Below are 288,358 nucleotides of genomic sequence, written 5' to 3'. Positions count from 1 at the left end.
TTAGCACTTGTTCTTTCATATGTATCTCTCAAAGTGAGGGAGAAAATGCAAAAACAAGCAAAAGTCACAATTGAGAACTTGACCTTGACCTTTGACCTTGACCTCATTTTCTAAGTTGGGACCTAGGGGACTCAAAGAAAAACATTCCAGGGTTATACGGTTAACTGTTTATGAGTTATATAAACATAACGACAAATTTATTTTGTAAAGGTAGATAACTCCTATAAAATTTCATCGCATCGCTTCGATCCAAATTAGCCAAATATTCCTGCGGATGTAACGAACAAGTTAGAAAAAGAAATTTGTCGATATCTTTTTTTGTTACGAAGGAGATGCACACAGATGATAAACAGTAAATAGGGAGATAACTCTTACAAAGATAAAGGTTCCGCTTAGCAGGGTGAAATTTAAAAGCGCATAAACTATACGATACAATATGAGAAATATCTAAGCGACATATTGCGAAACAAACATTTATCGCAAGAACAAAATTTGGCGGAAAAAAAAAATAATAATAATAATAATAATAATAATTAAAAACCAATTGTTCAGAGAACAATTGAAAGTCTTTCCACACCAAAGTAATTTTGATAAGAAGGTAGTTTCTTTATACTGATGCGATAAATGATGGTTTAATTATCTTTTTGAGTGATATAAGGGAGATAATATACTACTTCCGGTGAAATGGATGTCACATCCGGTCTCATATGATAGCTTCTTTCACACTGATTCCAAAAATATATAGTTTCTATATACTTTTGTATGTAGAATGGGAGATAATTGGCCACTTCCGGTTTGTTGGAAGTCATTTTTTTTTTAATAGTCATTTTTAGTCTTCAGTAATCTGTTCATGTATCTATATGACAAATAATATGGATTCTGAGTACTTTTATGTGAAAAAATTGCAAAAAAAAGCTACTTCCGGTTTTCTAAAGGTCGCTTCCGGTAGCCATTTTTCAAGGTCATTTGTCACTTAACCTTTTGTATAAGGTCAAATGTCTTTATAATGAACTTAATTGAAGTTATAATCAAATAACTTCATATCAAGACATTTCAGGGGCATTAACTCCTATAAGATGCCATTTAATTGTATAAGACTAAATGTAGCATATCTTCATTACAATAAAGCTGACATTTTGCACTTGTTCTTTTATATGTATCTCTCAGAATGTCGGAGAAAATGCAAAAACATGCAAAAGTCACAATTGAGAACTTGACCTTGACCTTTGACCTTGACCTTATTTTCTAAGTTGGGACCTAGGGGACTCAAATAAAAACATTCCAGGGTTATACGGTTGACTGTTAATGAGTTATATAAACACACCGAAAAATTTATTTTGTAAAGGTAGATAACTCCTATAAAACTTCATCGAATCGCTTCGATCCAAATGCGCCAAAAATTACTGAGGATGTAACGAACAATTTGTAAAAAGAATTTTGTCGATATCTTTTTTTGTTGCGAAGGAGATGCACACAGATGATAAACAGTGAATAGGGAGATAACTCTTACAAAGAAAATGGTTCGGCTTAGCAGGGTAAAATTTAAAAGCGCATAAACTATACGATACCATATGAGAAATATCTAAGCGACATATTGCGAAACAAACATTTATCGCAAGAACAAAATTTGGCGGAAAAAAAAAATAATAATCAGAAGAAATACAATAAGTCTTTCCACAGAAAAGTGGAAAGACTTAATAATCAGAACAAAAACAATAAGTCTTTCCACAGAAAAGTGGAAAGACTTAATAATCAGAAGAAAAACAATAAGTCTTTCCACAGAAAAGTGGAAAGACTTAATAATAATAATAATCAGAACAAAAACAATAAGTCTTTCCACAGAAAAGTGGAAAGACTTAATTAATGTGGATCAGTATTCATACATCATAATATCAATTCGGAAATGTAACAAATTTAATAATGTCTTTTTTTTTGTTGTTAAAATCGATGTTAGTGTCAAAGTAACAATAATTTTTATAAGAATATTAATAAGATAACCTTTACTAATAGTGTGCTGAGGTGTTTCGACGAGTTTACAAAAAGAGGGACGAAAGATACCAAAGGGACAGTCAAACTCATAAATCTAAAACAAACTGACAACGTCATGGCTAAACATGAAAAAGACAAACAGAAAAACAATAGTAAACATGACACAACATAGAAAACTAAAGAATAAACAACACGAACCCCACCAAAAACTAGGGGTGATCTCAGGTGCTCCGGAAGGGTAAGCAGATCCTGCTCCACATGTGGCACCCCTCGAGTTGCTTATGTGATTACAAAATTTTAATCCGGTAAATAGTCTAATTCGGTAGGTCACATTCATGAAAGGGAAAGGAATTGTAGTTACGATGTAAGGAACATATCCGATATCATTTGTGAAACGGTTATTCCATAACGGTCAACCAACTCGTGATGGCGTCCGTAAAATTTACGAAGGGATGATTTCAACTTCACCATTTGGAACTGTTGGTTTAATAGCTTCCTTGTGAGCAGCAACCCTCTATCAAGAAAATCATGATAGGAAATGCAAGCAAGGGAATATCGTATCAATTGGGAGATGTATACCCCGTATGCAGGTGCTGCTGGAATGTTGCTACTTAGAAATGGAAAGTTCACAATTGGAAAGCTGAAATCATCTCTTTTGTCGTAAAGTTTTGTTTTCAACCGATCCTCATTGTCAATTTCTAGATGTAAGTCAAGATATGAAGCCGACTTAACTGTATCTGTAGTATCCTTTTTATCTCTAGTTCGATGGAATAGATGCGTTCCACATAGTCATCAAATTTTGAATTGTTTAGTGAAAGAACATCATCTATATAGCGGAAAGTAGAGTTAAAGGATATTGCTAACTTCTTATCTTTTTTCCTAAGAAGTTCCTGCATGAAGTCAGCCTCATAATAATAAAGAAACAAGTCGGCAAGTAGAAGGCACAGTTTGTTCCCATTGGAATGCCGACAGTCTGTTGAAAAACACGTCCTCCGAACGTAACAAATATGTTGTCAATCAAGAAATCAAGCATCTTGATAATATAAGTTGCAGAGAATTTTTTGTTTTAATCAGATTCTTTACAAAGTAGGATTTATCCCTCCCTAAGACAAGATACTTGTATCTACGTTGGCCATTCTTTTTTATGAAGCATAGTAATACCAACTCTTTCAATTTGCCTTTTAGTTTGGAATGTGGAATACTTGTGTAAAGAGTAGAAAAGTCAAATGTTTTAATACTGTTACAAGATGAAAGAGAGTAAGATTGTATGTATTCTAAAAGATCTTTGGAATTTTTAAGTATCCACATCTGATTCACGCCACCTTTAGAATAGTCAGTTTCACAATAACTTTGAAGCCCGTCTTTGATTGCTGATAAAAAAGATGTTAATAATTTAGAAATTTAAAAAGAATTGAGAATGGAAATGGGGAATGTGTCAAAGAGACAACAACCCGACCAAATAAAAAACAACAGCAGAGGGTCACCAACAGGTCTTCAATGTAGCGAGAAATTTCCGCACCCGGAGGCGTCCTTCAGCTGGCCCATAAACAAATATATACTAGTCCAGTGATAATGAACGCCATATTAATTTCCAAATTGTACAAAAGAAACTAAAATTAAAATAATACAAGACTAACAAAGGCCAGAGGCTCCTGACTTGGGACAGGCGCAAAAATGCGGCGGGGTTAAACATGTTTGTGAGATCTCAACCCTCCCCCTATACCTCTAACCAATGTAGAAAAGTAAACGCATAACAATACGCACATTAAAATTCAGTTCAAGAGAAGTCCGAGTCTGATGTCAGAAGATGTAACCAAAGAAAATAAACAAAATGACAATAATACATAAATAACAACAGACTACTAGCAGTTAACTGACATGCCAGCTCCAGACTTCAATTAAACTGACTGAAAGATTATGATTTCATCATATGAACATCAGGCACAATCCTTCCCGTTAGGGGTTTAGTATCATACCATCATAACATATATCAGAAGAACATAACCCGTGTCATGCCAACAACTGTTTTTAGAATAAATGTGTTTAGTTCCGATGCAAAGACCTTATCAGTGACTCAATATTAACGCCAAAATATGCAATCTTTAATGACTTGATAACAGTATCGTAATTATATCCCTTCTTAATAAGTCTATTCAAAGGTTTTGTAAGTTGCTGAGGTGAATACTGACACCTTTGTGCTTTATAAAGAATATTTCCATAAACAATTGGATGTGAAATACCTGAACGTATTAGAAGTCTGCATGTTGAGCTATATTTACGAATGATGTCTTTATACCGATGATAAAATTTAGTAAATGTTTTGACTAGTTTGTGATATCGAAAACCCTGGTGTAATAATTTTTCAGTAATACATAAATTTCTCTATGTAGTTTAGGTATCCAATACATTGATGGAAGATCCAGTTCTTCATCTTACACGGATATACTTTTTATGGGTACAGCCATTGGTACCGATCAAATATTTGTTTGTATGACTTGTATGAAAAAAATGAGTAAATGTGATAGGTAATATGTATGGTAATGAAATTGAATATACAATGAGTAACGTTGATAATACGACAATTGCTCTACCTGGACAATCCTCCATGTTACAAGGTTGATTTTGTGATGCAGATCCGTTACAATCTACTCCACCATTTTCTGGAGAAGGACTATCACATAACCTTAACCTTGTCTGAATGCCTCCTTCACAACTGACTGTGCAGTCGCTGTAATTTGTCCATTCTCCCCAACTGCCATTGATTACTGGACATGCTCCTTCGTTGCAAGTATTGATATCATAGCTTGATCCATTACAATCCAAACCTCCATTTTCGGGTACCGGGTTGTCGCATGATCAATCTCGGACCATTTCACCATCCCCACAGGTTTTCGAACAAGTACTTGAATTTCCCCATGGTCCCCAGTTACCATCGATACTGGAGCAGTTACCTTCGTTACACAATACTTTATCAGTAGACAGACCAGAACAATTTGTTCCACCGTTTGAAGGAGGAGGATTATCACAAGTTCGATTTCTGATAATGTATCCATCTGCGCATGTTGTTGAACAGGCTGTCACATTTGACCAAGGACTCCAGTTACCGTCAGTCACTACAATATAAAAAGATCAAATTGTTTTTTTTTTCAATTAATAAATATTCTTTGTTTCATGATTTATTCATTTCATTTATTTACCAACTCAAACGATAAACATGTAATAACTTAAACACATGCTAAATTATTATGAGGAATATTTTGATATGCAAATGCATAAGCAAACACCACTGTCATCATTATGAAGCCAAGTACATCAATACGATTCAACGACATTTCATATTTGCAAAGAATACATGTTTTTTTGTATTTACGGCAAGTTTGTAAAACAATAATGAAACCAAGTATTACGATTGTCGTTTCTCATTTCTAACGAAGTCTGTTGTTCGTGCACCATCAGACATACGTTTTTTTTCTTTTTGTTTTGACTGAGTGTGGTAGCCAGTTTTGTTAAAATTGAGAATGGCAATGTGGAATATGTCATATGTCAAAGAGACACCAACCCGACAAAATTTACTCCCATTCATGGTTTTAGTATTTCTTTGGTATCTACTTTATCTATTTATAAAATAATTGACACAGGTGAAGGTACATACACATTTAAATAAAATATGTCAAAATATACCTGTAGTTGTCAAAACAGCTTGTAAAAAACTCAGAGCAAATAAAATGAGACGCGTATCCATCTGAAGCAGTTCACACAAGATAAACAACCCAAAACTGCAATAAAAATGATAATGCTGTAAATGTAGAATAACTAAAATGGTATAAATGATGATACAGTCTACAGCATGTAATTCGACATTTCAATCTGAAAATAGTTCTAACACCTTTTATTATAGTACGTAGTAGTCATATCAGCGACATTTTTAACTGTCATAAAGCGGGAAGTTTGGCTAGCCTATGAACCAAGTTCGACCCACCATTTTTTTTCTTAAAATGTTCTGTACCAAGTCAGGAAAATGGCAAGTCTAATCAAATAGTTCCTTTCTATGTGTGTTGGTTTGGCTTTGTCGCACTTCGGTGTTTCTGTTGTTTCTTTGTTTTCAATTTATAATTGTTGTTTCCCATAGTTTTGGTTTGAAATCCAGATTTGTTTTCTCTTAATCAATTAGGGACTTTTGAACACCGGTATACTACTGTTGTCATTATCAACCATAAATAGATCTCTCATGAAACTAGTATGTTGAAGAACTGTCGTAAATATTAAAACTCTTATAAAGCTGAACTAATAAAAATTGTTAAATGGTAGAACTTTTAAAACTGTCAGGATCTATAAATCCACATGTAAATGACGTACTGGTGGTTTGTTTACTTATTAATATACCCGAATTTCTTTAAACGTTGAAATATGTCTTAAAACTTTCAATTCATTTGGGTACCTTATACTCCGGTCTGTGTTGACATGGTTGCTTTAAAAACGAACAGGCCAACGTCCTTCTCAATGCACCTATACACTGACATAGTGTCGTCACCTTATTTTTGTTTCCAGTGCGGTATAAATGTTGTTTTTTTTTAATTTGAGATTATGAAACAATGTATTGCGCTCTTTAATGGATGGGTTTTAACAAATTTGATACCATTAAAAGCAGATATTGTCACATTTTATTTATTGAGTTATATTTTTTTTTTTGTGAATCGTTATTTTGTTTTATGTTAACAACACCAGTTTAATTTTGAACACTCTGAAGTGGGCCCCAAATGGTTACAGCTGGCCTCGGTGACCGATTCGTCTAAGATGTCTACCTACTATATTACAACCCGTCAACAGAGATAAGTTTTTGCTTTAAGGACCTTGTGAGCATTTGTTTACTTTTTGACAAATGAAAATCTTTAAGCACAAGAAAAGATCGTATATAGCTATTCAAAATATTGAATATATATATATTTTTAGAAGAATTGAAGGAACAATTAAATGGAAATACCAAAATGAATCTGATGAGTATGATTTCACAGTTAATATACAGGTAAATATACGTCTTCAAGAGATAAACTAATATAATGTTAAAACAACATCAGGCCTTAATTATTCAGACATTTGTTATGAATAAAAGGATAAACAACATGATAAATCAATATGCTTGTGTATGAATCAGTGTTTGGTTAAGTTTGTGATTATTATTTTTCAGACATCATAAATTTTGCAAAAGGTTCGGGAAGTTAAGAAACTGTCGACAAACTATAAAAAAGCGAAGCAATATAAGACGAGTTCAGATTGTTTTCCCTATTTCTAAAATTTAACTGAATACAGAAAAAACAGTATGAGGTTAAATGATTTTAAGAGGCCAATAAATTGCATGAAAACGATTTATCTGTCTAACTTTTTTTAATTGTAAAGTTTCTGTGACACTTTTACCTGATGTACAAAATAAAAAAGTAATCAGTGAGTACAATATTGAGCTAGTTTGTTATAACATATGTTTAAACACTTCTATTAAGAACTTTCCATAATTTATTCTATATTGTCCATGTTGTATAAGTTCAGGTTGATTTAGAATTTGACATAAAGTTATCTTTTTTTATAGTTGACCTCGGGTTTATCATTGGGTTTTAAACTTGTCTGGTTATCGGCTTCTTTCCAATCTAGCTTAGGTTGATTGCATCGTCTTTTTAAGATTGATCAATTCTGTGTTGCACTATTTCTTTTCAACAGTTTTTTGTAAAAAAAAAAATCATCATTTATAATTTAGATAAAACAAGTGTACACCAGACACGATTTTCGCCTACAAAAAACTACCAGTGCGATTCGAAACATCAATCTGAAAAAGGTTAAATAAACATCAACTTACCTGCTTTAATCTGTTACATAAATTGTATTATCACGCCAGGTACAACTTTTGAATACAGGAAGTTAAATATGATTGGCTGATAGTACTTTGTTACTAAGATAAAGACATTTACACTACTTTATGAGCGTGAATAAACACTTGACAATATTGATTTGAATGTCGAATTGTTGAAAGTATTATTTGATTAGTACACATATGCCCATAAAACTAAATATTTTAAGGTTCACAGATATATTTGATGAACAATAAAAATTAAAATAAGATGATGTATGATTGCAAAAGAGTTGTGTGCTAAATATGTATCAATGTCTTCAATCTGAGATCAATATAAATAATTTTGAAAGATTTATTGATTGATCGTTGGTTGTTTACATGCAATGACAATGCAATGAGAACGAGAACATATAAACAGTAACTAAGATAGTTAGGTTCTGCAATTAGTGCTTAATCCTAGGTGAAGTTTTACTAAAACCAACTATCAATTAGAGACATATAACAAAATGCAATACAAAATTAAAATCAATTCTAAAGACAATATCAGAAAAATTGAAGATGAGTTGCCGTACAAGGTATTTATACAATAACTACCGAGACAGTTTTCTTTCCCAAATGGACTATGGAGGCAACTCAAACGAAATAAATTAAAAAGGTACATATGTGTTTATGCGCATTCAATTAACCATCATTACATGCTTTTTCAGTTGTAAATTTACATGATCTACATTTGTACTTTGGCCCACAATTTGAGACGATCATTTATGGCCCCCATAAAGAGCAGGATCTGCTTATCTTCCAGAGCACCTGCGATCATCCCAGTTTGTGATTGGGTTCATTTGTTTTCTATGTCGTGTCTTATGTACTATAATGTGTCAGTTTGTCTCATGGAATTAGTGTATACAATCTCAACTTATATAACAGAATTCTTTCGAACAGATGTACTCTACTGCTTCCTTTATTTACTAAAAAAACATATTTTTTCTATCTTCAAAAAACCTCAACCTGGGACAAAGCGGAAGGTTGACAGTCTACCACATCTCCTTATCCTTACATTGTAAATGCTAAATTTGTTGTGTTTGTCTTCTCTTTTTTAAGGAAAAAAGGGGGGTATGGGAGTAGATATTATAAATAATGTGATATTACAGTTATACTGATTACAGTTATTACAATTTTAATTCGAATAACTATAACATAATTATTGTGATCATATAACAACGTTTATTTCTACTATAACATAAAAACACAATCTGTTCATAAGCCTTACATTGAGGAGTTGTAACGTTCAGTTCTCAGGTCTTTATGTCATTGTCTTGCTGTATGTCGATACTTTGAATAACTAAAATATGCATAGCACGACAACGCATGCATTCAAGCATGCATTTTATTTTAATGCATTCTGCAAAATTTAAAATCACAAAGATACTGAACACAAAGGAAAATTCAAAACGGTAAGTCCCTAATCAAATGGCAAAATTAAATGGTAAGACATTTCAAACAAATGGATAACAATTGTCATATTCCTGAATTGGAACAGACATTTTCTTCTTAAGTAGAAAATGCTAAAATAAACCCCTTGTTTTTAGCTAGTTAACCTCTCACTTGTATGACAGTCGCATAAAATCCATTATATTGACAAGGATCTTTAAACAAAACAAGCAGACATAATAGGTAAAAATGTAAAAAATTAGGATACAGCAGTCAACATTGTTTTATAATCTTAAATCAATCACTATGAAAACAAACAAATATATAACAAAGAAGCCCAATCTATTATTCGGAACGCTATATACAAATGATATATATGTCATTGTCCAATACAGATAATTTAGAGTGTAGAAAAAGTTTAGTTAGACTCTTTCAATATTCAAATAATATGTATCATTAAGCTTTAATTATAAGTATTAACATTTTTGACACATATGTAGCCGCGACTCTTTCAAGAATTATCCTTATTATAACTGCAAATATACAGTTTCGTGTTCTCTGTGTAAACTTCAGATTTTTATAACTTAGTGTATGCTTTACATTCAGTGACAATTTTTCAAAACTGTTTAAGACTAGAACAAATAAAATACGAGTGGTGGGTGCAGCGATAGGAAACCGTCCGTCATAAAGACCAGGAAATTGTGAATATCAGTGAATAGGAACAGAACTGTTGGCTTTTCACCTTTCAAACGGTTTTTACATGGGTGCCTAACGTGCAGAGACCGTTGGAATCTGTCCAAGTCCAAATATAGAACACCGAACGTGACTGTGAATGTTTACATCCAGTTCAACCAAATAACACCCCACTTTAACAAGGTCTTTTCCTCCAGTCAGAGGAGACCATGTGTGACCATACTCCTTAAATTAGTCAACCTATAAAGTATATTGAGTTTTTATACTCTATAAGTGTGAAAAAAGACTTCGAAACAATCGACATTGTCCATACTTTTTACCGCCGAATTACATATTCCTAAATAAACAATAACTTTTGATCTAAATTAAATTAGGAAGGGAAATGAGTAATGTGTAAAAAAGACAACCCGACAACAGGACAGCAAACAGCATAATACCGACAATGGGTCTTCAACACAGCGAGCCAATTTCGCAACTGCAAACACCAAACAAAACGTTTAATATATCAGCGAAAAAGTCAAAACTTAACTCAAAGACATATATAGGTAAAAAAACTTGCATTACTTACAAAACTGGAGACTTGTGACTTGGAACAGGCGCAGACATATGCATTACATAGCCTGACAAGTATAGTCGGTCCGATACGCAAGTAGAGTATCAGCTATGGCAAAAGTCCTGACTTCATTAGTAAATAAATAACAAATGGCTTTACATCAACTCTTAACGAGAGGCGTAAGTCGGGAAAACAAAATTAAAAACGCCATGGTTCAAAAGAACAAAAAAACAGACAAACAATAGTACACAATACACATTAACAAAATGTGCAACATGAACCTCTCAAAAACTGGGGGTAGTCTCAAGTACTTCAAATATGGTTACTATATCCTGCTAATCGTGTGGTAACCGTTGTGTTTATAATAACTGACCTAATATATGTATTAACCATCTTGACCTTTTTAGTGATAATTTAAACATGATTTATTAAATGTTTTATTTTGTGAAGTTTTTATCTATATTTTATTGCAATATAATATATTTTTTAAAGATCAGTAAACTGTTGTAATAATGAAATTAGTGTTTGTTCTACCATTAATTCTTTCAGGAGTAAGGACAGCAGGAGGTATGCAATTATCTTTTATTTATATGTCAGCATCATTTATATTTGGCCTACATAATACATTTAAATTAGGAAGATGATTTTTTTTTAATATTTAAAAGTTCTATCGAAGAAAAAATGCTCTACTGTAAGATTACTGACTATCTATCGACTATGTCATTGCTAAGTGATCTCGCGAGTTTATATCTGTGTAATATTTTCAAGAATTGTCAACGTTAACATCAAGTCTACTTATAATGTTAATAGTTTGATTGCGTCTGTTTAAAATACTTTGTGCAGCAAACGTTTTTCAAAGTATCATTCGCTTCGATCTATTACAGGAAATGACTTTATATCAAATCTGCAGCTTTATAACGTTTATGTCATGTATTTTGGATCCTCAATACTCTTCAACTTTGTATTTGTTTGGCTTTATAACTATTTTGATATGAGCGTCACTGATGAGTCTCATGTAGACGAAACGCGCGTCTGACGTACTAAATTATAATCCTGGTACCTTTGATAACTATTTTAATTGGCTGATATATCAGCGAATACTTATGTTTTTTTTAACTTGGTATTGTGTTGTAGTGTGTACGCAAGTTTTTCATCGGATGTGCATGCGTTTCTTTTTGGCATATTGTTTTAAATATTAATAACACAAGTTGTACAGGGAAACTCAAACATTCAAATCCACTGAGATTACTTTAATGCAATGATTTTAAGTTCATTTAAACTTTTTGGATATAACAATCATCATTTATGTTTCAGTACACTTGTATCAACCAATTGCTTGCAGTGACTCAAGTCCATACCCAATATTATGTAGTTTTATAATTTACATAGATGGCCGTACTAGTAACCGGTTGTTAATAACAGCATAACATTATTTTACAGTGTGCTCCAATTAACCTGCAGATAAAGGATTTTTAATTGAAGAATCAAGAAGTTTTGGCGACATTAACTTCAAAAAGAATTTAACATTTATTAAAAAATTTGTGGATGATTGTGAAATAGCAAATAGCGCTGTAAAATTAAGTGCATTTGCATTCGCCAATTTGACAGGAAATGGCTTCCATTTTAATCGCTGTTTTGATAAAACCAGTATTAAATCTAATGTAGACAACATAAACTATGGCAATATTTACCGGCAATTTTGAAATGGCTTTGAATTTCGCAAGAAACAGTACATTTCAAACCGAAAATGGAGCCCATGTCTTCTCACTGAAAATGTTGATGTTTTTTACTGACGGTCGATCTAATAGTCTTGAAGATGGCGGAATTTTACTTCATGAGCTTGGAGGTATTGTATACGCAGTGGGTGTAGGAAGTAATGTTGATAGGATACAGCTCAATAAAATAGCAACAAATCAGAGCTACGTATTTATGCTGTCTTGTTATGCTGACTTGGTTGGTCAAGTGTACAGGGACACACAATCTAAGACTTGTACTGGTTAGTATCTTAAATAAATGAATCAAATACAAAATTCAAGCTCAACTTGTGTGTATGACAAATTATGTAAGCTGGAATAAATGATTATTTGATAAAAGAAATTGAAATAACAAAAGTACTGAAGACAAAATCAAAACGGAAAGTCCATTATCAGGGGCACATCTAGAGCTCAAATCCCCCAAACCCATTGAAACACAAGTGCTATATATATATTCCTGACTTGGTACAGGCATTTCTCACTGCATGTAATTATTCAAACCGGTGTGTTAGCTATATTGATCCGACCGTCACTGACGAGTCTTGTGTAGATGAAACGCGCGCCTGGCATATCAAATTATAAGCCTTGAACCTTAAATAACTAATTATGATATACTACAGTGAACGTGGTGATGATACTGTTAGAAGCGCGTGAAATATGGTAATACGTAATTTCTACAAATTATTGCTACCTAGTTAAACACTGTTTGTATCGAATTTTGTATTGGACATGCTTGAATCAAGGGTAGGAAATTCCTAGATTGATTGTGTTTTTTTAAATAAATAATTATTAAATATAACATTTCAGATGTATTGTCTAATCCGTCTGAACAAAGTCCACAACCATGTCTAAATCAAGGTACGTGTGTTTGGAATGGTGGCGCTAACTACACGTGTCTTTGTACAAACGGCTTCACAGATCACAACTGTCAAACAGGTTTGTTTCCATTTTTTGATAGCTAATAACAATTTTTTTTATAAACATTTGCAGGCGTCTATAAAGGATAATATGACACATCTATCGATCCAAAACATATATATGTAAAATCGGCAAGATTTACACGGTAGTAATTCTTGGGAGCATGCACATGTTTATACTTTCCAATTGCAGTCCATTATTGCAAGGATTTTACCAACTATATGAGAAAGACAAATGGCTGACCAATAGTTTTGGTGATTTGTAATGCGATTTAGGAAGCTGATAACGCAGAATGGTTTTTTTCAGAAGTAGGTGCTTGTGATAGTGTCGTTTGTGACAACGGAGGAACATGCATCGACCGTTTGACAAACTTTACATGTAAATGTTCAGAACATTTTACAGGAAATCTTTGTGAAACAGGTCCTTTTTTGACTGAGTAAAAAAAATATGTATACAAAATTGATACAAAAGAGGGACGAAAGATATCAGAGGGACAGTCAAACTCATAAATGCAATTGAACAATTGCGTCTACAACACTACCAGTCAAAAAGTACCGGATAAATTTATCCGGTGAATAGCACGTTTTATCAGCTAGATAAATTGTGAGCAGTAGGAATAATCCATTGGTTAAAAGTTGACCAGTGGATAAGCAGTTTAACCACTGGCTTACACTATCCAACGTTTTGAGCCACCAAATCCTGGACTGGGTTGCTCAAATCTATGGCTAAAATTAGCCATAGGTTAGCTTATCCAACGGCTTATTATGTTATCCAGTGGCTTACTATCCGTTGGCTATTTTCCCATTGCTCCAAGGCAAAATGGGAGTATGGTTAGTAAGCCACTTGATAAGGTAGTTTAACAAGTGGATAACAGTTACTCTCTACTAATCCCATTTAACTATAATATGGAAAATTCGTAAAATGTCTTCTTGTAGACGTTGCTGTAATTCTCAAGGTATTTGCACTAACCAGAAATAATCCGTAAATATTACATAACCCTACGTTCAACTAAAGATTGCAACTGCGAGTGTTCCTAACCACAGGTACAATAGTATTTAATGTAAAAGTATACGGAATATTAGTTAAATATTATGGCTATTTATTTTACTCCAGAAAATCTCAAATTGTGCCTTTGGTCGTAGCAATGTAAACTTACAAAGAAAAAAGGGTGCTCTCTAACACAACCGCGTTGATGTCTAAAAAAAGTATCTTTGTAAACCCGGAAGAAAATTATCACCACAGATTATTTTATAGATCAGCATTAAATAGTATTTTCATCATCAGTCATTCTTGTATGGTGAATTGAAATAAAATGTTTTTTAATTTGTTTTACCTTTTATTTTCGGGAGAAGGGGACTGACTGGGTTTTTTTTTTTTGTTGTTTTTTTTTGGGGGGGGGGGATATTACAAAAAAGATGGGTCTGTTTTGAATATTATTTAAAAAACGACATTGATTGAATGTAATTTAAGAAAAAAAGGGTGACTACCGGCCGGCAAGACAACATAAACTCATAGTGGGACATGATACTGGCACACATACAGGTATTTTATTTGTGGTTATATTCGAACCATATGAGTTCTAGGATCACAACTTAAGGGCATATATTCGTTTGGTTTTTAACAGTCTTCATATATGAAGATTTAGACCAAATACGCATTATGCAATAAATTCTAATTTTATTCTCAGGAACACACTACTCGTTCTTCCAGCCAAATTTGTACTGACTGAAACTCTACATATTAACATAGGTAAAACCACAAGTATTTGAGGGATTGGCTTCTTTTAGCAGTTACCCCTAGTCCCCAAGCTTGAAATAGTACTCTAGTCTTTATTTAATTTTGCCCCTTTTTTATGTGCAAAAAAAAAACAAATATTAGTGTAGATCTCTTAAATTTTCCTTTATTATCAATAATGTTCCCACGAAAATTATACTCTTTTAACGTCAAACTTTGCGCATGCTGTTCCAAAAACACAACGGTACACCAAAATATATTGACGTCGATTTATAAAATTTGTTAGTTTCATTCGTGTTTTTTTTAACATATTATTGGTTGATTCTGTCTGAGTTTGTTTTAATGTCTTTTAACCATATATTTTCCTCAAGTTGTGGAAATTGATTTAACAATGTTTACCCTTATTTCACCTTAAAATGCTATATTGTCGTACGTAATGTAGTAAGGAAAATGGGACGGAAGTTTACAGTTTTCCATAAATAAATTAAAACAAAAGTTTAGATATGCAAAAATCTAAACACAGGCTGCTAAAATTTCATGTTGCACATATATATCATCTGTCATTATTAATTTTCCATATCTTAATTCAAATTTAAAAAGAATCTGACACTCTGCAAGTATATATAAATATCAAAACACATTTTACTCTTAATTCATTTGAATTTATATTTTTCTTGACACACAATTTGTCGACATACAACCCTTCAATCAGTTGAAACCCAGCTTAAAAATTATTTGCTTGCTTAAGTTTTCCAACGTCTCCTAATGTACATTTTAAAATTTAGTAATATTTCCTTGGTCGTCCGTCAAAACGGCTTATATAAACCCGGGTTGAATTACAGCCGATTTCATTAAGTGTGTGGATAAAGGTAATATCTTTGGTTAGATTGCTTGCTAGTTGAACCGTGAGTCATCATAAGGTTAGGTTAACTACCCTCCTTTAAGAATTGACTAGTCCGACAGATAACCAATCTATATGTCTGTAGGACTAGGCTACTTCGAAAGGAGGGTAGTATACCTTACCTAACAATGACGTTTGAACACAATGACTACCGTTTTGCAATGTTTCGTAGCATTTTATTGCTTTAAGACCCAAACATGTAGTTAATGAAAAAACAGTGGCGGATCCAGAGATTTTCATAAGTGGGGACCCACTGACTGCCTAAGAGGGGGGGCGCTCCGGTCATGCTTCAGTGATTCCCTATATAATCAAACAATTTGTTCTCAGAAAAGGGAGGCCCGGGCCCCCTGACCCCTTCCCACTAAATGCGCTTCTGAAAAAGAATCTAGACATTTTGTACTTCCGTGTATCTAACTTTTGTTTTGATAAATTATAAATTACTCACTGAAATATCAGGTAAAAAAATCACATTAATTGCTTTGACAAATGTTATATCAACTTGGACAAAATAACTACCGCTTGAAAACCAACTGTAAAGAGAAGACTTTATAGAATCTACTTTTTTGAACTCGCGCAATATTTGTACTTTTGATAGTTGTTATTATTATCTTACTTTTTTCAGACACTTTTTGCTATATCTACTTATTAAATTCCCTTTCGGTCGTTGAGTCAACAAAAAACGTCGTTGGACATTTTTCTTATTCTAGCTTAATATTCAGCCGCCGAGTCAAATGAACGGTTTTAATGTCACAAAGAACCGACATATGTCGTTTTTCACGCAAAGTTTCAGGAAGATCAGAGAATGAGAAATAGTAGAAAGAGTTAAAACAGTTGTTAAATAATAAAAGGTTGGATATAGGTTTTTTTCGCATAGCTGAATATGCATGACATTTTGCATTTACATGTGTATTCAACAAGAAGAATGTCTTTAAAAAACGTTCTTGTATACATAGATATATGTTGTGTAGAAGTTGTAATTTCGTACAAATTATAATTTGTACAGGGCTATTTGTACGAGTTATCAGTATTTTGACACACACCTTTTTTTTTTCTCCAGCTGATACACGTTTATTTGCAATAGTTATCAAATTTGATTTTTCACTCGCAAATCTGTATACTTTAGCCTAATGTTAAGCACTGTTATCTGTCATAAAACTGCAAATTAGGATTTAGATTATATATTTTAATTTTTTTTACAAATACCAAATTATATGTCCACAAAATACATTTTAGTTCGTTTATATTAATTTTGTGTCAGTACTATGTGCAAGACTGCAGTATGGAGTTTTGGAAATAAAACAGCGATAAGCTCAACCAAATAGACGAGTATTTTCGGCATAAAAGAAAATTTAAAGTCACCTAAAGTAAATTAAGAAATTGAATCAAATATTAAAATATTTTAAGGAATTGAACATTTTTGTACCAGTTACATATTTGGTATATATTCAAACACAAACTTAATTGATAATAAGTATTTCAAGTATGATCAAAATCATCAATGGCAAAGTGAAAAATCATAGTTTTTGAGAACCTAGAATTTTTGAAAAGTTTTAATTATAAAAATTTAATCAAAGCAGGTATTGGGTACAGGGTTGAAGCATTTATTTTATACCTCACAGTAACGCGAACCTGATAGAACGCATGTGGTAATGTGTAATTACAATGTAGCTAAGGATTCATTTTATGTACAAATGTAATTTTATTTTGTTGTAACACTTCCGGGATCAAATGAGATTGTGCTGCGCATGTGTGAACTTCAGTGTGCTGATAGCTCTTGGGCAGTTCGGAGGTAGTTTGAATTGTCCTAACTTCAGATTAAATTAAATCAACGTAGTTGGTTTTCATTTTATCATTAATAAAATTTGATATAAAATTTTAAAAAAAATTAGTAATCACCGGATGTAATTCGGGAAAAATTTACGACTTATACCTGTTTTCGGCACTTTGCGGTAAACCGGTTATTATAAAGAAATCACATGGCGGAGAAAATGATAGAAAAGGGGACCGCCTCAAAAAGAAAGTATTCGCATGAAGACATTAGTAATACGGACAAAGATGAACTTCTGTTTGAAAAGATTAATTCCGTTTCCAGCGCGGCTGGTAAAAGGAAACACGAGTCGACAAAGTCGAAAGCTTCCGCGAGTGGCGGAGCTAACACTTCAAATTCAAGTGTAAAGGATAAGAAACCAGCGAAGGTTACTAGTAATACTGAAACTCAAAACCCTGGCCCTTCTACCTCTGCAAAAGTAGACAATCATGATGCAATCATGTCAATGTTGGTATCAATCCAAGAAGGTCAGAAAAGACAGCCTGACGATATAAGGTCTTCAAAAGACCGTGTACAAGACATTGAAGAATATGACGAGGTTAATAATTATGATGATAATTATGATGAAGGTGAAGAAAATCCCCATGATGATGGGGAAAATGTAGACAATGAAAATGAACCACCTGCTAAGAAGCAGAACAAAGATGATAATAGGTTTTCATCTATGTCAAGAGATGTAAGGTTCAAGAAATTTGTGATGTCAAAATTGATGAGGTCTTGGCAAATAATGTCAATGAGTTGTTCAGGAACGGTATGAATGAGGAACAATACTTTGATTTAACTAAAGATGAAAACAATGCCAGACCTGAAAATTGTGAAGGTTTGTCCATAGTAAGAATAAACCAGCTCATGTGGAATGTAATTTCACCAGGAGCACAATCTGCTGATAAAAAAATACAATTTCTTCAAAGAACTATTGTAAAAGCAGCAACAATTCTAACAAAAACTGTCAACAAAATGGCTCATGACGAAAACAAAAATGGTAACTCTAGTAGTGGAGAATACATTGACAAATTTAATGATGTATTGGCTTTGTTAGGGCATGCAAACCGCCAATTGAATATGACTAGAAGGGATTTTTTAAAGCCCGAAATGATGGTAGAATATGTGCCTCTTTGCTCACACTCTGTTCCTTACACAAACAACCTTTTTGGAGATGATGTCTCCAAAGTTGCAAAGGACATTGAAGATTGTTCCAAAGTGGGAAACAAGTTGAAGTTTTGTAATGGCAGAGGTAGAGGCGGAGGCTTCTTCAGAGGTTGTAGAGGAGGCCACAGAGGTACATTAAGCAAAGGTGGCTACCGTGGAGGAAGAGGTGGCTTCCGAGGAGGAAGAGGTCGAGGTTCCGGCCCTATTCCAAAAAATTTCTAGAGAGGAGGAAATCCACAGAAGTATTAGATACATCAAATGAAGTAATTCATTGTTTTAAAGCTGGTGTATTGAAAAAGTTTTCCAATGAATGGGAAAAAAATTACCTCTGACAAATTTATTTTAGATATAGTAAGCCATTGTCATGTAGAGTTCATAGATAATGTTGAACCTAAGCAAGACATTTTTAATGTAAAATATGTCTTTAACTCAAAAGAAAGTGATATTGTTTCAAATGAAATTCAAAAGTTACTGGCAATTTATGTTATCAAAGAAGTTCAGTCAATGAAAGACCAGTTTTTATCGCCTATATTTTTAAGGCCAAAAAAAAATGGAGAATATAGAATGATTTTGAATCTTAAGAAGTTAAATGAATACATTGAGTATCATCATTTTAAAATGGACACTTTTGAAAGTGCCATTAAACTTGTAACTAGCAAATCATATATGGCTTCTATTGATTTGAGACATGCTTATTATAGTGTTCCAATTGCAGAGGAACACCAAAAGTTTTTACGGTTTTATTGGAACGGAAAACTTTTTCAAAACACATGCTTACCTAATGGGATTTCCTCCGCACCTAGAATATTTACTAAATTATTAAAACCTGATTACTCTAGTCTTAGAGTTTAAGGTCATGTGAATGTTGGTTACATAAACGATAGTCTTTTATTAGGAGAGACTATAGAAGAATGCAATAAAAATGTAAATGACACAATTGAATTAATGTCAAAATTAGGATTTGTCATACACATGATACATGAAGACAAATTTGTTTTTCAACCATCAAAACAAATGATATTCTTGGGTAACATTATTGATTCAGAAAATATGATTATAACTCTTACTGAAGACAAAAAACAAAACCCTAGTAAAAGAATGTAAATGGTAACTGCAGAGAAACTTAGCTAAAATTAGAGATGTAGCAAAAGTCATTGGACTTTTTCTGCAGTTGAATTCGGTAAATTGTTTTATCGTAACCTTGAAAAGGAAAAAAATATAGCTTTAAAAAACTCAAAAGGAGATTTTGAACAAAGCATGCTTATTTCTAATCAGATGAAAGGAGATTTAGAATGGTGGGTTGCTAATGTGTCTACTGAATTAAGACATATAAGCCATGGCAGTCCACAAATTGTGATTCAGACAGATGCCTCATTATAAGGATGGGGTGGCATATTAAGTGATAATGAAATTGGAGGTAGATGGACAGATGAAGAATAAAAAAATCACATAAATTATTTAGAAATATTAGCTATATATTTTACATTAAAATCCTTTCTTCATCTGATCATAAATAAGCATGTAAAGGTTCTTACAGACAATACTACGGCAGTGGCCTACATATCAAATATGGGCGGCACAAAGTCCATAGATTGCAATACAATTTCAGGACAGATTTGGTTGTTTTGTAAAGATAATGACATCTGGTTGACATGCACTCATATAGCAGGCAAAGAAAATCTAGCAGACAAAAAATCTAGAGAATTTGATGACAAATTAGAATGGAAATTGGAAAGGTCTGTTTTTGACCAATTATGTACTTTGTGGCAAAGGCCAGACATTGATTTGTTTGCATCTAGATTAAACTTCCAATTAGAAAATTACTGCTCTTGGAAGCCAGATCCATTATTTGCATTTATTGATGCATTTAGTATAAATTGGTCATATTTTCAGTTTGTCTATTTGTTTCCTCCTTTCAGTTTATTGAGCCGGTGCATTTTCAAAATCAGAGAGGACGGTGCAAGAGGAGTAGTAATAGCTCCATTTTGGCAGACACAAACTTGGTTTCCGAGACTAATGCAGTTGTTAACAGACAATGCAATCCAATCGTTCTTCCAAAGAACAAGAAGATTATGAATCTTCCTCACGATCCACAATCTGTTCATCCTTTACACAAGAAAATGAAACTAATTGCATGTCCAGTGTCAGGAGTAGCTTCAGCGAACGAGGATTTTCTAAAGAAACAACCCACATACTCATGTCGTCTTGGAAATCAAGTACAAAGAAACAGTACCAAGTGTATTCAGGAAATGGTTCAAATATTGTAACAAAAAACAAATTAATTGCTTTCAAATTTCTGTAGGAACAGTGCTTGAATTCTTTACAACTTTATTTAAGGAAGGTAATTTAGGTTATAGTAGTTTAAGTCTAGCTCGAGGAGCTCTTTCGTCTTTAGGACTTCTATTGACAGTATTCCAGTTGGACGTCATTCAATGGTGATAAGATACATGAAAGGAATTTTTAATCTTCGTCCACCCAGACCTAGATATGAATCTACATGGGACGTCAGTAAAGTACTTCAATTGTTGCGTAGCCTATCACTAGTGAAATATTTAAAATTGAAAGATTTAACATTAAAACTTACGATGTTAATAGCTTTGACAAATGCAGCTCGAGCTCAATCAATTCATTTAATGAGTGTTAATCATGTACATAAAGTGAAGGGAGAATTTATTTTTGTTTTGAATGAACTTGTTAAACAAAGCCGACCTGGTTATAAGGAGCCAACTGTAAATATAAAGGCTTACCCTCCAGATAGGAGACTTTGTGTATATACTGTGTATAAAGAATATGTATGTCGTACCAAATTGTTTAGAGGGAAACATGAACCGTTACTTTTAAGTTACGTGAAACCACATCAGCCTGTTTCAAGAGATGCAATAACATTTGCAAAATTTTATAATAGAAAGATTGAAAAAGATGAAAATTATTTCAGCTTTAATGTGTTGAAGAATTAATCATAAGGTAAGACATTATATATTTCTTATCTTAGTATTCAGTTTTATCATTATGGCTTTAAAGTCTCATTTGGTCCCGGAAGTGTTACAACGAAATAAAATTTAACAATTAAACGAGTCTTGCCTTGGTAAAAGGCGAAGTTTAATTGTAATTTTATGAGTTGTGTAAACACTGAAGGGATTAAATGCCACACCCTCCATCCCTAGTCAAGGGAGACCAATATGTAGTTATTGTGGGTCATATGTATATATGTATTTCGTTGTTTGCCATATTGAGAAAACTTTACTTTGAAGACTGAAGTTCACACATTCGCAGCACAATCTCATTTAATCCCTTCAGTTTACACAACTCATAAAATTACAATTAAACTTCGCCTTTTACCAAGGCAAGACTCGTTTAATTGTTAAAATATACCGCTGGTATCTGTAAATTACATGCATGCAAATGTAATGAACCACTACCACTTTATGTGAATCATATGTTGATAAAATAAATATTCCTTAATTTTTGGACTGGTAATCGCAATGTGTATAAAGTAAATCTGACTTTCAGCGCTTTCGTCATTATCGAGGCTGTTTGTGATGGTGGAGCTAACGGAGTACGCGCGAAGCTCTGTGCTATCTGGTTTTCGCTAACGATACACAATTTAAGCTAGACAAGAAATGCCCATACCTACAAAATGTCCTTTTGACTAATAGGAACGTTTGAAATGTCTTGTAAATAATACTTTTCTTATGATCATTTGTAATACATCTACATTTGCATTCATTATATGTTTTTCTAAATAACACTTTTCAGCCATGACTTTTTTTTTGAAGATTTGTGCAAGCCTTATCCAGCTGATGTAGTATTTGTCATCGACAGCTCCAGCAGTTTTGACCAGGAAAAAATCAATGCCACTAAAAACTTTATTCTATCCACTATTAACAAATGGGAGATAACCCCAAACAATTTCAAAGTAGCCATTGCCTCATATTCATATGATTCATACATTGAGCTGAATTTTGACGAAACAGTGAATACAACAAAACTCGATGATGTTGTGTCAAAATTCAATGTCAGAGGCTAAATATCTGAAATACACAAAGGTCTACATCCCAGATAGCATCAAACATTGGCATCTTTGTTGGCCAAATATTGTAAGCCATTGTTGGCCCAACAACTTTTTGCTCATCGGGCCAACGTCATTGCCAACAGTTGGCTATATGTTGGGCCAACAACTTTTACCCAACATAACCTACATATTGCCAACCTTAATGTCAAGAATCCAACGTATTACCAACAATTACCAACACTATTCAAACCTACATGTCAAGAATCCAACGTATTGCCGACATTATGCCAACCTAAATGTCACAAAACTTGCGTACTGCCAACATAAACCTACCATGCATGGATTCAACATATTGCCAACTTTCTGTCAAGCTGAAGGTCATGTTTATTATGTTGTACCAATGTTTCAGTCATCTGTATAACATCAATAATTAATTCCTATATATTTCAAATATTAAGTATTTTATGTAATATTAACATGATTAACTCTTGGTGACAGTTGCCATATTTCTGTGACATATCCCTAAGCCAAAGTCAACTTACAATATTGAATTGAAGACAAATAAACTGATTTCGAACTCTATGCAAAGACCCATGTTGCAGTTATATTCATCAATCGTCATGTATACGAAAGAAATATTAGTCTCGTATCACAATTCCGATGTCTTTGTCACTTGCTGTTGCAGTTATCCTATTCTTTCTAACAGCATCTACAATACAAAAAAAAATGTAAACAAGAATACATGACCATAGGACACTGTGCTTCAGTCACATTTCAATTAATATTATGGACATGAATAAGTTAAAAAATCAAAATGAAATCTAAAAACGAGTTATATATTTTTAGAAATGGTTGATGATACATCAAAATCAATGAACCATTTGGAAATCGACTTAGGAACGACATCCAAAGTTCAATGAAGGACAACAAACTTAATTCACATAGTTTTTTCACTGAACCCTCCCCCCACCCCTTTCTTTAACTTAAATTGGGAAAAATTGATTGGACCAATATTATATGGATATATTTAAAAAATCAATGTCGGATAAACAAAACTTGCAGCAGTTTAACCCCCCACCCCAAACTATTTGATTTAAGTTTGTTATCCTACATTGATCTTTTGATGTCGTCCCTTATAGTGCTATTACATTCAATGTATTATTATGCTACATTCATTATTTTGACTAAAGTAATATATTTGCATTTATATTAAAAAACATAATAAATGATAAAACATTTAAAACCTGTAAAAGAAAAAAAGTATTTGACACACCCTTTTTTAACTTTTGATCTTCAGTGCTGTACAACTTTGCACTTTTTTTCACTTTCGATCTTTTATATCTGGGCGTCACTGGTGAGTCTTGTGTGGACGAGGCGCGTTTTTGGCGTATTGAATTTTAAACCTGATGCTTTTTGTTATCCATTAATCATGTGTTTCTTTGTCTAATACGTTCTCCTATTTATTTGTATTGTAGTCCTGTAATATTATGTTGTCATTTCAATGTTATATTTAACATTGCCATTAAAGTGCGAGGTTTCGCATGCCACAAAACCAGGTTCAACCCACCATTATTTCCTTTAAAAATGTCCTGTACCAAGTCAGGAATATTGCCATTGTTATATTATTGTTCGTTTCTGTGTGTGTTACATTTTAAAGTTGCGTCGTTTGTTTTCTCTTATTTTTTAGTGTAATATCACATTGCGATAAGACGTGTCACGGTACTTGTCTATCCCAAATTCATGTATTTGGTTTTGATGTTATATTTGTTATTCTCGTGGGATTTTGTCTGATGCTTGGGGTCCGTTTCTGTGTGTGTTACATTTTAGTTTTGTGTCGTTGTTCTCCTCTTATATTTAATGCGTTTCCCTCGCTTTTAGTTTGTTACCTCGATTTTGTTTTTTGTCCATGGATTTATGAGTTTTGAACAGCGGTATACTACTGTTGCCTTTACTTGTATAATAATTATTTTTTACATTTCTGGATCAAAGAAAATTACACTGAAAATGTCTTATAAAACAGACATTTATTTGGTTTCTTGTGGATAGTTGTCTCGAAACCACATCTTCTTTTTCATATCACGCAACTAATATAAATTCAGACTCTCCAATTTTATTACAGTAGTTTCGTTCCCCAGCCTTTGCTCAACAACATGCATCTGCTCAGTTGACCAAATTGGCAATGCTACACCTTCTGGTAGGTCTGCATTGTTGGCACTATCTCTCTCATTTTGTTCTGTCTTTTTAATTACTAGATTCAATAGTTTGGTGTAATGGGACACCCGACACTTGACTTCCTCTAAAAGGGAGAGCATTTTCTTCTCTATGGCTAAAATTGAAAGAAAATATTTTTAAGAAGATACATACTTTTGTCATGTGTCATGCAAAATATTGATTTTGCTCTGATTATAAATGATAAAATGCATCAACAAACCACATTATTTATATTTATTAACCAACTAAGTACATTATTGCCAAAAGTGACTGTGTATTAAAAATATTTTTTTCTGTAATGGCCCTGTTTTTCTGTAATGGTCCTGTTATTTCTGTAATGGCCCTGTTTTTTCTGTCATGGCCCTGTTTTTCTGTAATGGCCCTGTATTAATGCCCAGTTTGTCTGTATTAAGCCCAGTTAAGGTTTTTTAAATAAAGTTAATAAAATTAGGTTGTAATGAGTATAATACCTTTTTGTATTCTATTTAATTTAGTAACCAGCAACCAACATCAAAGAACCATATAAAGGGATCACTGTTCATCCTGTTTTTCAACACATAACTTCTTTCAACTTAATATCTTGGATATTTGGTATATATAAAGCGTTATCATGGTGAAGTACAAAATGGATTTTTTCATATTGGCCCTGTAACATGCCCGCGGTATTAATTATGGCCAAGGATGGTTGTAATGGCCCTGAGGCAACGCCGAGGGCCATTACAACTGTCCGAGGCCATTCTTAATACCAAGGGCATTTTACAGGGCCAATATGAAAAAGTCCATATATTGATACTTTTATTAACCAACTATAAAGCAACTTCAATCAAGTCCATTCAAGAACAGTCTTGATCCAAATACAGCTATTAAACCATGAATTTATAACAGGACCAATACAGAAAATGACAGTTCATAACACTTTTAGTAAAAGGTTTTAATTATTCGATTAAACAAAGAGTAAGATTATTACCGTAAAGAAGATACATCATACAGGAATTCATAGTTGAACTTGTCTTTTCGCATTCACGATGGATTCATGGTCAACATTGTCAGAAGTAATTTCTGATTTCTCATCCAAGTACTTAATTATATGCTATTACAATTCATATCATCTAGCAAATATTAAGTAGCTGGGAAGAATAAATCAGATAGTTTAACTATTCTTACTATTTCTGCGACCTAGTCTGCGTTCGATTGATCAACGGAAATGAAACAGTGATAATAATCGAAAGTCGTACTCGAAAAGGCTGTGAAATATTTCCGTTTCAACACTACACGAAATCCCGGATTTGAAGAGGTATGCAAATGTTATGTAAATGTATTCAGAGACCGACATTTACATATATTTATAAACCGCTGCATTCAGTTTATCTTGTCTTTACATGTTGTAAATATTAATATTTCTTGTGCTATACTCTCCTATGGGCGGTTATGAGAGACCGCGGTTTATAAAATATATTAACACCTAATCAAACCATTTTGCAGTTAAGAATTTATATATATTTATGACCGTCGCAAAACTTTTGCAAACTGATGTATTTGTATACCTCTGCAAATGGAAACCTTTGTCATGTATTTTTCTATGATGTAAATTTATCCGCAAATGTGTTTCTTTGTCTAGGTAGCAAAGCATCATCATTCAAATGATTTTATATGGGTTATAAAGTGTTAGGTGCATCTACATTTTCCTGGTATGTAAACCAATTCAAAACGAGAACTTTATAGGGGGGGGGGTGTAAAGCATCATTTCCTTTAATCTACAGAGACCTGTCAAATGTATTGTAAAGGAATAATTTTGTTAGTCTTTATTGTCGGCTGAAATGTATGTCAAATCAGAATATATCAAAAGCCTTTGAACATATTTCGAAATGTATGGTAAATACATGGATTTGCAGACAATTTGTTTAACTGAGAAATGTGGTCAAATGATAATAATGACATGTGTAAATATATTGGGCATATGTAACTTTAAATACATATGCAAAGAAATGATAAAGAAAGATTTTTCAGACAGCTAGAAATGTATGTGTAAATATATTGGGCATATGTAACTTTGAATACATATGCAAAGAAATGATAAAGAAAGATATTTCAGACAGCTAGAAATGTATGGTAAATAGATATATTTGCTTTTAATTTGCTACTATATTTGAAAGGTGCAGAATATATTGACAAATATTTCCATAGCTTTAGTGGTCAAGCTATGATATGACAAATATAGCTGCTTTGGGATTGGTTTTGGCATATTGGTAATATCATTTATTATACATGTATTTTAATAATTTCGTTTTAATGAAAAAAAATTAAAAAAGTCGGTTCTACATAATCGGTTATTGATCTCTTCTCGAGCTCTGTTTGGTGTACTGCGTAAATTTCTTTATCCATCAAAATCTTGTTTCTCAGTAAGTTATGATGGTTCATTCGCATAAAACGATCGTTTCCTTCGAGTATCGCTTTGAAACTTCTGGAATTGCACGAGTCATAATTCACTCTGTTTATAAAACATATAATTTTGTTTAAAGAGACATATACTACAATATGTATTATATATGTTACTGCAGAGACATATATACTATATATATATAAGTACGTCTGAAATTGCGAAAGCAAATTTACAGATCTAACATTGTTGGGTTGATGTTTAAGACGAGTTGTACTATATGTATATATATATATATATATGTCTCTGGTTACTGGTAGTTATAATACATATATACAAATTAAGCCTGAACAATTTTAGATATGCGGCCTCATTTTAAATTTAAATCGGTACCATTCGGAAGGTTATCGATCGATTTATCAAGTTTTTATAAAAAGTCCAAGTTTCTGAAATAGAAATATTCCTTCATCGGTAGATTAGTTGTCACATAATATTTGACACAAAACACATCTTGAGAGAATGTTTTTTAAGAATCGGCTAGTTCGCACACATACTTAAACGTTAAATCTATTGACGAATATTTCAGTTTTGTAATATTAGTTTTCCTTATCCGTTAAGTCCAGTCACGAGATGTTGAACTCCGTGTGCTTCATGAAGCTCTCTCTGCAAAAACTTTCTTGTGTGTGAGAATGAAAGTTAAACACTACAAACAAAGAACCAGTGAGTCATGTGTCATAATTGACATACAATTTACCAATAAAATCAAACAAAATCGATAGATAATATCATTCCATCGACGAGATGTCGCCCTTCCTCCGATCAACGGGGTTTATCAGCAGTTAAATGTGACAATTATAACCTTTTACAGAAAGATCTGGTCCGAAAAGATCAATAGAAGACCACCGCTAGTATCAATATCCATCAATATAATGCACAAACAATTATCATTTCTTTATGATTAATAACATCATACATTGTCTTAAAACAATGCTCCCATTGTCATTTGATTGTGTTGTTTTTAAATACGCAAAACTAAAATAAGTTATCGAACTATCAGTCATTCGATATCTCATTTATCGCCTATTCCATCCTAAAATTTACAGCTCCCATATGTACTTTGACAGGAATTGTATTTTTTCTGTCATGATCAAATAAGTTTTTATTTTTATTATTTATTTTTTATTTTTCTGCAATAATTACATTTAACATACTTTGCATACTTTTTAATTGAAATAACATTGAAACAAGAATCGATGTGACAAAGTCATTTTGTTTTAACATAATTCAAGAAGATTTGTAAACGACAAATACATATTACAATTACTCTTCAATCTTTTGAATCTCTCTCTGGCAAATTTCAAACAAAAGAAAAGTATATACAACATCTTTTAGGCTTGGATCAGCATCTCAAAAACTTACAGGTCTACAGAACATAAACTGTACACACAACACAAAAAACAAATGACAGTCATAATACAAGTACATGTAACTTACTCAAACAGAAGGTACAAAAACCTATCTTACAAAAAAAACATGGAAAACATATCTTTAAAAGATATAAGGCATTTGTACCCTGTACAACAAGACGAAGTCTAGACTTATAGTTTTAGCGGAGTGTATATGATTCGTGTTTGAACAAAGCAATATCTTGCACTTCTTTCTTAGACATATTTTACGCAAAGTCTTAAAATAACTACATGTCTTATTTGTCCTTTAACAGTGGAAACATATATCATTGTACTTGCTTTCCATACAGGCGGGAAAAAAGGAAAGAGGGGCAAAATACATAAACTCGTTATAGTTAAATCGCATTGATAAATGTTTAAAACTTTAAATAAGTTGATATATTAAAGAATATTTTCAAATAAAAAGATAAAACAAAAAAAGTGACAAGCCTCTGTGTCTATGAATATATCAAGGCACATTTCTGATTTTCAATCTTTAACTTGCATCATGCTTTGGTACCTGGCGGATATAAGTATTCGTCCCATTGGCTATCATACAACATCTTTTTTTTTACGTACAACTCTTCCGTTCACGATGTTGTAATACCTACATTGTAGTATGCAGGTTGAACTTCAATTTAGAGGTTTATCTATTGAAGCTGTAGTTCTTTGGGTACCAAGCGTGACCTTTAGAATTTAATTACTATAATTTTTAATTAGTTAATTATGCAAGTTGCAAATCTGGCAGAATCTATCGATGCCAATGCCTATATATATTCAAATAACTATTCAAAGTGTTCATAAATTAAAAGTCACTGTAAAGAATGCTACCAAAATATAGTGTGTTCAATTGTAAAAAGAAATGTTAAAGTGATTTGCTTTTGGCAAAAGACGCACACTCATTTCACGATTGTATCTACTTATAATCAATGCACATAAGTTATGGACTAGTACTGCACCCGTGTTAACTAGCATTGGGGGTCGCATGTCATTGTCCAGATACATTTGTACTAGCAATAGTGTTTTTTTATTGTAATTTTGTGTGTGTGTGTTTTTTGTTTTTCTTTGAGGGGGGGGCTGTAAAATACTGCTTTCCTGTGATGCATCAGCTTGTTAAGTTTGGTGAACTTATGGTCTAGTTGGTAAGGACAACAGTTGTGCGCTCGAAAAAAAAATGCAGTTGCTATTTTCATCAACTAAGATAAATATTGGGATGCCCTGACCACTATTACAATTTTTCAGTAAAAAAAGAATGTTGACACACATCATATGCTATGAGAATTCAAAGACGATTCAAGTAGATCAAATAAAAATTAACCGAGCGTTCCGAGAAGGATAAAGAGTACTCTAAGGGTTGCAAGCGCAACATGAGTTTAAGGGCTGTCAATCCTTCTAAGATTGCTACTAGATACACTCTTAGCAGATAAGAATAATCTTTAGCACTAAGATTGTGCCAAAACTAATTTATGACAGACTGGGTGCTTCGTTTTTATCAACCAAGTTTCATTAATCATTTACACAAAAAAAATAAGTTTGAATGTTAACAACACAAAGACAAAAGTACAGAAATGAAAAATGCTAGAGAAAATAATATATTCCAAATCTATTTGTTCCTATGAATTACGGCGCTTCTTTCTTTAAAGAGTCATAGGATAAAAGAGGGTCTAGAAAAAGAGGGAGGTGGGTGTTCTTTAATTCTTAATATTATTTACGCCATGTTTTCTTTATTCTATACAAATTTTGCACGTTATTCTCTATTCTTTATATTCTAGAAGCCCACTATTCTTTATTCTTAAATTGTTAGCCTATCTTTTTCTTTTCTATTCTTTATTTTTTTCATTTTCAATGCAGTTTCGTGTTCCCCTGCAAGTGGTCAATTTTTCTTTGTATTCCACAGCTGTGTACTAATATCAAGATAACACGATACTGAATGGCATATCTCCCGATTTCTAATTTTTTTTAACACACTTTTACTTTGAATCGAGTTACATCGGAATGAAACAGATATTTTGTCTAGTGCTGTAGACTACATGTATATATTTATAGTTGGGATCCCGCTAACATTTTAACCCCGCCACATTATTTATGTATGTGCCTGTCCCAAGTTAGGAGCCCGTAATTCAGTGGTTGTCTTTTGTTGATGTGTTACATATTTGTTTTTCATTCATTTTAAAATAAATACGGCTCTTAGTTTCCTGTTTGTTTTACATTGTCTTTGCGGGGCCTTTTATAGCTGACTATGCGGTATGGGCTTTACTCATTGTTGAAGGCCGTACGGTGACCTATATAGTTGTTAATTTCTGTGTTATGTTGGTCTCTTGTGGAGAGTTAATTGTCTCATCGGCAATCATACCACATCTTCTGTGGGACCCCAATTGCGGCTTCAGTTTTTCCCGACAACTGTGGGTATGGTTGCCTTATACTTCAAATGGAATTATTTATTTATTTCTTTGTAAGAACCAACCAAATAGTTTTCACAAGAATAACATGACAGGTACCTAATTGTCAATTAAGCATCGTCCAAAGATGAAAATAACTTGATACTAGAGACTTTTAATATTAGGAATGATTTTAAAGATATTGTGTCACGAACTATACTCTCATCATATCTAAATATTTGGCGCTTACAATACAGTAACTTAGTGTCGTTCAAATGTTTCCCGCAATATTTAAAAAGATCTGCAGCCGCAGATTGTATTGTTTCGTTCCCCCGAAAAAAAATCTATGTCTACTTGATTCTTTAAAAAGCCCTCGGCTGCGTCCTAAGGTTCCATTCACGAAAATTTCATATCCGCGTTTGAAACAAATGTCGGTTTACTAACATTCAAAAACAATTTCGTGACTTATACTGAACCGATAATATAAAGTGATAATACATGAAATATCCGGCAAACTTTCTACTCCGTCTACCTCTATGTCGAAAAATAACGGACACAAAAATACCTCGTTGCGCTGAAAATAAGTTTGTTGAAGTTCAAACTTTTCTTTACAAGTTTTTTTGGTAGTTTTCACAGTAATATATTCGTTCATTAATGAATTGGCTGCATCATCCGAAACATATTTTGTCCGTAAATTTTAAAGAAGCCTCTTTAGTGCTATAAGATGGAAAAGCAAAAGAAATGCTGGTACAATTACGCTCCGAAGTTTTACTCGTTTTGAAACCTTTGCAAGTTCTGCACTTAATTTAAAATTTGCGAGTAGAAATAAAACATGCAATCTGTTCCGGGTTGAGAGCAATACTTATCAATATCACGGAATAACAAAAAGAATCCAAAAAAATCAGTAACATATATATATATATAGATAAATCAAATCGTAGTTTAAAAAGTCTCTCTATACATACATGTATGTAGTTAAAAAATACATGCACCGACAATCGACTAGTTGTGCGCTTGTTCTGTGTGTTTTTATGGCACTGCGTTTCTGGTTGTTTTGGTTATTCGAAACAACGTCAGGTTGCCGCCGTAAGAAATTTGATGCGTGCGACATCTTTATCACCAATTTTCAAACATTTTTTACTCGGAAAGTACGAATGCTATGGAGATAAATATAGATATTTTGAAAAGATTGGAAAAATAACATGTCTATATAAGAATTTCATTGTCGACAATCTAGTGCAAAACTAAACATAGTTTACTTTGATAACGACGGTTCACAACGTTTTTGCCAAAATTGAACGTGTGACATCTTATTCACCAAATTTTAAAAAAAAATAGGATCTTTTTTGTTTTTGTGTTTGACCGATTTTGCGTTTGAAATGAATAAATTAATTAAAACAACATTATAATAGCTATATCATTTTCTCACCTGATGATATCATTTATCTGTATTTTTTAACTTGTTTTCTTTAATGTAGTTTCGAAAATGGAAATGGGACACAATGAAACTTTGCAGATTTACCTGGCGTAACAGAATAAGACGCCATTAGCCGTCAAACAAATATATCATAATGGGTTGTTATTTCATGGCCATTCGCGGCCAAATTTTTTTTTTGAAAATCGGCAAAATAAAAGTCGATAAGAAGGCTTATACTTCAGTTTTCGTTGTGAAATGTTACCCGGGACAGCCCATTATTTTTCTAAAATCCATAATCAAATGCATAACAACCCGAACAAATGCGTTTTATATTGTTTTATGGAAGATAAATGAACAAGGAAATTTATATCCAGCACAATGATATCTTTGTTTTAATTGAAATACGTTTTTTCTGCACCTGCAGCGCAGTTTTACCCACAAAACATACAAAAAAAGTAAACGGTACGAACATCCCGCGTAACGTCAAAGCAATCTATGGAATTGCGAAAATAAGGTCCACATTGGTCAATTATATACTTATAATATAGAATAGAATAGGATAGAATAGAATAGAATATTTTTATTAACCAAATAAGGGCCCCAGGAGGGCATATAGCATACAGACAATATTATTATAAACAATAACATATGAAATACACAGACAATACATTATATATAACAAGTGTTAACAAAATAATAAAGTAAAAGTAGCAATGTATTATTATTCAATGAATACTATGTTGAATTCAGTGACTCAAGTGCACCCGGTAAGTGTATTTTCACTTTGAAAAGACCAACAAGAGGCATTAGTAGTTTGTGGGGAGAAAAACAAAAACAATTAAAAAAAAACAATTTAAGCACTCGCACATTTGACCATGAGGTATACTGCAAATAACAAGTATTATTTAATAAAGGATATTTAGTATGACTTATCTGCAGAAAGCACCAAGAGTCGGTGCTTAAAGGGAAGTCTCTACTTGTACGTAATGCAGATGAGTCAATCTCCTAAATTATTTTAAAAATATTTTAAAAACATATATTTAGGATTATAGATTCTGGGTCCACCCAGCAAGGATCATCAAGGAACGGTGCCAGATAATTTGAAATTCTTCTTATGATCTGTGCAGGCTTAACAGGGTATCCAAATTCATATTAAAGAGTTATATTGAAATTAGTTATTGTAGATTATGTTTTCCTTCAATTATTAGTATATATCTTCTATATATTTATAAAATGCAAATAGTACATTGGGATCCTCATTATTCATTATACAAATTAATTTGTTATTAATATTTAAATTTTGAAAGTTTGGACATGATTTTAATATATTTTGCATCAATTCCTCTCTTTTTAATAAATGCGTGTCACATTTAAATAAAAAATGAACTTCATCCTCAACCTCACCTGAGGTGCCCTGAGACAAATTCGGTTTTGTCGAAGAGTACCCTGGTATCTACCAGATTCAATTTGCAATTTGTGAGCAGATATTCTTAATCTAGTAATACATTTCCTTTGCTCAAAATGTCGCATTATTGACAAATAATTTTCAAAACCGACGTTGCACTTGAATGTTACATAAGTTCGTAGTTTACCATGTTTATGTATATCTAGCTGTTTTTTCCACAATGCAGTATAGTATCCCTTAACAATCTGACCACAGTGTAGTTTAAATGTTGAATATTTTTCAGGAATATGCTTTTCTATGCCTGACATTTTTTCCCTTAAAATATTAATTGATCCATACCAGGAGTTTTTTTTTATATTTTTCAATAGATGGTTTTGTTCTTTTATACGGAGAAAGACTAAAAACTAACGTAATATCCAGGATTGTATACTGAATCCATGCATCTAAGAGGCATGCTTTTTGTATTAGTTGTTATTACTTTCAACTAATTGTCAGTAACTACGAGTAGTCCAAGATCTGTACTTAAAGTCTTTTGGTTGTTTGGATGTATAAGTACCCTTCCATGTCCACTCTGTTTTTCTTAGATGTATTCAATTTGTATTCATCTGATGAGATAAGTGAACACAACAGGGATCCAGTTTATGCCCAAGGTTATGGTAGGATTGGCTCCTTTAAACGAGTTTTAACCTCGCCACATTGTGTATGTTCCGGTCCCGAGTCAAGTAGCCTGTAATTCAGTTTGTTGTTATGTAACATATTTGTTTTTCGTTCATTATTTTGGACATAAACTAGTTCGTAAGTTTTCTCGTTTGAATTGTTTTACATAAATATTATGTCATTTCGGGACCTTTTATAGCTGACTTTCTGCGATACGAGCTTTGCTCATTGATGAAGGCAGTTCAGTGACCTATTGATGTAAATTTCATTGTCATTTGGTCTCTTGTGGAGAGTTGGCGATCAAACCACATCCCCTTATTTATATATTTATATTTATATAGAAACACATGTGTCATCGTCCTTGTTTTTTTTTTATATACATTGCTTCAAAGTTGACCGATACGCTTAGAATTTGGCAGAAAACGTGTGACGTTACGGAATAACGTAATTTGGTAAACATTGATATTGAGGTACAATTTGAATTGATTGATAGATGGTTGCTCAATGTCCGGTGGCAAATATTTCATGCATTTACAGGACGAAACAGTGCAATTTGAATTGTTGTGTCTGACAAAAAAATTTGTGCAGCAGTCAAGAAAGATAAAACATTCTGTTAGTTGTGAAAATTAAAAAGAAAATCAACATCCTACCGGACAAACCTTGCAAACTGTATGCAAAATTTTACTCAAATACACCAAGTTCAACATTCTGTCGTCCGTGAAAAGTCATTAAAGAAAAAATGGTCCTGAGAATATACATATTATATGTATGTTCACCCTCAATATAGGTTTAACAAGAATGTGTCCAAAGTACACGGATGCCCCACTCGCACTATCATTTTCCATGTTCAATGGACCGTGAAATTGGGTAAAAAATCAAATTTGTCATTAAAATAAAAAATATCATTACATAGGGAACATGTGTACTAAGTTTCAAGTTGATTGGACTTCAACTTCATCAAAAACTACCTTGACCAAAAACTTTCACCTGAAACTCGCACTTTCATTTTGTATGTTCAGTGGACCGTGAAATTGATGACAAAAGTTTAATTTGGCTTTAAAATTAAAAAGATCATATCATAAGGAACATGTGTACTAAGTTTCAAGTTGATTGGACTTCAGCTTCATCAAAAACTACCTTGATCAAAAACTTTAATCTGGAGCGGGACAGACGGACAAATGAACGAATGGACGGACGGACGGACAGACGAACGAACGCACAGACCAGAACACATAATGCCCCTCTACTATCGTAGCTGGGGCATAAAAATAAACCGGCGCAATATATTTCAAAATGTCAAATTTATCAATATGTCGAAAAGAGAAAAAAATGACAAGATGCGAATTTTTAGTGTATGTACTAACACCAGGTACATTGTTTAAAAGTTCAAGCTTAAAAACTGTACATAATCCGACGAAATCATCCGTATATTAACCTATGCTAGTATACCAAGTGCGGGACGAACTGTCGAAAGGACACTGGTAAAACAATATTATCCCAGTATTTAGCCAAGGGTACACAATTTATTTAGCATATATAATGATGTTCTATTTTATAAATTATAATAAATCATTTGATGACAAAATATCTTTATAAGCAGTTCATAGTATTAGTGGGATGGTAATTGGGAGACCTCAAATATATATGTACGTCATTTAGTCTTTGATGGAAAATTGTTTAATTAGCAATCATATGACATCTCCTTATGTTATAATGGTTTGATTTTAATCAAGACAAACAAATACGTTCTAGAAGTCTAAGGAGATTGAACTTTGTTAATGTTATAGCTTAAATCTGACTATTGTTGTGAACATGTGATTTTATAATTTGATAGATTTCATACTTGCAATACTAAATATACTTATTATCTTTCATATTCAAGAGACCAACGAATCTTTACTAAAAATATACTGTAACAGGTTAGCAGTAAAGTATACTCTATGTTGTTGTCCATCCTGCATTAGTCACGTGTTATCTATATGTCTTTGGTTTTGATTGTCGTTAATTGGCCGGTTGCTGTGTATATCCCACATTTCTATTTATGTAAATAAAGAAATAGCAACCCTTTTGATTTACATAAACACTTGTATACTTGTAAGAAAACTCCTTATAAGAGATTGTGAATACTCTCTTGCTTTTTCTGACGCCTATGTGACCAAAATGCCCCCCCCCCACACACACAAAAAGGCAACTTTGCTAATCGTCTGTGACTCGTTTTGCCTCCCCACTTTGTGAAAAGGTGAGTTTTAACCAGCTGTGCCAGGTCTGTTCATTATGTCTAACTCAAATTACCAAAAACACACACATCCCCGAAGACCAAAGTACAAATTAATATGAATCTAAATTCAAAATGATTTTAAGATGTCGTTGGATTTTTGTCACCCACGCGACGCGTCGATGGGAACATAGAAATACAGGGTGTCCGTCCTTCCGTCCAGTCTTGTTATATCAGCAGGCGCGGATCCAGCCATTTTAAAAAGGGGGATCCCAACTATATTGCTCCCATTCAAATGCATTGATCGGCAAAAAAAGTTGGGTTCCAACCACCGGAACCCCCCCTCCCCCCTCTTTGGATCCGCCACTGATCAGTGCCGACACACTTCTGATGAAATGAGTAAAAACAAAAAGAGACTCAAAGACAAACACCAGTTTTAAAACAAGTATACTACATATACATGAGGATGACAGTAAACCGGATGTATTTTACCTTTATTTATGACTTGCTATTTTTTTTTCGGGATTTCCAGTCCCGTTATTGATTTATTGATGTACTGCGGACGAGCGGGCGGGCTGCTCCAATCGTTTCCGTTCGATAATCTACGAACCTTTCATCCAAAGGTTTTCAAATTTTAATATGTTGTTACTTATGACAAAATGGAGGTAGATTTCGATATTGGCGATTAACATTTACATCATTCAGGAACAACATTATATAAGTTTGAAATAATTAAGTGTTAATCTTGATAAGAAAATGTTTTAAAAATTTGAAGCCTTCGATTGGAACAAATACATGTACTGCATGGGAATATTTCTTGAGATCATTATATCTTTAAATAGGATAAAGTCAAGATTGGAAAACAAAAAGGACAAAGATTTTCTATATCTATTCTGAATTGAATAAATATTTTCATATATAACTGTATAATCAGATTAATATAATAGAAGGAAGTTTATGGAAGTTGATGGATTTTTTTTTCCATTAATGTTGGTCATTTTTATTCTGGTTGAAACACGAAATACAGAGATTATATTCAATTCAAAGGTTAAATTATTTGCTTTGCATCGAATTTATTAAATCTGCTATATATGAGAAGCGAGGAAACGAGAATGCTTGTTTTTATATACAAAAGATAATTGTTTTAAAATACTTTTACTGTATATAATTTCAACATATTTCTATATAATAAGCTTGTAAACGTGTACATTCTACTTTTAAATATGAAATGGCGTTTATCCTCAACAGCATTCAGATAAAATGCTACTGTTCTAATTTCTTCTTTAATTTTTTAGCATGTAAACTTTTAAATTATTTGCGTTTTTCAAAGTATTAACACATTTTCATGAATACAAACTGCATGTTTAATTATAAAAATAATCCCGATGTCTTTATCTGCCATATTCTTGGCTTGCGTATAATTGGCATAATTTGTACATGTTTATATTATTAATCTTTTTAGAACGTCTGGATTTTATTATACCCAATTAGCGTTATTAGATCAATTTTGGTAATTAACACATACGGTTTTCCTTTTAAGGAACCCTGTAGTGCTAAAAGATGAACCATTTCACAGTCGGGAAAATCCATTCATTTACATACAAGTGACATATTTACCACCTATTGAGAGATACTTGATTAATGCTCTTTCTTTTTTTATTATATTGTTAGGACGTTACGCGCGATGTTCGTACATACAAGTGTAACACGACGTCGCGACTTTTTCAGTAAACCAGCTTATCTATTAAAGAAGTTAAACTTTACTATTAACGTTTATGTTATTGACAAATGATTAATGCGTGTTTGTTAAATTGTTTGTGATCATTACATTCCATTTTATTGGTGTGTACATGGAAACAATAACTAAATAAGTCTTTTAATTCCTTCACTGTTTATAATTTAATTTAGCGTTTCGGTATAACAAAAAAAGAAACGCCCCGCTAAATCATCTTCAATTTTTCTTAGAGTTTCAGGGCAAGTAAATGTGTAAAATAAATAGTACATTTGTACTTTGCATTTTCTTCATCCTTTTATAGGGACAGTAGAGTTCTCTCTGCAATTAAGTCAGTCATTGTATATCCAGTGTCAGTTGTGTCGTCTTCGTCAGTATGTTTTTCATCAGGTCAAATATCAATATATAAAGGCACGACCTCATTGCTGATCATTGGTACCACCATGCAATTGAGTTTTTAACTAGTATACATTCGTCGCATGAATAACATAAAATATATATTAGCTTGTCCGGGTTTGAGTAAAATATTAATGTGAAGTTTGTATCCACTAGTAGGTTAAAAGTTTTGAACCGAATCAAGATTTGTTGTGTCTACAAACCTGAATATCCGCTTCCTTCAATAATGAGACTTCGTATCGTTCAGGTTAAAATATGCCAGGGTTTCGGTCAAAACTATATATTTTAAATACAAAATTCAACGGCATGTGGTAGAATAAAAAAAGTCGTATATTTTAACCGTTTTCAAAATCTTTTGAATAATCAGAAAAATGGTTTGTAAGGTTTACGTCAAAATTGAGTCTGAAACGTCGTTTTTACGCAAGTGCGACATTCTAGTAAGACTCCGAAAAATCACATTTCGAAAAATCATTTCAATTCGATTTTATCATAGCACGGGTAAGTAAAAAATTGCCGTAAATTTGAGTTAAGTTCGTTTTTATGCCAAAAAATGGAAATGCGACAACATTGTAAGCCTCTGAAAAATCGCCCATAAATCATCATTTTATATTTTTTAGAATATTTGTCTAAAATTTATTAAAATTAAGCAAAATAACATTGACGTAGAAATAAAAATTCTAACTTTTTTCAATTCTATATTATTTTTTTTGAACTCTCAAAACTGTAATCACCCTAAAAATTCCCAGTGGGAAAAAATTGCCTTAGTTGTATGAAACGCATTTTTTTCTTAGGAATTATAATAACATCATAAAATATTGCGTAAATGACTGAAGAAACATTTCTGTAAGACAATGGAAAAATCCGTTTTTTTTTATATTTAATGGTTAAGATACAAATCATGGTTCAGTTGTAACAATAAACGAAACCTGTTACGCGGGACACCCTAAAAAATCCCGTTTTTTTTTAAATTGAAGCTTGTCGCATATAACATAAAACATAGTATATACAATTATTTTCTTCGTTTTTCTTTGGAAAAACCTTTTATTTTAAAATGCTTACAACAGAAATTTATTTTAAGTTACAAAATTGCAATTTTGAGACCTGTATCTTGCCGAACACGTCAATTTTTTCAATGAGGTACGAACATCGCGCGTAACGTATAGGCATTTTCAATTGTTATCATAATCATTCTGATAAAATACATGTACATGTATGTGCATACTCGTATATTTTCAAATTATACGATCATGCAAAACATTGAAAACACACGCCTTGGCTTAAGTTATATAGAAGAAAAAAAATATTCAATTATTCTCTTGATTAAAATGAGAAAAGATCACAAATAAGCAGAAACTAAACTAACTTTTTCCACACCAATATTGGTACTTTACCTTGGGTTGAGAAAACGTACCGCTTTTATCGATTTGATCATTATTTATTCTGGTTTAGAGTTTATTCTAATAATTATAATGTCATTGAATTACGTCGTCTTTTTTTCATATTTGAAGTACAAAAAGTAATAAAGTAATGCTGCTTATAATTTAGTACAGTGTTATTATATTAGTGCATTTCTCCCTACACCTGAGATTCGTGTAGCATTTGCAGCTGGAAGTTTACACAAATTAATCCATCAACCCATTCATTATGTGTCTTTAAGCTATAAAAAAAAGTATCAATTTACTATTACAATTCGTCGTATGAGTTAAAGTTTCCGTTCTGATACAACAAGCATATCGAATTGTAAACCCTGATGTAAGGAAAGATAAATACGTTTTAAAGCATTTGTGTTTTTATACCAGCAAGATCTTAAAAAATCCTCACTCAAGTTTTAAATAGTTTCCGTGGTTCTGGATAAAAGCTTTGAAGATTTTCTTAACCATCCAAATAGAAAAAAATATCATCGGTCCGACATTTAAAAAGCACCCTGCCATTTTAATATCATAACTTCAAAAAGTTCTGGTTTGGATTCGGGAAGAACAATATCTACTTAATCAATTAAAATATTTTCACGGTCTCTAAAACCATCAATACGTAAAATTTCTTATAATATATAAGACACTTTCTAATTTTTTGGGAGTTGATAAAATACATTTCTTTACATATATGAACGATATCAACAAACGTTTGCAAATATTACACAAACATTTGACAGCATTTACATTGGTTGTAAATGTTTTATAAACCGTGGTCTCTCAAAACTTTGCATACGTCTGTAAAGATGTGTTGCAAATATCAATATTTATCAAAATAACTATAATACTGGAAAGTATTAGTAAATAAAATACATTTCTTTACATACGTGAACGATATCGACAAACGTTTGCAAATATTACACAAACATTTGACAGCATTTACATTGGTTGTAAATGTTTTATAAACCGCGGTCTGTCAAAACTTTAAATTCGTCTGTAAAGATATGATGCAAATGTCAATATTTAACAACATAACTTTAATACTGGAAAGTATTAGTAAATAAAACACATTTCTTTACATACATGAACGATATCAACAAACGTTTGCAAATATTACACAAACATTTGACAGCATTTATATTGGTTGTAAATGTTTTATAAACCGCGGACTCTCAAAACTTTGCGTACGTCTGTAAAGATATGTTGCAAATATCAATATTTATCAAAATAACTATAATACTGGAAAGTATTAGTAAATAAAATACATTTCTTTACATACGTGAACGATATCGACAAACGTTTGCAAATATTACACAAACATTTGACAGCATTTACATTGGTTGTAAATGTTTTATAAACCGCGGTCTCTCAAAACTTTGCGTACGTCTGTAAAGATATGTTGCAAATATCAATATTTATCAAAATAACTATAATACTGGAAAGTATTAGTAAAATAAAATACATTTCTTTACATACGTGAACGATATCGACAAACGTGTGCAAATATTACACAAACATTTGACAGCATTTACATTGGTTGTAAATGTTTTATAAACCGCGGTCTGTCAAAACTTTAAATTCGTCTGTAAAGATATGATGCAAATGTCAATATTTAACAACATAACTTTAATACTGGAAAGTATTAGTAAATAAAACACATTTCTTTACATACATGAACGATATCAACAAACGTTTGCAAATATTACACATAAAATTGAGAAAGGAAATGGTGAATATGTCAAAGCGACAACCACCCGACCATAGAGCAAACAACAGCCGAAGGCAACCAATGGGTCTTCAATGTAGCGAGAATTCCCGCACCCGTAGGTGTCCTTCAGCTGGCCCCTAAAATATGCATAATAGTACAGTGATAATGGACGTCATACTAAACTCCGAATTATACACAAGAAACTAAAATTTAAAATCATACAAGACTAACAAAGGCCAGAGGCTCCTGACTTGGGACAGGCGCAAAATTGCGGCGGGGTTAAACATGTTTATGAGATCTCAACCCTCCCCCTATACCTCTAGCCAATGTAGAAAAGTAAAAGAATAACAATACGCACATTAAAATTCAGTTCAAGAGAAGTCCGAGTCTGATGTCAAAAGATGTAACAAAAGAAAATAAATAAAATGACAATAATACATAAATAACAACAGACTACTAGCAGTTAACTGACATGCCAGCTCCAGACCTCAATTAAACTGATTGAAAGATTATGTCTTCATCATATGAATATCAGGTACAATCCCTCCCGTTAGGGGTTTAGTATCATACTATCATAAAATATATGAGAAGAACATAACCCGTGTCATGCCAACAACTGTTTTTTTAGAAATAAATGTGTTTAGTTCCGATGCAAAGACCCTATCAGTGAATCAATGTTAAAGCCAAAATATGCAATCTTTAATGACCTGACAACAGTATCGTAACTATATCCCCTTTTAATAAGTCTATTTAAAGGTTTTGTTAGTTTCTGAGGAGAATACTGACATTTTTGTGCTTTATAAAGAATATTTCCATAAAATTTTGGATGTGAAATACCTGAACGTATAAGATGTCTGCATGTTGAGTTATATTTACGAATTATTACCTTATACCGGTGATAAAATTTAGTAAATGTTTTGACCAGTTTGTGATATCGAAAACCCTGGTGTAATAATTTTTCAGTAATACATAAATTTCTCTCGCTAAAATCTAATACATTGTTACATACACGAGCGAATCGTACAAGTTGAGATATGTAAACACCATAAGATGGTGACAAGGGAACGTCACCATCTAAAAATGGATAATTAACAATAGGAAATGAAAAATCATCTCTTTTATCATAAATTTTTGTATTAAGCTTACCGTTTATGATATAGATATCAAGATCGAGGAAAGGGCAGTGGTCATTGTTATCATTAGCTTTATTTAAAGTAAGTTCTACAGGATAAATTTCTTTAGTATACATACTGAAGTCGTCATTATTTAGAGCCAATATATCATCCAAATATCTAAAAGTATTGTTAAATTTTTGTATCAAATGTTGTTTTGATGGGTCTTTGCTAATTTTAGTCATAAATTGTAACTCATAACAATACAAAAACAGGTCCGCAATAAGTGGTGCACAGTTAGTCCCCATTGGAATTCCAATAACTTGACGATATACGGAATCTCCAAAGCGAACAAAAATGTTATCAAGTAAAAATTCAAGTGCATAAATAGTATCAAAGCATGTCCAATTGACATAGTTCTTTTGTTTATTGCTACTAAAAAATGATCTAAAAGAGTTTGAACATATGTACTCGCATTCCGACTTTTTAAATGCCCAGTTAATTAGGGATGTGAATTTTTTCTTAATAAGAATATGAGGCAAAGTGGTATATAGGGTAGAAAAATCAAAACTTTGAACAGATTCAAAATCACCAATATATGCATGCAATTTATCAAGTACTTCCAACGAGTTTTTGACACTCCAAAAGTAATTAATTCCACTATTTTCAAAGGCCTTATTTGAACAATTTATTATCAGGTTTTTTATTGTACCAAGTGTACTAGTAAGTAAAACAGACAATTTAGTAGTTGAACAATGGCTGGAAGATGAAATAAATCTATATTTGTAAGGTTTTTTGTGCAGCTTCGGAAGCCAGTACATAGTTGGGACTTTCATTGTGTTTGGTTCTGCTTGTAAAGAAGTAGCTAAAAGTTTATGTTTGTTACAGATGTCGTTTTCTGAAAATGAAGTCAGTTGGAAAGTTGGTGAATTCGTGATTTCCTTTTGCAGAACCTCTATATAAAATTTACGTCAAACAATAATGATATTATTAGCAGCTTTATCAGCCGGGACAAACACAAATTCCTTGGCTAGTTCTGTTAGTTTATTTTTGATACGCGAAATAGGGTTTTTATAGTTTTTGTTGAGGGTAAAATGTTCTTTGACAGCATTTATATTGGTTGTAAATGTTTTATAAACCGCGGACTCTCAAAACTTTGCGTACGTCTGTAAAGATATGTTGCAAATATCAATATTTATCAAAATAACTATAATACTGGAAAGTATTAGTAAATAAAATACATTTCTTTACATACGTGAACGATATCGACAAACGTTTGCAAATATTACACAAACATTTGACAGCATTTACATTGGTTGTAAATGTTTTATAAACCGCGGTCTCTCAAAACTTTGCGTACGTCTGTAAAGATATGTTGCAAATATCAATATTTATCAAAATAACTATAATACTGGAAAGTATTAGTAAATAAAATACATTTCTTTACATACGTGAACGATATCGACAAACGTGTGCAAATATTACACAAACATTTGACAGCATTTACATTGGTTGTAAATGTTTTATAAACCGCGGTCTCTCAAAACTTTGCATACGTCTGTAAAGATATGTTGCAAATAACAATATTTATCCAAATAACTATAATACTGGAAAGTATTAGTAAATAAAATACATTTCTTTACATACGTGAACGATATCGACAAACTTTTGCAAATATAACACAAACATTTGTCAGCATTTACATTGGTCGTAAATGTTTTATAAACCGCGGTCTCTCAAAACTGCCCACACCTCTGTAAATCAGTTATGCAAATTTTAAACTTTGCATATATCTCCTATCTTGGAAAGTGCATGCAAATCTATGGCATTTCTTTACATATTTTTGAAGAATGACTAAAGCTATGGAAATAAAATAATTATCTTTAGCATATCTTTGACGACCTCCTAAATAATGTCAAAGGAATAATTCATTTACATACACATTAGCAGGTCTGCAAATTTATCTTGCAGAAAAGTAGTTACATTTGTCAAACATTTACATGACTGTCCAAATTGTTGTAAATCTGCCTTTTCGTGTAGTGCAAGCCGTTACTAAATTAAACTTTTTTTTTATATTAAGTTAAAATAAAACATTATAAAAAGTTGTCACTTATTTAAAGAAATAAACAACATTTAATCGATGTCCCGTTTCATCTGTTCATAATGCATGGCTGTGATTTCGTAATGCACGGGTATGATTTCGTAATGCATGACTGAGATTTCGTAATGACTGGCTGTAGCAATTTCTCCGTTCATGACCAGTTGTCGAAATTTTCCTTTTATAAAGCATGGGCATTTCTATACATATTGTAGTAAGTTGGTTAATAAAAGAGTAAGAGAGTACATCAAGTTGGCAGTAACACTTACTTATTGGTTAATAAATGTATTAATAAATGGGTTGTTTATATAATGGCCCTGTTATATATTCTCGGTCAGTAATAATGGCCTCGGATGTCTGTAATTACAGACTTCCTCGACCATTATTACAGACCTTGGACATAAGGCCATTATAAAAACACCTATTCATTAATACTATAATATTTAGGATTTAATGCTGTATAACCAATAGAAATGATATAGACAGTAACTGTTTAGTACATTTAAATATCAACTTGTTTTTATGAGCTTAGAAAAAGGTCTAATGCAAGCCTCAGCAGGCTTTTACTTCTTTTTCAAGCAGAGTGGCTTGTTTAGTTCTACTCAATAAAATAAATACACTCACCAGAAACTAATCTGGGTGTTGAATGATCAGACTGCATTTCCTGCAAACATCTTCTATGTTGTCTGTGTCCACTAGTTGATGGCTGGTTTAATGGTGTCTGATCATCAACTCTATTTGATTGTACTTCTGGTATTAATTGTGTCTGTGGAAGTACACACCAAGACTCAAAAGATCGAATTTTAAAAGAATTCAAACTGAAAAAGTAGGATCCGATGTGTGATTGCTACAGTTGCTTTGGGTATGGGTCTAATCATACTGGAAGTAGCCTTGGTTGTACATATTAGATGCCCCAAATCTGTACGTTCTTACTGGCAGAGGCAGACCGTTGTGCGAGAGATGGCCGACAAGGGCTAAGTCTCATCATTTACGACATGTTCACTGTGTCTTTGAAAAATACCGCTAAAGATATCGCGAAAATCGTACAGAACAAAGAAAACATGTGTGTCCGTACGCAAGTTCTATCACTACTTAAATGTCAGACCAGAAAACAGTTGCAAGTCTGTCGGAAAGTAATGTATGCAGTGGATGCGACTTGGAACATTGAGATTGTTCTTTCTGTAGATGTTGCTCTGTGTGCACTGAAAAGTGTCCATGCAAAAAAAGATGCTTTTTAAATGTGCAGACTTTCCTTAACCAAGAACGTGTAGATGTCAAACTTAGTTACAAATTGCTTGTGGCATTTACAACAAATGGGTGAATGAAGATTGCTTCGCTCGCCCATGGAGTTGTACATAGAGACTTGACCGGTTAAAACTGAACTGCATACTGTAATGCCAACTAATTTAATTTTAGATGCATGATTTTTTTTTATAAGTTGTGAATGGCTTTGAACTAGCTGTCAGATAACTGCGAGTACTCTCAGATATGTTCCTAGTATCCCTTTGTTGTCGGGATGTACAAGTACCCGGCCAGGTCCATTTGTATGTTTGTCCATCTGATGAGTTAAGCCTTTTTCAACTGATTTTTATAGTTTGTTCTTATGTTGTACTGTTATACCACTGTCCCAGGATAGGGGAAGGGTTGGGATCCCACAAACATGTTTAACCCCGCCACATTTTGTATGTATGTGCCTGTCCCAAGTCAGGAGCCTGTTATTCCTTGGTTGTCGTTTGTTTATGTGTTACGTATTTGTTTTTCGTTCATTTTTTATATAAATAAGGCCGTTAGTTTTTTCTTTTTCGTTTAAACTGTTTTACATTGTCATATCGGGGCCTTTTATAGTTGACTATGCGGTATGGTCTTTGCTCATTGTTGAAGGCCGTACGGTGACCTATAGTTGTTAATTTATGTGTCAATTTGGTCTCTTGTGGACGGTTGTCTCATTGGCAATCATACCACATCTTCTTTATTATAATGGGCGAATGAAGATTGCTTCGCTCGCCCATGGTGTTGTACAATGAGACTTGACTGGTTAAAACTGAACTGTATACTACTGTAATTCCAACTAATGGGTGAATGAAGATTGCTTCGCTCTCCCAAGGAGTTGTTCGGTTCAAATTAGACTGTATATTAAATAATGATACTATTATTGGTGTTTCACTTTAATTTTTATTTAGAAACCAAGCATAAACGATAATTATATTCAATTGAACCCATGCAAACTAAATATAAAATCATTCCTTACATAGAATTAAATGACTGAGATAGTTCAGCTGTACAGGAAGACCGTTTATTGAATATTAATCAGGTATAGCGATCATTTATATTTTTTTTATATTCTATCTAGTTTTTGTTTTAGAAACAAAGAAAATATTCCTCTAAATTCATCATATATACAGTGGAGATCACTTCTAACCTCTCATTAAATCTGTCAGGAGAACTGTTCTAGAACAGTACGTAGAACTGTCAGCCTGACACCTTTTAGTCAGTTCTAGGTTAGAACTGTTCTAGCTAGAACTGATTTGGTCAGTTCTACCTAGAACTGATTTGGACAGTTCTACCTAGAACTGATCCTGACAGTTCTACCCTAGAACTGATCCTGACAGTTCTAGCTAGAACTGACCAGATGTTTGGTCAGTTCTACTTCTAGAACAGTTCTACGGTTAGAATTGATTTCTAATTCTACGGTTAGAATTGATTTTTATGAATTCTACGGCCAGAATTGATTTATAAATTCTACGGCTAAAATTGATTTATAAATTCTACGGTTAAAATTGATTTACACATTCTACGGCTAAAATTGATTTTTATAAATTTTACGGCCAGAATTGAACACTTTGCCTTAATATAAAGGGTTGTGTAAAAAAGCGATTTAAATTATATAGAGTTTGCTATTTTGCCGGTTTTATTTCAGATTTATATTCGGCAAGACTTAGGCAGCAACCATTTGATTTTAGGGGGGGAGGGGGCTATGAAAAAAAGTTTGTTTCCAGTTTTTGGTGAAAAAAATAATTTGTTTTAGACCCTGAGAAAAAAATAATTTGTTTCATTCTCAGCTGCCACTATATGTAATGCAAAAATTGAAAGAAAAAAATTGTTTTCGGTTTGTCGCTAAAAAAAATGATTGTTCTTCGCCGAAGTCGAAAAAAAAAGTTTGTACAGCAAAAAACCAATAGCCCCCCCCCCCCCCCCCCCGAAAATCAAATGGTTGCTGCCTTAGACAACATGTTTAACCTGTTAACCCCGCCATATTCAGTGATTTTCTTTTGTTGATGTATTACAATTTTTTTTGTTTTTCTCTCAATTTTTGTACATAAATTAGGCCGTTAGTATTAGGGGGGGGGGGGGGGGGGTTATTATTTGAATTGTTTTATATTTGTTATTCCGGGAGTCAGGATGGCTCATTATCACATAACAAAATTATCGGACCTCAATAACCAATATAATATCTGTTTACGAGTAGTTTTCATACCTCTGACGACCTGTTTAACAAAAATCTGTTGACCGCATCAATCTAAACTGCCTTTATTTGCTTTTTCTTTCTGCAAATCTATATAGGTGCACAGTACTTCAGTTTTAATTTCAGGTCTAGAGGGACTGTAATATACAAGTAACAGCAATTTTGGAAAAAAAAATGTAATTGTTCACATCAATTTATAGTGCCAGCATGCAGGGGCAGCTAGATCCAGGCTGGGGGTCCAACTATATGCTTCCATTCATATGCATTGATGTTAAAAAAAAGTTGGGTTCCAACCCCTGGACCCCCTCCCCTTGATCCTCCAATGAGCATGTCCTTGTTTTACTCAAAATATTGAATCATAAACAAATATCAGTAGTTTTTATACTTCAGACTGAGTCATGTAATAAAATCGTTTGACTGCATCAACCAAAACTTACCATATTTGCTTTTTATTATGTAAATCTATATAGCTGCACAGCAATTGAGTTATAATTTTAGTTCGAGAGGGACTGTACATAGTATATAAATAACTGCAATATTGGAAATCAATGATCACAAAATTTTTTTTCGCATTAATTGAGGGTGCCAGCATTTCCTATTTTTATTCAAAATATCGCATCAGAAACAAATATCAGTAGTTTTCATACCCCAGACTGACTCATGTTACAAAATTATTTGTCTGTATCAATCAAAACTGACTATATTTGACAGTATCAACCAAAACTGACCATATTTGACCACATCAACCAAAACTGACCATATTTGCTCTCTTTTATACAACTCTTATAGTCGCTTGTAAATCTGTAATATTTTTATGTAAGGATGGAGTGTATACTCATTATAATACAAATGATCTATATTATAGGGTTATTGCATGAATATTGGGGAATATTGTTCCGAGTAGAATTTTATATTGCGCGTGCTTATATTTTTATATCAGGATGGATTGTTCAATATAAACATGATAAAGGAAAGCAACATTGGAAAACAAAATTATGCTCACATCAGTTTAAAGTGCCAGCATGTCCTCTTTTTAATCAAAATTTTGAATCGTAAACTAATTTCAGTAGTTTTGATATCTCAGACTGACTCATGGATATAACAAAATTATTTGTCCGCATCAACTAAAACCATGGAAACCTACCATATTTGACCGCATCAACCAAAACTGACCATATGTGACAGCATCAACCAAAACTGACCATATTTACACTTTATAATGTAAATCTTAATATATATATATATATTAAGCCGCATATTAAATCACTTATACATGTAGTTACATATCACGATGGATTGTATAATTCAAATGACAGCAATATTGTAACACATTGGCTAAAAAAATATTTCACATCAATTTAGAGTACCAGCAATTTTCTGCAAGTCCTCTTTTTATTCAAAATATTGAATTGTAAACAAATTTCAGTAGTTCGATATACATGTATCAGACTGAGTCGTTTTAACAAAATTATTTGACCATTTCAACCAAAACTGAACTTATTTACACTTATCATGTAAATATATATGGCCTCATTGTAAACCAATAATAGTTCTATGTCAGGACGGATCGTATGACAAAAATGACACCAACTTTGGAACACAATACACCTATATTGCTTATCCTGGCTGACCAGGCCTCTTGAACTTTTGAAGCATACAACAATCACTTTTCCATTGTGGCGTCAGATATTTTGTTTTATGATGTCAAATGTTTACGAGAACCTGTGCGATATCCAGTAATGGCAGACAAATAGCGGTACGGTGTATTTGTACCATATCTAAAAATTTAGCGCACCCTTATTTTCTCTCTGTATCCATAATAGGTGTAATACCACCATTGATTTTTCCCTATTAGTCTTTGTTAAATTGGTACTTTTAAAAAAAATGTACAGAATTTACCTTTATTTCAACCAAAGAAATACTTTGCATGAATAAAGTTTAATCCTTTCCAGTGCTACAGTGAAAATTTCACACTACATTTCATTGCATATAAGAAAGTAACCTGCACCGGAAGTAAACAATCACATTTTTACCAGGTTATTTACTGGTTACCTGCTTTGGCAACTATGTAACCTTAACTTTCCAAAATATTTTATAAGACCATCAAATAAAAAAAGAATGATGCTTTCAGACACCCAACATACATGTTTATGACTCAGAAAAATTTAAGTGCATTGAAATGCAGGGTTAATTTTCTACAACTGTCAAATTCAAGGGAATATTTTTTTAGACCTACTTTCGTATGCAACCGGATGTGGCGTATCATGATTTGGTGGTATTACACCTAAAGAACACCTAAATGTCAAATAAACTTAATGTAATTTTTTTCCCTCCAATTGCAAGTTATTTCAAGCATAACTGCCAAGTTTTGTCTCAGTCAGACCTATAGTTTCAGAGAAAATCACTATAATGTAAGGCCATATCCTACGGCAATTTCAGTCTAATTTCTTCGACAAATCCAAATTTCAGTGTATCATTATAAAATGCAGTGTTGACTAATATCTGATCAAAAACTCATGATCTATGCATTCAAACAATTAAATAGAATACAAAAGACAACTTTTAGATGATAAACAATTTTATTGCACCTTTTAGAGTTCATTTGAAGGTCTGTTTTGGTCTGTTTTGGTCCATTTTTCCTCCTTCCTTCCTTTTTCATCAAAACTTGATATCTTTTGTCTAAAAAATAAAACAAATGTGATTATTTCCCCACAAAAATGATATAAATGTAATGTTAAATCAATAATTAAAGTGTTTTAGCTGACAGAACTGTCTCTATAAATGTTAACAGTCTACACGGAAGTTTCTAGAAGCCCTTATGTGTAACTCAAGTTTTTAGTCTGTTCGCCTAGTGTGACAAATAACGGTTCCCTTTCAGTCAACCATTTATTGTTACTGGTATCAAAGTCTTTTTATTTACTCATAACAGTATATTTCTTATAGATTTACACAAAGTGTCCACTTTCTTGTATTTTACATTAGAAAATGGGGAGAAAGAGTAATAAAAAATACCTCAAAATGTTTTTAAAAAGGGTTATGTCCCTTGGAATGCTGGTACAAAAAATATTTGGTAAGAATTATAAAGTTTAAGTATGTGAGACTGGATTCTGATGTGTATAAATCCAGGGCAAATAAGTGTTTAGATGATTTATTGTCTGTGCAAAATGTAGATGGCACAATGGCAAATTGTAAACTTTTGCGGCCAAAAAAAACACAAAAAACATGATGATAGTTGATACTTACTTTAATGCTGAAGTGTCATCTGCAGACCAATTCACATATAAGATTTTTCAATAGAATGCTCTTCAGAACATGTGAACACTGAAATAAAAAATTCACATGTTGTATAAACAAAACTGTTAGGGTATTATTTAAAATTTAACACAGTAAACTAAATACAGCTTTGTCTGTCCACCCATTTGACTTAGAAAACACCCGTAAACCCCCATTTCAAGGCAATTTTACCTCAAACGTGCTTTCTGTGTCTCAATCCATTCCGAATAGTCCATGTTTACAATGTATGAACTGGTTTATTAATAACTTTTAAAAATGAAAGTACAATAAGGTCACGAGTGCACATGTAGTTTCCCTAAATAGGTGTAATACCACCATTGATTTTTCCCTATTAGTCTTTGTTAAATTGGTACTTTTAAAAAAAATGTACAGAATTTACCTTTATTTCAACCAAAGAAATACTTTGCATGAATAAAGTTTAATCCTTTCCAGTGCTACAGTGAAAATTTCACACTACATTTCATTGCATATAAGAAAGTAACCTGCACCGGAAGTAAACAATCACATTTTTACCAGGTTATTTACTGGTTACCTGCTTTGGCAACTATGTAACCTTAACTTTCCAAAATATTTTATAAGACCATCAAATAAAAAAAGAATGATGCTTTCAGACACCCAACATACATGTTTATGACTCAGAAAAATTTAAGTGCATTGAAATGCAGGGTTAATTTTCTACAACTGTCAAATTCAAGGGAATATTTTTTTAGACCTACTTTCGTATGCAACCGGATGTGGCGTATCATGATTTGGTGGTATTACACCTAAAGAACACCTAAATGTCAAATAAACTTAATGTAATTTTTTTCCCTCCAATTGCAAGTTATTTCAAGCATAACTGCCAAGTTTTGTCTCAGTCAGACCTATAGTTTCAGAGAAAATCACTATAATGTAAGGCCATATCCTACGGCAATTTCAGTCTAATTTCTTCGACAAATCCAAATTTCAGTGTATCATTATAAAATGCAGTGTTGACTAATATCTGATCAAAAACTCATGATCTATGCATTCAAACAATTAAATAGAATACAAAAGACAACTTTTAGATGATAAACAATTTTATTGCACCTTTTAGAGTTCATTTGAAGGTCTGTTTTGGTCTGTTTTGGTCCATTTTTCCTCCTTCCTTCCTTTTTCATCAAAACTTGATATCTTTTGTCTAAAAAATAAAACAAATGTGATTATTTCCCCACAAAAATGATATAAATGTAATGTTAAATCAATAATTAAAGTGTTTTAGCTGACAGAACTGTCTCTATAAATGTTAACAGTCTACACGGAAGTTTCTAGAAGCCCTTATGTGTAACTCAAGTTTTTAGTCTGTTCGCCTAGTGTGACAAATAACGGTTCCCTTTCAGTCAACCATTTATTGTTACTGGTATCAAAGTCTTTTTATTTACTCATAACAGTATATTTCTTATAGATTTACACAAAGTGTCCACTTTCTTGTATTTTACATTAGAAAATGGGGAGAAAGAGTAATAAAAAATACCTCAAAATGTTTTTAAAAAGGGTTATGTCCCTTGGAATGCTGGTACAAAAAATATTTGGTAAGAATTATAAAGTTTAAGTATGTGAGACTGGATTCTGATGTGTATAAATCCAGGGCAAATAAGTGTTTAGATGATTTATTGTCTGTGCAAAATGTAGATGGCACAATGGCAAATTGTAAACTTTTGCGGCCAAAAAAAACACAAAAAACATGATGATAGTTGATACTTACTTTAATGCTGAAGTGTCATCTGCAGACCAATTCACATATAAGATTTTTCAATAGAATGCTCTTCAGAACATGTGAACACTGAAATAAAAAATTCACATGTTGTATAAACAAAACTGTTAGGGTATTATTTAAAATTTAACACAGTAAACTAAATACAGCTTTGTCTGTCCACCCATTTGACTTAGAAAACACCCGTAAACCCCCATTTCAAGGCAATTTTACCTCAAACGTGCTTTCTGTGTCTCAATCCATTCCGAATAGTCCATGTTTACAATGTATGAACTGGTTTATTAATAACTTTTAAAAATGAAAGTACAATAAGGTCACGAGTGCACATGTAGTTTCCCTAAATAGGTGTAATACCACCATTGATTTTTCCCTATTAGTCTTTGTTAAATTGGTACTTTTAAAAAAAATGTACAGAATTTACCTTTATTTCAACCAAAGAAATACTTTGCATGAATAAAGTTTAATCCTTTCCAGTGCTACAGTGAAAATTTCACACTACATTTCATTGCATATAAGAAAGTAACCTGCACCGGAAGTAAACAATCACATTTTTACCAGGTTATTTACTGGTTACCTGCTTTGGCAACTATGTAACCTTAACTTTCCAAAATATTTTATAAGACCATCAAATAAAAAAAGAATGATGCTTTCAGACACCCAACATACATGTTTATGACTCAGAAAAATTTAAGTGCATTGAAATGCAGGGTTAATTTTCTACAACTGTCAAATTCAAGGGAATATTTTTTTAGACCTACTTTCGTATGCAACCGGATGTGGCGTATCATGATTTGGTGGTATTACACCTAAAGAACACCTAAATGTCAAATAAACTTAATGTAATTTTTTTCCCTCCAATTGCAAGTTATTTCAAGCATAACTGCCAAGTTTTGTCTCAGTCAGACCTATAGTTTCAGAGAAAATCACTATAATGTAAGGCCATATCCTACGGCAATTTCAGTCTAATTTCTTCGACAAATCCAAATTTCAGTGTATCATTATAAAATGCAGTGTTGACTAATATCTGATCAAAAACTCATGATCTATGCATTCAAACAATTAAATAGAATACAAAAGACAACTTTTAGATGATAAACAATTTTATTGCACCTTTTAGAGTTCATTTGAAGGTCTGTTTTGGTCTGTTTTGGTCCATTTTTCCTCCTTCCTTCCTTTTTCATCAAAACTTGATATCTTTTGTCTAAAAAATAAAACAAATGTGATTATTTCCCCACAAAAATGATATAAATGTAATGTTAAATCAATAATTAAAGTGTTTTAGCTGACAGAACTGTCTCTATAAATGTTAACAGTCTACACGGAAGTTTCTAGAAGCCCTTATGTGTAACTCAAGTTTTTAGTCTGTTCGCCTAGTGTGACAAATAACGGTTCCCTTTCAGTCAACCATTTATTGTTACTGGTATCAAAGTCTTTTTATTTACTCATAACAGTATATTTCTTATAGATTTACACAAAGTGTCCACTTTCTTGTATTTTACATTAGAAAATGGGGAGAAAGAGTAATAAAAAATACCTCAAAATGTTTTTAAAAAGGGTTATGTCCCTTGGAATGCTGGTACAAAAAATATTTGGTAAGAATTATAAAGTTTAAGTATGTGAGACTGGATTCTGATGTGTATAAATCCAGGGCAAATAAGTGTTTAGATGATTTATTGTCTGTGCAAAATGTAGATGGCACAATGGCAAATTGTAAACTTTTGCGGCCAAAAAAAACACAAAAAACATGATGATAGTTGATACTTACTTTAATGCTGAAGTGTCATCTGCAGACCAATTCACATATAAGATTTTTCAATAGAATGCTCTTCAGAACATGTGAACACTGAAATAAAAAATTCACATGTTGTATAAACAAAACTGTTAGGGTATTATTTAAAATTTAACACAGTAAACTAAATACAGCTTTGTCTGTCCACCCATTTGACTTAGAAAACACCCGTAAACCCCCATTTCAAGGCAATTTTACCTCAAACGTGCTTTCTGTGTCTCAATCCATTCCGAATAGTCCATGTTTACAATGTATGAACTGGTTTATTAATAACTTTTAAAAATGAAAGTACAATAAGGTCACGAGTGCACATGTAGTTTCCCTAAATAGGTGTAATACCACCATTGATTTTTCCCTATTAGTCTTTGTTAAATTGGTACTTTTAAAAAAAATGTACAGAATTTACCTTTATTTCAACCAAAGAAATACTTTGCATGAATAAAGTTTAATCCTTTCCAGTGCTACAGTGAAAATTTCACACTACATTTCATTGCATATAAGAAAGTAACCTGCACCGGAAGTAAACAATCACATTTTTACCAGGTTATTTACTGGTTACCTGCTTTGGCAACTATGTAACCTTAACTTTCCAAAATATTTTATAAGACCATCAAATAAAAAAAGAATGATGCTTTCAGACACCCAACATACATGTTTATGACTCAGAAAAATTTAAGTGCATTGAAATGCAGGGTTAATTTTCTACAACTGTCAAATTCAAGGGAATATTTTTTTAGACCTACTTTCGTATGCAACCGGATGTGGCGTATCATGATTTGGTGGTATTACACCTAAAGAACACCTAAATGTCAAATAAACTTAATGTAATTTTTTTCCCTCCAATTGCAAGTTATTTCAAGCATAACTGCCAAGTTTTGTCTCAGTCAGACCTATAGTTTCAGAGAAAATCACTATAATGTAAGGCCATATCCTACGGCAATTTCAGTCTAATTTCTTCGACAAATCCAAATTTCAGTGTATCATTATAAAATGCAGTGTTGACTAATATCTGATCAAAAACTCATGATCTATGCATTCAAACAATTAAATAGAATACAAAAGACAACTTTTAGATGATAAACAATTTTATTGCACCTTTTAGAGTTCATTTGAAGGTCTGTTTTGGTCTGTTTTGGTCCATTTTTCCTCCTTCCTTCCTTTTTCATCAAAACTTGATATCTTTTGTCTAAAAAATAAAACAAATGTGATTATTTCCCCACAAAAATGATATAAATGTAATGTTAAATCAATAATTAAAGTGTTTTAGCTGACAGAACTGTCTCTATAAATGTTAACAGTCTACACGGAAGTTTCTAGAAGCCCTTATGTGTAACTCAAGTTTTTAGTCTGTTCGCCTAGTGTGACAAATAACGGTTCCCTTTCAGTCAACCATTTATTGTTACTGGTATCAAAGTCTTTTTATTTACTCATAACAGTATATTTCTTATAGATTTACACAAAGTGTCCACTTTCTTGTATTTTACATTAGAAAATGGGGAGAAAGAGTAATAAAAAATACCTCAAAATGTTTTTAAAAAGGGTTATGTCCCTTGGAATGCTGGTACAAAAAATATTTGGTAAGAATTATAAAGTTTAAGTATGTGAGACTGGATTCTGATGTGTATAAATCCAGGGCAAATAAGTGTTTAGATGATTTATTGTCTGTGCAAAATGTAGATGGCACAATGGCAAATTGTAAACTTTTGCGGCCAAAAAAAACACAAAAAACATGATGATAGTTGATACTTACTTTAATGCTGAAGTGTCATCTGCAGACCAATTCACATATAAGATTTTTCAATAGAATGCTCTTCAGAACATGTGAACACTGAAATAAAAAATTCACATGTTGTATAAACAAAACTGTTAGGGTATTATTTAAAATTTAACACAGTAAACTAAATACAGCTTTGTCTGTCCACCCATTTGACTTAGAAAACACCCGTAAACCCCCATTTCAAGGCAATTTTACCTCAAACGTGCTTTCTGTGTCTCAATCCATTCCGAATAGTCCATGTTTACAATGTATGAACTGGTTTATTAATAACTTTTAAAAATGAAAGTACAATAAGGTCACGAGTGCACATGTAGTTTCCCTAAATAGGTGTAATACCACCATTGATTTTTCCCTATTAGTCTTTGTTAAATTGGTACTTTTAAAAAAAATGTACAGAATTTACCTTTATTTCAACCAAAGAAATACTTTGCATGAATAAAGTTTAATCCTTTCCAGTGCTACAGTGAAAATTTCACACTACATTTCATTGCATATAAGAAAGTAACCTGCACCGGAAGTAAACAATCACATTTTTACCAGGTTATTTACTGGTTACCTGCTTTGGCAACTATGTAACCTTAACTTTCCAAAATATTTTATAAGACCATCAAATAAAAAAAGAATGATGCTTTCAGACACCCAACATACATGTTTATGACTCAGAAAAATTTAAGTGCATTGAAATGCAGGGTTAATTTTCTACAACTGTCAAATTCAAGGGAATATTTTTTTAGACCTACTTTCGTATGCAACCGGATGTGGCGTATCATGATTTGGTGGTATTACACCTAATAAAGAACCGTCACTAAAGTGACTTTTTAAGTCAGTTAGTTTGTGATGGTTTTTTTTTAAACAAAACTATTTTACGGCATCATCCAACACTCACATGACTGATTCATATACTTTATTTTAAAATAAAAAGTACACGTATGGGAAATTCTCTTCTTGGAATAGTATACTGTTAATATAATTTGAAGACAAATGGAAGAAGGCAAAGAAAAATGCATGATTTTGTTTGTAGCCGAACGTCCAGTGCTTCATTCATGTTCAGATGAGTATATTTTTTCTGAGTTTCAGACTCCCAGATATCATTTAAAATCGTTATGGATAAGTCTGGCTAAATTGACGAGATGGTGCAAATGTATATAGTTTTTTTACGTTATAATACAACACTTTTCTCATTAATATCCCATAATTCATCCACTGTACAATTTTCGTATGAACATTTGTCAAAACAGAATCTTAAATGAATGTAAATCCAAGGCAAACAAGATAAATTACGATTAAAATTCCATGAATTAAATGCAGAGATATATGTATGACATGTATGAAGAGACTGTTAAAAACGGGAAACAAAGAAACGTAAACAATGATGTTTCCTATGCAATCTTATAAAAATATTTCTCCGATGAGTTGGATAACCTCCTATTCACTTCGATATTTGTACATGTAACGTATGATCAGAAAGAAATATAGAAAATCTGCTATTATATAGCAAAGTAATTGGAAGTGATTTATTTCTTCTAAATTCTAAAGTGCCCTTACTGCAGTGAAGTCAGCTTAGAACTGTTCTACAGTCCTGACTGATTTAGTCAGTTCTGCTGACAGTTCTACGGTTAGAACTGATTTGGACAGTTCTACCTAGAACTGATTTAGACAGTTCTACCTAGAACTGATTTAGACAGTTCTATCCTAGAACTGATCCTGACAGTTCTACCTAGAACTGATTTAGTCAGTTCTACCTAGAACTGATTCTGACAGTTCTACTTAGAACAGTTCTAGGGTAGAACTGTTCTAGGACAGGTTAGAACAGTTCTATGACAGTTCTAATGAGAGGTTAGAAGTGATCTCCACTGTATGTTAATTTCTGTTATATCTGTACGTAATCTTATAGTAAAGGTTTAACATCATGTGCTCCTGTTCAAAGGAGGTTTACACACAGAAGAATAAAAGTTGGTTTCATTTCACGAAGGAATCCGTTTTTACGTTAGCCGTTTTGAAATTTTGATCGTGATGTTGATGAATGTTGATTTGTTATATTATGACACATTTTCATTGGATTTAAAGAAATATTAGATGATATTTCACTTCTAAGTATGATCGGACACACTTAAAACCAAGTACACATGTTGATTTGAGATTTTTTTTTGCTACGCGAAATTTGCCTACCGCGATATGACCTCGGGTGTCACTATGATAGTATAAAAAAATATCAGAACAGTAAATAGAAATAGTAAATAATGCCCCCGAGGTCATATGTTATAGGACTATGTTAACATAAGTTGCGAAAATGTTGACGTCTTTTCGCGGAATTTTGCACTGTGACTAGTAGGAAGTTGTTATGAAAAAACAAAAAAAAGAATTTTATAGTTATAATTTTTTTTTATTAATGTTTGAAATAGTATAAATGTTCATTCCGTTTACTTTGTATCCAGTTTTACAATTCGTCTGATATTTCCAATCTGTATTACCTTGACGGTAAACATTTACTCGGAACGTAGCTTTGACTCTTAACAAGTTCCTAAAATGTTACTCAAGTCTTGCAAATGATATTTGTTCCTGTAAAGATTTAATGTCTTGTAAATGACAGGCGGGATTCTGTCGATTGCAGATAACACGGTAGTTATTTATGCCACACACTGCTTAGTTGTCGCCATTTTCCTGCGGTTGGCCAACAAATATTCGGGACATATATATCTCACAGAATCGGATTCAAGGCATTTATTAGTTCACTGATATCATGAACAGAATCGCCAAAGAGTGATAACAAAAATAGCATCTAAACCACAAAATAGCAATCTGTGCCGTCCTGGAATAATATCGTGTATTTTATGGCTGATTGCGACTTACATTTCCCAGTGTTGCTACAGTAGCAAAGTCTTCAAAACACATTGTAGGATCTCGAGATTGAATATTTACATTTTAAAAGAGTATTCTTGCTCTGTTTCGGTCAATTTGTCCCTAGTCTAAAATCAAATGTTACAAAATATATAGTTTTGCATTTGAACATTTTTCTATAGTATTCTAGCCTCAAAATTGTGTGTTTTACGTCTTTTTTTCGTATTTCATAATTATTTGATGAAAAATTAGCAAGATAAGGCAAAACACAAACGAGCTTTCCGCAGAGAGGCGCGCATTTTTCATCTTTTTGTACTGGCACTATCATGATAACATCTGATTCATTAAACCCACATTCAATTAAATAGTATCTAGTAAAAAAGAATACTGCAAACATGAAAACATAAACGTGCTGCAACCATACTGTATGACTTCAGAAACTCCTCCTACTGTCCTTCCGACAACGATACAAGTAGACAATAAATGGGTTGAACAAATGCAAAATCAGAAGGTGTAAATCAGAACCCAAAACATGTCAGACAGAATTTGTTGACCTTTCTGACAATTATTTTGGCATTTGTAACAGGCAGTCATCGCTTTTGACGGTGACACATTCATTCAAAAATAACAATAAATAAAGTGTTGCGTTTCTAAAGTCGGTCAGTATATATACTAGTAATCAAGTTAGCAGTCACGTCCGGTCAGAATGGAGACGTTAAATCCGATGCTTCGTGTAAAGCAAGGGCCACGCTCTTTGCATGTTAAGAATCCCTGCAACAACTTTTTGAGTGGTCCGTAGGTGACCTGTTGCAAGGCAAAATTTCTGTCCCTCCAATATACTCTAATTTTCAAGTGGCAGTCCAAATTTCCTTGACCATCATCCCGAATGGCCTCTATTATGGCAAGACCTACCTATTGTATTTATTGTTAAACTGTTCTCGTCCTGAATATGCATGTACATATAGCTCAATATCCAGACTTCTAATACGTTCAGGTATTTCACATCCAATTTTTTATGGAAATATTCTTTATAAAGCACAAAGGTGTCAGTACTCACCTCAGAAACTTACAAAACCTTTGAATAGACTTATTAAGAAGGGATATAATTACGATACTGTTGTCAAGTCATTAAAGATTGCATATTTTGGCGTCAATATTGAGTCACTGATAAGGTCTTTGCATCGGAACTAAACACATTTATTCTAAAAACAGTTGTTGGCATGACACGGGTTATGTTCTTCTCGTATATGTTATGATGGTATGATACTAAACCCCTAACGGGAAGGATTGTGCCTGATGTTCATATGAAGAAATCATAATCTTTTAGTCAGCTTAATTGAAGTCTGGAGCTGGCATGTCAGTTAACTGCTAGTAGTCTGTTGTTATTTATGTATTATTGTCATTTTGTTTATTTTCTTTGGTTACATCTTCTGACATCAGACTCGGACTTCTCTTGAACTGAATTTTAATGTGCGTATTGTTATGCGTTTACTTTTCTACATTGGTTAGAGGTATAGGGGGAGGGTTGATATCTCATAAACATGTTTAACCCCGCCGCATTTTTGCGCCTGTCCCAAGTCAGGAGCCTCTGGCCTTTGTTAGTCTTGTATTATTTTAATTTTAGTTTCTTGTGTACAATTTGGAAATTAGTATGGCGTTCATTATCACTGGACTAGTATATATGTGTTTAGGGGCCAGCTGACGAACGCCTCCGGGTGCGGCAATTTCTCGCTACATTGAAGACCTGTTGGTGACCCTCTGCTGTTGTTTTTTATTTGGTCGGGTTGTTGTCTCTTTGACACATTCCCCATTTCCATTCTCAATTTTATGAACTATTTGTCACAGGACGTTAAGCAACCAACCATCAATCAATCATTAAGTACACATGTCCTTTCTAAAGCTACTGCAACCACGTAATATTGACACTAGTACCTTTTATGAAGTGAACCAAATTAAAATAGTTTTTACTTATATAATAATGCTAGAACATGAATGTTTTTGTCGATCACCCTAAAGTAGTATCTACTCAGCCAAAAACGTATTACTCATTGTGAAACGTGTCGACAATGCAGTCTAAATGAATACGATTTAGCGGAATTGTCGCAATTTGAGTACGACAAGGATTCGGAGATAATCTTAGTGTAGTTATATTGTGTGTTTTAAAACAATGAATTTCGAAAATGCAACAACAAAGGTATCATCAAAATGCAAAATTGTGTAGATGAAATTATTGACGTCCAATCAAGACTTTTGATATTTATTGTACACTTATCTAAGGCGTTTAGCTCAGCGGGGTTAGACAATCGAGAAGGTTACCAGAGGCAAAAGACTTTAATTTCTTTAATGATATTTGAAACCATGCAATTCAAGTAAGATATGCATCATTCAACTTGCGCTTAAAGTACCTGTAATATTTACGAAGGACAAGAAAATACCGAGTGACGTTATCAGCAAAAGTCATGGATGGACGATGAGCTCGGTGAGTATTGGTTAATATTCTGCCTCAGTGCATACTAGTATAACCATAAGCCACAGTAATGTATATCATTTATTTCGAAAACCATGAAATAACAAGTTCTACATATGTGTGCTGTGATGTTGGTAAAAAGCTACAAAAAACAAAAACAAAACCTTAGCTAACTTATCATACTCATGACTACAAAAATCATAAAACTAACAGTTCAAATCTATGTATCAAAATGAATTTTCAATCAAATCATTCAAAAATTATAGCACCAAATGGCTTTCCATACTTTTGTAAAAACAGTGACAAAATTAACAATCATCATATTTCACTTTTGGCTGATATACACATATACAAAATTTATCTTGATGTGGAAACATATTAACTTTCATCATACAATCATTAAAAACTATGAATTATAAACTTATATTGTGAGTTGGCGTAGTTTACGATACTTTTAAATGCCTGTGACCACGTTCATGCTTTCAATTTAGGAAACAAAAAAGTAAAGGGGACAGTAACGAACTTCAAAGTACAAAAATCTAGCAATAAAAAATAGTCCGGGAAAACTTATGAAAAATCGATAGAATTTCTGTTAAACAATAAAAAATCAACACTGGTAACAGTACACTCCCCGTCTATTATCATTCCCATGATAATATTTTACAACAAATTTATGCAAATATACCAAATGTAAAAATAAGTCACAATTTTGACTATTACGAAAAATCAATGCTATCGAAGAACATTCCTTCAGCATAAAAAACACACTAAAATACAAACAACACTTAAACCTTTTATAAATTGTTCAATATTGTCAATATTCACAATCAGTCTACCAATAAAACCATCTCACTAATCGGTCTAGTATATGTAACAGCTTTTCCTTCCTTGTAAATGCGGAGGCGAGCCTTGCGTACTTTTCCATCATCGTTTTTGAAAACTTCCTCCACAATGCCTAGTGGCCACTCTCCTCGGTAAATATATTTGTCTCTCATAAGAATTACATGACCAACTTTGATATCGTCTTTGTCAACGTGCCATTTACGTCTCTGTTGCAAACATTGTAAATAATCTGACCTCCAATGCTTCCAGAATATATCTGATAGAACTTGCACATGTTTCCATTGTGCACGATACATATCCTTGAGATTGTATGTGTCCGTTATCACAGGTAAGTAGTCTTGTTTTCCAGTTAAGAGCATTGATGGACTTAGAATCAAAGGCATTTCCGGATCTGATGATATCTGTGCAATGGGTCTTGCGTTAATAATAGCGGTCACTTCAGCTAAGAATGTTGTTAAACTTTCATGAGTCAAACTTTTACTACTAGAAGTTAAGATAACAGCGTCTAATATTCTTCGTGTGACACCTATCATCCTTTCCCACACTCCTCCCATGTGGGAAGAGTGGGGAGGGTTAAATTTCCATACTGAACCAGATTCACATAGAAAGTTTTTAACTGTCAAATCTTCAACATTTATAGCTTCAATATTTGAATCATCTGTGGCACCTATGAAATTTGTCCCACGGTCAGATCGATACACTTTGGCTTGTCCGCGTAATGACTGGAACCTACGAAGTGAATTTATAAAACAGGAACTGCTTAATGATTCTATCACTTCTATATGAACTGCTCTCGTAGTCATACATGTAAATAAAATAGCCCACCTTTTACTATTTGCTGAACCTCCACGTGTCTTACGAGTTAATACTTGCCAAGGTCCGAAGGTATCCAAACCTACAAATGTGAACGGAGGCCCTGGTGTTAGTCTATCAGAAGGCAAGTCCGCCATTTTTTGTTCCTGGAACTTTCCTCGAAGTTTCCTGCATATTACACACTTTTGTATAAATGAAGAAATTAATCGTTTAGCTCCAATTAGCCAGTATCCTGCTGTTTCACTGAATTGTGATAGCGGTCTATAAGAAGCTTACTAATGTAACTATTTTTCGGAATGATAATTGGGTTAATTTCTCCTGTCGGAAGCCAAGACTTTGCCTTTTCCAAACGTCCTCCTACACGAATCAAACCTTGTGAATCCAAAAATGGCGAAAGAGAGATTAAAGATGATTGTTTTGAAATGTTTGTGCCTCTAGCCAAACATTCTATCTCTTGCGAATATACTTCCTTCTGACATTCCTTCAAGATAAATAATTCCGCTTTTTGGTAACTATCAATTGACATGACATTTTGACAAAAATGCCAACCTTGGCACGACTTATCCTTTAAACTGAATGACTGAGCCACATGTTGCAAAAATGATATAGCTTTCACAAGCCGTCTCCAACTAGAGAATTTTTTTAAACGCCCCACTATTGGCGCAAGCGCATCTATTGACGTTTTCGATGCACTTATCTCTTTTCTAATCTCTTTATCATTATCTGGACTAACTAACGGATATAATATTTTGACATCACATTGAGCTTCTTCGTCAGAGTTCTTCATCCACTTCGGCCCAAGAAGCCATGGATTGTTTTCCATATCAACAGATATTGAGTAACGTGTACCGCAATCTGATGGGTTTAAATGTGTTGGAACAAACTGCCACTGATTTGACGACGATACACTCAGAATGCGTTCAATTCTGTTTGACACGTAGGTGTGAAAACGTCGGGTCTGATTAGTGATATATCCTAACACAATTTTGCTATCAGAATAATACTTGATAGAGTCCAACGGAACATCTAAATTTTAAGATATTATTTTTCCAATTTCGGTTGCCAAGACAGCCCCACATAACTCTAATCTTGGTATCGTGTTTCCGCTAAGAGGTGCTAGTTTCGATTTTCCCATAATAAATCCTACGGTACTGGTCCCATATGTGTCGATAGCTCTTAAATATGCCGAAGCCGCAACTGCCTTCTCTGAAGCGTCTGAAAATACATGTACTTCTAAGTTGTCCATAACACTGATTGACATAGGTATATACATACGCGGTATACTAAGTTCTCGAAGTGACAAAACAGAGATCCTCCATTCATTCCATATCTCTTGAAAACTTTGTGATAAACATTCATCCCAATCAGTACCCGGTGGGGATGCATCTCGCAACAAAATCTTTCCGCTAATTGTGAGTGGTGACAAGAATCCAATCGGATCAAAAATACTATTCAATGACGAAAGAATACCTCTACGGGTGCAGGGTTTATCATCTTGTAATGGGGTAAATATAAAGCTATCGGTGTTTAACTCTTTACCGTTTGTGCTTATTTTAAGGAATTTTACATGGATATGAACAAGATTTTCCAATCATAAAAAAAAATGCTTTTACAATTTCCAATGTTTGTTTTGATGTTGTACATTGGTAAATAGTATAACACAAAATATTAAAACACAGTTTCGGTCAGTTACTATGACAACAGTTGCCATAGCAACGAATTGAACAGCATGTGAACGCGGTTTTTACAACGTTTTTTTCTGTGTTTCAAGACTTCCATCCATCAAAACATGAACTTATATAGTCAAATAGGGTCTATTCTTACAAGAACTTTACCTGATATTGACTCCTGAAAAAAATGATGGAGTTTTGATTTCCATAAATCCAACCGTTCATATAAAATTGTGTTGCTAGGCAACAACCGTTTTTTCTTAAAAATGTTGTTTTTTTCTTGTTACCTTCAATATTGACTGTAAGTAGCAGTTTATACTTAGTAACACGTTAAACTAATATAGTTTATTTCTACAGAGTTGTAAAAACTTGTAAACCAACTCAGTTTTATGGTTGCTATGGCAACCCTGCAAGTTTAAAAAAATAAAATATTGGCCGTAGGTACGATCATTCTTTTTGTTTTGTTATGTTAACTGTATCAAGTTTAAATCAGTGAATTCACATTTGATTTTAATGTTTTTATTTTAGTAATGGGTGTGAAAAACTAGGTGGTTGCTATGACAACAGAAAAATTGAAATTTCTCACTGTATTCATCATTATGAGAAAAAAAAGAATTGATCCGTTTATGTTAAATTGCTTTGGTAAATTGTCTTGGTTAATTGTAAATATATACTTTGATATAATACCAAAAGTATTTGAAACCATTTTTTTTTTTTGCTCTTTTGTTATTATAGCAGGTCTATGGCATACTACTGAGAGTTTAATTGTAAATAAGTTTATGTCCAAAGGTGCTGCTTTAACCTACCTTTTAAAAATATCTCTGTACTTTTCTTCTGATGTTGAAACATTCATTCATTATGTAGTTTTTTTCCATCCTATCCAAGAACTTGATAGTGTTGATATTCAATTGTATCTCAACACATATAAAGTCCCCAGTAAGGATAGTTTTTTTTTCCATTTCCATCTTTTTTCTCACTAAAACAAATAAGTAATATTTAACATAATACTTCTTTATTTTTCTATCCCATACTTTTTTTCCTTTTTTTTTTTAATTATTAACTTATCAAGAACTGTAAATTATTAATACATAATACATAGTACATAAATATATTGTTAATTTAAAAGTGGACTGTTAATGCATGATTGTGATATTCACAACAGTTGATTTTTCTTTCTACCATTTTCTTTAACCCAATTTCTGACTGGTTTTCCTTCAACACTATGCCATTTTTTGAAGCAGTTTCTTTCAGGTACTAAACATAGACACACTGAGCATTTTTCACAACAGAATACAGTTTTATTATGTTGAACAGGCAAACTATACATCTTTGCATGAGCATAACAAAACGTACAACGCAGTCGATTAGAGTTTTCATTAAAAGATGGGGTGCAAGCAAATGATTCATGCTTCTTTTCTAATGATCCAACATCTAACAATGATCTAACCAAAGACTCTCTGAATTCTAATTGGCCAAAATGTGCAGGAATTGATTCAAATTTATTTGGAAATTCAGTTCTGAATTCTTGGAAGAGAATAAAAGAATTAACAACCATCATATCAAGGCAATGGAAAAACAATACTTTCCACCAATGAAATTTAGTTTTTATATAACACCGATGCCTTGATAGATATTGGTTTGACTTGTCTACACCAAACATACCATCATTATAACTTTTAATACACTCTGGTTGCTTTACAACCTGTTTTTTCCAACCAGTTCTGGCTTGAAAAGTTCTGGTACAACCAGATACTTTACTACCTGTGTGTATAGGGGAAACAATGGTCACTACCTTGCAATCTTTCCACTGAACTGTTAAAAATCTGCTCTCTCTATGCCATCTAAAGTCACCTCTACCCGCAAGTTTTTCCCAGCCATCATTTTTCTTAAACACACTAGGCTTTGCAGTACTGTTTCCACGAACAGCTCCTATGGTGTAGACTTTCTTGTCTAACAAATCATTAATTAAATTTAAAGTTGTATAAAAACTATCAATAAAAAGCCTATAACCTTGATTACAATAATTTGGCATTAAATTCATAACTACACTATATGCAAGACCTTTTGATAAATCGGTAATTTGAGTTCTTTTTTTCCCTAAATAAACATAAAAATCACATGTGTAGCCAGTAATGGTATCAGCTAATACCCAAAGCTTAATCCCAAATTTAACAGGTTTATCTTTCATAAATTGTCTTATTCCACTCCATTTATGCTTTGACTTAACAATTCTTTCGTCAACAGCAATCTTTTCATAAGGTTGAAAAAGTTCTCTTGAAATATTTCTTACATGTTCAATGATTGGTTCTACTCTTGTAAGTTTATTATCTACAAAACATGAAAAAAGAAGATTATGTTGCGTGTACACTAATTATGATAATAAACTGAACACAAAATTCAACATTCATATAATACTAAGTCAGTCAGTAAACACAGATTGATAGAGAACATATGATAAGATAGTATATTGAAACACCCATGGTACAAAACATATTTTTCTAATTTTATTTAACAATAATAATTCATACACTTAACTAATGTAAGAATTAATTTCCTGGACAGTCTCTCACCTTTGTTAACATCAGGTAAAGGTGTAATCTGTAGAAATGAAAGGATGGCCTTAAATCTTACACATGACATGCAGGATGGAACAGGATTGAATCTGTACAGGGCATCTCTACTCCAGTAGCGGTCAACAGAACTGAGTTTCATAAAGGACATGTATATCAATATACCAATGAACCTAAAAAATCTTAAATAATAGATATTTGCAGAAAGTAATCTGAAATTAATTTAACATTAATCCAGGCATCTTTATGGTTTTCTGAAAAAAACTTTTTTTTAATGAAACTGCATTATTAGAATCAAATGTATATATCTTTATGTAGTACTGACATTTAATCCAAATGATGTGCTTGTAATTAGATGATTTAAAAACTATAACACAGACTTACAAGCCAGATAGTGTCTCATGCAATATTCAATATGTTCATTTGGTCTTGAGGAGAGTTGTCTCATTTCTAATCATACCACATCTTATTTTTATATATATATATATATATTGCATGCATGAACATTATTAATAAAATGAAAGAATGCTACAAGTACATTAAATGAAAGTATTTGCTTTCATCATGTTCATTGAATATGTCTTTTCTAAATTTTCGGCATGCATATGTACAATATTCCTTGTTTTCATTTATGTTGCTACATTCATGACATTATTTAAGTTTTACTTTTCCATCTCCTGCTCTGTAACAACTTCCCAACTTCCATTAGGCCCAGCATATGACTGAAATTTACCATTCCTGATATGATATGCAGCATGTTGATTTGTAGACAAGCAGAGGGATGTGAGCAACATACCAGTTAAAAACAATTTAAAGAAATCAACAGGAGAGGTCAATAACTTCAATGTGTGTCTGTAAATAAATAGCAATAGTTGAAATTTTATGGAAACTTTTCTAAAATAGAATTTATTTTTTATTTACACTGAGATTCAAAAATAATTTTAATTTACATCTTTTTCTCACTGAAAAGTATAGTTAGGTGTAGGAAATGTAGTTAAGTAATGAAGACAATTGTTAATAAATTTTGAACAGTACATGTAGTTAACATTTTTTTTATCTATAAGACTATAATTTTACCTAGACAATCTTCCAAATTGTATGCCTGGTTTCTTGTTTGGTTTAAACTGTACTGTTCTTGGATCTGGAGCCCCATCATCATTGCTGTTTTCATCTTTCCAGTAGATCCTGGTACTATTGAGGGTACATGAACTTGAACTACTTTCAACTGATGATTGTGAAGATCTGTTAAAAATGACATGAAAAATCTTAAATAATTATTAGAAATTATGTTATATATGTACAAGGTCTTCTTCATTAATTGGACAGTGAAAGGTCTAAAGTTATCTGATGGTATTGAAGGGATTGTAGGAAAAAGTCTAAATTGCCAAACAGAAGATGCTATTAGTGAAAACGGCTAAAAATAGAGCCTTAGCTAATTTTGAATTTGAAAGCTAATAAAGATGCATAGAATATAGAATAGAAAGAAATGATATGAGTGCCAATGATACAATTCTTTATCCAAGTAACAATTCATATAAGTAAAATATTATATGTCACGGTACGGCCTTCAACACGAAGCTTTGAAATAAAGTCTAGAAAGTAGATCTGGTCAATAAAAATAGCATTCGCTCAGCATTTTAGATAATAAGCAAGCAAATTTGGATTATGTTTTTCTAGTGTGCATACAAATATTTGAGCTGGTTATTTCATTACACCGTAGTATTGTAAGTTGATTGAAACAAATATTTATTAGCTATTCAAACTGATATATGATCATGATAATTATTTATTGATAATGTTTTTTAATGAAATAAGAAAATCTGCCTTATCGTGTAATTTTGATTACAAACATATAAGTATCTGCTGGTATCCATGGATCATCGAAATCATTCATTTCCTCCTCATTGTCACCAAGCAAATAGTCTAAATAATCTTCCTCTTCTTCAGACATTCCTTCATCTGTATAAGGCTCTTCATAGTCATCAAAATCTGAGTGAGAATAAGAAATATGCATTTCACATTTTCCGGAACAAATACAAACAAATAACAAAAATATGTTGAGGAAATCATTCGGGACATGCACATGTATGGTTTATGGGTAACATTTTTTTACACAAAAAAATAAAGACTACTTTGGACACGCCCATTTTTCAATACCATCACGGCATCGTACTCAAGCACCCACTTTTGTTTCTGACACTACATCAGTTCAAAAAATTATGTAAGAATCATTAGAATGACCGTAAAATATGTCATCGGATATCTCTGTGATTCTCTCAGTGTGTTTTTTTTAATTACAAGGGCTGGTTCATGTTTCAGAAAGTGAAATCTAAACGAAAAATATAGTTCGTACTCAAGGTCGACATAAAACTTCTGCCCGGAGGTCCATTTTCATCTATATGGAGTATCGTAATGAGATTTTAAGAAATCTGTTTCATAATTTTACTAAAACAATAAATTTATGTTCAATGCAAGTTCAAGGGACTTTCAAATTAAAGAAAATCTAACCTATTTCATCGTCAACTTCTGTCGGGGGCGTAGCCATTTTGATATAAAATTCTAACAAATAACAAGTTGTGACGGACGGAAAAAATTCCGTTTTTCATCTTCCGACTTGAATCTTTCTCTGATCATTGTGAAGTAATTATTAGACTAATAAAAATGTATTATACACCAAAATTTAGATAATTTAACAAGGAACAAGCAGCTAAATTTAGTTTTTCCTATTTAAATACGTATCAAGTTATACGAGTCCAAATGTCGGAAACATAGAAAAACAACGGCTAACTGTTGGTCAGTAACGACCATACGTTTAAGAAAATCATTCTTAAAAAAAAATAAAAGTGATTTTAGAAAAAATAAATCGGCCAAAAGTTTTAGTTTTGTCTATTGAATATTCGAGAATCTGTTCATGGAAGTGCGATTGGAATTTAATACCCTTTTTTTCCGTTCAACTGCAGCTTTGAAATTTGTTAAATGGCGGTAATTTTATGCAGTTTTCTCGGGTTGTGTTTTTTTAATAAGTCTTTTTTTGAGTAAATTAAAACAAGTATTTACCGATGACAGTTACATATTTAAAATCTTGAGAACCTAAGCTTTTTAAAAAAGTATAACATTGTATATGTATTTTAAACAACACCTATCTAAAATGTGGATACTTTTCACTGATAACGAAAAAAAGGCTTATGACCCGAATTCGGGTCATAGGAACGGTAAAGAGTTAAGTCCCAAGCGAGGCCAAGGCTGTGTTGTACCGGAAAATAGTCTTCACACAAGTTTAAATTCTTGAGATCCTTTCCAATATCATCGGCAGGGAAAGCCTACATTACGTCGCTACTATTTGATGTAATCTTGTGTAACCTAATGTTACCTTCTGTTTTTAGCGCCATCTGTGTTCTTGTTATAAGATCAATTACTTGTTCACTTTCAGGCAAGGAAATGAGCCCATCGTCTACGTAAAAATCCCTGTTAACGAAAGTCTTAACATCTGAGCCGAACGTTTCATTAGAGTTTTCAACTGTCTTACGTAATCCGTACGTTGCCACTGCAGGAGAAGCGCTATTGCCAAAAACATTGACACACATCCGATGTTCTATAAGCGGATTATCTGGGTTATTGTCCTTGTACCAAAAGAACCTCAAAAAGTTTCTATCTTCTTCTCTCACGTAGAATTGATAAAACATTTGTTCTATATCAGCAGTGGCCGCAAACTGGTCACTGCGAAAACGCAACAAAATACCAAGTAGGTTGTTAGTGAGATCTGGTCCTGACATCATAACGCTATTGAGAGATACTCCTTCGAAAGATGCTGAGGAATCAAATACGCCTCTTATCTGGTTAGGCTTGTTCTGGTGGTAAACGCCAAAAAGGGGGAGATACCAACACTCCTCATCTGTGATTATGGGAGCTACCTCCGCTGCTCCGCTAACTAATACTTTTTGCATAAATTCTACAAAATGAGTCTTTTTTGTAAAATTTTGTTGGAAAGATTTATCGAGTATTTGAGCCCTTTTCCATGCTTGACTCCTATTGTTCGGCAATCGTTGTCTATTTGGTCTAAAAGGGAGGGGTGCAGTCCAGTGCCCATTTGAATCTTTCTTAAATTCAGAATCCATGAGATTAAGGAACAAGCGGTCTTGGACTGATGTGCCAATCTTGTCGTCATCTTTGGTTTTAATAAACAATGGGTCATTGTTACATCTTTGTGAATGAACATTATCTCTGATATGAGCCAATTCAGTGTTTTCCTTTACATACAAAGTGTTAATACAAGGTTCAAATATAGTTCCTCTACCATTGTTCATTACATTAGTCTTATTGACATTGACAAAATTTGGTTTGTGTACTTTGCCTAAGCAAACATCGCCTATAATTACCCAACCGAAAAAGAGCTCCTGGGCAAATGGCGTGCCCTTCGGTCCTGTCAACTGTCATAACACGTGGTGCGCTTCTGGGACATCTCTTCCAATCAAAAGTTGAATGTCTATATTTGGATTCAAATCTAACATTTGATGAGCTATCTCCCGTAAATGGGGATAGGATTTAGCAATATCCGGAGTCGGAATTTCTGATTTTTCGTCTGGGATTGCACTGCACTCTATTACTGAATGTATTTCAAGTTCTCCATTACCAGACAATGACTCAACTATCAGACTTTCTGCACATCTACCATTCATGATAGTGCGTCCAGCACAAGACGACATAGTATACTGAATGGCCGATGTATTTATACCTAATTGATCGAACAGCTCAGTCTTAGCAAGAGTTCTGTTACTTTGGTCGTCCAGTATAGCGTACACATTAACGGCTTTATCTGGGAAGTTCTTCGGGTACACACGGACCTGAACGGTTTTTCCACATGATTTACCACTAAATCCACATAAAAACGTGCACTTGGATGACACTGTTTGATCATTAGCATTTTGCGTTGTATCAAATGATTTCTCTCCGCCGTCAGGACAACTAGATTTTGCAGTTACATGCATAGCGGTTATATGATAATTACTTCCACAATGATCGCATTTTACAGTTACAGTGCAATTTCGTGACATATGAGTTGTCGAATGGCAGCATTTGAAACAAATATTATTGTCCTTCAGATACTTTCTGCGTTCTTCATAAGTCATTGCTTTAAAGGCTCGACAAGTATTCAAATGATGATTGGCTTTATGAAAAGGACAACGTACTGTCTCTTCTCTTCCTTCTGTTTAATATTAACATCCGTTTTTCGGTTAAACACTGACGTTGCACCATGGTTAACTTTCCGTGTTTCATTTTTCCTAGAATACGACGTTTCAGTATTACTATAAATAAACGCGGGATCATTTTTGACAGCACTAACCTCTCTGATAAATTGCACCAAGTACGAAAAAGGTGGAAATGGTACGTTGTTCCTCAGTTTGTATTGCGATGCACGTGTTGTCCACTTCTCTTGTATATTATATGGTAATTTGTCCACAATTGGTAAAACACCAGAAGAAGAGTCGAAATATGACAATAAATTTGAAAATGTCTCATTCTCTTTCGAAGATTCTATTTGTGTGAGAATATCTAATAGCTCATAAAGTCGACTATGATCCTTGTTTGTTAACTTTGGAAACTTCTGTAGTTTTGTTTTAATTGCAGCTTCTACCATCTCAGGTCTACCATAGCGTTCGTCAAGACGCTCCCATATACGACGAAGACCAGCATTTGGATTGTTCACATTTGACGCACGAATATTTTGCGAAAACTTTGAAGATTCACGGCCGAGCCATTTAACTAATAAGTCCATTTCTTCGAAAGCCGTAACTGAGAGTTCTTCAGTAATACTTTTAAAGGTAGCTTCCCATGAAGCATAAGTTTCGGGACAGTCGTCGAAATTCTGAAATCTAGAAAGTAATAAATCTTTCTTCAACAAAAACTTTGTCAAGTCAGACACTACAGACTGATCATGATTTGGTGGCAGTGGTGGTTGAGTTAATTCAAAATCAGCTGCATAAGGATTTAATGTTTGTTTTTGCCGAATTTCTGGTTTAATATCTTCAACTATCGATCGATCCAAATCATCGACTTGAAATTTTGGCAAATTCCTTGACGTAGGAATTATGTTTAACTGGTTCCGAGGTGCCGGAGTATGTGAACTAAATTTGTCTTGATTGTTCGGAATATCTTGCGGAACATTATTATTCTTGTCTTGAGATTTGAGTTGTTCCACTTCATTAAATTGTTCATTTACATACTTTTCTGTTAGTGTCATTTTCACTTTTTGTAAATACTCTTTGTCTTCTTGTAACGACAAGGATCTTCTATCGCTCTCGGCTTCTTCTAAAACTTTGACCTCGACCTCGACCTCTGCGACAGCGGCTTCTGTCTGTTGTTTAAGCAGTGCTAAATCTGCATCAACTTCAGCTTTTTCACGGTCCTTTAAAGCTTTAGACTGTGTTTCTAATTCACTTAATCTTGCTTTTTGCTTAATTAATTTTGTTTGTTGTTCCGCATATTGTAACTTTGTTCGTTGAACTTCAGCATTTACACGCTTCCTAGCCATAGCTGAACTCGAAATTGAGCCGCTTTTACCACTATTGTTTGAACGGACAGACTCTACAGGAACTACTGACATAGTTTCAGCTGCGGTTAATTTCAATGTCTTAATTTGTTGTAATGTATTGTCAATGATTTCATTGCACTTTTTAAACTCAGTCTTAAAGGTGGGTAATGCGTCATTACTGTCTTCATTATTCTTGCGTGTCAAAAACTCAATATATTGATTTGAGTTTTCACAGTATTTTTCACGAGACTTCAAAATGTTTTTCTCTAGTTTTCGTAGAGGTTTCAGCTCCTTCGAGCACTCTGATAATTCTTCGAGTAAATTTTCTATAGTTTCCCATGAACCGTCAATTTGCTTAAGGTATTTTATCTTATGTGAATGATAAAGTTCTTTACCTTTCTCTGTCATTTTATGTTCATGTGTTACTGTTGTTTCAGGCGGAAGTGGTTGTGATTGAGCCATTTCATAAAATTGTTTGTAGGAACTACTGCATGTTATTCTGTATCGAACTGTGTCTTTGCAATCTTTTTACTATTCTGCCTCAGTGCATACTAGTATAACCATAAGCCACAGTAATGTATATCATTTATTTCGAAAACCATGAAATAACAAGTTCTACATATGTGTGCTGTGATGTTGGTAAAAAGCTACAAAAAACAAAAACAAAACCTTAGCTAACTTATCATACTCATGACTACAAAAATCATAAAACTAACAGTTCAAATCTATGTATCAAAATGAATTTTCAATCAAATCATTCAAAAATTATAGCACCAAATGGCTTTCCATACTTTTGTAAAAACAGTGACAAAATTAACAATCATCATATTTCACTTTTGGCTGATATACACATATACAAAATTTATCTTGATGTGGAAACATATTAACTTTCATCATACAATCATTAAAAACTATGAATTATAAACTTACATTGTGAGTTGGCGTAGTTTACGATACTTTTAAATGCCTGTGACCACGTTCATGCTTTCAATTTAGGAAACAAAAAAGTAAAGGGGACAGTAACGAACTTCAAAGTACAAAAATCTAGCAATAAAAAATAGTCCGGGAAAACTTATGAAAAATCGATAGAATTTCTGTTAAACAATAAAAAATCAACACTGGTAACAGTACACAATAAGATGTTTCTTAAATACTGTGAACCCTAACAACCAAAGGTTCTAATGTTTGATTTGCATCACTAGCACAAGACACGGGGACTATAAGAAGCAGCCTTTGTCGACGGAATAGAGGTACTTGCGCTTCCACCCCATACTACACACTACCTGTGTCCTCTTGACTGCAAAATGTTTGGACCTTTGATGAAAGAATATAGGTACGCATGTACCGAATACATGTAAGCTGACAAAACAACATTGTCATAAAAAACCAGTCCTTAGGATAATCAAACAGGCATGTGAGAAAGCCTTTACCAGAGTCAACATTGTAGCGGGGTTCGAGTCAACAGGAATTTATAACTGGAATCAATTAGCCGTTCCCAAAGAAGCTTTCAGTCCTTCAGATGCATTTAAGAGGAACACTAATACCAAATCAAACAATGATGAACACCCTCTTCGATGGGTTTTGACTAGCGAGCAAATTGTTATACTGACCCCAGATGTGACAAGCAATGCCCAACCAGACAATATTCAACAAAACAATGAAGTTGTGGTTGAAATACACAAATCAGCAGTCCCAAGCTCAGAGGCTGAAAATTAGGGCTCGGTAAATAACTAAGATTTCGAAAGCCTTAACGATTCAATTTTGAAAGTTTCAAGTTATTCCATGATATCACAAAGCTTGTCTGATTTAGATGCTGAAAATATACTGGAAGCACTCAATGATGGTCACACAGAAATTACTGCAGAAGAAACCGTGGAATCGTCACTTAATCAAGACATCACTGGTTGGTCTTCTCAGTGGAATTTAAAACTAGAAAATATTTTTAAATTGCCGCCCATTCTTCCGAAATTTGCCGCGTAAGATAAAATGTAAATGGTTAACTTCCCAGACTGTAAACGCGTCTAAAAATGGATGCAAAAAAAGAAAGCAGAAATAGGACTATAAGTGTACGAAACTGAAAGCACAGCCATTATTCCGAAATTTGCCGTGTAAGAAAAAATGTTAACGGTTAACTTCCCAAAGACTAAACGCGTCTACAAAAATAATGGATGAAAAAAAAAGAAAGCAGGAAAAGGACTATAAGTGTACGAAATTGAAAGCAAAGAAGTATGAGACGTGTAACAACTTAAAGGTAGAGAGGGAGAAGAGAAAATATTTAAAACATACATGTACATGTACTAAAGACTCTTACAAACATATTTTTGTAATAAAAACTGTTCTAACATTATTAATTTCAATTAAATGATTCAAATAACCAGATTGTATAAGTGTCATATATGTGCATAATTATATACATGTTTTGTAACGGTTTGCATTCAGTTTTATTGGCACCGCTAATACTTGCATCAAATGCATAAATATTTATGTTGATGCTCTTTTTAATCTAGTCAAAAACCATGAAAACTAATCAGTTTTTTTTCTATTTCAGAACTAAGCTTCTCATTCTGGACAGAGAGCACCGAGGATTCATGTATGACAGATAAGGCAACAAGCGCCCAATCAGCTATGAAATCTTATACTTGAGGACAAAACAACACAAAAGTTTTGAGAGACGAGTAAAGCTGAAGAAAGACTTAGTGTCGAAAAACTGGGATTGACTATGGAGTCAATAAGACTTTATATATAAAGCCAGAGACGTAACATTAAACATGAGAACTCTATAATATAATATGCGAGTTTTGTAGAGTTTAAATCTAGACATCAGCATTAAACAAAAGAATCTTTTTGCACTAATGGGAGTCAAAGTATTACACCAACAACACGGTGCGTTCAGTGTTTGTTGGTGTAATACTTTGACTCCCATTAGTGCCAAAACAGTTGGATTTTCTTTTGATTAGGTCGAAGTATTACACTAGTTCAGTGTTTGTTGGTTTAATACTTTTGACTCCCATTAGTGCCAAAATAGTTGGAGTTTCTTTTGTTTAATGCTGATGTCTAGATTTAAACTTTACAAAACTCGCATATTATATTATAGAAAAGCAAAGGATATGGGGTATCCATCCATGACACAATTACATGCACAACAAAAAACACACAAAAATCAATGTACAGCACTGTTCTCCTCAAAGTCACAATGAGGCTTTCACCACGGAGCAAATAAAAAACTATGACGTCCTCTAGCACAGGCTTAATCGGGCCCGGTAGTGAGAACATTCAGAAAAGTTGTACATATATAAAACAAAATAGTTCCTACGTACAGTCGTAAATCAAGTAGCATACATTTTAGTAATTAGGGTATCAAATGAAAGGCGCAGAACTGGTGATCCTTGTTGAACACAATTAACTGTTAATTCTGAATAATACAAAAATGTCTAAATGAATTATAAAATTGAGGGCATATATATATTTATTTATCTTACCTTCTATAGATTTTTAGAGATATGATTGGTTAAAGGACTACACGTGGTGACTAATTAGTGTTTTTTTCATATAGGGTTTCCTAAAAATATAGGGCAAGTTGCCATACATGGTTATTTACTATTTGTGGTACGTAAAATGATTTCCCTTTCAAAACAAAAAAACATGCCACAACCCTTTATAAAAACAACACGGTGTTGAGTTAAAATCTGAAAGGATTCAATAAATGAAGAAATTGATGAGGGGTGAGAAGCTATGGTCCGAGCAGATACTCCTATCAGCCATTCATGATCGATTGTTCTGTTCTGAAAAATTTCACTAAAGCTAAAATTAGCTAGAATTAGCCAAAATGAAGGCATCGTGAGGTGCACCTGGCCATTTAGCTACAATCTTCAGAAATTTCATGTTAAAGTAACAAACTCCTTGGACATCAACAGAGTGGTAGTTGTTTCTGTTCACATGTAAATGTTCATCTTCTAATTGAGATTTTATCCTAATGTGCGTCTCGTCCATTGCGCCTACGATATTTGGGAAGACAACAGTGCTATTAAAGCATTCCGTCATGTTATGCAGGTGTGTTCGATCAGTTACATCTTAACATAATGGTTGCATTCTATTTTCAAACACTTTGTCACATAACGGGTAATTCTTCAAACACTCGAGATCCAAATGTTGTGTACGTCGTCATTGACAAGCTGAAAACTCCCCGTTGCGAAACATCTTAACGCAACCATGACTTTTAAAGACACCGGTAAAGCGTCAGATATCCTCGGTGGTCTTTGAAGATAAAATTAAAAATTATGAAAAAAATTATAATCATGAGACATGAAAGTCTGTTTTTTTCTTACTATTTCTTCGTCGTCTCTCAGGTCCTCGGAAAATTCTTTATCTACGTATGTTGTTGTTATTGTTGTCCGAGATGCATGAACACTAAAGCAGACATATTTGTTTACAACTCATGTTATGATGTCTGAACTTATGACTCATATGACACATATAGTGTAGTCCTAACTTTATGAACACATTTAGGAGATGACCTAAGTTATAAACACTATGTGAAACCCTCTTAGGACTTGCATACGTCGGAAGACCATCATAAGACATGTCTTTTTTCTAAGACAGTTTCGTAAAACTGGCCCCTGGTAAATTTATCGACCTATTTAATAACTTATTCTAAACGGTAACAAATCCAACACTGTAATTGAGATCTTCAGTAAATATGAAGCAAACTAGATATTATTTTTGTATACAAATGCACTTTCATGAATGAACAATATGTCGTTACCTGTATCTTTGAATTGTACAATGTCATGTTTGTTTTTTTGACTGTTTACGATGTCTTGACTGGAATACATTGGATGTGTACTGATTGATAACTGCATGTACATGTACGTCTTAGAAGCATGATTCTTTTTCTTAGTTGTTGTTTGCTTTGGGCTGTCTGTCAGTAACTGCGAGTACTGAGAACTTACTCTCAGATCGGGTGTTGCTAAACGGCGGAAACGGAAAACGGAACGGAAACGGACAGAACGGAAAAATATTCATATGGATTATAAGGGGGGGGGGATTGAAAGAACTACAAAAATATATAACGACCGATGTATAAATGAAACCATTCAACAATTGTGTTGACAATAGAATAGGAGCTAGATACCAAAGAAAATAGCAAACAGTTTTGGAAAACATAGCATTGACAGCTAAAGCAGTATTAAGAGCACGTGCCATTTATCTAGGTCTATGTGCATCCTAAACAATGTGAACCTTCCAACATTATAGACTTGAATAGTTTATGATAAAAATCTCTCCGTCTTCTATAAATTGTACTTTGTAAATACAGCTGTTTCTCAAACCACGCCTCTTTTGGGGAGATTTAGAATATTCATAGAAAATTAATTTTGTTTACATACTGGTTCCCAGTTATGCTCTCTGTGTTCCATCTCATAGAAACATAACTTGGGAGTGTTACCAGTAAATATACATGTGCATAGTGTTTACATTGAAATTTGTGGTAACCCTTCATTCGAGATAGGGGTGATTAAGAAAATTAGTGTTAGTTTAAACTCTAAGACCGCGCTGAAGTACGTCCATTATTCATAGTTCATTATTCATTATTCATTAATGAATAATGAAATAGTTCACTATTCACTATTCAATATTAAAAAATGAATAATGAATACTGAAATGGTTTATGTTTCATTATTCAAATTGAAGCGGTGAATAGTGAAAAAGATATTAAAAAAAAATGACTGTGACACTATAGCTTCATTTTCATTCGCAATGACCATAAGAGGGTTTACGGAGGACCTAAATGCCACAATATGCATAAAAATGAGGAAATATAAAAAAGAAGATGTGGTATGATTGCCAATGAGACAAATATCCACAAAAGACCAAAATGACACAGACATTAACAACTATAGCTCACCGCACAGCCTTCAACAATGAGCAAAGCCCATACCGCATAGTCAGCTATAAAAGGCCCCAATAAGACAAAGTTAAACAATTTAAACAAGACAACTAACGACCTTATTTATTTTAAAAAATGAACGAAAAACAAATATGTAACACATAAACAAACGACAACGACTAAATTACAGACTCCTGACTTGGGACAGGCACATACATAAATAATGTGACGGGGTTAAACATGTAAGCCCATTTTGAATATTGAAATGGATATTTTGAATAATGGAATGGACTGGCAGGACCCTTCAGTCCCTAATTACAGATATATATTATACCTGAATCGAAAGCTTATCAAGAGAGGAACAAAAGGTATATAGTCAATATGTTCCGCAACTCATATTACAGGAGTAACGACGGACTTAAATATCGAATTACGCATGAACATTGAGAAATAGCCAATTTTGAATATTGAAATGAATATTTTGAATAATGGAATGGACTGCTGCGACCCTTTAGCCCCTAATTATAGATAAACCTTATACCTCATTCGAAAGCTTATAAAGAGAGGAACAAAATGTATATAGTCAACATGTTCCGCAACGCATATTAGAGGAGAAACGAAGGACTTAAATATCGAAATACGCGTGAAAATTAAGAAATAGCCAATTTTGAATAATGAAATGGATATTTTGAATAATGGAATGGATTGCTGCGACCCTTTAGCCCCTAATTATAGATAAACCTTATACCTCATTCGAAAGCTTATCAAGAGAGGAACAAAAGTATATAGTCAATATGTTCCGCAACGCATATTACAGGAGTAACGACGGACTTAAATATCGAATTACGCATGAACATTGAGAAATAGCCAATTTTGAATAATGAAATGGATATTTTGAATAATGGAATGGACTGCTGCGACCCTTTAGCCCCTAATTATAGACAAACCTTATACCTCATTCGAAAGCTCATTACAAGAGGACCAAAATGTATATGGTCAACATGTTCCGCAATGCATATTAGAGGAGAAACAAAGGACTTAAATATCGATAAACGCGTGAAAATTAAGAAATAGCCAATTTTGAATAATGAAATGGATATTTTAAATAATGCAATGGACTGGCAGGACCATTCAGCCCCTAATTACAGATATATATTATACCTCAATCGAAAGCTTATCAAGAAAGGAAGAAAAGGTATATAGTCAATATGTTCCGCAACGCATATTACAGGAGTAACGACGGACTTAAATATCGAATTACGTATGAACATTGAGAAATAGCCAAATTTGAATAATGAAATGGATATTTTGAATAATGGAATGGACTGCTGCGACCCTTTAGCCCCTAATTAAAGATAAACCTAATACCTCATTCGAAAGCTTATAACGAGAGGAACAAAATGGATATAGACAACATACTCCGCAACGCATATTAAAGGAGTAACAAAGGACTTAAATATCGAAATACGCGTGAAAATTAAGAAATAGCCAATTTTGAATAATGAAATGGATATTTTGAATAATTGAATGGACTGCTGCGACCCTTTAGCCCCTAATAGATAAACCTTATACCTCATTCGAAAGCTTATTACGAGAGGAACAAAATGTATATAGTCAACATGTTCCGCAACACATATTAGAGGAGTAACGAAGGACTTAAATATCGAAATACGCGTGAAAATTAAAAAATAGCCAATTTTGAATAATGAAATGGATATTTTGAATAATGGAATGGACTGCTGCGACCCTTTAGCCCCTAATTATAGATAAACCCTATACTTCATTCGAAAGCTTATTACGAGAGGAACAAAATGTATATAGTCAACATGTTCCGCAATGCATATTAGAGGAGTAACGAAAGACTAAAATATTGAAATACGCGTGAAAATTAAAAAATAGCCAATTTTGGATAATGAAATAGATATTTTAAATAATGGAATGGACTGCTGCGACCCTTTAGCCCCTAATTATCCTTATACCTCATTCGAAAGCTTATCAAGAGAGGAACAAAAAGTATATAGTCAATATGTTCCGCAACGCATGTTAGAGGAGTAACAAAGGACTTCAATATCGAATTACGCATGAACATTGAGAAATAGCCAAATTTGAACAATGAAATGGATATTTTGAATAATTAAATGGACTACTGCGACCCTGTAGCCCCTAATTATAGATAAACTTTATACCTCATTCGAAAGCTTATTACGAGAGGAAGAAAATGTATATAGTCAACATGTTCCGCAACGCATATTAGAGGAGTAACGAAGGACTTAAATATTGAAATACGCGTGAAAATTTAGAAATAGCCAATTTGGAATAATGAAATGAATATTTTGAATAATGGAATGGACTGGCAGGACCATTCAGCCCCTAATTACAGATATATATTATACTTCAATCGAAAGCTTATCAAGAGAGGAACAAAAGGTATATAGTCAATATGTTCCGCAACGCATATTAGAGCAGTAACGACGGACTTAAATATCGAATTACGCATGAACATTGAGAAATAGCCAAATTTAAATAATGAAATGGATATTTTGAATAATTAAATGGACTACTGCGACCCTTTAGCCCCTAATTATAGATAACCCTTATACCTCATTCGAAAGCTTATTACGAGAGGAAGAAAATGTATATAGTCAACATGTTCCGCAACGTATATTAGAGGAGTAACGAAGGACTTAAATATTGAAATACGCGTGAAAATTAAGAAACAGCCAATTTGGAATAATGAAATGAATATTTTGAATAATGAAATGGACTGCTGCGACCCTTTGGCCCCTAATTATAGATAAACCTTATACCTCATTCGAAACATAACGAGAGGAATAAAATGTATATAGTCAACATGTTCCGCAACGCATATTAGAGGAGTAACGAAGGACTAAAATATCGAAATACGCGTGAAAATTAAGAAATAGCCAATTTTGAATAATGAAATGGATATTTTGAATAATGGATTGGACTGCTGCGACCCTTTAGCCCCTAATTAAAGGTAAACCGTCTACCTCATTCGAAAGCTTATAACGAGAGGAACAAAATGGATATAAACAACATGTTCCGCAACGCATATTAGAGGAGTAACAAAGGACTTCAATATCGAAATATGCGTGAAAATTAAGAAATAGCCAATTTTGAATAATGAAATGGATATTTTGAATAATAGAATGGACTGCTGCGACCCTTTAGCCCCTAATTGAAGATGAACCTTATACCTCATTCGAAAGCTTATTACAAGAGGAACAAAATGTATATAGTCAACATGTTCCGCAATGCATATTAGAGGAGGAACGAAGGACTTAAATATCGAAATACGCGTGAAAATTAAGAAATAGTCAATTTTGAATAATGAAATGGACCGACAGGACCCTTCAGCCCCTATTTACAAATATATATTATCCCTCAATCGAAAGCTTATCAAGAGAGGAACAAAATGTATATAGTCAACATGATCCGTAATGCATATTAGAGGAGTAACGAAGGACTTAAATATCGAAATACGCATGAAAATTAAGAAATAGTCAATTTTGAATACTGAAATGGACTGGCGGACCTTCAGCCCCTAATTACAGATATATATTATACCTCACTCGAAAGCTTATCAAGAGAGGAACAAAAGGTATATAGTCAATATGTTCCGCAACGCATATTAGAGGAGTAACGACGGACTTAAATATCGAATTACGCATGAACATTGAGACATAGCCAATTTTGAATAATGAAATGGACTGCTGCGACCCTTTAGCCCCTAATTATAGATAAACCTTATACCTCATTCGTTAGCTTATCAAGAGAGGTACAAAATGTATATGGTCAACATGTTCCGCAATGCATATTAGAGTAGTAACGAAGGACTTAAATATCGAAATACCGGTGAAAATTAAGAAATAGTCAATTTTGAATAATGGAATGGATATTTTGAATAATGAAATGGACTGGCAGGACCCTTCAGCCCATAATTACAGATATATTTTATACCTCAATCGAAAGCTTATCAAGAGAGGAACAAAAGGTATATAGTCAACATGTTCCGCAACGCATATTAGAGGAGTAACGACGGACTTAAATATCGAATTACGCATGCACATTGAGAAATAGCCAATTTTGAATAATGAAATGGATATTTTGAATAATGGAATGGACTGCTGCGACCCTTTAGCCTTTAATTATAGATAAACCTTATACCTCATTCGAAAGCTTATTACGAGAGGAACAAAATGTATATAGTCAACATGTTCCGCAATGCATATTAGAGGAGTAACAAAGGACTTAAATATCGAAATTCGCGTGAAAATTAAGAAATAGCCAATTTTGAATAATGAAATGGATATTTTGAATAATGGAATGGACTGCTGCTACAAACCCTGTGTTTTTGGAGTCGGCTTCGGTAGATAAATCTTTGTATCACAGCTAGTTGAGACCTTGGGATTTAAAGAAATTGTTGGGATAAATCAACATTCCCAGCATGCTGATGGCAACGACTGGGTCGTTGATATGTTTGATCAGCTGGCCTGAGAGGTTGCATTAATTGTAACTGATGGTCTTGAAGAGATACATGATTCAATTGTGAATGAGAGACACTAGATCTGCATAAGCATACGACAATCGTGGTTCTTTTACAGTCGCCCCTCTACCAAGATATAATTTTTAGCGGATGGAGGAACAAGTCTTGGGTTTCAATGTTGATTCGGATCTCACCTGGATTATTCAGGTTTGCAACAGCTTGAGGTTCGTATTCGTGAACCTGATATTCTAGGAGACTTTCGTCGAAGGTCAACCCTTCGGTGATTATAAGGATGTTGGACATTATGTATTTATTTATAGCGCTGCACGAAGTAGTGGATGGTAGCAATGCCAGAACCGGAGATCAGGTTGTTCAACTAGGTTTGCTGAGGTTTGCTGCGTTGAACATTGGGCTGTCGAGAAGACATTCTGCGTTCTCGGGGGCGGGTCATTTTATCAACCACATGGTCGACGGCTTTGGGGGCCCCTTTTTCAACACCTTTCAAGGCTGTATTGAAGATGTTTGCACTCTAGGCCTTACTTCCTATGGTTTTTGTGGCAGGGGAAGAAAATGCGTCCAGTCAAACTGGCGAGTGTGTCAAACAGTCCTCTACCACCGTATGCGTACTTTCAGGTGTAACCTTAGTTTCTTGATTTGCAACATTTGCCTATAGGATGTTATGATGAAGCGCCATATATTCTTCGATGCTGATATGTCTACCCTTTTTCATAGAATGGATAATCTACACAATTTCGTTGCGCACACCATTATTTCCTGATCGGTATGCTGCAGCACACAGTTCCAAACGATCGGGAAGCTGCTTGAAGTTGGACAAAACACGGTTTGAAGCTCACTGCCAAACTTATACTTCTGGTAAATGTGGAACACGATTCCCTTCCACTTGTAATTCTTATTCGCCCTGTGCCAGGATTCTTGAAAGGATGGAATTGCCTTTATAGATAGCACCGGAAATTTTCAGGATCTCTGCATAGTCGCCAAATTCGTCGAGCTCTAACGATTCTGGTTTCTTTTTCACCATGACTTCCCACAGACCAAGGGTTACTATGTATTTCACACTCTCCATGGAAAAATTATCGCAGTCGAAAGTAAATGGTGAGCTTCTGATGAAGATACCATCGTTTTCAGATCGCAATCCAAAGGTTTGGTCGGGAGTAGTCATACTGAGCTGCAAATGCTGCTGTTCTCGAGCTCCCAGGACGGTGTCTGTAGTAGGTGGTACAATGAGTAGTGGGTCGGCAAACTCGGGCGGTGAAGGAGGGACGGCTGGCACTGTTGCAGGAAGGTCTGCAATTTTTTGGTGATCTGTGAACCTGCCTCTCGCTGAGCCTCAACCACAGGATTGAACACCTTGTAAAGGTCCCGGCTAAGTTCAGTCTTTTCGAGGCTATGCTGCATATTACTGGCTTGAATATTCAGTTTGGTGTCTTGCAACTCCCTGACAAATGTCGCATGCTGCTTAGGGTCGATAATCTTGATAAACGTCATTTATCTAAAAGGATCGAATGCTGTTGAACGCCCGTAAGCGTTGGTGCGAACGCCATTACATAGAGGGTGACACAGGGGTCCCTGTATATAGGACCCCAAAGATGATGGGGTCCCTGTATAAAAGGACCCCCAAAATGATAGGGTCCATATATTAATTATACATACATGGAAGAGTCCAAAATAGAGTATGTGGAAGAGTCCAATATAGAGTATTCCGAGTTTTATCTATGGAATGGGATCCCTGTATAAAAGGACCCCCAACATGAAAGGGTCCATATATTAATTATACATACATGGAAGAGTCCAATATAGAGTATGTGGAAGAGTCCAATATAGAGTATTCTGAGTTTTAACTATGGAAGGGTCTAAAATCAAGAATGAGTCAGGGACCCTTAAAAAAACTATTATATAGATGTTATCTTTACATTAGTACAAGTTATATGGACGGTGTCCTTATCTCAAGAATCAAGTAGGCATGACGCATAGAAGGGATAACAATTTTGGTCAAACATAAAATAACCGATAGGTCAATAACCTTATTACAAATGTTTATGAAATGCTACGATTCACAGCAAGATTATGAATACATGTAGGAGGAGGAATTTATTTCATCACAAAGAAAACAAAATATTTGTCAAGTATATCATAACATAAAGAAAAGAACAACCTGTCAATAAGATGATAGATTATGACTTTTTATGAAAATTTAACCTAAATCTTTAAGAAAAATAATGACCTGGGACCCCCTTAGAAAACATGTATAGGGTCCATATATCAAAAACTTCATCTGATATAGGGTCCTTTAGGATACATGGAATAGTCTAATATATTACATGGAAGAGTCCAATATAGATACATGGAAGTCCAATATAGATACATGGAAGAGTCCAATATAGAATATTGTGAGATGGGGTCCCTGTACTACATACATACATGGAAGAGTCCAGTATAGAGTATTGTGAGCTAGGGTCCCTGTATTACAGTCCAATGTAGAGTTTTACATATATGAAGTGATCTAGCTGGAAGTCCCTGTATTACATGCATGGAATAGTCCAATGTAGAGTATTAGCATTCAAACCCAAAATAGATTGCTTAATAACAGTTGGACACTACCAATAATTAAATAAAATATATGGTGGTATCCAAATATCAATACGGTAGTTTTTAACATATAAAAGATTCACATAAATGACAAAGTACATACAGGAATAGTCAAATAATCTTGATACACAGCGGGGAGTTCGATTGGTATATGACAGGTATTTAAAAGGATGGTAAAAGAATGGTGCGGATAAATAAAATTCACACTGAGAATTTAATAGGATGATAATATTTGTGAAATAACACATTAATATATGTTAATAGAGTTACCGTTATTTGTTGAGGGTTTAATAGAAAGTGTCTAATGAGCACATTGTAGTACGATGGTGTTCTTTTATGTATCGTTGATTGAACATGAATACAGAATAAAAGTAGATGTAATAATCAATTAACCATGACAAAAAAAAGTATATAAAAGAATCATATCATTTCTGTTGAAAATGGGTTTTGATAAAGATATTGTAAGACACGATTGTGGTTGTTACACAAAACACTGGTCACACTATTCATTTAATTATTCTGGTTCTGAAAAAAAAATGAAAAGATTATGATTATTAAAAAATGTTATTGGCGTAAGACACTGAAAAAATATTTTTTTTATAAATAATCAACCTAATCTTATTAAATGAAAAATCTTATATCTTTTACATGTTGATAAATTGTTTTTAAGGATGCTGAAATAAACAGCAAATAATGCAGAAAAGTACTACATAAGGATCCATGAATTAAGGACACTATCTGACTTTACTATGTAAAATGGATTAAATTTCAAATTAAATGTTGTCTAAACATAACCGTTCAAGCATGAAATGATGATTTAATGATGTACAAGAACACACGGTGTCCAAATAGAGTCATTTGATATGAATTAAGGTGTTTAAATGGACAATTGCTTATCGAACACAAATTCGCCGTACTGTTAAATGTCAGAGGCAATGACCATAACAAATCAAAACTATAAAAGACTGAAATTAATGGACTGTTACGCTTTTACAGCATAAAAAGATGTGAAATCAAGTTATGGTACTTGATTAACGAATATCATTGTGGTTGTTTTACAAAAAATATCACACACGACTACGTAAAAGATGGTCATTTTTATAACGTGTGTGAAAATTAAAACACAATATGGCTAGCGAAGCAATAACACCTCAACATAGAGAACATTATTTGAATACTACATTAAGAAGTTATATGGATAGTTTATGTCAGAAAATGCAATTGACCAAGATAATTCAAAGTTAAAGAAAAATAAATAGACAGATCAAAGGTTACAAATACTCAAATCATCAATACAAAATAAGAAAAAAGAGGGAACTATTAGTCAATCTACTTCAGGTCGAATATATCATTCAACAGTTAAAAGTCGCTTTGATTACATATTGGCAATCGGGAATGCTGCAGTATCTGAAACACACAATGCTCTTAGATTTAGTAAAGGAGATTACACTTATAAGACTACCGTAATCTGGAACCGATGTTCCTGTCTTCTATTATATAAAAAATTAGTAAAGACAAAATGACCAGGATTCATTTCAGAAAACAATGTACTGAAAAAAACTTTATACTTGCATGTGATTTAGGGCAAGAAAAGGGTGAGAAAATGGATCCAATCTATTTTGCTTGACCAATTGGTCATATTAACAATGTTGCTATATATTTTTTTATCGCGTTTTGGTACTCTCTTTGGATATTTTTTTGGCGTTTTTTTTTAATACGAAATGGAAAATTTATTTCAAAATCCCTTTGTCATTTTCATCATGGGGACCATCCCCTAATTGTTTTTTCGTAGTCATAACAAAATATGAAAATATTTTAATATTACAAATTCGTTAAGTTACATGGGACCCATTTTCTCACCGTTTTTTTTTTCGGTAAATCAAATGCAATTATGAACGTTGTATACAGTCATTTTTTATGATATGAACCTAGGCTTTTGTCTTTACTAATTTTTTTTCCATATAAGCCAGTAACAGTAGATCTATATTATGGTAGTCTTAAAAGTGCAATCTCCTAACTGGAACTGGTAACGTTACGGGAAAGCAATTGGATTAGTTTTTCTAGAACTACCAATGCTTGTGGATAATAAGTCTCAAAATGGCACCATCAGCATAGTGGTCTAGTACTTTGACACTTGCACTTGCGTCACGTATGCTACATACATATTTGATGTGTTACTTTATTTCCTATAGTGTAGCTCGGACTTGTCTGTGTTTGTCTACAGTGTTCGTCCTTAATTGAGTAAGTTGTATCTGGTCATCAATATTTCTTTGTGTTAAAAATTTTCAACGTTTCGGCGAGTCTTTCGTACATCAAACGTACATACTGTAATGTATCCGCATTCGTTGGGGACATATTTGACTAGTAAAGGCAAACAACGGAAGACATAGTCAGGAAGCCCGGGAAGAGGAAAGACCGTAAGTTATCGGTCGAGGTCAGTTATGTTGGATTATCAGCCACCATATGTATACTCTTCGCTTTTTTAGAATTTTAGTAGCACTAGGTTTGTCTATTTTCTTCAAATTTAAGATACAATATAAAATAACACGCTCATATGTTTACTTCTTTACTTGAATGTACATATGTGTTACACTATTGTAATATGTGTGTATTGTTTGTAATTAGTTTTAGTATTTATCAAAATCATGTTCTTCTTAGATTTGATTTGGAAGGATTTCCTTATTTCTCCCATATTCCTTTTTTCTTCCTGCACTTCAAATGGATAACATTCTTTATAAGCAAGACTTTCACGTTCACATGGGTTTGATTTTGCACATATGTAGGCCTGATCAAATTCAGGAACAAATTCTCGAATAACTTCCATTTCATCTGTTCTCTTCACCAGATACTGCAACATTTCCGATTGCCAATATGTAATCAAAGCGACTTTTAACTGTTGAATGATATATTCGACCTGAAGTAGATTGACTAATAGTTCCCTCTTTTTTCTTATTTTGTATTGATGATTTGAGTATTCGTAACCTTTCATCTGTCTATTTATTTTTCTTTAACTTTGAATTATCTTGGTCAATTGCATTTTCTGACATAAACTATCCACATACCTTCTTAATGTAGTATTCAAATCATGTTCTCTATGTTGAGGTGTTATTGCTTCGCTAACCATATTGTGTTTTAATTTTCACACACGTTATAAAAATGACTATCTTTTACGTAGTCGTGTGTGATATGTTCTGTGAAACAACCACAAGGATATTCGTTAATCAAGTACCATAACTTGATTTCACATCTTTTTATGCTGTAAAAGCGTACCAGTCCATTAATTTCAGTCTTTTATAGTTTTGATTTGTTATGGTCATTGCCTCTGACATTTAACAGTACGGCGAATTTGTGTTCGATAAGCAATTGTCCATTTAAACACCTTAATTCATATCAAATGACTCTATTTAGACACCGTGTGTTCTTGTACATCATTAAACCATCATTTCATGCTTGAACGGTTATGTTTAGACAACGTTTAAATTTGAAATTTAATCCATTTTACGTAGTAAAGTCAGATAGTGTCCTTAATTCATGGATCCTTCTGTAGTACTTTTCTGCATTATTTGCTGTTTATTTCAGCATCCTTAAAAACAATTTATCAAAATGTAAAAGATATAAGATTTTTCATTTAATAAGATTAGGTTGATTATTTATAAAAAAATATTTTTTCAGTGTCTTACGCCAATATACATTTTTTAATAATCATAATCTTTTCATTTTTTTTTTTCAGAACTTGAATAATTAAATGAATAGTGTGACCAGTGTTTTGTGTAACAACCACAATCGTGTTTTGCAATATCTTTATCAAAACCCATTTTCAACAGAAATGATATGATTCTTTTATATACTATTTTTTGTCATGGTTAATTGATTATTACATCTACTTTTATTCTGTATTCATGTTCAATCAACGATACATAAAAGAACACCATCGTACTACAATGTGCTCATTAGACACTTTCTTTCTATTAAACCCTCAACAAATAACGGTAACTCTATTAACATATATTAATGTGTTATTTCACTAATATTATCATCCTATTAAATTCTCAGTGTGAATTTTATTCATCCGCACCATTCTTTTACCATCCTTTTAAATACCTGTCATATACCAATCGAACTCCCCGCTGTGTATCATGATTATTTGACTATTCCTGTATGTACTTTGTCATTTATGTGAATCTTTTATATGTTAAAAACTACCGTATTGATATTTGGATACCACCATATATTTTATTCAAATATTAGTAGTGTCCAACTGTAATTAATCAATCTATACACATGGAAAAAAGTATTGCAACACGAAATTGAAATTGAAATTAAAAAAACACTTTTTATTTTTTTGTGATATAATTTGGTAAAATAGAACTAATTAAACATTATTTAAGTATCACCTGAGTTTAATAAATAAATATCGACTCGATAAGTTTTTATCTGCACATGCAGCTACTGTACCCGTAAACAGCAAAACAGATGTTTTCATCCTCATTGTTTTCAACACTTTAAATAACCAAGTTTTTAAAGTTATGTGATTGACACCTTGTAATGGGTCCTCGACAACTCTAAACTGCAGCAAGATGGCAGATTATCAGCATGAGAGAAGCAGGGATGTCGCTGAAACAACTGCACGTATTTTTGGTCATTACCATTCCACTATAAGTCGTTTTGAGAATAAAAATAAGGCACTAAACGATGTTAAAGACCTTCCGAGATAAAGAAGACCCCCTATACCATTTGCTAGGGAAAATCAAGCATAATGAAGGTTGGTCAGAAGGAAACCCATTGCATACAATACAATCCTAAAAAGAGAGTGGTGGGCATACAGGAGCCTTTTAACAAGAACTGTTCGAGATCGACTCATCGCTACTGGTTATCGTGCGATAAGACCATTTCGGAGACCTTTGCTTACAAACAGACACACAGTTTTCCGTATCCAATGTAGTGCAGAGCTCGCTAAAGTTGAAAATTAGCATCGTGGAGGAAGATCCATTGTTCCAATGGAATTCGGTTCATCTTCCTTGGACGGATCGTAGCCCGGATTTGAACCATATCGAGCATATATGGGACACTATTGGGTGGAACGTGCGCGAAAGGACACCCCAGTTCAAACACATCATGAAATAAACAATGCCCTTCATCAGAAATGGTTGCTGCTACCTTAGCAACAAATTAGTCGATTTTTGGCAGGAATCAGAAGATGTTTAGATGCGGTTATCCGTTTGAATGGAGGCTGCGCATAAAGTACTAATTTTTTGGCGTATAACGATCAACCATGATGTGAACAGTCATCTGAAGATTAATTTTGAAATGTCTGACATTGTAAAGTTCGACTACAGTAAAAGTTGTAAAATGCATTTTTTTGTACAAAAAACACTTCATTTTGTTATTAAAATTGTGGTTATATAAATCATTTTTTTTCAAACATTTTTTGTTCGTTTCAATTCCAATGTTATCATAAACTATGTTTCAATAATATTATACAAATATTTTATTATATTTCATCCAAAAAAAGAGGCTGATTTTTCAAATTTTAAAAAATCAAGGTGTTGCAATACTTTTTTCCATGTGTATATTTGGGGTTTGAATGCTAATATTCTACATTGGACTATTCCATGCATGTAATACAGGGACTTCCAGCTAGATCACTTCATATATGTAATACTCTACATTGGACTGTAATACAGGGACCCTAGCTCACAATATTCTATACTGGACTCTTCCATGTATGTATGTAGTACAGGGACCCCATCTCACAATACTCTATATTGGACTCTTCCATGTATCTATATTGGACTCTTCCATGTATCCTAAAGGACCCTATATCAGATGAAGATTTTGATATATGGACCCTATACATGTTTTCTAAGGGGGTCCCAGGTCATTATTTTTCTTAAAGATTTAGGTTAAATTTTCATAAAAAGTCATAATCTATCATCTTATTGACATGTTGTTCTTTTCTTTATGTTATGATATAATTGACAAATATTTTGGTTTTTTTTTTGATGAAACAAATTCCTCCTCCTACATGTATTCATAATCTTGCTGTGAATCGTAGCATTTCATAAACATTTGTAATAAGGTTATTGACCTATCGGTTATTTTATGTTTGACCCAAATTGTTATCCCTTCTATGCGTCATGCCTACTTTATTCTTCTTGAGATAAGAACACCGTCCATATAACTTGTACTAATGTAAAGATAACATCTATATAATAGTTTTTTTTTAAGGGTCCTTGACTCATAAGATTTTAGACCCTTCCATAGTTAAAACTCAGAATACTCTATATTGGACTCTTCCACATACTCTATATTGGACTCTTCCATGTATGTATAATTAATATATGGACCCTATCATTTTGGGGGTCCTTTTATACAGGGATCCCATTCCATAGTTAAAACTCGGAATACTCTATATTGGACTCTTCCACATACTCTATATTGGACTCTTCCATGTATGTATAATTAATATATGGACCCTATCATTTTGGGGGTCCTTTTATACAGGGACCCCATCATCTTTGGGGTCCTATATACAGGGACCCCTGTGTCACCCTCTATGTAGTAACGCCCCTAATCGATGAGTTGCACATGAAGGTATTTCACAGCTGATTCGGATCCCTTTTCTTCGAAAGATTCAAGTGTCATGGGTATATGCACTTGTGGCCTCTAATCGTCTCGGCAGGGCATTTGGGTTGAGAAAATCGCTCCACCTTATCATACTGATGAATTTCCATGCGTTGAAATCACCTCCACCGCTTTAGATCGGACGAAGGATCACACAACCGCATTTTCAAAATATGCTCCTCATATCGACTGGAACCCACTCAAAATTGCATTTGCAGTGTCATTCGAACGTGGAGGGCTTGTGTACCTCTGTGTCCACATATTCTTCATACTTCAGTTCCATAACGAAATCTTCAGGCTGATCCATTCTTTATCTTATACCTCATAGATTTCCTTTTTATTTGCATGAATATTTTCCATTTGCCTTGGTGCTAGTAAAATCGACGGTTACAAATCCATAAGGCTTGGACCAACAATGCTTACAAGGAGCGCCAAACTGTTCCTTGTTGAGATCGTTGCAGTGATCGCGTCGGATGTGGTCGATATTCTTAGCATTCTACTGGAAGAGGCAGGGGAAGTTGGCATTCTCCCGGATCGACTGGCGGGGCAGTGTGAAGTAGTTCTGGCATATGTAAAAATAGTCGACGTTGTGTTCTGTTTTCTCAGCATCCGGTCGTCGAACACCATGAGGTTCACCATGAGGTTCTTATGGCTGAAATCAAGTTCTCGGGGTCTGTTACATCGCTCCCTTGCTCGAAGAAAAAAGTGTCGATACCACTCGGGTGTCGTGGTGGTGTTGACCTCATCGACCAACGAGTAGATAGTAACAGATAAAAGAGAGCAATTCCTTATACAAGGCGTAAAATGAAACTGGAAACTTCTTTGTCAAAAACAAAGCTGGAGAACCTGAAAAGTGGTTGCGATTGACTTTCTTTAGCCATGGAAACCAATATGCTCCTCCATCTTTGTCTCAGAATATCACTTTAAACTGTTGTATTAAATCGCCGCCAACTGAGTATACTTGAAACATTTTGCGATTTGGCATCAACTGATCCAAATTCTGACGCATTTGTCACTGGTGGGGCAGCAATAGTTAATTCTAGGCCACAACGTGGGGCATGAATATTGGATGATTATGCAAACGTGCCATACTGCCTTACATAAAATCTTGCAACGATAAGTATCCAGGAGTAGACATTGTATTTGATGTTTACTAAATGAATAATTTAAAGGCTGGGACGAAAAAAGGCAAGGTACTGGTGCTAGACGGGAAGTTGTTGGTTCTGGTAACACCTTAAGGGTTTTGAGTAGTTTACACGGTGAAGATGACAACAAAACGGATTTGTTCAAGTTTCTTGCCGACATAATGATATGGCTTCTTTAGTGATTTATGAAAATGCTTATGTTACTCAGTGTGAAAATATTCTTTGCAATTTCAATACGGAAACTTCCCCGCTATTCCCTTGTAACCATGAAGAAAAAGATGATTGATAATGATATACATGCTGCTGAAAATGATTGTAAACAGGAATTGTAAGTAGTACTGACACAGATGTAGTAGTATTCGAAATTGCAACAAATGTAAGATAAGGTGTGGACAAATTGTGGATAGGTTATTGAAGGCTTTCTATGGCTTTCTCTACATGTCATAGCAAATTGGTTTGGCCCTAGTGTAGCTGCTCTTCCTTTCTGCCGTGCATTCAATGGATGTGACACTGTGTCGGCATTCCATGGGAAAGTGAAGAGGTCAGCTTGGCAGACAGGGAAAAAATTCCCAGATGTTACGAATGTTTTTACCCGCTTTTGTATTAGAATACATACATTGACATACTAGAAGCATTTGTTTGCATCATGTATGGCAACATCAACATTTGCTGTAAACAAGGCACGATTTGATTCGTTGGTTAGGAAGCAGCAGCTTTATGGTTCTATTCTGCCTACCAGAGGTTCTATTCCGGATCACATCAAAAGAAAATCATATCAAGGTGGACATGTTTGGGCTCATCCGGATTTGTGCATTCGACATGTACATGTACCAAGTCGTGAACACTGGAGTTGGATGAAAGAAAATAAAACAATGACAGTTGGAAACAAAGAAGGACTTCTTTGGCTGTCGTTGCATCCTGGTGACAGGAATGTTTAAAATACGAATGTAAGAAATCAAGCAGTGTGGGTAGCTGTAAATGCTACCGTTCTGGTCTTCCTTGTAAAGGTGTGTGTATTGGTTACTCTCAGATAATTATAAGATAGGCAACATGTATATACGCATTTGAACCTAATAAAGACCGTGATATCTTTTGTAAAGTTGACTTTTCTTGATAAGCTTTCGAATGAGGTATAAGGTTTATCTATAATTAGGGTCAATAGAGTCGCAGCAGTCCATTCCATTATTCAAAATATCCATTTCATTATTCAAAATTGGCTATTTTTTAATTTTCACGCGTATTTCGATATTTAAGTCTTTCGTTACTCCTCTAATATGCATTGAGGAACATGCTGACTATAAACATTTTGATCCTCTCGTAATAAGATTTCGAATGAGGTATAAGGTTTAACTTTAATTAGGGGCTAAAGGGTCGCAGCAGTCCTTCCATTATTCAAAATATCCATTTCATTATTCAAAATTGGCTATTTCTTTTCACGCGTATTTCGATATTTAAGTCATTCGTTACTCCTCTAATATGCGTTGCGGAACGTGTTGACTATATACATTTTGTTCCTCTAGTAATAAGCTTTCAAATGAGGTATAAGGTTTATCTATAATTAGGGGCTAAAGGGTCACAGCAGACCATTTCATTATTCAAAATATCCATTTCATTATTCCAAATTGGCTATTTCTTAATTTTCACGCGTATTTCGATATTTAAGTCCTTCGTTACTCCTCTAATATGCGTTGCGGAACATGTTGACTATTAACATTTTCTTCCTCTCGTAATAAGCTTTCGAATGAGGTATAAGGTTTATCTATAATTAGGGTTGAAAAGGTCGCAGAAGTCCATTCCATTATTCAAAATATCCATTTCATTATTCAAAATTGGCTATTTCTCAATGTTCATGCGTAATTCGATATTTAAGTCCGTCGTTACTCCTCTAATATGCGTTGCGGAACATATTGACTATATACCTTTTGTTCCTCTTTTGATAAGCTTTCGATTGAGGTATAATATATATCTGTAATTATGGGCTGAAGGGTCCTGCCAGTTCATTTCATTATTCAAAATATCCATTTCATTATTCAAAATTGACTATTTCTTAATTTTCACGCGTATTTCGATATTTAAGTCCTTCGTTACTCCTCTAATATGCATTGCGGAACATGTTAACTATATACATTTTGTTCCTCTCTTGATAAGCTTTCGATTGAGGTATACTATATATCTGAAATTAGGGGCTGAAGGGTCTTGCCAGTCCATTTCATTATTCAAAATTGACTATTTCTTAATTTTCACGGGTATTTCGATATTTAAGTCCTTCGTTACTACTCTAATATGCATTGCGGAACATGTTGACTATATACATTTTGTTCCTCTCGTAATAAGCTTTTGATTGAGGTATAAGGTTTATCTATAATTAGGGCTAAAGGGTCGCAGCAGTCCATTCCATTATTCAAAATATCCATTTCATTATTCAAAAATTGGCTATTTCTCAATGGTTATGCGTAATTCGATATTTAAGTCCGTCGTTACTCCTCTAATATGCGTTGCTGAACATATTGACTATATACCTTTTGGTCCTCTCTTGATAAGCTTTTGATTGAGGTATAATATATATCTGTAATTAGGGGCTGAAGGGTCCAGCCAGTCCATTGCATTATTCAAAATATCCATTTCATTATTCAAAATTGGCTATTTCTTAATTTTCACGCGTATTTCGATATTTAAGTCCTTCGTTACTCCTCTAATATGCGTTACGGAACATGTTGACTATATACATTGTGTTCCTCTCGTAACAAGCTTTCGAATGAGGTATAAGGTTTATCTATAATTAGGGGCTAAAGGGTCGCAGCAGTCCATTTCATTATTCAAAATATCCATTTCATTATTCCAAATTGGCTATTTCTCAATGTTCATGCGTAATTCGATATTTAAGTCCGTCGTTACTCCTCTAATATGCGTTTCGGAACATATTGACTATATACCTATTGTTCCTCTCTTGATAAGCTTTCGATTGAGGTATAATATATATATCTGTAATTAGGGGTCGAAGTGTCCTGCCAGTCCATTGCATTATTTAAAATATCCATTTCATTATCTAAAATTGGCTATTTCTGAATTTTCACGCGTATTTCGATATTTAAGTCGTTCGTTACTCCTGTAATATGCATTGCGGAACATGTTGACTATATACATTTTGTTCCTTTCGTTATAAGCTTTCGAATGAGGTATAAGGTTTATCTATAATTAGGGGCTAAAGCGTCCTAGCAGTCCATTCCATTATTCAAAATATCCATTTCATTATTCAAAATTGGCTATTTCTTAATTTTCACGCGTATTTCGATATTTAAGTCCTTCGTTACTCCTGTAATATGCATTGCGGAACATGTTGACTATATACATTTTGTTCCTTTCGTTATAAGCTTTCGAATGAGGTATAAGGTTTATCTATAATTAGGGGCTAAAGGGTCGCAGCAGTCCATTCCATTATTCAAAATATCCATTTCATTATTCAAAATTGGCTATTTCTTAATGTTCATGCGTAATTCGATATTTAAGTCCGTCGTTACTCCTGTAATATGCGTTGCGGAACATATTGACTATATACCTTTTGTTCCTCTCATGATAAGCTTTCGATTGAGGTATAATATACATCTGTAATTAGGGGCTGAAGGGTCCTGCCAGTCCATTCCATTATTCAAAATATCCATTTCATTATTCAAAATTGGCTATTTCTTAATTTTCACGCGTATTTCGATATTTAAGTCCTTCGTTACTCCTGTAATATGCATTGCGGAACATGTTGACTATATACATTTTGTTCCTTTCGTTATAAGCTTTCGAATGAGGTATAAGGTTTATCTATAATTAGGGGCTAAAGGGTCGCAGCAGTCCATTCCATTATTCAAAATATCCATTTCATTATTCAAAATTGGCTATTTCTTAATGTTTATGCGTAATTCGATATTTAAGTCCGTCGTTACTCCTGTAATATGCGTTGCGGAACATATTGACTATATACCTTTTGTTCCTCTCATGATAAGCTTTCGATTGAGGTATAATATACATCTGTAATTAGGGGCTGAAGGGTCCTGCCAGTCCATTCCATTATTCAAAATATCCATTTCATTATTCAAAATTGGCTATTTCTCAATGTTCATGCGTAATTCGATATTTCGATATTTAAGTCCGTCGTTACTCCTTTAATATGCGTTGCGGAGCATATTGACTATATATATTTTGTTCCTCTTTTGATAAGCTTTCGATTGAGGTATAATATCTATCTGTAATTAGGGGCTGAAGGGTCCTGCCTGTCCATTCCATTATTCAAAATATCCATTTAATTATTCAAAATAGGCTAACATGTTTAACCCCGTCACATTATTTATGTATGTGCCTGTCCCAAGTCAGGAGTTTGTAATTTAGTGGTTGTCGTTTTTTTATGTGTTACATATTTGTTTTTCGTTCATTTTTTTAAATAAATAAGGCCGTTTGTTGTCTTGTTTAAATTGTTTTACATTGTCTTATTGGGGCCTTTTATAGCTGACTATGCGGTATGGGCTTTGCTCATTCTTGAAGGCTGTACGGTGAGCTGTAGTTGTTAATGTCTGTGTCATTTTGGTCTTTTGTGGATATTTGTCTCATTGGCAATCATACCACATCTTCTTTTTTATATTTCCTCATTTTTATGCATATTGTGGCATTTAGGTCCTCCGTAAACCCTCTTATGGTCATTGCGAATCAAAATATAGCTATAGTACTAGTGTCACAGACAATTTTTTTTATATTTTTTCACTATTCACCGCTTCAATTTGAATAATGAAACATAAACCATTTCATTATTCATTATTCATTTTTTAATAGTGAATAGTGAACTATTTCATTATTTATTATTGAATAATGAATAATGAACTATGAATAATGGATGTACTTCAGCGCGGTGGAAAGTTCAGGGCATATAAATGTTGAAAATATGCCGCACAGCCTCATTTTTTTACCCGTGAAAAAAATTGTAGTGCATTTGAACTTTCAATTCTAGGATAAGATTTTTTTCAAAACTTCATAGTAAAAGTGGTACAGTTTTAGCCGTAAAAGGAGGTCCTATGGGAAATTGCATTGTCAATATTTACAGAAATGCAACCTTTAGTTTTTACCCTAAACACAATCTTGAGAGAATAAAAGTCGTCCATCATTTAAGGTCAATCATTACTTTAAAAAGTATACTTACTATAACGGAAATATTAACTTGTTTGTAGATATTGTCTTGCTGATCATTTTTGTTTCAATAGTTTCTAGCTATCGGTTATTGTTTTCAAGATAATTGGTAACAACACCATATATTGGTAAAATCATTAAGAGCGAAGACTATAATAACGAGTGGACTTGCGATTTCGCCGGACATTTTGACCTTCTGGTAAATCATATGTTGCTGGTAACTTTTGCAATTAATAGTTTTTAACTATTTTATGTTTTTCTATACTATAGGCAAACATGGAAAGTATTAAGGTGTCACATAAGGGAGATTACTCCCATATGAAATAATTTGACCGTTTTGACGTGAATAGACATTAGGTAGAGCTCAACTTTCTAAACATCTTTTTCGCATCAGGTTTTCGCTATTCATAGAGATATTTAATAGACAGCAGTTGTTGTCCATTCGTTTGATGTGTTTGGCATTTGATTTTGCTATGTGATTATGGACTTTCCGAGTGAATCTTCCTCGGAGTTCAGTTTTTTTGTGATTTTACTTTTTCCATTTCATTTCTATGTTTTAAATTTACCCATGTCAGTTTTCTTGACTGACAGGCAGTGTTATCCAGCACACTTTTTTTGGAATCCACTGTTACAAACCCTCATTCAAACCAATACAAACTTGAAGCTATAATTTCGGATATTGCAAGTCACAGACTTTTCAAGCCAGTTCGCATTGGAAAAGATGAAAAAGAGAAAAGATTTTTTCTTAATCTTTCCTTTGCCAACAAAGGTCTCGATGGCGTCAACCTAGGCAATATCCTTCATCATAAATTAGTACAATCGAAAATACCTCCTTATTTCAAAGACCAGTCTGTACCAATAATTTCTTATACCTATACCAAACCTATTGCAACTAAAATTTTCAATTACAAACGCGTTTTGCAGGATCTCGATATTGACGACTTCAAGTCTAAACCTCCTGATTGCACTTGTGCTAGTTCCAAATTCACATATAATCCTGCTGGCCACGTTATTACCGGTGACCTTAACATTGTTAATAACACTTCTCTACGAAATATGTTATCGAAAGGTCCCAAATATCGTGAGCCTAAATCCATCAATTGGAAATACAACTTTAAAATTTTGATGGATTCAGTCGAGGATTATGCCAGGCAATGGGCTAAGCGCGAGAAGGAAGACGTAGACACTCTTTCCGAATGGATTAAGGCAGTGAGGTCGTTGATACAAATCAGAATTTAGAAACTGAATGGGTCCATCAATGCCCATGCTACGTCAATCTTTAAAGACCCAAATGTGGCAAAACACCTATCCGACCTCCATGACAAATATGTTGTTGTCCCCGCAGATAAAGCCCCAAATAACATCGTTTTTGTGTGTAAAAGTCACTACATCAACTGCTTGATAAACGAATTAGGTATTGACAATTCACTTGGAAACTCAACATATACCCTCACGACACTTACCAAAGAGGAAATCCTGGATAATCATAGGTCTGTTCTATGTTCCTTTGGAATTTCAACCAAAGATGAAGAACTGGATCTTCCATCACTGTATTGGATACCTAAACTACATAAGTGTCCTTACAAACAACGGTATATTGCTGGGTCTTCCAAGTGCTCCACGAAACCTCTTTCTAAATTATTAACATCTATTTTATCAGCAATCAAAGACGGGCTTCAAAGTTATTGTGAAACTGCCTATTCTAGAGGTGGCGTGAATCAGATGTGGATACTTAAAAATTCAAAAGATCTTTTAGAGTACATACAATCTAACTCTCTTTCATCTTGTAACAGTATTAAAACATTTGACTTTTCTACTCTGTACACAAGTATTCCACATTCCAAACTAAAAGACAAATTGAAAGAGTTGGTATTACTTTGCTTCATAAAAAAGAATGGTCAACGTAGATACAAGTATCTTGTCTTAGGGAGGGATAAATCCTACTTTGTAAAGAATCACTCTGATTCAAACAAAAAATTCTCTGAAACTGATATTATCAAGATGCTTGATTTCTTGATTGACAACATATTTGTTACGTTCGGAGGACGTGTTTTTCAACAGACTGTCGGCATTCCAATGGGAACAAACTGTGCCCCTCTACTCGCCGACTTGTTTCTTTATTATTATGAGGCTGACTTCATGCAGGAACTTCTTAGGAAGAAAGACAAGAAGTTAGCAATATCCTTTAACTCTACTTTCCGCTATATAGATGATGTTCTTTCACTAAACAATTCAAAATTTGGTGACTATGTGGAACGCATCTATCCAATCGAACTAGAGATAAAGGATACTACAGATACAATTAAGTCGGCTTCATATCTTGACTTACATCTAGAAATTGACAATGAGGGTCGGTTGAAAACAAAACTTTACGACAAAAGAGATGATTTCAGCTTTCCAATTGTGAACTTTCCATTTCTAAGTAGCAACATTCCAGCAGCACCTGCATACGGGGTATATATCTCCCAATTGATACGATATTCCCGTGCTTGCATTTCCTATCATGATTTTCTTGATAGAGGTTTGCTGCTCACAAGGAAGCTATTAAACCAAGAGTTCCAAATAGTGAAGTTGAAATCATCCCTTCGTAAATTTTACGGACGCCATCACGAGTTGGTTGACCGTTATGGAATAACCGTTTCACAAATGATATCGGATATGTTCCTTACGTCGTAACTACAATCCCCTTCCCTTTCATGAATATGACCTACCGAATTAGACTATTTACCGGATTTGTAATCACATAAGCAACACGACGGGTGCCACATGTGGAGCAGGATCTGCTTACCCTTCCGGAGCACCTGAGATCACCCCTAGTGTTTGGTGGGGTTCGTGTTGTTTATTCTTTAGTTTTCTATGTTGTGTCGTGTGTACTATTGTTTTTCTGTTTGTCTTTTTCATTTTTAGCCATGGACTTGTCAGTTTGTTTTAGATTTATGAGTTTGACTGTCCCTTTGGTATCTTTCGTCCCTCTTTTTTAAAAATAGATACACCAATGATAATTGTTGCCAAGTTTAACTAAAACTATCAAACGACTTCCTTTAAGGAATGTGCTTGGAATAGTAATTTATATAGTATAACATTTGGCCCAGTATATAGTTTCAGAGAAGATTTTTGGAAAAGTCAACAAAGACGAAAACTTACGACGGACGTCAAGTGACGTGAAAAGCTCACTTGGTAGGGCCAGGTCAGATGAAAAAAGTACTCTCAAAGTAAACCACCACCAAAGACTAAAACCAACAGAAAACGAACACGACAGAGCAGAAACATCGAATGGATAATTCAATATATAATTACTGAATGAATAAAACTTTTTTTTTATAATTCCATTGTAACATTATGAAGAAAAAAAATCACGCTACTTGAGAGGGACTGATTTTTCAGAGAAGAATTGAGCGGTATGATATTTTAAGCAGACTGAGTGTGGACATTTTGATTTTGAAAGCCCAAGGACATGACTACAACTATCTTGGTAAGAAAACTGTGCAGATCGTTTAACCATGTAGGCTACTAATTTTTCGCCACTCGTTTCACATCAATTCGTATTTATTTGTTTTAAATTCTAGGAGATGCATATTTGCTTTTCCGACGTTAATACCAAACAGCGTACTACACTATTGTATTGTGTGAGAAAGGCTTTGTATAGTGAGTGATTTAGTCAATTTAATTATTTTCTACATGAAAAATAAAGTTTCTAATCTGGTTCCCGCGTTTCCTTAGCGGTTGTTGTCCATACATCACAGTGGTGGATTCAGAACTTTTTGTAAAGCGGGGGGGGGGGGGGGGGGGTGCTTTAGTCAAGCTTCAGTGATTCCTTATATATTCCACCAAATTTTCCCAACGGAAGGGGGCCCGCAAGAAAAGTTACAACGAAAATCACTAATAGTAAGAAAGCGAGAAATTACGCGAACGAAATGGAATGCTTCAACACAGTGCAGTGTCCCAAATTACTATTCCAAGTCGTCTATATATTATGTTTTCGTTTTTGTCATTTGCAATCTGACCTACTTTACTGTACATGATTCCGTAAATAAAACATCTATACAAATAATTCATCAAATGACAGATTTTACGTCGATAGTATTAATTGAAATGTGTAATAACCTGTAGCGACATTTTAACGCTAATCAATGTATTGCAATGCTCTATACCTTTCAATGTATTGAAGTTCTATACTTGCAATTAAAGTCACAAATATTGATCTTTCTCTAATTATCGTTACGTTGTTTTAAGGTCTTTTGGGATTGAAGGTTTTACTCTTTCCCTTATTGTCTCACGTTGTAAGTCTTTCGGGATTGTTTCAAAAAGAATCATAAAAAAGGATAATATCGAAGTCATGTATTCTGAATTATGATGTGATTTCAAAATAAGTGGCAAATCGGACTGAAAGAAACGAAATAAATGTATTCTAACACGTACACAACCAAATCAAACAGATAAACTCAAAAGTTAACAAAAACAAACTGTAAACATGGTAATCAATCAATCTTTTGGTCGACTAAAACTCTTGACAAAGTAGGTTTTCCGTTTGTCTGCGTTGGGTTAAACACTTCTCATCTACGTCTGTCCAGATACGGGACGTTGAATTATATGCTTCGTATGAAGAGAGTGCTATGTTCTTTGCATGTGAAGATGCTGTGCAAGGCACTATTGCAATCCCTGTCCAATGTACACGTATTTTCCAGTGGCAGTCCTAATGTTCTTCTCGAATTGGCTTTATTACAGGATCTACATGTACCTTTTGAATTTTTGTTAATTGTTTTCGTGCTGAACATGCGTGAAATATTTGTCACTGTACCTTATACAAACAATAAGCAATCAATCATTCAAATGAGAGGGAGAGATGTGTCTGTTTGGACGCATTTTTGAAGGGTGTACAAATATGCAGACACGAATCATTGCAAGTATTATTTTTGGAATTTGTATGTGACATTAAACAAGCAAATTCGGAGGATGCCAAAATTTGATCTTTTATTTCGGAAGTTATCGTAACAATTGTTGGGTTGATGTTTAGACGAGTTGTATATATATATATATACAACTCGTCTAAACATCATCCCAACAATGTTAGATCTGTAAATTTGCTTTCGCAATTTTTTGGTTCTTCCCTCGCCGGGATTCGAGAAGCAAACTTACAGATCTAACATTGTTGGGTTGATGTTTATATATATATACAACTCGTCTAAACATCAACCCAACAATGTTAGATCTGTAAATTTGCTTTCGCAAATTTTTGGTTCTTCCCTCGCCGGGATTCGAGCCCATGCATATACATATGTCGTGTGGTCTAGCGGGACGGCTGCAGTGCATGCGATTTGGTGTCACGATTTCACAGTAGCATGGGTTCGAATCCCGGCGAGGGAAGAACCAAAAATTTGCGAAAGCAAATTTACAGATCTAACATTGTTGGGTGGATGTTTAGACGAGTTGTATATATATATATATGTAAGTACCTTTGACTTTTGATACCTCTCCTGATATTCCTCTGTATAGTAATTAAAGTATATATGCATGTTCATTGAGTACAAATAAACAGAAGGTATACAAATCGGTATTTGGAAAATAGGGGGAGGGCAAAAAAATGTGCCCTGTCCCTAAGTACCTTTGACTTTTGATACCTCTCCTTGAATTCTCTGTATAGTAATTAAACTATACATATGCATGTTCATAGATTACAGAAAAACAGAAGGTATAAAAATCGGTATTTTGGAAAATAGGGCGTGGGCAAAAAAATGTGCCCAATCCCTAAGTACCTTTGACTTTTGATATCTCTCCTGAAATTCTCCAGTTTTTACAGTTTACATACGCTCTATTTCCCCGCGATTTCGCGGGTGTGTTCTAGTAACATTAATTTGTATCACCATAATTGATGGCGATCCGATGGATACATTCAATAACAGGTGAATTTATAGAAAATCAATAGATGTTTCAAGTGTAATACTTCAACATTGTAAATATTTTGCTTGTTACTAGAGTAACATTGTAAATATTTTGCTTGTTACTAGAGATATGTATTGAATACGAATGTCACGCCATGAGAAAAGGGGAAATAACTCTAGACTAATCGGACAATTTTTTTTAGTCGTCTGATTAGCGGGATTAACTGGATTTTACCTACATTTTGTTCAGGTAATTAGTTTATTTAATTCTGTTTTAATCCGTTTTCAAAACAGGGCGTTCAGATTATCCCGCGACATGATTTTTATACTTGTACTATGTAATTTAAAATGTACCGTACATGTAACGGGGCTCTAACAAAAAGTAAATTGAATATTAATTTTCTTGTTTGAATTATAATATGCAGTGTGCATTTAAAACTGAACAATTAGTTCATTCATTCACTTGAAACAGGAACATATTTAAGATAATTGTCAAGTGTAGAACACTTTAAATAATCTGGATCCCCGAGGAAAATGTAACTATATAGTTCTTTGTTATGCATAAATGTTGTAATATTATTTTGAAAAGTCACAAGCTAGCCAATAAATAGTTTGTTCGATGCATACAAGATGTATAGTTATTAAGTTACAAGCTAGCTGATAAATAGTTTGTTCGATGCATACAAGATGTATAGTTATTAAGTTACAAGCTAGCCAATAAATAGTTTGTTCGATGCATACAAGATGTATAGTTATTAAGTTACAAGCTAGCAAATAAATAGTTTGTTCGATGCATACAAGATGTATAGTTATTAAGTTACAAGCTAGCCAATAAATAGTTTGTTCGATGCATACAAGATGTATAGTTATTAAGTTACAAGCTAGCTGATAAATAGTTTGTTCGATGCATACAAGATGTATAGTTATTAAGTTACAAGCCAGCCAATAAATAGTTTGTTCGATGCATACAAGATGTATAGTTATTAAGTTACAAGCTAGCCAATAAATAGTTTGTTCGATGCATACAAGATGTATAGTTATTAAGTTACAAGCTAGCTGATAAATAGTTTTTTCGATGCATACAAGATGTATAGTTATTAAGTTACAAGCTAGCCAATAAATAGTTTGTTCGATGCATACAAGATAAAATTGAGAAAGGAAATGGTGAATATGTCAAAGCGACAACCACCCGACCATAGAGCAAACAACAGCCGAAGGCAACCAATGGGTCTTCAATGTAGCGAGAATTCCCGCACCCGTAGGTGTCCTTCAGCTGGCCCCTAAAATATGCATAATAGTACAGTGATAATGGACGTCATACTAAACTCCGAATTATACACAAGAAACTAAAAATTAAAATCATACAAGACTAACAAAGGCCAGAGGCTCCTGACTTGGGACAGGCGCAAAATTGCGGCGGGGTTAAACATGTTTATGAGATCTCAACCCTCCCCCTATACCTCTAGCCAATGTAGAAAAGTAAAAGAATAACAATACGCACATTAAAATTCAGTTCAAGAGAAGTCCGAGTCTGATGTCAAAAGATGTAACAAAAGAAAATAAATAAAATGACAATAATACATAAATAACAACAGACTACTAGCAGTTAACTGACATGCCAGCTCCAGACCTCAATTAAACTGATTGAAAGATTATGTCTTCATCATATGAATATCAGGTACAATCCCTCCCGTTAGGGGTTTAGTATCATACTATCATAAAATATACGAGAAGAACATAACCCGTGTCATGTATAGTTATTAAGTTACAAGCTAGCCAATAAATAGTTTTTTCGATGCATACAAGATGTATAGTTATTAAGTTACAAGCTAGCTGATAAATAGCAAACAATAGTAAAATGTGTAAGAATAGAATTTTAATATGATGAGCACGATATAACGATAAGTTTACCCGAATTCCATGCTATATTAAAACTAAATTCATATACAAATCAATACATAACATAATTGCATCATCACTCAGTTTTTAGCGGTTATTAAATACCTTCGTTATTAAAATATTTTTAGTCAATAAAGTCCGCTTAAGAAATTATGAAAGACATTCAACCTTAAAACGATTGAATAAAGTCTGCTTAAGAAATGATGAAAGACATCCTTAAAACGATGTAAAGAATATTTTTAATACATTTCTAATTTTACGTCTTTTACGAGAAGTTGCATTCTTTTGCGGCGAATAGATATAAATCGCTCGCTTTATTCTCTTTTTTAATATTTCTAAGTGTAAATGTACTGTATAATGTATATCGGTCGGTTAATCAAGAATATCGAGAAAAAATACAAAATTCAGAAATAATGAAATTGCTTCGTCATGCATTTTATTTGTACTATGAGGAATTAATTACGCGTTTCCGACCAGAATTATTATAATTGCTTCTTTATGAATTATGCAAGAACTCTTGGGAATTTGTTAAAATTTTACGATATTTTTTATAAAAAAAATCATTTGCAGTAAATTCCCCTAACTTTAGCAATTGAAGGTAAATCAATAAGATGTGCTCTCCACTTACATATCAAGTTAATCATACGCCAAATCATTACTAAAAACTGTAAGGTTATTGGTCATAATACAATAGATCTGTCAAACATATTGTGTTGTTTATTCAACGTCACGGTTTCTCCCGTTACCAAATTGTCTAGATAAAAAATGTGGAAAAGAAAGTCCCTGCACTAAGGTTCTAATTTTATACAATGGCATAAATAATGCTGGACTGAAATTTAAGAAGATTAAACTATCGTTTATTTAAGGTTTATCGGATCGAAACAGTAAGAGACATGATACTGTATTCGAGTACACCATATAATTGCCGTAAATTGGAACATTTAGAACTGTTGGATGCTCTTTACTGTTGATACTTATTTTTTGTGGTATTTTGGTACTTGGTATAGCTACGCTATCTTTTCTGGGAACTTATATTGATATTGTGGGAAACGTAAACGCATTGGGATCGGAACCCCTACCCTGTATTCTAAAGTTTACTCTAATTCTAAAAAAAACTTAAGATTCGTTTCGAGCTAATCATTACTCTTTGAAACTAAGCAGGTAGGCATTTGCCTCGATTTTCCAAAAATTTGCACAATAAAAAGGTTAGAAAGTTTTCAATACGCGTGTCAAAAATGAATATGTTTTCACTTTTAGAAAATATCAAATTAACATAAACATGGTTTATCTTTTACTTTCATATAGATACTTTAGAAGCCATTCCATACCAAACATAGGAAACAGTATGTCAAGTGGGGGAAGCGTAGGCAGTGACTGGAAAAACAGGTTATATTTCATCCCCGAGGCTGATAACTCAGAATTTACCTATTATGCTGAAGAAACGAATCTTATTAGAAATATTGGAAGAATCGCAGAAAATGAAGAACAAGTACTAAAGATTTATGCATACAAACGCCCGCTAATTTCGTTTCCATTTTCGCCATTTTACCATATGTTTCTTGTTTTGAAAACAAAGACATGGTGGTGGTCTATCGAAAAGAATTCAGAAGGTATCACAATTCAACGAAGTAAGTTTGAATCAGCAGTGAAATTGAATTACAGAAAAATGCCCCGGGGTGATTGCATTTATCTGGTGAAAGAAGATACCGGAAGGAAAAGTGTTCATGATTTAATCATGTGGCTTCATAATGAAAATGAACTCAGTAAATACTACAACATGATTTACAGTAATTGCAAAACATTTGCAAAGCGAGTTTTTGACCATGTAGCTCAACATGATTATCTATTTTGGTTTAATGGGTGCTTTACATAATCGATTTTGTCAATGATGCCAATTTTCAATTACATGTTACAGTCTTGTGTTTTGGTTTTGAATTCTATAGTAACGTTGATATACTAATTTCTTTACACCATCTTTTTAAAACAAACATCTAATAAGATGTGTACAGTATAGATTGTGCTCAACTGGAATTGTTTTTTTTTTCCATTAAACAACTCAAAAACACTTTTGGTAAAACATTTTATTTCGAAGTTTCGATATTACAACTGCTGACAACCATTCTGACATATATATGTTACAGGCATTTTCTAAATTTAGGCATTTTGTAAAATGACTGAATTTTCAGGCAATTTAGAAAATGCCTAACCTTGACAGGCATTATACAAAATGACTAAAAATACCTAGTCATTTTGTAAAATGACTGAAATTTTGAAGCAAAATTCCACAAATTGCCTGTTGAGTTTCAGGCAATTTGTAGAATATCATTGAGATGCAAATGGCAAAAGTTGACAAAAACACAATATCTTCCAAAGAAAATAACTAATTTATTCTCCAAAAACCATATCGGAAGGTTTTTTTGGGGGGCCTTATGATAGGTTCTTTTAGTGAAACTACGTTAAGTACTTACTCACTCTTTATTTCAGATACCAACATTGAATCAATGATTATTTTGTCAAAATGACATAAAGACAAATTGTTCTGTCAATAGAACAAAATTTACAATCAAATTTTTAGAAAATCTAGATTCAATACACTAAAGTGAAACATGAAATAGAGAAAAGTTCGTTTTTATTTGACCGATTGCTGTTTTTTTTTTGCTTTCTGTCGCAAATATGTCATGCATTTTTAAGACGTGCACAATTTGGTTATAATTCGTATGGGTTATTTCTACAGAGGATTGACCAAGATTAAGGACAGAAATTTAGACTGCAGATTGCAATTGAAATGAAGGTATTTTAGACTGGATCAGAAAATCCCCCTGCAGAACAGCCATAGAGTTGTAAACGCATTGTTCGATCGTCTGACAATGTCAGGGCTGGTAGATCTTAACCTGATGAACTTTTTAACCCCCATGTCAGATTTGATCTAAATGCAGTTTAGAGATATATTAAGCAAAAAAACTGTATTTACCCATATGTTCCATTTATAGCCATGTTGGCCATGTTGTTTGGCAATCAGTGATTAATGGGACAGTTTTTTTAAAACAAAATACTCTAATGACAATTTTGGCCAAGTTTGGATAAATTTTACCTAGTAGCTCTATAGGAGAACATGTCTGTGAAAGTAAACAGACGAAGACGAAAGACAGCAGCCAAGTGGTGAGCAAAGCTTACTTGACTCATTTGACTAGGAGAGCTAAAAATCGACAAAGAAAAAACATAACAGTGCTTTGTCAGATATTAAAATAAATTCTAGTTCTGTGCTTCTGTGAATTAATTGCATTGATTCAGTAAAATGTATTCTTGATTATTTAAGCTCTTCTTTTTTAATTAAGAATTATCATAAATAAAACAGCTCTAGTGTTCAAATCTTTCAATTGTTTTTCTTAACATTTTATTCTATAAGATGATTTTAGGCATTTTGTAAAATGCCTTTCAATTTTTCCAGGCATTTTGTAAAATGCCTAGAAAATTTAGTCATTATGTAAAATGACTGAATCTTGCAGGCATTTTAGAAAATGCCTAAAGTTATTAGGCATTTTACAAAATGCCTAAATTTAGAAAATGCCTGTAACATATACATAACTAATTACAAGAAAATAAACTGGGTTTATAACAAATCTAATAAAAAAAACAGGGGTGATCCTAGCTGCTTCAAAAGGGCAAGCAGTTCCTGCTCCACATGGGACACTCGCTATACTGCACTTATTACCTTGGATGACCAATATAAATAACAATAATATAGGATACACACCACTGCGCCACAAACTTAATCACACAAATATATTCGAAAGCTGTTGTATATCTTTGAACAGCTAATAGTACTGCAACCAACGTTCATTTTTTTAAACTTTAATGGTCCGGAAGAACACACACCTAAATTATATATCAATGGAAAGAGGAAAATGTTTACAATAAGAAAAGTTAGGTCGTAAAAACCCAGTGTGGTCACATTTCTTTTTAAATAGGGGTCAAAGATCAAACCTGAAAATATTATAAATTCAACCATGAGATAAAAAACGAGAATTTTGTCTAAAATATATTCATTTGAATGCTACAAAAACGATAAAAACATCAGCATATGCTTCAAATGATACCAAAACGACAAAGTTGTTGTCTCTTTGGCACATTCCCCATTTCCATTCTCAATTTTATTGACTACTTGTATCAACGGCTGCAATTTCAAAATGGCGCTTATCTTGAACCATCTGAATTTTCCTTATTTATGACATACCAAATGTAGGAGTAGCCTTGACCTTTTCACATCAGTTAATTTTCAGATTGCTTATTATTTTCTACTAAAGCATATAATCTAATTATTTTCTAAACCGAAAAACACCAGTTTATCAAATTATGTTAACAGTTTTTCTTCCTTAAAACAGTGAACAGTGCCAAGTTCAAGCCTAGTACCCGAACTTTTTTTATTGTAAGGTTTTTCTCTACCAAAATGTTGATATTAATCTAAGTGGTATCTATATTTCATTTTTCATATAAAGTTGATGATTTTGTTTCTGGTTTTACCGTCAAAGAAGTAGTTTTACAGTCGTAGCTTATCACATTTTATTCATATTAGATGTTGCCTTTATCTTTCTATAAATAGTCGAATCGTCTGGAGTAAACAACAACGTTAAACGATATATACTACTTCATAACGTGTGATCTCACGGGTGTGGTAAAATTTGTTGATTGATGCACGTGTCTATTCTAGTAATTAAATTAATCTACAAAGCGAGATCACTTTCCATTTTCATCAGCTAAAAGTCGACTATAGCCCTTTTGAAAGGCTAATGCTTGTTGTTTTTCCGATCAATTTTCAGCAATTATCTGGACAATGCAAAGGAAATGATTGTAAGCGCAATGAGGCTTGTATGTCAAGGGGACCGAACTACAATAGTACATGTAACATCAAAAACCAGTAAATAAAAGGTCAAAAATTGGAAAAAATCAGAAAAAGAAGAAGGGGTACGATTGCAAATGAGACAACTCTCCACAATAGACCAAAATGACACAGAAATAAACAACTATAGTTCACCGTACGGCCTTATAGGATAATTGTAAAATATGCTAACATGTTTGCAGGATCAAATCCCTCCTCAGCAAAATATATCTGACATAAGAGATAAATATAAAACGAGTAGCAAACAAACACAAATCAACTTTTTAAACTAACTTTCAGAACTGCGCCCACGTGACTGCAGTGATCTTCCTGTTGGAAGTGACTCTGGAGTATATACAATATATCCAACAAATGCTATTTTTGATGTTTACTGTGAAATGGATACAGCAGGATTTGGATGGACAGTAAGTGTATTGAAGATCTAGATGTTGATAAAGTTAACACATAAATGTATCTATATTTTTTTTTAAATAATAGTGTATTTATACATGTTATATAATACAGAAATGTATGTATCTTGCTATCGTCAAAAAATAATTGCGATTTTAAATGGTCTATCAATGCTTATGCTACGTCAACCTTTACAGACCCAAATGGTACCAAACACTTATCCTACTTTCATGAAAAATATGTTGTTGTCCTTGCAGATAAAGCCCCAATCAACATCTTTGGTGTGTGTAAAACTCATTACATTAACTGCTTGATAAAGGAATAAGGTATTGACAATTCACTTGGAAACTCAACATATACCCTTACGACACTTACCAAAGAGGAAATTCTGGATAATTATAGGTCTGTACTATGTTCCTTTGGAATTTCAACCAAAGATGAAAAACTGGATCTTCCATGGCTGTATCGGATACATAAACTACATAAGTGTCCTTACAAACAACGGTAGATTGCTGGGTCTTTCAAGTGCTTCACGAAACCCCTTTCTAAATTATTAAACTCTATTTTATCAGCAATCAAAGCAGGGCTTTAAGGTATTGTGTAATTTCCTATTCTAGAGATGGCGTGAATCAGATGTGGATACTTAAAAATTCCAAAGATCTTTTAGAGTTCATACAATCTAACTCTCTTTCATCTTGCAATAGTATTAAAATATTTGTTGACTTTTCTACACTTTACACAAGTATGCCACATGTGTCATACAAAAATGACACAAACGTAGATACAAGTATCTTGTATTAGGGAGTGACAAATCCTACTTTGTAAAGGTTCACTCTGATTCAAAAAATCTCTGAATCTGACATTTTCAAGATTCTTGATTTTTTGATTGACAACATGTTTGTTACATTCGGGGGACGTGATTTCAACGGACTGTCGGCATTCCAATGGGAACCAAGTGTGCCGCCCCTCTTCTTTCCGACTTGTTACTTTATTATTATGAAGCTGACTTCATACAGGAACTTCTTAGGAAGAAAGCTACCAAGAAAATTGGTACCGTTAATTTTATTACTACCACTGGGTCGATGCCTCTGCTGGTGGACTATTAGTCCCCGAGGGTATCACCACCTCAGTAGCCAGTACTTCGGTACTGGCATGAAAATACGGATTTTTTGTGTTATTAAAATTTACTGTTACAAAATGATAGAAATTATTATAAATTAAGGAATGTATCTCCCTCATGCAAAGCTCTGGTTCCTTTCACGGATTTGGCTATACTTTTTGGACCTTTTGGATTATAGCTCTTCATCTTTAATATAAGCTTTGGATTTCAAATATTTTGGCCACGAGCATCACTAAAGAGACATGTATTGTCGAAATGCGCATCTGGTGCAAGAAAATTGGTACCGTTAATTTTTTTTACTACGAAGTATCTATCTAATCGAACTAGTGAAAAAAGGATACAACAGATACAGTCGGCCTCATATCTAGACTTATTCAATTGTGAACTTTCAATTTCTAAGTAGCAACATTCCAGCAGCACCTGCATACGGGTTAAATATCTCCCAATAAATATTCCCGTGCTTGTATTTCCTATCATGATTTTCTTGATAAATGGTTGCTGCTCACAAGGAAGCTATTAAACCAAGAGTTCAAAATGGTGCAGTTAAAATCATCCCTTCGTAATCTTTACGATGGCCATCACGAGTTTGTTGACCGTTATGGAATAACCGTTTCACAGATGATATCGGATATGGTCCTTACGCTGTAATTACAATCCCCTTTCGGAGCATTTAAAGCCATGACTGAGTTTGACTGTCCCTCTCGTAGCTTTCGTTCGTCTTTTTTACACACTTTGATCAAATCAAAAGTATGATTGTTTTGCTAAATGCGAGTAAAAATGAAAAGTTTCTTTTTCATTTAGTTTGTTGCTAGTCTCACTATTTTATCCAATTATTTTGAGGATTGGTGATATGATTACAGCAGGATTTGGATGAACAGTTAATATTGTGAAGATATAGATTTTCGCGTCGATATAGTCATTACATACTTGTATCTACTTTTTTACATTTTACTATTGAATCAAATTAATACAGAAATGAACGTGTCTTCTTATTAACTTTTGATAAACTTAAAAAAAAATAACGATAAATTCATCAAATACAAAGCATTATTGTTGTATTAAATGAAAAGCAAATGCAAAGTTTGCTCCTTGTTGTCTTGTTTTGTATGATGAGTTATAGACAGAAGGATCGCACGTAGAAAGAGGCATACACCCTGCATTGCACATGTTGAATTAATGCTATATTCTATTCACTCAGTATTTGATGCTATGAATCTGATATTTTCAAAGGTTTTCCAGAGCAGAATGAATGGATCTATGGATTTTTACCGAGGATGGATTGATTATGAAAATGGGTTTGGAATTTTGACATCTGAGTTTTGGTTGGGTACAACTCATTTTAGTTTATACTTTTTTTCAATTTTGCAGAGTTATTTTTGTCTTTTTACTATACCTAATTTTATATACGAGTTCTGGATAATTCTCTGTTTATTTCTAAAATTGTTTACTCTCTGCAGTCTATCATACCTAAATTTAGTCATGTATACTTTTTTCACACATGAAAACTGTCGTGATATCCCTTTTAACGCTGTAGCGTAGACATTAATACTGTATGTTCGATGTCTCTTAATGATGTTCAATATCTGTTTCAAAATGACAAGCTTTTAAAAAAAACTGTTATAAAATGATAGTTTATGAATTACAGACCTAAAATAGCAGAAAATGTAAAGGTCCTTGTTCTTGTTTCTGAAATATAATCCATTGAAAATGTGGCAGAGAATGATTTTCTCTAGATTTTTCATACATTTAACATTAGAATCGTTATTCTATGAAAAATGTAAGGGCAAGCAGGTAATGATTTTCTCTAGATTTTTCATACATTTAACATTAGAATCGTTATTCTATGAAATTTGTAAGGGCAAGCGGGTAATGATTTTCTCTAGATTTTTCATACATTTAATATTAGAATCGTTATTCTATGAAATATGTAAGGGCAAGCGGGTAATGATTTTCTCTAGATTTTTCATACATTTAACATTAGAATCGTTATTCTATGAAATATGTAAGGGCAAGCGGGTAATGATTTTTATTCCCAATACATGGACAAAACTAGAGGATTCTGCAGTTGACAAAAAAAACCACCCGAGCAACATACCTTCTCAACAAAGACACCTCTAGCCGTTTTGGATATGTAACCAGCTGATACGATGAGAATGTATTTACTGACTTTAATTTTTTATTAAACTTACCACAAGCGCTTTTATTTTACTAATGTCATTGATTAACAGCATATTTTTCTTTAAGTCTTCTATACTTAATCATGTTTTACAGTGTATAGAATTTGAATAATTTTACATTTTTGTCGTTGCAATGTTGGTTATTTGTGTGTGTTTTCGTCTTATTCAAGTTCTCAGTGATTAATACTAGTAGATCTAATACAAAAACTATGTAGACTGTGTTTCCAACGTCTTCACGTCGGTTTTCCTTCTCGACAGTATTATTGTCGTCTCTGCTCGGCTTTTGAGTTTTATGTCTTCCTTCATTATCACACGCCACTATCCACAGCATTGAACAAAGTAAATTTATAAAATCCTACAATATGTATCTTTGACAACACTTTTTTTTAAATGAGTTAAGTACACGTAAGGCAGGAGGGCTCACCTTTCCAGAGTACATGCGATCAACGACAGTTTTTGGTTGGGGTCGTGTTGCTCTCTTTTTGATTGTATACATTTCTGCCTAACGCGTTGTCAGTTTACTTTCGAGTTTGAATGTCACTTTTGTATTTTGCAAATCTCCCTTAAAATTTCCAATGTATGATAAAGTAATGTTTACAATTGATAATTAAACTTATAACAGTTTTGTAATAACACCATCAACAAGACAGGTACCATATGTGGAACAGAATCTGCCAACTTTTCTTGACCAGCGATTACAACCAGTTTTTGGTGGGGTTTCGGGTTGCTCAATTTTGAGTTTTCTAATTTGTTTTTTGTGTACGAGTGTTTGTCTGTTTGGTCTTTTTTTTTTGCCATGACATTGTCCATTTCTTTTCGACTTATGATAGATATAGGAAGGTATATGAGTTTAATCGACCCTTTAGTATCTTTCGCCTCTCTTTTAAGTTCGAATTCATAGTAAAAAATATTCAAGCGATTAACTTCCTTTTGATTATCAAAATGTCATTCTTTACTTTATACATCTTCTCACTTCAACTGGAAATTACAAGCTTTATATCCATCTTGAAGATTTTGAGGGGAATTCGGTACATGCAGAATATTCCGAATTTCGTCTTGGAGGTCCTGCTACTAATTATACATTGAATGTCGGGGGATATTGTGGAACTGCAGGTAACACATTAACATATGTCATCTGATGTCATATTTCATAAAACGGTTGTTTGAAAAATCTGATTGCAAATATATATGCTGTACTGTGGATTCACTTTTATCCAATTTTCGTGGATTTCGTGGTTACCTGAAACCACGAGTTTCAATAGTCAACGAATGCCAAATTTTATATAGGACAATATGCAGACTTTAGAAAAGCCACGAAATCAAATATCAACTAAAATTAGAATCTTCCTCTATCGACGGTATTACCAGCCCAGTCGTCAATACGTCGGTAATGGCATGAAACATAGATAGTTGCCATTATAAAATGTTCGAAGTCATTATATATTACGGATTACATCTCCTTGATACAAAGCTTTTTAATTCTTGTCCTGATTTGACTTTACTGTATGTCCTCGAAATACACCTCACCCATGCAAAGTTATAATTTTTTGTCCTGATAAGGCTATTATTGATGTCCTGTTTGGTTTGATTAGTTCTTTAACCTTTGAATTAGGTTTTGTATTTCCAAATATTTCGGCCTCGATCAATACTGACTTTATATTTTTTGTCGTATTGCGCAACTGGATAGTACCATTAATATTTGCATTTTTATTTCACATTTGTTCGCATAATTTACATAAACGAAATGAGGTACTATCACCAAGTTTTTGCAAAGTGTTTCTTATATAATTATATCCACTCTTCATTTACTTGCTTGGACAATAGCCTTATGTCACCTTGACACCAAGCAGAATATACCGGTAACATCATATTAATTTCTATTAATACAGGAATAACGAAAGACATTCACCACACAATTTATAGTCTTTAAGTAGATTTTATCTACTCTTTTTTTTTAATTGCATAGGAGATAGACTGATGTCTACTGTCAAGAACAACGGCCTTAATCATAACGGTATGATGTTTTCTACTAATGGATTATGGCAGATATGATCGCAATTGCGTAACTCTATTTCAAGGGGCATGGTGGTACAATAGGTGTCATTATTCTAATTTAAATGGAGCATATCTTGGTGGGAACTACTCGTCTCAGGGCAATGGTATCAATTGGAGTACATGGAAAGGAGATTACTATTCACTAAAATCTACTCAAATGATGATTAAACGACACTAAGAAGCCTTTAATGAAAGATTCCAAATTTTATTTCACAAAAGTTCATAGTTAATTACAGCTTCAGACAGTTTTTCAATTACTTAAATATAAACAATTTGAGGGAATCACACACAGTCTAAAATATAAACCTTCGATCTAAACTGAAAAGAAATACACTTTACTATGGTGTAGGTCTTTACACAATGTTATATTTTCCATGAACTATTTTTTTTTTTATTAAAGGTTAATTTTAATTCATATAAAATAGCCTTGGACATTCTAAACCTAAAAAGGTGATATATTTCCCTTTGTAAATGCAGTGCTAATTTGATATTTTGCCTGCCAGCAGTATATTTTTTTTCCGGCCATTAAGTATGTTGTTGTTTTAAGGCAAATAGATATCAACAACTGAACAATCTAAACATAGACTCTAATAAACTAAAGATTCCTCAGATAATTGAAGATATGCAGAGTACAGCTAGTTAAGTATTGGAGATAATACAACAAATCATGGTATGAAAATCAATTGATAAACTACTGGACGAAAAAACAACTGTTCATACCAGTAGCAGTCATTGTACGACTATTTTAGTCTGTGGAAGACTGAAGAAGACTGTCAAATCAACCTTATTTCGTTGTTACAGTTAAATTATGTCTGTCCCAACACTTTTATGGGTTGTGAAAAACATTAAATGCTATCAACAGTCATTTTAGGACCGTTGCAGTGGTTTACGGCGTTGTCACAGCCAAATAATATTCATAACAGTTTTTCTAAAAGTTGTGGCAGTTTTACAATGTTTGTCCCAACCTTTTTATAGTTGTGACAGTTGCAATTTGTTTGTGTCAACTTTTCAGACGTTGAAGCAGTCAAAAAATGTTTGTTACAATGTTTTTAGAGTTGTAACAGTCGTAAAATGTTTGTTACAACTTTTTAAAGGTTGTTACAGTCATTACATGTTTATTACAACTTTTAAAAGGTTGCCACAGTCGTAAAATGTTTAAAACAAACATTTCACGGGTTGTTACAGTCGGTAAATGTTTAATACAAATATTTTAGTGTGACGGTTGCGAATGTTAAAACAATGTGTACACGTTCGTCTCACGTGCACCTTCTCAAAGTGTCACGTATTGTTGATACAGTTGTAAAATTACCTATAATTGATATGATCTACTAGCTGTTGTTGTTTTTTATTTAATTATTTTGCGATCGTTCTATGTCTTTTGTCGTAGTCCGTTTATAGCATTTTAATTATCTGTGTTAATTTGTGGCGGACTTGTGCGTTTGACTGTCCATCTTTATTTTTTATTCAGTCTATTCAAGAGTCTTTTATAATTTGTTTAATACCAAAAGCCTTCGTTTAAAAAAAGAGTTTTAAATAATATTATTGCAGAAGATTGCTTTAATTGTCTTAATTGTGAAGACTATGAATTCATTGAAATTTATATTTCAAATTGCTTTTATAAATTATCATGTAGACGTCGGGGTACCTGAAGTAAATTTAAAAGAATATGACTAGGTTACATATATTATACAGAATAATAAAGCTGATTCATTTTAATTACTATCCATTAGGGATATTACCCGACAACAATAAATCAAATCTGTCAAGTTTTATTAAAAACGGAAATCATATTCTTCACCCGTGAACGATTTGACGTTATTGTACCCTTGTCGGCAGAAATAGCGGGTCTGCAAACTAAGTTTACAAAAAATCGTAGACATGCATGGTAGCTAGAGGGAAACTACATACAATATAACGGATGAGCTGGAAATTTCAATCGGTGAGTAGAAATGAACAATATTTTAAAGCATGTCTATCAGAATAATCATGGATCCACGATTTTGAAGGGAAAATGGGTACGGGAAAATGTGCACATTTCGTGCCTACCCTCATGCTTTAGGTATACATGCACCAGGTATGAATCGACGTTCGATATCACCTCACTCTTGCATATTACACATCTTTCTATATATATACATATATATATATAGTAGGATGTTCCAAGGCAAAGTAAGAATTTGGGCTTGTAAAAATTGTTCCCGGGATGGAACCCCCCCCTTTTTAGAAGATCAATTGCATTTGAAAGGGTACATTTAGTAGTTAGAACTCCCCTTTATCCTGGGTTGGGACCCTCTTAATCGTCTTACTGTGTTACACCCTACATGATGATGTGGGGCGTTCACAATGGTTTGTTTTTGTGGGATGGTCTACTACAAAACCTATATGTATATTGTATGTAAAAAAGATGTGGTATGATTGCCAATGAGACAACTGTCCACAAGAGACCAAAATGACACAGACATTAACAATTACAGGTCACTGTACGGCCTTCAACAATGAGCAAAGTCCATACCGCATAGTCAGCTATAAAAGGCCCCGATAATGTAAAACAATTCAAAAGAGAAAACTAACGGCCTTATTTATATAAAAAAAATAACGAAAAACAAATAAACAAACGACAACTACTGAATAACAGGCTCCTGTCCTGACTTATATGTTAATGTATTGAAAACTGCATGACTCATCCTAGATTTGCTTGAAATATTTCCTACTGGATTTTTTTTAAATTGAGAAAATTCAAGTTGAATATTATGACAAAGCAAATATTTATGTGTAAACTGTGAAACGAGCATGTTTTAGTATATATATTTAGAATAATTTCTATGTCAAGAATAACAAAACATGGATATATTTTACAATTTTAAAGCATGTCTTATATTATCAATCACAAGAACTATTAATCAAATCAGTGTAACTATATTTATTTTCATGTGAACTCTTGTCAGTTTAACTTATTATATATTTGCCCGGTTAATTAGCATAGTTAGTCAAAATTCAATTATGCCTTTTAACTTGTTTTGGTCTTGGGGCTGCTGTCTCTTTTGCATATATACCCATCATCTCCTTTTAAACATGTTTCAAGTGTCTTTTAATTTATTCCGCTGTTAAAAGGACTTTCCTTTCAACAGTCATATTTTCTACATGTGTTAAATTGTGCTTTGACTACTTCATTGTTTGGTTGCTGTATCATTGATATATATTCCACATCTCCTTTCATCATGCTTATTCACATCTGATTTCAGATACATGTATTTTGCCTTTTCCAAATTATTAAAATATTTTATTGATATTTATTTTTATATGTTTAACATTCAGTATGGGGGGGGGGGGTGATACAAAACATCTATCTGTAATGCAAGCATATTATATTATGTAAACATGACCTATACTTAAACATTTTATGAATTTTATAGATATTTTAAATTTGTATTACAAAAGAAAACAACTTAATTAACTACATGGTATGTCTCAGATCAATTTGGTTTAAAAGATACTAAACATGTTTTTTTGTTTGTAGAATTCTTATTGGTTTGAGCATGATTCCCAGCCAGATTATGAAGCCAGCTTAAAAAGGAAATACATATAGCATGTATAGGTGACACTACGTATCTCGCATACCTGTAAATTGTGAAACAGTTGATTAATTCATAATTTGGTGTTACTGACTTTGGTGTTTTTGGAAATAACAAATAGGGCTTACAGCAATATGCCATGATGTTGATGGGATTTCATAATAAATTGGACAAGAAGAAAATTGTGCATTGTATAAATACCAAACTTACTATTTGAAAAAAAAGACTACATAACTTGATGACAGTGAATACCTTTGATAATTAATTCATTTGAAATTGAAATAATAATTTGGAATTAAGAGAATTCAAAGTTTTCTGGGAATATTAATATCATAGTGCATCATATTTGAATTCTATGAAATACCTTGGATAGTTATTCAAGAATAGCAAATTGGATTAATAAAAAAAAATCATTGTTTCAGTGAATATCAATAGTGCATCATATCTGAATTCATGAATACATGTACCTTGGATAATAAATTTATATAAATTTGGAAATTGAGAATATCTGATTTGTGTGAAATTTATAGTACATCACATCTTAAGTTAATGCTTGCATTCCTATTGTTAGCTATATGTACTCCTAGGGGTGTTAACTTTAACAACCTTGATTACCCATGAGGGTCTGCCGTGGTAGGTCACTATTGGTAAGTGTCATTATGACGGAAGTTTTTAATGACCTTGACTGCCTTTACAGCCCTTGCATGGACATTGGTTGATGTTAAATGACTGCTTGCTGTACTTATATAAGAGTCTGAATGTACATACAGTATATTAATATAATCATCTAAATTAATGTTCATTCTGAAACTGTCATTTTATACTAGTCAAAAACATTAAACAATACATGTACTTCAAAGTATCATTTTACATTTATTGTCTTGCCTTCCACAAAAGTCATTTAAAGTTGATTTTATGCAGGACATAGGTATTGCAATCTTGGGCTGATGACGTAAAATTTTTTATAAAGCTTTACATTTTAAAAGCTGAAAGAGCTGGATGCTTCTTATCTTCTTATCATTTTTTGTATTCAGATAGCTAATATGTTATGAAGTTTCAGTCTGTCATTATATGTCCATTGCACCTAGCTGACCTCATTTTCATGGTTTAGTGACTGCATGTAAAAAATACTGTTTTTCTAACAGGGAGATGCTTTCTTATAGAGTACATTTTGTAATTGGATACATTTTTTGTATATACATTTGTACATGTATATGATATAAAAAAGAAGATGTGGTTACACTGGTATGATTGTCAATGAGCATGAAGAGACAACTCTCCACAAGAGACCAAAATGACACAGAAATTAACAACTATACATGTAGGTCACTGTACAGCCTTCAACAATGAGCAAAGCCCATACTGCATACGCTAGTCGGCTATAAAAGGCCACATGTAAAATAGTAAGTAAGTAAGTAAGTAAGTAATGACTTTATTTAAAGAGGGTGACTCAATTAGCTTTCGCTAATCTACCTTGAGGCCCTCATAAAGAACAAACAGTACAAATATTACAAGGCTTACAGTTTCTAACATATTATTAATGACAATGTAAAACAATTCATATGAGAAATATGAGTATCTAAATTTTTGCAAGGTATACTTGTCTATCAGGTTGAGCTGACCTGACCTGCTGACCATGACTTCATTTTATGGATAAATGGATAGGTGATTAAGGTTAATTTCAGTGAGTTTTGGCCAAAATAAATAATTGTGTCTCCTATTTCACTCTCCAAAAAATTAAGAAAGGTAGATAGGAAAAACATTTTATTCTATTAACATGATTAAAAAAAATTGTTTTTAAATTTCTATACTTTTTTCTGTTAACATGGTTAAATTGTACTGTGATAACCCGTACGAAAATTTCAACAGGAGTTCAACTGGACTTCAGCTGGACTAGAGACGTATTCCAGTCTGACTTTGAAAAGTCCAGTCTGACATGAGCCGTACACGTACTTTTTCTTATACTTCGGTTATTTGCCAGCCGGTATTTTCAACCGCACTTTTTGTAATTCTGACAAAAAAATAAACACGGCTGGACTTTTGAGGGAAATTATTCTTTCTGTAGAATGATCAGCAGGATTTTTGTCTTAGAAAATTTTACAGTCATTTATTAGCAGGAATTAAGACTAAGAAAATTTTCATCAGCCAAATCTGCCCTTACAGAAATAAAAAGTTTGTCACTAGGATTCTGTTCTTTGAAAGGAACAATTTCTATCAAAATGGAAAAAAGTTATAAATGAAAATTTGCAAGTTATAATAATGATATCATATTTTTTTACAACATGTACAATATATATACTTTAAAATCAAACTATAAGATGTGATCTTTTCCCCTAAAATTTTCAATTCCATTATAAAATATTTAAAATAGACTGTAAATGGAAAGTTGAAATTTAATATAGGTGATACAATTTTGATTGAATTATATCCCAGTTAAATATGTTTTCAACAATTATTTAACATTTTTACTTTTTCATGAAATAAAACCCCTAGCAAAATTACATCTATTAATAGGTTAAATTTATACATTTTCTAGTATATTTATATTTAATAAGATGAATGCATTAAATAAATAATTATCATCATTCTTTAATATCAATTAGAAACTTGAGCCATAACAGTGATTTAATAGCAGTAGTCTTGTAGAGAGTGCCATCTGTTTTCAATTAACCTCAGTCTGGACAGGCCACAGGAAGTAGAATCTACACAGAGGTTGATCATGAGGCCATTTGAAGGATAACACATTTCTAAATACATATATCTGCAATAACTATCACTCTTATTAAACATTTCATAATTGAACAAATTGATAACTGATTTTCTTTTCTTTAATATATCACATATTCAAAATTAAGACATATGCAAGAAGTCATCAGAAGAAAAATGTTCACAACTCCTCAAACAACCTCAAGTATTGCAATACAACAAAATTTGAATTTGGAATAAACAGGAGGATGTGTCTTCTTTCTTCATGTTCTTAAACAAAATGAGAAATTTACATTGGATGTAAAGCAAATGTTTGGAAGTAGTTCTTTTCACATTATATTAGAGAAGATGGATCCTTCTGACTGGCATCAATTTCAATTTAGGAAGATTGCTGTTTGCATGTATTTTGGATTGCATATTCTGGTAAGTACAATCTGATATGCTCTTTTTTCTTCAACATATTGATGAAATGATTACAACATTATAAATAGCTTAATTTTTATTTTTAAAGAGTAAAAAGAATTAAAAAACCTACATTAAATACTTAATTATGCAAAATATTTCAGTTTCAGTGATTTTCAAAGCTTTACTGCATATTATGCACTTTAAATTTATTTAGTCTGAAGTCTTAATATATATAAATCATGATAATTATAACCACCCATTTTTAGGAGTAAGCATTTAGCTTCACAATTCCCCGTTTCTTGATTTTGCCAGTAAGACAGTAGAAAAAAAGAAAAAGAAATAAGCAGTATATGCATATACATTGTATATAATGCCATCTGGTTTTATTTTTTTATTTTCAGATTATAACAAGGGATGCATATCATAACAGACTAATCCACCATCTGAAGAAAAACTAAGCAGTAGTAATCAAGAGGGAGGGTTCTGCGGGGGTGGAACCCCCCTTTTTTGTGGATCAGCCCCTGCTATAATGATCTTTAAAGGTCAAGCAGAACTGTTTGAAGTCCAGCTGAACTTTTATGAGTTCAGCTGGCATTCTTAAAGTTCAGCCGGACTTTGTAAAGTCCAGCTGAACTTTATAGAGGCCATATTTTTGCCAGAAATGCCGGCTGGATTTTTTCAGACGTACTTTTATGAAAGTCTAGCTGGACTTTCTGAACCGGACTCCTGCTAATTTAAATATTTCGAGCCGGTTAACAGCTAATTTCGCTGAAAGTCCAGCCGGGTTATCCATTATAACACATTCAAAGAAAAGTCCAAATAATTATTATAAGTACGGTTCTCAGTACGGCTACTGTCCAGCCGGAGTACGTGTCATGTTTTTCGTACGGGAATATTTCCCATATTTCACAGCTAATACACTGCAGTCTAAGTCCTTTCAAAGATTGGTTTCTGATATGGTCTACTGATGAGTTTTATTTGTAATTTGTAATTATCATTCACACAAGTTATCTGATGTGGAAAGATATCAAATGATGAATATATGACATGTACATGTATGATAAATACATTGTTTAGGATGGCCTAGAAACGGAGGTATGGTCGGGGAAACCAGAAACATGCAATACAATTATTCTTGCCTTAATACAGTATTCCAGTAGATCAACTTCATGTATATTTAATGTACATGTATAAACAGAATGGAAAATTTGAGTATATGTCATGTATGTCTGACTGGTAGGGTTCATCAGACATTGAGCTAAATGTCATAAGTTCATTGGGCAATGTTTAGTTTTTGTGGTTTTGTCTATTTTTTAATGTTTCTCAGATGCGATAAGCTACATGTACATTGTACATGTATAGGATTACTATTTTTTTTGCATATGACATGAATGTTAGATGTTCATGTTTGATTGGCCGGTTTTATTTAACAATGACCACATTTTCATGGTTTTCATTAATTTGAATAAGGAGATGTGGTATGAATTTCCATGAGACAACCATCAACCATAGACCATGTAGATCAAGTGATGTGCTTGTAAGCTATATAATAGGTTACTCCACACCCTTCAACAATGACCAAAACTAATACTTCATAATGAGCACCCTATATAAAGGGTTCAGCCTTGCACGCAACACTGTCAATGTTAAAAAAGAAGCCCTACAGTGATGGCAGTTTGATTTATATACACATGATACAAAAGCTACAAATAAACAAATGTTATTAACAGCAAGCAACAAAACACAAAACATACATTGAAAAATAAACCTGTGTCAGGGTGGTGCAACCTTCATTTACAATTCTAGCATAAAAGAAAAAATATTTAAAAAAAAACTGATATACACATGATACAGTGTATCCAAAAAAAATTATGGAACCAAAATACCATACATGTATATGACTACCAACATAATTTAATAAATATTTAATAGATCAGTGTTAAAATATGTTAACACATGCAGAAGAATATCTCAAGAATGTTTTGTAGGATTTTATGAATGCCTACTCGAATCCAATCAATTAGAAAAATCAGTTATTACAGAAGAGTGTCTACCATGCACTCGCACTGCACTTATACTAGAAATTCTTTTGACAACCCTGCATACTATCCTTATCTATTTAAGGATTCTCTACCTTCACGAAACTTTAGAGGCGTTGGTCCAGCAGTCCTTCATTTATATTAGAATAGTATGATAGCAGAATATATCAATATAAACATGATATATATATATAGAACAATGTAGAATGATGTATTCAAATGGATAAAAATCATATACATGTATACATGCATGTAACTGTATAAACTAATATACAAATATGTATATAACAACAAACCAGATTATATACTGATTTGTATCACTACAATGTAAAATAGTTATTACGGTGACGTAATTCCCTGTCATTTAATTTATTCATCGTCCATCCACGAACTTGTCTCAGAAAAAAAATATATCTCTGTCATGTCTGTGCACATGGTACATTAACCTCACTTGTACATGTAGGTTTATATATGTGATAAACAGGTTGAGAAAAACCCGGCGAAATATAAACTCGATGGTTAATATTTTTGCGTCCATGTGGAGAGCTATTAATTAAGACATTATTTGAACCTCAAATAAGACACTACTCGATACAATAACAGTACAAAGTTGCGTAAATCTGACTAGACTATTAAAAAAAACCAGTAAAATAATATAAATTGAATTTAGATACAAGACATTAACGAACATTTTAGTGTTTTCCATAGCTACATGTAAAAGATGCGTTGAAAGTTCAACATCACTTAGATTTTTTTTAATTTATATATCAAAATGATTAGAAGCGAGTACAGTAACTTTTATAATATTCAAATAGTCACAAGAGCTTAAAAATACACAAATTAATTCTAAAAGTGTCCATGTCGTATGAACTAAGCCCTCGGCAGTTTTCTATGGGGATAAGTTTGACAAGTGTGTATATTCCCGCTGGGTTGATAGTATATTGACCGTTATTAGGAAATTATGAAATAATGTGATTTGTAAGTCTACGGGTATTGGAGGTAAAACCTTGCATGCATGAATGATTTCACAACTAGGTTATAAGAATTAAAACGTTGTCATTATGATAATTTCGAAAAGTGTCTTATGACGTTATAGTTAAAGATACATTTTTTTACACATAAATTTTGAGACACCTTGTTCAATTCATCTGACAGGTGCATGTAACTATATGTGTTCAAGCATTAAATGCACATAAACCAGTCCCATGTGAAATTGCAGGTATCTAACGGTGGTCTAAGAGATGCGAGACAAGGGAGTGTCAATTGAATTATTAATTTACAACACTTACAAGATAAGCGGGAATACCAAAATTTCCAGCGGCAGATATTTCAATATGTTTTCTGTTTTTACAATCAGTTTCTATTTATACTAATGCATTAAATGGGGGTGGCAGTTGTGTCTTTTTTTTATAACAACCTTTTTAAAAAATTGCATACGATATGATTGTATTTAAAACAATCTAACCTATTCCGGACTGTCAGATAGAAATTTGGTATCCGTGACTTCTAAGTCTATAAAATGACTACCAATATTTGAAAGTTGCGACACTTATAAATTAATGGTTGTAGCAATCATGTTTTAACTGTAACAACCTTTTGGACGTTTAAACAGTTTATTTACGACTGTTTCAACGTTTTGCGTGTTGGGGCAGTTATTAAATAACTGTAACAACTTTCAAAAGGTTGCATTAGTCGTATTATAACTGTGACAACATTTTCGGCGTTTGAACAGTTTATTTATGACTGTTACAACGTTTTTCGAGTTGGGACAGTTGTAAACCAACTGTTACAACTTGAAATAGTTGTATCAGTCCTTTAATGTTTGTGACAGCTAGTTCTAGCGTTGTTGCAGTCGATTTATGTTGGAGACAAACACTTTAAAAGTTGGGACAGTCACAAAATAACTGAAACAGTAAAATTTTACAACTGTTAAAACTTTAACAAACAATTACAGTCTTAGAACGACTGTTACTGGTATGGACAGTTGTTATTTCGTCCAGTAGTGATATAAGACTGCAGCTGCATTGAAATTGTATCTGTTTATCAAATATAAATGAAGATATTGGTAAAACGTCACTTAGACAGCAGCATTTGATACACTATCTTAGTTTATTCAAGTTATTATTGTTTCGACACCTTTTCCACATCTGACATTGACACTAACTGAAAACATGTAAAAGGTTTATTTCTAACAAAACACAGTATATCCCTTGTGATTCATTTGAGGTTGTGTTATCAATGAGAAATATCATAGGTATAAATCTTGTGTTTCATTTGAAGTTTGGTTATCAATGAGACAGAATATGGGTATAAACCTTGTCGTTCATTTGAGGTTGGGATATTAGTGAGACAACTAGATCATGGGTATAAACCTTGTGATTCATTTGAGGTTGTGTTATCAATGAGATAGCTCATGGGTATACACCTTGTGATTCATTTGAGGTTGGGTTATCAATAAGATAGATCATGGATATAAACCTTGTGATTAATTTAGAGTTGGGTTATCAATGAGATAGATCATGGATATAAACATTGTGATTTATTTGAGGTTGGGTTATCAACGAGACAGAATATGGGTATAAACCTTGAGATTCATTTGAGGTTGGGATAACAGTGAGGGAGATCATGGGTATTAACCTTGTTTTTCATTTCCGGTTGGGTTATCAATGATATAGATCATGGGTATTAACCTTGTTTTTCATTTGAGGTTGGGTTATCAATGATATAGATCGTGGGTAGTAACCTTGTGATTCATTTGAGGTTGGGTTATCAATGAGATAGATAATGGGTATACACGTTGTGATTAATTTGAGGTTGGGTTATCAACAAAATAGATCATGGGTATCAACCTTGTGATTCATTTGAGGTTGGGTTATCATTGAGATAGATCATGGGTATAAGTCTAGTGATGCATTTGAAGATGGATCATGGGTATCAGCCTTGTGATTCATTTGAGGTTGGGTTATCGATGAGATAGATCATGGGTATACACCTTGTGATTCATTTGAGGTTGAGTTATCAATGAGATAGATCATGGGTATACACCTTGTGATTCATTTGAGGCTGGGTTATCAACAAAATAGATCATGGGTATCAACCTTGTGATTCATTTGCGGTTGGGTTATCATTGAGATAGATCATGGGTATAAGTCTTGTGATGCATTTGAAGATGGATCATGGGTATCAGCCTTGTGATTCATTTGAGGTTGGGTTATAAATGAGATAGATCATGGGTATAAACCCTGTGATTCATTTGAGGTTGGGTTATCAATGAGATAGATCATGGGTAAGACTTAACCGTACGGGCTTCAGCAATCATAAAAACTAATACCGTATGGTCGGCTATAAAGGTCCCCCGACATGACAAATATGAAACAATTCAAATGAGAAAATTAACGGCATTAAAATAACAAAACAATTCACATAAAATCTCACGAAAACCACTGAAATACAGTCTCCTGACTGGATGTAGACGCATAAAGAAGCGGGGTTTAACATGTCAGTGAGAGCTCAACCCTCCCTTAACATGGGACAGTGATGAAGCAGTACAACATAAGAAGAAACTATAAAAATCAACTGTAAAAGGCTTTAAAATCGTTAGTAAAATCAAAGGAATCATATGTCAGTGGTTGATGAAATTCTTTGTATTGTCCCATACATTTGTAACTACTATAAAGCATTTTATTCTGTTAATCTAGGAAGGCATCCAGGAGAATGATATACTATATATATAGCTATCAACTAATTTCAAGAGGTCAAACACACTTTTTTAAGTCAATTACATGTATCCCCATCTTAACTACAACGCTAGGAATGTTACGCATTTTGTAAAGATCAATCCAGAGGATAAGAAGTTTGTTTTCAACTGTATAAAGTATTCAAACTAACTTTCAATAATCCGAAAAAAACGAAAAAGTACATAATGTTTTTTTTAAAGCAAAAGCATCCATATAGCAACAAAAACAAAATAGGTTAAAGTTTAGCATCGAGCGACTTCTCAATGTGTGTTTTAACAGTGCACAAGCTATGTGATTTGTTTACTGCAAGTTAATTATCTTGATGGTGCTTTTGTCTATGTGATGAGTCAAAACCTTTTTCAGCAGATTTGTTTCTATGTAGATTTTCAGAAACAAATTAAAAAAATTCATATGATACGATATTCCCGTGCCTGCATATCTTATCATGATTTTCCTGATAGAAGGTTGCTGCTCACATGCAAGGAAACCACTAAACCAAGAGTTCCAAATGGTTCAGTTGAAATTATCCCTTCGTAAATTTTACGGACGCCATCACGAGTTGTTTGACCGTTATGGAATAACCGTTTCACAAATGATATCGGATATGTTCCTATGTTCCATACGTCGTAACTATAATCCCCTTCAATTTTATGAATGTGACCTACCGAGTAAGACTTTTTACCGGATATGGTATAGCAAAAGCAACACGACGGTTGCCACATGTGAATCGCGATCTGCTTACCCTTTGGGAGCCCCTGAGATCACCCCTGTTTTTTGTGGGGTTTGTGTTGCTAATTCTATAGGTTTCTATATTGTGTCATTTGTACTTTTGTTTGTCTGTTTGTCGTTTTCATTTTTAGCCATGGCCTTGTCAGTTTATTTTCTATTTATGAGCTTGACTGTCCCTCTGGTCTCTTTCATTCATGTTATGAATAAGTATGTTCCTGTTTCATTTTAGCCATTCACCGAATAACTGCTAAATGTTGGTGTTTGACATGGCTGTAAAATGTAGAAAAATAAATGTTTCATTACATTTTTATAATCATGTTAAAATGTTCTTTGAAGTTCTTGATAGTGCGGAGTAATATTTTTTTTGGTTTTTCACGAATTTATTGCAGACCTATTTAATCCCTACTTTTATCTATTGCTTCTTTTAATACAGATTAGAATAAATAGTTTTCCTAAAGTGCAACATGGTGGTTCTTTATTTAAACCAGTATAACATCTATGATGTTATATACACATTACGTGTTAAAAACATTCAAATTAACAGTCAAAAATAAAACATTCTGCTAATTAGACTAGTGTAAGTTATAAAATTATACAGCTTGCAAGATATGTTTTCTAGTTATATGTTAATGTAATAGTTTTTTGAATAAATGTGTATATATAATGACTGACTTTTTTTATTAGAAAAAATGCAGATATTTAAAAGAAAATAATAAGTCATACTAGTATACATTTATATAAAAAACTGGAGAATTTCTGTATAAACATTGCTATGGTCGGGATCTCGAATTATATTTACAGTTTTATGAAATAGCATTGCAAAACAAAACAAAAACTCCATATTTTCATTTAGATTAACACGATAAATAAAAGGATTTTGTATGGGAAATCTCCACCCAAGTCCCAATATATAAAAGGTGTACAATTATAGGTCAAAGTACGGCCTTCAACAAAGTATCAATGACTCAAACCGAACAGCAGCTATACATGGCCCCAAAAAGACCGATTTAAAACATTTCAAACAGGAAAACTAATTTGCTTATCTATATATCAAACGAGAAGCAAGAAACACCTATGAAACACACCATCAAAGGGAAACAACTGAACAACAGGCTTTTAAAAATGTCGTATTATGTGTATACAGTGTTATGTTCTACGTGTGTTTGTCTGTCTAATAATTTTGTTCTCCCATTTATTTGTTTTTTAGTCTTGTTATGCAATGTTGTCATTTTAATGTTATATTTAACATTGTCATAAAAGCGAGAGGTTTGGCATACCACAAAACCTGATTCAACCAACCATTTGTGTCTTAAAATGTTCTGTACCAAGTCAGGAAAATGGCCATTGTTATATTAAAAGTCGTTTTGGTGTGTGTTACATTTCAATGTTGTGTCGTAGTTCTCCTGAATTTTATGTGTTTGCCTCAGTTTAAGATTGTAACCCTGACTTGTTTTCTCTCAATCCATTAATCGACATGCGGTATACTACTGTTGCTTTTATCTCTACAGATGAAATCACATACATGTTTAGGAAATATAAAAATGAAAATTTAACCCAGTTAAATAGGTTTATAAATAGTTCAGGTAAATTGATATCATCATGGAACAAATGTTGTTTATGTAACACTTTAATCTGGGAATAAGTACCCAATGCAACAAAAACACTGCAATTTGATATTCAAAATAATTCAGACATCAATGAAGATCAAGTGTTATGGGTCATAAACCAGTGACACAATGTATGTGTGTGTGTGTGTGTGTGTGTGAGTATGTTGTGATTTGTTGAGGTTTATTCTAAAAATAGATGGAGCTTGACGTTATTATTTGAAAGCATATCAAATAAAATCCTTTCTCAAAATTTGCTAATGTTAAATGAAACGTTTATTCATTCAAATCATTCAAAATGTGTTTTTTTTTTTAATTTGTTGTAATCAGATGTAATCATGATTACTTTGCTAATGCTAATCCCGCTAACATGTTTAACCCCGCCACATTATTTATTTTTATATGCCTGTCACAAGTCAGGAGCCTGTAATTCAGTGGTTGTCGTTTGTATATGTGTTACATATTTGTTTTTCGTTCATTTTTTTTTAATGAATAATGCCGTTAGTTTTCTCGTTTGAATTGTTTTACAGTGTCTTATCGGGGCCTTTTATAGGTGACTATGCGGTATGGGTTTTTCTCATTGTTGTAGGCCGTACGGTGACCTATAGCTATTAATTTTTGTGTCATTTTGGTCTTTTGTGGATAGTTGTCTCATTGGCAATCATACCACATCCTCTTTTTTATATAATCATTTATAATTTAATTTAATCTTCTACACATGGCAAAGTAATTTTAATTTAGTCAACTACATTGAAAGTAATCGGACACATCTCTGTTTGACACTTAGTTTTATTTTCAAATCTCGAAGTAAGAAATTTACACTCTTCGTTCTCTATTGTGAACCCCTTAACCAATGACCCTGATAATGAGGATGACAACACTCAATGAGTATTGTACACTGCACGACAATGTGTTGATCGTGATAATCTTTCGTTTAATACAATTATGGCTTTTAATCGGCTTAACAAACGTGGGAAATCAACGATGGAAGTAAAACGAAACTCTCTTGTCACAGTTCAAACAACGCGAGGATTATGTAAAAACAACCACTTTCGGATATATAAATAAAACAAGTCTAAAAGGGTACAACATCACCAAAAGTAACAATAAAACGAACAGTATGTTAAATATTTCGGATAACAGATATCCTTCATCAGTATGATCAGTATTATCACGATGTAAAATGAATCATGTCAGTCTAGTCTGATTATACTATCACAATCTTGAAATGTTTACCATATAACAGTTAAAACGAACATCAGAGACGCTGTTACAATTTTAAAAATTCCTTACACAACGCAAAGACTGCAAAGATATGCTGAAATAAAATTTTGCGATATGAACTGGCACAACTCTAAAATTACAAAGGTGATGGCGGTTAAGATATTACAACCACTGCATGAAAATACAGTCAACGAATTCAAAAATATTGTAAGCTACTGAATTTGTTATTCTACCACAAACACACAAATACATGTACTTCATTAAAGTTTAATTATAATTAACAATCTTCAAACTGGTTTTCTTTTGTATAAGTTGCCGATATTGTGAATCAGTTTTTCAATTGCGTTAGCTGAAGGTTCCATCAAACCAGTTTAACTTTTTTTTGTTCTTGCTATATAATCAAACACACGTTTTGCAAATGCTTTGCAGTTACTAGAGACAACATTATACGGTTTGTTTAGCTCATCTTCATTGTACAACCAACGAATGAGATCTCCTACACTGTTTTTTCCTACATCTGCTTTCACAAATTTCGACAATAATTGCCTGTACTTGTTTAGGTAGATATATTGTACCAAACTATAACTCTTGCTTCGCTGAATTGTGATACCTTCTCCATCCTTTTCGATAGACCAAAACCACTCCTTTGTTTCGAAAACTATATACAAATGGTAATTAAAAAACATTGTAAGTTGTGCTGAAAGAAGCGGAGTTTTATAGGCAAACACACTTAAAATTTCTTCTTTGGAACCTACAATATCTTCAGACTTTTGAATTAATTCATTGTTTTTGATAGAGTGAATGTTGCCTGTTGAAAAATCCCCAAAATACAATGTATGATTCCATTTACCTCCTATAAACACCGCCATTGTGCAATATAGCTTAAATTTCGTCGACAATTTTTTATTTTCCTTCAAGATTTCTTTTTCCTAGAAAAAATATAAGATAATAAATTATATAAATAAATATATATTCCCGAAAGCTTTATTATTATGAGCCGTTTGAATCTCGTCAAGGGAAGAACAGAAATTTAAGGACGCTAATTTACAGATCTTATATTGTTGTGCTGATGTTTAGACGATTTATTTATAATGTATCTGTTGTAGAGTTGTCATTGGTTCAGACGTACTTATAAACATAATTGTTCCTGTGACCTTATCTTGCATTCATTTGTTGATGTCTTTATAATAGACAATTTTATCTTCGTGCTTTATATAGCATGTACTGTATTACAACGCTAGATTAAAACTGACGAGTCAAGGTAATACCCAGCCACTGAAAGATTCACCGTGAAGCTTACGTGGTCGAGTGTTCTGGCGTGTCGAATACAGTGCAAGTAGATTTGGTGTCACTATATATATATCAGTAGTATGAGTTCGGGATTCGAACTCATGCTACTGGGATATCGTGACAACAAATAGACAACATGTCTAAATTAAAAGCAAGGGTCAAATCAATGATTGCGTTGGATTAAAACCGCAATTTTTATACGTCTGCATGTAAAACTTAGTTCGTTGTAAACAGGTCTAAATACCTCACAAACGACATTTCCAACTGACCAAAAAGTGAAAAAATATACTAACAATACGCATTTCACTAACAGGTGGAACAACTGCAGATGAAATATAAAGGCAACAGTAGTATAACGCTATTTAAAATTCATGAATCTATTGAAAAAAAGCCAACTGAAGGAAACGCATCAATTATAAGAAGAGAACAACGACACAACAGAAACACATCATTTTAAAAAATGTAACACATACAGAAACGAACTATAATATAACAATAACTTTTTTCCTGACTTGGTACAAGACATTTAAAAACATGGTGGGTTGAACCAGTTTTTGTGGCTGCAAAACCTCCAGCTTGCATGGCAATGTTAAATATAACTTAAAATGACATAGCATGACAGGACTACAATACAAATAAAATATAGGACACAAGGCTAACCAGTGACTCTCAGATGAAAAGAGTTCGAAAGCCAAAACAAGTACAAAGTATAAAAGCACTGAGGACCAACATTTCCAAAAGGTTGTGATCAATACGTCTAGGGTTTTCTGCCTGGGATAAGAACATCCTTAATTTTAGAACAATTCCTACTCTTGCAAACAGTGCCTTTTAAGAATGACTATATAATAGATATACATGATAAAACCGAAGTATTGACTAACTGCAGGAAAAAAACCCACCTACATTACATAAAACAATACAAAAATATACAAATATCAAACAATAAAGAAGGTATACCACAAACATGAGGTGTTAACTACATTTTTACACCATATCTAGACTTCGACAAGTAATGTCCCTCCAGTGATGCCAGGGATATAACCTCAGTTTTAGAAATACCATATAGTTTACCTTCATTTTGGATAGACTCTTGAATTTTAAAAAGTCGTAATAGAATAGACAGATTATATGAGCTGGACGGAAAATATAATACAAGCCCAAAAGAAATAAATATAAACTTGTCTTAACTGAAAACAACACTCAAGCATATGATTGCATTGGCTATACGTGTGCGTGTAAAACAAATTTCGTTGTAGACAGAAAAAAGACTACAAAGTGGATATATTACCAGCAAACGCATTTGACTAACAGGTCGAAAAAATGATGTTCTGACACCATGCTGACTGTCAATGACGATTGCCAAAAAAAATGATCACAAGAAGTTACACAATGGATCTTTATACAAATTTAATACCAAACGGAAAACAATGAACTTGCGGAAAAGATGGTATACCACAAATATGAGGTGATAATCAAATTTTTATATATGTGTCCAAATTTCGACAATTTATTAATGTCTCTTCAGTGTTATTAGGGATCGAAACGTATTTGGAAGGCCATATAATTTACCTTAATTTAGGATAGACTCTTGAATTTGAAAGAGTCGTAATAGAATGAACAGATTATAAGAGCCAGATGGAAAATATAATTCAAGCCCAAACGAAATAAATATAAACAAGAATGAATTGAAAACAAACTCTGCTTTAGCAAATGTAAATGCTATAAATCCCTTATCGAACACTTAAGTTATTTTCTGTATAAATGTTTGGTAACAAAAATTGGTAATACAACATCAGTAACAATAATATAACGGCAATCAGCAATACAACACACATCTTCGAATAGACTGTCCTTATCGAATTGAAAAATAAGCTCCGCACGATCGGGATCCGCAAGTGTATTACTTTGTTAAGAATAATTTTGAATTGTTTTCAAAATTATATTTTGGTGCCAAAACATTTATCATTTTAAGCTGTAACATGGTTGTGATACTGGGTTTTTACATGTATTTGATTGATACATGTTATATATGTGTTTATATGTCTTTGATTTATAATAGCGAAACAAAGCTTTAAAAATATATGAAAGGTTAAAAATTAAAAATGAAGGATTTTACATGAAAAAGATTAAATGATATCAGAAAAACTGTCCTAAAGTGTAATAAATCAGTTTTTCTCTCTAAATTTTCAGAGCACAAATCATTTTTATTCGTGTCTTTGATCTCTCTACAAAGTTGTCACAACCCTTAATGTAGTAAACGTAGAATGGCGTGTTTGACATAAACTATTCACCCTGAAATTCATCTTTTTCGTTGTGTGCATTGTTTTTCTTCTTCGCGGTATTGTCTTAAATAAGAGTCTCCTGAATAGTGGGACAATTGTTGAACAGATTCCCTACATCTTGTCTTCTGAAATAACACAGTTTGGAGGTGAAACATTTCCAAGGTTGTAAAGCTGCGTATCGTGTTGGTGTCCAACAAAACCTTTTTTCAATAGCTGTATGCGATTTGTATTGGGTATAAAAGTTAATTTGTATGGCAATGTTCGAGTAAAATTGATCTTGAGTATGTTTTATGTAGTTTCTGATGTTTCTACACAAGAACAATCAAACGCAAATGGATGAACTAAAAAAGAAGAAAAATTCTTCATTTTAGTGTCGCATGCTTTTTCTTTTTCTATGATACCTTATGTTGAATCCCCCGTGTAATTTTTTAGGGGGGACGATACTACCAAAGGTGAAAATGAATATTCAGTTTTCCAAATATCCTCCTGACCATAAGATAATAAAACTAAATTCTAATATTGAAAGCTTGACACCACTTTCAAAAATAGATCTGCTAAAACAATGTTATATATATTTTTAACGAAAGAAACCGTGATACCAAGAGAAACCAGCAAACTGAAACTTAAATGTGAGACATTGCTAAACAGTATCCGAATCTGATGATCATTTAAAACTTTATTCTATAAATTTTTCATTCAGAAAAACTAACTGAAGACAGTTTACAAACAGATAATGTCAAGTTAAATTTGAATTATGATAATTAATTCACATAATTACGTGTTTTGCATGTATTGTTCCTTTTATAAAACAAAATTGGCTAGAGTGACTTGATAAAATGAAACAATATACATGTAAAAGGTGTAAATAGGATTTAATCAAATAATTGTTTCATTGTAGTTTAAGGTTTTTCTGGAAAAAAGGTAATAAACTTTGCATTAGATTCATTGATCTTTTATGACAGCTACATACGTTCCCGAAGATATTTTATGTTATTGTTAAACTGAAAATATTTGAATCTAAATACATTGATCAAAATATGTAAATTGTCTGCTCTGTAGATTTAACATAAATTAAGGGTAAATAGTCATTTACAAATAAATAACTGTTTTCAAATAGTTTTTTAAATTTCCTAAAATAATGTTTTTAATTGTCGTTACTAAGTATTTGTGAAGAAAAGATATTAAATTTTACCCTGTCGTTAATGGTGTTCTGTGAGCAATGAAATGTAATTAAAATGATTTGGTCTATGTATTTTTCTAAATAGAATTATTAAACTTGTTATAGTTTTGTAACATAATACACAGTAGTCAAATTAAATTGAAATGTTAATTTGTATACTCTTTATAAACGTTTAAAGTTGCAGCACTTTTGTTACATTTTACAATGGTTTATTGAGACATGCATCACGAATATTGGTTAAAACAAATTAAAATAAATATATAGGCTTCAATAGAGACAAATTGTACACTGACTTCATAACAAACATTTTATTTACAATTTTTAAAAAAGAACCGCTTGTATTTTAGTTATTTTGTATTAGTTTAATGCTAGGTGTTACGACACGCAAAATAAAAGTGATGTGCAAAAATAAACTAATACACTCTTTTTAAATTCGTCCTTATGTTTGAATATCTTTAAATCTTTTTAAATGACAAAACAAGACGAAGTAACACAGTTAGCCTAACTTGCTCGATGTAACTTTTTTTTTTTTGTGCGAATCATTAATTTATAGAACTTTGCCTTAACGTAATTAAATATGTATTCCGATGACAGGACTTTTCCCAATAAAACCATACATGTATGTTGTTAATGTAAATTTTCTATTTAATGAAACATGCTGATAATACGGTGACCGAATTTGCTCTTTGTCTAATAACAGGCAATCAATTACAATTTTTAAAGTCTTCACTTATAAAAAAGAAAAGACGAAAACTAAATAAAAAAATATTTCCGCCCTTAATTACAGAGGTAAGTGTGTTGTTAACAAAAAGATCAGCACATTCCTATATTGAAAATATCACTTAAATAAATATATATTCTTCTCTAAAAGGTCATTACAGAACTAGCATTACATTCATTAATTTTTGAGACAGTCGTTTTCGAAAGGAACCTTTTATGGATCGTTTGTGCGAAAAATATGGTCAATGTTTTGAGGACAATAGTTCGAAAAAAAAAAACACCATGGCTGCAGGAATGTTGCTACATACTGGTAGAAATGGAACGTTCACAATTGGGAAGCTGAAATTATCTCTTTTATTGTTAAGTTTTGTGTTCAACCGACCCTCATTGTCATTTTATTTATGTGAGTCTAGGTATGAGACATACTTGACTGTATCTGTTGTGTCCTTTACTTATAGTTCGATGTAATAGATGCGTTCAATATATATTACCCACAAGTGACTAATTTCAACGATAAGGGGTCTTTTAGTTTCCCCGGTCTGTGCGCACGTCATTACGTCACTCTATTAGTACTTTTTTTATTTAATAGAAGGTATTGTTTTTAACATAACTGAGGTCTCATTTCGTTTTAAATATAATTGACATCCCTAGGATGTCTTTATATTGGAATATTTGCTAACTTCTTTCCCTGCTTTTGCAGTTTCTAGAACATCGAAATGTGAAAGTTTGTTTCACGTTCAAGTTTTTGTCAACGTTAGATACTATGAGTAAAAGCGGTTTAAAGTTAATGCACATGTTTATTATAAGGGGAATCATTTCAAAGATAGACCAACATTGGGTTTTCTACCCAGATTATCCAGTTTGTCGAACAAAACAAGTTGATAGTGCCATAGTCGTAATCTATTCATCATTTTCAGAATTTCATTTGTTTCGATGACAAATAGACTCAGTCTCTCATATATGATATCTAAAAATTAATTATGTTTCCAAGGTTTCAAACGGACAACCTATGTAAATAATTCTTCTCAATCGTGAAACATCATTACATGATAAAAGATTTTTACAAAAATAACACAACGGGTGTCACTTTAACAACTGCAACGGTTAATTAATTATTGTGGATTGCTTGCCGTTCAATGGCAAATATTTTATGCATGTTCAAGACGAGAACAAATTGACAATACACACAATAGATCGATCTTGCTATCAAGGCCGTCCGGAATAACGCCAGGTAAGTGATACTGTCACATACAGACTCATCAAAATTCCACACAGAAACACGGACTCTCGACTATGAAAACAGGTTTTTATGCCAGTCGAAAGAAAACTTGCAGTGACCATATTGTTATTCCCCAGCCACTCTTTGAGTTGTCGTAAAATGAATAAGTTCACATTACTGAAATACAAACAACAGTTCACAAATGGATGTAGAGGATATATAAAATGTTCTCCGCATTTTCTCCCTGTTATTTTTTCTTATTTTTTAGTTATATTAATTTTGCATTGCCAATGTACTATATTAGCCTATGACTGATAAGGAAAGGTAAACACTCAAGTGTATTATATAGTTAAAGAACACATACATTAAAAGATCAATATTTCATACACATATTTCAGTTATGTATCGTAAAATAAACGTAAACACAACACGGTAATAACACGGGAACCAAGTAGTTCTAATAGTAATGTCGTCACTACAAATGACGAGGTTACAGTCAATGTTCGGACCATAACAAGAACCGCTAACGATTGTTAATGTTGCAGAACGGAAGGTAGAAGCGGAATACATACATGCTTCCAGTGCAGACAGGTAAGTAGCTAGGTAATGCATTTCTAACAATTTAAATAAAAGTGCAAATCGTGTTGCATAATCTGTTACAAAGATGAATTGAGGTCAAAAGGTATGGTCACATGCGCCGCTTCTACTTGTGCGTGGCTGCACGTGACTCCCTGATTTATGATAGGTTTAATCACGCCCTTTCAAAAAAAATTTACGGAACCAATTTTGTTGCACCAGATGAGCATTTCGACAATGCATGTCTCTTCAGTGATGCTCGTGGCCAAAATATTTGAAATCCAAAGCTTATAAAAAAGATGAAGAAAAAGCCCTATGTTCAGAACCAATTTTAGTTTTTTAGCCGTCATTCCTGTCAACCACTTTTTCACCTACTTGTAAGGTCAAAAAATAATATGTTCCTATCTTGAAATATTAGCATTGGATACATAACATCAACCGAGCTGATTAGTTTAAACATATTTATTTATAATGGATTGGGAAACAAGTTTGCAACTTATATTAATCCCTTTCCACTTTACGGGTGCGAGTGCTGCCTTGTACTGGCATACGCCTGTTCTTTTCGAAATCTACAAGGGTTAGGCATGTATCATTCCCTTCCGACGGACTATCATCGCTTTCTCAAGACCATACTCGCAAATGGGGTCAGGGGAGAGCGGAAAATTCAGTCAAAAAAATGTTCATGCCGGAACGGGAATTGATCTAGGAACATTTGTGTTAGTATTCCGATGCACTAACCACTACACCAGGGCTCCACGAGCTGAGTGCGCGTCCTATAAACTGCTTGTGAAGGTGTCTTTACTTTTCCCTTAATATTCCTTTACTAATTTCATTTTTTTATGTAATGACAAACGAGTTATGTCTGTTTTATTCCCTTTATTAATTAAAACTGGAACAAATTAGTATCATGTTTTGAAAATTAAGACATGTGACATAATGCAGTTACACGTTGTGTATAAAATTGAGAATAGAAATAAGAAATGTGTCAATGAGACAACAACCTGATCAAAGCAGAAAACAGCCGAAGGCCACCAATTGGTCTGTAACACATAGAAAAAAATTCGAACAATTTTCATTTTTTTTTTGAAAAATTGAATTTTTATCTTACTGGTGAATGATACCCTTGGAAGCAATTGAACGGATGTGAGGGCCAAATGTGGAGCAGGATCTGCTCACTCGTCCGGCGCAATTGAGATCACCCCCAGGTTATGACACAAATACTGCTAATTGATTTTGTGAACAAAAAAGTACGTTGCCTCCCCCAAAAAATAACCATGTGTTCTCGATCTGTTGAAAGTTTTGAAAGTTTCGTGCGCAGTGGTTGCATTATTATACGTGCTAAGAAAATACAATCGAAACAAAATAAAATATGTATATGTCAAAGGGACACCATTCCTAAAGGACACGACAATCACAAAGAAAGACGCTTGCTATATGTCGTGCACATTAAAATTGGTTTTTTGATTGATGGTTGGTTGGTTAACGTCCAGTGGCAAATATTTTATTCATGTTCAGGACGAGAACAAAGTAACAATGAAAACAATAGAAAGGTTTGTAATAATAGAGGCCATCCGGGATGATGATCATCGGGGACTGCCACTGAAAAAGGAAAGTATTTTGTGATAGGGACAGACAATTTGCATTGCAACAACCCACCCTATAAGGTATTGTTGCAAGGGATTTTGACGTGGAAAGAGCGGATTAGAATTGGAGCCTGGCGTTTAATTATAATTAAAAGTATCTATAAAACCTAACAGTCGAGAAAAATGTAATAACATATACAACACAGAAGCTTTGTTTGTTTTGTCTTTCAGGTTATATTTCTTTACGTCAGATTCGGCAATACTTATAAACGCCTGTACTCAAATCAAGGATTTACAATTGTAAACAAAACATGTTGCTGTATTTTGTGTATTATGGGTGTTTGTGTAAGTTTATATTTTTATTTGGTGTTTTATGGGTGTGTGTGTAGGTGTCTATCTTTATTTGATGTTTATTGGTGTTTGTGTAAGTTTATATTTTTTTGGGTGTTCTAAGGGTGTGTGTGCAAGTTTATATCTTTAGTTGATGTTTATGGGTGTTTGTGTAAGTTGATATATTTATTTGGTGCTCAATTGTTGTTTGTGTAAGTTTACAATTTTATTTGGTGTTTATGAGCGATTGTGTAAGTTTAAATTTGAATAGGTGTTCTATGGGTGTTTGTGTAAGTTTATATCTTTATTTTGTGTTCTATGGGTGTTTGTGTAAGTTTATATTTTCATTTGGTGTTTAAAGGTGTTTGGTGTGTACATTGTATGTATGTGTGTGTAGGTGTATAACTTAATTTGATGTTTATGAATGTTTGTGTAAGTTTAAATTTTATTTGGTGTTCTATTGGTGTTTTTGTAAGTTTATATTTTTATTTGGTGTTTAAAGATGTTTGGTGTGTATGGGTGTTTATGTAAGTTTATATTTTTATTTAGTGTTCTATGGGTGTTTGTGTAAGTTTATATCTTTATATTGTGTTATATGGGAGTTTGTTTAAGTTTATATACTTATTTGGTGTTAAAAGGTGTTTGGTGTTTATGGGCGTTTGTGTAAGTTTATATTTCTATTTGGTGTTTATGTGGGTTTATGTAAGTTTTTATTTTTATTTGGTGTTTATGGCCGTTTGTGTCAGTTTGTATTTGTATAAGGTCTTTATGGGTGTTTGTGTAAGTTTGTATTTTCATTTGGTCTTTCTGAGTGTTTGGTGTTTATGGGTATTTGTGTCAGTTTATAAGTTTATTTTATGTTCTATGGGTGTTTGTGTAAGATCATCATATTTATATTAAACGTCGCGTTTCATCTCGTTCAATAACACATTTACCAACAACTTACCACAACTTGACTACAGTAACACTTATATTCTAATTGAAAAAAAACACTGTTTGCATAATGATTTCTTTAACTCAATCTAGAGAAGACTATGAATTATTTTTTTTCTTTTTTTCGTGATTTCCTTCCTTGACTTATTATTATTGTCTTGGGGAACAGTCATAACTATGAATATTACCGTTCAAGTTAATAAGTCATTCTCTTACCATTGCTTATTTTCATCTAATCTTGACTCTCATGCAAAAATAATTTTATTATATTATCATTCGTTCCGTAAAAAACTTTTTTTTAAGAATTTAACATTAAAATGTATTTTATGTTCTTTTTTGATGCACGTAAGATAATACCAATTTTACATTTATATTTGTAGGGTTTTTACACAAAGGAAAAGCGTCTGGTTTTGTAGCAAAAGATGACATTAGCTTGGTTCAGAATAGGCCACAAAAATAACAGAATATCGCGAAAAGTTATAAATTGGTATACAATTATTTTTTTGGCCAATGACGACCAACTATACAAGCGTGTACATGAAACTCAAGTGAATAAGTGTATGGCTGTTTGCTGCATTTGGATTTTCAATTTATGATATAAACATAATGTGCAATGGCTTTTCATGTGTTGCTATGATTTATTTATAATTGTTCAATATAGAATATGTCGTTTTATAATGATTTGTTTTATTGTTTTACTACACAATACATTGTACTAACAGAAGCGATTGATTATTTGTTTGTTTTTTCTTATTGTGTTTTTTCCCTTTTATTTTGACTTTAAAGCATGTTAAACTTTAAGAGAGATTTAGGGTTTAGAATAAATAGAAATAAGAAGATGTGGCATGATTTCGAAATGAGACGACTATCATGTATAGTTTAAATGAAGTGGATGTAAGCAATTATGCACAACCGTTCGGACTTCAGCAATCATAAAAACTTTTACCGTATTGTCGGCTATAAAAGCCCCCGACATGACAAAAAGGAAACAATTCAAATGAGAAAATAAAAGCATAGAATATAATATAACAAAACAATTCACAAAAACAAATGCGACATGCATGAAATCACGACAACCACCAAAATACAGTCGCCTGACTTGAAACAGACACATAAAGAAGTGGGATATAACATGTCTGTCTCAATTCTCCCTTAACATGGGACAGTGATGAAGCATTACAACATAAGAGGAAACTATAAAAATCAATTGAAAAAGGCTTTAAAATCGTTAGTAAAATCAGAGGAATCATATGTTGGTGGTTGATAAAATTCTTTGTATTGTCCCAAACATTTGTAATGATTATAAAGCATTTTATCCTGTTAATCTAGTAAGGTATCCAGGAGAATGATATACTATCAACTAATTTCAAGTGGTCAAACACACTTTTTTTAAGTCAATTACATGTATCCCCATCTTAACTACAACGTTAGGAATTTTACGCCTTCTGTAAAGATCAATCCATCGGATAAGAAGTTTGTTTTCAACTGTATAAAGTATTCAAACTAATTTTCAAAAAACCGAAAAAACGAAAAAGTACATATTGCTAATTTTTGAAGGCCGTACGGTGATCTATAGTTGTTAATGTCTGTGTCATTTTGGTCTTTTGTGGATAGTTGTCTCATTGGCAATCATACCACATCTTTTTTTTTTTTTATATATTGTTTTTTTAAAGCATAAGCATATATATAGCAACAAAAACAGAATAGGTTAAAATTTAGCATCGAGCGACTTACAAAAAGTTCACATGAATACACATACCAAATGTCCCACTCTCGATCGCCTCGAATCATTTCAGTGAGCGAATATATTTAAGAAGGTCTATGGAAATGTCTGTTCAGTGACAAAATAGTCGAAGATAACAAGGACTTTTCGAACTAATAAATCAAAACAAACCGACAGCACCATATCAAATACTGACTTTAGACATGCACACCAATAAGTGAATTTAAGAAAATACTGACAAAAAACTTAATAAAATATTGATTTCAATACAACATGCTTATCTTATGGCAAAACTATGAACATTTTGCTAATTTGCATAGCGGCCATACTGTCTTGTTTTGACGGCAGCTATTTGAATAGGATTATACGTGTATAAAAGATAGATATGCAAAGTTACTTATTTCCAAATCACAACCGCAATACACATTGTATAAAATGTGCTAAAAAATCCCGCTCGAGTGCGGCTTGAACATGTTGACGATCACTTGAATGTTTATGGAGAACGTGTATCTCAATCTGTATTTACATACTGAATCGGATGCATTATTTTGCTAGTTTTATTCAGTCTGTCAGGTCTTCAATTATAGCTATATATATGCATCTGATGTCCAATTAGTATCTTCTGTCTCGGTGTTACACAAGTGCTTCTAAAACGAAGGAAAAAACAAAGAGAAGAATAAAACAACCTAGAACACTGATGATAAAAACATATCCCAGATGTTTTGTTTGTAGCATTTCTTCTTTGTCTGTGTGGATACAAATTTGATCAAGTGATTCAAGTTGAAATAACACAAACAACACGACTGGTGCCACACTTGGAGCAGGATCTTCTTACTCTTCGGAAGCACCTTTTTGCTAGGGTTCGTGTTGCTTAGTATTAAGTTTTTTATGTAGTGTCAGGAGCCTGTAATTCAGTGGTTGTCGTTTGTTTATGTGTTACATATTTGTTTTTCGTTCATTTTTTTACATAAATAAGGCCGTTAGTTTTTTCGTTTGAATTGTTTTACATTATCTTATCGGGGTCTATTATAGCTGACTATGCGGTATGGGCTTTGCTCATTGTTGAAGGCCGTACGGTGACCTATAGTTGTTAATGTCTGTGTCATTTTGGTCTTTTGTGGATAGCTGTCTCATTGGCAATCATACCACATCTTCTTTTTTATATTGTGTACTTTAATTTGTCTTTTTCATTTTTAGCCATGGCGTTGTCAGTTTATATTCGAGCCATGAGTTTGACTGTCCCTCTGGAATTTTTTGCCCCTCTCATACTCATACGACTAGTTAAGCCTGAAGATATATATACATGGACCATGCTCGACATGGTATTCACGTCGTGTTGATCATTTTTTTACAAACCCGGTAAACAGTCTTATTCGTTTTTTTACAAACCCGGTAAATAGTCTTATTCGTTTTTTTACAAACCCGGTAAATAGCATTATTCGATAGGAAACATTCGTGAAACGGGAACGGGATTGTAGCTACAACATAAGGAAATATCCGATATCATCTGTATAACGGATATTCAATGACAGTAAACCAACTCGTGATGGCATTCGTAAAGTTTACGAAGGGATGAGTTGATCTTCATCATATTACACTCTTCGCTTCATATCTTTCTTGTGAGCAGCAACCCTCCACAAATACAAGCCCAAAACTACCGTATCAATTGAAAGATATTTACTCCGTTTGCAAGCGCTGTTGGAATATTGCTACATAGAAATGGAAAGTTAACAATTTGGAAGCTGAAATCATCTCTTTTGTCGTTAAGTTTTTTTTAATCGACTCTCATTGTCAATTTCGATAAATGAAACAGACTTGACTATATTTGTAGTATCCTTTATCGTTAGTCCGATGGGATAGATACGGTCAACATTGTCACCAAATGTTGAATTATTTAGTGAGGGAACATCTTCTATATAGCGGAAAGTATCTGCGAAAGGATATTGCAAATTTTTTTAACTGTAAGAGTTAAATTCAAAAACAAACAAGCATTTCGGTATGTGTGTTTACAGTTGATATTGGATTACACAACTTATAATAACAAACAAGTATGCTGAATTATTTTAGAAAATGTCTATATTAAAAACTCACAAACGAAAAAAACAACGATGAAACACTTTTTGATAGAGACAAAACTGTAATGATTTCATTCATAATACAATATAAACAAGAATAATCAAATATTCATTGTGTCAATTGAGTGCAACGTCTACACAAGACTCACCAGTAGCGTAAAATCTCTTGAATTAGTTGGAATAGCGGGTTTGTTTTACGGATTCACACTACTCTAACATTTTCGACTGCAATTGAGATCTTAATGTGTCGTTTATCAATCTATTTTCACATGTCAGAAGAGACATGCAAGCTCTTATAATTAAAATAAAACATGTTTAAAATTGACACAATTGCTTATGCATCATCGAAGTTCGCAATAAACAGTATTAGTTTGTTCTAACAGTGATGATATGTATGTATCAATCGAGTTCACCGACATGTCACCATCTATACCGATATGAAATGACGTCGATGCTATATCTAACATAACCTGAAATTGTTCATCACTATTATCAAGTCCAACCACGAATATTTCTACATTTTCTTTTAAAGTTTCAATAAGTATACTCTCTTCAATTGTCACATCATTCTGATATATGGAAAAAACAACTAGAAACTTCTTTGCAGACACACGTGCACCTGTTTCACCATCAAATAATAACGCATTGGCACTGTTAATCAAGGCTGTAATATTGGTATTGGTATCGGTAGTTTTAACAAAAGACGACAACTGTCTTTGTAAATTTTGTCTTTCAGTTTCGTTATTGTATTTATTAAAATCAAACCGTAGATATGACGAAGATGCAAACGTTAATAAAGCAATTTGTTTGTTCATCGGTCCGAGTTTGAGTCCAGATAATATTTTATTTATTATCGTCGGGACTTTGGTGGCTAAATCTAAGTTTTGCCAACCATTCGAAGTTTCCACAGCAAATAAGACATCTCCTTCTTCAGATCTTTGACAGACTACAAAATAACGTCAAAGTTATTATTTTTGGTTTTTTTCTCTTCCCATTTTCAAAACTCATTTAATACTTAATGATATGTATAAAAGTCTTTGAACATATTTATTGTTTAAAGATATACAATTAAGCATATGATTTCTCATTGTGATTTGCCTGTGGAGTTTCAGATTGTATAGTTTTACTTTACCTTGGTACTTAGATGATCTTTTTATTTATTGGTTTTAATGAAGGCCATATAAAACCGGGTTCATGAGTTATATTTTTGAACCTATTAGTTCTAAATACTCTCTGGATGTCATAATATTTCCTAAACGCAGTAAAATCGAGATCGTCTTATTAGTTTAGCGGTTTGAATTTGATTAACACAAAAACTCTATATGTATGATGTTGTAAACGACTAATTATCGGTGTAACTAAATGAATGCATTGCTTTACGTTTGGAATATAAACTATAATTTACTGCTGCAAATGTTTTGTACTTTCGTCCTTAAAATGCTTTCCGATTCAAAATCCATTAAATGCGAATTAATACATTATATACAAGAATGTGTCCCCAGTTCACGAATGCCCCACTCGCACTATCCGTGTCTATGTTCAGTCGACCGCCCTATTGGGGTAAAAACTCTAATTTGGCATTAAAATTAGAAAGATCATATCATAAGGAACATGTGTACTAAGTTAGGTCAAAAACTACCTTGACCAAAAACTTAAAGCTGAAGCGGGACAGACGGACTGACGAATGAACGGACGCACAGACCAGAAAACATAATGCCCCTCTACTATCGAAGGTAGGGCAGAAAAACTCACTATCACAGCTTTGGTCAATTAGGGCATTCATCATGTAGTGCCATAACCGATCATTATTGTACGGGAAAATTTTCTCACTTCCTCCAGTAATAACAGACAGGAAATGATGTGACACATCTGCCCCAAACAGCCACTGCAAGCGTTTCTATTTGAAGCCCGCTTACTGTCGATATCATGCGGGGTGTAGATGGCAGTCCGTCAGATAAAACAATGATATACTTTTTCACCTGACTGCTTGATACAACACGGTTTCTGTTATATAAGATATTAACAGCATGGTTGAGGCCCTTTTGAATTTCAGATATTCCGCCTCGAGGATTCATTTGAGTAACAAAATCATCGAAATTGATTTTATTCATCGAACTGTCAAAGTCCAGCTCAGTGTATGAATTATCTGCATACGAAACAATGGCTACTTGAAAGTTGTTTACAGTTATCTCCCATTCCTTCGTAACGGATTTAATAAAGTTCTTTGTTATATTGAAGTATTCTGGAGAACAACTGTTAGAACTGTCTATTACAAATACTACATCAGTGGGATAAGGCTTGCACATATCTAAATTGAATAGAACAAAAATAAATATATAATTCATTAAACTTGTAATTTATATGAATATGACTCCAAGTCACGTGACGAAAAATTGACCAATGATACATCATGGTTGGTTTATTTAGACCTTTTCAAATGTTTGTTATGAACACTGTTGTTTATTTTACCTGATGAATATACAATCAAACACATAATATCTTGCACAAGGAAAAATTCGTAAAGTTTACGTTGTTTTGTAAATAATTGCATATGTTTCAAATACTAGTAGACATTCTTAAAATACTGTTCAAACTTAAATAAATCAAAGAACTGAATAATAGTATTCAAATTTTCTTTATAGCCTTTTTACGGATTAGAAATGTAATCATAAATACTGTTCCAACGATGAAAGCTAAAACGTAAGGATGGCTATTTGAATGTCCAATATATTAAAGTAAGTACATGCATCCATATCGATATGTCTAGTAGGGTATTTGCAACGTCTTATGTATATTAAAGTTTGTTTGCAAACAAAAAAAAACTACGTTTGATGGTAAATGCATGCTATGCTGTGTCTTGCACACATATATTTCTCAATATGTGAAGTTCCCATACACCTTCCCAGCTGTCCGATATATTGAAGCTTCTTTCGATTCATGAATGAGAAAACCATAGTTACTTACAAGGTGCATTTTTGAACAATTGTGTTTGCTTGTTACGTGGTTTATGAGGAGATCATGCAAAAGCACGAAACCGCTAGTGTATATGTGAGTTCGTCGTTAACTACAAAGATGTCATATAACCTGTTTGACATGTAGATTAGTATACTAGTATATATATGTTTAGGAGCCAGATGAAGGACGCATCCTGGTGCGGGAATTTCTCGATTCATTGAAGACCTATTGGTGCCCTTCTGCTGTTTTCTGGTCTATGGTCGGATTGTTGTCTCTTTGACACATTCCCTATTTCCATTCTCAATTTTATAGTTAAGTCTTGGAGAACACAATTGACTTAATTTATGTTTTTATTTCATTTTTTTAAACATTTGTATGGCTATTCAGTAAAAAAGCTGTTCATTTACCTAGTCCACAATATTTTCCTGTGTAATAATCGGCACAGCTACAGGTAAAACTCGTCAAGCCGTCGATGCATGTCCCACCATTGTTACACGTGACACCAACGCAGTAATCTATATCTAAATCAATCAAACAAAATTTGATGGTAAAATATAATTGGAAATCTGATTCTGGTAATTTAGTTTAATTTTTTCCCCTATGAACTAAAGAACTAAAACCAGACATGCCAGATGAGATAACACATAAAATTACATTCAGTTTGAGAGGTAAATGACAGGAAGTGTATATATCCACGGCATAATTTTATACAGAAAATTTTGTAACTTAATGTAGAGATCATTTTTTAACTATTAATGTATACAAACTATAACATATTTCATGTAGTTTGATATACAAGCATTGTGTATTAAGAAAAAAGTTGTGTATTGCTGCAAACTTGGTTTTTGCCATGCTTATTTGGACTAATCTTTCATTGTTACATGTGTAAGTTGCGATGGTGCAATGTTTGATGTTCGAAAAAATAGTATTGTGCATATATAATGTTAAACGGTTTTAAAGATTGATATCGTTTGATAAAGTGTATTTCCATGAAAACAAAAAGTGTGATGGTATTTTGCATAAATTAGAAACGTACACCTTTCGCGGACTCTTTTAATTTTAGCTACATCATTGCATTCATATACGGTTGTTGATGACATTGGATTAATCTTGAAAAAAAAAATGCCATTTTTGGCCGTAAAACTAGCAATCTTAAAACTAAGAATCAAAAGTGAAAAAACGTTGCTTCGATAAAAAAAAATAATGTAATAGGAAACGACATAAAATAAAAAACAAAGGCCTAGACAACTGAGGAAGACCGAAATTTGGAGCCCGATCCAAACTCTCATATAGAAAATCAATCAAACACACTTGCACTTCTTTTTTGACCGAGTTAATTGATATGAAGGCTTTGGATAGGTGTCTATGATTGGTGATGATGTTTGCTAGTTTGGTTGTCTGATTGTTATAAGAAACAAACCTGTTTGACAATTATGATCTGTGAAGCCTTCTGGACACAAACACGTGTACTTAGATCCACCAGTCCAGATGCATGTACCTTGGTTTTGACATGGCTGTGGACTTCGTTGACATGGATTTGTCAACACATCTGGAATGGTTTACTTATTAATTAAACCTTTATCAAAATGTTGTATACATATGTATCTGAACAAACTCATCAAAAGTCTGGAAAAAGTACAACAAACACAACATTTTTATGGTGAAATGATGTTTATGATTATTGAATGAATGATTACTAAATTAAATTGTATCCTCTATATTGTTTTTGGATAGCATCTTAATAAGTATTGTAACTATATGTGCAATAGAAACTATGCCAATGTGATCCCTTGCTAATTTATATTCTTCAGTTGTCGTTTTTTTAGTAGTTTGTAAATAAATCAAAATGACAGGTTTTGGCAAAATTTATAATTCAATGGATGTCACAATAAAAAAAAACAGGATTTCTATTCTCTTAAATCGTAACATCTAGCAAGATTGTTCATTTTTATAGATAGAGATCTTTAAAGTTATATAATTATAATATAATTATTTATCTTATGTACAATACATATGTTGAATGTTCTAAACAATATAAAAACGTTCCTTAAACGAAATCGTCTGACATGCCTTTCATGAACGGACTATAAAAATGAGTAACCTAATGATCACTTATTCAGTTTAAAGAGCAGAAACGGATGATCTGTAGTAAATATTCGAATTCAGTGTTAGGTTTTTGTACGTGTTTTACCTTATTGTTTTTCAGTGATTCGTTTGAGAGAGATTTGATGTTGGCTATTATTCGATTTATAAGTCTTGATTTGAAATTGATCATCAGAATAATACCTCTTATAATCGTCTTAAAATACTCTCATAGCTTTTGAAAAATCATCACGTGGTCAAACTCAAAGAAGTAGCCCTCAGATAAAAGAACGTTTGCCTGTTTTATGAAACTCTCATTGAATTATGGTTAGTTCCCTTTGCTACGTTTGTAAATCGATATGTTGGATGCACAATGGCATATCTTATTTCGATAGTATTATAATCAGAATCGAGCTGTTTTATACGGTAATGATGATGCAGGATTTTTTTTAAGTTATTTCATTTTCTTAATACTTACCAGTGCACGTTTTAGATTTAATGTCATTGTATACTTGGCCAACCAAGTCAGCATAGCTGGAGACCATAAAAACATAACTCTGATTTGTTGCTATCTTATCCAGTTGGTTTCTATTCACACCATTTCCAACACCTACTGCGTACACAATTATACCAAGTTGATGAAGCAAGCTTCCGCCATCTTGAACAGTTGATTGACCGTCGGTAAAAAACATCAAAATTTTAAGTGAAAAGTCTCGTGCTCCATTACCGCTTTGAAACATGTCATTTTTAGCGAAGTTTAAAGCCATTTCAAAATCTTGACCACCACTACGATAGCTTATCTTGTCTACATTAGATTTAATGCTTGCTTTATCATTACAGCAACTAAAGTGAAAACCATTTCCCATTGAGGTACGAAATGCAAATGTACTAATTTTTACAGCAGTATTCCCTATATCAAAGACATCCACAAATTGTTTAACGAAATCGAGATTTTTCTTAAAATTAGTTGCACCGACACTTCCTGACTCATCAATCAGAAATCCAATATCTGCTGGTTGGTTGGAACACACTGTAAATAAAACGCATTGCTGTTTTCCATATTTGCTGCTAATCCATGTAATATATATAAACTCACATAAATAAAACAAAAGATGTCCTTTCAATGCAAGCGTAAGCAGTTTTTTGTGTGTGTATTTTTTCGTTTTATCTTAACTGACATAGGAACAATAAGCCTTGCATCGATTGCCTATATTTCTTTATGTTGATACATAATCAATTTTATACTTCATCAAATATTTTTAATGTGTACTGGTCAAAATATTTACGCGTTTGACATTATACCAAATTTCAATCCTGGTACTTCTATGGTGAGTTTATTTTGCTAGATATTGACTTTTCATTTTGGCTTCTTCATGTTCTTTATATATATGAAGGTTACACTTTGTAAATACTTCTGTTTCTCAAATCATCTCTTTGGGAGATATATAATATTCATAGACAAACTTAATTTGATGGCATACCGGTTCCTGGATATGATCTCTACCATTATAAATTAAATTCTGAAGTAGGCACAACAAATAGGTAGTGGTAGTACAAAATTTAGAAATCATGTAAGCTCTTACGAGTTCAGGGCACATCCCTACAGTTAGACCTTTAAATAAAATAGTAGTGCATATCAGCTTTACTTTTTAGGATATACATTTTATAAGTATTAAATTCATGTTCTGATGTGCATATAAATCTGTCAATCTGTGCGGTATATTGTTTTATGTATATGTTATAGACCAGATTGCATGCTAAGGAATTGAATTAAATGCGTGTACCTTCAGCGCCTCCGTTTCTTGAAAGAAGTGGAAACAGAACCCAAATTGGTATCATTTTATCGCTAATTTGCTGGTCTCTATTATACTGAAACATAACAAGGCAAATTGTTTGTAAGATGATAAAATAGGTTCGAACATTATTGTCCATGTGTACTTATCTTAATAATCCTTTCACGAGTTACAAACATGTCCAATAATGTGTAAACGCGCTGCTGATAATTATAATGCATTGTGTTCCATTAGCCTTAATGGAAAAAAGCAAACATTTAGATCTCACCATTTGACAACCGTCGTGTTGCACCTAAAAATAAGCTGACAAAGTATACGAAGTATTACTCCGGATATAAACAGGCCTGAGTCATTAACAATCGGCTACACAGTTGGTTCATTGAAACAGTAAATATGGCTGTATCATACTTCTTTAATTGTAACTTTTGTTTTGCTGCGTGCCATTTTGATAGGTAAAGCCACCACCGGTAGTAAATTACAACAATACTGAACTCCGAGGAAAATTCAAAACGGAAAGTCCTTAATTAATTTGCAAATCAAAAGCTGAAACAAACACATCAAACGAATGGACAACAACTGTCATATTCCTGACTAAGTAAAGGCATTTTCTTATATAGAAAATGGTAGATTAAACCTGGTTTTATAGCAAGCTGAACCTTTCACTTGTATGACTCAAAGTAGTTTTTGTTGTTTTTGTGTTGAGGGCAGAATTTGGACCTATAATGGTATACATTTACAAATGGTCACTTGAATGGAGAGTTGTCTCATTGACACTCAAACAACATATTCCTATATCTTTATACATGAATAAAAAAAATGAACCTCCCGACTTAGCATGTTTGATTATTGCAGCTTACTGTCCATTGTCAGTTATTACATACACATCCAGTACGAGCAACTATTAAAAAATAGTAACAGAAAGTTCTGAATGTGCTGGAAAGGATAACGGACAGAAATTGTGGACTGCCCCCGCATCAATAATATGTTGATGTGTTTGAGCTTTTGATTTTGCCGTTTGATTAGGACTTTCCTTTTTGAATTTTCCTCGGAGTTCAGTATTTTTGCGATTTTACTTTTTTTTTTATAAAGATAGGAGGAATTTCCCTTTGCAACATACCAACTACAGACCACTGAAAGAGTTGGTTCGAATGTTTCGTAACTAGTAAAGAAATGCAAAACATCTTCTTTTGGTTGTTTATATCAAACTATGTATTTTATATTTGGGTATTTTAGGTATAAAAACGAAACATGAGGGACTGGCACATGTTGTATCTGGTGCAGCAACATTGGTACTGTTTATGTTATTACTACAACTGGGTCGATTTCTGATAGTCTCCGAGGGTATTCTCGTGATCGTATATATTATTGAATGCGTTGTGTTTATGAAGGGGAAAACACGTAAATTTAATGCTTAAATACAATGACGTTTACGCATATATACATACATACATATATACAGCGCTAACGAGTTTTCCTCGGAGTTCAGTATTTTTGTGATTTTACTTTTTATAAGAAAATTGATAATTCCCGCGGTACTGTGATAGTCTTTATTTATCCTCAACAGGTTGTCACCAGCCCAGTAACCAGTTCTTCGTTACTGGCATGAAATAGACGGCTTGTGTGTTTTGGAAATATCCTGTTAAAAATGCAAAGCTTTGATTCCTCGCCCGGGTTTTGTAATACCTTTTTACCCTTTTTAGTGTATAGGTCTTCGTCTTTTCAATAAACTTTAATTTTTTAAATATCTTGGCCTCGATTATCACTGAAGAGACAATGATGAGGCATGTTAGGCAGCACAATTGGTACCGTGTATGTTATTGTAGTACACATTTTAACTAACAAGTTTCAATTATATCAAAAATGAATGAATAAATCATAATATTAAGGAGATATATTGTCAGTTTCTTAGATACGATGTTCCTGGTTTAGTGTATTCATGCCTCTTGTAACAAGTTAGTTCTCATGAATAACATTATATTTCTAAGTGTTTTTTTTTTACACTTCTCTATATTACGTGCTCTCTTTTGCCTTTGTTTTCACAGCTGATCCAGGTTTTAAAGAGATTGATAAGTACTATATATTTATGTATTAACATGCCTTAAAACATTGTTTGTGTTGGCCTGTATTTTGATACTTGTTTTGAAAGTTTTCGTTATTATTTATAACATTTATACATTTTTATGAATCAGTGGACGTTTATGATGTCTGATGTTGTCTTATTAGTCCCTGCCTCAAAATCTTATTTTTGTATACAAAAAAATAATGTCTATTCCACGTAATAATGGTGGTTTGAAATATCATAAAATCACACCAACTTACCTGCTATTAAACCGTATTAAAATTGAAATACTTATGCAGGTATAATTCCTGGGTATTTTATTATACAGGAAGTTCAATACTATTGGTTTATAATGCATTGTGTTACAACTAATGATATTTAAACCACTTTCCATGCATGTAAACACACATTACAATAATGATTTATTGTTTAAATCTCGATTTAACTCGTGCAAATAGAGACGGGTGTAAAGCTTTATATTTTAAGGTTCAAATATTTTATAAAATCGATGTAGTGTTGTAAACTAAACGTTCATAAAGCCTTCGGTTTGGTATCGGCTAAAATAACATAAAATATCATGACATAATAAGTAGCCCTGATCAAACAGAATAGAACATCAAAATCGAAAAGTTATAAAATAGTATCAGTTCTTTCATCTAATGTTTCGCAGATGATATGTTGGATTAAATAATAGGTTTTTAGTTCAGCAATAACCTTTTTGAGAACTTTTTTTACAGAGCACATATACCTTAACATTTATTGGCATGGATCAAATTGTTGTTGTTCTTTTTCAATTGCTAAATATTCTACTCTTTTGTGCATTAATGATAAGAGTTTCTTCACCGTGAGTAATCTCTATTCTTACCTGTTTGGGTCATGCCGAGGAGCTTGTATTGCAAACACGATTTGTACATGCATTTTGCTCCATGTACTATATGTTCTCGATTTCTATCCCAGCTATGTGAACAATTCCATTCATAAATACTACTAAACGTGTAACTGCACTATCTAGTCATTGCGAGCCAACTTATTTTGGCGGAAACTTTATTTCACGTTAAGTCCTTTCTAGCCCATTCCATGGTAATTATATTTCGAGATTTGATGTAGTAAAGTAAGGATTACTCCTAGTTTTACCTATATTTACGAATATTTTTGTTTTCGATATTATTCTACAAGCGAAAGTCGCGAAAATAAATAGCTTGGGTTGAAATATACGTTCAAACGAATAACAATCAAAACATCATTCTTCAATATACAAATCTTCATTTCTAACATAACAAGAAAAAAGTCGGAAAGCCGACAATAAACATACAATAATGTGTATTTCTTTTTTGACATCAATTGGGTGTTTACATTCTATAGCAAATTGGATATGTGCAGAAATAATAAAAAAAAAGAGTAGCGCTTGAAGACTTTTGACAGATAAAACAGCGTAAGTCAACATGTTCACAACTTTTTTCACATTTTTTTTGTGCATTCTTCCTAACAACTTAGACTAACAAGAAAATATGCATGGCAACTGTGCTCTCTATCTCTCTAACAGTATGACCATAGAAAACAGAAAAACCACCAAGAGTCATAATCCGTTGTATACAGATTTTTTCAAATGTTTTGAAAGCTAAATGGGAGAAACTGGGTTTGCAATTGACACTACGTGTTATTGCATTAGTATATTAAAAAAAAAACCCAGCAAAACCACCAAGCGTTGTAATCCATTGTATACATAATTTTTTTCAAATGTTTTGAAAGCTATAAATTGGAGAAACTGGATTTGCTGTCTAAATATGGTAAAATGACACTACATGTTATTGCATTAATATAACACTATTCATTAAAAATTACTACATCTATTTTTTCTTTTTAAGTATTTATGACAAACTTCTAATATCATTCTTGATGTTCATTATAATAAGAATTAAACATTTGCATTATTCCGAACTTAAATGAGTCGTATTGGCACAAAACGAGTTCCTGACAATAACCAATGATTAATTGACAGTGCATTTGACATATGATAGTTGATTCACAAAAGCTTCAATGAAAGTGTCAATCTGGTTGGCAAACATGTCACCAACTGTCCCGACATGAAAGGATGAAGATGAAATGTCCAACATATTCTGAAAAGATTCCTCCTCTAAATTCAAACCAATTGTGAAAATCTCAAAGGAATCACTCATTAGTTTGCTAATTATATCTTTTGATTTTTCATCAATATCAAATTTGAATTCCGAAATAAATAAAATTATCTTTTTAGCAGAAAATCTAGCTCCATTGTCTGTATCGTTCGATAAATTGACCACATGACCAAGTATGTCACTAAAATTTGAAACTTTTGTATTTTCGCGGGGTAAATAAGACATTCTCTGTATTGTACGGGATTGTGTTTCATTTGAATAGCTCTGGTTTAAGAATCTGACATCAACTTGATCGGCGAAGTTTACTAACGATAATCGGAGATCAGCATTATCTAAGCCAATCATATTCAGCAGTTTGATCATAAGTGGAGGGATCACGGTTGTTAAGTCTGTAGTATCCATATCCCGTGAAACATCTACTGCAATCAACACGTCTGTTTCATTTGATTCGTGACAAACTGAAATAAATATACTAACAATATTATACATTAGGCCAAAAGGACAGAGTAAATATGTAAACAACGTTAATTTCGTCACCTTTAAATAACAAAAATATGTATATGAGCTGATAGACAAAACACTGTCAGCCAATCAGAAGACGCGTTACGTTCAAAATAAAATTATTTCCTCATAACACGAATAACCTTATGGTTCAATTGTTGATTAACTCTCAATATTTATCATAATATACTATATATTTCTCAGGAAAGTTGCCTTCGTTTTATTAAAATCTTATAAAATAAATCACGAGTTCATTGACATGTTTTTATCTAAAGTAATAATATCATTTGTTTCATTCATTTCAGATTTTTTAAAATTCACTTTAAACTAACATTTAAAGAAACAAATGTTTTTTGTTTTAGTCCAAGTAGTTATCAAAGGTACCAGGCTTATAATTCAATACGCCAGACGCGCGGTTCGGCTACAAAAGACTCATTGGTGACGCTCAGATCAAAATAGTTATAAAGCAAAACAAGTACAAAGATGAAAAGCATTGAGGACCCAAAAACTAACTACGAGATGCATTGTGTTTTCATGTATGGTAAGATTGTTGTCGCATTGCCCTTCTATTTATTGTTATATATCCTTTTCTAATTTGCATCTCTCGATCGGTTTGAGAAAGATTATTCTTCTCCCCAGAGACAACGTTTTCCTGGCAAAATTTAATAGTGGCTTCAAATTGTTTTTAAAGTTTGTATTTCATATTGTGACGTCGTGAAAAATGCACCTGTTCCCGATGATATCACATATAAAGAGCAGAACTGTCTGTGGATCTTAGAAACAGAAGGATTACTTTTCTTTAGATGTCGTCTAAAAATTATCAGAAAAACATCCTCTACTGTATTTTGTGTGTAATGGTAATACTGTAGTCTCAAGAGTTATATGATATATATCTAAAAAGCTCGAAAAGCCTCGTGTTTTAAGCTTTAAATTTAACTGTCTCAAACGGAGATAACGTATTACACTTGATGCAGTGTTGGAGTATACATTCTTGAATCACAACACCAATTAAATATAGCTTTTTTATTATTTAATAAGGCATGTCCACTGATGTAGCGTCTGGCGTATGTACAAAATTTAGTCCTGGTATCTATAATGAATTTATGTAGCGGTTAATCAGTTGATTTTTTTTTAACATGCAATGGAGAATATTTCATTTATTCATAATTATGTCATGTGACTATTCATTTCTTTGAAGCAGATAACATTTTTTTGTTAGGATTTAAGACGTATAGTGCTTCTGTACTGGCCAATTCTGGAACAGGTTTGAAACTGCCGTTTGTCCTGCTTTATTTTTTAACAAAAATCCCTACCCAATTGAGTCAAAAACTGGTTCAGTTATAATCAACATTGACGAAATATCTTACCATTGCAAATAGGGTGTATGAGATCTAGCAGCATCCGATTCCACAGTCGATCACTGATAGGCGGGTAAACGTCTGCCATCTGTTTTGTTATTTTACTTAGGTAATAATGCGACACATCCTCCCCTAAAGCCACCACATGAGTTTTTACATCATCTATATCTACTGCTTTTAAGTCTTGTGGTGTTGTCGTGAGTCCATCAGCTATGACTATGAGGTACTTTTTAACCTTAGTATAAGAAACCTTGCGATCTCTCTTTTTCAGTAAATTCCCAGCTTCTTTAATACCTAAATGAAGCTGAGATACGTGGCCTTGATATTTAAGATTTGAAATGATTGTTGGTAGATCTGTTGAGTTACTAAGGGATTCAAAATTGTATTCAACGTTTGCATTGTTTGAAAAGGATATAATTGCAATCTGAAAATGGTTATCGTCAATCATCCAGGATTTTGTTAAATTTATTATATATTGCTTTTGCATTTCAAAAAATTCCTTCCCCATACTTCTGGAACTATCGACAACAAAAACGACATCACTGGGAAATGGTGTACATAAATCTACAATTGGATGGATATCTGTTAATTATAAATGGTGTACCATGGCGCATTGTAAAATGTTATTTCAATTGCAGACATTAAGGACAATGTTGTTATTTATTTGCGACCAATTTATACATATTTCTTTTATTTTCTAGAAAGATTTAGCTAGTTCTTTAAAACATACTATTTTAACATTTGAATCTAGCATGCCGTTCCTTGATTTTCTTATTAAGCCACATAAAATTTGGGGTGCCAGTTTTTCTTGTCACCCTCACAAATTGGTTGACCTCTATGACGTGTCTGTTTCTCTTCTCATTTCAACATGTATTCGAGATCTTGAATCGCTAAATTCAATGATGTGGGTTACATGTAAGTCTATTGATTTAAAGATCATATATGTTCCATTTATTTGCAACTGAACTGAGTATAGATTTTAATCACAAGTTATAATTGTTGACATAAGAGGTTTGCAAATACGTATTCGCTTTATTATTACGTTCATTCAAGTTTCAAAAATGTGTTTTATTGCTATGTATATTTATACTAATATCGGTAACTAATTATTCTTTCTATTTTAAATTGTATTTCTTATGCAGGTAAACTCAATCAATAAACATTACACATGTAGTATGAGCTCAAAGTAACAAATAAGTTCGTTTTAAAATCATTATTTTTTTTTTTCATAAATATACCAGAAACAAGTTTCATAAGCCATTTAATCTCTTATTATAAATATGTTTTAATTGTAACTTTACGATACCTATCTCACAGATTTGTCCCGAAAAGTGGTCTGGACAACTACATTTATAACCAGTCCAACCAATGGGTACACATGTTCCGTTGTTCAAACAATTAATGTCTTTACAGGGATCTACATTCACAAAAGAACACAATATAAATTATCATAGCTTTAACATGTTTATATTCATTTATAATTTAGGGCAAAAATCACAATATTCGTTCACTTAAAAATTGCACATTCCTTGCACATAGATATCGCTGATTATTCATATGTCAGTTAAATAAAAAAAATCTATAAAATGTTTCAATTCGAAGAAAATTAATTGACAAGAGTTCAAACATCGGTCAACGCTATGTATTTAGAACACCGTGTGATACATCTACTGACGATTCTTAAGAGACGCTTTACAATACAATGTATTTAGAAAATAAAATTCGATTATGTTTGTTTTACCAGGTTTCTAGGGATTCCCAATATACTTCAATTTCATTTCATATCTTACCGTTCAATACTTCATTACAATATTCAGGTTTACACAAATTGGGAACATACTGCAGTAAATAGTTATCAAAGGTACCAGGATTATAATTTAGTACGCCAGACGCGCGTTTCGTCTACACAAGACTCATTCGTGATGCTCATATCAAAATACTTATAAAGCCAAACAAATAGAAAGTTGAAGAGCATTGAGGATCCAAATTTTCAAGAAGTTGTGCCAAATACGGCTAAGATATCTATGCTTGGGATAAGAAAATCCATAGTTTTTCGAAAAATTCAAAATAATTGCAACACAAAAAGTATCCCTATCCGTAGATATCAAGAATCCCAGTAATTGTAAGACTTGATAAAAGAATAAGTCACCAAACAGGATAAACAGACTTATAAATAAATATTACCTAATCCAAGATCACAAACTTGACCACTATTCTTTGTCGAGGTTCCTGCATTATCATCACTGCAGTTCTGCAAAAAAAGTCAACTGCATTGTAACTCATTTTATACTGCACTCGTTCTATTTGAGCAGTCAAAATGCGTTGACCGCATATTTCTATGTCATAACAATTATAATGTCTTTACAGGGATCTTAGAAAGGGGGAAAGGCAGAGCCTCGCCTTTCCTCCTTTCTAAGCCTTATCCTTACATCGTCAATGCACTATTATCGTCTATGTCAACAGTGTTTTCAATATATTTATTTCACTTGTAACCTATAGCTTAGATATTGTAAATTTATTTGTGTATTTGTTTAATTGTTATTAGTTTGTAATGCTTTATACAGATATAATCAAATGTCGACACGTTGTTGATGGATTGCAGAATAAAATGCAACAATTCTCAACATGAAAGATGAAAGTTATATTGTTTATTGTAAGGGCTACATAAAACCACATTCTAACCTTTTGTCATGTCCAATCATAACATGTATTGATCATGTTAGTCTTAAGAAGCATTATGTTTACCATCAAAGGTTGTCTATGTTATGTCTATTTTCCATGAGCATTTAAAACCGTTAATGAGCGAAGGAATATAACACATAATACAACATGCCCACAATATGTCCCTTACATTAACCATTATAAGTTATTTTTGTCAAAATGACTTTCTCCTCAAGTGAATATGAATAGGCCTGCAAAATCATGTTATTACAATACATTATTAAAAAGTCGTTTTATGATAAAAAAAAAAGTACACTTATAAAACACTAAGAACTCCTAATTAGAATTTTTCTGCTCCGTACATTATAATAATGATTTACATCAAAGCGTTTAAATCATGGTTTTTATGTTACATATACCAATTTGTGAAAAGGAATTCTGGTGTTTACTTATATAAAAGATATATTTGTCATGACTGTTACCTGATGCCTATTTAGTGTTTGTGTTCAAAATTTTGCATTAATTGCTGTTGAAAAGGGTTAGACTCGGGTAATCGTAACAAAAAGTTTAGATTGCTCTTTTGAAATAGACAGAACAGACAGGTCATTTCTTATGAATATATTTATCTATCAGTTCATGCTTATATCACTACTAATTATCATTATTTTGTAAAACCCATACTACGTTATGATATATCCTGTTGATGCGTTAAACGTTTTGTAAACTTTATATTTAAGTGTTACCATTGTCATAGATTTGAAATTGAGTCCAGCAGGATACCCGTATGAGTTGAACTCTTCTATTCCTGTTGATATGGCAAGAAATGTAACCGATTTATCTACATGGTGAACAGAATGAGCTCCACTAGAGATTCTAAGCTCCGTATATTTGATATCGTGTCGTCCTTCGACTGCATACCATTTCGTTGTAGGTAATTTTTGACCGTCAAGAAGTAGCCCGGATATATACGTCTCTGCAATAACAAGGGCTAGTGAATTGATTAAATCTTTACCATCGACTGTTATCGTAGAAAATGTATAGTCGGATGAAAACTGTTGGATTGGTGGAATAAGTATCATCGCTGGATCTCCTAATTTCCCTCTACATCCACCATTTGCAAACAAAGCAAGGGATATTGGTTTATCTGCTGAAACTGTATTCGATGTTTGATCTTGCAAATTAAACGTATGAAAATCTCCTGATTTAGTTAGCCGTATAGGTATTTGACCGGATATATTTACAAGTGTATTGTGTTGGCTAGCAACTATCCTGTAAGTGTCAGGAGAACTACAATCCGGCATACCTATGGTAACGAAGTCTTTTCCCCATTTTTCTATTGGAAGCATTTGCTGTACTAAATGATCACAAGCACCTGCACCCACATTTGCACAAATACTACCCCCAAGAACTGTTACAAATTTATCTGCAAATATGTGAGTCCCTGTAAAATCACCACCACTCGATGTTACTGTTAAAGTTTGGTATTTGTTAAGGTGAAAATCAAAGGATGACCCAGAGCCATATTGATTTCCTTCAACAACTATTGAAGGACTTAGCTTTCCTAGTGTTATGCTTATTTTTGTTTTATCATCCGTTCCAATAATCATAAAAGTTGACATTCTAGACCACGATAAAACATAGTATTCCTGCCCTAAAGTGTCGATTGGTAAAGCAAGAAAAGCATCAGTAGAATATTGTTCTTTGTTGATTGCATACACTATTATATCATCATCAGCCAAAATACGAATCCCTTTATTTTCTAATCCAGACGTACCAATTATAGAGACATCGATATCTATCTGTTTAACTGTTCCTTTTCGACTTATCACTGATTTGGAAAAAAGCGAATTTAACAATGGTGTTGTTATTTTCACGTTAACGTCCTCATCTTTATCGGTTGTTATAAAAAGTTGCACGTTTGGTCTACCTACATTTGGCATAAAACCGAGAATGAATTCTTTTCCTCTATTGTCCATACCTTATTTAAAAAAATAGAAATCAGAGATAATCAGTTCTTACAATGTTTTACTTAAATTAAAGTCTTACTTTTGTTGTTTAGAAATGTGTCGAAACATAATTAAAAATTAGTTAACAAACTTCAACCAAAACTATTTTTGCCAATAACTCAGAAAAAATGAAAACGTCACAAGTATTAAAACTTACCTGGACAATCATCTTCATTACACAGACGGGATTCGATAGCAGTGCCTTCACAATCTAGTCCTCCATATTGTGGATAAGGGCTGTCGCATAATCGCTGACGAAACTTGGTTCCCCCTCCGCAGCTCACAGAACAATCACTATAATTAAACCACGCTCCCCAGCTACCATTAACTGTTGGACATGCTCCTTCGTTGCAGGTTAAAGAATCGGTGTTTGAGCCATTACAAAATAAACCTCCGTTTTCTGGCGTAGGACTGTCACATAACCGATTTCTAGTCACTGTGCCATTACCACAGGTTTTAGAACATGCACTTACATTTCCCCATAGTCCCCAGTTACCATCGATACTTGGACAGTTCCCTTCGTTACACAAAACTGTATTAGTAGACTGACCTAAACAATTGTTTCCACCATTAACAGGAGGCGGGTTATCACAAGTACGATTTATAATGATATATCCATCGCCACATGTTGTTGAACATGATGTTATGTTCGACCAAGGACTCCAGTTACCGTCAGTCACTACTGAATGGAAAGATAAAATTGCATTTTTTTTAATTAGTTAACATTTTTTTATTCATGATTTCTGCATTTCAGTTTTTAACCAACTCAATTGATAAACTGGTAATATTATAGAGCCAGGTACATCAATACATTTCAACGACATTGTATATTGGTTTAATCCGTGTTTATTGCCAGGTTTTAAAGGAATAATGAAACCATGTATCCGCGTGTCAACGGAATTTGCTTTGCAACTGTATTCGGATAGTCATTTTTCATTTCTTAGGAAGTCTGTTGTTCGTTCACCGTCATACGTATTTTTTCTGTTTGTTTTGACTGAATGTGGAAGCCAGCTTTTGTAAAATTGAGAATGGAAATAAGGGATTTGTCAAAGAGACACCAACCCGACCAAATTTACTCCCATACATGGTTTTATTATTGATTTGGTATCAACTTTATCTATTTATAAAGTAGTTGACACAGGAAATGGTACATACAAATTTTAAAAGAGTATGTGAAAAATGTACCTGTAGTTGTCAAAACAGCTGGTAGGAAACTCAGGACAAATAAAATGATACCAGTATCCATCTCAAGAAATTCACACAAGATAAACAATCCAAAACTGCAATATACAAGCAATAAAACTGTAAATGTAGAATGACTAAAATGGAATGAATGATGATGTAGTCTGCAGCATGTACGTCAACATTTTAATCTATAATTAGTTCTAACAGTTCTAATATAAAAATAGCTACAACAATTGAAATATTGGTGTCCAATATTTTAAGGGAAATTTAAAAAAAAAAAAAAAAAAAATAAACATACGTCAAAAATCTAGACAGGCGACATTGTTTCTATCTCTCTCTCTCTCTATATATATATATATATATATATATATGAGGCATTCAACAAATTTATATACGTCAGAGTTTAATGATTTTAAGAAGTCAATCAATTTCATAGAAAAGATTGATCTGTTTTACCTTTTTTATTGTAATTATTCTTTTTTACTTTTACCTGATGGACTAAATACAAAGTAATAAAGAAGTACAATTTTGAGCTTTTTTTTTAAAACATATGTGTAATCATTTTCTATAAAGAACTTTCCCTAATTTATTCTATATTGTATAAGTGCAGGTTGATTTAGAATTTGACATACAGTTTATATCATTTTTATAGATGACCTCGGGTTTATCATTGGGGTTTAAACTTGTCTGATTGTCGGCTTCTTTACAATCTAGTTTTGATTGATTTCATTTTCTTTTTAAAATTGATCAATTCTGTGTTACAATATTTATTTTTAACTGCTTTGTGTAAATTAATTCATCATTTATAATTGATGATAAAACAATTGTACACCAGACACAATTTTCGGCAACAAAAAAACTACCAGTGAGATTCGAAACATAAATCTGATAAAGGTTAAATAAACATCAACTTACCTGCTTTTAATCTGACATACAAATTGATCAATCACTTCAGGTACAACTTTAGAATACAGGAAGTTAAATATGGTTGGCTGAGCATACTTCGTTACATAGATAAAGACATTTAAACTACTTTATAAGCGTGAATAAACACTTGAAAATATTGATTTGAATGTCTATGTGTTTGAAAGTATTATTTCACTTGTATACATTTGCCAATAAAATTAAATATTTAAAATTTTACCTTTGTATTTATACACTTGAAATAGTTTTTAGAGTAAAGATATACAACATTATCCAAAGCTTTTAACCAATTGCATGTTACTTCCTTTTTTCCAATACGTTCCGATAAACTTTACGTAGAAATAAAAATTTGAATAGACTCGTTTCAAAAGATAAAGTAAATAAGATAATGTTTATATCATAATTATTCCTCAAACATTTCATTGACGTTAATCTTCTTAACTTACTAAAGATTGTTGAATACACTGTCGACCGAAGTAAATCAAATATCTCACTATAAATAATACCGCATTTATTTCTAATAGATATTGATATTCTTCATACTTTAAATAACAGTAATATTCTTAATATGTATACAAAGGTGTGGTTTGAGTCACAATTAGACAACTCTCCATCCAAGTCACATTTTATAAAAGTTAACCACTATAGATCAAATAACGTTCTTCAACACGGAGTATTTTTTTCAACGAACAGCAAGCGTAAAAGGACTCCAAAATTACAAGTGTAAAACCCTTCAAATAAGAAAAACATGGGTATAATCTATATAAAATCACATATGAACCACATCAACAAACGACAACTACTGTATACGAGACGCCTGACTTAGGATAGATGCAAACAATTGCCGCATTCATATTATTCAAATAATCAGAAGATTTAAATATATGTTTTACTCGTGTATATCTGCGATTTTTATACGAGTTATCGTTTAGTGCAAACATATTGTTTTCCATGTAAACTTTCAAAGTATTTGATAGCTAATCGTATGGTTGACAACAGTGGCAAATATATCATGACAAATCATAGTACAACTTGTAGATTCTGTGGTGGGGGATTGTCTAACAAGAAGAGCAGGAAATTGTGAATATCATCAGAAAGGATAAATTGGATAGGGACAGAAAGTTGGGCTCGCTAAAGGTAACCTTCGCACCTTTTAAATGAGTGGTTGCATGGATAATTATCGAGAAGAGACCGGTGCAGACTGTCTACAAAATACATTGAATTTAGCGTACAAATTGAGAACAACGAGCGTGACCGCGAATGTGTGCACCCGCTTTTTCGGGGTTGTTTTAATGGCTGGTCAGAGGACACCATGGGATGACCATGCTCCTGACCCAAACTTTATTCTCCATAAGTGTTAAAGATATGTTAGGACGATCGACATTAGCAAAACTTTTGCCGCACCGTATATATACGGCATATTACTTAATCTTATTTGTATGCCCCACCTACGATAGTAGAGGGGCATTATGTTTTCTGGTCTGTGCTTCCGTTCGTCTGTGCGTCCGTCCGTCCGTTCAGGTTGAAGTTTTTGGTCAAGGTAGTTTTTGATGAAGCTGAAGTCCAATCAATTTGAAACTTAGTACACTTGTTGCTTATGATATGATCTTTCTAATTTTAAAGCCATATTAGACTTTTGACCCCAATTACACGGTCCACTGAACATAGAAAATGAAAGTGGGAGTTTCAGGTTAAAGTTTTTGGTCAAGGTAGTTTTTGATGAAGCTGAAGTCCAATCAACTTGGAACTTAGTACACTTGTTGCTTATGATATGATCTTTTTTAATTTTAAAGCCAAATTAGTCTTTTGACCCAAATTACACGGTCCACTGAACATAATAAATGAAAGTGGGAGTTTCAGGTTAAATTTTTTGGTCAAGGTAGTTTTTGATGAAGTTGAAGTCCAATCAACTTGAAACTTAGTACACATGTTCCATAAGATAAGATCTTTATAATTTTAATGCAAAATTAGATTTTTTACCCAATTTCACGGTCCATTGAACATGAAAAATGATAGTGCCAGTGGGGCATCCGTGTACTTTGGACACATTCTTGTTTTTTCATCTAATGATATACAGTTTGCTATTTCTGATACTTTATGATTGTATCGGACCTATCAAACATACTTTGTAGTCCATCTAAATAGGCCCGACACATAAAGTATCAGAAATAGCAAGTTTTCGAACAAGTGTATTGTTCATTGTTAAAGGCCATACGGTGACATAAGTAGTTATTTTATTGGTCATTACATCTTTTGTGGATAGTTGTTTGATAAGCAATTATACCACATCTTCTTTATTTTATAATCACTAGTAACTGTGTAACAAGTTTCTGTACATTTAATATTTTAGTTTAGAAAAACAAAATGGACGACCAACCGTAATAAACTTGTACATATTAAATGATTTTTTTATTTATTTTGTAATTAATGTTTTTTTTAGGTCAGTTGTCAAAATGATATTAGTGTTTGTTCTACCAATATTTCTATCATGAGCTATTACGGCCGAAGGTATGCATTTCTTCTTAATATATTAGCACCCCATTTTGATATTCACGTGTTATTTGGACTACATTATACATGTAAATCAGAAGAAGAACCTTAAAAGATATATGAAATACTATTATCTAAGTAAAATTGTTGTACTGCAAGCTGACAAACTATCGAGTTTGTCATTGACAAGGGAATTGGAGAGTTTTTACCTGCGTAATGTTTATCTGAATTATCAACGTATAAATCAAGTCTTAATTCGTTGACTACGTCTTTCTATCAGACTTTCTGTAGAAAACGTTTGTCAAAGTGTTCTTCGCTTTTATTACAGGGAATTAATTTATACCAAATCTGCAGCCTAATAGTGTTTATGTAATTTAATATTAACCTAACAGTAACAGTATCGTCAATATTTTACACTGTTTTTCTGGAGCTTGATGCTGTTGAGCTGTAGCTTGTACGCAATTTTAACATCTGTCGTGCAGCCGCTTTCATTTTGCATATTGTTTGAACTCTTATAAAACCTATTTTACAGGGAAAATCCAAACATATAAATCCTTAACATTACACTAATACAAGAACTTTCTCCCAGTCAAAATTAACATAATTTTGGAAAAAATATTCAACAGTTACTCTTCAGTACACGATGCATGCAGCGACTCCAGTACATACCCGGTATTGATTAGAAATTTATTTACAAAGGAGGCTTTATTATTATCCGATTGTTTATAACAGAATTATATTATGTTTACCAGCAGATATAAGATTTATAATTGAAGAATCAAAGAGTGTAGGTGTCAATAACTTCCAAAAGAATTTAGATTTTGTCAAACAATTCGTGGATGATTTTGTAATAGGAAATAGCGCAGAAAAAAATCATTGCACTTGCCGAATTCATAGGAAATGGTTTCCTTTTTAAATGATGTAATGATAAATCTAGTATTAAATCCAATGCAGACAACATAAACTATGGCTATATTTGGATGGCTTTAGATGGATTTGGCTATTTATTTTAGGTATTTTTGACAAATAGCTCTTCAACGGTTTCAGTACTTATCCATCTTCGGATTTCAAATGTTTGGCTTTGAGCGTTCCTTATGAAGGCAAACCCAGAAAAGCGCTTCGGACGCAAGAGATTATCAAACGTGATGTTTTCATTTTTTTACACCACTGTGTCGATACCTCTGCTGGGGGACTATCAGTCCCCGAGGGTATCATCAGCTCAGTAGTCAGTACATAGGTGCTGGCATGATTTAACAAACTTTACTTAAATTGTCCGTTTATAAATTTTGAAATTATTAAGAAACTAAGGTTTCAACACCCACAGGCAAAGTTGGCTTTAGATGGATTTGGCTATATATTTTAGGTATTTTTAACATATAGCTGTTCAACGGTTTCAGTACTTATACATCCTTGGATTTCAAATGTTTGGCTTTGAGGGTTCCTTATGAAGGTAAATCGAGTAAAGCGCTTCGAACGCAAGAAATTATTAAACGTGTTGTTTTCAATTTTTTACGGGCAAGATTTTGAAATGACCCTGGCTTTCGCAAGAAATAGCATATTTCAAAACGTAAATGGAGCCCGTGTCTTCTCATTGAACATTTGATGTTTTTTACTGACGGTCATCAGCTTGGAGTAATTGTGTACGCAGTGGGTGTAGGAAATACCGTTGATAAGACCCAGCTCAATAGAATAGCAACAAACCAAAGCTACGTATTTATGGTGTCCAGCTATGCTGACTTGGTTGGTCAAGTGTACCGTGACATAAAATCTAAAACTTGTACTGGTAAATATCTAAAGTAAATAGAATCAAATACAAAATTCAAGCTAAAATGTTGTGTATGACATATTATGTAAGCTGGCATAAAAGATTATTTGATAGTAATAGAAAATACATAACAAAAATACTAAATGAAAATCAAAACGGTTAGTCCGTAATCAGATGGCACATCAAGAGCTCAAACACACCAAACCAATTTAAAAACAAGCGCCATATTCCTGACTTGGAACAGACATTTTTTTATTGCATATTATTAAAACCAGCTTTTAAACTATTTTGACCTGAGCGTCACTAACGAGTCTTATGTAGACAAAACGCGCATCTCGCGTAACAAATTATACCCCTGTTACCTTTGATAACTATTACGATAGTATTACAGTGAACATGGTTATGATACTGTTAGAAATACGTGGAATATGCCGGGTAATACGTAACTTCTATAAATTATTGCTACCTAGTTTAAACACAGTTTGTATCGAATTTTTGATTGGATATGCTTGAAACAAGGATACAAAATTCCTAGATTGAATATGTTTTTCCACCCGATGCAACTGAGGTTTTCATTTTCAATAGGTGTTAGGTACTGTAGGGGTTATGCTGTTCAACTGTGGACATGGTATATCATGTTACCATATGGTATCGGGTTTAACTATAGGAATAATAGAACATAGATAATAATAATTGACCAATCAAAGTCACACAGTTGGTATCAGCATCATCGGCGTATTTTGGCATCCATATTGAAAAGAAATCACAGTAGGTTTATGAATTTGAATTATACCCTGAAAACACAAAAGCAAACTTGCATTAAAACTCCTTAATATATAGTACAAAGGAAGGCGGCTCCAAATTTCATGAACATTTCGTCTTAATCGGACCTATGTCGCCTCCCCTGATTTTGAGATTTGGGAAATTTCCACACATTTTCGAACTTATATTCAACTCCGGGCTTTGAGATGAACAAGTATTGTAATACTATATTATTTACTTGTTTCAACTTATGAACATGATGAAGTGAATGACTATAACTTAAAGTCGGATAGTTGTCTTAAATTCATAGTCGGATAGTTGTCTTAAATTCACGTAATTTAAAAATATCTCGAGGCACGTTATATAATCCTTGAGTTCACTAAAAAGCCGACTTGGCGATCTTAAAGTCTCTAAGCTACTAAAAACTAAGTGTTGGTCGCCATTTGGCGAACATTATTTTTACAACTGGACTACGTTCTAAAAACCCTTACCCGGATTTTAACGGGTCTGATTCCGGTTACGGATTCAAAATATCTTCAGCGATGCGCTTGAAAGTAAGGTGATTACCGACTGCAGCAGCACCAAACAACAATCATTTTATTAACCATGTCTATTTTGATACAACACTAAGTCAAAGAATACAGAATATACTATAAGATGAGACCTTCTTCTGTTTCTTTCTTTTTGTAACACTGGTTCATGGTTACCTTCTGGCGCATGCCGGATATGAGATAAAAATAAATGATTCGGCACAGCATGTCGTTAAACAAAACATACAAATACATACTAATAAAAATATCAGGTTTAGAAAATAAGCCTGAACATATAGCTCTACTGAGCTTTAAAAGTTATTACAAACATGTGACCATAGTCTTGGACTTTCAATTATCTTGTAAACAATGAAAAGTGGTTTCAAAGTATACAGATTTTTGCCTAAAATTTTATGGATATGATTACTACAAGATTACTCTGACGTCCAACGTCTGTTTTGACAGAAAAGATTAGGCCATGGGACGTCAGAGATAGTCCCATATCAAACAAGTAGATATTTACCCGTCCAAACTATTGTAGCGGAATCGGTTTTTATATATTTAAAATTATATGTAGGATGGCTCATTTCAATTTACACTTCATTTTCATTGTTATTATTTTGCTTACATGTTCGTATCCAGGGTAGACTAAAAAGTGTAGTCAATTTCTATTGGTTAATCAGTAAGGGTTCTCGGTGTTTTACATAAGATAAATGATTAAAAGCTTTTCTTTTCTTCTCGGTAGTAATCAATAGTTGTTTAGATTAAAATATATTCGAGTGCACCTTTATATACAAGTTTGTATCGAAGTACGCGGTTGGTTAAAGTTGTTATTTCTTCACCTGTAATTAGTATATAAAGTAGATTTTTTATTCATTCGGGCGCTTTATCGTATAAGCCAAGGTCTGTATAAGACATAATCGTCATTTGGTTTGAATAAAACCACCGTTGTTTATCTTTATTATTAAGGGCTTACGGGTGTATTATAACCCGATGTCTTGAATAAAACCGATATGCTTTATTTCTCAAGGTGATTCTTCGTTGCTTTATTTTGTCCTGTGTTAGTCAAAACCACCGTTGTTTATCTTTATTATTAAGGGCTTACGGGTGTATTATAACCCGATGTCTTGAATAAAACCGATATGCTTTATTTCTCAAGGTGATTCTTCGTTGCTTTATTTTGTCCTGTGTTAGTCTAATTCCACAGCGTGTTGTAGTCAGAATTGAGTAAAGTAGGTTTTATATTTTGGGGGGTTTGAATTAAATATTTAATGAGATTACGATAAAGGTTTAGGGTATTTACGGTAAAATTCCATTTGTTTAGAAGCCGAAACTTAATATTCATTTTACATTTTTGATAAGAGCTTTTACATTATTATACAATGTAATATTTTATGTGACTTTGATACTTTGTATTGTTATTGCAATATTATTTACATCTGTTGATATTTTGAGAGACCTTATTAAATTATATAAACTTACTTATCTCGATCTCTTCAGCCAAGGAGACTCAGGGCCCAGTGGTTCGAACCTTTACACGAGGTTAACAGACGGTTTTATACAATTTATAGTCGGAAATATCAAGTAGACTTGTGTTTCGGGAATTAAATATTTCCGAGCCATAAGATCAATTACGCTTGATTTAATATAATTGTCCGATTACAGGTGTTTCAATTTGTAGTTAACTTAGGGATATTGAGGTCAATGTCAAGTATTGATTTGTCGGTGTACTTATAGGTAAAGGTTGGTTCGAGGAGTAGACACGTGTATTCACGGTATTGTTATTTTAGACACACGATACAAATGAACTCGGCATTACAACATTATACAATGTAGAAATATCTGTAGCTTTAGAGGCTGAGTTAACATTATAGCTGACTTTAACAAATAAAACACACAGATAATAAAAGAAATATATTTTATACCTAGAAAAATACGGAGGTCAAACTGTCTCCTGTTACACTATATGCGCTGCTTTCTTGCTTCTGGTGCTGACTAACGGCCTTGGCATTATATATGTAACAATTTGTTCATTTTTATACAATCTTATATGCTATCATGTCGTCGTCTGCGTCTTCCTAAGACACATTTAGTTTCCGGACAATAACTTTAGTTTTAGTGAATGGATCTCTATAAATGTTTACCAGAGAGTTAAATACCACTAAAGGAAGGTCGTATAAGGCTGCGCCTGCAGGCACCAGGTTCATTTATCTCTTCATTTATGCAAGTTTCATCAACCTGCAACCTATTAGTTTCTCATATTTAGACAGTTTTCACAGTGACCCATCGATTCTTGCATTCGAGGATATTAGAAACAGTTTCTGTCAGACCACTAAATCATAGTTTATAATATGAATATTCATGTCATATATGCTATTGTAAAAAACAAACATGCAGTCATTATGCTATGAATTTTATAGCCTTTTTCCATTTCCCTAAATCTGAACTCCAGCCAAATAAAAATATGTGTGGTTCCAGTTTTCCGACCGACCCTAGTATAAACCTGTCTATGCTGTCCCCGACCCTAAAACTTTTTTTTTTCATTCTTGGAAAATATTTTTTAGACGATCAAATCTTCAGGACTTTAAATTCAAATAATTAAATTCATTGATTTCTGTTATTTGAATTTCCAGCAGAAGTTTTCTGCTATGGCTAAAAGTAAATATATGGTAACAGAATGCAAAAAAAATCAACTTAAACATAACAAGACTGTTTATTTTACAACCAAACACATGTAAAAATGGTAGACTTCTGGTAGTGGCGTGTATAATACCGAAATAAATTCAGATTTTGACAATCCAAAAGTTATTTTTTTGTTTAAATGAAAAAAATGTAGACCATTCGACCCTCCTTTTTAAAAGTATGTTATTAGAACCACAAATATGTTTTTATTTGGTCTCATGAACTGTGTCCCTTGAGAGCTTCAAAATACACTGTATTTGAAAGGAGTGTAGCATACAAAATATAAGTAAGAAGATATGGAACAATGTGGTATGAGTGCCAATGAGACAACTCTCAATCCAAGTCACAATGTATAAAAAGTAAACAATTATAGGTCAAAGTAAGGCATTCAACACAAACCCTGAGCTCACACCAAACATTAAGATATAAAGGGTCCAAACATGACAAATCTTAACACAATTAAAACAGAAAAAAAACAACGGTCTAATCTATTTACAAAACGAGAAACATCTATGAATCATATCAACATTGATTAACAGACAACAACCACCACTCTTGTTATTCTTTCAGATGAAAAAAAATCATTTTAAAAGAAAACCGCCAAAAGTGAAGAGAACTGTATTTGATGGGACACATACTAAAACCAAGTATGTTCGGGTGACACCTGTGGTAGCTGAAGATGTCAAGATAGAAGAAGTGACATATCAAAATAATGAGAAAAGAACTGTCCAGACTATTTTTTCATGTCCAAGTACTCTTACTATTAATTTAAAATATGTAAATTTTGCTATTTATAATTTAGACGTTGTCATCGTGATACATTTATTGGCTAATATACATTAAATGGAAATATGTGACTTTTGGATAAATGTCGATACTTTAGTATGTTCTTCCATACCTTGTGATGAAGAATTATTGGTATGTGAAATGCTTTTCGTTTGTATGCCCTTGTTTATGATGATCTTAAAATCTGATCAACTTGAAACTTAAGAAAATAAGAGGGTAATAGTGCTTTTTATTGTCAAGCATCAAACCTTTGTTTTTGCTACTATAAGCTTCAAATCATGAAATAAGCCTTAATTTTTTATCGTCATTCGTACAACAAGCATAACATGGAGTTTGATATTTATCATTAACATTTTTTAAACAAATTTTTTACAGTAATTTATCATGTAGGATACCCAAATACTTCTCTAAATTTAATGACAAATTAGATTTTTAACCAATTTTTATTGTCCACTGAACATTGAAAATTATAGTACAAGCTGGTCGCTCATAATTGTATTATGTATTCATAATTTGATTGTATATGTGTCATTTCACCTTCCAGTTTTCATGATCCTCCCATTTTTAGCGCACCTGGCCATAGGTTAGCTCACCTGACATTTATAGTAGTGACACATTCAGAAACGTATGCTTTTTCAGCCAAAAATAAATATTTGTTTTTTCATTACAAATTTTATTTGTTACACTATTAGTTATTACTTTATGATATGGTTAAAATAAATAACCCCAAAAAATCGATTCGGTTTAGTCCCAGATGACTTTTTAAATATTAATATCATTGATAAAGCTCCAAATTATCTCCCTTTGGTGCACATTTTTTTTTATTTTCAATATTACCTCTATTTCTCCAATTAGTTCAATAGAAAAAAGGACATTTACAAATTTATATGCTTCTTTCGGAGGCAGATTGTGAGCTTAATAGAACGGTGATCCCATTTTTTTTAATTTGATTATTATCTGGTATATGATAAAACTGATTTATTGAAAAATATACGGTAGCTAAATCTTATATTAAAAAAAAAAAGATTTATACCTGCGAACCCCCTTAACTTACATCAAAAGTCAATTATGTAATAAAGAGTTTTTTTGTCATGCAAAAAAACGTTAAGGATGTACTTGGGTGAGGTTTTGGAATTTGTGTCAAATGTTCGGACTCCTTGATGTTTTTCCATACAATACATTGTAAAATATTTTGCCCCATAACACCCATTTATTTTTTCATATAAGACTTAATAGCTCATGAAAGGTCATTGACCAAAATGTAAGAAGATTCTTAATTTTCTTTCTGTTGATTTGAGACCCAATTAATACCAATGCAAATATAAGGTAAAAGTTCAAGTCAGCCTTTTCCCGCCATATTTTAAATCTCAAATTTCTCGAAAAGGAGGTCAATGACCTATCAATATTTTTTAGCTTATTTCCATCCTTAACGAATGCTCCACCGGCTTAAAGTCAATTTTATATAATTAATTTATTAATTTTCACCTAACCTCACCTAAGTACATCCTTTAAGCAATGTCGAGTATCATACTCAAATGTATACAAACAAACTTAAAATTTATTTTTTTTTAACATAAAATTAGCACAACAATGAAACATTGAACTTTCTATTGATATTGGTTAATATTCCTATGACTTCAAATTTTTGAATATACTGCAACTCTCTCCTAAGCACAAATAAAGAGTAGACATTTGTTCAGAAAATTATTGTACATGTCCTGTGAATGAATACTAAAACAATAATGTATTGGATTTTTGGAAAGCAATAGTTAAATTTGCAAATTAAGTAGAAACATGAAAGTTAGGCACTATTACAGTATATTTACCAAAAGAATGATTTGAATACAACTCCTCCATTATTTTAGGACGGGCGTTAAAGAAAATTTTTGTTTTTCTCCAAAGAAAAGCTGTTGCCCATTTTCTTTATCAATGCCCATGATAACAACATCTACGTTGTACCCTCCAATTTCAACTATCTGCAATGTTAAAAATTATACTAGTTATATCCAGGAAATATGTTTCAACATCACTGCACATATACTATGGTATCTGTCCCAAGTCAGGAGACTTTAGTTTAAGTGGTTGGCACTTGTTGTGTGCTATACATTGACCTATAATGGTTTACATAAATAAATTGTTATTTGGATGGAGAGTTGTCTCATTGGCACTCACATCACATCTTCCTATATCTATTGTAAATTTGAAACTATAAGTATGCCCAGGCATAAGTTGAGAATGATTTCCAAATAATTCCAATCTTATTTAGTATGATCAATAGATAGATAGATTAGACCGTTGGTTTTCCCGTTTGAATGGTTTTACACTAGTAATTTTGGGGCCCTTTACAGCGTGTTGTTCGGTGTGAGCCAAGCCGCCGTGTTAAAGGCCGTACATTTACCTATAATGGTTTACTTTTAGAAATTGTTATTTGGATGGTGAGTTGTCTCATTGGCACTCATACCACATCTTCCTATATCTATAGATTGGTAGATCAATAGATATACCAATTAGATAAATAGATAGAAAAATGCAATAGATCAATCGTATCGATCGATAGATAATAATTACACATTTACATAATAGTTTCTTAACCTTATGCAACAACATTACAAGGGCTTTATAGCCAGTCCAGGTTGTTATTACTTGGAAAATCAATTCAAAACTCTTTCAATTGGCTTAACAAAAGTACAGTGAGTCTATATACCCGGCTAACAATTTTCTTAAACAGTTGTTTCGCTGCTTTGGGTTTGCCTGTTGTCTGAGTCTGGTTCGTGGCTTTTTATTTGTAACAAAGTTTTTCCTCTGCTGACAGACTCTGCCATGCAGGTGCTCATTCCTTCATACCTTGGTAATCCTCTTAAACACAATATTTAAATTATAGTTTCCAAAAACTAAAAAAATATTTTTGAAAAACTTTGTATTGTTCTATTATACTTCATTTTTTCATGTCATATTATAAAATGTATATATATACATATTACTTCAAAGTATGTCTATAGAACTAGCTTTTCATGTGCCATTGACATTTATGTTTAACAGCCGGTGCATGTATTTGTTCATCTCATTCTGTCAGGTTTCATGTTAAAGATTAGGTTCAAGGTACTTTTGATTGTTATGGTTCACTGAGCATAAAAATCATGTATTGTAGACGTATTTTCTTCTTTGTTTACTTTATAAATAATACAGGAATATGAATAGCCTTTCCTGCACAATATTTTGTAGTTTCATCTAGAAGAAAATGCTTTCGTGGATGTGAAGTGTCTTCAGTGCAGTCAACACTACTTCCAATCAGAGAAGTGTTAAATCAATTGATGACACTATAGAGCTAGCAGTCAGAGGAACTACGTGTACAAGGATGTTTTAGTTACTTGAAGAAGTAAATTTTAATATCCTTATAGAAGTAAATTTGTAGGATACTTATTCAAGTGAGTTTTATTCACATGTAAAGGTAAAAGAAATATTGGGTAAGTTATGTCCCTTAGATATTCAGATTTTTTTATCCATTTATAAGTGAAAAAGTCATCCATCTTCTTTTCTTAAATTCTTTAGATTTCTTTGCTCTAATAGAATTTTAAATTGTCTGCCCTTTGCAGATGTCTTTACTAATCATTTAAGTGTAATGTCATGGACAATGAAAAGCCATTTGTCTGTTATCTTCAGAACACTGGTTAATTAAGGGGAGATTATTTGAACATTATAATTCACTTATATAAGTATATTTTTTTTCTTCTTCAAGTAAATAAAAATTACTTGTACAAGTAGTACCCCTGACTGACTAGTGTCACTACCAAAATTCAGAATAAGTTACTAATTTTCATATTTAGGTAACAAATTTTAGATTGTGAAAAAATCATTCTATGTATATTGTTTGAATTTAATACATCAAAATATATATATTTAAAGGAATACTAAACATGATATTAAAGCCAGTACATGACACTTTTTTAAATGAATTTTGTATTTTCATTTTTTGATTCATTTTCAATACTTACTATTTTTCTCACTAACAAAACAGTTAGTAATGAGCCTTTTTGTACTCATACTTTCTCCCACTTTCCTTTTTTTCCCTATTTTCAATCAAATCCTTTGACAAAAAAAAACTTAAATGTAATGCATAGTTTTATGGAAAACAAAGAAATTAACAATTAAATATATGGATGACTGTAAAATGCTACTCATAAATGTTTACCCTGTGATTTCTAAAAAAAAATCCAACAACTATTGAGAAGCTTGTTAACAAAAGATAAGCATTCTATTGAAAGCTATACTTTCACTTGTTATTGTAAGCTTTTTATACATCGTGACTTTAATGAAGAGTTGTCTCATTTCCTGTTACCATATCTTCTAATATATAGTGACAGCATTTTGTTCATTTCCCATGAAATTTATCATGATTGTAAATAGTTTTTCTTTTATGGTTCAAGATAAATATCAAGACATCTAACCAAACAGAACATTTATACAGGTTCATTGTAAGTCGAAAACATATTCAGTCTGTTGATATTGAAGTAATTTAATGAACAAGATAAATATGTCTTAAAATAATCAATTTAAATATGATTAAATCCTCCAAGAAAATTACTGCTTTTAATGTATTTTATTTTACCTTTTCAAAAAGATACCATTTAACATGATATTTTACCTTTATAACTTTGAAGTTGTAATCCAGTTTTAGTTTCTGCTTCTTTGTGAAATAATTCACTAGATTTTCCTTTGGGTGTCATTCCTGACTGGTACAACTCCTCCAATATCTGCAAATTCTCTTCAGTTTTCTGTGGATAAATACAATTAACTATTAACACTGTGATATGTCTAACATGTTACAACTGAAGTAAGAAAACATGGGTAACTCATCATATAGGGGTTTATACACTAAATGTATAAGCACACAGAATAATTATACATTCGAAAGCGTTTATGAGGAATAACAATATCACACATTTACCGATCAAATAAAAATGTGTAAAATCAGTAAGATTTACACGGAAGCAATTCTTTGGAACCTTCACATATTTGTTTCAAATTCAAGTGCTTAGAGTGAGGTCAATTTTTGCAAGTATTTTACAAACATTATGAGAAAGACAAATGGATGGTTGTAATGCGATATGGAAGATGATAATGCATATTGTTTTTTTTTCAGAAGTAGGTGCTTGTGATAGTGTCATTTGTTACAATGGAGGAACATGCATCGATTGTTTAACATACTTTACGTGTAAATGTTCAGAACATTTTACAGGAAATCTTTGTGAAACAGGTACGTACTTGATTAAGTAAAAACAATATGTAGACAAAATCGATACAACAATTATGCCTACAACACTCATTGCACTACTGCAAAGGGGAAAACACCAGAAAATTAAATGCAGTGACATTCAGTGAAATTCTCTAAATGCCATATAAAACATATGCTATGGGATAATGACCTTATCCAATAGGATTGCTCAAAATCCTGTAGGATGTTTAAACATCCTAAAGCCCCGGTCACAACAGATCGTACGATTTTTTGTCGTGGAAGATCTATAAAATATTTGTAGTGGCACTGTCGTGCAAAATGTCAAAATAATATTTCGAGTGGTCACATCAGCCACGATGGGTACACGACGGAAAAACAAAATATGTAATTGTACTGTCGTGCGACAATCGTACGACAATCGTGAGTTGTTGGTGGCTATTTTTCAGGTTTTGAAGTAAATTGATGCGCGTGGGCAGTCGTACGACTGTTGTGCAACTGTGATGCGAGTGGTGACTCTCCGCAAAAGCTCTTGAAACATGCCAAGTACCATCCGCATTAATCCAAGGAAATCACCGGCAGATTCCCGTTTCAACTCTTGCATCAGTGTACTATAATGCCCAAACACCAGGCGCCGTTCGATCTATGGCTTAACCCACCAACATCGGGCGTTCCTATATTGTTCAACGCTAACAGGACTATATTTTGCTCTTGTTGGAGTCCGACAAGGCGCCTGTTCAACAGGGACGTACACAATAGTTCTTGTGGAAAAGCCATCCTCTTTAAACGGTACACGGTATGTTTTTCCAAACATTCATTCCTGCCGATTGGTATTCTTCTAAGTAAAATGTAAATATGCTGCACGACGAACGTACCACTATCGTATGACAGATAATCAATGATGTGCGAGCATCGCACGAAATATTTGGTATTCGTGAGACAGTCGTGAGATTGCCGTACGACTGTCGTACGACAGTCTTGCGACGATTATTTTATTAAAATGGTTGTTACCCACGACAATGTGTTTATCGCACAACAGTCTCACGACAGCGACAAGACAGTGATACGATTTTTACGCAGAGCAAAAAAGTTGCATATCCAATTTTCGTCCAACGACGATCACAGATGACCCGCGATTTGACCAAATTTCATGTTCGGGAGCTGAACAAGGCGACACACACAGAACACTGAACATAATTGGTATTGTGTTGTTCACAGAGGTAAATTATTGCCAAATGTGAAGATTCGACGATTAAAACAAGTGTGGTTCCAATTTGCACTTGTGAGAAGTGCAAATTAATCAAAAAACATGTTTTAAATCTTTTATTGTCATTATGCAACGTAACTTTAAGCACTATTATCTTTATCGATGCGAATGTTTTTTGTGGTGGTGGAGAGAAGGGATTGAACACAGTTAAATTTTAACAGAACTTTGTCTAATGATACATACTTTGAATTATTAAGCAAACTAGACACAGATGCCGATTCTAAAAATACTATTGACTAAAAGAACGCTTAACATGTCTTGTAAAAGAGGAGCGAAAAATACCAAAGGGACAGTCAAACTCATAGATCGAAATAAACTAACAACGCCATTGGTACTAAAGAAAAAGGCAAACAGACAAATGATTGTACACAAGACACATAGAAAACTAGACTAAGCAACACGCATCCCACCACAAACTAGGGGTGCTCCGGAAGGGTAAGCAGATCATGGTCCACATATGGTACCCGTGATGTTGCGCACATAATCACAAACCCGTTAAATAATCTATGAAACGGATATTCAATAACGGTCAACCAAATCGCAATGGCGTCTGTAAAATTTATGAATGAAAAATTTCAACTTAACAATTTGAAACTCTTTGTTTAATAGATTCCTTGTGAGCAGCAACCATCTACCAAGGAAATTATGATAGGAAATACATGCCCTGGAATATCATAGCAATTACGACATGTTTACTCCGTAGGCAGGCGCTGCTGGAATATTGCTACAATGAAATGGGGAGTTGAAATCATCTCTTTTGTCGTAAAGTTTTCTTTTTACATGACCCTCATTGTCATCATCTATATTGCGGAAAGTAAAGTAACGGGATATATTGCTAACTTCTTAAATTTCTGCGTCAAACGTTTCTGTATGAAGTCGTTGATTAAACAATATTTTGTTTTTGATTATTTGTAATATGTCTACAATTGCATTCATTATATATGATTTCTGAATACATTTTTTTCAACCATGATTTTATTTTTAAGATTTGTGAAAGCCTGTTCCAGCTGATGTAGTATTTGTCATCGACAGCTCCAGCAGTTTTGACCAGAACAAATTCAATACCACTAAAAACTTTTCAATCCACTATTTAAAAATTGGAAATAACTCTAAACAATTTCCAAGAAGCCATTGTCTCGTATTCATATGATTCATACATTGAGTTGAATTTTGACGAAACACTGAACACAACAACAATTGATGATATTGTGTCGAATATAAAAGTCAAAGGTGGAATATCTGAAATACACATAGGTAGTCATCTCGCTCTTTTGTTTATCAGCTTTTCATTTTCTTTTCTTTTTTTTTAATTGTTAACAATTTGGTCTCCAACATCACTAAAAAAATCGTATCTGGTGCAATACAATTGGTACTGTTAATGCTATTGAAGTATATTAAAACAATATTGAGATTTGAAAGCTAATTAAATATGACTGAAATCTGAATTAGTGCCTGGGAAAGTTTAAAACGTTCATGCTTTTCCCCCAAAGTTTATTTCAAACTTAAAATTATCCCCTAAGTGTTTCGGTACTTATGCATCTTCGGATTTCAAATGTTTGGCTTTGAGCGTTCCTGATGAAGGTAAATCCAGAAAAGCGCTTCGGACGCAAGAAATTATTAAATGTGTTGATTTCATTTTTTCACAATTTTGACTCGGTTTGTCAATTTTATATGTTTTGTTTTGTCAATTGCCTAACACATGGAAATATTTACACTCATTACTTAATTTCCTCTGATAACCAGCAGACATATTGAAAAAAAAAAGCAATTAAAAAACCATACCTACTTAGATGCATGATTTTTTTATTAGTTGTTCGTGGCTTTGAACTAGCTGTCAGATAACTGCGACTACTCTCAGATCTGTTCCTAGTGTCATTTTATTGTCGGGATATACAAGTACCATCTAATAAGTTAAGCCTTTTACAATTGATTTTTATAGTTTGTTCTTATGTTGTACTGTTATACCACTGTCCCAGGTTAGGGGGGTGGTTGGGATCCCGCTAACATGTTTAACCCCGCCACAATATTTTTATATGTGCCTGTCAGGAGCCTGTAATTCAGTGGATGTAGTTTGTTTTTGTGTTACATATTTGTTTTTCGTTATTTTATTTTTTTTTAAATAAGGCCGTTTGAATTGTTTTACATTGTCATATCGGGGCCTTTTATATCTGACTATGCGATATGGGCTTTGCTTATTGTTGAAGGCTATATGGTTACCTATAGTTGTTAATGTCTGTGTCATTTTGGTCTCTTGTGGAGAGTTGTCTCATTGGCAATCATACCACATCTTCTTTTTTATATCTACATCAATCAAAACATTTATTATTGATTCATGTATGTTATGCTTAAAACTTTGTATTATGTTTAATAAACATTTTGTATTTTGCAAAAATTCTGAAGAAACAGATGTTTTAATTGCTGTAGATACCTCAAATGGATGGAAACACTCGGACTTGACCATAAAAGTGCCTACTATAATAAATAAAATATTGACCAGTCCAAAAATACAACTCGGTCCAACAAATACGCAGATTGCTTTGTTAACGTTTGCATCTTCTTCGAATTTAGTTTAACTTTCATCAATACAACGACGAGTGTGAACGAATATATTTGCAAAGATGAATGTCATCTTATTTTCAAAGTAGTGACTTGAGTTCCAGTATCACAGCTATGATTAAAAGCGCTCGCAAATTACTATCAGATGGAACAAAGAGTGCACGTTTGTCGGCTAAGAAGATTTTGGTTGTATTTTCGAATCATAACACCGATTTATCTTTCGAAGTTCGTAAAATAATTGAAAATTCAAAAGTCAAGTGGAAATATTTGTAATTAGACTTGATCATACTAAAGGCAAGTTAAATGTTACGTCAGATATAGCGTTATCTTCATTTAATATAGGTACCGGTTAAATCGATTGATACGTTTATAACATCCCTTATAGAACAATTTAAAGATGTTTACTGCGATCTACCATGACGCAAGCTTGCATCATTCAAATGTCCAATATTAACATGACTCGCATGCACATTCTAATTTGTCTTATCATGCTTATATCGATACCATTTAACTCACCAAGCATGCTCATACACATTAAATCTTAGTTTGCTTGGTAGAAAGATGCTTTGGTGTTTATCGTCATCAAGATTCAAATACGAAATAACAAATCATGAAATGAACATGTCGTTTTGATATGAATTTGATCATTGCTATATGAATTTAAACACTTCCTTGTCCGAAACATTCAGCTGAGGTAACAGGTACTCATGTCCAATTTAGAACGGTTGTAGAAAATATTACATGTCAACCTAGGGAAATGTTATATATGTCGTGTACAAATTGCAGCGTTGTACAGGTTACAACCTACACAAATATATTGTACATGTTATAATCTGTACAGTGCAAAAATACAAGTTATAACATGTACAAAAGTCTAACATTGGTTCATCTGAGATGTTTAAGAACAATGCATTTATATTTTGAACTACACACATCCCCCTCTTTTTGTAACATACAAAACTAAAAGCAAGGTCTCCCATGCATACTCTTGGGTGGTTTTATTAGACCAAACTTGATTATAAACAACGTTCGAATTATAGAATCTGCTTTTCCACATTTCGCCTTGAGCATATCTGATGAGTATGCCAATCTTATGCAGCAATTCATTTTTTGATAATTAAAAGATCATTGAATGAGTCGAATGTCATTTAGATGTACTACATCGACGTCACTGTGAAATTGGTCAAATACAAACATTAAATAATACTCGGCAGTTGGGACAGACATTTACCCTTTCATAAGATACTTGATTTTTGCATATGTACTTTTGACAGACTGTATCAACATATCACCGACATTCTAATGTTTTTATTTTGCTTACCAACTTTCAATATCTTATCATACATTGTCATACTTCAAAAGGTTCTTTCTTTGCCAGTAGGTTTATTTGCATCTTTTGTCTGCTTAACATTCTTTATCAAAATTTCTATCCTCCCCTTTAAAAATGGAAAATTGTTTTCAGAGGTATTACGTATTTCTAAAAACTATTTATCTTGCCATTAACTGTACTAAAATGGTATCACACTAACATTAATGAAAAATAACAAAAAAATATTTTTGCGGTTAAATGCATGTGTTGTAATGATAGAAGCATATTTTTATTTTTCAAATGTTGTACAAGTTAAAACCATTTTTAAGCAATATTTTGTAAATGTTATAACATGTATGAGATACTTTTGTACATGTTATTACTTGTATTTTTGCATTGTACAAATTATAACCTGTACAGACATATACATATACTTGAAGATATCATCAAAAACAAATAAATAAACATGAATCTAACTTTTCTCTCTCTATTAATGTTCCGTCATCGTGGCGGATATTAGATACAGTTGAGTCAAAACAAAATTTGCCGGAGTAGTTTAAGTGAAGTGATCAAAGTGTAACATGTGTAACTTCGTATAGACAATTACTATTTGATATCATTTCTGGTGACTAGGACATGACAGGTGTACGTGTTTTGGAGTTAGTTGGTATGTAGGAAAATGAGGAATGGAGTAATGCGATTCGAGATTGGCAACATATATATATAGTAAGGCCATTAGAAATGAGTTCAATTTCTTTCCCGGGTTTCTCTGTCAGCTTCCTATTACTCTTAAAGTTTATAAGCACATTTTAGCGTGTTTGAGATGCCCGACACTCTGATATACGCAAGTTCCTTTCTTTACATTTTCTTCTTTTACCTCTTAGTTGAAGACGCATGTAGATGGATATGTAGAAATGAGCGACCAGTAAATTTAATCCGTTAAGATGACAAAACCTCCAATCCTGTCATAATTAAAGGCAATACATTCATCTGATGGGCATCAGTTTGGTGTCCTTAGAAACCACTTCGAATAAATATTATATGATTTATGTTATCCAAATTTCCTTTGTATGAATGCAATGTCGGCGTCCGACGTAATATGTTTATGAGGCTCCGTCTTTTGAAAGTAATAATAATATCTTTATTTAAAGAGCAACACATTTGGATTAAACCACTTTTCAATAAGGCTCTCCACATAAAATATCAACTACACGAATAAACCATAATTAATCTACCGTAACAAATATATAAACAATAGATGTATGTAAACAAAATATAACAAAAAAAAAAATATAGTATACATGTACGTTGTGGCTTATCTTATAAATTTCACAATTTAAAAAATATATGACTTGTTGATTAGAGTATTTGAATGCAGATATACTTTTTGATTTTTTGATTTCACTGGATAGTTTCATTCCCCACTAAAATAAATAACTTGATTTGTAATTGCTCTTGATCTTTGTTTGGCTTTCTCTACTTTATGTACCTGAGCGTCACTGCTGAGTCTTGTGTAGACGAAACATAAGTCTAGTACCTTTAATAACTAAAGGAATGTTGTAATGTTCAATTGCATTGTTTATTTGTGTATTTCTCCGTCTTGTATGTTCTTTCATTTATTTGTATTGTAATGTTGTCATTTAGTGTTATATTTAACATTGCAATAAAAACAAGAGGTTTGGCTAGCCTAAACACCAGGGTTCAATCCACAATTTTTCTTAAAATGTCCTGAACCAAGCCAGGAAAATGGCAATTGTTATCTAATAGTTCGTGACTGTGTGTATTGCATTGTGGTTTGTTGCATTTTAGTTTTTTTTTCTTTCATTGTTTTCTTTTTATACTTAATGAGTTTCCCTTGTTTCAAAAAACCGTTCTGTAGTATTTGGTAGAGTTGATTGGCGAGTCCTACACTATAATAATTTTTTTACTGCATTACAGTATGTTCCAGGCGTCACTTCTTGTTGTGATTCAGTTCTTTTCTTCTCTTTTGTTAGTTGGAGTACTGATATTTATTTGGAAAACTTCATCTTGCATAGCAATATTTTCGTTAGATGTCTTTATCGATTTTACTTCTTTGAACACTGCATAAATTGTATCCTATAAACTCTTACATTTGACAACGAAGGTCTTGTTATTATTTACTGTCCCTCTTTTATTCGAGTTAATGTCTGCTTTCATGATATGGGTATGGGCTTGCACTACTTCAGAGGCTGATGCTGAATTAGTTTGCATTTTTGCCGTGTTTGCCAAGGAAACTAGGAAACAAATTTATCATTGATCTCTTGAAATTGTTTATTCGTTGTGTCAATGTGACAGTTAACAGTGGAGTCTAAATTTGAAACATCTTCAGCAGTAGATAGAAGTAAAACTTCAATTCTTCTTAATGCGAAAATAATATTCTTTGCTTTTTGATTTATAGTACTTCGGCGCGTTGTTACTAGTTTCATCGAAATTGTTTCGTCTACGTTATTACTACATTCACTGTCATCAAATGAATGCATTATGATTCGGTGTGGTCTTTGCATATTGTTAGTAGATGAAGTGTTAATATTAAGTGCATTTTTTGCATGTTTGTCCGCCTTGATTCGTCCACTTTCAGAATCTCGTGGAACACGTACAAAATATACATTTTTGGCACATTGTCAATCTCTAACCGTAGTTCTTTGTTATTTTACATCTTTTCCAGAGAATTTTAGCTTCCAGATGTTGTTTTTGCAGTACGTAATATCAATTGAGATACCCCTTACCAAATATTCGCTATCTGTTTTTATTAAAACTTAAAAGTGAACATCAACTATAACAAGTTGATGAACTTGTTGACGGCATTTAACTGCAGCTAATAATTCTCTAGCATTATTGGTTTGCTTGCATGTATCTGGAACTAGACCAAAACTATTTCTCGTACTGTTTTTCGCCCATTATATTCCAAAGATTGTTTTTGCTGATGACTTCCATTTTTACATGTATCGTACATGTATACATCCATATGTTTACATAGGTTGCGAAAACGTTGACGGTCTTTTCGTGGAATTTTGCACTGACTAGTAGGACGTTGTGATGAAAAAACGACATTAAAAAAATAATTGGAATTTTAAAGTTAAAAGTAGTCTTGCAATTGATATTTTTCCCCGTATAGATTTAACGTCTTGTATTAGACAGGAGGGATTATGTCGACTGGAGCTAATGCTGTAGTTATTGTATGCCACACACTTCGTAGTTGTCACCATTTTCTGCGGTTGGCCAACAAATATTCGGCACATATAATATTTTTTACAGAATCGTATTCAAAGGCATTTATAAGTTCACTTATATCATTAACAAAATCGCCATAGAGTGAAGACAACATTAGATAACAAGAGTAGCATATAAACCACAAAATAGCAATGTTTGTCGTCCTGGAATAATATCGTGTATTCTATATCTGATTTCGACTTTTAATACATTTCCCAGTATTGCAACAGTAGCAAAGTCTTCAAAACACATTCTATGATCTGGAGGTTAAATATTTACATTTCAAAATAGTACTCATGCATTGTTTCGGTCAATTTGTCCATAGTCTACAATCAAATGCTACAGAATTTAAAGTATTGCATTTTAAATTTGTTCTATATAGTAGTCTAGCCTCAAAATTGTGTGTTTAACGTCCTTTTTTCGTACTTCATAATAACATGATGAACAATGAGCAAGGAAAGGCAAAACACAAACTAGCTTTCCGCAGAGAGACGGGCATTTTCATATCTATGTTTTGGTACTATCATGATTTCATACGATTCTTTTAAACTACATGCAATTTAATTCGTATCATTCGTGCAGGGTATAACAGGTGAGATATAATATTTTTTGAATTTTATTTCTGAACTAATTTGTACCGATTGATAATTTAATTTTAGATCCATGATTCGTTTTATTAGTTAGTGGCTTTGAACTACATCAACATATGCGAGTACTCCCAGATTTGCACAGTATGTTTTTGACGTTGGATATACAAGTACGCGGCCACGTCCACTATTGCGTATTATTTTTATTTGTTTCCATCTGAAGAGTTCAGCCTTTTTTAATTGATTTTTGAAGTTTGTTCTCATATTGTACTGTTACACCTCTGTTCCAGGTTAGGGGAGGGTTAGGATCCCGCTAAGGTGTTTATCCCTGCCACATTCTGTATGTATGTGGCTGTCCCAAGTCAGGAGTCTGTAATTCAACGGCTTCAAATGAATTTGGCTATTTTTTTTTTTTTTTGACATATAGCTCTTAAACGGTCACGGTACTTATACATCATCGGATTTCAAATGTTTGGCTTTGAGCGTTCCTGATGAAGTCAAATCAAGAAAATATGTAACGTGTTGTTTTCAATTATCAACATTACTGGGTTGAAACCTCTGCTGGTGGACTATTAGTTCCCGAGGGTATCATCAGCTCAGTAGTCAGTATTTTGGTTTCAACTCCCTCAGGCAAAGTTGGCTTTAGATGAATTTGGCTATTATTTTGAGGTATGTTTGACATAAAGCTCTTCAACGGTCTCAGTACTTATGCATCTTTGGATGTCAAATGTTTGGCTTTTGGCATTCCTGTTGCAGGTAAATCCGGAAAAGCGCTTTGGACGCAAGAAAATTTAAACCGTGTTGTTTCAATATTTACATCATTGGTTCGATACCTCTACTGGTGGACTATCAGTCCCCAAGGGTATCATCAGCTCAGTAGTCAGTATTTTGGTACTGACATGATTTAACAAACTTTACTAAAATTGTCCGTTTATACATTTATAAATTATTAAGAAACTAAGGTTTCAACTCCCTTAGGCAAAGTTGGATTTAGATGAATACTTTGTGCATTTTTGACATATAGCTCTTTCACGGTCTCGGTACTTGTACATCTTCGGATTTCAAATGTTTGACTTTGAGTGTTCCTGATGAAGGAAATCCAGAAAGCGCTGCGGACGTAAGAAATTATTAAATGTGTTGTTTTCAATCTTTTGTCGTATGTGTGTTACATTTGTTATTCGACATGTTTTTTTGTGAGAAAAATTATAAATTAAGCCGTTAGTTTTCTCGTTAGAATTGATTCGCATACGAGTGCCCTTTATCTAGCCGACTATGCGGTATGGGCTTTGTTGAAGGCCGTACAGTGAACTTGTGTTAATAATCTGTGTCATTTGTCCTCGTGTGAAGAGTTGCCTCATACAACCCCACATGGGAGAATGGTCACGACCGATCGTATATAGTCATTCTTTTCCCATGCCAGATTTTCCCCTGGAGAAATTTTGAATCATTGCAGTTTTTCTCCCGCAGAATGGCAATACGTATACATATTGTAAATTTTTCCCATATGATAGATATCATTGTATTGATATGCGTCTGAAAATTAAATTTAACATAGTAAGTCATAGTGTGTCTATGTATTCATTACTCTTTCTTCATTTTCAATAATCAGACTTCATATTTGCTAGTCTGTCTTTGATTCTACTATTCTATCTACATGCCCATAAGTTTTCTCCGTGTTCAATATTAACCAATCAGTGTACATTTCCTAGTATTACTTTTTCAAAGTTATCAATTTCATTTAAAGCCGTCTCAAAAATTTCCCGAAATGCACGGAATAAGTTTAAAATAGTTATTGATTGATAAAAAAAACTTAAATGACCTAATTACTGTTGCAGAAATGTATTCTGGACTCCCATTGTGTATCAAAGTAGTTATGCCAGTTTTTTATGCTCTGTGGTTCCCTTTCTCGTCATTCTATTCCGTCTTTCCCAAATTATATTGATTACCTTACTTGTATTTGGCAAAACTTTTAAGGAATTTTCGGTCCTCAATGCACTTCAGGCATAGATTACCTTTACTGTATTTGGCAAAACTTTTAGGAATTTTGGTCCTCGATGCTCTTCAATTTCGTAGTTTATTTGGTCCTTTTAACTTTTTTTGGATTCGAGCGTCACTGATGAGTCATTTGTAGATGAAACGCGCGTCTGGCGTATATACTAAATTTAGTCCTGGTATCTATGATGAGTTTACTTACAACCACTGAGTCGATGCCACTGCTGGTGGAGATTTATTTTCCCGAGGGTATCGCCAGCCTATTAGGCAGCAACCATTTGATTTTCTAGGGGGGGGGGGGGGGGGGCTATGGTTTTTTTTGGAAAAAAAAGTTTGTTTCCAGTTTTCGGAGAAAAAAATAATTTGTTTTTGATTCTGAGAAAAAAAAATTGTTTGTTTCACCCTCAGCTGCCACTATATGTAATGCTAAAGTTGAAAGAAAAAATTTGTTTTCGACTTGTCGCAAAAAAAAAAGTTTGTACAGAAAAAAAAACCATAGCCACCCCCCCCCCCCCCCCCCCCCCTCCCAGAAAATCAAATGGTTGCTGCCTTAGTCAGCACTTCTGTGTTGACTTGAATTATCATTGATATGTCCATAATAATAAATTAACTGCTACAAAACTTTTAAAAAACTACTATGGCTTTTCTACCACAGGAATAGATTACCTTATTTGTATTTGGCAAAACTGTTTTGGAATTTTTGGTCCTCAATGCTCTTCAACTTTGTTCTTTGGCTTTTTTAATGTTTTGATATGAGCGTCACTGATGAGACGAAACGCGCGTCTGGCGTCTTAAATTATAATCCTGGTATCATCAGTGATGCTCATATCAAAACATTTAAAAAGCCAAACAAGTACAACGTTGAAGAGCATTGAGGACCTAAAATTCCAATAAGTTGTGCCAAATACCGGCTAAGGTGATCTACTCCTGGGATCAGAAAATCCTTAGTTTTTCGAAAAATTCAAAGTTTTGTGAACAGGAAATTTATAAAAATGACCATATACATGTAATTGGTATTCATGTCAACACCGAAGTGCTGAATACTGGGCTGGTGATAACCTCGGGGACGAAACGTCCACCTGCAGTGGCATCGACCGAGTGTGTAAAATAGTTACCAAAGGCACCAGGATTATAATTTATGACGCCAGACGCGCATTTAGTGTACCTAACACTCATCAGTGACACGCATATCAAAACATTTAGAAAGCTAAAAAAGTACAAAGTTGAAGAGCATTGAGGACCTAAAATTCCAAACAGTTGTGCCAAATACGGCTAAGGTAATCTTCTTACTCCTAACACTGTCCGTGCAAACGTCTGACAATATTGGTTTTTTTTTAAATTTAGATAAGAAATATAGGAATATGACAGTTTTTGTCCATTCGTTTGATGTGTGTTGTCATTTGATTGTGCCATTTGATTAGGGACTTTACTATTGAATTTTCCTCGGGATTTCAGTATTTTTGTGATTTTACTTTAAGTTATTTCCAGTGTCTGACTGAAGCTTGTTGCAATAAAATAAAACACAGCTCTATGCGATATCAGATTAGGATACTGTACGCTTGACCAAGTTTGACATTGTCTCTAAAGATATTTTGCCATATGTATACTTACACGTATATAAATAGGTACATTGTAATATCAAAAATATTGAAGAAAACACAGGTTATTCATTGGATACGATTGCATATCTCTTGGTACTTGTTGGGTTTAACGAGGAACCTCTTAGGATTGATTGCGATGTACTTATCTATTTATGGGTTTTTGAACAGCGGTATACTACTGTTGCCTTTATTTAAGTAGGCTTATTCGGCGATAGTTGTTAATAGTGTGAACTGAAGTGTCTTGCTGGTGAAAGGTCATTTAAGTTTTTGACGTAACATCACATATGCCTGCCCAAATGAAGAGGTTTATTTCGCGAAATAATCTGATTTTGTCTCTTTTGTCCTTTGTTTTTAGTTGTAGCCACTTTAAGGTCTCTGTGTCGTATCATGACCTCGTAGACGAAACGACAGCCTAGCGTAAATATATATGTTTAATCCTGGTATCTTAGTACGATGAGTTTATTATCAGTGCACCACAAGATAGGTTCATGACAGTTTTTTAATCGGAGACGCTAGTTGTCGGTAAGGACGACTTGGACACTGAATTTGTAGGTACCTCTACAGCAGAATGTACATTGGGGTATTTTGTCAACTTACTTGAACTAGAATTAGCTTAAGTTATCTATACTATTAAACGAGAAGACCTCATTTTGTGTGTCGCTTCTCCTTCTTCCACGAGGGATTAATCAGCATGCCTCTTTTTCTATAGGTAACTTGCATAGTCGCATTTGTCATCCATTCTAGTGGAAGATATTAGCAAGCAAAATCGAGGGAATTGTGCAAATGATGATACAAGAATGAAAATTACCACAAAGCATCATTATTATATACTTTGTAAGAAATAACAGCTGGCCATTTAAAAAAATATTTTTTTCAAGATGGCCACGGCCATTTTCTAAAATGGTTGTTTTCTTTAGTTTGAAAATACTGATTTTTCTGGAAAACTTTTCTTTGAACTTCTTGTAGTAAAAACCAATTACCAGGTTTGGTGGCTACCCTCCCTACATCACATATTCATTAAAAATGAATATTTGACATATCCAGTATTTGCGCATGCGCGATAATGTAACAAAATTATTTCAAAAACATTTGAACTATTTACTATATATTTAGTGTTTTTGGATTTCTCATGATATTATGAATTGGTTTAATAACATTTTTCAAGGTTATGATACACATGTGTTTCACACTTTTGCGCATGTGCAAACTATTTATAGACATCAAGGGCGATTTGTATGCACTACCAGGCAATTATCAGGTATTCGATGGTTAAGGCGAAAATGTAGTTAATCTGGAGAAACATCAAATGTAACTGCAGATCAGCCACTTTTGGAAATGCCTAAGCAAATTCAGTGGAAATGGCCTGATTTGTAAGGAAAATATAAGTGTATCGTCATGTTTGGTGGATTGCACATTGAAATGACTTGTTATAAAACTCTGGGTGATATATTGTGTGATAGGGGATAGACATGTTGTCTTACTGAAGCCAATATTGCAACACCAAGAACGGCAGATTCTTTTTATGTATGTTCAAATGTACCTAGGACTAGACAGGCGCATCAGACGACTGCATGTATTTTGCTTAAAAATTGTTAATTTCAGATAATGAAAGCTAAACTCAGAATATATAAGTATGTCATGACTCTGTGACGTTCAATAATTTAAAGACTGGTGTAAGGAAATAGAGTCATCACGACCACAGTTTAATTCCTGGCGTTCATTTATAAATTAAGAACTTCTTCTGATTTTGGTATTATGCTCATTTCATGAGTTAGACAGTCCATATAAAGCATGATATCGTATTGTTTTAGGTCTTGATCGTGTAAATTATCTTCGATCGTTAAAGACTCATCTCCGAGATATGACTTCCCTTCCCGAACATCACCCACAGGTGGCAATGGGATTTGAAAATGATAATTTCACTGTACGTAAGACCAGTAAATTTCTTTCTTGTAACACAATTGATCAGGCACAAAAACAGAATAATGCAATTGTGAAGGGCGATATTGGTGCCATAGGATTAACCGAAGATCTCATTTAGACAAATGGATGGTAGCTGGACCAGGAGTCAGTATACTAGAAGATTAATTTGAAAGATCTAGTGGTTTGGGTCATTCTAAAACAGACGAACGACATAATGAAGACTCTACGAAAACACAAAAAGAATTCTTTAAACAGCTTTAAAGGCTTTGCAAGTATGAACGAGTTTGGAAATTCATTTCTAGACGAGTCGTCAGATTTGTAAAAAAATACTTCATTTAGGAAATTGTTGATTCGGAAACAGGTAAGATATGTAAATAAACTCCAAGATATTGGTCCAAACAATACGAAGATCTTTTGAAGCAAATGAAGAACGAAGGAAAACCTGCTTTTTATAACCAAATAAAAAAGAACAACTTCCTATTTTGGCCGCAAAATGAAACTGGAAACGTCTTTGTCAAAAAAAAGCTAGAGAACCTTAAAAGTGATTGCGATATCTTTTCTAGACTTTTCATTTCTTGTCACAGTAGACAGTTTTACTTGTAATATTTCTTTATCCATAGAATCCAAACTGCTCCTCCGTCTTTATCTCAGGATGTCACTTGAAATAGTGGTATTAAATCGCTGCAAATGGGTTTACTTGAAACATTCTGCGATTTGCTGATCCGAATTCGGACGCATTTATCGTTGGTGGGGCAGCAATGGTTAATTCCAGGTCACAAAGTTGGGCAAAAATATTTGATGATTATGCTAATGATGTCATACAGCCTTATGTAAAATCTTGCATCGATAAGTATTCAAATGTAGACATTGCATTTGATGTTTACTAAATGAATAATTTAAAGGCTGTGACAAGACAAAGGCATTGTTCTTGTACCAGATGGAAAGGTGTTGGTTCTGGTAGAACACCAAGAGTATGGAGTAGTTTTCTCTGTGAAGATGACAACAAAACGAAATTGTTCAAGTTTCTTGCTGACAAAATTGCTTCTCAAGACTATTACAAATGTGTATATTACTCCTGGTGAAAATATTCTTTGCAATTTCAATAAAGATACTTGCTATCTATCCCCTTGTAATCATAAAGAAGCAGATACACGATTGTTTGTCCATGTTCGGCATGATTATGAAAAGTGTTGTTAAATGTAATTTTAGGTAGTACTGACACAGATGTAATAGTATCAAGAATTGCAGCAATCGCAAAATTGTGTAGAACAAATTGCGGATAGGTTATGGAAGGAATAACGACTTTTGATGGCTTCATACACGTGACATATCAAATGCGTTTGGTCCTTGTGTAGCTGCTTTTCCTTTCGTCCATGAATTTAGTGGATGTGGCACTTTGTCGAATTGTCATGAGAAAGGCAAAAGGTCAGCTTGACTAACAATGGAAGATTTTCCAGATGTAAAGGATGTTTTTCTTAGGCTTAAGTAGGGAGCGAATTAGGTCTTGATCGTTAACGACTCATCTCCGAGATATGACTTCCCTTCCCGAACATCACCCACAGGTGGCAATGGGATTTGAAAATGTGAATGTGATTTGAATTGTTTGACAGGAAGCAGCGGCATTGTGATGCAATTCCGCCTACAAGAGGTTCTTTTCCAGAGCACATCAAAATAGAAGTATATCAAGGAGGAGTTGCTTGGGCTCAGCCTGATTCATGTATTCGACAGGTACGTGTTCAAAGTCATGAACACTGTGGTTGGATGAAAGAAAGAATCAATGACAGTTGGAAACCAAAATGGACTTCTGTGACTACCGTTGCATCCTCGTGTCAGAAAATTTTGAAATGCGAAGCCGAAAACCGAGCTGTGTTGGTAACTGTAGATGCTACCGTTCTGGCCTTCCTTGTACGGGTTGTTGTATAGGCAACTATCAGATAATTATAAAATAAGCAACCTGTCTTTCTAACCAAACTAGAGTGTTAACACTTGTTAAGTTGTTGGTAATTATATGTATTTGCCGCCATTTTGGAACCGGAAGTCACTATTTTTCTTCATTTATGTGTTGTTTCGTCGTACTTAGGAACTTTCTTTAACGTTTTATCATAACTTACATTGGATTATACATCCCTTGTGAAGTTGCTTGAAAGTATAAAAATTGACATTTTTTACTTTTTTGCCGGCATTTTGAAACCGGAAGTCACCTTTAGTTTCATTAATGTATTGTCGAGTCGTAATTTAGGAACTGTCATTTACTTTTTATCAAATCTAACATTGGATTTTACATATAACACACCTTTTAAAGGATAAACGAATTATTGTCAATTTGTAATGACGCCATTTCCGAAATGTGTGGTGGCCATCTTGAAAAAATGATTTTTTTTTCTGGCCAGCAGCGGATTTTTTTTTAGTATCATTTAGTCAACCTTTATACCAAATTTCATGCTTGTATCACGATTTGCACAATTATGTCCATAATATCTCCCACTATTCTTATGATTATTCAGATTGAGCTATCTTTGTAGAAAAACGCCAAAAAATTAGTCCGGATATTGATTCTGTCATCAGACTGACTTTTAGTCATTGATCAGACTTCCGGTTTGAACCATGCACAAGTACGAAACCAATCGTATGATTGATTACAAAACTGAAAAAAAAAGTAAGCCAATTAGAGCGTTCTCCATATTATGGTGTTTAGATCGCAATAACCACACCTATTATACCTCCTTAGAGAGGATAATTATTTTTCACGTTTACCTACATGTAAACTACGATTATACAACTTTAATATATAGAGACTCTCTGTATTCTGTCTACTGATTTCTTTGAAGTGTTTACCATTTAGGGGGTCATACCAGTTGCATATATATTAAAATAAGTAAAACATGTGGAAACAAGAATGTGTCCATAGTACACGGATGCCACATCGGCACTATATTTACTAAGTTTCGAGTTGATTGGAATTCAACTTAATCAAAAACTATCTCGATCAAAAACTTTGACCTGAAGCGGGACAAACGAACGAACGTACGCACGGATGCACAGACTAGAAAACATAATGCCTATAAATGGGGCATAAACATTTATTGTTTTAAAGTAAATTTAAAAAAGTAATGATTTGGCAAAAATAAAATTAGGGTAGAGATAAAGGGAGGCAGGACCTTTTTCGGGATTTTTGGGATCCTTGCGGGATCCGGGAATATATTTTTGGATTTCGGGATAAGAATTTCTTTAAATTCTGCAATTCGGGATTTCATGTTTTTAAGCCCCGGATCTCAGGATCAGGACCCCTCCGACCACCCCATTAAATTAGCCTTAGTCGGGCTTAGTTTTTTTACACAAGATTCATATCCTACCATTGGTATGTTAATAAGGCTCTCAAAAGAAAAATCACTGCTGGATTGTCGGAGAAGCATATTTTATTACACTAATAATGGTCTATTTATAAGCAGTTACATTTATTTCATGTTTGAAGCGGTGCAATTTATTAATTTGACTTTTTCCAAAAGATTCATTAATATTGTAGCAAAGGAGAAGAATAATTGTGGTCTGAGGCCAGAAACACGAAAATAATTGAAACTAACAGAAAGGAAACAAATATCGGACTTTGGAAAAAGGGACAGAGCTTTTGATACCTTATACTGAAATTCTCCATACATTATATATTTTACAAAAATATATTCTACAACAGTTCACAAGCCTTATATGCCCGCGATTTCGCGGGTCCGTTCTAGTTTTATTTGAAAAGTAAAAAAATCAGCTATAGTTAAATATTTCAATTATGGCGCCAACTATTCTCGTGAAAGAAGGGCACGATGTCGAGATCTTATCGATGCTAACCACCGCTTTACCTTCGTGGATGTAGGAAGTTATGTTCGTGTGAGTGATGAAGAAATCTTTCGACAATGTACACTCACGGCCGACACTCGGCTAACCGAGAGATTGGTCTGTTAATCTATATTGAGTATGCGGCTATATCGGCGGTTGGTCTGTTAATCGGGTTGGCTAAAGTCTGTTAATCAGGTGTTATCGAGAAAATCATTGAAAGTTCAGCATGTTTCATAGTATAACTTTCTAAATATATTTTCATCATAAAAAGTATTCATGTCTAACAAAACAATTCAATGTACTGAATTCAGTGGTGTAATTATTATTTTTCTAGCTTCGATGTACGATCTATAAAATGAAAAGGCGGGTTACTCATCAATAAATTTATACACATTTTACACACATAAAATGTACACAAAATGACACATTGGTTAAATTTACTTGCATTCAATATTTTGAACATCGAAAAAAGAAAGGCATTATGTTTGTTAACCATATTGATATCATTGTGTGAAAAATCTACACGAAAATCTGTATTTTGGTGACATAAATCAATCTTTATTTAAAACCTGGTCTGTTAATGGGTCGGATGTATAAAACTCGGTCTGTTAAGTACCGGTCTTTGTAAGAATCATGCAGGTTCCTGTTGATTGGCGATTCATGACCCCTCTTCAAATGTCTTTATATTTTGTTTATGATGAAGGTATAGTATGAAAATAAGTTTTCTGTATTAATTTTTTCTTTTCAACCTTGGTTGCCATGGAAACCATCCTTACAAAATTTTGCCTAAATACGTCCATAAGTAGCCGTTGAAAATTGAAATATAATGGATTTTAAAGAACCATAGAAATAAAGTTAATATATACAAACAATATGTATATTTACAGTATTGACAAACACAACCCCAAACTATACAAAAACGTTAAAATTTTGAATTTACTAAATGGTTTGTTTCCATAGCAACCATTTAAAAATGTGTTAAAATTCGAAAATGAAAAATTTCAAAAACTTTAAAATTTTAAATCTGTTTATCTCCCAAGACCAACAATACCATGACATGTCATTGCCAAATTTTGAAAGACCACATTCTATATATTCAGAAAATAAAAAGAAAGTCGTGTGGTTTTTTTTTTCTTTAAAAAAAGAATTTTAGTCAAAAATTGTCAATTTTCACCAAAATTCAGATTACCAAACAGATGAATACTGAAACATTTTGAACTTAAAAAGCTAAAACATTCCATTTATACGTGCATTTCTGACACAAATTTGGTAATTATAAATGAGAAAATATGATTGATAGAGATATTTTTGTAGAGAAGGACATTTTTTCTTTCTGGGCATGGTGCCCCCCCCCCCCTTTTTTTCAAAATTCAAAAAATTATTAAAAAATTTAAAAGATGGAATTCAATTGTGAACATTTTGAGCATTAAAACGTGAAATTTCTTCAAAGGGTGAGGGCAATAATAGAACCCCCTACACCATTTTTATATATTAGATTTTTTTTTAGAAATGGGGAATGTGTCAAAGAGAGAACAACCCAAACAGAAATTTAAAATCTTTAGATTCTATTTCATGGTCTTTAAAATTGACTCTAAAGAACCTGAATCGATCACCTGTAATTCTTGGTTAAATCTTGCATCAATGATTATTTGTCCCTTCAATATATATCAATGAGTGGCTTAACAATTCCATTTAAATGTTCTTTGTATCTGTCGTTTTTTCTTCAAAAGCAAAAACTGAATTTTACCCCTATGTTCCATTTTAGCCATAGTGGCTAAGTTTCTTGAAGTACAAGGAAATAAAAAACTAAATTTATACAAGATTATAACTCCCAAGTTGGGCTGAAATTGATTAAGCATATTCAATATCAAAAGAAGATTTTTTTTTAAAGGAAGCAAACTAGATGAACAAAATTTCTTTAAAGGGCTATAACTCCATAAGGAATCAATTGACAATTATGGTCATATAAACTTATTTGTAGATCCTGCTTTGCTGAAAGTTGTGCTGTTTACAGTTTATCTTTGTCATTAATAATATTCAAGATAATAACCAAAACTGCAAAATTTCCGTACAATTAACAATAAAGTGGCAGCAACCCAACAATGGGTTGTTAGATTCATCTGAAAATTTGCTCTTAAAAGGCTTTAGTGTTTGAGATATGAGCTACACACTGCATTTTACCCCTATGTTCTTATTTTACCCATGGCGGCCATGTTTTTAAAAAAAATAGAAAATAGAACACAAACTTAATTCTAGATATCCTAAGGATCATTCAGTTTATAAGTTTTACTGGAATTGGTTCAGTAGTTTCAGTGAAAATGTTTCAAATATTTTACACCGGACAGACGACAACGGAAGCAAAGTGATGGCAAAATTCACAGTTCCTTTGAAACGGTGACCTAAAAAAACTACGTCCGTTCTATCAGAAATAAACTGAAAATAAAAAATAAAAAATTTGTACCATCGAGAGCGCTAACAAGGCCACTTTCCATAAATTTTAATATTTTTAAGGGTCATAACTCTTTTAAAAAAGTCAATTGTCCATGATTATATAACTCATCCGAGATATTGTTGATATTAATCTAGTGTATAAGTTTTATTAAAAATCTGGCAAGAATTGTACCTGTGGGAGCGTTAAAGGGGCTATTTTCCATAAATTTATTATTTTCAAGGGTTATAAATGTTTTTATAAAAGTCGATTGACCACCAATATCTAACTTGTTTGAGATATTGCTTATAATAACCTAAAGTATTAGTTTCTTAAAAATCTGACATAATTTGTACATGTGCGAGCGCTGCAAGGACAGCCAGATGGACACAAGGACGGATGGCAATCAAAATTTTAAGCAGACCATGTTTAAACAAAAAAAATTAAGTTCTAATTTCGATTTTCATTAATTGAAAACTTTTTGGTCGTATATTGGTATCACGTTGGCGTCGTCGTCGTGCGAAGACATTTGGTTTTCGCACTCTAACTTTAGTAAAAGTAAATTGAAATCTATGAAATTTAAACACATGGTTTATGACCATAAAAGAAAGGTTGACATTGATTCTTGGTGTTTTGGTCCCAACAGTTTAGGAATTAGGGGCAAAAAAGGGCCCAAATAAGCATTTTTCTTGGTTTTCGCACAAAAACTTTAGTATAAGTAAAAAGAAATCTATAAAATTTTAACATAAGGTCTCTATGACCACAACAGGAAGGTTGGGATTGATTTTGGGAGTTTTAGTCCCAACAGTTTAGGAATTAGGGGCCAAAAACAGGTCCCAAATAAGCATTTTTCTTGGTTTTTGCATAATAACTTAAGCATAAGTTATTAGAAATCTATGAAATTTTAACACAAGGTTTATAACCACAAAAGAAAGGTTTGGATTGATTTTGGGAGTTTTGGTCTTGACGAATTAGGGGCCAAAAGGGTCCAAAATTAAACTTTGTTTGATTTCATCAAAAAATGAATTATTGGGGTTCTTTGATATGCGAAATCTAACCGTGTATTCAGATTCTTAATTTTTGGTCCTGTTTTCAAATTGGTCTACATTAAGATCAAAAGGGTCCAAAATTAAACTTAGCTTGATTTTAACAAAAAAAGAATTCTTGGGATTCTTTGATATGCTGAATCTAAACATGGTCATAGATTTTTGATTATGGGCCCAGTTTTCAAGTTGGTCCAAATCGGGGTCCAAAATTATTATGTTAAGTATTGTGCAATACCTTTGCGGTCGTATAAAGCTGAGCCCTGCGGAGCATCTGGTTTATTTATAAAAATACTATTTTTGATATAACAAAAATAAAAAAATAAAATATTTTTTTTGTCTTAAATCAGTGGTTTTGATAAGATAATAACACTCTGTAAAGATTAGACTGTTTTAATCTTGGTACAGTGTTTCCAATTTCATTATCTATGGAAAATACATTGCCTTGTATCGTTTCTTTTGTGGACTAGTATACTATTGCACAGAGTCAGATTATGTACACATAATGGCTGTTACTATTTACCTCCCATGTAAATCGACATGTATCGAAACCTTTATGCAAACACTTATTTGTCACTATGTCGATTTAACTGTGCTAAAATTGAAATTGAAGAAGAACTACAGAACCTTTCTTTTTATTCTAATATATAATAATCTAACTTATCTAAAAGATTTGAAATAAATGCGGAATGTGTCCATTGGACACAGATGATGCTCCCGCTTCCATATCATAAAAGTCATAAACGGACATGACTAAAGACACTTACCAATTGTGTACTAACTTTTATGGTGATAAGAATTGTGTAAAAGTTTCGTAACATTTGGTTGAGGCAAACTAAAGAAAGAAATACAAAACAAAAAATTCAGCAACTTTTTCCCTCTATAAAGAGGCATTGCATAGAACAGTGAAAGTTACACCACCAAAATTCAAAGTTGATCTGCATTTGGTGGTTTTAAGCATTGTGTATAATTTTAATAACATCTGGTAAAGACAAACTAAAGTTAGAGAACAGAAACGGAAATTCAGCAATATTTCTATTTGTAAAGGGGCATAACTCTTGGACGGTTTAAGTGACACCACCAAACTTAGTCTTGTTTTATGGTAATAAGCAATATGATTAGGTTTCATAACGTTTGGTTGAGGCAAACTAAAGATAGAGAACAGAAACCAACGTTGGGACATACTGACGGACGGACAAGGGTAAACCTTAATGCCCCCTCCGCCACTGCGCGGGCATAAAAATATGTAAATATAACAATTGATTAAATTAGGCAAAATTCAAGAATGGTCATTGCACATGGTTGTCATAAAGGTTTGAGAATCAAAACAGTATACAATAGTTTCGGACCAGCAAATTTTCCTCAGGGCCACAAGGATAATATTTTTGAGAACCATAAAAAAACGCAATTATTCTGCGGTATACAAATAATAATTCAGTTAGGTTTTAAAAAAAAATAATAAACAAGCTGTCCTTTTCCACCATATACAATAGAAACATTGACAAATTCTTGCACAATTTAATGTAGATCGTTGGTATATATTTCCTCAGATAGAACATGTAGAATTTGTATGCCCCCACTGTAGCAAAGGGGGCATTAAGTTGTACCCTTGTCTGTAAGTACGTCCGTTCCAGAGTTATACCCTTATACAAATGGAGAAAAAAAATGCTGACTTTTTTGTTTCCGTTCTCTAACTTAAGTTTGCCACAACCAAATGTTTTGAAACTTATACACAATGCTTATTTCCATAAAATTCAGAACAGTTAGAATGTTATTGGTGTAACAGGTACTGTCAATAAGTTATGCCCCTTTAAAAATGGGGAAAATGCTGAATTTTCCGTTTCCGTTCTCTTTTTTTCGTCTGTCTGACATAGTTCATCTTACCCTGACCTCATTTTCTTAGAACATTGATAATGTTTAAGTTAATATGATACTTGTATTAAAATCTTAACATAACACTTACAGAGTTTCAAAAGTAATTCAATTATAAATAAAACCAACCAGACATTTCAGGGTGAGTCTTCTTGTTTAGCAGATCTTAGTCTAGGGTTAAAGTTTTTAAAGCATCAATCTGTTTCAAAAACAAACAATGAGTTGCATTAAATTGTTACTGTAACTTCTTTATAGCCATTTTGAAAGAGAAAGTATCCTGAGCTATTTTTTTTAAAATGTTCATTAAGATTTGTTTTATAGATAATCATGTTATGCTCATTGTTGAAGGATATACGGTGATCTGTGGTTGTTTATTTCTATGTCTTTGCTCTCTGGTTGAGAGTTAATTGTCTCATTGACAATTACAACACATCCTCTTATCTTTATACATAGACTTACTAGTAATTAAGTTTTGGATTCAACTTTATTCTTTTTCACTGACAGCATCAGTCTTAGACACCACAACGGGTTATGCGTATTACCATTTTTTTTAAAACTTCTGAGAAATCTTACATATAAGATTGAAGGGAGGGGGTACATATGCTGCCCTCAACTTTAGAAGTTGTGTTATGCTTAAATTCTTAAAATACTTAGTTCACAAGTAAACACAATGAGATACCACATTTCTTTCAACAAATTTTATAATTTTGAAAAAAAAAAAAAAAAAAATCGAAAAAAAAGGGGGGGTGCACCATACCCAGAGTGATGATTTTTCATTTTGTAAAAGTATATCTTCATTTATCATATATTCTCGTTTAAAATTAACAAATGTGTGTCAGAATTGCATATATAAATGGAATGTTTTAGCTTTTTAAGTTCAAAATTTTTGATTATTCATCTGATTGTTAATCTGAATTTTGGTGAAAATTGACAATTTTTGACTAAATTTTTTTTTTTTAAGAAAAAAAAACACACGACTTTCTTTTTATTTTCTGAATATATAGAATGTGGTCTTTCAAAATTTGTCAATGACATGTCATGGTATTGTTGGTCTTGGGAGATAAACAGATTTAAAATTTTAAAGTTTTTGAAATTTTCATTTTCGAATTTTAACACATTTTTAAATGGTTGCTATGGAAACAAACTATTTAGTAAATTCACAATTTTAACGTTTTTGTATAGTTTGGGGTTTTGTTTGTCAATACTGTAAATATACATATCCTTTGTATTGATTAACTTTATTTCTATGGGACTTTAAATTCCCTTATTTTATATTTTCAAAAAGGGTCTTTTTTCACATATTCAGGCAAAATGTTGATTTGATGGTTACCATGGCAACGGGCATAATACAGGGAAAATAAAGACAGAATTTTGACCATCTACCAAAGTTCTTATGATATAGGGCAAAAAAAATTACTTCTGTGACATGCCATGAATCACCTTCTGCATGATTTTTACAAAGACCGGTACTTAATTGGTCTGTTAAGAGTTATGAATGGCAATAAAAGTATAATTTTATTGATATATGGGGTGATATCGGATCAAATGAGTAGGCTCAAGACGAGCGGCTAAAATATACGAAAACACCACATGAGCAATGAAACATAGCATATACGAAAACAACACACGAAATTGAAAATTTATAAAAATGGTTTCAAAAAGTGTAATATTAAAGTAATATTAATTTCCTTCAAGAATGATCGCATATATCATGTTGATTCTGCTTAATTGTCATGCATGACACAAATTTGTCATCTACATTGGTAACCAATATATATAAATCAGAGATAAACGTCGTAATGTAACTAAACAACAGTAAGTAAAATATATTGGGATGGCAAAATATGAAAAAAAAAGGAATAATGAGTAAGATAAACAAAATGTAGAAAAAAATGACATGACAATTTAAAGAGTACAGAAATCAACATAACCCCCAATCCGGACCCTCATGGTATACACGAGGATCTGGATGGAAACGCAGAATATAGAATAATATATAAGGACAGTAGAGAGTGATACATTGCTAAAAACGAGAGAAAAATAATACTTGTTTAAGAATACACACATGAAACACCGATGGCTGTTGAAACAGTAACGGATTGCGATGTACTTATATTGGTGACAAATTCTAGAAGTTTACATGCGGACAACTATGGTGGCAGGTTAATGCCATTTTGCGTTTTAGCGCTTTAGCGTTTTCACCTTACATATTCTATATGGCGGAAACGCGAAATTGCAAAGTCGAAAACGCGAAAATGCGAAACCGATTTCTCGTTTTCGACTTCGCGTTTTCGCGTTTTGACTTTGCCATTTCGCTATTTCGCGTTTTCGCCCTATAGAATATGAAAGGCGAAAACGCGAAATGGACTTCACCGGCCACCATAGACAACTGTAGTTCTCCTCTGCACTTTTGTAGAAAGGAACTATAAACGGAATAAAATTAATTGAAACTTAAAATAACCAAATGTAGCTGCATTCGCTCCTTTCCGTTTACTTCTTTAGAGTGATTTGTAAACAACATATGATTAAGTAATAGAAGAAAAGAACCAATTGGATGATGCTGACGAATTAGGGTTTAACGTTCAGTGACAAATATCATGTTCATATGTGAACGAGAACACGTTATATGTACCCTGTGTTGTATTAGAAAGACACTTTCAGTCGGAATTGAGAACGTGCTACTTCAAACAGACCCAAAATTAAGGCTGATTGAAAACGTCAATAAAAAATTCATGCATATTCCAGAGGCCAATACATATCACGCTATATTGAAGTGACACACCCTTCAATAAAATGCAAAGAAAGTCAAAATAAAAATGCTCTTTCTAGGATACTGTGGCACCGTATTGTCATTTGTGTTTACTCAGGAACATCTCATTCTTTAATTTGTCGTGGCTAAATAACTCTTAACTGACACAATTTCAATTGTCCAACCCATTAACAGACTTTATTCCCTTAATTTTCACTAAAACGTGGTATTATTCACGTTATTTTACAATTATAAAATATTTACTAATGTCAATTTATTTTTTAGAACCACAGTACATTTTTTAGAACCACAGTACTATTTTTTGTCCTTTAAATGATATCTAAATTTATTTGTTTCGCCTTTTATTAAAAAAAATTGCTATGCATATAAGCATAAATACTACATACTTGCGCGACGCCTTTTAGTTTTACTGAAAACTGCGCAGACTAAGAAATGTTTTTACAAATGCAAAATGTTCTATGATAGATATCATTTTGTCAGACACTTTTCTTTTTTCGACTTGGTTCTTATAACATGCCAAAAATCTGTATATTTAATAGAGTTTAACATTAAATTAAGCGTTTTACTCTTAACAGACGTATAACCAACCCGATTAACAGACCAATCGCCCATATAGCCGCATACTCAATATAGATTAACCGACCAATCTCTCGGTTAGCCGAGTGTCGGCCGTGACACTGCAATAATCCATTTAATAAATTGTCCGGGTCCTATATTTACATGGAAGACACCAAAACGTATCATTTGTTGTTGGCGATGAAGTATTTCCACTTAAAGAACACTTGATGAAACCATATCCTAAAGGCAGCGAATTAGATGATTCACAATTGTTTTTTTCATTACAGACTGTCTCGAATAGCTTACATGCCTTTAACATTCTATCCAACAGTTTCTTTGTTTTAAGAGCCCTATCATTGTTTACCCGACAAAAATGAGAAAATAGTTTTGTGTTGTTGCGCTTTACATTTTTTTTACATCCAGAAACTCCGACGGCAAATGATGCTGAGAGTTGACAGGATATTGAAACAGGCTTTTGAAAGTGCCTCGTGTGGAGTAAGTCGTAACTCTTGTCAGGCGAGCGCAATTAGCGATGGATATAAAGAGTACTTTAGGAATTTTTACTACAGGTCAGGAATTTAAATTGCATTTGTTTTTTGTTGAGATACTGGGTTTTATTTTTGTATTGAGTGTAGCATTAACTTTGAGATTGGATTCGATGGTATATCTCTTGGCACTTGTTTGGCTTGACAAAGCACCTAATGGGGTTGACATCGAGGTACTTGCTGCTTAGCACTTTAGTATTGCTGGTTTAGGTATACATTTCGGGTTTCACAAGCTAAAATTTTAATTTCGTTCTTTAAAATGAATTTGTTCTCGTTTTCTTGCATGGTCAAGAGAAATGTTCCAACATATTTTCCGAAAATTGCATCATTGGAATCTTCTCCTTCTGGTGTATTCAGTGTATTCATTGCTTATTGTAAAAGCAAAACAGATTGACTTTAGATATTTGTTTTCTCTTTTTAGCAGTTGTTATTGAACTTGTGGATACATTTGCCGTTCCAGAATTACATGACAAATCGTTTTCACTGTCATCTTCAATTACATCTCCTTTGTTAGTTGGAGAAATCTGCCAAAATCATAACTGTTTTTGTATTAGAAAACTTGTGAAGAGTTGTCTCATTTGCAATCATAACACATCTTTTAATACAAGAAAAAGAAGACAAACTACCCAATTACTATATATCACCCATATCGTAAAGTGGGTAGCAGTTTTTGTACGTAAAAATTAATAATTGATTATTGTATTTCGATATTGTTTTCCATTATGGTTGAAAAACAAAGAATGGCAATTCATCATTATCTGCCAAACATAAAATTAAATTTTATTCGACATCTGAATCTAACCATAAGATATTTTGTCAAATGAAAAAGAATATCGAATTTATTTATAAGTTAAAAGATAATATGACATCATACTGAAATCCCTAATCTTAACGTGTTGGTTTAAGCCTCTTATCTTAAAAAAAAAATGGGTTGGGTAGGGGAAGTAAGTTAACTTGTCAACTCGTACCTTTGCAAATATGTACCATTTTAAACTGGTTTCATTATAAGTATATGAATTTCTCTTAAAAATCAAATAATAATTTTCCAGAATTTTAAATAAAAATTTATAAAAGAAATCTCAAAAGTCTATTATGTTAGTGGTAGTATTGAAATGTTTTCAGATCGAGATGTTTTAATCATTGACAATTTAGTTGGACTGGCATAATGAAAACGGTTCACATTGCTGTATTTTCTAAGGGTCTTTGTGCATTTATGTGTGTTTGTGGTTGTGTGGATTTAAATATTGTCCTCTACTTTGTGGCAACAGTTCAAAGACGTGATACATGTCTGAATAACTGGTTTAAACACACGTTTTTCTTTTACTTGGTTTAATTTGTGATTAATACTAGTTTAAGCCTTTATCTAAAGGCAGGTGTGGAGTACAATGGGTAGTTATTATTATAGTTCGACTTATTTCTTTGAGGTTTTACTCAACTGCTTTGATTTGCAATCTCCATCTAAATACTGTGTGTATAAGGAGTTTATTGAGGGCTTTTGTTAGTAACCGACACCATTAGTGTGTACAAATAGTTTGAGGTTATATTGCTTTTATAGAACGTCGCACATGGATAGAAAAAAAGAAAAATCACAAAAATACTGAACTCCGAGGAAAGAAAAAGTAAAATCACAATCATACTAACTCCGAGGAAAATTCAAATCGGAAAGTCCCTTATCAAATTGCAAAATTAAATGATAAAACACAACAAACGTACGGAAAACAACTGTCATAGACCCGTGTTACTTTAAAAACAACGCTTGAGTGCCAAACCCGTTCAGTCAGGAATCTACTTCGTCAAAATTATCTCCCCATTACGCCAGTTCATTTTCACAATCGTAGAAATGGGGGCCTTTTGTAGGGAGGACGCGCATCCAATTTTGCTCTTGAAAACCTTTAAATTTATCAATATAGCACCATTACGATCCTTATGAGTCCGTTATATTTTAAAAGACAAATGTAACTACTAGCTAATGAGCATCAGTTTATAGTCATATCTGCATTGATTCATTTTTAAACTATTGTCTGATCGCTTGGCAGGTAGAAATTTCGAAAACTAATAGATATTTTAAAGAAAAAATATTATTTAATACTTCGTGGAAGGCCTGACTCGATTTTGTTAGTGGTTGAAAACTATAGAAACTCGTTATCACACATGAAAAAACAATTTCGAAGATCTGCATTTTCATCATCTAACTTGAAAGACTGTCGTCAAGTACTTTTAGTGAAAAACAAATAGCTAGTCGAACACACCTACACCTAAAAAGTTATGTTAGAATTAATTTCAGAAATAGACCGAGATTTAAAATTGTCCATAAGTTCTTTGGAATTTCCAAGAATCCACACATGGTTAATACCATAACGCCAGTAAAATAATTTTCCTATTTGTCTTTCATAGTATTTTCAAATTTATAATAGAACAATAACTCAATAACGGAATCGAAGTACAGAGTCACGTTATAAGAACCAAAGAAACACAAAACATCGCATATATACAAAACTCACTAGCATAAATTAAAAAGACAATACAAACACATTGACGGGATGTGTAAGTACCGAGCCACGTCAAATAGATATCACAGAAACCAAACCAAATAGTAAAAGTTATATTGATAATAGAAAAAAATAAATGAAAGAACAATTTAACACGTTGGTAAGATGATAAACAACGTCATTACGCAGACTCTATATATCAAGACAATCATGTATTATTTGTGAAGTTGATACTGTTTAATTTATCATCACGGTCTTGGTACTTTCCAATGAACATTTTTAGAAAGGACACTGGCGACGATTTACAAAGTCTGAATAGCTGCAAGCTCTTTAATATCTAACAAGTTCGGGAATGTAAATTCCTTATGCATGTGAAGTTTGTATATTGCTACTAAGGTGGGTGAAATTTATAATTTAAAATCGTCTCGTTTGTCATAGATTATGTTATTGAGATGACCGTGACAAATTCGAGATAAAGTCTTAAAATGAAGCGGAGGAATCCGTGTCTGTGGTTTCTTTTATTTCTAGTCCTAGGGGTTAAATTAATGGAACCAACACCACACACTCACTCCCTTTGTCATTAATGTCTTACTTATGTGATAGTCGCATCAAATTCCGTTATATGTACGACGATGTGTGAACGGAACAGACATAATAAATAAAAGTCAAAATATGAGTACAGCAGTTATCACTGTGTTAGGCAGCAACCATTTGATTTTCTGGGGGGGGGGGGGGGGGGGGGCTATGGTTTTTTTTGGAAAAAAAAGTTTGTTTCCAGGTTTTGGTGAAAAAAATGATTTGTTTTGGACCCTGAGTAAAACAAATTGTTTGTTTCACCCTCAGCTGCCACTATATGTAATGCTAAAATTGAAAGAAAAAGATTGTCTTCGGTTTGTCGCTAAAAAAATAGATTGTTCTTCGCCAAAGGCGAAAAAAAAAGTTTGCACAGAAAAAAAAACCATAGCCCCCCCCAGAAAATCAAATGGTTGCTGCCTTACAATCTCAAAACAATCAATCATTTACAAAAAAACACATAAAAAATCTAGCATTGCTTCGCGTGTCTGACGTCAGAAAATGTAAACGTCATATAGCAAGAAATTTTGTCGTTCAATGTTTATTCAAAACAAGTATAATTTCACATTGGGAATGGTGGTATACAGGGTTTAAAAATAAAAAAATATGTTAGAATTAATTTCAGAAATAGACCGAGATTTAAAATTGTCCATAAGTTCTTTGGAATTTTCAAGAATCCACACATGGTTAAAACCATAACGCCAGTAAAATAATTTTGCTGTTTGTCGTTCATAGTATTTTTAAATTTATAATAGAAAAATTACATTATGACATATAATAGAGCAATAACATGATGACATATAATAGAACAATAACCTAATAAAGGAATCTTTTATAAGTACAGAGTCAAGTTATAAGAACCAAAGAAACACAAAAGGTCGCATATATACAAAACTCACTAGCATAATTTAAAAAGACAATAAAAACACATTGACGGGATTTGTAAGTACCGACCCACGTCAAATAGATATCACAGAAACCAAACCAAATAGTAAAAGTTATATTGATAATAGAGCAAAGACAAATGAAAGAACAATATAACACGTTGGTAAGATGTTAAACAACGTCTTTACGCGGACTATAAATCAAGACCATCATGTATTATTTGTGACGTTGATACTGTATATTTATCAACAAGGTCTTGGTACCTTCCAATGAACATTTTTAGAAAAGGGACGAGACGTTTCTTTGACATACCCCTGGTACATGAACTTTCTGCTCAGACACTTTCAACGATTTACAAAGTCTGAGTAGCTGCAAGCTCTTTCATATCTAATAAGTTCGGAAATGTATATCCCATATGCAGATGAAGTTTATAATTTAAATTGTCTCGTTTGTCACAGATTGTGTTATTGGGATGACTGTGTATGTCAAATTCGAGATATAAGTCTAAAAATGAAGCGGAGGAAGCCGTGTCTGTTGTTTCTTTTATTTCTAGTTCGAGGGGATATATTAATGGAACCAAATAAAAAAGTTATGATTGGTAATGGCAAGAACATCATCAATATATCTGAAAATGAAATATAATTATCTGGCTTCTTTGACTTCTTGTTTTTAAAATATGAAAAAAGATGGGGTCGGCAAGGAGAGGTGCACAATTCGTTTCCATAGGAATACCGACAATTTATTAAAAAAATCTACCTCCATTTTCAACAAATATGTTTTCGATAAAACAATCCAGCATATAATTTTAAATTCAAGTGTTTGAAAAAAAGAAACTCCAGCATACTGATCACATGTTCTTCTGTGTAGCATGTTTTATCCTTTTGTTCAATATTAATAAAGGATGCCTTAAGATCTCCAAAAGTAATAAATTTATAGCATATGCTACTATTTTAAGTTAAAAGGAATTGTCGATAATTTCGTTCAGGCGGTGTCCTTGGTTTAGGCGATTCTCGTCATGGTCTGCACGCAATAGGATTCTTTTTGCTATACACATATGTAAAACAATAACAACAATAAATATGTAACAGTGTTGCAGCGGTTTGTGAAGCAATGTGCCAGCATATAAGCAACGGAAACGTGATTTTAAAACTCCAAAGCTCCTTTCGACAACGCCCCTCGTCTCCATATGGGAGGCATTATATCTTTGTTGATATCTCGTTTTGGGGTTTAACACAGAAGGGAAAAGCCATGATCTACCTGGATACTCACTACATACTATCAGACATTCATGATCGATTGTTCCGTCCTCAAACATTTCACTTAAGCTAGAATTAGCCCAAATGAAGGCGTCGTGAGTTATTACTGGCCATTAAGCTACAATATTCAGAAATGTCATCTTAGAGAAACAAACTCATTGAACATCAATATAGTGCACGTGGTAGTTTGGTTCTGTTCACATATAAATGTTTATCTTGTAATTGAGATTTGATCCTGATGTGTATCCCTATAAAGCATTTCATGGTATGCAGCTGTGCTCGATTTATAGTTGGCATCTTAATTGTTATCAAAGGTACCAGGATTAAATGCGTGTATTTACGCGCGTTTCGTCTACTCAAGACTCATCAGTGGTTGCATACTCTTTTCAAACACATTGAATCATAACGGGTAATTCTTGTAACACTGACAACGTCGGCATTGACGAGCTGAAAACTCTGAAAAATCTCAAAGCAACCAAGCTGTGTAAAGACACTGGAAAAGCGAATATCAAAATCAAACATTCTGCTAAAACCTATAATCATAGGACGTGACTGTCTATTTTCTTGCTTTATCTGCGTCGTCTAAGTAATCCAAAGGATTGTCAGGGTCTCGGAAAATTCTATTTATGCGTATGTTTTGTTTTGTCATCTGAGGTGGATGAAAACTCCAGCAGCCATATTTGTTTACAACTCATGTTTGGACTTTATGACCAACTTTAAAAGTTATGAACACTATTTAAAACCCACTTAGGACCAAGATATGGCATAAGACCATGTATTTTTCCTTAGACAGCTTCATGAAACTGACGTCTCAGATGCATGATATTTTTTATTAATTGTTATTGGCTTTGCGCTCTCTGTCACTTATTGTGAGTACTCGGAACACTATGTAAAACCCTTTTAGAACCAAGATATGAGAGTATTTTTCCTTAGACAGCTTCGTGAAACTGACCCCTGGTTATATTGGTATTAATATTTACAAACTAAATATAATTTTGGTATACATAATATGCACTTCCATGGATCAACCATCTGTAGTTACCTGTATCGTGGCAGTGTACAGTGCCATGTTTTTTTCTGACTGTTTATGACAACTTCACTCAAAACACATTGGATGTTGGATATGCACGTCTCAGATGCATGTTATTTTTTATTAAGTGTTATTGGCTTTGCGCTCTCTGTCACTTAGTTTTTTTTTGGTCGGGATTTACAAGTACGACGTCAGCACTGTTATTAGATGTGTTTCTATTTGTATCCATTTGATGAGTTAAACCTTTTTAAGTGGTTTGTTTAGTTCATTTTTATGTTGTACGGCTTCATCATTGTCCCATGGTTGGGTACGGTTGGACACACAAACAAGTTCAACCCGCTGCATTATGAACGTATGTGCCGGGAGTGCCTGTAATTTAGTGGTTGTCGTTTGATACTGTGTTACACATTTGTTTTTCTGTCATTTTTAGCTCACCTGGCCCGAAGGGCCAAGTGAGCTTTTCCCATCACTTTGCGTCCGGCGTCCGTCGTCCGTCGTCGTCGTCCGTCGTCTTCTCCTCTGAAACTACTGGGCCAAATTAAACCAAACTTGGCCACAATCATCATTGGGGTATCTAGTTTAAAAAATGTGTGGCGTGACCCGGCCAACCAACCAAGATGGCCGCCATGGCTAAAAATAGAACAAAGGTGTAAAATGCAGTTTTTGGCTTATAACTCAAAAACCAAAGCATTTAGAGCAAATCTGACATGGGGTAAAATTGTTTATCAGGTCAAGATCTATCTGCCCTGAAATTTTCAGATGAATCGGACAACCCGTTGTTGGGTTGCTGCCCCTGAATTGATAATTTTAAGGAAATTTTGCTGTTTTTGGTTATTATCTTGAATATTATTATAGATAGAGATAAACTGTAAACAGCAATAATGTTCAGCAAAGTAAGATTTACAAATAAGTCAACGTGATCCAAATGGTCAGTTGACCCCTTTAGGAGTTATTGCCCTTTTTAGTCCATTTTTAACCATTTTTCGTAAATCTTAGTTATCTTTTACAAAAATCTTCTCCTCTGAAACTACTGGGACAAATTAATCCAAACTTGGCCACAATCATCATTGGGGTATCTAGTTTAAAAAAATGTGTGGAGTGACCCGACCAACCAACCAAGATGGCCGCCATGGCTAAAAATAGAACATAGGGGTAAAATGCAGTTTTTGGCTTATAATCCAAAAACCAAAGCATTTAGAGCAAATCTGACAGGAATAAAATTGTTCATCAGGTCAAGATCTATCTGCCCTGAAATTTTCAGATGAATTGAACAACCCGTTGTTGGGTTGCTGCCCCTGAATTGATAATTTTAAGGAAATTTTGCTGTTTTTGGTTATTATCTTGAATATTATTATAGATAGAGATAAACTGTAAACAGCAATAATGTTCAGCAAAGTAAGATCTACAAATAAGTCAACATGACCAAAATGGTCAGTTGACCACTTTAGGAGTTATTGCCCTTTATAGTCAATTTTTAACCATTTTTCGTAAATCTTAGTAATCTTTTAGAAAAATCTTTTTCTCTGAAACTACTGGGCCAAATTTAACCTAACGTGGCCATAATTATCATTGGGGTATGTAGTTTAAAAAATGTGTCTGGTGACCCGGCCAACCAACACAGATGGCCGCCATGGCTAAAAATAGAACATAGGGGTAAAATGCAGTTTTTGGCTTATAACTCAAAAACCAAAGCATTTAGAGCAAATCTGACAGGAAGTAAAATTGTTGATCAGGTCACGATCTATCTGCCCTGGAATTTTCAGATGAATCGGATAATTGGTTGTTAGGTTGCTGCCCCTGAATTGGTAATTTTGAGGAAATTTTGCTGTTTTTTTTGTTATCTTGAATATTATTATAGATAGAGATAAACTGTAAACAGCAATAATGTTCAGCAAAGTAAGATCTACAAATAAGTCAACATGACCAAAATGGTCAGTTGACCACTTTAGGAGTTATTGCCCTTTATAGTCAATTTTTAACCATTTTTCGTAAATCTTAGTAATCTTTTAGAAAAATCTTCTCCTCTGAAACTACTGGGCCAAATTTAACCAAACTAAGCCATAATTGGGGTATCTAGTTAAAAAAATGTGTCCGGTAACTCGGCCAACAAACCAAGATGGCCGCCATGGCTAAAAATAGAACATGGGGGTAAAATGCAGTTTTTGGCTTATAACTCAAAAACCAAAGCATTAAGAGCAAATCTGACAGGAAGTAAAATTGTTGATCAGGTCACGATCTATCTTCCCTATAATTTTCAGATGAATCGGATAATCGGTTGTTAGGTTGTTGCCCCTGAATTGGTAATTTTGAGGAAATTTTGCTGTTTTTTTTTGTTATCTTGAATATTATTATAGATAGAGATAAACTGTAAACAGCAATAATGTACAGCAAAGTAAGAACTAAAAATAAGTCACTATGACCAAAATAGTCAACTGACCCCCTAAGGAGTTATTGCCCTTCATAGACAATTTTTAACAATTTTCTTAAAATTTGAAGATTTTCAATAACATTTTCCACAGAAAGTACTGTTATAGATAGAGATAATTGTAAGCAGCAAGAATGTTAAGTAAAGTAAGATCTACAAACACATCACCATCACCAAAACACAATTTTGTCATGAATCCATCTGTGTCCATTGTTTAATATTCACATAGACCAAGGTGAGCGACACAGGCTCTTTAGAGCCTCTAGTTTAATTCCATTTTTATGCCATTAGTTTTCTCATTAAAATTGTTTTGAATTTGTCATTTCGATACCTTTTATAGATGACTACGTTCGGTCATTTTTTTAAATCCATTTTTATGCCATTAGTTTTCTCGTTTAAACTGTTTTGCATTTGTCATTTCTATACCTTTTATAGATGACTACGTTCGGTCATTTTTTAAATCAATTTTTATGCCATTAGTTTTCTCGTTTGTATTGTTTTGCATTTGTTATTTCGGGGCCTGTTATAGGTGACTGCGGTTTGGGCTATGTCCTTTGTTGAAGGTAGTTTGGTAACCTATAGCAATTACAAAAATATATCAGAATCAGAATAATTTATTATAGTGTCACATACCAATATAAAACACAATGAATACATATAATAACATAATATGCAATTAAAAATTATTAAATATTACAATTAAAATATTGGTACCCAGCCAAATTACTGACTTATGAGACACTTTAAAAATATCACACATATTATAAAACAATTAAAACTAATGTACTAAAATATTACTATACACAATACATTCTTCGATAAAACATTTGATATAAAGTTTTAGCTAAAAATGGTTGAATAGCATCATTTGACATTAAAAAAATAAATTTTTCCTGTAAATCAAGATCATTAAAAGAATCACAAATATCACCAGATTTTTTCATTAAATCATATCTTAAATCTGCATAAAAATCGCACCCTAATAAAAAATGTTTTTCATCTTCTACACAATTATCTGTACAATATATACAAGTGCGCTCATTTAAAGGAATTTTTGGCTTGGTGTATCTACCCGTTTCAACTGCCAGTGGTAAACAGCCACTTCTAAAATTTGACAAAACACGTCTATGCTGCCTGTTACGAACTAATTTTACATAAGAACTAAATTCTAAAACATGTTTATACTCTCTATAAATACGTAATTTATTACCATTACATTGATTTCTGTCATTAAACAATTTTTCAACCCACTCATTTTTATCTTTTTCACATAGTTTAGATTTGATATCTTGCAGTTTATGTTTAATGGAAAAAGTATCATTAATAACATTTTCAATACCTAAAATTTGTGCTTTCTTTATACAATTTTTATCCCATGACCTAGAACAATCCTTACTCCACATATGAACCTTATACGTAAGTCTTGTATCATAAGCTTTGCTCACTCTAAGAAATAAACGAAAAGTTTCCAAAATTTCTGCTGATTTCGTACTTGTAAGTCCCATATCACCTTGAATTGCTATATTTGACGCATTTGAAGCACTTCCTAAGAATAACCGACATGCTTTGTTCTGTATAACTTGTACCTCTCTCCAATTTGTATGTCCCCATATTCCAGAACCATAGTATAGAACAGGCTCAACTTCCGACCTATATAGTTTCGTAAACACATCACAAGTCATTCCACCACACGAAATAAATTTAGCATATAAGGCTGAAAGTGCTCTGCTTGCTGATTTAATAATTTCTCGTACTGTATGTTTATAATCCAAAAATTCATTCAAATGTAGTCCCAAATATCTGTAGGATGAAATATAATTAACTGAAATATCTCCGCATTTAAATTCAACGGCAGATCTAGCAATGTTTTTATTACGGTAATGAATAACTTTCGTTTTTTCTGTATTTAGAGTCATTCTCCATTTCCTACACCAGGTGTTTAAACAGTCCAACATCTTTTGTAAATTCTGCTCATTTGGAGCTATCAACGCAACATCGTCAGCGTAAAGAAGAATAGATACATTTAAGTCACCAATATCTACACCAGCATTAAGCGAGCGAATATCCTCCGCAAGATCGTTAACATATATAGAATACAAAGTAGGAGACATTTTACAGCCTTGTTTCACACCGTATTGAACCGGGAAAATATCTGTCAAGTTGTTTCCTAATTTTACAGCACTTTGTGTCGCATCGTAAAGAGACTGAATTGCTTTTAGAAACGTTCCGTTAATACCCATTTTCATCAGCTTATACCACAACATGTCCCGATTTACATTATCAAAAGCCTTCTTCGCATCCACAAAGCACACGAAAGAATCTTTCCTTTGTAACTTTCTATTTTTAATAATTGTTGTAAGTATATATAAATGATCCAAACAGCTTCGGTTACGTCTAAATCCATTTTGCTCTTCTGCTAACATGTCATTTTGTTCTAACCAATTTGTCAATCTTTTATTCAAAATATCCGCATATATTTTGCACGGCACTGATATTAATGAAATTGGACGATATTCAAGTGGATTAAGGGGGTCCATTTTCGGTTTCGGAATCGGAGAGATCATACTCGTTAACCATTCACTAGGAACGTGCCCTTCTATGAAACAAAACTGAATAATTTTATATAGCAAGTCTATACACGTGTCATTTCGTAAAATCTCACCCGGTATCTCATCAATTCCCGCGGATTTACCTTGCTTAGCTCGAAAAACGGCCTCGCGTACCTCATCCCTTTCTATAGCTCTATTTAGTTCAGTTGTATCAATATTATTGTCATTGACTAAATTATTCCTATTTTGAAGTTTATTTTTAATGTCCTTAAGAAATTCATCATCATACGAACCATTTATATCAGCACTGTTGTACAGCTTTTCGTAGTCTATTTTCCATTTTTCTAATACAGAGTCAATGTCACTTGTAATTTCTCCTGTTTCTGATCGAATTTGAAAAGTTTGTCTCGATTTGCGATCATTGGCAAGTCCTAATTTGCCTATAGACTTCCAAAATTCAGAAGAATTTTGTTCACCAAGTTTTTGAAGTTTATTTTGTTGTTCTAGCTGATAATTCCGCTTCGCTTTACGATTTAATTTGTCGAAATCTTTTCGTGATTGCATAAATCGAGTACGGAGTTTAGATTTTCCAATTGATTTACATCGCTTCCATTGCCTCTCAGCATCACACGTTTTGTTCCACGAGTCCTGTAATTCATCAGACCAATACGGTTTCCGTTTACACTTATTCGTGCGCATATTAGAAACGGGCGGTTTCAATTCTTTACATGTTAGCTCCAATTCTTTAATAAGTAAATGTTTCAGTTCGACAAAAGCCTTATTAACGTCTTTACTGCGGTTTAAAGCAACTTCGATTCGACATATAGTATCTCGTAATACATTTTGCATATTTTCACTAGAAAAAGGTTCGTTATTCAATCCATCTAGCTTGAACTTTCTTGGACCTTTAACCCGATTTGCTCCTATACCGCTCTTGTTTTGTTCTACTTCCGACATATCGGTTCTAACTCGTATGCCCCATTCTAACAGTGAATGGTCCGGAATCGATTCGTATCCGACAAGAGATAACTCAGTCACCAAGTCTGACATTGTATTCACTTTAATGTTAATTACCTCATTTAACTGTTCATGTGGAGTAAGGACATAGTCTACAACAGATTTCCCTGTACCTTTAATATGAGTAAAATCTTGCGAGCCAATTCGCCCATTTACCATACACATGTTACAATCTACTAAAAACTCAATGAGTAAATCACCATTTCTATTTGACACACTATCAACAATTTCTCTTATTTGTACATTATCAACACCTTCAATAAAATCTTGGGCATCTCCACATCTAGAATTAAAATCACCACATATATACAATTTACCAATATTTTGATACAAATACACCTGTTCCAGCAGTTTAGTATAAAAAACTAGTGAGTCATTATATACAGAATTTTCTGGTGGTAAGTAACATACACATAAACATATTATATCATTTTCATTACTCAATTTTATCCATAGAATATCTTGTACTTCACTGTTTAAAATTTCAACATTATAATATTTCAACAGATCATTTTTAACTAAAACCGCAACCCCACCAGAACCTCTCTTAGAATTAACATGAACTTTGTCCCTGTTTCTCTGAAAACAAGTATAACCTTCTACATGTATTTTATCATTTTCTCTCAAAAAAGTTTCACATAAACATAGAATATCAAAATTTAAAGCGTTTACAACATGACATCTAAAGTTTGAATTATCATTTTGACGTGCTGACCACCCTCTAATGTTCCAAACACCAAGCGCTAATTCCTAATATCCGCGTCTACCTCTACCACCTCGACCACGGAAATGTCGTCCTTGTACTGGTGTCCACTCCTCTCTTTCTGGTCGTCTTTGTCCATTTACATTGTCATATTCTCTACATCTCGTGTTGTTTGCTCTCTTCTGAATTTTACCGTTTACAACCACAAAGTCTTTTTCACGGCCAATTCCGTTCAGCACTGTCATCATATTTGACAATTGTACTCGTGCTTCCGATGTCAGTTCATTTTCAATGTAAACTTTTTGATAGTCTCGTGAATATTTCAACTTTATCTTACTTTTCATCAATTTCTCTTTCTGTTCTTCATTTTCTACCGAAGCTATCACAAGCCCTGGGCGACTTCCTTTGCTTTCTATTCTTGTAGCTTCAACAACTCTAACATCATGTAAACGAAGACCATCTCTAATGATAGCGGATACACGATTTTTTGTCAACTCAGAGTCTGTCTTCTCCGCATCGGTTTCAGGGAGCATTTTAACTACAAATTTTGTATCTCTCTGTATAGGTTGAGTACTTACACCTGCCTGTGAACTGATTAAATCTGTGCGCACTTTATCCGCGACCTCGGTATGTATGTTTTTAATATCGCTCTTTAGTTTATTTACAATACCGTCAATCCTTTTGTTTACTGTCGTCATTTGAGCTTTAAAATCGTCTTTCACTTTATTCACCTCTTTATTTATTTTATTATCAATCATTTTGCTAATATTTTCTACAATGTTTTTGGCAAAAGTATTTTCTAAATTGTCAATACGTTCAAATACTTTGTCATTCATATCTTTCATCTCAACAGCAAGATCATACATGAGTGTTTTTAATTCACCCAATTCGTTACCAATGTCATCTTTTTTCAGACGTTTATTAGTCTCTTGTTCGGTTTCTGATAAATTTTCATTAGACCGAGCTCTTTTTAACTTATTGTCAGTGTTAGATTCATCGTTTCTTCTGTCTGGATGTATTGTCATTTTGTTTATTTTTGTTTTGTTTATTTTCTTCTCCGGACTGGTCCGCCATACTTTTTTACTCAACGACGAAATATCAACTGGATAATTTCAATTCACTTTCTTATTTATCTCATTTATATTCACAGTGATAGTGTTATTATGGTTAATAAACAATTATGAATGTACCTGACTTGAAAAAATTCTCCACAAATGAATAAATATATCGTAAATAGCACTTTTCAATCTCAGCTAAATACCTTGTAAACACTGTTTGGGTGCGTTCGATTTTTATTACAAAAATATAACTGTTGTTCATTTTCTTGCCATTTGGGATTTCGCGGAGAGTTTCTCATAAATACATGAAGATGAAATTAATTGCGTGAATGTGTTTAAATCTTAAATGAAAATGTAAAATAGCGATTGTCTCATCTTTTCTCATCTTGATAATTCTTATTCAAATTACAATAGAGATATCGTTTATAATTCATAGTTTTCAATATTCAAAAACACATTTTAACTGATGATTTATTCAACATTTCATATTAATAAATTGATATGCTCAATCAAAAACTAATTAATTTGATATTACAAATCAATGGTTGCATTGTTTAATTAATTATGAGCAAGAAAATTTAACATGATAAAATAGTGTCGGACAATCGAAAATAAACCAGTTGATACCGGTGTTAAATGTAAAGTAACTAATGATTTTTTTTTTCTGTATACACATGTAATTAGAATTTAAAAAAAACGTTCCTCAACAAAACGATCACACATCGACATCATTTTTTTATTTTCTGAACTTTAAATATTCTATATATATATATATATATTCATTTACCAATCAGGTGCTATAAGCGAAGGTAGAAAACTGAGAAGTTCTTCTTAAAGAATATATAAATATATATAGATTATCGTTGATCATCTCAACGAGATTGGGTTTCTTGCTTGAGCCGGATACGGCGAAAGCGAGAAAAGCAATCAAGTTGAGATGACCAATGATAATCTGTATATCGCTATTTTACCTATGACGACGTTGTCAATGTTATGTCAATTTCATTAGCAACGCCACATGCCTCCTTAGTTACTAGCGATAATTTTCCATCTTAAGCGAGTAGCATGATATGAAAAAGTATCACAAAAAATAACATCTTCATGCTTTGTATATCATGTACAGTAGTACGACGCAAGATTAAAACTGACGTGGAAAGGTAACACCCGGCCACCGAAATCTTCATTTTATATGACGCCCAGGTCGTGTGGTCGTGTGCCCCGGGTACAGTGCAGGCGATTTGATGTCGCGATATCTCAGTAGCATGGGTTCGAATTCCGGCGAGGGAAGAACAAAACAATTGCGAAATTGATGTTTAGACAAGTTGTATATATATACAAAGCTTTAATAAGAAAGACAGTCTCCTGTGTTCATTAGAGAAACATGTTAAGTACACACAAAGTAGTCTAACTGATAATGAACATGCATGTAATATTATAAAAAAAAAGTTTCAGTTTTTTCCAGACACAAACATATAAATTTTGTTCATAACACACATTCTTTCGTGAACTTTTAAAGATGAAATACATATAGAATTAACTATTGAAAAACGAAATCTGGAATTTATATTGGTCCCTACTGCATGGTGCCTACTGGATGATGTAATTTTTTAGTTTTTCTTTATCAGAGTTTTACAAAGCACGGATTTACGGACAATAACGGGAAAACGGAATATTACGGATTCACTAGTATACATACATATTATATAACGGGTTACTAGTATGTACGAATGGTATGGACAGAAGTTGAATACAATTTCTATCATATTACAGATGTATGATCTTTATAACAAGAAGTAAGACGATTTACGGAGTTGGTACTACCTGTAATTTTGAAAAGTTGGATAAATGATAATCAACCGTAAAGAATCAATGCTATAATTCACCCAGCCGTTGGCCTTTGTGTTTCACCCTTGGCAGTCAAAGTTAGTGTTTTCAAATATACCATAACGATTATCTACTAGTATATCATGATGGCGTCAAACAAGCATACAGTTTTGCCTTGCAATACGTAAGTTTAAGGCTTTGAAAATTTCTGAAAGAGCTATATGACACGCGACAATTACAATAACCTCAATGTTGGATTATATATTTCAATTCCGACCAATCGTTACTGTACAAGTATTTGTAAAATCCGCAAAACAAAATATAGAATATGCATGAAGATATTCGTCTTGGTGATGTTTTGATTATGCCCAAGTCAACCCGATTGTTTTTCCTAATGACAAATCGCAAGCAAGTCCGTCATTCGATTTATTTTCTGAAAAGACAACAGTTTGCATTCCTTAAGTGAAAAATAAGAAAGCGAGTAAGCCAACGAAATAAAATGCTATAACGCAAAATATTGCCACCAGTTTCTTGTACGAATGACGTATACAGTTAACTTTATGTTTTTATCTTTTTACATTAATAAACTACTTTTCTGTACATGATAAAGTAAATACAAAATCTATACATCTAATTAATCAAATGACAGATTTAACGTCGATAGTATTAATTGAAATGTGTAATAACCTGTAGCGACATTTTAACGCTAATCAATGTATTGCAATGCTCTATACCTTTCAATGTATTGAAGTTCTATACTTGCAATTAAAGTCACAAATATTGATCTTTCCCTAAGTGTCCTGACGTTTTTATTCTTTTGGGATGGCGGGTTTTACTTTACAGGTAGACAGCTTTTTTTTTTAAAGCACTAGCGGATTTGTTAGCTTGATTTGAAGAAAAATATTTGTTCATCCTATCATATATATATATATATATATATAAATGACTGAATAAATAGTCAACGATCAATCTTACAGGGCGATGGATCATGTAATATGATTCTGTACACTACAAAATATAATTGACTTGTTATATATATATATATATATATATACAACTTGTCTAAACATCAACCCAACAATGTTAGATCTGTAAATTTGCTTTCGCAAGGAAATTTACAGATCTAACATTGTTGGGTTGATGTTTAGACGAGTTGTATATACATTATGTACACAGCCATGTATCACCATCATTGATGGCGATCCGATGGATACATCTGTTGTAGGGTTGTCACTGACTCAGACGTACTTATATATATATATATATATATATATATATAAGATTTTGTTATTAGAAAATGACACTTGCTGAATCTAAGGATATTGCAAACTTTATTTCCACATCTGTACCTAGCGGTCAAATGTATAGCATTCTAAATAAAAACTGGAATTCACCCAGTTCTTTTCCTTTTCATAAACGTGAAATATACGGGTTAAAAATATACTTCTATTATGCGTGGCTGCACTATTTCCCATGCATTATCTTTTCAACTTCACAGGACGAAATTTATTGCAAATTTTGCGTTTTGTTCGCTACTAACGACAACTTCGGACAGTTTGTTAAAAAAACACGTTCAGAATTGGGTAAATCAAATGTTGAAGGTTAATCTCTCAAACAAAACAAAAAATACCACCAAACAGCCTTATTAAGATCACAAATCTCCCCCCCCCCCCTTTTCTCCCATAGAGTGACTGTCGTGTAAATATATGTTCACTTAGGTCATCTTCTAATCGGGTTCCCAATAGTGACTTGAAAATAAAAATATGGTCACTACAGATCTTCTTCCGACCTGCAGTTAATCCCTTGCCAAAGTGAGGCTTCCGTTTGGCTGTGCGGGATGCATGCATCGTGTACTTAGCCACGTCCCATCAGAATAAAGATATTAAATCCGATGAACCGTTTTTAGGGTGTTCGCTCTCTGCACGTTCAGAACCCTTTCAACAACTCTGAGGGGTCCGTATGTGGACTGTTGCAATGATAAATTTCTGTCCCTATCCAATTTACCCCTTTCCCGTGGCAGTCTAAATTTTCCCGATATGCAACCCAGTTGACCTCTACTACTGGATTTTATTTATTGTTAATTTGTTTTCGTCATAAATTGGCATAAAATATTTGCCTCTGCATTAAAGGCAACTAACAATCATCAATAAATCAATTTTCTGATAGGCTCTAAGACTCTTCTGATAGGCTCTAAAACTCTTCTGATAGGCTCTAAAACTCTTCTGATAGGCTCTAAAACTCTTGTGTTGGGCTCTAAGACTCTTCTGATAGGCTCTAAGACTCTTCTGATAGGCTCTAAGACTCTTGTGATAGGCTCTAAGACTCTTGTGATAGGCTCTAAGACTCTTGTGATAGGCTCTAAGACTCTTCTGATAGGCTCTAAGACTCTTGTGATAGGCTCTAAGACTCTTGTGCTAGGCTCTAAGACTCTTCTGATGGGCTCTAAGACTCTTGTGATAGGCTCTAAGACTCTTGTGATAGGCTCTAAGACTCTTCTGATAGGCTCTAAGACTCTTCTTATAGGCTCTACGACTCTTGTCAAAGTAAGCTATCCGATTGTCTGAGCGGGGTTAATCACTTTTCAATTACATTTGTCCAGGTATATGAGACGTAAATTTGGATGCTTCGTATGAAGAGAGTGCCGTGTTTTTTGCACGTGAAGATGCTTTACAAGGCAAAATTTCTGTCCCTATCCAATGTACTTTTTCCAGTGACAGTACAAATTGTCTTCTCGAATTGCCTTTATTACAGGATCTACATGTACCTTTTGAATTTGTGTTAATTGTTTTCGTACTGAACATAATTATATGACATATTCGTCACTTGACCTTATGCAACCAACAAGCAATCAGTCATTCCAATGTAGGGAAGAGATGCGTCTATTAGGAAGTTAGTATGTACAAATATGCAGTAACGAATCATTGAAATTATTTTTGGAATCTGCATGTAACATAAGCAATTTCCACAATAACTAAACATATAATATTTTATTTTGGAAGATAAGATTGTTTTACTGCGATTGAACCCATTGAGTAAACTACAGTAAATTGATAATAATTTCATTTGAAAATGCATGAAATATTTGCCACTGTACTGTTAAGTTTACGATTACAATCAACATTGAAGTATTTCACCATAAGAACGCATGTTTTTTGCATGTTTGTATAGTTAATATTAAAAATAAAACGATACTGGCTTATCTCCTACGATTTAGGTTGTATACTGCAAAAGAAATAAAGTATAGTAAACAGAAAGAAAGTGACTGAGTTAAGGTTATATCTTATACAGTTATCTATAAAAGTGGTTTAATTATGTACAGTGTAATATAATTATCATTAAAGAAAATAGCCGCTTGAATATGTCCTCTGATATAATTATCTATTTATAAGTAAAATCGCTCACTTGCAACTTTAAATATGTGTTCGGACTCCTTAGTTTAATTCAAAAGATGTTAATATAAATTGTGTGTACCCATTGTAGCTACACACATTGCATCCTTTAATTAAAGAGAACTTATAGGAATATAACATACCATGGAATTTAAGAGGAAACTTAACGGTCAATATTCAAAAGATTATGACAATTGCACAAATAAATATTATTTCTGCAGATTTTTAATGAATGAGGTTTTCATATCTCAACAAAAGGGCTATAAATAATTCAATATTTGCCGAACACAATAATTAAATTCCTTATCATATATTGTTTACCTAAGATCTTTCTTCTTATTCAGGTGTATATCGTTCAACAGTAAAAAGTTAATTTCATATCATTTAAACTTGCTATCTTTTTTTAGTCACAATTCATGACTCCCAATAGCATTCAATAACAGGTGAATTTATAGAAAATCAATAGATATTTCAAGTGTAATACTTTAACATTGTAAATATTTTGCTTGTTACTAGAGATGTGTATTGAATGTGAATGTCACGCCATGAGAAAGGGGAAATAACTCCAGCCTAACCGGACAATTTTTTTTTATGTCGTCTGATTAGCGGGATTATCTGGATTTAACTACATTTTGTTCAGGTAATTAGCTTATTTAATTTAGTTTTAATCCTTTTTCAAAACAAGGCGTTCAGATTATTCCGTGACATGATTTTTATACTTGTACTATGTGATTTAAAATGTACCGTACTAAGCGTTAACGGGGCTCTAACTAAAAGTAAATTAATAATATCCATTTCCATATTTGATTTTTTTTAGGTGTGCATTTAAAACTCAACAAGTAATTTAATTATTCACTTGAAAGAGAAACAAATTTTGAATACTAGTTCAGTGTAGAACACTTCAAATAATCTTGATCTCGAGGGAAATCGAACTATAGTTCTAGGCATAAACGTTGTATAATATTTTGAAAAGCTAGCCAATAAGCTTTATCGATGCATAAAAAGTGTATAGTTATTAAGTCATAATCTAGCTGAAATTAGCAAATACATGTAGTACAATAAGTAATGTAATTCTATCAAATGAACCAACACATGAAGGGGTGATTGTGTGGGTAAACACGAGTGGATTCCACTAGGTATTCACAGTTGTCTTGAAATAAAAGAATATGTGTCACAAAAGGCAACACTTTCTGTGAAACATGTCGACCATTAAAACTATTTCTATGCGGTAAAAATGTCTGAGTTTTGTTGTCTTTTGTGACACATAAAATATGTAATGATAGAATTGGAATAGAATGAGCATGTATAATAACGTTAAGTTTACCCGAATTCCAATCTATATTAAAACTAAATTCATACAAACCAATACATAACCTAATTACATCATCATTCAGTTTTAGCGGTTATTAAATACCTTATTAAAAGGTTTTCAGTCAATAAAGTCTGCTTAAGAAATGATGAAAGACATCCTTAAAATAATGTAAAGAATATTTAAATACATTTGTATTTTACGTCTTTTACGATAAGTTTGATTCTTTCGCAGTGAAATAATATTCCCTTTATTCTCTTTTTTTTTTATTAAACCTCTAGGTGTAAATGTACTGTATAAGTATATCAAGAATAACGAGAGAAAAAATAAAAAAATCAGAAATAATGAAATTGCTTTGTCATGCATTTCATTTGTTCTATGAGGAATCAATTACATGTTTCCGATCAGCATTATTCGAATTGCTTCTTTATGCATAAATCAAGACCTCTAGGGAATTTGTTACGACCTTTTAAAAAAAAACCAACTAATTTGCACCAAAAAAATTGGAAAATTCCCTTTACTTTTGCAATTGCTGGTAAATCAATAAGTAGCACCCTTTACTTGCATATCAAGTTAAATATACGCCATATATATTTACCAAAAACTGTAAGTTAATAGATCATAATTCAATAGATCTGTCAAACATATTTAGTTTATTCAACGTCACGGTTTCTCCCGTTACCACATTGTCGTGATAAAAAATGTAGGAAAGAAAGTCTCTGCACTAAGTTTCTAATTTTATACAATAGCCTAAATAATGCTTGACTGAAATAGTAGCAGATTAAATTATCGTTACTTTAAGGGTTAATCGGAACTAAATAGTCAGGGACAAACTGTATTCGAGTACACCGTATAATTTGTGACATATGTTGAACTGTTAGATGCTCTTTACTTGTTTCCGCCAGATTTGTTTGGTATAATGGTACTTTGTATGCTTCGATATCTTTTCTAGGATCTTATATTGTAGGAACTGTAGACAATTTGGGAACGGACCCCTCCCCTTCATTCTACTTGTTTTGTTTTGTGTTTTAACTTTTATTAGGCATTATGTTTTAAAACCTTTTAACACGTTTTCACTTATTTGATGTGTTCTTGATTAGCTACATTCAAATCATATTACAGCAACAGGAGTTAACATGTAATGCCTTTCTATTCTTATTTTCCACGTGGGGCCGTTCAATAAGCGCCTGTGCTATTTACCACTTGGGTTCAGATTGTTTTTGCTATTGTGTTTGTTTGTTCTGTGTTCTCATCAAGTTTATCTCTGTTAATTTGTCAAGTTACAGCAATGTTATCATTCAATGCCAAAATTTTGAAATTTAGATATACAAGTGCATGGTGAAAATGTATGGATAAATGTTGGCATATGATGAATAGAATATATATAACAGCTGACTGTATTTCGCCGGATTTTACCAGACTGAGTAATTATTTATTAATTGCCATAACAACCCCTATTGAGTTTTGAATCTTGGCATAGGTTGAATATAATTTTTCAAATATTAGCATCGATTAAATACATTTTTTACAACGTCTTCTTTTCTTTGTCATGCTTAAAGAAGAGACAAATTTCCAAACCAATGTCGATGATAGATAAGTGCTTTATGTCCATTGACTAATATTACATACGTATCGCCCTGTTGTGTATAAGACTGGCACACTGATTCAGATTTTTCTCAAAGAAAGACATATCGTCCTGCCTAGACACTTAATTCTGACTTAGAGTCGACCAGTCTGTGCTATCTGTGTTCTTGTTGCTATTTACCTCAGCGTGCTTAGCTGAGAACTAGAAACAACAATTTTTTGGTCTTTGGTTTTAACTGGTCGGGCAACAAATCCGCGACCTGAGACACTCGAGGCTAGTTCGCCCAAAGGATACTTCTTAGCGACGATAAGCAGTTGAAGGTAGATTTACAATATATTTACATGTACTATGTACTAATCTTTGAATATCAAAGATAATTTTAAACTATGTGTATTAAAGCTAAAAACAAATACAAACGGACGCATATTTATAAATAGGATATGCATTGTATGATATAGATCATCAAATTTCTACTTAAAAGACACTTTTGTTCTTGTAAAAAACAATTGAGTCATTGTAATAAATTATGGTCTAGTAAATTCATTTTAAAAATAATAACGGAACAATGTTTTAACTTTAAAGTGTGAATTACTCTATACATGTTGTAGGGTTTTTTCTTTCATTCTATTTTTTTCTCGCATCAAGCAAGAACGAGTTTTGTCGAACTCTACATTTAATTTATGGCAAAACACTGCACGACTGAATTTTTTTGTTTATTCTCTCTGATCAAAATATGTGTTTATTCTGAGTTTCGGATAAGAAAATTGTTTTGAAATATCTAAAAAAAAAAAAAAAAAAAAACAGAAAGAGACATGATTTTTTTTAATTCAAGAAGTTAGATGGGGTCTTCACCGAGTTTTTTTGTCCTTTTGTCAAATTTTCGTTTTTTATCATTGTTTTGTCGAGTTCTCTTTGACTTATGTCCTATTGCATGGCTTACTGCGGGAGGTCGTACGTTCAATCTTCTCACAAACAAAAGAAGTTCCTAGTCGTATTAATTTTAAAACTAACGGCTAAATCAATGTACAAAAACGTTAGTTATAAAGGCAAACAATGACAAAAGCAAACAATTTCAACGAGAAAACTAAAGCAGAAACAGAATTGTCCCTTCTACATGTATATGAAAGATTTGTGTAAGATTGGTCGATTTTTCTTACGTGAAGCAAAGTTGAAAAAAAAACCATATTGATATTTGTAAAAACTTGTTAGTCTCACCAGGAAGTGGTCGATGTAACGAAGGATTTATCTGTCGTACAGTAGCCAATGTTTTACGTACTTTTTGACAACATTTAATCTGTTATCGCAGAAAGTAATTAAATCTATACTTCAATATCCACTTATACTGTACTGGGAAAAACAATTTTTAAAAAGTGAAAAGGTTTTTTTTCTTATCGCTCCTTTTTTTAATCTAAATTGTAATATTTTTTCATATCGAATTTTATAATTTGATAATTTTTAATTGTTTTTGATCTTTGTTTGTAATGATTAAAGAAATGTTAATTCCTGGTGTTGTTACTCAATTGATATGTTGCTATTGCTAGACCCATCTTATCTAAATTTCATCACTGTGTCTGTTTTATCGACCTCAGGTTTACTTGATATTCTTGTCGTTCTATCAATAAAAAAAACCGCGAGATGTGCTATATGAGTTTCAACTAGCAAAATTATCGACCAGACCCAAAGAACGAAAATGTAAACATCTATAAGACACTGTAGACCCTTTGTCGAAGATCAGACCTGAGTTTTCCGAGGTCTCTAAACGTATTACGATGCAGCAATGTTAGACGATGTCAATACAATTTTACTTAAGTAATGCTTCGTTGACCTTATTCCAGTGAACCAGATAGACCGAGAATAATAGAACAATAATTGGATTATTACATTAATGAATCTTAGATTTCTTAGTTCTAAATCTAAAATCGAACAGATTCTGATGATAGTTTATTAAAAACGTTCTTCGAATGCAGTAAATGTTATCAATACTAGAAGGTTAATTGAATTACTATATAACTGTATCTTTCGCCTTATTAAGTCTTAAGAATAGAACAGTTCTGATGTTGGATGATTAAGAACATGCTTCGAAACCAGTCAAATTTGGAGTTTGCTTTTGTAAATGGTATATTTTATTGCACAAAATGCAAATCAAAAAGAGGGAAAACGGACTTGTATGTTTTTCTTCATTTAACCAAGATATATATATAAAAAAAAATGATAAAGTGGCTTCGACTCCCTGTCCCTCCAAATCCACCCCTGTGCACTGAACATATTTAGATGTACAACGAGTGAACGGTCTATTAGTTAAATTCGTTGGTCAGTTTAAACCTGGACTAATCTGGCTTTCATCTACATTAGCAAAAGTTCAGATTTAATCAACCATTTATGTTTTGTTTTTCACTTAGCAATCCAATATGGCGTGCAATTTCTGGTTGTAAAATCAGCTTTTCACAGTTAAAAGTACAATCGGACTAGCAAACCAATTTATTTATTCAATTATATTTTTTTTGGAATATAACAACACGTTTTACCATGGCAGATACAGCGAAGGAGGTAACGAATTTATTATAACTATAATGGAATTGTATTTAATAATTAAAATGGATAATGGCAGATCCGTTTAACAAAATACTAGTCAATGTTTCGTTTGATTTTTACATAAACATACGAGAATGTATGTCAATAAATCAATCATTTGTAAACCAAATGTTATTCAATTTGTTAAGGAGGTTAATAAAGGAAGTCGACACAGAATTAAATATTGTGTTTCAAATACTCAAATTCAATTAAAATGTATAACGAAGTGTATGTTTGACGTCCAGTGGCAAACATTTCATTGGGAAACCCGTGTTAGTAGTATTTCAATTGCTATGTTGTCGAAAGGGGGATTTGAAAGAGGGTCACAATAATCATTACTGTGTCAACTAAAAAAGTACTTGCAACGGTTCAAGTTATATCCTATATGCATTTTGTTATAAAAAAAAAAAAAAAATCGCAACGGTTCAAGTTATATCCTATATGCATTTATAGGTTAAAAACTACCCTTTGGTTATTGAGCATAAAAGGGTTGGTGCAAAGCCTTGACCTTGGTAAGGATGTGCCATTCACCCGACACCAAGCGTATATTTCACGTACGTTAGCGGTATAAGATTGCTTAACTATTGAATCGACTATCGTACATAAATGTTTTTGTTTGAATGGTTTTACACTGGTAATTTTGGGGTCCTTTATAGCTTGCTGCTTAGTGTGAACCAAGGCTCCGTGTTGAGGACCGTACTCTAACCTTTAATGGTTTACTTTTATAAATTGTGACTCGGATGGTCAATTGTCTCATTGGCACTCATACCACATCTTATATCTATGTATGTGTGTGTATATTTTAGATATTCTGTAAAGCTGTTGAAAAATTAAATTTAAAATTAAATCAAAGGGGTGTCTGTTTAACGGTATAAAATGGATCGTTATCCTCTTAATAAAGGGTCGCTACTTCAAAGGAAGCTACTGTAGCAAGGGTTTCCAAGTGGTCAAGCTGATATCATTCCTTCAAAATCACGTTTGGTTACCTTTCAAATATATCTGTGTCACAAATGAACCAATGATATGTTTAATAAAATTAACTGTACCAATTTTCTTGCACCAGATGCGCATTTCGACAATACATGTCTCTTCAGTGATGCTTGTGGCCAAAATATTTGAAATCCAAAGCTTATATAAAACATGAAGAGCTATAAACGTCGTTACCACACTGATGTACTCTTTTTGTCTATTGTGACATCATAGAAATATCACCGCCAAATGTGTGCTTACCATATATCTGGATGCCTTTTGGTATCTTCAGCCTCTTAACGAATTAATTCATCTTAAGGTGGTACCTAACACTACAGGGAGATAACTCTGTAAAGTCAGCTAAACGTTTTAATTACGTTGTGTTGTAAAAGGAATATAAAGCTTCTCAATGATCAAAATTGGTGTTTGTCAAACTGATATATAACCAGTGTAAAATTTTTGAAATTTTTATATTTTTGTTAAGGGGTCAAAGTAAATACTTTGACAAAATTTTATGAAAATTAAACGAGCCAAACTAATTTTAGTGAAAGTGTTGGGTACCACCTTACACGTCTAGATTTTTTTTTCACATTATCGTCATCAAATGATCGACTGAAAGTATATTTATAAATAATAGAAGTGAGTTTTAATCAATCAGACAGCCAACCCACGACAAAAAAAAACCCAAAATTACGTACTGAGAAGTCAAAAGTAGACAGGAACAATATATCACACACTAAATCTTTTCTAGTTTACGATTAACTGAGTGTTGGTTTAAGTATTACACGTTTGGTCGTGGTGGTCCGTCCTTTTTAATGGATGGAAAAATCAGATTCCCCGGATAGAGTTATCGATCTGAAAACAGACAACCCTATCCAATCAAAAGTTGATCACATCTGCACCGTGCGTCATTCGAATTCATACCTCCAGAAATTTTCCTAAATTGGGTCTCACTGCCTGCCAAAGAGGGGGACCGCACAACTAGCTGTCAGTAACTGCGAGTTATCTTCTTTCTGTAGTCTGTGTGGTTTTTTTCCGGTTGTGATGGATTTATAAATTTGTTTAATCCCGCCACATTCAATATATGCCTGTCCCAAGTCAGGAGTCTAAAAACTATTGATTATCGTTTATTGATGTTTCGCATTTTATTGTTTTGAATAAACTGTAATTTGGTCTTGTGGTGTGGTGTGTCAATGAAAGCAATGAATAAATTGAATATAAACTTTAAAGATCTAACATAAACCTTTTAAAAAATATATATATGTTATTTTTCAAAGCTACCTTAATAGAGCTAATGTATATATTTTTTAATCTAATTAGAACTAATTTGTTACCCCATGACGTTGTCTACTTGAATAGAGCTAGTTCTTTTATTTCTGTAAAAATGGGTTATTACACAATGACGACCTTTTGCTGGATTTTCCTATTTTCTTTTAAATGGATGAATACATGTACAATGTACGTAATACTGTATACATGTAAACCATTCCAATATATCAAGTCAAAAACCAATATCAAGTTATCACGTTGTTTGTAAAGGTAGATTTCTAATTTCTATAGAAAACTAAATACACTTCAAATAAACGTTTAATATATTCAATAAAAATCGATTAGTATTGGTTATTTATAAAGTGAGGTACACATATTCAACTGCTTTCGAATTATGAAATTCAAATAAAGATTTAAACTCACAATAGCTAATACAGAAATATTTCAGTTGAACCGTGCATTGATCCCATACTTCTCAAACACAAATTTAAATCCCTACGTTCAATTTACTAAACAATAAATTACTTTTCTATGGATAGTAGAACTAGATTATACTCTTTTAAAGTGTTGAATAGACACATACAGTATGCGTGTATATGTAAATGAATAGATCTTTTTTCTCTATTGAAATAACTATTATGTTTCAACGTAGAAATGGGTTGATATAATATTTTGATAATTGACTTTTTCTTATAATAGTTATGTTGGAATCAAATTGATCTGTTACTTATTACTTTCATCAGATTTCGCAATATAAGAGAGCCATGGTGTAGTGGTTAGTGCATCGGACTACTACTACAAAGGTTACTGGTACGATCCCCGCTCCGGGTAGAAAATATGGACTTAATTTTCGGCCCTCCATTGACAACATTTGCGAGTATGGTCTTTAGGAAGGGGGCGATGAATAGTTGACCCGTGTTAAGAGAGAACCACATAAAAGACACCCTTGTAGATTTCGAAAAAGGGCAGACTAATGCCGCTACAAGGCAGCACTCGAATCTACAAAGTGGAAAGGGCTTGATATAAGTTGCAATAACTTGTTTCTCAATCCATTATAAATAAATATATTTTAACTAATATTATATATGTATTTCAACCTTAATTTGGCAGATATTGATTTATATTTGGAAAGTTTCGACCTGACTGAGGATGTTTCATTGATATTCTAATTTCACATGTAGTACATTGGATTGTACCCCCATCAAAACTCTTATAATACATTTTCAACAAGTTCCAACAATTAAAAAAAAAAACATGTTTATGTTATATATTTTGTATGTAAATATAGTATATCCTTAGAGAACATTCGTCATTTCCGGACAATATAAGTTCGTGGTCAAGGTTCATTGCAGTAAAAATATGCAGTGGCCGATCCAGAGAGGAGAGTAATAGAAAAGGCTGTATTTGGCAAAACTTTTAGGAATTTTGGTCCTCAATGCTCTTCAATTTCGTACTTTATTTGGCATTTTTAACTTTTTGGGATTCGAGCGTCACTGATGAGTCTTTTGTAGACGATACGCGCGTCTGACGTATATAATAAATTTAGTTCTGGTATCTATGATGAGTTTATATACATCCCACTCCCCCATGCCTTTTTGCACCACAAACATCTCATATATTTTACAATAAATATGATTTTGCAGACTAAAATCGTCCAATTATTTAAACAAATTCATTTATCTGGAAAAACATTAACCCTTTTCACCAATCAGGTTTTGCTCACTGTAAAAGGATGTAATATATAAATGAATTATATGGATGCACTATATGTGATAAGAGTCATAAGACTATGTAAACTTTTCTTCGAAGGGTTATCATCCAATAACCAAAGTACAATGTACTTAAACAACAATTATACATAAATGTCAGGGAATAACACTACTGAAGTTGAAGAGATGTCAATTGGTAATTTGATTGTCACAAATGCAGTTTAACTGGCGACGTGTAGAGTGGGGTGCTCATATTCACCGTGGACACAATTTCGCTGTTTTATGATTTTGAGGTATAAAAACTTCAAAGAATGACGGAAATGAAATAAATATGCCGTTAAATTATATTTTTATTACAAATTTGATTATTTTTTAGACTTAGACAAAATATCAGCACTAACCGCAAAAGATCGAAAAACTGACTTTCGTCCAATTTCCTTGAATGAAAAACACGTCTTCAAAGACGTTTTTCTTAGTAATTATTTGACTGATTGTCCTATTTCTGTTCTCTGCACCTTTGATATGTCTGTTATTCATCTATAATGAAATTGATTTGATAAATATTGTCTTATAAAAGCTGCAGTAATTTGGTTTTAAATACATTTGTAGATGTGTCAAAACGGCGAATATGTAACCCCCTTTGACAAAACATCAGAAAATTTCAAACAGCCTTTAATCTAACTGAAAATAAACTGCAGAAAACATTGAAAGTTATGGCGAAAATGAGCACCCCACTATAACGGATACAGTAAATTATATATTTGCGACCAACAAGTTCAAATCATTCAACTATACTGTACTGTTATTCCGATTTAAACAAATTACAAAATCAAATTTTACGTTGGAGCTGGAAAAACATGTATAAATTTGAAATACGATAACATTTCGCGAAACTATATGAATGATTTTGTAGCCTAACATCATGGCTTAACGTGACGTCTACTTAATGAACATGCTCAAGCCGAATGTTATTACTTTATTTTACGCTTCAAATTTGGATTAAATACCATAAAAATGACCAACTCTTTACTTACAGCATGTCGGATTTGACGGTAAATTATAGCCAGTGAAAAAAAAAAATGTTGCAAAAACATACATTCTTGCTTTAGAATTTAGGTACAAAAATGTAGTTGAGCGCTTTCTAGTTTTTTAGTTGAAAATAAGTTTATAATTCCATAACTAATTTTATTCTTATTAATTTCATTAGGTTGTCCGCTCCATAATGTCAGACAAGTTCAAGAACCAGAAATTTGGATCCATCAGAAGCGCGTGCTTGAAGAAAGGTGAATTATGGGAAGATCCAGAATTTCCCGCCAATAATAAATCATTATTCTACAGTAAGGTAGACAGTGAAATTGAATGGAAAAGACCGAGTGAATTGTGTAAAGTTCCGAAACTTGTGATAGAAGGAGTTAGTTGTGACGATTTAGTTCAAGGAGAATTAGGAAACACGTGGTTTGTGACAGCATGTGCAAGTTTGGTATTACAGAAGAAAATGTTTGAAAAGGTGTGTACATGTAACACTTAAAGCAACATGAGGTTGAATAAACCCCACACAATATGTTAAATTAGAATAACTAATACCATTAGGTAGGCAAAATAGATTCAGGAAATTAGTAATTTCCTTTTTTCAAAACATTAATTTTAGATTTAGTTATAAATTAATCGTTCATTTTTGCTCAATTTTCAGCACACTTAAGCCTAAGCCATGGCAGACAGTTTTCCTTAGTCAACGAAACCATATAGATTACCACATATCTTCACCACAAACACTGACATTTAAGACAATTAAGATTGAAGCCAAATACTCATTGAATTACCACGAACAGGGTTCAAACTCACATCCTTATTGCTCAGAATCACTATAAATGAACAACTAAGACCAATCGGTCATCAAGGCCTCAAAAAAGTAATTTTCTCTTTAACCACAAATGCGTTTCATATTTGACGTCGTGCAAAGACGTAGCTTTTGCAGATTGTTTTTCTTCGCCTCGCCTAGCCTCGGGCTCTAATTATAAAGTTTTAGATGCATACATGTACAAAGATTAATGATTCGCCAATTTATCAAGTAACGAGTTAATAGACAATAAATACGAATACAGTGATAATAACCCGAATAAATCAGAACCTCAATGAGAAGATCCACTCTCCAACGTTAATGTAGCTATTGAAAGCAGTGGAATTTAACGACTGAATTATTCGGGTTAATTATAAGCCAGGCTGATACTAGTATTTAAAAAGAGAGAAAAAAACACATACAACTCGAAAAAATTAAATGTTGATTGAAAGTTTTCAAACACAAAAGAACATGATATGTAACCCGATAAATTAAATGCTTTATTATAACAACGCAAAGTATTGATTGATTGTTGGTTGATCAACGTCCAGTGTCAAATAGTTCATGCATGCTCAGGGTGAACAACGCAAAGTACAATTATTATCAATATTGAATGAAAAAAAAGCCTTTGCAAAATAGGAAATTTTACCTCCATTGTATTTTAACTACCTATCTAAACCAAAATCATTTAAAGTACATGTTACGTGTAATATCGGCACCACAAAGTAAACAATTATCGGTTAGAATACTTTATTGTTAAATATTTACTTTTGAATCAATACGCAAGCATTTTGTTTAGAAACTGAAATATTGATTGTCAATTATTCATCTACTTGCAAAACAAAGTGTGACTAGAATTAACAAATGCTTAAAAAACATATAATGTATTGTAAGTTTAACCGTGATATGGAAAGGATAACAAAGAATACAAAAAGGGACTATACAGGAGACATAAAAACAATCTATTGTACATATTCACACGACGACAAAAAAAAAACCCACAAAACAAAGCCCTTCATCAACGCATTGTCGATGATAGTCCGTCGGAAGGGGACGATAAATGGCTGACCCGTGTTAAGAGAGAGCCATATCTCTTGCACGTTAAAGACACCCTTGTAGATTTCGAAAAAGAGTAGGCTAATGCCGCTACAAGGCAGCACTCGCACCCGCAAAGTGGAAAGGGATTAATATAAGTTGCAAAACTTGTTTCCCAATCCACTATAAATAAATATGTTTAAACTAACGCATTGTCTAGATAGACTGACTTAGTACAGGCATACATACAGTGTTGTCGATTTTGAATATCTTGTACAAGTACAACACTAAATAAAACCTGCAGTCCAACTACAAGTTTTATTCTAATAATTACCCTCCCGGAGCACATAACATCTCACCTTGTTTGCTTAGTCTTCAGTTTGCTATGTAATTATGTTTTGTGTACAATGGTGTCGTAGGTTTATTTTCGATCTATGAGTTTTAATTACCCTCTGATATCTTTTCCACTCTTTTTTAATACAATGTACCCTACATTCCTAAATACCCGATACCCTAAAGTGCACAATAAGCATTCGTCATAATAACTGGATACAAGTAGAGTCTTCGTCCGTAAGGACTTGACTATTTACCGGGTGTGTAATAACATGATCAACACAACGGGTGCCAAATGTGGAGCAGGATCTGCTTACCATTCTGGAGCACCTGATATCACCCCCAGTTTTTGTTGGGGTTCGTGTTGCTTAGTCTTTAGTTTTCTATAATGTGTCTTGTGTACTATTGTTTGTCTTTTTCGTTTTTAGCCGTTGAGTTGTCAGTTTATTTTTGATTTATGAGTTTGAATGTTCCTCTGGTATCGTTCGCCCCTATTTTTAGGAAGCGTCATTTTTATTCAACGTATCGTTGAACCATCAAAGCATGAATGCATGTAGTGGTAACCAATTGCCTTTGATTAAAAACTAAATATTATGAATATGATGTATTCCCCGGTTGGAAGCGGTTATTTGTGGATAAAAATATCTGGCTCGAAATATTATAACACGTGATCGGTATTGGGCTAAGCTGTACTAAAGTACGAAACTAATAAATGTGTTTATTTTAAGCGCAATGCAACTCATCTTCCTTTTTAGGTTGTGCCAAATCTCAAAGAACAGGAATGGGACGAGTACTCAGAAAAACCTAAATATGCCGGTGTGTTCCATTTTTCATTTTGGAGATTCGGACAGTGGATAGATATAGTTGTAGATGACAGATTACCCACAAAGAATGGCAAATTAGTGTTCTGTCACTCAAAGTCTCGGAATGAATTCTGGAGTGCGTTATTGGAAAAAGCTTATGCAAAGTATGTTGTACATTTTGTATATACACATTATCTAGATGTAGTTGTTTGTTTTATAAATTGTTTATTCATATTTGTTTCCACATGCAATATGCATGTTTGAAATATCTGAGCATTCCTTTTATGCATGCGCAATAGTCTTGTTTTGTGTTCATATGAATGCAATAATATAGATGTCTGCATTAAACAGAATGGTTGGGGTAACAAATACTTAAGTTGGAAACAAAGATAGGTTTTATGTATTATATTTATGCATACTCATTCAAAAATGCATCTATGAGATCGAAGTGTTCAAACAATATTATAAGCAGCATCACATTCTAGTTTAGCTTTCTATTAATTGAAATAACCTGATGGTTCATAAAAAGACTTGCAATTAGTTCAAGACTTCATTTTACATGACGAGACTGCAAACATATGTTACAAAACTATATTCGAACTTACGTGTGCGAACATTAGTATGGATAAAATGAAAGGTTGTGTTCTTATGACATACTTGTTAAGCATACTTAATCCTAATTTAATAAATGTACCTTGATATAGATAAAACCAGGGGTTTCCCCGTTTGAATGGTTTTACACTAGTAATTGTTAGGACCCTTAATAGCTTCCTTTTCGGTGTGAGCCAAGGCTCCGTGTTGAAGATTGTACTTTGATGTATTATAAAGGGTTAACTTTTATAAATTTTGACTTGGATATATAGTTGTCTCATTGACTCTCATACCCCATCTTCTTCTATCTATTTAATATTTTTCAGACTGTATGGGGATTATGAATCCTTAATAGAAGGAGACACAGCTGATGCTCTAGTAGATTTCACTGGAGGCGTAGCCGAGAAATTAGTACTGATGAATATAAATTTACAGGATGATCAGATGAAAATGGCATTGTTTAGAAAATTACGAGACGCTAGCGAGAACCAGGCACTTATAAACTGTAATATTAGGGTATGTAACGTTTATGTTTCAACTGTTAAATTAAATGACGTTCCTATGACCTACGAGGTTGAATTTAATGGTTGTCAATAGTAATGTATTTTGAAAGAAAATTTAATTTGTAATTTGGTTAATTCATATCTAGTTCTATCAAATCTTTTTCAAATATCTGCATAATTTGCATAAACATGATACAATGGTGCTCTCACACATAAAATTGAGAATGGAAATGGGGAATGTGTCTCACATGTACATGTATAAGCATGCACGCAATTTTAATAATAAGTGTGTTTTTTGTTTACCAACAGACTTGTCAACGTGTTTAGAACCAGTAGTTATTTAAGGATACAATCATAGAATACAATGTGTGCGGGCATGCAACCCCACAATGTTTTGTTAGCAGTACAAAATTACTTTCTGCCTTGTAGTGGTAGCTACCCATGCATGAAAACGGCAGATTCGTTCAGTCCATCTCTTCGCGCGTTTCCATTTAGCGTGTTTATTGAAATTTAAATGAAAAAAGCAGAGGGCTTCTTGCGATGGCCCTTGTGTGAAATTAATTTCAGGACAAGGATTGGTCATCGCTTTACAAGAAAACAAAATAATGGAGAAGATTAACATGTCAATTGTAACATCATATCTTATTTCGTGATTAGAAAGATACCATTTGCATGTTCAAATATATAATACAAATGAAGGTTCAAGGCCGTACCTTGACCTATAATGGTTTACTTTCATAAATTGTTACTTGGATGGAGAGTTGTCGCATTGGCACTCATACCACATCTTCCTATATCTATCATTTATAATTAAACCAGTTTATCAGTTTGATTGTTTTACCATTTCAGTGTAAACCTGAGGAGACTGGCAAGGAGTTACCACAAGGTTTGATATTAGGTCACGGCTACAATATTACAAAAGTAGCAGAGATAAATGTAGACAAAAAATACCAGGGCGCTATAGGCGCGTCTAAACTTCACATGGTCAGAATGGCTAACCCATGGGGTGTCAAAGAATGGAATGGACCATGGGCAGATGGGTAAGTTCATCTTTTAAAAGGGTAATCCACTTTTTTAAGTCGTCATATTATGCCAAGGTGCCTTAATTTTAAATTTCAAACTATTTCTTTTTTATTTCACATAAGATACAAACTTTTAATCAAAGCAGCAGTATTCAGTATTGTATATCTGATGTTTCAGTTGTCTTTATAACTCCGTTGTCATTTAATCATGAATTTTTATTGTTTTTAGTTCAGCTGAATGGAACAAAATCGGACAAACAGAATGGACAAAACTTGGATTAAAATTTCAACAGGAAGGAGAATTTTGGTAAGAATGTTGTTCCGTGATACAAACTAATGTGTATTATTTCTATTCCCTACTCTAACATGTACCATCGTTTAATGAATTTTTACATATACTGTACTTGAAAGGTTTATATTACTGATATTAAACTTCTTTAATACCACCATAAGAATTAGTTACAAAGCGTACAATCGCGAATTAACTTTTTATGGTGCATTTATACGGTTTATGTTCATGTATGTAAATCAGAATCTCAAATATCGAAGTTGCTACTGTTTTATGCTAGATGTGTTTCTATTTGTATCCATCTGATGAGTTAAGCCTTTTTCAACTGATTTGTATTGTTCGTTCGTATGCTGTACTGTTATACCACTGTCCCAGGTTAAGGAGAGGGTTCGGATCCCACTTACATGTTCAACCCGCCACATTCTGTATACATGTTCTGTCCCAAGTCAGGAGCCTGTTATTCAGTGGTTGTTTTTTGTTGGTGTGTTACATATTTGTTTTTCGTTCAGTTCTTATATGTAAATTAGGCCGTTAGTTTTCTCGTTTGAATTGTTTAAAATTTGTCTTTTCGGGACCTTTTATAGCTCACTATGCGGTATGGGCTTTGCTCATTGTCGGAGGCCGTACGGTGACCTTTAGTTGTCAATTTCTTTGTCATTCGTTTTCTTCTGGAGATCTGCCACAATGGCAATCATACCACATCTTTTTTATAACTACAAGTGTTGTATATTATGCCTGTACGAAAATGATTCAACATTGACTTTACATTATTTCCCTTAATTGCAGGATGGCCTTTGACGATTTTGTGAGTTATTTAACGAACGTTGATGTATGCCATTTTGTAAACACTGCAATTATAAGTCTAAAGAAATCATGGAATGAGAGTATTATGCATTCCGAATGGTCGGTGCAAGGACGTAATGGTGGATGTGTTTACGATTCACCAACATTCCTTAGCAATCCACAGGTAGGTTACTTTCTTTATCTCTATTAAAAACATGATAAGAAAAATGTGTCTTCGCATTTGATACTAAATGTTTTTTGTAATTATTTTTTGTTTGTTTTATAAACGATTGTCTAAACATATTCATCTTAAAGTGACAAAGAAATTTGAGACAAATAAAGGTTATATTTGAAAACATCCGTTTTACAGAGGGAGCTTTATCGTCCAAAATTTTGTCCTAGTGGAAAATTTACCAAGGTGTAGACATGATAGAAAACGGCATAAGAGTTACAAATACACAAATTTAGAAACTCCGAACCCTTATATTATAACAGCAAATGTCAACACTTTAATTAATGAAAGAAAATAGAAGCAGAAATACTGTAACGTGAAAGATCCTACAATATGATGCCAGATATTTTCCTTGCGTATAGTATTTAATCAGTAGGGGTACATTATACAAGTAAAGAGGCAAAAACTAAGGTTCAGTAAAGTTTTATTCAATATAATTAAGTTATAACTTGAGTATGCACTTTCACAGTATTTTTGTATCTGGTAGTACGAAGACATAACACTACTCCGCAGCAGTAATGGCCGTTGGAAATATATAAATTATAAATGCAAAATAGCATAGTAAGCGCACTCATGCATACCTTTCTGGTAAGATTTTCTTTAAAAAAAAATCTCCCAACTTTGCACCTGTTAATGTACATTTTGTGAACAAATGGGACATTCCATTTATTTAAGGAGGTAGACCTTGGTTCAGGGAGATAACTCTTTACATCAGTTATGCGTTTGCAACAGGCAAGTTCATCAACATATTTTAAGCATTTACCTGAAACAGATTGAAAATAATCTGTGTAACCTAGAAGCTTAGAATATATTTATGAAAGTGGTTGACACAAACATACTGATGATTTTATGAGTTATCTCCCTGAACCAAGGTCTACCTCCTTAAATGCGTATCTCGTATTTCAGTACGTATTCGACATAATACAAGAAGAAGACACAATACTTGTTTCCCTGGAACAACATGATATCCAACCCGGAAGACAACATTTTGGACGAACTCTAAACACAATCGGATATAGAATAATGAAGGTAAGCTGCTCCTGTAAATGTATGTGCCTGTCCCAAGTACCAAGTCAGGAGCCTGTAATTCAGGGGTTGTCGTTTATTGCTGTGTAACACATTTGTTTTTCGTTCATTATTTTGCACATTCATTTATACATCACACATAAATTTTCTGGTTTGAACTGTTAAACATTTTTCATTTCGGAGCATTCAATAGCTGACTACAATGTCTATACCGCATGGGCCATGCTCATTTTTTAAGGCCTTTCGGTGACCTATAGTTGTTAATTTAAGTGTCATTTTGTCTCTTGTAAAGAGTTTTTTCATTGGTACATTTTGTAATCATACAACATCTTTTATTCTATATACCCATTCATTGGACTTTAAATAAACTGCTGTTTTATTTTTAACAACTGTCTGCTGTCATTTTGTTGTAAGGGTAATTAGTTTTCTGTCTCATAGACGAATTGCCTACATAAAATGTACAACAAACATACCGAACTCAACGGTCAATGCAGGCGCGGATTCAGAGGGGGGTTCCGGGGGTTGGAACCCCCCCTTTTTTTTGGACGATCAATGCATTTGAATGGGGACATGTAATTGGAACCCCCCCCCCCTTTTTGTCCTGGGTTAGGAACCCCCCCCCCCCTTTTTGTCCTGGGTTAGGAACCCCCCCTTTTTTTAAATGGTTGGATCCGCCCCTGCAATTCATAAAGGGGAAAGTTCATAAACACTTACATGGTACAGGCATTTTCCAAGGAAAGTGTGTGGTTGGAACTAATTTTAAAGCTATCTAAACTTCACAATTGTGTCAAAAAATAGATAGATATACAGTATATAACATTTGGATTGTTTCATTTTTAAAGTTGTTTTTTTTTTGCTTTTAAAAATTACAAGCTTTTTAAATCTTTTGTACTCTAGCATCACTGAAGAAAAATAATTATGATGTATCGAATAACAAATATGGTACAGTAACCATGGTACCGTTTGTGTTATTTTAAAACTAATAGCTCCTTTCTTGATTAAATAAATATCACGGTTACTTGTAATGACCTTTGGTCATTGGTCATCATATCTCTTTTCAATTTCAGGTTGAGGATAACAGACTATACAGGATGCACATTCCAGGTGAACACATTCTATCATCTGACATGGTGAGAGGAAGGAGTATATTTGGTACAAGCAAATTATTCAAAGGGAGATATGTCATTGTCCCATGTACGGAAAAGACAGGAGAACATGGACCATTTATGTTGAGATTATATACAAGTAGTAAAGCTAGTGGAAGGTACTTATCATTTAATTATTCGAAAACTTATTGGCCAGTGTTATTATCATAATTTTGTAATAGAGCACACCTGCCCAGTGATGTTATCGACAGTATTATGTTATCGAGCACTCCCGTTTATTGATATAAGCATGACCAGTTATCTAACACTGCTGGTGAGTGATATATCCGCATGTTATATATCAAGCACTACTTACAATTTGTTTAAGGGTTACTTTGTTAACGAAATTATCTCGCGAGAGATAGTGTAATATAAAATTGAGAATGGAAATGGGGAATGTGTCAAAGAGACAACAACCTGACCAAATAAAAAACAACAGCAGAGGGTCACCAACAGGTCTTCAATGAAGCGAGAAATTCCCGCACCCGCAGGCGTCCTTCAGCTGGCCCCTTAACAAATATATACTAGTCCAGTGATAATGAACGGCATACTAATTTCCAAATTGTATGGTTAAAGAAATCCGGTTTTAAGAAAAGGCAAGTACTTGAATAGTGTACATATCGAACTTCATTTTCCTACTTCAAAGATGTTCTCGTCCTTGAATGTGAATGAAACATTTTCCATTTGACATAATGCAAACAACGTTCAACTAAGCATTTATTTTTCTTATTTCATCTGCCTTTTTCAAGGCATTTTTATCCATATAATTGTCTCCTAAATTTGTAATAAAATGAGATCATATTTTGTTTTCTAATATATAATTTGATTTTACTTAATGCTTCTAGTGGATGGTAAGTAATACATTTCATAGTCATTGTCTATCTATCTTGACATACTGTGGATCCATTTATTATCGTTTTTACCAATTTTCACGGATTGAGGAAAACTTGCATTTTCGTAGATATTTGATTTCGTTGTTTTGCTCAATATTGCTAATTTGTAATGCAGTGATTTTATTTGAATTCGGGATTCCTCTGTTAACACTAGGTGAATGAAAATTGGTATCTAATGAATAACAATGAATCTACAGTACTCTCATCACGAAATTAGAATGAAACTCCTTTAGACATGGGACTATGTTTCACTATTGTTTCCGTTAAATCTCTGTGGGGACTTCAAAAGCATGACTCTTTATTCTAAACAAAATACTGGAGCATCCAATTAATTTGAACGAACACAGTTCAAAGAGGGACGTAAGATACCACAGATAGAAAATAAACCTACAACGCCATTGTTAAAAAAAAGACAAACAGACAATAGTACAAAAGACACAACATAAAAAAATAAAGACTAAGCAACACGAAAGATGTTCATTACAGCAAGGTTGAATAAGACGATGCAAGTTGGTATGCGTATGTATTATAAAATGTGCTTTAACATGTGACTTCCTTTGTCATTATTCACATATATTCTACTGCACAATTGAAAAGGGGTCTGATGGTTTGGACGAACTTAATGTTAAACTGTTTTAAGGTCTTCCATAAAAATTTGTATCAAGACTCATTTAGGTCATTTTCTTCCCTTTTGGTGTTTTCTTCTCCCTTGGTGTTGAAAAATACTTCGTACAGATAATTTATCAAGTTTTCCATATATCATCTGAATATAAAATATTTTTTTAAAATTCAATTTACATTTCATTACCATTTGTCTAGGGAATTAACAAAGGAAGGACCAACGAAGACATGCCCTTGTTCAAAACTCCCATTAATAGTAACAACATTGACGGTCAAGAAATTGGAAGGAGTCACAAAACCTGCAGGATCAAAGGTCAAAAGTAAGTAATATTTAAACTTATGTGTTAGTATTTTGATAGGAATCATATATACATTTTTTGTCAATGCTACACATATATGATTAACATGATTAAAGGCTGAATTAAACAAAAAATGCATTTCAGTTTCTGACCACAAGTTTAGATTACCAATAAAATTGAGAATGGAAATGGGGAATGTGCCAGAGAGACAACAACCCGACCATAGAGCAGACAACAGCAGAAGGTCACCAACAGATCTTCAATGAGGCGAGAAATTCCCGCACCCGGAGTCGTCCTTCATCTGGCCCCTAAACAAATATGTACTAGTTCAGTGATAATGAACGCCATACTAAACTCCAAATTGTACACAAGAAACTAAACTTAAAAATAATACAAGACTAACAAAGGCAAGAAGCTCCTGATTTGGGACAGGCGCAAAATTGTGGCGGGTTTAAACATGTTTGTGAGATCTCAACCCTCCCCTATACCTCTAGCTAATGTAGAAAAGTAAATATCTGTATATGATGGTCTGGATAGAGAACAAAAAGTAAAATCACAAAAATACTGAACTCAGAGGAAAATCAATTCGGAAAGTCCATAATCACATGGCAAATTCAAATAACAAAACGCATCAAAAACGAATGGACAAGAACTGTCATATTCCTGACTTGGTACAGGCATTTTCAAATTTAGAAAATGGTGGATTGAACCTGGTTTTATAGCTAGCTAAACCTCTCACTTGTATGCAAAATGTGCAGAATAGAGAAAAATAGGTTAAAGAAAATAATGAATAGAGAATAATCATAAAAATGATGTTGTTAGATATAAATAATAGACAATAATAGCGAAAAAAGATAAAAGGATATTATCACTGGGGTAAAGCTGATGACCGTAACTGCATTTACGGTCATCCCAAGATGTCGGATGAAAAATTAGGTCAGTTTCTGTATTGTCTGTTAAAGTGTTTCTATATCATTTTCTTTACAAATCATACATTGAAACGATGTAACTTTATAAAAGAATCACTCGGAAATCACTAATTACTTCTGAGAAATGTGCATGAAACGGGAAATTCGATTTGAAAAAATCGCCAAGATGACCGTAAATCACAATCGAGATGACCGTAACAGAATCAGCGATTCATAACAAGGGTGACCGTAACTGCTTTTAAGATGACTGTAATTTGTAAATGATGACCGTAACTTTTAAAGGATGACCCTCAATTCTAAGAAATATCCGTATTTATATAACTATCTTTTTGTATCAAATGATTAATCGTGTTGGTATACACATATTAATATGAGAGTTTTATCCTATAGGTAGAAGAAAATAAGACGTGCTTCAAATGCAAAGATTACCATATGTATCTTTTTTACAGTAGAGGGTTTAATTTTTAAAATGTATTTGCCAAAAGACATGCAAATGAACAGGAAGGGAAAACATGCTACAAAAGCGCGATAAAATGACACCTTACAAGCATAATGAAAAAAATGCGGTGCACAGCCTTCAACTGCTCGACAAAAGATTTTTGTTTGTTTCTGGGATTCCTTTTAATGACATATAATAAATACACATTTTTAAAAATTGCATGTACACCCATTGATATTATATCGTCTTTCATTTTGTCGTGCAAATAAAATAACAGAAATATTTTGAAAATATCATTCGAATAAACTAGTGAAGGTGAGCTCCAGCAAAGTAGATCCTTAAAATAGTATTGTACGAAAAGCGGATCACAAGGCGGAACGTTGTCAATTTGTATATATACAGAAATGTTAGTCATACAGTCAGGATATTACTTCTTCAAAATTATCTCCCCATTACGCCAGTTCATGCTCACAATCGTAGAAATGGAAGCCATTGTAGGGATGACGCTCTGCCAATTTTGCTCTTGAAAACTGATAAATTTATTCACATAGCACCATTACGATCGATCGTTATATGTCAGTTATATTTTAAAAGACAAATGTATCTTCTAGCTAATGAGCATTAGTTAATGATCTTGTCTGCATTGATTCAACTTAAAAATATTGTCTGTTCGGATGTCAGATGGAATTTTTGAAAATTCTGAAGCATTTAAAAAAATTCTAATTAAATATTTCGTGGAAGGGCAGACTAAACATTTTCAGTGGTTGAAGATTATAAACCCTAGTTAAAACACACAAGAAAATCATATTTTTTCGAAGATATCCATTTTCATCATCCAAATTAAAAGACTGTCGTCAAGTACTTTTAGAAAAAAATAGCTAATCGAACACACCTACTTTGTTTTTGTGATTCATTAGATAGGTATCTCACTTGACCTATATATTTCATCTTTTCGTACTGTCATTTTTTTACGTTATAAAGTCAACCTGTAGCTTTGATATATAATAATGATAGAATCTTAAGAGAGATGCTATATAAAATACTCTTGCTTTGTACGTTTTAAAGACAAAATATACACCCCAAACATGCCCTAACATAAAAAGGTGCACTCGATTTTTCTCTTTTCGATACAATCGTTACCTGTTTTGGGGAATTTTTTCTTGATTCACATAATGGAATGGCAGACACGAAAATTTCTGAACTAAAAAATTGATATGTTCTCCGTCCGTGATAAAAAAAAAATCGGAGGTTATGCATTTTCTACATCCAACTTATAGATACTATATATAAAAAAGAAGATGTGGTATTATTGCCAATGAGACAACTATCCAGAAAAGACCAAAATGACACAAACATTTACAACTATAGGTAACCGTAAGGCCTTCAACAATGAGCAAAGCCCATACCGCATAGTCAGCTATAAAAGGCCCCGATAAGAACCATGTCGTCGACTTGATATCTTATTGTTTTGCATTACTATGTAATAGATACATTGAAAACTTATGCAAATGGTGTTTTTAAAATAAGAAAATTGTCGTTTTATTTGTTTCTATTAACTTTTTAAAATTTTGAAACTATATCAAACATTACAGTTAACATTTATCGCTTTCTCGATAAACACAGAGCTTCGATTCTTTTGTTCTATTTCAAAAGTGTTTCCGCCTTCATATATCAAGACAAATTAAGATTTTAATCTGCTTCCTCTGGAACCATACACATGGGCTCGATTACCAAATATTCGTATGTATTATTAATGTTTTTAATGCTCCATTTATTGGCATTATGTTTTTCTGGTCTGTGCGTACGTTCGTCCGTTCGTCTGTTTGTTTGTCCGTTTGTCCAGCTTCAAGTTAAATAAAATTGAAACTTGGTACACATTTTCCCTATGGTATGATCTTTTTAATTCTAATGCCAAATTACAGTTTTATCCCATTTTCATAGTCCACTAAACATAGAAAATGATAGTGTAGATGAGGCATCCGTGTACTAGAGACACATTCATGTTTCTTCAAATTTTCGTCGTATCGCTGTCAATTTGTGTTAAAATTTTAACGTCGATATCAATAAATATTTCATGGTTTACGAGAAATATGCAATTTACTATCATTGTTATAAATCCTGAATATGGCCAATTATATTATAGTTTAAAAAAAGAAATTTATGAAACATATTTTTATCCGCTAACAAAGCCCCTATTGAGATCGACAAACTCAACAAAAAAGCTTTGAATACAATACGGATATTTCTTAGAATTGATGGTCATCCTATAAAAGTTACGGTCGTCCTATATAAATTACAGTCAGTCTTTACAAATCACGGTCATCCTTGTTTTATGTTACGGTCATCTTGAAAATATTTTGATTATGATTTACGGTCATCTTAACGATTTTTTCAAATCGAATTTCCCGTTTCATGCACATTTCTCGGAAGTAATTAGTGATTTTCGAGTGATTCTTTTATAAATTTACATCGTTTCAATGTATGATTTGTAAAGAAAATGATATAGAAACACTTTAACAGACAATACAGAAACTGACCTAATTTTTCATCCGACATCTTGGGATGACCGTGAATGCAGTTACGGTCATCAGCTTTACCCCAGTGATTATAGGATTAAACGCCATATGGTGTATATAAACTGGACCAAGTCAATTACAGACATGTTTTATGGGTGACTTGGTCCAGTTTATACACCAAAACATTCCTTCAAAAAGGACATTAAACCTGATAATTCTTTAAAATTGGAGATAAGGAAATTATCTTTCCATCTCGTAACATCTATCACACAAAAATTGTATGTTACATTCATTGAATAGACCTGGCGCAGGAATATATTTGTTGTTAAACGCACAAATATGTACTCCATGAAATGTGATTTTTGATCAAATATAAACTACAAACACTGTTTTATTCTTCAAACAAAATTTTTATGTTTATTAATTTATTCAACGATTAACGCGAATTGAAAATAACGTCAATCGAAATTGTTTTATTATCGCCGCCATCTTGTTTATATTGTTTACGAAAAGAAATTCGTCGTCTATCGAAAAATAAACAACGGCAAGAACAACTTCCGGAAGTCCTCTCGACTGATCATATTAACTCATTTCGTAATATGCAAATCATTTAAGAATTATAGATAAATATCAAAAACATGTAAGAATTATAGATACATTTGTACATAGCAAAAACATTAAAGAATATAGAAATTAGGTACAAACCCTCGTATATGATATTAAATTACGTAATTTACAAGTAAAACATTAATTGTAAACACATATTTATTTAAACGTTTACCAAAATAATATAATTTAGAAAAACAAATGCTCCCTTATGATACTGATTGATTTGCTTACTCATTTGTAGCTTTTGATCCCAAAGTAGTTGTGCGCTGTGAAGGAGAGAAGGTAGTATCTAGAGTGGTAAAGGAAGACCAAGGCGGTAAACGTGTTAACACAGCTGACGCAGAGTTCGACTTTAAAGTTACATTTTACCGTAAAAAGCCTGATGAGCCGATCACTATTGAGGTAGGTAGCATGACAAAAAAAAAGTGAGAAAAAAGAACACTTTCGGATAGTTTTTGGTGTGTGTTTACCCTTGTAAATCAATTTAGCAGTGATTTATTTCACGACTTTCTAAATTTATTGTGTTTTTTTTTTATGGGGATATTCATGTTTTTAAACACTTCTCAACGAATTTTATTCATGTTTTAATAGTTTTTTGGACAGTGAGTGAAAGACACACGATATCTGGATTACAGATTGGGGTAAAGATCGTGTTCTTTATTTTCCTCTTGTTTTATTAATATTTCAATGCTATATTTACATTTAGTGTAAATAACAAATACGCATTTTTCAGGTAATTAATACTAACAGCTTCGTAGATGATTTCTGTAGTGAAGCACGAGTTACCGAACATGGCGGCGAAGACGGAAAAGACGTAAAATGTCAAGTTTATGGAAAAGGGAAAGAAAAAGATATGGAAAGACCCGGAATTGTGCACGTCTTTGTAAAATCAAGTCATGATCTTCAATTTCTGTGAACATTATCTTACTTTTACACATCAAGTATTATCAAAATGTACTTACCTCGAAGGCATTTTCATTTTAACAATTTATATTGCGTTTAAAATATCATTGAAAGTGTATTGTTTGTTTAAATATCCAGGCATGTAGCTGTGAGTTTTTCTTCTCCGCCACTAGTATTGATTTTTACTAGACAGAGATTAAATACTTAATATTTCATGTTGCTAGCTTAAAAATGATATATTGGTTATTTTCATATTAAGCCGTAATTTTTGTAGAAGTCATTGGTTTTTTGTGCATTCAGTATCATTTAAGCGGTAAGAGGTTAACAACCCGAAGTATAATACAATCTGAATGTGATTTTGAATAAGAAAATACCATTTCAATGGTATATTTAAATGCAATGTTAATAACAACTACATACACATACGTTATAGAGTAGTACCATTCGCATGAACGATTTTCAGTCAAGGTTTTTAAATGAACATGGTTTCCCTTTTCTTTCAATCTTTGCGAAGTTAATAAGATTTGAACCTCCTTCATTCGAATCAAAATTTGTTATGATAAACATACTGTATAGCTCTTTTGATGATGGTAGTAGTCTTAAGGATGTTTGCTCCTCCATTTTTTTTTCTTCATTTTTTGACAGATTTTCGGAATCCTCTGGTTTTATCCATGTATTGTCATTAAAAACATGCATATCAACAGTATTTTGGATATATTGTTCTTTAAACTCGACACTTCATCACTAAAGTATTGACAAGTTTTGTCAACCCAAAAGAAATAATTATGTCACATACATAATAGACACTTTTAAGAAAGCCTTGTATCAATTTCTGATGTTTTTCTTTCTGCTCGATTATTTTAACAAAGCATATCTGTGATAATTATTATATATGTCTCATCTTTTTGTTCTAATCACGTGATAAATGTATATGAAGTATGTTATTTTGCTTTTTCATATTTGTTAATCTATCCTTATTAACAGTGATGCTTTAAATCGGTCATTTGCAATAAAAGAAACTGTCGCTAAAAAGAAGACAAAATAATTGGTCAAGTTTTCATATATAAGTTTGTTTTTTTTTTTTGGGGGGGGGGTAAATTCTTTTACTCAATTGACAGAGTCAGACTATTTGAAGATATTGTTGCTGGATTTTCACATTTTCTTCTAAACCCTAAAATATAATGAACAAAGCAGATCTGTGATACATATTCTATCTCTCATTTTTAAGTTTCAATCACGATTTTGTGATATTATTAATAAGATTTATACATGTATATATGATTAAGTATGAATTGTACACCGAAAACATACAGAAGAATGATTTATAAATTATTGGAGTTACATGCTTATTCCTTTATATAGATCTTGTTATGAAACAATATGCACCATTGTAAAACGTTGTGATACAATTTGAGATTGTATGAGAGTTATAATTATTATCAAGTTATTTAGAGATTTTTTTTTGTATAAACAATAATACTGTAAGAGGAAAGTGTTATCTCTTGCTGAAATCCTTTCAGGAGAATAGTTTTCGACTTTAGCATTTAAGCTGGCTAAACACTACTTTATGTTTATGTTGTAGTAAACCTATTTTCCACCAAAAATGCCACATATTATTCAAAATGGGGTAAAGGATTTCATGTCATTTCGTTTCGTTACATAACTTGTTGTTTTTATACATGGACCGTTATCTCAATTGAAAGGAGAACTAGATTTCCTTATGGAATACAACAAATGGAAGTTTTTAACGACCTTGACTGGCTATACAGCCCTTGCACTGTCGGGTAATACACTTATATTGTCTTTAACTTTTTCCTGTGGCATGAGCGAGGTTACCGCAATGAAAGCCTTAGTTTTCTCTGTGAACCAAATCCGTCCATTTCGATTTTTATCTTTTTTAAATGTTATTGTATATAAAATTGTTTGTTGAAATATATATATAGTTTATTTATTTTGTTTTAATTCTTTGAAAAAGAATAGTTATTTGTACATATTTAATTGAATAGTAGAAGTAAGTCTATTCGTGATAAGGGATTTTTTGTCGAAAACATGTACTACACTTGGCTCCCTGCTTCCATTATCAACACAGATTTTGATGATAGAATTTGACTAAATTAATATTGGGGTCTATATCACTATTATACTACATTGGTTGATAATAATAGAAAAACAAATAGTAAATTTTGTTTACTTTTAGCAAAAGTTGCAATTGCTTTTCGACAATCATTTCATTGTTTCAAAATCTAATAAATTCTGTTTTCAAAAGCGAACATGAAAACATCGTCATAATTAACTTATAATAGATCAATAGCAAGAGTTTACTTTATTTTGATAAGCAAACAACAAAATTACCCATAAATCACCATACTCTTATACTTATTTAACTTTTTGAGATTTTCCGTATTGCAGTCAAAAGATTGAGGCAAATCTTCAATGATGAATGTGTTTTGTTATGTGTTTAATACTATATATTTTATATTGTGTCTTTGAACATTTCTATTTTGTTTTCTGAATAAAACTTTCTTACATAAGGCTGATTTTTTACAATGTCGAGAGAGGGCAGAACTGAATATCCCTGCAGATAAAAACAGTAATCTCAGGGTTGATTTGTTAGTTGTCTTTACAATGACATGTGTGTAGATACAGGAATATGTGGTATAAGTGCCAATGAGACAACTCTCATCTTTCATTTTCGTAGTAACGAATTTTCGTTAATGTCTCAATTCGTATTTTTTACTAAATAGATATAGGAAGATGTGAGTGCAATAAGACAACTCTCCATCCACGTAACAATTTATAAAAGTAAATCATTATAGGTTGAGGTACTGTCTTCAACACGGAGCCTTTGCTCACATCAAACAACAAGCTATAAAGGGCCCCAACAAATTACTAGTGTTAAACCAATCAAACGGGACAAGTAATGGTCTAATCTGTATGAGAAACCAGAAACACTTATGAACCACAAACAATTAAACAAGAACTAACGAACATCAGATTCGTGACTTAGTACAGTAGCACACAATTGCAGTGGGATTAAAAATTTTAATGGCACAAAACGGTCTCCCTCATCTGAAACAATAGTGAACATTTATCAATACTGACTAATAATTGAATTGGACAGACGTGTTATGATTGTAAATGAACCATCTTTCCAACTGAATTTCAACTGAAGTTGATTCGAGCAATTATAAGCATCCGTAAGGACGCATACAATGAGAAAAAAATACCATATATGTGAAAATTATAAACGAAATACCAATATGAGATACAACAACACACAACCCTTAAACATGGAAAACACAGATACACACATTCATAACGCAGAGAATACATGTATCAGAGTAAATGGCGCAACCCGTCACAAGAAAAGACATACAACAAATGCAATTTTTGGAAAGAAATGTCTCTTTAGTTATGCTCGATTCCAAAGTATTTGAAAATCTTTTTTTCTTTTTTTTTTCAAAAATTGAAAAGCTGATAAAATCAAATCATTCAAATATGACAAAATCTATAGCAACAGATAGCACGTTTAATTGTTATTGAATTATTGATTGATTGTTGCTTCAGTGAGATGAATAGGATAAAAAAAAAATCATCTAGACATATGCATACTTTGAGACGTGAAACCTGCAAATGGTTGTCTTATGTATGTTTTTGTTGACAATTTGATTTTGAACATTATTATATCATTGAACACACTTTTTACTAAATGTTGTCAGAAGTGTAGAAATGTATGATGAAATATAAATATAATATGAGAAATGTAGATTTGTGGCAGCTACAGACATTCAGTTAAAAGTTATAATCCAGGTAACGATCTATACAAACACTCAAAAAAGTTAATAATGTTTGGTTATTAGGTAAATAGTTACCACATTTGTAATCAAATCGCATTGTTTTTGTTACAATGAAAATTGACATATAAACTATTCAAACATATCAGAAATAATGTACCGTGTCTAACTGATTTGGAGCAGTATCATCGCATGAACAGAATTTGTGACAAAAGCGGGTCATACCAAAAAAAATAAAAAAGAACAGCCAAAACCTGACAAAGTATAGCTTGCTTGAAAGGAATATGTTACTTCATCTAAGAAACCGCATACTAAATATCATTGATCCACCAAAAGTGTTTTTCAGACCACTTAAAGCATTCCTTTTCTTAACATATTGTTTTTGTCGTCTAGTATGTACACAGCATGCACAGTGCGCATAAGTCTCCCTACAATGATTTTGTCGCAAGCAAGATAGCAATTACTATAGTGAATGTTTTCCGTGACATCAATACCTAATTGAAACAACGTTCATTTTAAAATAAAAGACACACAATGCTAAATATTTCAATATCAGGTAGGGAGAAGGTTTTATCGTCTGATCAGAAATCCAGAAAAGGTACTGCATGAATCATGTAATATGTAGAAAGGAATTTTACCAAAATGCTTCCACTTTTTCATTCTCACCTGATCTCCTTTATTCAGCCGTAAAACAACAGCATTCATACCGTTGTTGTATTGGAGTGCTTTTCGAGCATCGGCATATATCATCATTTTCATGGTTTTTTTTCACATATAGCGCGATTTCCAATGCTGATTTGTGTTTGGTCAATATCGATGAATAAAACACATACGTTCCCGGTAATGACACTGAAATTCCATTTGACGGATTGCTTTGGTTTAATAGTACTCTTGCAAATTTAATTGTCGCGTCAGGCTGTATGTTTGGAATCAGTGATGATACTTGTACTGAAAAGGCAATATCGTGGTTGGCAATAGAGTTATATTAGTTATCGAGGGCAGTCAGTTTTTTTGTCAAATGATCCAATTTAGTCTCAAGATGGCTAATTTTTGAATTAAATAGTTCCTTTTGGAATTTGGTTTCAAGTTCTAGGGCCTTACAGCAACTATCTTCGCTCCTTTTATATCTGAATGCATTGTACTGGTTATGAAATGATGTCTTCTTGTTTGTAAAATCTGCATTATAACGAATGGTAAATGTTTTGAACATGTATATTATTCAAATATCACTAATATGAAAAATAATGACTAGTATTGCATTTTTTGATATAATGCTATGCACATGTTACAGTTATTTTAATGCTTGCATTTAAGAAGATCAAACAAATCCCACACAATATTATTTGTGTTTTCATTATTTGAATTTCAAATAAATGTCTTTTAAAGAATTAAAAAAATGTACTCTGGTAAACCGATAATGTATACATTTTTAATAAATAAGAACTAATGTTATTGAAAGTATACAGAAATTCATGCTGATAATTAGATATAAAAATATACTTGTAATGCATCTATCAATAACGCCCTTCAATCATTCTCAACAATACAAAAAAAATATATGTTGATATCCGACAATATACTCAATGTTTTGAAATCTAATACATTCTGTGTTATTATAAGTTATCTACGTTCATATCCGTAGATATAGATATTTTAATACCCTGAAGTACCCCAGTACACCCTGAGGCGTAGCCGAAGGGTGTACAGGGTACTGAAGGGTGTTAAAATATCAATATCTACGGATATGAACGTAGATAACGAATTTATCCCCGGTCTTAGTCCAAATTGGACGAGTTTTATGGAAATTCGGGTACAAAGTGTAACGTGAAAACAACGTTTTTTTTATTATCTAAAAAAGTTTTATTGAACATGTTGAAATTTGGAAATTTTACATATTTTTTACGGGGTGTAGGGTACTACCTTTGGTAGAACCCTACAGGTAATCAAATATAAGACGTTTTTAATACGGTGACAGAGAAACTGGATTGTATCAAATTTGGCGCTCAATGTTGTGAGAGTTACGTCATAGATGGTTGGACGTCAACGTGGGTCATTTGCATAACTAGGTCAGTAGTCCCATTCCTTGAAAATGTGTCAGTCAAATTATTTTTTTTAATGTTATAAAGGACACTGTCGGGTGCAATATTTCTGATATACCAAATGTATATGGCGGGAAAATTACACAAGAAAAATATAATCAACGTGTGGTTTATTAAACTGGTCAAAACATTGCGTATAGAACTAATACATAAAATATCGCAGCAGTGAGAATATTTTCCATGCTGCCTTTTTGAAACAGAAAGTCGAAACGCTGATATGAATACAAAGTTTACAAAAAATGAAGATCGTGACTTGATTGGACAAAAACATGAATGTATCCTGGTTTCTGGGTGTATTTCTCTTTCTTTCTTCCAAACACGTCACATTTGACAGATTTTCCTTCTTCACCACCATTATCGGTTACTCTTGCTTGACAACAAAAATCGTCTATTATCTTATTGCTATTGAATACCTGAAAGAAGATTTGTATATAGTTATCAAAGGTACCAGGATTATAATTTAGGTCAGCAGACGCGCGTTTCGTCTACATAAGACTCATCAGTGACGCTCATATCAAAATATTTATAAAGCCAAACAAGTACAAAGTTGAAGAGCATTGAGGATCCAAAATTCCAAAAAAATGTGCCAAATACGGCTAAGCTAATCTATGCCTGGGATAAGAAAATCCTTAGTTTTTTTTAAAAATTCAAAGTTTTGTAAACAGGAAATTTATAAAAATGACCACATTATTGATAGTATATTTGAATTACAAAACGTATACTCCTCGTATCGTAAATAAAGGTAACAGTAGTATACCGTTGTTCGAAATTCATAAATCGATTGAGAAAAGAAAAAAAATCCGGGTTACAAACTAAAACTGAGGGAAACGTACATAGAAGGAGAACTACGACACAACAGAAAAACAACAATAAATGTAACACACTCAGAAACGAGCTATAATATAACAATGGCCATTTTCCTGACTTGGTACGGGACATTTTAAGAACAAAATGGTGGGTTGAACCTGGTTTTGTGGCATGCCGAAGCTCCCACTTTTATGGCAATGTTAAATATAACATTAAAATAACAACATTACATGACAGGACTACAATACAAATAAATGGGAGAACATATAGGACAGAGAACCACACGAAAAATAGCTAACAAAAGGTACCATGTTTAAAATTTAATCATAAAAAGGTCGATATATAATGATAATAACGTCCTTATTTTTTTTGTCTCGCTAATGTATCAATTTTTTCTCCTTAACCGCTGTACAGAGTTGTTTTTTAAACTTTTTTCAAGCATTTTGTGAAGTTTTTATTTAGTCGTCATATTTTCTATTTTCATTCACACGAATTAGGAGTTCACTTTTGCACGACATAGATGTCATTATAGCTTTATACTTCAAATGCATACACATCTTATTTCTTCGACTTGTTTCAAGTTTTGTTTCATTTTCGTAGCAACGAATTTTCGTTAATGTCTCAATTCGTATTTTTTACTAAATAGATATAGGAAGATGTGAGTGCAATGAGACAACTCTCCATCCAAGTCACAATTTATAAAAGTAAACCATTATAGGTCAAGGTACGGTCTTCACCACGGAGCCTTGGCTCACACCAAACAGCAAGCTATAAACAACCACCAAAGTTCTAACTAGTGTAAAACCATTCAAAATCAATGGTATAATCTACTAGTATATAAAAAAACGAGAAACGTGAAACACTTATTGACCACATCAAACACTTGACATCAACAAACGACAACTACTTAAGACTGCATAATTATTATATTATAAAAAATGTGCACTTCGCTGAAAATTTAAATTCGCGGCACACTGTGTGTTTTTCTATTTCATATTTAACGCAATATATATCAATGACGATCGTCAGTAATTTTTTAAATAGTTTTAACTTATCAGCGTAAAACACTATTTGTGAAACCAAAATGAGGAGTTTTCGGACAAAAAGTCATATTAAACACACGACATGCATCAGACAAGATCCACGTTAGCACACAATTAGGAATTATAAGTGTAGAGAAGAGATAGTGAGTCTTTTGACCTTGATCTTAAAATCAACATCTCAAAATTAATATTCGTGAAATACACAAAATTGCATATAGACGTCACGATTATCCTTCATTAAGTTTGATTAAAGATTCAAAATACATCAAATGTTAGTTAAACACGTGACATGCAACAGATAAGATAAACGTTGGCACACAATTAGGAATTATAAGTGTAGAGAAGAGATAGTGAGTCTTTTGACCTTGATCTTAAAATCAACATCTCAAAATTCATATCCATGAATTACAAACCATTGTAAGTGCACATGAACGTTACGATTATTCTTCAGAAAGTTTGATTTTAGATTCCAAATACACCAAATATAACGAACATACCTCCATAATAATAGGATGATGCGTCTTTTTACGATAAAAGGTAACTTTAATTTGTTCAAAGTCGGATTTAGTTTCCCATTCATTTTTCTCGTTTAGCTCTAATGGAATTCTGGATACAACCTTCTCCCCTTCACATTGTATCACAATTTTTGGAGTAAAACCTGTAATAAAATTTGTGTACAAAATCTTATAAAAGAGTGAGTTTCGATGTATATTGATATAACGAAAGGGTAGATCTACATACTATAAATATTTTATATTGCACGCGCATCTTAAATTGTTTCAAATTTTAGAGGTTAGAGTTCATTTTTTTACATAGATTTATAGTATTTCTGGTGATGGATACCGTCCTTTAAATGCTTCCGCCTTCTTTCTCAACCTTTTATCATGTAAACATTGGTGATACGTGTGATAGTCAATACACATTTAAATTCCTTATCAAGTGTTGTCCTGTTTTAATCCTGGTGCAACACGACTGGAAATATATATTTGTTCCCTTCTCTAAAGTAGGACATTCTAGTACTCAACTTAAGGGGGTAGACCTTGGTTCAGGGAGATAACTCTTTAAATCAGTTAAGCGTTTGTTAAAGGCAAGTTCATCAATGTATTTTAAGCATTTACCTGAAACAGATTGAAAATAATCTATGTAACCTAGAAGCTTAGAATATATTTTTGAAAATGGTTGACACAAACGTACTGATGATTTTAAGAGTTATTTCCCTCAACCTAGGTCTACCTCCTTAAAGAAGCAAAAGTAAGGTTACAAATGTTTTGTTTAGTTTTCTATACACGACAAAATTATTGCAAAAAAAAATTAGTTCCTCCTATTTTGTACCGATAGTAAGGTGACCTGTCGAAAATTGTATACTATGGATTTCAAGTCAAAAATCATAAAACAAAATTGTGTTAACGATAGAATCAATTAAATTGATCCCATTATGTTTTCCTATAATTAAAAGCGTCTGTAGTAAAGTCGTGGTAAATTTGCATAGTCTTTAAAGTTCTTTAACCATCATAGATCAGCAAATGTATTTTTATCGAAAAAAAATATTTCTTTTTTTAGTTAATGTCAAATGGCCTCACTTAATAGAATTTGATCGTACCTATCCAATTACACGAACAGCAGAGTGTGCATATTTTCAATTGCATTATTTAAACATTTATAACATTTGAAGAAAGTTCTTTTTTTCATAGAACAAGTTTTCTTTTCAGTTTATGTCAAATGTCCTCACTTGATAGAATTTGACCGTTCCTACAAAAATACATAAACAGCAGCTTGTGAATATTTTTAACTGTATTATTAAAATGTTTATAATATATGAAGAATAATGTTTCATGATATTGTGACAATTAATGGCAATTTTGTACAGCAATAATAGAATTGAAAAGGTGGGAATAGGAAAGGTTTCCATAATAAAATTCAGATACCTTAATCTTAATGTTAAAATAAATTGTAACTTAATATAAATGACAACACTTGTTAAAACCCTGATCGTAACATTTTTAATTGTGTCAATCATAATTTATTCGTATCACTAGATAACACATTACGGTTGAATTATTTGTAATTGATAACATTCCGAAAACAATTTCCACTTATTTAATATAATCTTTAAATAAATTATGTTTCATACTTTCGTCCGTTGATCCTTGTGGTTTTTCAATCTTTTCTACATTCATCACGACTAATGTCGTAACCATGGATGGCAAACTTAAACATGGCCATATTGTCGAAGGTCCCTCTTCAGTAAGTTCCCTATGAATATGCCAACATGACATAATAAGTACAATTAAGTTAAATAGACAACAGTACCTTCGTGACAAGACATGATACCGATAATAGGATTTGAAAATATGAATTTCAACCGAGAAATTTCCATGTTTTGTTCCGTTAAATCGTCAAGATAAGAAACGTATATCTTTTTACTTCAATTTTGTTATATTCAATAGGTATCGTATGTTTTTTGTTTATAAAATGTTCAAGGTGTACATCCCTCAAAGGTCTTGACAAACGTCTTTGTGTTAGACTTTACTCTTCTTAAATGAAACTTTATTTTGTTCTTAATTATCTGTCTTGTATAGCTTTTGGTTAAATAAATTCTGGTTAACATTTTACAATCTATTATACTATATTTTTATAAAACCTTTTCTGGCATAATACGTCACTTAAACGCCAAAACAAATCGAGTAGAGGTTTTCACCATCCCCTTAGAATATATAAAAGCGTAACGTCACAAAAAAGGCAATGCTCAATTTTATATACATGTAAATCACAAAGACAATATACACAAAACCCAATACACAGATTTTCGATATTGGATAAAAAAAATCTTTAGAATCTTATATCAGGTATATTACTTTATGATTTTTCATTCAGAAATGTTAAAACCATTTTAAATTCAATGCACAAACAATAAAAACAATTCATCCATGTTTGATATATACCTAACACTAGCTTTACCGTGGGTATATAGTCGCAAAAGAAATGGACCATGTTCTTTCTGGTCTTTTGTACATGGAATGATTACATATCTGCCACTGGACAACACTTGTTTTCCAAACACGCTCCGAGTTTTGATCATGTCGGGTTTTTCAATTAGTTTACCCGGTACGTGTAATCTGTACAATCTGTTTTCTGCAACCTGTATTTAAAATATAAAAAAAAACAAGAATGTGTCCCTAGTACACGGATGCCCCATCCGCACTATAAATTTCTATGTTCAGTGGACCGTCAAAATGAATTAAAAACTCTGATTCGGCATTAAAATTAGAAAGACCATATCATAAGGAACATGTGTAATAAGTTTCAAGATGATTGGACGTCAACTTCATCAAAAACTACCTCGACCAAATATTTTAACGTGAAGCGGGATAGACGGACGAACGGACGCACAGACCATAATGAAAACATAATGCCCGTAACTGGGGCATAAAAAACAACAAAGCTTTGTATTTCTGAAAACATTATCCTGAATCCAAATGAAAGAAGAGGTTTAATGCATTCAAATATTTGGATGACATGATTGTAGGTTCATGTACCAACTATTTTTTTATAAATATTTTTCATAAGTAACCAGTAAAATGATTTTTTGACTACCCCTTAAAATGTCTATTAAGCAAACTAAAGGGAAAAAAGGAAAATTGAAAACTAAAGAACAACAACAAGTTAATCTTTCCAATTTCAAATCCACATTTCTTTTAGAAAGTAAAAGCCAGCGTTAATAAATAAAGGAAAATTAAGAATATGACATGAATAAAACACTTGATATACCAAGTCCGGAATAGGATAGTTTTTTCCATCTATTTAAATACGGTATTGTTGCTATTTTACATATAAGTATAACCGGTGAATTTTTGGTCCTCGTCAATCTTCTACTTTGTAGTTGTTATGGCTTTCGAACTTTTTGCATCCGAGCATAGTTTTGTGTGGACGTAGCACGCGTCTGGCGTATAAAAATATCTTTTTAACCTGTTACCTTTTGATGGCTATTATTCGTTTGTTTCTCTGTCTTATATTTTCTTCAATTTATCTGTTTATTTATTGTAACCCTGTCGTGTAATATTGTCATTTTAATGTTATAATTAACACTGCCATTAAAGCGGGAAGTTTGGCATGCCACAAAACCAGGTTCAACCCACAATTTTTTCATGAAATGCCCTGTACCAAGTCAGGAAAATGGCCATTGTTACATTATAGTACGTTTCTGTGTGTGCTACATTTCGGTGTTGTGTCTCTGTTGTGTCGAAGTTCTCTTATTTTTGATACGTTTCCCTCAGTTTTAGTTTGTAACCCGGATTTGTTTTTTCTCAATCGATTTATGAATTTTGAACAGCGGTATACTACTATTGCCTTTATTTATTTCCTAATGATTGTTACTATCATTGTAAGGAAAACACATGCATGATCTATATCTTCGGACAGAAAGTATAATTTTTGCAGGTTTCGGATAAATATGAAGGGTACTCTACCCTACTTTTGATTTTTTTATGATTTAACAAATCTTACTTTTTGCGGAAAAAAGAATCAACAAACGCGTCAATGCGAGACATAACAATGATACACAGGAGAAGTAGCTTGAGATAATTTAAAAAAAAAATAAGACTAAAACTAAAATAACATTAATTATACCTTCATAATTGAATATCCAATTGTATTTAGCGTTCTTCCGGTATGCGATTTAATAGGTTGTATATCATGCTGCTCTAAGGACACGTGGAGTTCATCTTCGTCTTTTTGTATTTCAATAATAAACTAAACAAACGTATATGTATGAAATGTTATGTAAGAATTTCAATTGAAAGACCTATGAACATTTGGCGATTACAGTGCAAGACAATGATTAAGGTGGTACATACTTAAATATTTTGCTCGTTTAATTTTCATAAAATTTTCACAAAATGTTTACTTTGACCATATTTTAAAAAAAAAAATTTCAAAAAAAAATAGAACCACACACTTGAACGGAAAATTTTCGTTGGATACATAGCCGTTTGACACCAATTTCGATCATTGATATGCTTAATATTTCTTGAACAATAGAATGTATTTAAAACGTTCAGTTGATTTTTACCGAGATACCTTCCTATAGTGTTATATACCACCTTAAACATGACGATTGAAATAGGTAGTAAATATAAGTGAAGGGTGTGATAGTTCAAATATTCGATATCATGTACTTTATGAACAGTTTCGATTTATTTTCTTGCTAATAAAAAAAATGATACTATTATTCACTCTAAATATTTTCATTAAAGACTTGATAAAAATGGTATATATGTAGCAGAAACGAAGGATCGTTTTTTTTTTATGGACGATTTTGTTTGTTTATCTGATATTATCTTTATGGCAATACATTAGCTCTATCCTAGTAGCATGTTCCCAATTTTCACCATAAAAACTTTTAATTCTTTAGTTGTCCCTGTATATAAAACATAGGTCTTGAATAAATGCGACAGTTGACTTATCAGCATCAAAACCGTAAGCATCTCTGATGCGACCTCGTTTTTCGGCTCACGTGCGATTGAAAATGTCTGATGTACGTTGAAATGAAATGCATGTTTTCCCAGATGACCTGAAATCTCGAACGAAAGATGTTAGAAATATTGCATTCTAGCTAGTCCTTTTGACAAAAATTCTACTAAACGTACCTGTCGATTGCTTAGGAACGACTGTGATGTATAGTCACAACCCCCAGAACGACCTGTCCACTCAGAATGCAGTATAAACTCGCTGGATGGCTTCACAATATGGCATATATCAACATTTGTTAAATGGTTTAAAAAATCATCAAACACCATCCTGTTAAAAAATAATTGTTTTATAGATGATTTTGAAAAGTGCATAAGTGAACATGATGTATACATAAAGATGATATCGTAATTCAAATTCTAAAATTAAATGATAATATTCAAAAGAGGTCAGTTACGCCGTTCGTTCTGTTAGTCAATTCAATTGATGCTATCTGTAATACTAGAACTATATTTATGCGTTGATTTTTTACTTCCAACAATAGAAAACACATTTTGATTTGAAACAGTTATTTTGATCTAAACACTGCTATAAAGAATGACCAATAAGTCATTAAGTCAATTCTAGTCTTTCAATCAACTTTCAGACTTCTCTACCGTGGTAAAATCACTCCCGTAAAAAACTTCCCATTTATTCAATTATTTTTATTCTAATCGTGGTATGACACAAACATTTAAACAGAGATCAGACTATTATAATGGTATGCAATAAAGTTCTAAGATCGTACAATCATGTTGCTAGTATGTTTAAACAAGGCTAATCGTATAGACCAACAAATAATTGATTGTGACTAGTACAGTTATGTATCGATTTCAGCCGTTTTTTCTCTTGATTCTGTTGAGGTCCAGATTTGTTGTTAACGAGTAAACGCGCCAACCAAACTAAAGCCATAATTTAACTTAGCTGTATTTGGCAACATCTTTAGAAACTTTTTGTCGTCAATGCTCTTCAACTTCGTACTCTATTTAGCCTTTTACACATTTCTTGATTCGAGCGTCACTGGTGAGTCTTTTGTAGACGAAACGCGCGTTTGGCGTAAATATTAAATTTTAATCCTGGTATCTATGATGAGTTTTTTTGCAACCACTGGGTCGATGTCATTGCTGGTGGAGATGTATTTCCCCGAGGGTAACCCCAGCCCAGTAGTCAGCACTTCTGTGTTGACTTGAGTTATCATTGATATGTTCATAATTGGAAATTAACAGTTAACAAAACTTTGAATTTTTGAAATACTAAGGCTTTTCTACCTCAAGAATAAATTACCGTAGCTGTATTTGGCAAAACTTTTAGGAATGTTTGGTTCTCAATGCCCTTCAACTCGTACTCTATTTGGCCTTTTAAACATTTTTTTATTCGAGCGTCACTGATGAGTCATTTGGAGACGCAACGCGTGTGTGGCGTAAATATTAAATTTTAATCCTGGTATCCATGATGAGTTTATTTGCAACCACTGGGTCGAGGCCACTGCTGTTGGAGATTTATTTCCCCAAGAGTATCACCAGCCCAGTTGTCAGCACTTCTGTGTTGACTTGAGTTATCGTTGATATGTTCATAATTATAAATCAACTGTTAACACAACTCTGAAATTTTGAAAACTAAGGCTTTTCTACCTCAGGAAAAGATTACATTAGCTGTATTTGGCAAAACTTTTAGGAATGTTTGGTCCTCAATGCTCTTCAACTTCGTGCTCTATTTGGCCTTTTAAACATTTTTTGATTCGGGCGTCAATGATGAGTCTTTTGTAGACGAAACGCTCGTCTGGTGTAAATATTAAATTTTGATACTGGTATCTATGATGAGTTTATTTGCAACCAATGGGTTGATGCCACTGCTGTTGGAGATTTATTTCCCCGAGAGTATCACAAGCCCAGTAGTCAGCCCTTCTGTGCTGACTTGAGTTATCGTTGATATGTTCATAATTATAATTTAACTGTTAACACAACTTTGAAATTTTGAAAACTAAGGCTTTTCTACCTCAGGAGAAGATTACCTTAGCTGTATTTTGCAAAACTTTTAGGAATGTTTGGTCCCCAATGCTCTTGAACTTCGTGCTCTATTTGGCCTTTTAAACATTTTTTTATTCGGGCGTCACTGATGAGTCTCTTGTAGACGAAACGCGCGTCTGGCGTAAATATTAAATGTTAACCCTGGTATCTATGATGAGTTTATTTGTTTAGCAAAACTATGCGGCTTGTTTTAAGGAAGGTGAATATACTTTTAAGTTAAGACAGGGATGTATTTTTACAACACATGTAGAAGAAGTTGCAGAAGACAAGAGAGCAATAAAATAAGGAAAGAGACACTTTGTTAGACAGACGTATCCATAATAATGCAGTATGTTCCCATTTAAAAAAGATTGTTTGAACATGCACCCGAATATAACTGTATCAATAATAAGTTTTCCAGAGGGATCAACGATGTCTGATCCATGCTTCCACCATTCCAAGTAGGCACGGTTACTCCCAACCCGATAGTATAAAACCTAGTACGAAAACAAAAATTGGCTGAGACAAAACGCTATTCCGAGCTGAAAATACACCCCTGTCCAACGTATTCACAGTACGTAATTTCATCAAAGTAAAACTAAAATACAAAAACCTAGCTGCAAAAAGGCGACATACTGGTTCCTATCGTGATATTGCGGATATTTTCTAGATTAAGTGTAATTGAACGGACATCTCATACGAACGCTTTAACCGGATTTTTAATACAGATCGAACTTCTGGTAAAAGTGTTGCCACCGTAATTCCTACCGGTAATAACCTGTCTATTCGTAAAGATTGTTATTTGCTCTCTAGATCTCGGTTATATATGTTTGCGTTTGTATATCTTGTTAATTTGGTTTCAGATTTAGTTTCTAATATACGGATACAGTTATATTTCTGACGACTTAACTAAATATATACAAATTTAGGACGTCAAACCATGTCACCAAATTGGGACACTGACAAATCGTATCAGCCAAAAAAGTCATGACGAGAAAGCTTTTTTGTTTCAGAACATCCAAATAACCAAGATTTGTCGGATAGTGTTATTAAATTTATAATATGTGTTAGTCGATAAAAAAAAGTTAAACTCTATGATTAATAAAAAAAATGTCATTATTACCAAAATTCTCCTTTGTCTTTTGATACTTGCAGTTCAGCTTCCAGTGGTGGTTCAAGTTTTTGCCATTCTTTTGAGCTGGAAAATAATAATAGAACCGAAATATTTTACGCTGCATTCGACATCTACAGTTTTTAAATGAAAATATAATATAACAGTGTAATACCAATTTTCGTAATCATGAAATGACGTTTTTTTTCTTAAACAGTCTCTATTACTAATGCTTAAATACAATATTTGCTGTGTATTTAGTTTCACATAACCAATATCATCTAAAAGCTTTAAAAATAAAACAAAAATGCGCCAATTTGATTTTAAAATAATTCCAAAGGATCTACACAACCCTATTCGATAAACTATTAATTCATTCATATATACATACATCTGGTTTGACAATACATGGATATATACCTTTATGGTTTAGTCTGAATGCTTTACAAAAATGTGTCCCTTTATATGGTTAGTTGTTTAGTTGACATTGACGTTGGAAAAAATAGTTCAGTTTACTAGTATAGTGAAACCTGTTCAAACCGAACCTCTTCGGGACTTAAGATTTTGTTCGGTTTTGACCGATGTTCGGTTTATCAAGTTCAGAACGCACATAATTTGAGATGGTGGTGCTTAAAACTTGTTTACAGGTTTGTACAGATTTTCGGTTTATTCAGGATTCGGTTTAGTCAGGTTTCACTGTATATACTCGGATTGGGTTCAGGTTCATTCATTTCAATCTTTTCATTTTTATTTTCATCATAGATAACAGTAAAATAATTTTGTACGCCAAACTTAGATGTCTACAAAAGGCTCATCTAAAAAAAAGTAAAAAACGCAAAATACAGGTCTAAGTTAAAGAGCATTATGTCACCAAACATGCACAACACAAATTTGTAAAACCAACAAGTTGATTTATGAACAAACCAAGAAACAAAATCAATGTGATATACAGTAATAAAGACAACCTCTAAGAACCTATTGTCCTCTGTCTAAAAAAATACCATACAGATTGTGGTTGGGTTTGACATGTTGGCGTGCACCAGATCATCCTCTAAAATAGGACAGTGAGTACCGTTACCACAAAAGAGCACATCGCCTTCAATTATCAGGTAACGAATATTGGTTTACGTTTGATATATTTTTTAAATTTGAAGAGTAAAATCATACTTTTGAGACCATGGACCATTCCATTCATCCTTTACCCATGGATTAGCCAGTCTAATCATCAATAATTTTCCTTGTCCTTGTGTTTTGTCATTTATTATTTCTTTGACATGAGTTATGCTGTAGCCATGCCCGAGAACAAAGCCTTGTGGCAATTCTTTACCACGCTCCCCAGGTATGCACTGAAATGTACAATAGTGTCTTCGGTTTTTTTTAGAGGTACACAAACATTATGTTCGTTATCCTTAATAATTCAACATGTTTAAAATCGTTATCTTTCCCTCGTTAATGTTAAGCACCAACACTGAAATATGGTATTTCTTTGTTATTTTTTATATTTTATTTTTTGTGATTTGTCATATGATTGATATTTATGAAGGCATAGATAGATGTGTACGATGCCTTTTATATATGCTTTATTTTTAATCTTGGATAAAAAGATCTATCTTTGACTTTACCCTTTCATTCTTATGGAGATGTTGTTTGCCATACCCGAAATTTTAGAAACGATTCGGGTAAACCTTTCTATCCTTTAAACAGACTTATTGTAAAAGGTTATCAATTCAAAACCATTGTTTTATCTTTGAATATTGTTTTATCGTTAACTTATTTATGTTGATTTTGCTAGCAGTAAACTAAATGATAACTCAATATTATTACTAACAAAACACGTATATACATATGCAAATCCATAGCTCTACAATATATCGTTACCTTTATCATGGCATTATACAAGGTCATTTTTTTTTCTTACTGCTTATGACGTCTTTTATCTTAATTGGAAGTTGGATGTGAACTAATTGATAATTTATATCAACGTGCATGTCTAATTTTATTAGTTGTTATTGGTTTTGAACAATTTGTCAGTAGCTGCAACCACTCACAGATCTGTTATTAATATAGTTTTGTTGTTTAGATATACATGTACTCTGCCACGTTTACTCTGTAGTTTTGTTAGCTGTATTTTAACTGATTATATTCTGTGTTCTTATGCAGTACTGTTACACCAATGTCCCGTGTAAGGGGCGGGGTCGGACGCCCGCTAACATATTTAAACTCACCACATTATGTATGTGCCTATCCCATGTCAGGAGCCTGTTTTCAGTTGTTGTCGAGTGATGCTGTGATGTTTGTATTTATACAATGAAGCTTATAATTTATTATACCACATCTTCTTTTTTTATATATATATTTCAACAACGATTGTGTTCATTAATACTCGAAAATAAGGGATCGCTAATGTTTTCAACCGCTTTGTATTTATCCTTTTTCAAATTGTAGTAAAATTGACGTGGTTTTACAGACTGCGTTCAATCGAAACTTTCTTTTAATAAAAAAATAATGTTCTTGCTTTGAAACAGAAACCAGTGAAAGACAAATTAAAGTGTAAATCAAGATTGATTTAGTGATACTTATAATATTTCATTATAAATTAAAACCCTTTTACTTCATTTTACTTTTAGTATGACAATCTATGTTGTATTTCTCTATGTAATTCACGTGGTCTAGTTTGACATACTATTCACAGAATTTAGAAAGAAGTGATTGAATTTTTATAATAATAATCGTCGTCTTAAACGCATAAGGACAGTATGTAATTCCGTGTATTGAATTGAACGATGATATCCTTCACACTGTTCACCAGTTGATGCTTTATAAATTGCCTTCATTTTAATTACAAACAGGCGAATGAATAAGACTTTGAAAGAATAAAAAATGGTCATATTTACCTGAATATAGCAAATCATAAGTGCTTTGTTTTCACAGTCGGCTTTTAATTTCCCAAACAGTGTTACTCGTCTCTTTTCGTCTTTTAGGTTAACATTGCGTAGGTTTATTCTTTCAGCAACGCCACCTGTAAAGTCTACCAATGCATCTATTGCATCCACGTTTGTTAACGACTCGTAGTCACCATACACTCTGTGAATAGAACATGACTTGTTTATTAAATGGTCTCATTGTAAATAAAAAGTTGATTATAGTTGAAAATATCCTTTGCATGTAAATATCGTACCCTAGCGTGTTAAACTAAATATAACAACAAATCAAAAATACAAAACGGAATTGTAGGTTTCATAACGAATCAGAATGGGATACCGCTTGGTTTCAACTCGAGTTATTCAATATCAATAAAATAATAAACGAGATTTCAACGACTATCTTTTGTACTATTGAATCAATCATCAAAAGTTGATATCAAGTGATTTATAATTCATACAAGTTGTTGCAACTTTTTTATCTTATGGTCAACACTCTACGTGTGATAAATAAACAATTATAATAATCGTCGATCTAGTCTTTTCAACATTCCAGTTTGACGTCACATGTCCTGTCCAGGGTCAAACTTTAACATCAAATATTTTGAGATATTATAAAAATTTTTGTTTACTTCAGAATGTTATAAAATTTAACAAAAATAAGATTGTCAGGTGAAAAGTGCGAGTGCTTTATATATATTTGAGAAATTATATATGTAATTAGCATGGACGAATTGTACAACGTCATCATCATGATCATTAATCTAACAAAGCCAATGTAAATGCCTTAATAATTTCTTATAATTTCTTATGATGCTGGATAGTCCATCAAATTAAATGCAAATTTTCCTATCACTTTTTCTTATCGAACTCCGTGCAGTGTGATTTGATTCATGTCAGAATAAAGATAACAACCACAAAATTAAGTCCCTTATTAAATGGCAATTTAAAAAAACCTCAAACACATCAAACGAGTGGAAAACAACTGTTACATTTTTGACTTGGTACAGGCATTTTTTTTTTAAATGGTGAATTCAACCTAGTTTTAACTGTCATACAGGTGATATGTTTAACTAGCTTCATTACAAGGTTAATTCCACCATTTTCTGCATTTTTATATGCCTATAAAAAGTCAGAAATAGGACTGTTGTTGTCCATTCATTTAATGTGTTTGAGCTTTTGATTTTTGCCATTTGATTAGGAACTTTCCGTTTTTGAATTGTCCATCGAGTTCAGTATTTTGTGATTTACTTTTTTCATAGCGTTGCAGGTAACTGATTATCTTGTCCAAATGCATTAACGAAGTTTTTACAATGGTCCTATTTTGCCGAGTGTTCATAGTAGTCAACCTGCTATAATACTGGCCTGTTTTGCCGCGGCTGTGAATTCAGCAACGCAATTCAAAATGTACAAAACAAAAAGTATGTTTAATCACATAAATCCAGCTATTCATATATTTTAAACATTTCAAAATTGTACAAATTATTGTGTAACCCTTCGATTTGAAATAAAATGCTGAATAAAATATGACTATGGCGTGATGAATTGTTCCAAATTGCGTTGCTTTTATTTTAGCATATGCTTAGAAAGGATTGATTCACCAGTTTCATACAATTTTCTCTCATCAAATTTTAAGATTGTTACGTACTTAGCGTAAGCTTTTTCTAGCAAGCCACACCAAAATACTTCACGAGTCTCAGATTGACAGAACAATAACTTGTTATTCTTTGTTGGAAGCTTGTCATCCACTACAATGGTAATAGTTTCTCCAAACCTCCAAAAACAAAACTCAAACACTCCTGCATAGTCTTGCTTCTCCATGACCCCTTTCCATTCTTGTTTCTTCAGATGTGGAATAACCTTCAATAAGTGAATATAATTATATCATATAGAATTATTTGCTGCGTACATTACTTGAATTGTGTATTTGTCAAGTCCTTCTGTCATTGTACATGTAACTTGATATGTTTCTAGTGATATTGTAACGCCTCTGGTCTAGCATTACGTCGCGCATATTTAAATGTGTGTGTGTGTTTACTTGCTTAACACTAGAACCTTGGTAGCAGGCCTTTTTTAACTTTCACTGGTAATCGTGAAACATGCAATGGTAACTTGCAAACCTTGGTAGCTGGACTGAGTAACCTAAGACACTGGTTTCTTATTCATTTCAAGACAAAATATAACAAAAACAGTTATAAGTTTATCAATGACTATTTAATCAGTCATAAATCAATATATATATGTTATAAATAAATATCCCAAAGCAAAAACGGTTCAGAGCCCCCCTTGGGTGTTAATCGTCGTGCGTAAACATGGGAAAGTGGTTTTACTATTTATAGTATTATAGTAAATAATATAGGTCACTTGTCAGGTCGTAAGTTTCATAAAAATCGGAGTTAGCATTAACCTGGTAATGGTTCACAAGTGGTATATGGCTCTGGTAATAATGGTATATCTACATGATCTATTCAAAATGGTCAAGGTAATGTGTGCTGTGCTGTCTAGAATCGTCTGCTACAACCGTTTATATAGTCCGGAAGTCCTCGGACACAGAAAGTGTGTCCGTTACTATAACGATAAGTGTGTCCGTAAAATTAACGTAGCGATTGGTTGTAATTCTAAATATACATAATACCGGGTTCTGGAAACTAGGTTATCTCTGTCCATTCCGATTGGTCCTTAAAACCGGAAGTTCCCACGGCAATAATACGGAACATGGCGCAAAACAAATAGAAATACACAACTGTCGAGGGAAAAGGGGAGATATGGGATTATCAAGAATAACCCTTAGTGGGAACGTACCCTGGTTACAATATAGACCCTTAACGTGATTGAATAAAACAGGTGAGCAAAAGGGACAAGCGATATACAGGTCAAACTAAAGCTGGGATCATGTCAAAGTACCCCCCTGGTCAAACAGTGAGAACGAACCCTGTCCTATCAATATTTCCCATAAACAATAATATAATACATACAATACAATACAATACCTGAAATATAAAGTGTTCATAGGCATAGTCCTTCCGTTCATAATATAACAGTGCAGCTCAGAGTAACGGAACACGAAAATGAAAGTGAAAGTAGAAATGAACTCTCTGAGCAACACAAGAAAAGAATGAAACATGATACATATAAACCTATCATCCTTAACTCCTACCCTTAGGCATAACAATATTCCTTATACATGTATTTGCAAATGACTTCAGGAAGAAATTAATGTAAACAAATATATGAAAACCAATCTGTCTAAACACCATGGTTATTTTTATAACGCTAATTTAAAAGTTCGGTTTTTATCATTTTGTGCAGAACCATTTTAAAATGTATAATTGTGTGTACAAACAAGTTGCCAAGATGCCTTTGCCTTGCTGTAATAAGAGATAGATTACTTTTTACTTGCAGATGAATTTTTGTCCTATTCAACCGTGTTTCAAAAGTTTGAGCATAAACATGTTTTTTTAAATTACTGTCAATCCTAAACAAGTTCATTTCCAGATGAGCATGCTTGATTAAGTAAACGTCAAATACTGAACAATAGACAGAACAGATATTAATTGACTGCAAGCGATGTGACTGAATAATACTTATATTATTGACGAAGTGACGTTCTAAAATTGATTAAATGAGTGAATATGACTCAAAAATACCTTGTACAGTCGTGTTAAACCTAAACTTTCTTAACAGATTACACGGGTAAATAAGCGAAAAACACTCGGTGCGATTGACTATTAAGATATTCTCAATATTTACTCTAAATATATCATTTCAAAATGGAAAAGTCCACAAAATTGGCTAGAAAATGACAAAAGACAATTCATTTTCTATATATAATAAGATAATACACACAGTATAATGCTAAAGTATGGCGTACAAAAAAGGTCAAAAGTAAATTGTTTTGAGTATGCTACATTTAATACAGCAAATACTAATATATAAACTACAGCTTAAGCTAACATTTATGTACCCTATGCTGTAATTAATGTCGCGTAGGCTATACTATAGAGCATAAGCTATTATTTATACAGCATATGCTATAACTAATACAGTCTATGCTTTATCAAATGCAGCCTATGCTGTAATATATAGCATGTGCTTCTTAACCGCTCGGTTAGAAAAATATAGATTACGCTTAAATTGTTGAAATATGTACATAATATACATTTGAGTTATAACAACCCTGAAAGGATCAAAAGTTAATGTAAGTTTAGCTGTATTGTGCCATATGGTTATAAGGTGGGAATACTGTCAATCCCTCTGCTTTCACAAATTAGGACAACGCCAATCAGAACCACATTTTGGTAAGGGTCTGTGAAAATTAAGAGCAGTTGATAGTCGAGTTCAGAGAGTTAATGAAATATTTTTATGTTAATCTTAAAACTATATTTAATGTTACACAATACGAAATTTAATTTTCATCTGTTTTTGTTAATTCTAAATAGATATAGGAAAATGTGGTGTGAGTGCCAATGAGACAAATCCCCATCCAAATAACAATTTTAAAAAAGTAAACCATTATAGGTCAATACATATATTCCAAAACCACAGAAGCAAATAATCATACTATAGCGTTATGACCACTGATCAGCAATATAAAACAATAATTATAAAAAAGATGTTAAAATGAAGAATGAATTCCAAATATAAATTATTTTCTTTTCTGCTATAAATGGAGCTGCCAGGAGAGAAAAAACACTAATTGGAGATACATGTATAGAGGAAATCAAAATATAAATGATAAGATATTACACAAATGATTGTACAACAATTAATGTTGCTTTTGTTATGCAAGAATTTCTTGAGGAGAATGTTTAAATATGAATTCTTTTTAAACATGTTAAAAGAAAATACCAATTTTTTTTTTTCAAACTGCAAAAATGAAAAAAAATCTACCTGATGTAAAACACCATATTGTCGTTTTTACAATTATAATTCTAGAAATTCCCGATACGGATTATCTAGACTGACCAACTGATCTTTTTGTGTACAGAAGGTTTGATTTTCATTTGGCTTTGCATCAAACTCATTGACTTATGTTTATATGCTGCATTGGTAATTCATTGTAATATGCTTTTATCAAAATAGTTAAAACCCGATATTTGAACTTTATATGATTAAGTATAATTTGATCTTCTGCATACCACTTATTATTCAACATTTGCTGTTTTTAATTGCATTATATATTTATTTTTACTATTAAGAACCGGATTGTATCGTTAATTCATTCCATAATACAAGTTTTATTCAAATAGCATTATGTGAACAATGTTTGTATGATGTGTTATGGTTTTTATAACTTTTTGTACACGATAATGGAGAATAAATTTTAGGTATTTTCTCTTATTCATTTGTTAATAATCCTACCGATTATTTAACACACCTTATTAACCCTTTCCCTTTTCGATATAAGTGCACCAATGGCTGTCACAAACCACATATTTCCAAATTGCCCTTCGCGTAAATCATAAGGGCTGAAGTCTTCTATAAGCTTTGGCGATCTGCATAAATCCATCGGCCTTTTCCATTCAATATCATCGTCAATTTTACTAAAGAATATTGATTTGTTATTTGGACGGAATTCAGTATCACTAAAAAGGTCTCCTTTCTTTAAGCATGTTTTTTTAATGGATTCATAATCCTGTTTCTTGTACGTAACTTTTCGGTCCATCGTAAAATCCAACACCTGTAAAAAAAAATATTGATCAGCTTGCAAACAGAAATATATCGATATGATATTATGGTTTTCAATGAATGAAGGTTGAATGAGTTTACAGAATTGAAATTAAGAGCAGATAAAAAAAAGAGAACAATGAACAAAACTTAAGAATAGAAATTAATGGGATGTTAAATTATAAATAATAGAAAACACTTTTGACTACATAATACACATAATATTAGATTGGCCTTAAACTTTAAAGACAGTTTTCACGAAGAACCCCTAATCAACATCCGCACGATTAGAACAATAAATAATCATTGTCTAACTAATACTCATGATTTTTGTAACTTGGATAGACTCATAATGAGGAATTCCTTGCAGAATCTAGTCTACCATATAACACATTATGACAGTTTTACCTTAGAACAAATTCTGGCAGTGCTTTCCCTAAAACAGTTTTAAAATATAAAAATGTTGCCTATTTGGTTGTATCTATTAATCGAATTTACGTCATTTAGAAATGTTCAACCCTACAACAGATTCCAAAATTCAACACAATAATATATTCTGACATTTATGCACTATGAAATATCAAAATAGTTTTACCCGGAGCCTTGTTCTGTCAGTCGTAATCGGAAACTGATTCTAATAAAAAATTTCGGAAAGTCCGTAATCAAATGGCAGAATCAAATGCGCAAACACTTGACACGAATGAATAACAACTGTCATATTCCTGATATGGTACATGCATTTTTATTATTTAGAATATGATAGATAAAACCTGGTTTTATAGCTAGCTTAACCTCTAGTTTGTATGACGGTCGCACTGAATTCACTTTCATTGACAACGATGTATTACCAAAACAAACACACATAATAGGTAAAAATTTCAAACATAGGGGTAGAGCAGTTTGTAATAATCTTAATCTTATGAATGAATGGTCCTACATACAATTAACCAGATAAAGTTTAATATAAAAAAGAAGATGTGGTATCATTGCCAATGAGACAAATCTCCACAAGATACCATAATGACACAGTAATTAACAATTATAGGTCACCTTACGGTCTTCAACAATGAACAAAGCCCATTCCGCATAGTTAGTTATAAAAGGCCCCGAAACGATAATGTAAAACAATTCATACGAGAAAATTAACGGCCTTATTTATTTAAAAAAATTAATAAAAAACAAATACGTAACACATAAAAAAACGACAACCACTGGATTACAGGCTCCTGATTTGGGACAGGTACATACAAACATAATATGGCCGGGTTAAACATAGTTGAGCGATCCCAACCCTCCCCTTACCTGGGACAGTGGTATTACAGTACAACACAAGAATTTCATAACAGAACAATTATAGAAAGGTTTGATTTAAATCGTCTGATTACCAAAGTGATTGTACGCTAAGAAACTGATTGTACATCAGCAGAGGTATCGTACGAAAATGTTATATAAGTTGAACGTCATTGAATCAGTGGTATGGCAATGTTAAAAAAAAGTTCATAACCTCTTTCGTGTTCATTCTGAAAACGTTTAATACCATGCAATGATATAACTGACATATTCTATTTAAACCAATGAAATCACTTCAAGTTCACTTTTTATCTAATGAAATCAAATAACCTGCCATCAAATTTTAATTACCTGAATTTAGAAGCATATATCTCAAAGACACACATATAAATATGGATTGTTTTAGAATCATAGACGGTTGTCAATTGAATTTTGTGTTCAATATTGTATTGTATATAAAATAGTTTAAATCGCCGGTAGTTATCGAATATAGCGACTGTTTTGTGTTGTTTTTTGTAGATGAAATATATTCATATCACCATTTGGTCTCGTAAATATGTACAAAGGATATATTTCTGTTATCTTAAACTATCATTACAACTGATTAATACTTGATCAAGCGTTGACTGTATAATTTAACTACAGAGTGTTATATATATTTAAACTGCATTTAAAAAAACCCATTTAAACACCTCTATCAGATTATATAGACAATTTGATTATATAGTGTTCTAAAGAATAACGTTATAAAAATGAGGTTTAAAATTGGGCTTACATACGTTTATTCTTTATATACTAGTAGTAAGTATGTCCAGTTAAGGTAGCACAATACAAAGATTTTTCATCCCCAATCAGACATCTTTAAACTGGTGTAATTCCACTCATCTTTCTTTAAATTTTATAAATGAGGTACCAAAAGAAAGAAGAAGGACCAATCTTTCAAATTGTGATAATTTCATTATGACATAATTATTACATCATTAATTGTTATGTAATTAGTTGCCATATTGTGATGTCTATACTTGAATGAATTTAGCTTTTTTGTTATTCATAGCATCCCAAAATATTTTATAGATTCTTGCACAACACAGTTTGACCTCCAAAACTGTGTCTCAGATTTTTCCTATTGTATTTCATTCTCTCATAAATCTTCAATGAAGTTTGCAACATCAATTCATAAGAGACCACTAAATTCAATTGGGTATAAAAATTGTTCAATTGATGTTTTTGGAAATCTGAGACACAGTTTTGGAGGTCAAGCTGTGTTGTACAAGAATATATAAAATATTTTGGGATGCTATGAAGAACAAAGAAGCTAAATTCATTCAAGTGTGGACATCACAATATAGCAACTCATTACATAATAATTAATTATGTAATAATTATGTCATAATGAAATTATCACAATTTGAAAGATTAATCTTTCTTCTTTCTTTTGATACCTCATTTATAAAATATAAAGAAGGATGAAATGAATTACATCAGTTTTAAGTTGTCTGATTGGGAGTAGCAAAATCTTTGTATTGTGCTACCTTAATACACTGCTGTTGTCTTTATTCCATAATCTAAAATTGCCATGATATTTCGAATTTGTTTAATCATTTGTTTTGTTTCATTATAGAAACAGCCTCTTACTTGTCGGATATATATTCTTACGTTTAGATAAAATATTATGATTGTACAACCCATGTATTAGTGAAAATAATCACATAAATCAATTATGACTTGCCTTGTAGACAAAACGCGCGTCTGACGTAACAAGTATAAGTCTTTTATCTTTTGTGGCTTTGATGTATCTGCAAACTACTTACATGCAACCAAGCACAGTTGTATTTATAGTGATAATATATAATTTAAGTTATATTCATGAGTTTAAATTAAACGCTTCCGTGTGCAGTTAATATTAATTGTAATTCCATTAAAATAATGCCTATTGTTCCTATATGTTATGTATCTTATCAAGTTATTATTTATTTAAATCAACGAACATTTCAACACCTCGTTATAAACTGCCATCGCATGTTCAATATCTCCTACGTGCGATTCGGGTATTCTATTACAGATGAAATTTACCAACAATATTTTAACACTTTTAGTCGGTTATCGATTTTTTTGGGGGTGTCAAAAGTAAGCTCCTATCTGCGAACATAGTTTTACCATGTCGACAGTTCACGAAACGAAACAGTGCATATAGTTAGCAATTGACATGTCAATACGAACCCCTCAAAAACAAGGGAATGTGTTCATATGCTCATAAACTACTCTGTCTAGACTTGTAGGAACATTCCACTTATATGATTTTGCGTGTTTATATACGTAAATGTGCCATATTCTTGAACCTAGGCCTTTTTTTTCTATGGTGGAATTGGTAACATTAAATAAAATAATTCATTGAATATAGAAAAACACAGCAAACATGAACATGATTAACAGGAGCATTAATTTCTCACCTACAAAAACAATTATATTAGTATTTTCATAAGTCATTTATCAATTGCTGAACATTTTCCGATGTTTTTACTTATTCACTACATAGGAAGTAATTACAAAATCAGACAAAAAGATCACAAATCTTTTTTTCAACCACTAAACTGCTTTTAAGAGTGTTTCTATGTTTCCATGCGTATTATCATTTTGTAGCTATATTGTTTGTTTTAAATGTTGATTGCAGAACATCATATACGATTGTATACCGCAACGTCATTAGCAAAACGGGAAGACATGATTATGTGCAATGCCAAAATAAAACAAACAAAAAATTCATTACTGTAAGTCATTCTGTCGGTTACATTAGAATTAAAGTAGACAAAATAAACATGTCCAGCCGAATGATCTCAGTTAACGTTGGGTGCAGACCATGAATTACATGTAGACGGGTGGAAAACGTTAGCGCGGCGTTTAAACACATACATTTCATGTAAACGCCGCATTAAATTTGCGTTACTCTGAAATTTCAGTAGACATAAAAAGTAAACACGCGTTTATGTTTGCATTTCCCTCCGCATTAGCGCGAAATGGCGTGTACTTTGTGTTTTACTACTGCGTTTACGTCTGCAATATTCGTTAACATTAAACGCACGTTACTGTTTGTAGTAAACGCGCGCTTACACAGATTTTCGTCGTATCCTTGATGCATTGCCCTCCCATATCATCAAAATGACCACCTGTCCATTTCCATTTGATATTTCGAAAACCTGAAAGACTAGACGTTTATATTCGTGAAAGGATACGTTCAAGATGATAAGTCAAAATCATTACTGAAGTTAGAGATGAGTTGATACGATCAGATGTAAAAGTTTATGGAAAGTATTTGAATGTATTCCTACGACGTTTCCGTCAGAGTGGAAATATTTGTGAGAGTCAATATTTGTACATGTTAGTTTTCAAATTAAAATATAGAAAATCCGCTATCTAAATAGTTATCAAAGGTACCAGTTTATAATTTAATAAGCCAGACGCGCTTTTCGTCTACATAAAGACTAGTCAGTGAATATGTTAACGAAGTTTATTTTATAATTTCCACAATCAGTTACCGCGAAAACTGGCGCGTTTACTTTCAAGTGCACGTAAAAATACACTTATGAAATATGTAGTAAACACCCGTTTACTTTTATGTGCATGTAAACAAAAATATATTAAATCTGAAGTAAATGCTTGTTTACTACTCAACAGACACAGATTAAACGCGCGTTTACTACTCAACAGACACAAATAAAACGCGTGTTTACTCGAGTAGAAATTATAGACTTCCATTTAGACCGCGTTAACGTAATTATAGTAAAAAGTGAAGATAACCAACGAAATATGTGCACGCGGCGTTAATGTTCGATTACTTTATAGACTGTTTGTTCTGCATATAACTGTACTGTAGTCTGTACCTAACAAACACAGTGAACAAGTCTGTTTCAAAATGCAAGACTGGTTATTTAGTTCATGTTTCATCGTCAATTCAAATAAATATTCAATCAACTGATCATGATATTTTCCTCGTCTCATTCCCGTTTATAATTCAAAATACCTAGTGCAGTAATGTTAATCGCACAATGTAAGGTTTCTCCTTAAGTAAAGCAAGGTGAGAGAAAATTGTGATTTATGGTACCAACTTTAATTCCGGTCGCAATAATTATCTGGTTAGTTTTTTTTCCAGCGGTAGAAACTATTTTTAGCATTGCTTTTGTCAATTACGATGAATTCATTTATTTTCATAGGTACATATTTTCGTGGATTGGTAAATAGTTATCAAAAATACCAGGATTATAATTTTATACGCCAGACGCGCGTTTCGTCTACATAAGACTCATCAGTGACGCTCAGATCAAAATAGTTAAAAAAGCCAAACAAGTACAAAGTTGAAGAGCATTGAGGACCCAAAATTACAAAAAGTTGTGCCAAATACGGCTAAGATAATCTACTCCTGGGGTAAGAAAATCCTTAGTTTTTCGAAAAATTCAAAGTTTTGTATACAGAAAATTTATAAAAATGACCACACAATTGATATTCATGTCAACACCGAAGTGCTGACTACTGGGCTGGTGATACCCTCGGGGACGAAACGTCCACCAGCAGTGGCATCGACCCAGTGGTGTAAATAGTTATCAAAAATACCAGGATTATAATTTTATACGCCAGACGCGCGTTTCGTCTACATAAGACTCATCAGTGACGCTCAGATCAAAATAGTTAAAAAAGCCAAACAAGTACAAAGTTGAAGAGCATTGAGGACCCAAAATTACAAAAAGTTGTGCCAAATACGGCTAAGATAATCTACTCCTGGGGTAAGAAAATCCTTAGTTTTTCGAAAAATTCAAAGTTTTGTATACAGAAAATTTATAAAAATGACCACACAATTGATATTCATGTCAACACCGAAGTGCTGACTACTGGGCTGGTGATACCCTCGGGGACGAAACGTCCACCAGCAGTGGCATCGACCCAGTGGTGTAAATAGTTATCAAAAATACCAGGATTATAATTTTATACGCCAGACGCGCGTTTCGTCTACATAAGACTCATCAGTGACGCTCAGATCAAAATAGTTAAAAAAGCCAAACATTGGTAAACATTTAAATGGATATTCAATTTCGTGGTTATCAAAGTATGCATACATCCATTTTGGAATTTTTAAATTAATGGATCATCTGTATCCACGAAATAAACTAAATTTGGTATCAAACTTATAATAATGATTTATGGTGCCCTTTATAGCTTTCTATTCGGTGTGAGCCAAGGCTCCGTGTACAAAACTCAACTTTAACCTATAATAGTTTACTTTTACATATTGTGACCTGGATGGAGAGTTGTCTCATTGACACTCATACCATATCATCTGATTTTTGTTTGGTTAATAATATTAATTTATTTCTTTTTATCGCTAATATTTGTTGTTGTTTTCTGTTATGTCGTTTTCATTAAGATGTATTCTATATACCTCGAAGCCAGTAGATTACAGCCATGAAATGGCATCGGTTACAATACTTGTATCTATCATTTCATTCATACAGCAACATACACAATCGGATTAATGTATATGTCTCTGTATCCTTCAAAACCAAACACAAAATCTAAAAATTCCATATCTGATAACGAATTCGAGTGCATAGTTGCATTCGGATGTTGAAAAAATCTCTGTGTGTATTTGATTTATTGGTTTCCTGACATAGACTAGTTCATTGCTAACGAATGTTATTTTTTAATCTCATCTTCAAACTTACTAATCATGTCAAATCAGATACAAACTTTTAATAGGTCAGGACCACTACTTCATATGAATATCATAAATGATTAAACGTATGTTTTTCGCACGTGTTATTATTCATTAACGTATGATGCCATTATGTTTGTTTACCTGGGGTTTTGACCAATTTAC

At 32.9% G+C, this 288,358-nt stretch overlaps 3 protein-coding genes and 4 long non-coding RNA genes across 9 annotated transcripts; 2 read left to right on the top strand and 5 right to left on the bottom strand.

Moving 5' to 3' along the window:
- Positions 1-51,384: 51,384 nt before the first annotated feature.
- On the bottom strand, positions 51,385-57,475 carry LOC143052172 (uncharacterized). The gene is made up of 8 exons (XR_012971017.1): positions 57,390-57,475; positions 56,735-56,825; positions 55,616-55,693; positions 54,961-55,051; positions 53,842-53,919; positions 53,187-53,277; positions 52,068-52,145; positions 51,385-51,503 (listed from the first exon to the last, which is right to left on the bottom strand). It is a non-coding gene; the product is annotated as an uncharacterized LOC143052172 (long non-coding RNA).
- Positions 57,476-62,748: 5,273 nt separating this feature from the next.
- LOC143052171 (uncharacterized) lies at positions 62,749-76,272 on the bottom strand. Its single transcript, XR_012971016.1, has 3 exons — positions 76,077-76,272; positions 75,542-75,793; positions 62,749-62,863 (listed from the first exon to the last, which is right to left on the bottom strand). It is a non-coding gene; the product is annotated as an uncharacterized LOC143052171 (long non-coding RNA).
- Positions 76,273-107,184: 30,912 nt separating this feature from the next.
- LOC143052175 (calpain-5-like) lies at positions 107,185-258,780 on the top strand. 3 transcript variants are annotated; one of them, XM_076225133.1, is made up of 12 exons: positions 107,185-107,205; positions 240,649-240,948; positions 243,402-243,613; positions 244,367-244,556; positions 245,393-245,583; positions 245,795-245,872; positions 246,641-246,821; positions 247,776-247,898; positions 248,963-249,159; positions 250,753-250,874; positions 255,588-255,748; positions 256,080-258,780. In XM_076225133.1, exons 2-12 carry the CDS (start codon positions 240,664-240,666, stop codon positions 256,260-256,262), a joined length of 1,923 nt encoding a protein of 640 aa, XP_076081248.1. In that variant the 5' UTR covers positions 107,185-107,205; positions 240,649-240,663; the 3' UTR covers positions 256,263-258,780. The 3 variants fall into 3 exon arrangements, with proteins under 3 accessions (XP_076081248.1, XP_076081247.1, XP_076081246.1); XM_076225132.1 differs by lacking the exon at positions 107,185-107,205 and adding an exon at positions 230,515-230,669; XM_076225131.1 differs by lacking the exon at positions 107,185-107,205 and adding an exon at positions 235,310-235,470.
- On the top strand, positions 121,227-123,563 carry LOC143051136 (uncharacterized). The gene is made up of 2 exons (XR_012970614.1): positions 121,227-121,432; positions 123,011-123,563. It is a non-coding gene; the product is annotated as an uncharacterized LOC143051136 (long non-coding RNA).
- LOC143051135 (uncharacterized) lies at positions 149,613-156,358 on the bottom strand. The gene is made up of 6 exons (XR_012970613.1): positions 156,242-156,358; positions 154,936-155,487; positions 153,796-153,924; positions 152,783-152,896; positions 151,173-151,728; positions 149,613-150,366 (listed from the first exon to the last, which is right to left on the bottom strand). It is a non-coding gene; the product is annotated as an uncharacterized LOC143051135 (long non-coding RNA).
- Positions 160,103-168,248, bottom strand: LOC143052170 (uncharacterized). Its single transcript, XM_076225127.1, has 7 exons — positions 168,156-168,248; positions 167,128-167,652; positions 165,708-166,942; positions 164,488-164,554; positions 163,610-163,720; positions 162,313-162,867; positions 160,103-160,902 (listed from the first exon to the last, which is right to left on the bottom strand). Exons 1-7 carry the CDS (start codon positions 168,214-168,216, stop codon positions 160,298-160,300), a joined length of 3,159 nt encoding a protein of 1,052 aa, XP_076081242.1. The 5' UTR covers positions 168,217-168,248; the 3' UTR covers positions 160,103-160,297.
- A 3,492-nt stretch (positions 258,781-262,272) lies between the features above and the next one.
- Positions 262,273-282,943, bottom strand: LOC143052167 (calpain-5-like). Its single transcript, XM_076225125.1, has 12 exons — positions 282,844-282,943; positions 280,913-281,215; positions 277,184-277,395; positions 275,509-275,698; positions 273,782-273,960; positions 272,627-272,701; positions 269,638-269,788; positions 268,619-268,741; positions 266,935-267,131; positions 266,124-266,245; positions 264,490-264,650; positions 262,273-262,555 (listed from the first exon to the last, which is right to left on the bottom strand). The coding sequence occupies exons 2-12, from the start codon at positions 281,198-281,200 to the stop codon at positions 262,373-262,375; spliced, it is 1,881 nt and encodes a 626-aa protein (XP_076081240.1). The 5' UTR covers positions 281,201-281,215; positions 282,844-282,943; the 3' UTR covers positions 262,273-262,372.
- Positions 282,944-288,358: the final 5,415 nt, after the last annotated feature.

Source organism: Mytilus galloprovincialis, chromosome 11 (genome assembly GCF_965363235.1).
Source record: "Mytilus galloprovincialis chromosome 11, xbMytGall1.hap1.1, whole genome shotgun sequence".
NCBI lineage: Eukaryota > Metazoa > Mollusca > Bivalvia > Mytilida > Mytilidae > Mytilus > Mytilus galloprovincialis.
The sequence above is the reverse complement of the archived record's forward strand: the minus strand, read 5'-3'. Positions and strand labels throughout refer to the sequence as shown.

Bases quoted from the DNA above. Each gene is read 5' to 3' on its own strand.
- LOC143052170 (XM_076225127.1), bottom strand. From the start codon at position 168,216: ATGGATACTGGTATCATTTTATTTGTCCTGAGTTTCCTACCAGCTGTT. The intron at 167,653-168,155 runs GTACATTTTTCA...CTTTCCATTCAG, and splicing joins AGCTGTTTTGACAACTACAG to TAGTGACTGACGGTAACTGG. The intron at 166,943-167,127 runs GTAAGTTTTAAT...TTTTTAAATAAG, and splicing joins TAATGAAGATGATTGTCCAG to GTATGGACAATAGAGGAAAA.
- LOC143052175 (XM_076225131.1), top strand. From the start codon at position 235,450: ATGGCAGATACAGCGAAGGAG. The intron at 235,471-240,648 runs GTAACGAATTTA...TAATTTCATTAG, and splicing joins TGGCAGATACAGCGAAGGAG to GTTGTCCGCTCCATAATGTC. The intron at 240,949-243,401 runs GTGTGTACATGT...CTTCCTTTTTAG, and splicing joins AGAAGAAAATGTTTGAAAAG to GTTGTGCCAAATCTCAAAGA.
- LOC143052167 (XM_076225125.1), bottom strand. From the start codon at position 281,200: ATGGACCGAAAAGTTACGTACAAGAAACAGGATTATGAATCCATTAAA. The intron at 277,396-280,912 runs GTGTGTTAAATA...CACTTATTGAAG, and splicing joins AAAGGGAAAGGGTTAATAAG to GTTATTCCACATCTGAAGAA. The intron at 269,789-272,626 runs GTAATAATGACA...ATTTTTTAACAG, and splicing joins AAAGACAAAGGAGAATTTTG to GATGGTGTTTGATGATTTTT.